At 49.3% G+C, this 243,793-nt stretch overlaps 4 protein-coding genes and 1 pseudogene across 10 annotated transcripts in view; 2 read left to right on the forward strand and 3 right to left on the reverse strand.

Annotated features, from left to right (window-relative positions):
• Oat (ornithine aminotransferase) overlaps window positions 1-5,799 on the reverse strand; it is an 18,924-nt gene extending 13,125 nt beyond the window's left edge. The window contains exon 1 of the mRNA NM_016978.2: window positions 5,696-5,799. The gene's annotated coding sequence lies outside the window, so the exon portion shown is untranslated. The remainder of the gene's footprint in view (window positions 1-5,695) is intronic.
• Window positions 5,800-25,639: 19,840 nt separating this feature from the next.
• Nkx1-2 (NK1 homeobox 2) lies at window positions 25,640-29,038 on the reverse strand. Its single transcript, NM_009123.2, has 2 exons — window positions 28,714-29,038; window positions 25,640-27,217 (listed from the first exon to the last, which is right to left on the reverse strand). The coding sequence occupies exons 1-2, from the start codon at window positions 28,925-28,927 to the stop codon at window positions 26,514-26,516; spliced, it is 918 nt and encodes a 305-aa protein (NP_033149.1). The 5' UTR covers window positions 28,928-29,038; the 3' UTR covers window positions 25,640-26,513.
• A 7,980-nt stretch (window positions 29,039-37,018) lies between these two features.
• Window positions 37,019-37,326, forward strand: Gm46021 (annotated as a pseudogene).
• Window positions 37,327-40,015: 2,689 nt separating this feature from the next.
• On the forward strand, window positions 40,016-135,821 carry Lhpp (phospholysine phosphohistidine inorganic pyrophosphate phosphatase). 3 transcript variants are annotated; one of them, NM_029609.1, is made up of 7 exons: window positions 40,044-40,231; window positions 59,883-60,070; window positions 63,402-63,555; window positions 70,925-70,988; window positions 71,888-71,980; window positions 79,659-79,750; window positions 134,993-135,820. In NM_029609.1, exons 1-7 carry the CDS (start codon window positions 40,107-40,109, stop codon window positions 135,087-135,089), a joined length of 813 nt encoding a protein of 270 aa, NP_083885.1. In that variant the 5' UTR covers window positions 40,044-40,106; the 3' UTR covers window positions 135,090-135,820. The 3 variants fall into 3 exon arrangements, with proteins under 3 accessions (XP_006508361.1, XP_006508360.1, NP_083885.1); XM_006508297.2 differs by lacking the exon at window positions 59,883-60,070 and having other exon boundaries at window positions 40,032-40,231; window positions 134,993-135,821; XM_006508298.4 differs by lacking the exons at window positions 59,883-60,070; window positions 63,402-63,555 and having other exon boundaries at window positions 40,016-40,231; window positions 134,993-135,821.
• A 5,663-nt stretch (window positions 135,822-141,484) lies between these two features.
• Fam53b (family with sequence similarity 53, member B) lies at window positions 141,485-243,249 on the reverse strand. 5 transcript variants are annotated; one of them, NM_001381859.1, is made up of 5 exons: window positions 243,164-243,249; window positions 208,537-208,786; window positions 200,979-201,030; window positions 188,790-189,568; window positions 141,485-145,403 (listed from the first exon to the last, which is right to left on the reverse strand). In NM_001381859.1, exons 2-5 carry the CDS (start codon window positions 208,612-208,614, stop codon window positions 145,044-145,046), a joined length of 1,269 nt encoding a protein of 422 aa, NP_001368788.1. In that variant the 5' UTR covers window positions 208,615-208,786; window positions 243,164-243,249; the 3' UTR covers window positions 141,485-145,043. The 5 variants fall into 5 exon arrangements, with proteins under 5 accessions (NP_001368788.1, NP_001368787.1, NP_997638.1 ...); NM_001381858.1 differs by having other exon boundaries at window positions 242,982-243,249; NM_212473.1 differs by lacking the exon at window positions 243,164-243,249 and adding an exon at window positions 242,467-242,597.
• Window positions 243,250-243,793: the final 544 nt, after the last annotated feature.

A 243,793-nucleotide genomic window follows, 5' to 3' on the forward strand; every position in this document is an offset into this window, starting at 1 on the left:
GGCAGAGGAAAGATGACCAACTCAAGTTCCAGGCTAGCCTGGCCTACATACTAAGTTCCAGGCTAGCCTGGGCTACAAGTAGCCTCTTCCTCAAAAGAGAAAGACGATAGGAGGGGAAGAAAGCTGGAGAGCTGGAGAGCTGGCTCTGCGAGTAAAACCATGCTCTACTTTTGCAGAAGACCTGGGTTCAGATGTCAGCCCCCACACGATGGCTCCCAACTCTCTGTAACTCCAGGGGACCCAGCACCCTCTTCAGACACCAACGTGGTACACATATATACACGCAGGCAGGCATTAGTACACACAAAAAATAAAAATACATCTTTAAAAAATTTATAGAAACAGGAAAAAAGTAACTTTTGGAGACTGGAAAGAGTTTAGCACCCAAACTCCACAAGGTCAAAATTTGTCATTTAGCACAGATATCTAAAACATAAGTCAAACTCAGCATGAACAGAGGTGAGAAGACTTGTTTTGCACTTTGTTAAGAGTCTTGAGATCTTACAGTAACAAACACACACATATAACAAACGACTCATAAGGAATCCTATGTGTCTATAACCCACCCACCTCCCCTGCCACACAAAACATTAAAAATTTATGAAAAAAAAATCAACTGTTTAAAGGAAAAACAAACAATTGGGACCAAGAGAATACCGAAGCGTGAACAGCTAAGTGGGGTATATAAAATCCCGGGCACACGGGTGTAGACTCGCATTATTTACACTTTTCAGGATCAGGCCTCTCTCGGCACCAGTCCTAAAGCCAGTCCCTAACAGTGCTCCCCCAACTTCTGTGTGCACAGCTCACCATTCGGATCATGTAAGATCCTGCAACAAATAAGAGCAGATATAGGTGTGATGTCTGGAAGTAGAGAAGGAAAGCATTTTAGGTAAATTCTAGACTAGGGGGAAGTTACCAAAAGCCAGGCACGCTGGGGGTGTCTATATATACAAATAGCTAATTCATGTTTCAACAGAATTTTCCAACAAGTCAAACCATGCATGATCTTCGCACACATGATTGCGCTGCCAAATCAGCCAATCATGAACTTGGCTAACTTCTCTTTCAACTTGGCTCTCACTCCACACTAAAAACCCAGTGAGGTTCAGGAATGTGCAATCACTAATCAGTTCCCAGAACTCTACTCTATGTGCCAGAACCGTGCCGCTAGTCTCCCTTCCCACGGACCGACCAGAGTACAGACTGAAAACGCAAGATCTAGAGACTGTCCACTTAGAGGGGTCCAATTATATACTTCCCTAAGGAAAAGGTCTGCTATTTCCACAGTATTTTCTCTCTAACAAAAACAAAGCCAGAATCACTAGACTGGAAATGGCAGCTAGCAAAGATGTTTAGCTGTACTGCAAAGAACCAGCCCTCATTCACCACCACGAAGTCTAAGATACCGATTCATCGTTTTCTTCCTAGGCTCTTTACAATCTACACAGTAGATCCTACTTAAACTACTGAAAATGTAAAATGGTATTAACTTCTGCCTCCTAGGAAATATGCATAAAGTGTGCTTTCTCTGATACTCCTTAGCAAATGCAGTTAGATACACAGAAACAAAACACTCGTACACAAAAATACAAACAAAGCTTTAAAATAAGTCTCTACCAACATGGCAAGGCATTTTAGGACATGTCTAATTAAGAAAAGAAACGAAAACTTTATATATAGAAAAAAAAATTGCTTGTTCAACTACGCAAGAGTATTAGGGGAAACTGTTAAGGAGAGAAAACAAAAAGTCACCGTGGCTGTATTTAAAACTATTTTCTACTCTCTACAATGACCATAAATTGTATTTATGTCAGAAACACTGAAAATGAGCTCGGACATGGTCTGAGTTGTTTGACAGAGAGCAGACAAGAAGCAAAGTCAAATAAAAAGAAAGGATCCGGTAAGCTTTGAGGAAACAACGTGGTGTAGAGAGCAGTGCGGCAGTCAGTGTGCCCAGGAGGTGCAGCCTTGGGTCACCAGGTCACCTATTCTCAGGGAAAGACTCAAACTTTCAAAACTACTCACATACCTTTGCCACCAAAGTCTACAGCTATGATTTTTTTCAATAGGCAAAAAGACAAAAAAAAAAAAAAACAAACAAACAAACAAAAACAAAAAACTGGTTATTGAAAAAAATCCTAAAAATGCTTTTAATGGTGTATTTTTACAGGCTGCAATAGGACAGCAAGTGACTGTAGCCATGGGTTACGGGGTGGGGAAGGAGGGGGCAGTGGCTAAGACAGGAGGGTTTCCAGTCCAAGGCTACATTCAGCTGACTCAAAACAAAATAAAGAGTGCAATGGGAAAGAATCTAAAAGGTTATCTGAACTCGACTTATCTCAACTTACACTGAGTTACCTCCTCAGCTAGAATCTCTTTATCTGCTGGGTCCTCTCAATTTCATGTAGAATGTTCAGTAGCGTAACAAGAAACATTCAAAATATGAGTAATACTCTGGATATTCAACTTAACTGGAAAAGGCTACAAGTTGCACAGACCATGACAGAGCAGAATCTAGTACACACTTTTCTATTAAAGAGCCTCTGTGTTCAAGTTACTGAGCTTGGTACTGTATGAGAAATATTAGAACAAAATTAAAGAAGGCTTTAAAACAGCCACCAACAATCTTCTCCTTCACAGGGGCTCTGGAAATGGTAGAAGTGTGATAGAAAATCCACAGCACTGCACAATTCAGATTTAAATTCAGTGTGCAGCTCTGCGTGAATGTGTCACTCTTTCTGAACTTCGATGGGGTCTTGAGGAGCCCATGTGAAAGCCTCTGGTTTAGCACAAAGGAGCTATTCATTACACTCTCTTCTGCTCTAAGGTCATAGGAACACTAGCCAAGTTCCACAGCTTTCAAACAACACGGCCAGGGTCTTCAAACTGGATCGTTTTTCATTAAAAAATAAAAATGAGATCCTCGGGGACTAAGGATCAGTTGGTAAGTTCTTGCCTAATAGATTCGAAGCCTTGGAGTCCATCTCCAGTACCAAATAAACTAGAGAAGCAGAGGCAGGAGGATCAGGAGCCTAAGGCTATTCTCAGATACCCAAGAAGTTAGAGGTGGTCAAGCAAGCCTTTAATCCCAACACTCTAGAGAGGCAGAGGCAGATGGACCTCTAGGAGTTTGAGGCCAACCTGGTCTACATAGTCCCAGCTCAGCCAGGGCTATAAAGAGAGACCTTGCCTTAATATTAAAATAAAATAAAATAAATAGCAGTCAGACAAGAAAATTACCTACTTAAGAGATTACCATTAACTACCAATTTTCTTCTGTGCATAAATACTATATAGATAATTTTTTCCACCTTCTCCCTTTGAATTTACAACGAAAGTCCCTCCTAAACACTTTAGGACATTAAGAACATTGCAGACTTTTATCACAGATCCTAACACTTCAGGCACTTGTTTTCAAGCAGTCCCCACTGTGAACTTAAGCTTGTAAAAAAGGAAAAGTCAACCCTGTCTCAAAAATCCCCTCCCCTGGGTACCTGGGTACCCACCTGCTGCTGGTATTCTCTTGTCTGGCAGGTGAAGAAGAGCCTTCCTGAACACACAACTCCTGAGGGAGGCAAGGTAGCAACCAGACAAGCCAGGTAACCAGGTCACCCATCCTGCATCAAAATAACTCAGCTCTGAGAGGCTACTTCTCTGTCCTCCTATGGAAACTCATCTTTTCATCAAGGGTTCAGAGTTGATGCCAGTTTGGTCTACAAAGTGAGTCTGGGACAGCCAGAGCTACCCAGAGGAACCCTGTCTCGAGAAACCAAAGATGATTGATAGATAGATATATAGATTATTCCTATTTATTATCTATCTGCTATTTATATTTAGCAGATATAAGAGCCCAAACATAAGAACTAACGACAGGCCGAGCATGTTGAACACCTATGTTTAATTTCAGGCCACCATTATTCCCTTCCCCATTAGCTCACAGGAATATCTCCACAGTACAGTCTCCATTAAGGGCTGCATTTGGAAGAATTTGTTTAGTCTGCCTTATTAAATAACCTTTCCTTAAATTGCTCTAAAAGAAACAGCAGGGTAAAGTCATCCAAAAGCCATTGAAAATCTTCAGCTTGAGAAGTAAATTTGGTTTGGCGCTTGTTAAATATTTACTTTTCTGAGGTAACCATTCACAAATGCAGCCCTTAATTTTTTTTTCTTTTTTTTGGAAGGTCTGTCAACATAAGCTTTGTTTTATGTAACCAATATTCTGGCTAAAATTCACCTCAAGTGCGTCACTGGCAAACAACTAAAGTAACACTACTGGGAAAGGATTGAACCAACTACACCGCACCCTCCACACACCTCCACATCACTACCCATTCATTACTATTTTTAAAAGTATACAGTTTGGGGGCTGGGGAGAAGGCTCGGTGGTTAAGAGCACCGACTGCTCTTCTGAAGGTCCTGAGTTCAAATCCCAGCAACCACATGGGGGCTCACAACCATCCATAATGAAATCTGATGCCCTCTTCTGGAGTGTCTGAAGACAGCTACAGTGTACTTACGTATAATAAATAAATAAATCTAAAAAAAAAAAAAAGTATACAGGTATACAGTTTGGCTCATCCTCAAGAACTCTGCAAAGAGCATAAAATACATATCCATATAACCATAGTAAAAGTAGACCGGAAGGTAAATAGATGAGACAGGAAAAAATACCTTTTAAAATATGTACTAATTAAAGTTTTAGGGGCTGGAAAGATGGCTCAGCAGTTAAGATCACCTACTATGCTTGCAGAAGACCAGAGTTTGGTTCCTAACACCCACATTACATGGCACAACTATCAAGAACTGCTCCAGGGGTATCGAATCCCTCTGGCCTCGGATGGCGCATTCATTCCTGATCACACACATACAATTTAAAGTACAGTTACAAGTTACATAAAATTAATTTACCTACAGACACTAACAAGTTTGATCAAGAAAATTTAGGGTGGAGAAATCAGAGGTTATTCAAGTAGCAAAGCCACTTCATTCCAAAACCACTCCTCCCTTAATATATCTTGACACATCTACAAGGTAAATGTACTCCCGGGCATTGCTGTAGGCCTGAGGCAAGATTTGCTGGCAGCAAGAGCTCCCCACAATTAGACTGGAATTTACTGAGGTTCAACATAGCTTGTCAAAGGCCTAAGGAGGGGGCTCTTCGTGCAGAGAGCCCTGTGGGCCAATCCTTAGCCACCATCTCATCACAGAGTGCACGTCACTTCCTCAATCCTCTTATTTGGTTTAGGACTGAAGAGAAGTGGGGATTGGGGAGGGATGGGTATGATCTGCCACGAGACGTAAAAGCTGCCCAAGGAGCTCGGACTTGGTCCGCATCAGCGCCCCCTCCCGGTGACGCGACCACAAGTTCGCAGTTCTGTCCCCAGGGATCGGGTCCTTCCCTCCTCTTCCCACCCCCACCCCCCACCCACCCCCCGCCAAGCTGCTCGTGGTGCCCCGCGCCCTCAACGCCGCCTTTTCAAAGTCGAGACCTCCAAGGCCCCAGTCCCCTTAGCCGAGTCCCCCGGGGACAGTGAGCCCAAGCCGTGCCCCGCCCGTCCTCACGCCGAGCCCGCCCCACCCCGGGCCTGCGTGGCGCCCTAGACCCGGAGATTCCAGTGTTGCCCCGGCGGAGACTCCAGAACACCGAGTGGGCCCTAGTCGCTCTGGCCCAGCCCCGGCGCGTACGTCGTACCTGACAGCGTCCGCTAAGCGACACTGACTGTACTTCAGCCACGAAGCGCGATGTGGCTGCCCGGCGCGTCAGGTCGTTTAAGACGACGTGTCTGTCCCGCCCCCGCCCGTTCTCTCAGTTCATTGGTTAAGGCGGAGGGCCGCACACCAATCACAAGAGGCTCACTCTCGCCCCACCCACCCGGCCTTGAGCCTCCGGGCGCCAAGTTCTGCTGCCTTCCCCAAGTGCGCAGTCTGCTTTTGTGCCTGTGGCGCTTGAGCTCTGCACTGAACTTGGAGCAGTTCGCTTTCTTTTACCCGAAGGGGAACGGAGGCCCGAAGGAATGGTGGCCTCTCACTGCGTTTCTCTAGCCCAGGGACCTTCCAAAACCTTTCCTGAAAGAGCCTGTTGGGAGCAACATCATATCTTAAATGCTGAAACCACATGACCTTGAACCCTCACGTACCAAAATGACAAAACAGATTACTGATGCTTCTAGTATCATCTCTGCAGCTGTAAAACGCCGCCCGGATGTTATTAACTGTTGTTATAAGTGGTTGGAAATGACAGCTACGCAGTATAGACTTGCCTGCACTCCCTCCACTACCATGGTTAAAACTCAAACCGGAAAAGGATATTGCAGGATAAACACAATCAGAAGGTGCTTAGGTATCATTTTTGTCTATAACGCTCGTTATAAATCAGAAAATATGAAGAGAATAGAAGAGTTATCCAATCCTGTACCAAAAGCTGTAGACCACAGAGGGCCAGTGATTCACTACCTTACACTTCAGGGTCAGGCAGAAAGATTTCACACTCCAGTTTGGAAAGAATGTGTGTGAATAAGAAAGCACAAGGATGGAGGGACTGGCACACCAGGGAGAGCCACTGTCAGTCCACGTATCCAGGGCTAGATGTGGGGTTTCTAGAACCCCAAAGAGAGAGGAGTTTGAGGAAAGACTACTTGGAGGGAGCCAGGAGCCTAAGGAGTCTGTTAAGACTGGTGGTAGTAGTGGTGGTGGTGCACACCTTTAATCCCAGGACTCAGGAGGCAGAGGCAGGTGGATCTCTATGAGTTCTAGGCCAGCCTGGTCTACAGAGAGAGTTCCAGGGCAGCCAGAGGTACAGAGAGAAACCCTGACTTGAGAAAACAAGAGAAAAGACAATCCCCACAAACTAGCCTCCCTAGACACAGAGCAAGATCAGAAAGAGGAGGAAAAGAAAGTGGGATGGGAAAGAGCAGAGGAAATGGTTCAGTAGGTAAAGTGATTGTTGGGCAAGCATAAAGAGACCAGAGTTCAGGTCCCCAGAGCCTACATAAACGCTGAGTGGGCATCGAGACCCATCTGAAATCCCAGCGTTCAGGGAGGTAGAGACAGGACAATTCCTAGAGCTCTGGGTTCAAGTGAGAAACCCAGGCTCAATTAAATATATTTAAATACGTAGGAATCAATCATGGAAGACACCAGACCTTGTGTACCCACACTCATGCAAACACTGGTACACAAACACACCAGACACATGTAAAGACAAACAAAAGAAGACCCAGGTAGAGAGACAAATAGAAGACATTCAACAGCCATAGCAGGGAATGTCTTAGTTGACCTGGTCAGTAGGGGCAAGAAAGTAGTGTGGGCTCAGAGATAGAGCAGTGAATCCAATATCCTCAGGAGCACTGAGCAAGCCTACTGGGCTCATCCTATCCTTGGCTAAGGTCATTTGCCCAGATCATTACTTCATTACTATAATGACCATTAATTACCCTCTAAGGCTCATTATTATGAGTGGATAACTTTATCTTTTTCATTTTTATTCCTTTCATACCACCTACTTCAGTATGATCAACCTCTTGGGGGTTTGACCCTTCCTCCCCTGGGGTCAGAAAGGAACTGCTTCTTTGTGATTCTGCTCTGTAAGCCAGGACAAATGGGTAAAGCCAGGGCCATCTTGTTATGCCTTGGCAAGCAGGAGCAGCTGAGCTCATCAGGAGAACTAAGGGTAACATCAAAACATGTGGCAATCCTTTTGAACTCGCAGGTAGGGTGCTCTTTGATGAAAAGGATTTCATAAGCAAGAAACCTCTGGGAATGTCTGAGTTTTATCACTTCTCACTTATCAGAGAATGGCACTGGGTACAAAGAGCATGATAAAAATTTATGGTTTCCCTCCTACTTGGTTGCTTTTTTTTTTTCCCATCACTAATTGTAGCCAAGAAAGAACAACCTGCACCTTGGAGTAGCCTTTTCCCTCCGAGAAACAGAGCTGCTCTGATTGCATTTGCACAATCTAAAAACTCAACATGAAGAAGAGTCAGAGCCCACATGGCAGGGATTGTTGAGTCTAACGCCACCAACAGATTCAAGCAAATACTTCTGCAGGAACCGTAGAGCCTAGCGATAAAGCTCCTGCAGTGCTCCCAGAGACTGAAGCGGCAATCACAGAGCCTGCATTGGTCTGCATTAACCCTCCGCCACATATGTTCTTATTGTTAGCTTGGTGTTCTTGTGGGACTCCTAACAGTGGGACTAACAGCTGTCTCTGACTCTTCTGTCTGCTCTTGGGACCCTTTTCCTCCTACTGGGTGGTCTCACCCAAACTTGATATGAAGGTTTGTGCCTAGTCTTATGGTATCTTCTTAGCTGTGTTCTGTGGCTATTCCTGGGAGATCTGCTCTTTTCTAAGGGGAAATAGAAAAGGGGTGGGTGGGGAGAGGGGACTGGGGTGGGGTGGAGTGGGGTGGGGAATGGGAGAAAAAGAGGAGGTGGGGTAAACTGGTCAGGATGTATTGAAAACCAAACCAACCAAATAAATAGAAACAATCCTATGAGCAGATAACCAAGTTAAATCCACAAGTTAGTTTGACAAATGTCCCTTGAGTGCCATTAATGTTTGACTCTGTGTGGAGTTTCATAACAGGTGAACCCATGTGAAAAGGAAGGGAAAGAGACAATCGGGAAACGCTCCTTCAGTGATTACGAACAGAAACCTTGCGATTTTGAGTTCCTCTCACCTGGAAAGGGAATGAACACTTTGGTTTCTGAAGTCGACAATTCTCAATATTTATTGACTAAAAACCTGTGTGTTGCCAGGCCTGGTGGCACATTCCTGCAATCCCAGCACTGGGGAAGCAGAGGCCGAAGGATCAGTGCAAGTGTGAGACCAGCCCGGGCTACACAGAAAGATTCTGTTTCAAAAAGACAAAGTTGAGACGCAGCCCAGTGATTAAGAGCATGTACTGGTTCAGTTCCCAGCACCCTCTTCAGATAGCTCACAACTGCCTGTAACTCCAACTCCAGGGGATCTGATGCCTCTGGCCCTCATGGGCACCTACCCACATACATGTGCACATAATTAAAAAAATAAATGGTTTTTGAAAAACAAACAAAAAAGAAACAGTGAGAGAATATGGGTTAAGAAGGCTTTTTCCCCCAGCACTCCACTGTCCAGCTTGTTATTAGTCTAGACTACATACATAGATTTGGGCTTCAAACTTTTAAGCATTTGAAAAATCCACACTAGTTCCAAGAAGAAAGTCTGAGAAGAAACCTCAGGAAATATTAATGACCCCCCCCCCCCAAAAAAAAAAAGTAAGAGAAAAAAAGCTGTGGCAAATTATATTTGTGTTAAAAAGATGTCTTCCCAGGGCTGGAGAGACGGCTCAGCAGTTAGAGAGCACCGGCTGTAGGACCTGACCAGTCCTCAGCACCCATATCAGGCTGCTCCCAAATATTTGTAACTCCAGCTCCAGGAGATCCAGGACCTTCCTCTGGCCTGGTGCACATATATATGTGCAAGCAAACACTCGCTGAGTTGGGGAAGGTGTTTATGTCTATAGGGGAATGAACTCCTCAGATCCACTACACCAGAGACCCAGCAGGAGCAGGGGGAGCCCGAAAGGGGCAGCTGGAGAAAGATATCTTTAACCTAAATCTGAACTAGGAGCTACCATACCTGCAGACTGAGAAGGTTTGCAATTCAAATGTGCGGATGTGCCTGTCTGAGGTATCTCTAGACCCCATAGCTAGAAGTCTACCTACAATGCTCATCCTCCCCTTGCAGACCCCTCCCACTCCCCAGCCTGCGGGGGAGCGGGGGGGGGGGGTGTCTCCTCCTCCTCTTCCTTTACCTTCCTGTTTCCTGTCTGCTCTTGTCCTGCCATTATGCTCCTATTTCGTCTCCTGTCTAGGTCTTATCTTCGGAGTTAGATTACTTTGTAGGGGTTTGTTGGTTTGTTTGGTTTGTTTGGAGACACGGGATCCCACTTCATAGCCGGAGCCCGAACCAGCTTTGAATTCTTCCCTCTGCCTCCCAAATGCGGAGATCTCAGGTACACACCACCACACACAGCTCCGTGCTGTTTCTCATAAGAACAGTCCTTTCATATCTATCACTGCTCATCTTTATGGCTCTGGGCAGCAACTAGGGGCAGAGCAGGTGGCATTTATAAAGGGGTGGGTCCTGGGGCCCAGAGATCTCCCCAGTGTAGAAGAGTAACAGCCACTCAGACCAAAGTCCTTGAAACCTGGACTGAAGAAAAAGAGCATCAAGAGTTTTTTACCCACATCCCAGTGCTGGCCTTGCTAAAGCACAGTTATGTGCTGAAGAAATGTCACGGGAGCCTAATAAAAAAACATTTGAGCCGGGTCTCATGTATGCCAGGGTGGCATCTAACTCTGCAGCTAGGAATGTACCTGGAATCTCATCCTCCTGCCTTTCCCTCCCAAGTTCTGGGATTGTAGGTGTGAACTACCGCAACTGGTTTATGTAGCACTGAGGGTCAAGCCAGGTCTCTGCACATGCCAATAGGCAAGCACTCTACTATGGAGCCACAACCCCAGACTACCAGGGACACATTCATAAAATGTATGCAAGAGAGAAGGCAAGGGACAATTTCTTCCTGTGGACTCCGAAATGGGATTAGGGAACCCCTAAAAGGGATTAGGGGCTGGGCATCTGTAGACAGTGGGCACTGTAGGCCTGGAAAGCTCAAGAGAACCTTCCAGAAAAGAGATGGAGGACTGCAAGTTTAGGCTACAAATATAGGAAGACCCTATATAAAACAACAACAAATAAGTAAATAAGCAAATAATTATAGTAATAAAGTAGAAATAAAGAGATTTGAAGAAAATCAGATAACTTTCCATGCTAAAACAATTGATGTGCTGGCTGGATATGCTGGCTGCACTCAGGAGGCAGAGGCAGGCAGAGCTCTGAGTTGGTGGCTAGCCTGGTCTACAGAGTACATTCCAGGATTAGTCCCAACTAGCACTTTTAGTACAGGTAGGCTTCATTTCCTAGAGCCCCTGAAAGTTTTCACTCAAATAAATGTGCACACTGTTGGCAAGTTGCTCATCCCCTTTTCTGACTCACTGACCTTGCAAAAGGGGCCCAGCCAAAGACACAAAAAAGATGACAGCCAATAAGCCAAGTATTCCACTCAAGATTTCATGCTTGGACATGAGTGGGGGTGGTCCACGCCTTTAATCCCAGCACTCAGGAAGTAGAGGCAGGTGGATCTCTGTGAGTTCAAGGCCAGCCTGGTCTACACGGCAAGTTCTAGGACAGTCAGGGCTCTACACACACACACACGCACATACATACATACATACATACATACATACACACAAAATCTGTCTGTCTAGAAAAATAAAATAAAAATAAAGATTCCATGCTCGGGACACTATCAGAAAAATTTGAGACAGAGGCAGACATCTACAAGTTTCAAGGCCATCTCGACCTACATAGATAGCCAACTGCCAGACTAGGTGTTGAGAATCTATCTTTAAAAAAGGAGGCGGGGGGAGTGGAGGGGAGTAATTATTATTTAGACTAAGAACAAAAAAGCTTAAAATGAAATGTTTGGAAATTTTTAAGAGTGCTAGCTTTGAAAATATTACGTGGTTCATGAGTTCTTTAAAAAGATAAGCCTCAAATAATAGTTAAATATTTACATCCTTATCAATTTCAGTACTAAGACGCTCAGTGTATCTTGCAATAATTTTTTATGGATTCCACAAAGGCTGGCTCTCAATGTTGAAGTCTGGATAACCTTTATGGCTTTTCTTTTGAGGATTTTAACTGTCTCTCTGTAGCTGAAACTCTTATCAAAAGCAAGTTTAAAAAGTCATGATTTATTGATTATTTTTTCCTTGACATTATTGACTTAAATATATTTTCAAATTCTTTCTCCCTAGCATTATTACAGTATAATTGATAAGTCATAATTGCAATACGTATTTGATAAACATATGGATTGTAAAAAGATTACCATCTAAAGCCACATACACTGTGATCAATTTTCAGAGTCTTGTTCTGCTGTGCTCTGCACACAGTTTTTGGTTGGTCATGTGGTTTTTAAATTTTATTTTCCTATTTATTGTGTGTGCGTAGGCAACTTGTGAGAATCATTTCTCTTCTTCCATTATGTGGGTTCCAGGAATCAAACTTGAGTCTTCTGGTTTTACCCACTGAGCCATCTTGTTAGTGTGGTTTAACACCATTATCATTTGTTTTTGCTTTTATTTATAATTAGTATTACATTTATTTATTTTCTCTCTCTGTGTGTGTATGTAGATGCACATAAGCAATAGTTCATGTGTGGGGTCAGGGGCAGTTTTTGAGAGTTGGTTCTTGTTCTTTCTCCACTCTGTTGAGGCAGAGGTCTCTCCTGTTTTTGCCACTTTATGGCTCACTCCAGCCCAGATAGCCTTGCATCTGGTCCTCCTGTCTCTGCCTCCCATCTCACTGAAGCAGGGCTGTGCTTAGACATTGCCCTCACTACATCCAGCTTTTGTACACGACTGTCTGGCTTTCGCTGCAATTGCTTTTACCCACTCAACCATCTCGCCATCCCGTTACTATTTTTGCTCTAACTCTGCTGAGAGCACTGGCCACTTTGGAAAGTCACCTCATAGCAATGCCAGTCCTGATGCTGAGTCCCAGAGAAACTCTATAGTTGTGACTGTCCTTGCCCTGGTGGTAGCATATGCTTCCCCTTTCATATGAACTGATTATCCCCAAGAGTATTTTAGTGATAATCATAACACAAATGCTTGCGTTAGAGATGAGAAATTACATCTTGTCTGCCACACTGTTTGATCTTTTTCTTTTAATTAAGGAAAGTAACTCTTGCTTCCTGGTATCGGCACCGATTTAAGCATATATTCTAGAAACAGAGGATTCAAAGACATTAGTAACCCCATTTTTAATTAGAAATGAGAAACGGTGCACTGCTGTCTTGCTGGTTGCCATAGCAAAGCATCAGCCAAGAGTAACTTAAGGAAGGAAAGGTTTATTATGGCTCACAGTTTGAGGGTACAGTCCATCACGGTGACAGGAGCATGAGGCAGCTGTCACATTGTATCCACAGTCAGGAAGCAGGGAAAGATGAATGGCTCTGTTCAGTGAGCTTTCTCCTTTTTATGCAGTCTGGGATCCCAGGCCAAGCAACAGTGTAAATACATTTCAGGCAATAACCCTACCTCAGATAACCTGATCTACAAATTCCTTGATTGACATGCCCAGAGATTTGTCTCTAAGGTGATTCCAGACCCTATACATCATATATAATCAATATCAATCATATATAGATCATATAAATCAGTATAAATCATCACACACAGTCTTACTATGTGGTCCAGTTTGGCCTTGAACTCACAGCAATCCTCTTGCCTCATGCTCCTGAGTGCTGGGATTATAGGCAAGCGCCTCACCCAGATTTTACACTTTCAAACTACATCTTCACCACCTCCCAATTCACAAAGCAGTGTGCAGGGCTCACAGATGGGTCAAAGAGACTGAGTAAACTGAATTGAGAGAGGTAAGCACCGTGACCAGCCTTGGTGGTGAGTCTGCGTGTGGTTGGTATCCTGAAAAGGGTGTGAGCTGTATGTAGGTCTCTTACCATGCACTGCACAGTGGATAAGCCGGCAGGCTTTGAATTCAGACAACCCATAAGACAAGTCATAACTCAAGCTTAACTGGGTATCTTGATATCCCAAGGCTCACATAGCCCATTTGATAAAATAGGTTGTTTTGAGGGCCAGGCATCATGGTCTATGCCTTTAATCTTAGCAGTTGGGAGGCAGAGACAAGAGGATCTCTGACTTTGAAGCCAGTCTGGTTTACATAGCAAGTTCCAAACCAGCCAAGGATACATAGCAAGACCCTGATTTAAAAACAAACAAACAAACAAACAAGTATTTTTAAATGGGCTGTTTTGAGATCACCAATAGGCACAGCACTTTGAAAACACCATCACCTCCCAAACCACCCAGAGGTCCCAAGCCTGGTGTTGTTCTGAAAGTTCTTAAGAGTGAGAAATGCTATTTTCCATGTTCTCAGAAGCATCACCAGCCCTGAAGCTTTCCTCTTCCACAGACATTCCTACTGACATCTAAATAAACCACACACCTCGAGAATCACAGCCGTACTCTTGCTTTCCAAGGTACCAATATACCACAAAGACCTGTCTGCTTGAATAATGTGGAAAAAGGCAGCTATATGAGAAGGCTATGCCACTATATCCCTCGTGTTCTCTCTGCTGTTTCGTGCAGTCTACAGAGTTCCTGTTGCACTTCACTGAGTTGGCTTTCCCAAGGCCACTAACCATGCTCCTCTTAGGATCTTTCCAAAGGAAAGTTGTGGTCAACCCAGGGAAGTGGCCCAGAGTTGCTGGACAGACAGACCACCAAAATATAGTTCCAGTTCTTCCCAAGTGTCTAAAGACTGATGTCAGAGGAAGCACTGGAGACCTTTAAATTCTGTAAATTGGAAAATCTGAGTCTTTTTTTAAAAGAAAGATTTATTTTATATTTTCGATTAGGAGTCTGTGTCTGTAGAGGGGGTATGTGCACATATGTATAGAAGCATTGGATCCCCCTAGAGTTGGTATTACTGATGCTTGTGAGCTACCTGATACCAGTGCAAGGAACCAAACTCCAGTCCTTCGCAGAAGGAGTATGCTCTCCTAACTGCTGAGCTGTTGTGCTGGGCCTCCTCTTGTGATCTTTAAGGTTTTATCTTTTAATTCTCCTATGGGACTTTTCTCTTCCCAGCCAGCCAATCCTTTTAGTTTGGTAGATAACATATGTGCTTAATTTACAAATCAAGGCAAAGTGCACACACACACACACACACACACACACACACACACACACACACACACACGAGAAAAAGAAAGAGAGAGAGAGAGACTCAACATTCACTGGGCAACCTTGTGTGTAAATTCCATGGGAATTCATTCAGTGAGTCTTCATATAAATAGAAAGAAACACAATTCATTATTTTCCTCACTTTGAAACTCCTGAGATAGAAAGTAACACGTGTCCTTTATAGCTACGCTTTTATAATTTATCTCCTTTGAGGCTTGGGGGTGTGAGTGATCCTCAGGATATCAGGCGTGCTAAGTGTATGCTTTACTACTGGTCTCCATCCCAGCCCTTGCACCTTGCCTTTTAATATGCCCAGAGTTCTCTCTGGGTCAGTGTGGAAAAAACACCTTCATTCTTTTGTTTATTAGCCCTTGATTGTTGGACATTTGGATAGTTTCCAGTTTTGCCGTGACAAACCGTGTCATAAGAGATAACCTTGTCTCTGACATTGCCTGCAGGTTATCTGCAAAATAAAATCCTAGGAGTGTGATTGCAGGGTCAAAGAACCTGCCTCCAGTCCCTGTTCAAGGCTTTAACATTTCAATCCAGGCCTGGAAGGAGAACAAAGCCAGCCATTCAATAAACAGTTTGTGAACTGGGACCAACAGCTCAGTGATGTGGGGGCAGAAACTGCTAGAAGTTAGAAAATTTAGAGCCACCAATCTTGTTATGATTAACATTTTCCTAAGTAATTAATTCTTATTGATTTTAGTATGTGATGACAGAAAAGGGAGGGGAGATCTTTTTTGTTTGTTTGTTTGTTTGTTTGTTTGTGTTTCTGGTTTTTTGCTTAAGACAGAGTTTTTCTCTATAGCCATGGCTATCCTGGATCTCACTCTAACTCAAACTAAGAGAGTCACCTGCCTTTGACTCTAGAGTGCTGGCAGTAAAGGTGTTTTGTCACCACCACACCTGGAAAAAAAAAATCACTTCTTTATGGTTGTACAAAGTCCATTAAGATTTCCTAGAAAAAAAAGAAGAATTAGAATTATTCATAAAAATATCAATGCTTCCATTATCTGTAAACTCGGTGTTTGGGAACCAAAGGTAAAGAGATCAGGAGATTGAGGCTACCCTGGGCTACATGGAGAGATTGACTCAAAAAAAAAGCCAGGCAAGAAGAGGCAGTGGCCAGGGTTACACAGAAAAACAAACAAACAAACAAACAAAAACCTGAAAGAAAGAATCTAAATATTTAAAACTATAAACTGCTTCTTTATTAATGTGAGGTGTCCATTCAAATTATTTTAAACATTTCAAACATGTAGTGTGTTCATGTGTGTGTGTGTGTGTTTGTGTAGTGTGGTGTGTGTGGTGTGATTGTGTATGCATGTGTGTATATTTGTGTGTATGATTGTGGTGTATGTTTTTGTGGTGTCTGTGTGTGTGTGTGTCTGTGTGTGTGTGTGTGTGTGTGTGTGTGTGTGTGTAGTGTGACTGTGTATACATGTGTGTATATGTGTGTGTATGTTTGTGGGGTGTGTGTGTGTGTGTGTGTGTGTGTGTGTGCGTGCCTGCCTGCCTGCCTGCCTGGTGTATGCTGTCTCAGTGTGCACGTAGAGATTAGACAACTTTGTGGAGTCAGTTCTCTCCTTCCACCCTTGCATTACAGTAAAGTAACTCAGGTCATCAGGGTTGTCCTTAACCTGCTGAGCCATCTCACTGGCCCTCAAATGGTTTTCGAATCAAGATTTCTTAAAAAAGAAAAAAAAAGTGGAAAATAGATGGGCATCTGTGACTATTAAAGAACAAAACAGACAAAACTAGACAAACCAATAAATGAAAGCTAACAGTAACTGACTGAATATCAACATACGCTGGGTTGGCCAAGCACATGGAGGAATTTATGAGGACAATGAAATGTAAACTTTATCTCTGGTGGAATAAGGAAACTGTCACTATCCAAGGCCACCCACGTCAGTGCTAAGGAAGGTGGTGAGATCTCACTTGCCACAGAGCTGGCGTCCCTGCAGCAAAGTGTCAGAGACTAGCCTGCCTGCAGGAAAGTGTCAGAGACTAGCCTGCCTGCAAGAGAAGAGGTTTAAACTGAAATACGGACACACAGGGAGAGCGTATTAGACATCCTGCTGCTATTTAAAAATCCTATTTTAATTGAAAGAGAAATAAACATAATTTTAAAATTCTAGGTGAGACAGTCCACCTTTGTCTTGCCAACACTAGGAAGGTGAACCTGAAAGATCTCTGTGACTCGCTGGGCAGACAGTCTAACCCAACTGCTGGGATCCAGCAAATGAGAGATCCTGTCTTTACGTCTATACGGAAGTTGGATAGTGTCCCTGGGATGACACGCAGGGCTGTTCGCTGGCCAACCATGCACTTACACATGCACACATACATATTTACAAGCATTTACACATATACATATGCACAAGCACACACACATGCATAAAAAGAAAAAGAATGAGAGGTAGAGAGAAAGAAAACATCCTTTAGCTGTCCTGTCATGGGATTCTAGTCCAGAATGGTATTTTTTAATTTTTTGAGGACTGTAGAGATTGTTGTTTTTAAAAACCAAATCCGGGGCTGGTGAGATGGCTCAGTGGGTAAGAGTACCCAACTGCTCTTCCGAAGATCCAGAGTTCAAATCCCAGCAACCACATGGTGGCTCACAACCATCTGTAACAAAATCTGATGCCCTCTTCTGGAGTGTCTGAAGACAGCTACAGTGTACTTATTACATATAATAAATAAATAAATCTTTAAAAAAAAAAAACCAAATCCCAGTTTTGATTTTTCCAAATGAAGACTCAGGAGTCAGATGCTGTGGTGAAAACCTGCGAGCTCAGAGAGGCAGAAAAAGCACCATGGTGACCTTGCTCCTCAACTGACATGCAGAAAGGAAAAAAGCCAGTTCTTCTCCACGTTGTCCTAAAAACCCTTCCAACTGATTGTCCCTCCTTTCTACTTCCTGTGCATCTCTATCTGTCCTCCTGACTAACTCTTACACTCTGTGGTTTTCACCTATGTTCACTCTCTGTCAACTGATTGCTTGCTCGGCCTCATGACCTAAGGTTGACTTTATTTAATCATGTTTACAATAAACAGAAAGCTCTTAGATTAAAGGTGAGTGCTAGCCCAGAGCCACACCACACCTAAAAACAGAATTTTCCAGTACACAATCCCACAGAGTGATCCAGTATCCTGCAATACATATCCTGCAAATATCCTGAGCTAGAATGGAGCCATAACACAACTATCTCGGGCTTCACAGTATGATTAGATATCATGCAACAAGAGATAGCTCAGTTGTTGAGAGCACAAGGCTGTTCTTGCAAAGAATTGGGTTTCAATTCCCAGCACCCACATGGTAGCTCACAACCAGCTCTAGGAGGCCCAACAGGCGTGCACACGGTACACATACTTGGATACAGACAAAACATGCACATGGGCTAAAAATAAATAATTCTTTAAAAAAATCTTTTGGAGGAAAAAAAAGAGTTTCAAAATCAGGAGCTAGGAAGATGGTTCAACAGTTAACAGATGCTATTCTTGTTAAGAACCCAGGTTTGGTTTCCTGCACCCACATGGCAGTTCACAACCACCCATAACTCCAGTTCCAGAAAAAATGATACCTTTGGCCTCCATGAGGTATGTAGGTATGTACATGATGTTCATAAGACACACGCAGGCAGAATGTTCATACACATAAAATAAACATAAATGAATAATTTTTAAAAGAGAGTTTCAAGCTGGACAGTGGTGGCACCTTAAATCCCAGCATTGGAAAAAAAGCAAAACAAACAAAAACACACACAGAAAAACAAAAGACAAAAGAGTTTCAAAATCAACCATGAGTTCCAACTACATGAACTTAAGACTCTTACTATCAAAAGACAAATTTCTCTACATTTATCTATCTATCTGTTTGTTTGTTTGTTTTGTTTTGATTATTCTCACTCAGGGAGAGCAAGTGTCACAGTGTGCAGGTAGAGCAGTCAGAGGAAAACTTGTAGAAATCAGTCCCCTCCTGTCACGTGAGTTCAGCAAGTGCCTTTACCCACAGAGCCATGTCACTGGCCCAAGGCAGAGATTTCTCTAAATCATTGCATGTCATCTACTTGAACATAATTTTAAAAACCAGAAATCCATAACAGAAGCTAATGGTTTGGTGAGAAGAAGAAATGACTCGATCCAAACCACAGGACCTCAGGTTGGCAATGTCACGTGCTTGGGGTGTTTTTGCTATGCTCTGGGTGTCTTAAATACCTGGCATGGTTCTTGCTCATGCAAGCCAGAAATATAGAGAACAAACCTGGCAAAGGAGGAAGTCACAGCCTTGTTTCTATCCTGGCGTCCAAATGTCAGCAATGCTGCAGACACTGCTTCTTTGTACAGAGACAGCTGACGCGGAAGTCGTGACCTTTGCTCCCTGTTCTAGCACAGCCACTCACCTGACTGTGACCTTCCCATACCCATCTCTTCCACTGTCAAAGCAGAGTCCTTCCCACTGTAGTCCCAGAGCTAAGGGAGGCAGCAGGCAACAACAGGAGCTTGAGTGATATTTGTACAAAGTACTGGAGGAGGGGCATCTTTGCATTATATATTTATTTTACTATACAAAGGAGGTAGGGGGAGGGATACAAGTAGTTTAAATATAGAAAGATATCTTAAAGGAAAAAAGAGAGAGAAAGAAAAGAAGAAGGGAGCTAGGGACAAAGAAGACATCTTTTAGCTGTCCTGTCTGATTCTAATCCAGTATGATACTTTTTTTTTTGAAAAAAAAATTTATTAGATATTTTCTTCATTTACATTTCAAATGCTATCCCAAAAGTCCCCTATACCCTCCCCCCACCCTGCTCCCCTACCCACCCACTCCCACTTCTTGGCCCTGGCATTCCCCTGCACTGGGGCATATAAAGTTTGCAAGACCAAGGGGCCTCTCTTCCCAATGATGGCTGACTAGGCCATCTTCTGCTACATATGCAGCTAGAGACATGAGCTCTGGGGGTACTGGTTAGTTCATATTGTTGTTCCACCTATAGGGTTGCAGACCCCTTCAGCTCCTTGGGTACTTTCTCTAGCTCCTCCATCGGGGGCCCTGTGTTCCATCCAATAGATGACTGTGAGCATCCACTTCTGTGTTTGCCAGGCACTGGCATAGCCTCACAAGAGACAGCTATATCAGGGTCCTTTCAGAAAAACTCTGCTGGCACATGCAATAGTGTCTGGATTTGGTGGCTGATTATGGGATGGATCCCCGGGTGGGGCAGTCTCTGGATGGTCCATCCTTTTGTCTCAGCTCCAAACTTTGTCTCTGTAACTCCTTCCAAGAGTATTTTGTTCCCTATTCTAAGGAGAAATGAAGTATCCACGCTGTGGTCTTCCTTCTTCTTGATTTTCTTGTGTTTTGCAAATTGTATCTTGGGTATTCTAAGTTTCTGGGCTAATACCCACTTATCAGTGAGTGCATATCAAGTGTGTTCTTTTGTGATTGGGTTACCTAACTCAGGATGATGTCCTCCAGATCCATCCATTTGCCTAAAAATTTCATAAATTCATTGTTTTTAATAGTTACTTAGTACTCCATTGTGTAAATGTACCACATTTTCTGTATCCATTCCTCTGTTGAGGGGCATCTGGGTTCTTTCCAGCTTCTGATTACTCTTAACAATACCTAAGGTATTTAGGTAAGGGAGCTGTTGGGCATTGTGGCAACCCCAATCCTTGGTTAGTTAAATTGCAATGGGCCTGTGGCTACATTATGGCAAGAAGATGTAACAAAGAAAGCCAATTTACCTTATAGGAGCCAAGAGCAAGAAGAGAGGAATCAGGGCAAGCCTAAAAAACCTAACTTCTAGCTGGGCGTGGTGGCGCATGCCTTTAACTCCAGCACTTGGGAGGCAAAGGCAGGCAGATCTCTGAGTTTGAAGCCAGCCTGACCTAAAAAAGTAAAACTCTCTCTCTAGAAAATTATCATTGCCATCAACATCATCATAGATCCCTAACTTCCTCCCACAAGGCCCTATTCCCTGAATACCCTCCCATTTCCTAATAGCATCTCCAGCTAGTACTAAGCCTTTAATATATGGCCTATGGGAGACATTCAAGATCTAAGTTATAGCATCTAGAAAGACGAAAGAAACTACAAATTAAGAGAGAATAACAAGTGTTGCCCGAATGAGAAGACTCAGACCCTCCACGCATTGATGGTAGGAAATGGTACAGAACACAGACTGAGTTTGTCAGCTCCTCACAAAGACAGCAGAGGTCTTCACATAGGACAGGGAGAGCCAGGGCGCACCCTTTCATTCCATGCTGACTTTACCTTAGCTTCAGAATAACACACCACTGTCAAATTCTTTACAAATCTTTTAACCATGATTTTTTTTTCCCTGTCCTGGGCATTGAACCTAGGGTTCCCATGCACGCTAGGCAGGCTTTCTTCGGGGCTCTATCCCCAACCCTTCCATCCAATACTTCATATGATTGGTAGCCCACACACACTTTAACCCACCCTAGAGTCGTCAGGCCCACCTCTGATCTTCTTCTACTAGCCATGCAATTTCAGACAAGTCATGTCCTGTCAAAGACTCAGTTTATTTTATTAAAAAGTGGGGGAGGACTAACCAGTTAAAGACTTGACCAGGCACATCACCAAAGCAGATATACAAATGGCCCCAAGGCATTTGTGCCAGCAATTAAAACCAAGCAAGGCACTTTTCCTTACCTTACAGAATCAGTAGAATGAGAAAAAAAAAATGGCAATCCAATCCAGCGTGTTAGGAGTGAGCGTAAGGGTCCAAAAATTGCTGAAGGAAGACCCCAGACTCAGATAGTATGCAAAAACAGAGCGTTTATTCTGCAGAAACAACCAACATGCAGGGGGGGGGGTGTCAACCATTCTTTGAAATGGCAACCACAGACTACAGGATACAAGATCTCTTCTAGGGAACTGGGGGAACTCTCTAGAAGGATAGGTAATCTAAAATGTCATTGGTGAGTGCTAGGGGGTCTGCATTCCTAAGTCTGACGGGTTAAGCAAAGGATGAGATAAGACTGCCCAGCACAGACAGCCCATCCTGAGATAAGATATTTCCCATTTTTGTGGTTATCCCCAGGCTGTTCTTTGGGAGGGGGGTTTATGACTTTGTTTCTGAATTTTATGGTCTGTGCCTGGAGCTGGCACCTTATGGCCTTCTTTTGGAAATCAGGCCTGGTCCTTAAATGGATACAAATGGGGTTTATGTCATCCTCTCAGGACAGGCATGGGTCTGTAGCTCAGCAGTGGAGCATTTGTCTAGCATGCATGAGACTCTAGGTCAATATCCAGGACTAACAAAAACAAAGCAATCGGTGTCTGCTGAACACAGAAGTGCTCAGTCACTGCAGGGAGAAATGAAATTTGTTTCACCCACCTTTCAGGAAGGCTGGTGATTTCTACTAAATCTAGACTGTGTGTGTATATAGATACCCAGGGACTCCATTCTTAGAGGTATTCCCACAGGGAACATGATGTTACATGTATTAAAGGGCAGGTCCAGGACCGTGTCAATCATGACAGCCTCAAATTGGAAAGTTTGCAGTTTCCTAGTTATGGTAGAATGGATACGTTGAAGCATTCAATCTATGAAAATCACCAACAGTTACAAATGCAAAACATCTATAGCTACTCAAAGCAACATAGAGGACACTTAAAAATGTTGCGCAAAAAGAAGCCAGATGGAACACACTGAAGTAGAATAGTAACTGTGTGAGTCTTACTTTATAATTAAAAGAAGCTCAGAGTCATACTTGCATGCATAGCTTGTTCAAGGCCAGCATAGGCGACATGAGACTCTGCTGATGAAGAGGATGGAGAGGAAGTGGTCTGTGGAGATGGCTCAATTGTTAAGAGTACTTTCTGCGCTCCCAGAGGAACTGGGTTAGGTTCCCAGCACTTGGCAGCTCACAGCTGTCTAAAACCCCAGTACTGGAGGTTCTGATGCCCTTTTCTGGCCTTTATGGGCACCGCTCACATGTGATTCATAGACATCCATTCAGACAAAACATTCATACACATAAAATAAAAATAAACCTTTTTTTTCAAAAACGTCAGTGTTTACACATCTTCTATGTCCATTTACCCAGGATGTTCATTATACAACAAAGTAAATAAGCAAATGTTTTGTAAACAAATGCTAGGCACATCAGTGCTAGGAATGGAGCCCTCAGCCTCACATATACTAGGCAATCTCTCTAACCACTGAGCCACATCTCTTCCCCTAGGTCCAAAAATTCTTAAGTCTGTTTCAGCTAGAATGACACTGTTCTATCAAGTCCTAAACTAAGTGCTTCCCATATGAATTCCCAAGATTACCTTTTGTGAGAAACATTTTCCTGAGGAAACAGAGGCACAGACACCAATTTGTCAAAGTTATGTTTCCATGGAGGACCAGGTTGCCTTAAATCCTGGGGTCAGAGGCCATGGTTTAAATTATGCTTTCCCACCTGAGCCTGAGGGAACTTGTGTCTTCTTGGCTGCCTACCAAGCTTTCCTTAGTTCTGAGGAGCTGTGTTTCTCACTGAATCTGTGTGACAGACTGTGTACTGCCAACGCCCACTCTTCAGTATATCCAGCCCTTACTGAAATTCTGATGTTTCTCTCCCAACAGCAGTAAACCCTAGGCAGTTGAGAGTTGGTTTTTATTGTTTCTTTTGGGGACAGGTCTAACTCTGAAGCCTAAGACGGCCTGAAACAGCCCAGCCTAAATTTGAACTCATGCTGACCTCCTACTTCAGCCTCCCAAACGCTAGAATTACAGGTGTACGCTACCAAGCCTGGTTGACGAACTGTCTATAAAAGCGCAGGCACACAGATTGAAAATCTCTGTGAGTCCTAGCCTGCCTGGTTTACACAGAGAGCAAATCTCCCATAGTGAGACTTTCATCTCCTTCCTACAAAATGAGAAAAAAAAGGGTGGGGTGGGGTGGGGGTGGACTGGGATTCTCTTCACAGAAGTGTTCCTTATTCGCTCTCTTTAAAAAGGCTCTCAGGTTATACGGCTTCTAGACAGAACCAAAAACTCTCACTTTTCCCCATAGACATCTATGGCCAATGAATGGTTAAGCTTTTAAGAGGTGTCTATCAGGCTCTTGGGGTGGGGGCAGAGGATTAGGAACTTGATAAGTAAGGCTGGGACACTAGTGCTCAGATACTGATTTAGAGAGTAGACCAGAAATTAAAATTTTTCAAAGATGCTTTACTTTTGCTAGAACAGCCATGAATGTATCTGTAAAATTACTTACAAAAATACATCTAGTGTGGCTCTGTAAAGAAGTATTGTTGTCATTAGCTGTATTAGCTAGTAGGAGAAGTGGAGCATGCATACACGCGCGCACACACACACACACAACCACCACCACTACCACCACCACCACTACCACATATTCTCTGATGATTATGAAATTTGTTAAAAAGTTTTGCTAGTAATGATGAATAATTCGTCAAAAATGATTACAAAAAAAGAATTTATTAGGCCACCACATCAATAGAAACGAATCTAAGGAGTTAGTTGAAACGTGACTGGGCCTTGTAATAAGTCCAAAGTCACCCATTTCCAGCATCGCTCTGGCAATGTGTGGAATAAGGAAGGGTCTCCGTAATGACAGCACAAGGCTGAGTCTCCACCTCCTCTGACACCCGTGATTCTGGTACCTGAGAGGGTACCTTTCCCACTTAGTACAGGCCTTTGACCTCTTTGTTCAGATCTTTGCGTATTTGAAGTTCTCTGTTCACAGATATGGATCCTGTTGCTGAGAACAAGTAGTCACGGAAGGAGTGTTTACACCGTGTCATACACCGTGAATAAAACCATGGTCCCTATGTAATGACTTCATTTCTAATCTCATCTGGCACCAGCTGTCCTTTGAGAAGTTACAATACAGTGCTCAGAGAAATTATTCTTCAGAATAGAAGAAAAAGACTCTAAGTATCAGTTATACAATGATGTCATTCATACTCAGAAATCTTACAGCCCCAGAACATGAAAGCTTCATTTAAGGGAGAGGGAAGGAGGGTTATTTTCCTATCATCCCTCATAATAGGAAAGTGAATTGTCTCAAGACTACAATGTTCACAATGGCAATGTGTATGTTTAACTTAAAGCTGCTGATAATTAGGTTTAATTTTGTTTGTTTGTTTTGTGTTTTGCGAGACAGGGTTTCTTTGTGTAGCCCTGGATGTCCTAAAACCAGCTCTGAAGACCAGGCTGGCCTCAAATTCACCAGATCCACCTGCCTCTGCCTCCCAAATGCTGGGATTAAAAGGCATGAACCTCCATCGCCTGGCATGTTTAATTTTTAATGGTACGGGTCGCCAAGGAATAATAATAAGAAATATATTATTCATTTAGGCATTGACTGCCATCAAACCACTAAAATAGTTAGGATGAAACACAAACTAGGGTAGATGGGGTCACCTGGGTCTCTGAGGTGTGTGACTACAAGACTAAATGACACAGGAACTGGTGAGTACTTCAAACCAAACAGGGGCTGGGGGAGGGGGAAACTTTATAGAGTACTTTTGCTTTGTTTTAACAGAGAAAGCAGCAGTTAGAAGATATGTACCCTTGTGCCCATTCCTGATAAGGTTCTGGCCTCCACAATAACGTTAGCCTTACGCTTGGCAAGTATTTCTTTCCCCGCCCCTTACAACTTTTGCTTCTTCCCATCATGAAAGGGGGCAAAAATTGATATAGAACAAGAATTGTGTTCAAGTCAGAATCTCAGGTTATCTAAATATGTTATGCTTGTGCTTTCAGAAATTTACGGCAATGTCTGCATCTGGGCCTTGCTTTGCTCCAGCTTGTCAGTTTGAAGTCCGTGAAAGTGTAGCAGAACGGACAGATGGGCGCCAAGCACTGTACATCACAAAGACTCACACACAGACTTCAGGAGAGCCTTTGGGTCATCGCTCCCTTTTCTGTCCTTTTTGTGCATTTTAGGACACCGCTGTGGTCTGTCCAAGCTGTTCTCAAAACCTGTGAGGTAACAGAGTTGCCCCGTGTCTTCTCTGGGTGAATATAGGTACAGCGCTGAACAACTTCGGGCCACAAATGGAGTCTACACACACACACACACACACACTAAGGTCGTGCATCTTGAAACCAGCCCACTCAACAATGGAGTCTACACACACACACACACACACACACACACACACACTAAGGTCGTGCATCTTGAAACCAGCCCACTCAACAACTGCATCTGCTTTGGGTTCCTCGTGCTCCAGCTTTGTTCAGGATTTGGGAGTTCCGTGCTGAGCCACTTCCAACGCCAGGAAGAAAAGTTTCTTCCTCTTCATAAGTCCTGCCACCTTTAAAGATTCAGTCCTTGGTGCTAGCAACTGGTGCCCAGGGCATCTTGGCTCCCTCTGGTCTCCATCCTGGGAACCCTTATTAGCCAGACACGGTAAAGAACAGAGCCCTCGAAGTAAATCAAAGGGAAGAATGAGGTCCAGAAGCTGGAAACGTTTAAAACAGCCTGGTCTGGACGGACATCGCCTCGACCCCTCAGTGGCTTGTGTGGTTGTAGTCTGCAGGTGACTTCTCCTCGCCCTCTGGTGGCGTCACCAGCAGTCGGAGGGAAGGGGCACACCAGGAGGGGGCGGTCAGTGCCCCTCTGTGAAGCGGGGACCCGCGTCATCATACTGATCACTCGTGAATTCTGACTGAGCAGCAGTACCGGATTCATAGGTGTGGAGCATAGAAAGGGGTCAAGTAGGAGGGCCCAAGGAATGGAGTGAAGGGACTCCCGTTGGCGGCGGTCGTCAGCGGGAAGGAGGCGGCAGGGAAGAGGACGTTGGTGGCAGGATAGGTGGGGAAAGTCTGATAGGGCAGAGCGCCAGGAACCGGAGGGCCAGGACTACTCCCAGTGGCACTGCCACCGCCCCCCGCTACCGCGCCCGGTGTCCCAGGCTGAGGCGCACCGCCTCCCGCCTGCACGGCGCCGTCGGCCCCTGGGTTCTGCTTCTTCCACTTGGTCCTGCGGTTCTGGAACCAAATTTTGACCTGCGTCTCCGTGAGGCTGAGCGACAGCGCCAGGTTCAGGCGTTCGCACACCGACAGATAGCGCGTGGCTCGAAACTTGTTCTCTAGGGCCACCAGCTGCTCGTAAGTGAAGGCAGTGCGCGCGCGCCTTGGCTTGGCGCAGCTGGACTCGGCTCGCCGGCGTCGGGGCCGCGGGGAACCGGGAGAGCCCGGGGACGCCGGGAGGCCTTCCGCGCCGCTCTCTTCCGTTCCCACCGCTACTGCCCGGGCCTCTGGTGAGCCCTCATGGACCCCCTGCCAGCGCTCTGGCTGGTGCGCGCGCCCCGCATCCTCAGCTTCCTCCTCCTCCTCTGCCTCGGAGCCCTCCACCGGAGACCCGGGGTCAATGCCTCGGCCCACCGCATCTAAAAGAGAAGGGGATGGTGACCAGAAGCCCATAACAATTCTACCCAATGGCACTCCCAAACCTTCTTGTCCTCCCAAGAGCACTCAGATTTGCCCTTGATCTAACTCCCAGTTCCTCCCCTCTCCCGACTTTGCCCTCTTGGTTTCTGAATCCACATACCCTAGAGAGCAGATTCGGGAGTACAGTGTCCTTTACAAATCTGCCAGTAAGTAGGCACACAAGAAGTACATGTTGGATGACACCCCGTTTCAAGAAAGTATAGTGACTTTATCAAACCGGGAAGAGCAAAGTCGGCTGTGCATTATGATAGGGAATGTCAAGTGCGTTTACTAGTGCATCTCTCTAGTCCCTAGGAGCCTATGTTGCTGTGCAACTCCTAGCAATTAAAAAAGAAGTTATTAAACCCCCATCCCCCCAAAAAAGAGAAATTCCCCCTTTCCCATCTTCTCTCTCCAGTAGTGTTAATAGAGTTTCAGATTTGTCCGGGGCCTGATCGATAGATGTCATCTATTAAAGGTAAGTTTTAATCGAACAATATTAGGATCAGACAGGGAAAGGGGGTTTGAAGTCAGTACCTGCAAGCTGCGGGCAGGAGATATGCAGGCGCCAGTAATAGAATATCGATCAAGGAGTTAGGGGGAGGGGAGCGCGGCCCCACAGAGAGACCATCCAAACAATTAATCCAGGCCCGCGGCCGGGACCCAAGCCAGGCCACCAGAGGCTTCCGGGGGCCCCAGACAATCACCTCCAAACTTAGGAAGGAGGAGGAGGGGCTGTGCTATATACAGCCCTCCCTGGGACCTGAATCCCTAGACCTTCAGCGTCTCCCCAGATAATCAATCCCATGCTCATGTCCCACTAAGCATGAATCCTGCTATCTTAAGTTCTTCCAGCCACAAACTTTCCGGAACCCTTTCTTTTGTGTCCACCAACTTCAGGGATAAGGGGGAAAGGTCTAGAAGAGAACACCAAAAGCTATTGGGGGTGGGGGCGTCCCCTGTTGAGTCCGGGAAAGAGCATGGGCTCTAAAGATGTTTCCGAGTGGTTGAAAAAAAAGCACCTAATCCGGGGAAGGCCCGAGCCTCGGTTGCCCCATACATAAAATGGGAGTGGTGTTAATGACACTACATAGTTGGAAGGTATTTTCATAACCTTTATCCCAAGCTCCTCGCCCAGGTTCTAGCACGTGGAGAGCACAATACACTTCCATTAGATCAGTGAGCCTGAGCTGTAGTTTATGTGAGCCAGTCAGAGTTGTGGCGCTCATTCACTGAGCAGGTGTTCAGGAAAAAAGCACACACTGGTCCTGGCAATCTCAGCCACGTCCCTACCTCTGTCCTCTTCCAAGTAGGGATGGCTCGCTTCGCACCTGCGCGGGATCACCTTTTCTAGTTCCCAGGCTACCAATAAACCTTGACTACTACACACACACACACACACACACACACACACACACACACACCACTTAGGCTTAAAACCGCCTCACATTCTTACCAGGGGTCTCCTGTGACCCGATTGGATTCCCCGAACAAGCATCTTGCCCTGCTTCCACCTCTTCTAAACTTTTCTTGGCTTCCAGGGCAGCGAGACGCACCGGCGGGAGGGCAGCTCGCGTGAATTTTTGCGGATCCAAGATGTCCAAGACAGAGAAGGAGATCTTGTGGTGAGAGGGGGCCGCCTTGGCCCCGACGTCCTGCCATGCCAACATGCCCGCCTCCCGCGGGCCCGAGGCCAGCCGTACTGGGGTCGGGGCTGGATGCGCTCAGCCGCTGTCTTCTGCAGTGGTTTGGCCACAGCTCTCCAGCCGCGAACTGGAATTTCCCCGCCAAGTGAAGCTGTAGAGGGGGGCAAGGAGGCGGGGCGGGAGGAGAGAAGCGGGGAAGGGGGCGGGGGGGGGGGCTGCTTGAGGATTGGCACTTGAGCTGGCCAGACCCCTTCCACGTGCAGTGAGCGCTTGCAGCCTCCACGAGACTATCCTGGGCAGCCGGAGGGGGGAGGGAGCGCTGACTAGAGGGACCCTCGCGCGCCAATGCGCGCTCCCGGTTCGCCGGGTCACCGTGGCATGCTGTGTGAAAATCTTTCCATGCTGCGGAGACTCGTGAAGGGCGTGAGGGAGGATTCCATCTCCGCTACCTCATCTGCACACACATTCACCTGACTGAAGTTTACTTATTTCTCTTGGGGCACTTGCCATCTTCCTTTGACCTGGCGATGCCACAGAGGCCAGACCTGATTGCTTCGCCATGATGCACGGTGCATCTCAAGCCCCATCCCTGAACCACAGTAAAGGCTTCGGGCACATTTACGTAAAAATTTTAAAGCCTCTGTGCATTTACAGTTTATAAAGCCCTGGGGCTTTCTCACTCTCTTTTGATTTTCTAGGCATTCCCCCCTGTGAGGTGGGTGTGGCCTGGGAACCACAGTCTGTGGTTTCAAACAGAAGGAAAATGAGGTTCAAAGATGAGCGGTGGCGCTACAGATGACAAGAGTCTGGACTGGGCCAAGGTTTTTCAGGTCATCCTGATGGCTTAGGATATGTGTGTGTGTGCGGGGGGGGGGGGGGAACCTTCTTGGAGGGGAGTTTTTTCTTTCCACTCGGAAGACCAGCAGGGCCTGGTCAAAAGGGGTCTATGGAAATACGCCTGCCCAGAGAGCTGAAGGCTTAGGGCTAGGTGGCTTGGCTAAAGGTGAGTATCCCTCCTCGGATACCATTTTCATTGCCTGTCAGGACTTCTCAGTCACAGATTCTATCATTAACATCAGAAATTGACTCTCTGGGTTCCTTTCCCAGCGTGAAGAAGGAAAAGGTTAAAAGATGCCTAGTGGTTTGAATTTAAGACCAGAGATGAGAGCCGATTAAAATGGCCCCATCTGCCCCCCAAGTCTCCAGGGAGGACAGCCGGCATTAGCAGTGAGGGAAAGTCTGCATAGCCACACCCACGGTGATATTCCTTTTTTTTTTTTTAAGGCATTCATTTCAGCGACAAATTCTGAAGCATTAGCCCCTCTGCACAGAACCGCCTTGGAACCCCCCCCCCCCCCCGCCACTTCTTTCTTCTTTGCCCCATGTGGTTCCCAGACAATGTCTTGACAATTAATATTGTCTAAGCAGGTAAGAAGTAGGAAGAGGAGGGGACTCCTCACTAAAGTGCTGGGAGCTGCTCATCCAATCTGTTATTAAAGAGGTGTCCTTGGGGGCTTGCTCCTTGTAGCTTTTCTCATTCAAACCTTTCAGCCCCTCCCAGGGGTGGCCACCATATTCCCTGCCGACTTTAAAGCCTTGCCGAAATTCAAGCCAGCTCCAGACCTAAAGTAAAGACGGAATGAGCTTTTAAAGCTAAGGGAAGGAAGTGCCCAGACCAAGCCCACCAGAACCCCCAACCCCCGACCCCCACCCTTGCCAAGGGAATGCGCGCTTTGTGAAACTCAGGGAAAAGACAACCCAGAGGTCAGGCCAAGGGACAATGCGTGCAAATCAGAGATTCTTCAGTAATGCGCATACTGTGTCTTCTGTTTGGATAACCGTTTCTCACCTAGTTCCCACATTTTTTATAAGTCTTCGGTTTCCTTGTCTCTCATCCCCTACTAACCCCAATTCCTTTTTTCCTTTTTCCATATATATTAGGTTTTTCAGGATAGCTGGGAAAGATCTGCCTAAGGTCACTCATTCGGGAATCCATAGAATGTTTGTGGTTTTCCATGATTCCTTGCCTTACCTTTTTCTCTGGAAGACACATTGAGTCGTTTCCTAGGACTGGGGATTAGCAAGTGTTCTAGGGGCATCACATCCCAAAGCAGAGGGACAGACCCCTTCCCCAGCCACGATCACACAGAACTGGGATCAGTTATCTTTTGTTGTTGTTGTTTACATTATAGAAAGTGTTTCCTCTCCTAGGATTTATCTTTCCTTTGAAGTCTATGGTGCTAAACACAGAAAAGGGACAAGCAGGAGAGGTCACGTACTGTAGCCTACAGATCTGTAGACAGGCCTTCTTGTGTGTGGCTGGTTTTAAATTCCTCTCTTCACCATCTCACCATTTCTCTTGTGTGTTCACCGCAGTATGAGCCTCCAGGACTCTGAGATGGGAGAAACACCTATGTGTCTCTCTCTCAACACCGCTTCACTCACTCAGCCCACAGGCAAACACCCAAAGACGTCCTTCTGTTGATGGGGGAGTGGAAGCAGGAAGCTTAAGGGAGCCTTTTTTTCTGGCTACTTGTTTTGCACGAACCATAAGGCAGCAGAACCTCCCTTTGGGAACAACTGAGAAAAAGTGCTTGACTCACTAACGTTCTGACACAAATGTTATCCAGGACGCTTCTCTATAATACATATGTTCACATCTGGCAAGCCATCTTCCCTATGTGCACGAAGTTGATTTGGTTGTTTTTTTTCTTTCTTTCTTTTTTTTCCCCTCTCCCCTCCCCCCAGCCTGGGCATTAAAATTCCATTTGAGTGCTGTCTTTAAATTGCTTTGATGCTAGGTGGGTTCCAACTCTGACCTGTCCTGATGGCAAGTGATGGCTGTAACAAGCCCAGGATCAATATTCATAGCGGGTGTCCTGGGCTGATAACGCTATCCAAGACAATGTTCGCTATCAGTGTGGACAGCTGAGATATTGTGCCATTAGGGATGTTGTGTTAAATAACCTGATCCATTTCTGGGGCTATTTAATGAATTTCACAGCTTAGATAGTATCTTTAAGGAGATGGCAAAAGGCTATTCCAGAGGCACTGATGCAAATCAATGATGCCAGGCTTCTCAAGCGATTGTCCAAACAAAGTGGCCTGTAATTCCGGCACAGCCATGAGAAGCTGCCACCCACCCTGGGAACAGGATTAACAATGGAGAGAAAGAATGTGTGGTTTATGCAGAGGGAGGGTGGGTAATACTATGAGCTGCATTAAGGTCCCTAAGATAAAATCATATGTTCCTGAAATAAATACAAGGGGAGTTCTCTGTTTGAGCCAGCCCACAGGTTAGGACATACATGCCAAAGAGACAGCTTCATCAGGCACAGCTGAAGGCCAGAGGGAGGCACTGACTATGGAGACAGGCATGGATGCATCCCTCTACTTGGCACTTGGATAGCTTTCCCCAACATGTGCTTCTTCAGTTCAAGTCACTCCGTGAAGAGGGAAGAAAAAAGACAGTGAATTTTAAAAGGATGCCTCTGGCGGCAGCATCAGGACCGGTTTGTTTACCTGATCCCTGGCCTGTCACTTACAGCTCAGCACTGTTGTTTACCCCATCCTGTGGCTGTGAACTCTGAGTGCCAAGAAAAGCAAGTACCACTTTAAAAACAAAACAACAACAAAAACAGAACACCTCAGAGGCAGGTACAATTTTCACACTTGGGAAACAGAGGCAGAAGGACTGTTGCAAATTTGAGGCCATTAGGTTCCTAGTCAGCCAAGGTTGCATAGGAAAACACCATCTGATTAATAATAATTTTTAAAAAGGAGTAAGTAAGACTGAAAAACAACAACAAATCACCAAAGAACGCAAAACCATCTTGGAGACTTGATTTGTGAAAGATAAATTCAAAACGTTGTGTCCTCCCTGGGCTGGAATCTTAGCATCTTAGCTCTTGGCTCAGCTGTGACAGAGCTTGCCTTGCATGTATGGCGTTCTGGTTCGTTACCCAGTACCACATAACTTCATGGTGCACATCTGTAATCCCAGTACCTGGGAAGTGGAAGCAGAAGGCTCAGGAGTCCAAAGTCACCCTTGGCTACCTAAGGGGCTCAAAGTAGGCTGGGCTATGTAAGACTCTGCCTTGAAATATGATTTTCTTAAAAAGAACAGGAAAAATTAATCAAAACAAAAGTACAGCCTGCCTGCCTTTCCTCTAAACTGCAAAAAATAAACATGTTTACACATTTCACTTTAAACAATAAAAGTGTGTCTTGTAGAAATCCATAGGTTAAAAAAAGAAAAAGAAAAACAAACAAACAAACAAACAAACCAAACTTGTTTTTGAGACAGGGTTGGGCTTCCTATGTAATAAGTAGCACAGGATAGTCTGGGGCTCGTGGTCCCCCTGCCTCCTTCTCATTCTGAATGCTAGGATTAAAGAATCAACGTCTTTATCTTAAAAACTTAGGGGAAACATCAAAGCTTATTAAGCAAATGAGGGTTACATTGGTGAACAGAACACATATTGATTGGTCTTGATAATAATAAGAGTCTTAACTGTATCCACTCTTGGTTTGGTGTTTGCCCTGGGCCAGGCTGGCAACCAATTCAAAATGCAAGAAAAGAGGGGTGAGTCAGAACATCCCATGGGTTGGGAAGGCATACACGAGTAACAGGAGAAAGGAGAAAGGCTGCTGAGTGCCTGCTTTCACCTCTCTCTGCATCCTGGTTTTCATCTCTGTCACTTCCCGAGGAGTGGCAGCTGGCTCAGGCTCCTGCCACCATGCTTTCTCTTCCTTGATGGACTGTGCCCGCAAACTGTGAGCCCAGACAAACCAAATTTTCCATAAATTTGCTTCTTGTTAGGTATTTGGCTACAGCAAGGAGAAGAGACATTATAACTATTCCTATGATGTTTCCATGGCTATTTTGGCTCATGTGGTGTAGACTGGCATCAAATCAAGCTGCTTCAAAATCCCTGGCCCAGATATCATATGAGCCATGTGTTGGTTCCCCGTCTACGCATGCTACCTCCTGAAAGGCTTCCTCCCAGTAGGACAGACAGTAGGGAAGGGGTCATTTGTGCTATGTGACAGCCTACTTCGGGCCTGCCTATTAACTAAAGTGGGTTCTGTCAGCTCTAGCAAGTAAGCTGAACCACCCAGTGACCTCAGTCTCCCGAGAGCTGGGATTACAAGTGTGAGCTCTGTGCGTACCTTCATCTTGTGAAATGCCAGTATTGTTTCGAATTCTCCCTCTAAGTTTTGTTTGTTTTTGAGACAGGGTCTTTCTGTGTAGTCCTGGCAGTTTTCCTGGAACTCTGTGCAGATCAGGCTGACTTTGAATTCACAGAGATCCACCTACCTCTGCCTCCCAAATCCTGGGATTAGAAGTGTGCAACATCATACCCTCTCTTCCCTCTAAATTGGCCACAGTCAGAAAAGCCTGCCTGGCACAGCCTTTGTCACAGTTTCTTGTCCTTAGACCGTCTTACCGTCATTTGTCTTTCAACCCACCAATGTTCTTGTCTTCAGTAGGTTGAAGGATCAAAAGAAATAAATGGTAGCCAGATAAATATAACTCCAGGGCTTCCCGGTTGGATGAAAACGGGCTGGAATGCCATACCTTAAGTGGTACTAGGGTAGGTTGTAGGATACAGAGCCATGGATAGATGGCTCAGTGGTTAAGAGCATTTGCTGATCTTGCAGAGGGCCCTAGTTTGATCCCCAGGACCCACATGATGGCTCACAACCACATGTAACTCCAGTTCCAGTGTCTAACAACCCCCTTGTCTGGCTTCCTCGGGCACTGTGCACATGTGGTACAAATACATACACACAGGAAAACACTCATATACGTAAAATAAAAATAAATAACTTTTTAAGAAAAAAAAAAAAAGGGTGAGGCTAGAGAAATGGCTTAGCCATTAAGAACACTTGCTGCTCTTGGGGAGGACTCAGGTTCAGTTCCCAGGACCTACAGGGCAGCCTACAGCAGTCACTAACTGTTCCTGGGGATCTCGTGTCTCTTCTGACCTCCAAGGGCTCCTGTCACACAGTGTGCTTATATACATGCAGACAAAACACTCACTCTTGTAAAGTAAAATAAATATTTTCTAAAAGGAAAAGGGTGGTCCATGCTAAAGCTAAAAATAAGAACAATTTTTTTTTTTGGTATGGATGTGGGTTTATAAGCAACCCAACGGTGGTTAAATGCCATGCCTCTGTGGAACAACTGTACTCAAGGCAAGTCATCCACAGGAGGCGACCATGCGCTTTCAAAACAACCACAGGAGCAGCAGCAAGAAATGAACCCAGTGCGGTGCTTCAGGCAGAAGGATGTTGTGGAATCTGCCCTACAAATCTCTCTGAATGAGCCCAGCACTCAGTGTACCTGACCTGAGTTCCCATCGTGTCTTGTGTAAGCAATGCCAGAAGTCTGAAGCAACCACCAAGCTGTTCTCCCCAAATGCTTGCTCCCTTGGCTGGGAGAAATTTCTGTTTTGACTCTGGCTGCTGGGCTGTGAGATACTCAAGTTACAAGCAGAGGCTATCCTAGACACCCTTCGTTTTCATAAGTGCTCCAAGTTGTGTAATGTGTACTAAAGTTTCAGGACTGCTTCTAGATCAATTGCCCAACTGCCCCAACACCTACTGCAGCTCATCTCAGAAGACAGAAGGTCCCTTTTCTCACATGGGTGATTGGTTTAGTTTTGTGCCCCAGCGTTACTGGACAACTGGAGCTCTGGCCCAAAAGGTTGCAAACAATAGCCTTTTGGGGTTAGGAGAATGGGGAAGGCTTTGTTTCTGCTTGCCCACCCTCTCTGTCTGAAATGCAGAAGCCTCCCCAGGAGTGCAGCAGGCAACTTGAGAGCATGAGGGTCAAACCTCTTGCTGGACAGCAGGTGATGGTGGAGAAAGATGGAAGCAGCCTACTGCCTGCTGTTACTACAAGCTTTTGTACTGGCCAAACTTGCCTTTCTTTTGGTTCCCTGCACAGGTGAAAAACTAACCCTGCCTGGTTGTTGCATGCAGCCGGATGTGACTCTGAGTTAGACAGCACCCTTTGTCCATCATATCCAAGGAAACTTCTTGGATTCTTGGATCAGGTGGGCAATACTTGGAGACTTGTTGCCATAAACCAATCAGGTCTGGGCTGCTATGCCAGCCTAGGATCTCTGGATCCATTCCCTACCTCTGTTGTAACAGTAACATCAGTGTAACATTCAGTATAACATTCAGTGTAACATCCAGTGTAACATCCAGTGTAACATCCAGTGTTACATCCAGTGTAATATCCAGTGTAGCATCCAGTGTAACATCCAGTATAACATTCAGTGTAGCATCCAGTGTAACATCCAGTGTAGCATCCAGTGTAACATCCAGTGTAACATCCAGTGTAGCATCCAGTGTAACATTCATTGGCATCAGATGACAGATTTGTCATTTGTTACATGTCCAGATATTAGAAGTCCCCAAAACAAGGTGTCAGCCGAGCTGCTTTTGCTTTCCTTGTAGAGGATTTGAGGACATCCATGTTGTCCCTTTAAGCACCCAGAGGTCTCCTATTTCCCTTGGTTCATGCCCCCTTCTCATTTAAGGTTGGAACTGTATTGTGTGAGATAGGAGTAATCTCATCTGCAAAAGCCTCCTTTCAGCATTTAAGCTAATGTGTAGCTGCTCTTTGCTACTCTTCTTTATCCCACCCCTAATTCCCCTGGTTTCACCCCTTATCACTAGATAGGAGAGAAAGGATAGAGGGGAGAGAGAGAGAGAGAGATCCCTGAGTCTAATGTCTTTCCTCTTGTTTCTTCTTTGACCATGGCTACTAACAAACTGCAGCCAAACCCACTGAACCACCATTAGCCATCAACCCCACCTATTAGGGCCCTAGCATTTATATGCCCTCTGAAAATTTCCCAGAATTCCAAATGTCACACAATTGCAGAAACCACACCTCTGCTAGGGCACGAGGCAAATCATAATCAGCTGCTGCAGACAGTCTGAAGCAGCCCCACATCCCCACACCCCCACACTTGGGTTGAAATGAAAGCACATTCTTATAATATTTGTTTTTTTTTTAAAGAAACCAAAATTCAATATGAACTTGTGTTGTTGCTCTATCCTCTTACTTTCTGATCTGATAATGTTCCTGCAAACATGGTGAGTGTTCCTAAGACCCACTGGACATTCTTCAAGAAATGTGGGAAGTACCAACCCCACAGGGTGACACAGTAAAAGAAGGGCAAGGATTTCTCATATGCATTATGACAGGAAACAGAGCTGCTGTGATGGGCAGATTAAGTCTATTTTCCACCAAAAGGCTAAAACTACAAAGAAGAGTGGGCTGAGACTTGAGTGTGGTGGAGCCCAACTGAAGATCTAAGAGGATGCTGGCTAGAAGGAGATGCAAACATTTTGAACTGAGAGGAGATAAGAAGAGAAAGGGCCAAGTGATCCAGTTCTAAGATGATTTTGTTATGAAGACAATTAAATCTTGAACTGAAAGAAATAAAGAAAGGAAGGAAGGGAGGGAGGGAGGGAGGGAGGGAGGGAGGGTTGGAGGGAGGGAGAGAGAGAGAGAGAGAGAGAGAGAGAGAGAGAGAGAGAGAAGCTAAAATTCCAGAATTCTCACTACACTAATGTGTTTGCAGGTTCTGGATATCAGGCCTTTCTGCATGTTTTTATGTCTACCTAGAGAGTGACAGTGAGTTGTCCAGGTTCCAGACAGAGCTTGTTGAGAGGACAAAAATCACACAAATGTACTCATCACTGGCATAGGTACCTACCCTTTATCCACCAGGGCATAAAGTCTAAAGTCAGACATTCTTTCAAGTTCCACTTCAGACTGCCTGTCTGCGTATGAGCCACCGAGGCCACCCACAGCCCAGTGTCCCTCCTCTTGGCTGTATCTCTGTCACTCATTGTCACTTGGCATACATTAGCTCAACTGTGTTATATGTTGTCTTATCCTCAGACCATCTTGAGAGCTGAAGGCAAAGATCACATCTTGGGCCAATTTGTACCACACGCGCCCACTGCAAGGGGCAGAGACTTCTGCCAAATTCTTCAGTCTGACCCAGCTCCAACCTAGAAGTCTGGAAAGACCCAGATTCCCATGAAGATTAAACTGGGTGCTGTCCAGTTAGATGCTGAAGGTGAAGTGGCAGACACAGGAAGGCAGTGTTGAAATAATTTGTTTCTTGTGCTTCATTGGAGGCAGAGGCTGTTCTAATGGGATACTAGCATCTTACCAACAGGCAGTGGAAGAGAACTGCCAAAGGAGCAGAGCATCTCTAATGGGAGGTCCAGAAACCTTGGCAATAAAAAATTTTCACTTCCCCAGGAAGCATGCTGGGCTTCCCAGAAGGAGCCATTGACAATGGGCCTTTAGCCAATGATGGCTGTGACTTAGGGAGGTAAAGTCTGGAGCTGAGTCAGCTCCTGGGATACCCAGCTGGAGGAGATAACAAGGCCAGAACTGAGCTGGTTGACAAAATTCCTCAAGGTTTCAGCAATTATAATGAAACTAACTTAGCAACCAATCAAAATTGTACTAATGTCACTGTTTTGCCCCTACCAATCATATTGGAGATTACCTAATCTTTCTGGAAAATTCCCTTAGACCTGCATAAAAGGGGTCTGCAAACCATTTTGACGAACGGTTGGCCCCTGCATGCTGGTAATTTCCGCAGAATAAACCTTCTGCCTTTGCATTACTATTTGAGTCTGGGGTTTTCCTTCAGTGATTATTGGATTTATAGACACATAACTCCTGGTTATGCAGGACTCCAGCCTGATTCTCCAGCCTTCACTTCCTAACCCCCAAATCTGTAAGCTCTTTCTTGCCCGATGTAAGCAAACTTTCTCAAGTTAGAGCAGCTTCTTCAGTCTCTCTGTATAATATTGATCTCTAGCACAGTAAACCCACTCAGGGTAGACATTATACCTTTTATTTCTCTTGCGAGCAGCTCCTCTGGTAAGCTCATCAAAAGAATAATGCACACTTTGTTGAAATGCGTTAAAGTTCTAACATTCTGGGTGCTGGAGAGGTGGCTCAGTGGTTAAGAGCACTGGATGGTCTTTCAGATGGACCAGAGTTCAGTCCCAGCACCCACATCATTAATCATCAGGGTCTATATATAATTCTTGTTTCAGGGATCAACACCCTCTTCTGGCCTCCCGAGACACATAAAATTTGGTGTTTTTTTCTACTCATATTACCATGCTCTTTATTTTTGCAAGGCTGTTGTCTGCATATAACTTTTGAATTTGTGTTTTTCATATAATGTTAGAACAGAAGAGTTTTCCAAGGTAGTTAGCGGGAGTCTCTCTCTCTCTCTCCTTCTCCCTTTCTGTCCCTCTCCCCCCTGTCTTCCCCCTCCCTCCCCCTTCTCTCTCCAATCCCCTTCCCCTCTTTTTGTTTTGTTTTGTTTTTTTGTTTTTTTTGAGACAGGATTTCTCTGTGTAGTCCATGCTGTCCTGGAACTCGCAACAGGCTGACCTCAAACTCTGAGAGCTTCAGCTGCTTCTGCCACCTCCCCTGGCTGATCTTTCTTTCAGCACATTTCTTTCAGCATCTCTGATATGCAACCTGTATCCTCTACATTAATTTTCTTCAGCTTGTCTTGGCATTATCATTTATTTACACCGCAGTCATTCTGTTTGCACACGTTCCTTTAGTGTGTTTCCAAGGAATTGGATGGTGCCATCTAACCGCCTGCAAGATCTCTCCCTCTCTCTTCCATTTTTGAGACAGAACCTCACTACTGAGGCTAGGATGTCTCCAACACTTAAAATTTCATTTATTTAATTAGTATACGTGTGTGTGCATGCACTCGTGGGGAGATCTGGGGACAATGTCAGGAATAGGTTTTCTCCTGCTATTGTATGGGTCCTGGGAATAGAATTAAAGTTAAGTTTTGTGCCAAACACCTTTACCCCCTTGTGGCATCTTGGCTTCACACTCTCAGCCCTGCTGGGGATTACAGGTGAGAGCCATCCCTCCTGGACTGTTTCACTTTTCATTTCAAGTTGTCATGTCCTGACTCTTAGGGGTTTGAACTCCTTCCGCAGGATGCGTTCACTGCTTTTCCTGATAGTCAAGCGTCAGGCTGGTCCACGTGGTTCCCAGTTTGCTCCCGGCCCGCCCGCCGCGGATTACATTTCCCAGGCAACCCCGCGCGGGAGGCGTGGCTGCGGGATAAAAGCAGCGGCGACGCCGAGTTCGGATTTATAGCTGGACACGATGGCCGCATGGGCTGAGCGGCTGACGGGCGTGCGGGGAGTGCTGCTTGACATCTCCGGGGTGCTATGTGATAGCAGCGCAAGCGGTGCAACCGCTATCGCAGGCTCTGTGGAGGCAGTGGCGAGGTTAGTGAGCTCAATGCAGGGGGTTCCCGGCTGTGTCAACTACCGGGGGCGGGGCGTTCGCGCTAGCTCCGCCTTCTCGAGTGCTAGCTCCACCCCTCAGGCTGGCTAGGAACCTTGTCGGGGGAAGGTTGGGTTGGTCCTAGGCATTTATGGGTTGAAGCTGTGTTTTGGAAGCAGTTGGTTAACTTGCAAGTAAAATACAGATTCAAAAAGTGTAGACTATCTCATTAATATTGCAACCTGTTAGGCCGGGGAGATGGCTCCATGGGTAAAGACACTCATTGCCAGTTGTGTGTGACACCTGAGTTCAATTCTTGGGACCCACATGGTAGAATAAGAACGGTGGCTACCGTAAGTTGCCTCTCTCTGCCCTCCATGCATGTCCTCCATCTTAAAAGTAAATAAATGGAAAAGTTACTTTAAAATATTTCTTGATGTTGCTTACACGTTTAAGTGACTATTTTTAATATACTAGGCTAAGTAAACTATTCAAATGATCCACCTGTTTCTCTTAGAAAACTTTAAATCATATACATGGCTAGCCATCTAATTCTCTTGTATTGGTTTTGATTTGAGGAGGACAAGGGGTCTGGCTCATTACACCTTGCCAATGCAGAATGCTGTCAGAGACCACAATTGGCATTAAACCTGGGCTATTTGTCTTTGGTCCGCAGATAGCTTTGTGTAATGTGGATGAGCAGTTGGAGGCTGCTCATTGTTTAGCATTATTCTCTCAATATCACTCTCTGGGGTACCCTGACCTAACTAGCACTATTTACTTATTTGCAGTTAAGTAAGTCCTTTGATCCCGAGAGGCCCTCCCCTACTTATCTGTTTGTGTGTGTGTGTGTGTGCGTGTGTGTGCGTGCGCGCGCGCGTATGGTTGTGGAGAGAGAGAACACTTGAGCAAGAGGGGTGGCACTGATGGTGTAACAAGGACACAGACTATGTTTTGTAGCACAGTGAAAGGGACTGGTATGGGACAGCTAGTCCTAGGAAACACCTAGACCTTCTGGGTGGGTGAAAGTCCAGTTTACATGTCTTTCTGGCTTCTACATTGTCTCCACTAACTCCAGAACTTAAGGCTGGCTTTGTTTCACTGAGCCTTGGATATGAGCAGTTAATTCTGTGGAGGCCCCTCTTAGAGTGTAGCGGGACAGACACTGGACGATGTAAGCAGCCAGGACGTTATGAGGATCTCATTGGAAGGAAGGTAGACCATAGTTTGTGCTCAAATGAATAAACTGAGTCACTCACCATAGATGAGTATACGTGAAGATAGTGCCAAAGCATATAAGCCCCGGGATAGTGCCACCTGTAGGAAGTGACTTCCCACTTTAATTAACAGCTGAAGAGAGTCCACCCACAGACAGGCCCAGATGCTTGTCTTCTGGATGATGCTAGCTCTCATCGAGCTGCCAATTGAGATTACCGGTGTCATACATGTGTATCTACACACACGCACACACACACACACACACACACACATATGAACATGGATACATGTACAAATATGTATAATGAAAATGAGGTTTCTTTTGGCATCTTGCCAAGAAAGCTTTCACATCTATGGCCCAGAATATATAAATCAAAAAAGTCAGCCATTGAGTGAGAATGTGGACAGAAGACAGAAGACTCACCAGGAAAGAGACACTGGTGACCCCCTCAGCGCAGGAAAGATGCTCCACCCGTTGCATTAGAAATGCAAATTCAAACTATACCAATAGGTTCTTTTTTTTTTTTTTTTTTTTTTTGATAAAACTGGGAACAAGTTCACTTTTTTTCTTTCTTTTTTTTTTTTTTTTTTTTTGAGACTTCGTAGAACCAAGTGCTGCTACCTTATGTGAGAAGACAAAATTGGCACTGCAGTAGTGGGTACAATTCTGGGTATTTGTTCTGACTTGTTTACTAGAAATAACTGAGCCGGACAGTGGTGGCGGACACCTTTAATCCTAGCACACAAGAGGCAGAGGCAGGAGGATCTCTGTGAGTTCAAGTCCAGCCTGGTTTACAAAATGAGTTCTAAGACAGCCAAAGCTACACAAAGAAACCCTGTCTGAAAGAGAGAGAGAGAGAGAGAGAGAGAGAGAGAGAGAGAGAGATTGAGAAAAGAGAAGTAATTGAAATAAAAGTTGTGTCTTTTGAAACCATAAAGGACCAAGAACAATCACTCTCCATAATCAGGGAAGAGTCGCTGTCCCTCTCTCCAGAGTGAGCACCATACAGTGTGAGCGAGGACAGCAATCACGTGTGTCCTGTTTGCAGTAGAAAAGGCAGGAATGCACATGTTCCTGTTGCTGTGTTTGCATAAACCCCGGAGAGACACTTGCTACTATTTTGGAGTCTTAGTGAAGAGATGGGGTTGGAGCATAAAGAAGTGGGTTGGGAAGAATGGAGGAAAGCCCCTTCATTGTCCAGCTTTATATATCAACATTTTTAAAGCTTTTGAACCATTCCGAATCAGAGTTATAACATGTGGCTTTCCTCAGCTGCACGCTGAGAATGGTTTTACGAGGGGCATAAAGCAGGGGGATGGCGGGGGAGGGCAGGGCAGGGAGAGAAAATGGAGAAATAAAAATAAAAATTCTTAACAACCATCTAAGATGTAACTTGAGAGCCCTCCTGATGGTTACAGTGGATGCTAAGACAGTGGGGTGGTGCCTGGTGAGATGCTTATCCTTATGCTTGGGTGTGTCTCACTGCTCGGGACTCTTCAGCAAACCTGTGCATCTGGGCATGTCTTAGTTCCCTCTGAGTGCCTCTCTTTCTCTCTTCAGCCTTGTGCTTAAGTCGAAATTAAAATATCTTCAACAGAACTTCCAATTCTGCTTCATAAACTGACCAGTCCTGAAAAATCTGATGAGAGTTGAAGCCACCACTCCTGGTTTGGCCTGAAATGAGGTCTCTGAAAGTCCAGTGGAGTTAGTTCCTCTGGCTGCTGAGGGTAGCTCTGTGGAGCTATATCTTTGTCCCCTTCGTTGCCAGCAGTGGCAGGGTCATTACTTTCCAGCCCCATGAAAAATAATGCAAAGGTGCTATGAAGATGCAGAGCCTCAGTCCCTGTCTCCATTTTTTGTTTTTGTTTTTCTCCTGTCAGGAGCACAGATGTTGGCAGGGACTGACAAGAGGTGATGCCCCTTGTCTGAGCCTTTGATTTCTAGACAGTAGTGTGGCTCTGGATAGTACACCTCCCAGTCAGGCAGTGTCCAAGGATCTCCCAGGGGCTGGCCTTTGAGGGTGAGTGTTCTCTACCCACAGGCATTTCATCAGTGATTTCTTTTATAGCTCTCTGATGTCCAAGGTGGGTGCTATTATCTCCCTTGTTTGGTTGATTGTTTTGTTTTGTTTTGTTGGAGACAGGGTTTCTCTATGTAGCCCAGGCTGGCCTTGAACTCAGAGATCTGCCTGCCTCTGCCTCCTGAGCACTGGGATTAAAGATGTGTACCACCACTGTCAGGCCTGTTGCTATCTTTCTTAATTAGCAGGCCTACTGGAGACTCAGAGTGAGGTACCTAAGCTAGGATAGCAAAGAAAACCCTGAAGCCCCACTCTGCCAGCCCCAGAGCAGGCCCTTAGCTGTCATCCTAGATCTATGCCTGGACTTATGGGGGGCAAAGGACTGGCAAGGCTTCCCTCTAAATCAGTGGTCTCAACCTTCCTACTGTTACAACCCCTTACTATAATTCCTCATGCTGTGGTGACCCCCAACCGTAAAATTATTTTCGATGCTACTTCATATCTGTAATTTTTGCTACTGTTAAATATTTTTGGAGATAGAGGTTGGCCACAGGGGCTCTGACCCACAGGTTGAGAACCACTGCCCTAAATGGTTGCCTCTGAACTGACACTCCTAGCTTGTCACAGTGCTGCCCAAGAAAAGGATGCAAAGAGTTGTGGTGTTAGGAAGGTCCCTGTGAGCTCTGGGCTTGTGCCTGGTCCTCGGAAAGCTTTTCTAAGATGTGCCTGACTACTATAGAGGTGGCATTTGCTGCTCTTGCAAAGGACCAGGGTCTCCCAACACCCACGCATGGGCTGCACAGTAAAACAACCATACACATAAAATAAATACATCTTAAAGAAATTTAAAAAGATCTGTTTTGACCCCTGCAGGCTTGCATAGCAGGGGTATCTCTCTCTGGTGTGGTGACACTGAAATGTAGCAGCCTGTGACAACAATCCTAAAATACACTGAAGGCAGCTGTGGAGCAGGCCGAGGGGAAAGCCCTCTTTATTGGAGCCTGTGAGATTATGCCCGTTGAGGGGGCAAGGAACCCAGAGGCCCTGACATTGACATCTCTGAGCTCCCCGCTTCCTTTGGTATTGGGTCAAGTCCCTAAATCTCTACCTGGTCTGCTGGAGCATCTCAAGGGACCTTTGGTCTCTCTTGACTGACAATCCTTTCCTTGCCTCATTTCTTCTGTGGCTTTGGCTGAGAATGCTTCCAAGCATCCCTGGCCCCTCTATAAGGCCAAACCTTCCTGCTCAGGCGTAGTAGGGCAGCCCCACCGCCCCACCCTCCTCCCCTGTGACATGTGCCAGAGGCTTGGGTAAGAGGTTTGCCCTCTGTTAAAACACACCTGCTTTTGAAGTTTTCCCCGGTGGGGGTAGGGTTTTCCTCTCTGGGTGGATGAGCCAATACTGGCCCTCCCAGAATCCTTCACAGATGGGTCCAGCTTGCCAGGCTACACAGCTGGGCATCCAGCTGGCTTGTGTGGCCTTGGCGGATCTTTCCCTCTGTGACCCCTTGAAGTGCAGGACTCCCTTTGAAGTTCTGCCAGAGTGCAGAGGAAGTTCCTGGGGTCAGGCCCTCAGCCGCAGAGGGACACATGAGATGGGGGTGGGGTGAGGCCCTGGGGGGACCCTGGCAGTTCCCAGGCACAGCAGCCCCCAGGAGGCATCTTCAGTTTTTGGAGTCCAGGAGGGGGTGGCTCACTGTCTTCCATTATTCTCTCTGGGTTTTCTGGGGTGTCAGATTTTTTATTATTATTTTTTTTATTTTTACATTTTCTAGGAAGTTCTCACTTATTGGGGGACGGGCCTTTGAAAACGAGATGGAGGTCACCTGAAGGAGGCTCGCCAGCCTCATTCCTTAGACTCACTTTCACACCTGCTCATTGAGTCCTTTCCAAGATGAGGGTGGAGGTCCTGAGAAGCAGAAAAAGGGGCTGAATTTTCACAAATGCAAAGGAATGCATGAATCCACACACAAACCCAGCAAACTTTAGTTGGATCCCCGCAGTACCAGGAACGTGCTGCTCTAGACCCAGAGAATCTGATAGTGAGCCAGGTGGCTAGAAATCAATGGCAGTGTGACCAGTGCCGGAGACCAAATGGAAACCAATAGTGAACAAGTTGTGCTGGGTAGGCTAGTGTGTCAAGTAGACCGAACCTGGACTGTATGGGTGGAAGTCTGGGGTTGCAGGTGCTCACAGGCCTCACAGGTCCCATGAGCATCGAGTTGACATCCAGAGAGGTGAACCTGAGAGCTTCCTAGATGCTCTTAGATGGAAGAAGGGCAGCTTCACCCTATACCCCCATACACACACTTAGTCCTGGAAGCTGCTGGGTGGGGCTGACTGACTGTTGTAGGACCTGTGGGCAGGTGTAGACATCTGTAACCGCCTGGGTCCCCCCCCCCCACCCCCCCAAAGGCATTTATTGGAGCCCATTTGTGGGCAGATTGGGCTCCCTCAGGGAAGCCATTCAGAGGCAGGCAGGGCACAGCAGGGGCTGCAGCACAAAGGCCCTGGCGGCTGGGCAGGCCCTAGTGATGGCCCCGAGGCATCTGCATGTGAAAGGAGATGAGCATTTACTGCATCCTGTCGAAGGCCACTAAAGCACATCTGGACCAGCCTAGGCCAGACTGGCCTTTTTGGGGCCAGCGGAAGGAGCCAGGCTTGGCCTCAGCGCAGGGCAGTCTCATAAAGCAATTCCCACCCAGAATGGTGAGCCAGGCCTAGCCTTCCAGGTGGCTCCTCTCGATCCTCAGGGTGAAGTCATAGGGACGCTAAGGAAACCCAGATGCCATACAGAAAGTCTGGGTGCAGCAGCCAGTGATCGGGAAGGACAGCTTTGAAATCTGGCTAGTCCTCACCTCTAGGACCTCAATGCTCAGCTGTCAGGACAGCATTCAGTCAGGAGGACAAGGTTCCCAGGACCATAACAGAGAAGAGAGTGGACCATGCCAAGTTGCTTTCTCTCAGTCCCATCTCTGGGCCAAGCTAGCCCAGGAGTCAGCTGGGGAAGGCTCTTGCTTGGGTTTGCTTACCCTGCCTACCAGGAGCTCTGGTGACTCCACCCAGGCCCTGGGCAAGGGTCTCTACCCTTGGGCAAGAGCTGATGGTGATATTGAGTGATATTGCCCTTTTCCTGTCCACAGGTGAGCCATGATGGGGAGGGCATGAACCAGAACCAGAGCAGCGCACTCTTTCTTTCTCCTGGATTCTGGGTTGTCTGTTTTGTAATGTCAGCCAACGCTTGAAGTTTCATAACATAGGTAACGTCTTTCAGTTAATGTCCTTGCCAGCACTTGATTCGGAGAAAAGCCCAAGGTCTATGCCATCACCTCTGCCACAGTACCTGCCTCAGACTGACCCTGTGGGTCTTTCATAGCCTTTCTTTTAAGTTCCCTCCAAAGCCCAGAGCATCTCCCTCTCCTGATCTTTCCTGTCTCCCCTTTCCCCAACTCTGTGTTCAACCAGAGTAAGGTCTTAACTCGTTATAACCCTCAGAGTAAATTTTAAAAATGACATTTAGTTAATTGTGCTTGTACGCACATGCACACATGGGAAGGTCTGAGAACAGTTTAAAGCAGTTGGTTCTCTCTTTCCACCATGTGGATCTCAGGGCTTGAACTCAAGCCATCTGGAGCCTTTACCTGCTGAGCTGGCTCACCAGGCTGCAGTCTCACAGAACGGTTGTTCTTCTATATTTCATTTGGGGAAAGAAAACCCAAATTAAGCAGGAAATCAGAAGAAAGAATGTTTGCTGAGAGATCAGTCAGTGCAAAGCCTGAGGGTGTTTTGAGGAGTGAGGGTGGTGAGGTTGGGGGTGTGTCGACTGCACACATCTGATTTGTACGCCAGCGACCACCCAAGGGTATCAGGAGAGAGAGTGGCTGAACAGTGCCTTGTCCAGACTGTAGAGTCTCTGGATGACACCGTATCCAGATTGCAGACTCTGTGTAGCTGGGAAGGAGAGAGAATTAGCTCTTTTGATTAGTTCATATTTGACCTGAACTATATGTTTATAAATAAGCTATAGGGTGATGTATATATACAGTGTAATGGAATACCATGAGGCAAGGGGGTACATTATTTAGTAGGCCCGAGTCAAAGTACACCCCTGAGAAATTATGACCTACAACAGACCTGGGATAAAGGGGCTTATTGGGGGAAGGGAGAGGCGCGAGGACCTGAGGAAGAGGTAGAGGCAGAGGAGTAGACATGTAGACAAGCAGACATACGGGAGCAGAGCCGTGAGGGCAGAGAAAAGGGGTGTCGGGGTGGGGTACCCACAGAGAACAGATAGAGGAGATGCTGAGAACAGACAAAGAGCTGGAGTGGCTGACTAGTCTGTTTTTAATCCAGCACACACCTGTCGCACCTGACTGGGGTGGGTCGTGGGCTAAGCAATTGCTAGGTGCCTGAGGGCAAGCCAGCGAAATGCCTGAAATCTAACATATAGATACCTTTAAAAAATGATTTCATGGTTTTATTTAGTTTGCACTGTGTGTGTGTGTGTGTGTGTGTGTGTGTGTGTGCGCGCGCGCGTGCGTGCTTGTGCTATGGCACATATGTAGAACTTAGATGTTAACTTGCAGGAGTCAGTCCTCCTTCCACCACGTGGGGGCTCAGGATCGTCCTCTGGTGACCAGTCTTGGCAGTGGGCTCCTGTACTGGCTGAGCCACCTCACCTTACTGGTTACTTTCGAGATGAAGATTTCACTTTGCTGCCCAGAACATAGGGAGACCTGAGCTGCTGAGGCCACGAATATTATCCTGCTCCTGTTTCCCAAGAGCAGCAGTTCTGGATCTTTCTAGTAGCCCTTTCATACAGTTCCTCACATTGTTGGTGACTCCCAACCATAAGGTTATTTCGTTGTTACTTCATAACTGTAGTTCTGCTACGGTTACACATCGTAATGTAAGTATCTGATATATGACGCCCCCCCACCCCCACCCCCACCCCCACCCCCACCCCTGCCAAAAGGGGTTGTGACCTATAGCTTGAGAACTGTTGCCCTAGGATCCCAGGTGCTCACCACTGTGCCTGACTAGTATACCATCTTTTTTTTTTTTTTTCTTGGTTTTTTCGAGACAGGGTTTCTCTATGTAGCCCTGGCTGTCCTGGAACTCACTTTGTAGACCAGGCTGGCCTCGAACTCAGAAATCCGCCTGCCTCTACCTCCCGAGTGCTGGGATTAAAGGCGTGCGTCACCACGCCCAGCTCATATACCATCTTTTTTTTTTAATATTTATTTATTTATTATATATAATTACACTGTAGCTGTCTTCAGACACTCCAGAAGAGGGCATCAGATTTCGTTACGGATGGTTATGAGCCACCATGTGGTTGCTGGGATTTGAACTCAGGACCTTTGGAAGAGCAGTCGGCGCTCTTAACGGCTGAGCCATCTCACCAGCCCATACCATCTTTTAAAAGACAAATACACCCACCCCCCTCTACCTGGCTGGTGTCATAATTGATCTGTGAACTTGAGCTTGCAGGAAGGAGGCTGAGAGCCTGAGGTGAGTGTGGGAGGCTGTAGTTGTCTCGGCTGTAATCTCAAGCATGGTAGGCAAGATCACCCTGGAAGTCAGAGCAGCCAGTGTGGGTGTTCTGGATCAGAGTTATTGATTTATCTTGAGTGTGGCGCAGGTAACCCGTGAAGCTCACGTAACCCGTGAAGCTCACTTACGATGCCAAAGCCCCCAGGACAGAGAGAGAAGCTGATTAGCAAAGCAGTATTCAAGCACTGCTTGCTGTTATGAGATGGGGGATGGGGAAGGTTGACGTCTCCCTGTCATGGTGCCTCCACGATACCTACCAAGTCCTGATGCTGCATCTCCCTGAGTAGAACTCCCTCACTCAGGGCTCCTCTCCCTTGGTCTTGCTTCATGGAAACCCTGGCTTCCTATTGGACTGAACCTGTCTAGTAGAAGGTTGAGATGGCCAACACCGGCACATGTCACCATGTAATCATCTCTGACATTTACTATTGAGTATTTGCAATTTGCCATGTACTTCCCAGTGTCTCTTTAAATATCGAATCAAAACCCTATCTGGTATCTGCTATGAATGCCTTGCTGCATAAATGAGGAACCCGGCGTTTGCTTGACGTAGGCAGCCAGCTGCAGGACACACAGGGAGGCATGTTTGCTTTGTGAGCCCAGCTTCCCCTTGCCCATGGGTTACTTGACCCTCAACCATCTAGCCTGCTCAAGGCCACGGCTGCTTGGGGATGACTGCCTGCCACCTGAGTTTGCAGGGCTGGAGAGTGAGATTTGTTCCCATGGCTATCCCCAGCGTGCTTCATCTCCCTCAGTCTCCCTTTTGGGTGACCCACTTAGGTCGGCAGGGCACCAGGATCTCCCCGGTTACCAAGTTCATGTGCTTGACTCACGTGTTTGTCAATTGCTATAAAATCGATGCTCTGGCCTTGGCGTATCCCTGTGATCTGAGCTTAAGCACGTCATAGAGAACACAGGTTGGATGTTCTGAGGGCAGGTGATGTGGGCACCAGCACAGGGACGGGGTACTATGTGTTTTGTAAGGGCCTTGGCTGGGGACCTGCCTAAGTCACATGGCCTTCCTGAAAGCACTTGCCCTAATGGCCTTCATCCAGAGGAGCTAAGACCTGGCCACTGTGCACTGCTGTTATGCTCTCTGCTCAGAGTTTGGACTCTGACCACACATAGTGACCACACATATGGGACACTGCTCAACAGTGCCCACTGGAGCTCGAGAAGGTTGGGAAGGCTGGACTGGGAAGGTGTAGCAGGACCAGCCTGGCTTGTGCTGTGTTTGAGGCTTTCCAACCCTGGGAGTTTTCTTCTGCTGTCAGTGAGTGAGGAGTTCATGGAGGTCTCACAGGTCTCAGAGGTCTCAGAGGTGTGTCTCTTCTGTGCCAGTCTTGATAGTGTCTCCAGCATGGAGCCCAAGAGCCCTCTGAGTGCCAGCTCTGAGATGGGGCAGCTTATAATCCCCGTTTAGGAGGAAACTGGAGAATCGGGAGTTCAAGGTCATCCATGGCTACATATTGACTTTGAAGCTCACCTGGACTCCTTGGCACCTTCTTTATAAAGGGAGGGAGGAAGGAAGGGAGGAAGGAAAGGAGGGAGGGAGGGAGGGAGGAAGGAAAGGAGGGAGGGAGGGAGGGAGGAAGGAAAGGAGGGAGGGAGGGAGGGGGGAAGGAGGAAGGGAGGGAGGGAGGAAGGAAAGGAGGGAGGAAAGGAGGGAGGGAAGAAGGAAGGGAGGGAGGGAGGGAGGGAAGGGAGGGAGGGAGGGAGGGAAGGGAAAGGAAAGGAAAGGAAGGAAAGGAGGGAGGGAGGGAGGGAGGGAGGGAGGGAGGGAGGGAGGAAGGAAAGGAGGAAGGGAGGGAGGGAGGAAGGAAAGGAGGGAGGGAGGGAGGGGGGAAGGAGGAAGGGAGGGAGGGAGGGAGGGAAGGGAGGGAGGGAGGGAAGGGAAAGGAAAGGAAAGGAAGGAAAGGAGGGAGGGAGGGAGGGAGGGAGGGAAGGAGGGAGGGAGGGAGGGAGGGAGGGAGGGAGGGAGGGAGGGAAGGAAGAAAGAAAAGCTTTTCAGGAGCCAGGCATGGTAGTGCACGCTTAAGTCCAGCAGTCAGAAGGCTGAGGCAAGAGGTTTTGGTTTTGGTTTTGCTTCTTTGTTGTTGTTGTTTAATTAAGGCTCTCTTGGCCTACTCTGTCTCAAGAAACTAAGCCAAACCAAATCCATTCTGGTACCCTCTGGCTGCGGAGGATCCTGGGGAGCTAGCTGCCTGTATTTTTCAAATAACCCTAGAGGTAGTATTAAGATCTTCTTCCCTTGTGATGGTTTGTTCATACTACATGTTAACTGGAGCTAGAATTAATGTGGAGACAAATCTCTGGGCATGTCTGGGAGGGATTTTCTAACGTGGCTAATACATGGGAAGGCCTGCCCTGTATGTGGATGACATCATTCTATGGGTTACCGTATCCCAGGCTGAATAAGAGGGAGAACGCTAGCTGAGCGCCAGCATGCAGCTGTCTGTGCTTCTCACCTGTGAACACAAATGCCGCCGTGCCTTCTCCACCATGATGGGATGTTCACCCCTTGAACTGGGAGCCAGAATAGACCCTTCCTCCCTCAAGCACTTTACCAGGTATTTTTCAACACCAACAGAAAAGTAACTGACTGACACTTCCCATAGGAAATGGCCTCTCACGGCCCTGCTTCCCATTTCGATAGTATGTGAGACCCTCCAATTCACCCTAGGTGAGGTCTGAGTAGGACTAGTGGTTAGAGTAGTGGAAGACTGGAGGAAACTTTCACAATCTCTGCCCCATGAGCTTCTCTGGTACCAGGTGGGCCTTGGATCCAATTTGGAATTTGAGTCATAGGTCACTCCCAGTAAAGGATCTATAGCACTACTAGATTTGGGTACCACATCAGACTCACTTTGGACAGAAACCAGAAGGCTTTCAAATAACCTCCATGCAAGGATATGCCAGTCATTCCCTGTCCATTGTGGACCCCAATGAGCCTGTGAACTACCATTTCCCAAGTTTGAGATGACTTCACGGACATTTAGCTTGTAAGCACATGGTTTAAGCCCTTTGACGGCCCTGTCCTGTAGGGTCCCGCTGATCCTGCTCAGTAGTTCCTTACCGTCTTGTGGTCTCCATGAATTCTTTTGGTTTTGGGAACCCTGACTCTTCCCACAGCCCCATAGCTCTACCTAGTTGTTCATATGCCACGGACCACCCCAGTCGGGTCTAGGGGTCCCTGGAGTGAGGGTCCTCGAAGCTAGGTGGGTAAGGATTCGGCGGTGACAAGCAGAAACAAACACAGAGGCAGTTTGAATCTGAGTGTATTGTGCAGCTCTCAAGCAGGGGATTTTATACATTAAAAAACCAAACATTACGTCTCTTAGAAACTGTATCCAGTGAAACAATCACAAATACCAACAAAAGTCATTTGGCACAGTGAAGCACAAAAATCATCCAAGCATTACCACTCTGAAACTATGTATTCAGTGAATCACAAACAGAAGAGGTAACATCATTATAAATCATCAAAATATAACAATTCTAAGAGGATGTATTCAGTGGGGGTAGCCATCCAAGGCTAGTGGCATGTTTACAGAGGCAGGTTAATAAATCTTTATGGTCAGCACTCTTAACAACTGAGCTAATTCTCTAGTCCCATGGTCAATTTTTATTTAATAATATATAATTATTATTACGTAAAGCCTGATTTTTTTATAAATCTTCAACACATAAATTTAAACTATTTTAATTCTTTCTAATTAAGGCTTTCTTTACCATATACCAAAACCCACCTCTGATGACACATGTGTAACCATATGAAATTTTATTGTTGGGAAAGTTTTTATCTATCATCATAGTTTTGTAAGTGATTTAAAAAGTAAAGCGTTGGTTTCCCCGAGGATAAGGTCATGTTAGTGACCTCATTTCTAGAGATGGTATCTTACCCATTATTCTTGCTTAAGATCTTGGCCTGGGCTACCAGGAATATATGAAATAAGAAAAGAATAAGAGAAAGCAAAACAAATAGATTGCCCTGAGAACTATGGCTCAATAATTTTTCTCGAGAAGAGTTCCACAACCAGTTCCCATAGGCCTCCCCTTTTGAAGTTAATTGCCTCAGTCTGTGGAACTTGTCCCACAGATCCTACTGGAGGTGGTGTGGCACCTAAAGTTGTAGTCCCTGGAGTGGTCCCCAGGAGTGCTCTGCCCTGTCTGCTCTTGTGACACCCATCGAAGCAAAGGACATGATATGCTGAAGTCACCACTCTGGTTTTCAGGAGCCCAGAGCTGGCAGAGCAACAGGAGGAAAGATGTCTTGGTGTCATGCAGGGGATAAACTAGTGGAGGGTGGCCTCTGTGTGAACAGGATAAGGTGGGGCCTTTGGAGGGAAGAGCATGTGGACCTGGCCTTAAAGGATAGGATTCCGATCCAGGGGATGATGAAGATACAGTCACTGATAATGAGAAGACCTCCAGGCAGATAAAGGCAACAAAAGCCAGGGCTACAGGAAGAGAAGGAGGGACACTGGCTGTTCTTTCCCTGGCAAGCTCCTGGCCCTGCCTGGCCTCCTTTTTTGGTCCCTCTGAGGGGAACTCATGACTCTTCAGTTTCTCAGACCTTGGCAAGCTGGAGAGGGCAGGCTTTGAGCTGTCCCAAGGTCACGCAGGATGTCCAGTAATTGTCCTAACACTTTACCTGCCACGGAGCAGTAATGAGAGAGTTTCCATTATTTTCGGGTGAGCGCTCCTGGCAGATGCCCGACAGCCAGCAGATGTGTAAAGTCCGAGGTGATTTGTAAGGGACCGGCTCATCTATGCACAGTAATTGCACGGGGCGATGTTGTCACTCAGAGGAGCATCCTGGCCTGCTGGCTGAGGTTAAGGTCAGTTCAAAGATCCAGTTGGGTCACAGGAAGTAGAACTCTTTCAGGGGCGAGTCAGTGGCTAAGACTCTGGCCACAATCTTAATGGGGCCTGCAGGCCAGCCAGGAGCATCCCCCTTCAAGGCTTTAGTGTGTTGGGATGGACCTGCAGCCACTGTCCTTCACCCGTGTCCCTTCTGTAGCTCTCTGCAAGCTGTGCCTTTTTGAGCTTTCCTCATGATGTGGGATCTGTTCTAGGTCTCCCAAGGCCAGATCTGTCCCATGTGGCGCTGGCGCTCACCCAGAGATGTAGCTGTCGTCTCTCGGCTCCCTTTGCTCGGGTCGCTGTAACAGATACCACCAAGCTGCGGCTTACACTGCATATCTTCCTTTCTTCTGGGGCTGGAGGCACTGGATGCCCATGACCAGGGTGCTTGCATGGTTGGGTTCTGGTGACATTTCTTCCTAGCTGATAAGTGACAGCCATTTTACTGTGTGTTCACATGATCTCCTTGCTGTGTGAGCTTTGAGAAAGGTTGGGGAGCAAGAAAGAGAGGGAGGACAGCTTCACTAGGCTTCTCAGGGGTCTTTCAGTTTGTTTGTTTGTTTGTTTGTTTGTGCGGGGGAGGATCTCTATGTATCTCTGGTAGGCCTGAAACTTGCCAGGAGAACCAGGCTGGTCTCAAACTTACAGCAATCCTCCTGCTTCTGCCTTCATTGTTGGTGTTACAAGCATATGTCACCACACCCAGCCCGAGTGGTCTCTGAGGATACCAGGCCTATCATATGAGATCCCCTGTCTTGTGATTGTACCTAATCATAATTTACTGTCCAAAGGCGGACATTAGGGTTTCATTGTAGATATTTGGTGAGGCATACTTCACTCCATAGCTCAGGCCATTCAGGCCTCACATTGGTATGCAGCATCTTGCCCATCTCAGTTTCAACCCAGGTACACACACAGGTCAGGCCCACACGTCTCACCCCTCCCTAGAGTAGGATGCCCCAGAGCAGAGAGTTGGGTCTGCTGGGCCCTGCCCGGGGCATAGTGTTACATTCAAAGGTCCTGGGCATTTTGTCCTCTGTGCCTGCTCACAAGTTCATGTGTAGCTGAGGGCCCCAAAAGCTTTATGCTCTCGGGCCAGGTGACCTGGGTCATTTCTCTTCTAGGAGACTTCCCTTCCTTCTCCTGAGTGGGGAATACATTACTCAGTTAGCTCGTTGGTATCAAGGGTCACCTGTGAGGAAGACCTGCCCTGGGGTATGAAGACAAGATCGGGCCATGGACATTGAGCACAATGACAGTGCTTCTCCAACCAAGAATCCATGAAAACCTGTATTGGTTTTATTAGCTTTAGACTTTAAAAATGTAATCTTTAATTTTATGTGTATGGGTGTCTGTGCACCATGTGTGTAAGTACCCACAGAGGCCTGGACAGGCTGTGTGATCCCCTGGAACTGAAGGTGCATACAGTTGTGAGCTGCCACATGGGTGCTGGGAACCAAACCTGGGTCCTCTGTAACTGCAGGAAGTATCCTTAGTCACTGGGACATCTCTCCAGCTCACACTTTGCTATCTTAATAACAGTAGTGACTACTGTAATGATTTTCAGTGATTTTAAATAAAGAGACCTCATGGGCTGGTCACAGGACCTGTGTTGACATATCAAAAGTGGGCAGTGTCGGTGGCACAAAGGGACAGGATTCTGAGGGAGAGCTCTGCATATATAGTTCCAACCCTATTGTTCCTGGACAGATGAACTAGCAAATAGAAACCACTGATTTCCAGCAAACTCATGTTGGTATCTCAGAGGAGACAAGAAGCTGCTCCCTCCCACCCTCATCAGAAGTCGTGTTTGGAGTGACAGATGTGAGGCTCTGCCATCTCACTGTCACACCGATTGCTCACTGTTCTGAGAAGGTCACATCTCCATTCATTAGCAGTAATTAGTCCCCCGAGACCCCTGCACTTCCTCACACACGTGCTCCATTAACTTGGGTGTGAATCACACATTCCAGGCACCAATCAATGAGGGCCCATCCATAATACACAAGGTGATGCTATTAGTCACAATATATTAACTGCCTAATTTAAAAATAAAAAAGCCATCTTTATGAAGGGCAATTAACCACTGAGAGTAATTGGTCATTCATAAACCTCTTATTAAGAAAGACAAATAATAAGAAAGGGAATAATAAGAATAATAAGAATCACTAAGGCTGTGGAAGATGTGGTCTGTGTGCCATAGGCTGTAGATCTAGAGTTCTTCCTAAATGGCACCCTGGTTGGTCCCTGAAACTCACCTGCTTCTGTGGGAGCTAGGGGCCCCCACAGGATTAGAGACAGCCTAAGGGAAGTGGCAGCTAAAGCGTTGTAGGCTTTTCCAAGGACTCCCTGTGAGCCCAGCATAGAGATGTCATGTCATACAGGATCCAGCAAACCACATTGCCAAACTTTCGGAGTGTGTGGGTTGGGGACAAGGGCAATAAGCACATAAATTGGAAGACTGGAGATACTTGAAGTCCTAGAGAAATAGAGGCAATACTAGAGACAGAGTGGAGCGAATATCGCAGACATGGCAGAAAGAGGGTCCTAACTCTCCCACTCGCTGCCCATGGCGGGCAGATGCCCAGCTCATCCCTGTCTTCTCTGTGCTTCACCACCCAGGCTCGTCCTCCAGATCATCTCCCATTCACTCAGTGGAGGTTGCTAGCCCCCTGACTACCTGGGAGGGCGAGGCTCCACTCCTGGAAGGGCCACTCTTCCTCCATTCACTTAGCCTACAGAACTCTCCTGGACCTGGGTATTCCTGTAAAAAGTATGGGCTTTTTATGCCCGCCCTTGCTCTGGATAATGACATAAAGACCTCTATATTTATTAAAGACTTCAGGCAGTATAGCTAGGCAGATTCTAAGCTATTCTAACCCTACTGTGCTGAGTCAGGAGCTGCTTCATAATAACAATACAAAAGTCTGGGCTGCAACCAGACCTCTGGGTACAGAAAAAAGCATTTGAATACACAATGCAAAAAACATCATCCAACATTTTCTATGGGGTTTGTGAGAGCTTGGGGGAATTGATCTGGCTCAAGAGGAGGGATGGAAAGCCTTGGGCCTTTCTGGGGCTCAGTTTCATAACCTGTGAAGTGAGATAAGTTATGTCCTTACTGGGCTTGGGACTCGTGGGCTATTAATAAGTGTTGACTTCATGCTCCAGTTTTGGATGACTGGGTCAGTCACATGACAGAACTTTGACTGAGACCATATTTGTAAGAATACTGAAGAGCACACTCCTTCACCATATGTATGCCCTTGGTTAAGATACGTGCATTTAATATTGGATTGTGTCAATTATAAAAACAGGACTTACAGGATGCATGAGGTCAAGACAGCCTCCCGGTCTCTTAGAGACCAGTGAGAGTGTGTTTAGGGATATTGTTTGAGAACCAGGGACCAGTGACCATAGGCATACTTGATGGTTTTTGCTGAGCTTCTCTGTTTTCATTTTTTTAATTACATTTGTTTAGTTTATGGAGCTCACATGTGCAGTGGCATGTGTGTGTAATTCAGAAGACATGTTAAAGAAGTCATTGATTCCATCCTTCTACCATGTAGGCCCCAGGGGCTGAACTTGGCTTGTCCGGCTTGGTGGTTTTTTTGAGATGGAGTTTTGGTTATTTTGGTTTTTGTTTTGTTTGTTTGTTTGTTTGTCTTTTTGTTTTTTCGAGACAGGGTTTCTCTGTATAGCCCTGGCTGTCCTGGAACTCACTTTGTAGACCAGGCTGGCCTCGAACTCAGAAATCCGCCTGCCTCTGCCTCCCAAGTGCTGGGATTAAAGGCGTGCACCACCACACCCGGCTTTGAGATGGAGTTTTAATTCTAGTACAGAAACTGGCCTAGAAACTCATGGCAATCCTTCTGCCTCAGGCTCCTACACACTGGGATTGCAGACATGGGTTTTCATCATCATTGCTGTTGAGATCTCTGTAGCCCTGGCTGGCTCGGAACTTGAGACTCTCCTGCCTCTTCCTAGGATTTTTAAAAAGTGCCTCCCTGATCTTAGGCTGTGCAGCCCGGGCTCTGTGTAGGTGCCAGCTAGGATCAGTTCCAGGCTTGTCTTCAGGCAGGTGAGGACTGCTCAATCTGAGTTTAGGAGCCAGCAGGACAGCTCCCATCAGTCACTGCTTCATCGCTCATCCCAGCCTTGAGCTAGGGCTTCTGGTCTGCATGGCCTCCTCCTGCATGCTGGTCCCCGGTGAGCACCAGCCTCACAGCTTGCTGTCCCTGTGCAGTGTGTGTGCTGGCTGCCACCTAGGATCCACTCCTGCTGCTGGATGTGCCCTCCTTTGCTCTCTTGCAAAGCTGGCTGGTACTTTCTCCTCAAGGTCTCAGCTCCAGGTTGCTTCCCGGTGAGGGCCTCCCCACAGCCTTCTTGTGTATCTAGCTGTAATCCCTTCTCCCCATGTGGTTTCTTCATGGCCCCTCTCTTCCCAGGTGCAGATTGCCCTTCTTGTGATCCTTCTTGTTCACTGCCAGCCAGCCTCCATGCTACCTGAGAACTGTGACCAGGGAGGCCATGGCCATTCCCAGCACCCAGGGTGTAGCAAGTACACAGTGATTATCTGTAGATGGGATGAATGTCATCTCATTGGGGGCCTTTCGAGGTATCCTTTCTGTGGCTTTGTGTCCCCAAAACTCAAGTGTCACCAGGACACTCTGAGGGAAGGGTCATGGTGCTGTTTGTTCTAAGTGCTATTAATAACCATTAGTTCTTAGTATGATCCAGCCATCACTGCTCAATGATCAAGGCAGAGTCTTACTGATTTGTTTAATCAGCTTTAGCACAATAATTAATTACCCCCAGACTATTTTTCTTTCTTTCTTTCTTTCTTTCTTTCTTTCTTTCTTTCTTTCTTTCTTTCTTTCTTTCTTTCTTTCTTTCTTTCTTTCTTTCTTTCTTTCTGAGATAGGGTTTCTCTGTGTAGCCCTGGCTGTCCTGGAACTCACTTTGTAGACCAGGCTGGCCTCCAACTCAGAAATCTGCCTGCCTTTGCCTCCCGAGTGCTGGGATTAAAAGTGTGCGCCACCACGCCCGGCTCAGACTATTTTTCTATGCTAGACTGGCTACTTCCTAGCTGTGTCCCCTAGGTTCCTTGCTGTTTGTGTCTCACCCAGGTTGTTTCTACTCCCTCAGTCGTCAGAATGGCCTTCTCTCAGCTCAGCTCCTGGTTCATCATGTCTAGTGGAGACCTCCTACTCTCTTCATCTTCTTTCTTCTTCTTTCTCCTGTTCTTTCTCTCCTTGCAACCTGCAGCCTGGTAAGCGAGGCCACGCCTACCTGTATTCTTTCGCAGTAATTGTCTGTAATCACTTTTATTTAACCAAAAACTTTACATTGGGGTTTATACAACAAGGGCAGGCCTGGGGACAACTAGATCTTGGGGTTCAGAATTTAGCATTTGCATACACAGCGTCAGACCAACCCTCAACAGCTCTTGGCTTTCAGTGCATCTCAGTTTTATGGAGCCTAGATGCTGGGTTTGTGCAGAGTGGGGTTCTCTGATTATTGATGTTAGCCAGAAGTCAAACCTCAGCTTGGTACCTCTGCCTTGCCCCGTTGAAGAAGTATGGATCCAGAGTTAGTAACTCGTAGACGTGGGGAATGCAAGCACCGTGGAATGAGAAACGTGTGTGTGGTCTGGAGTGCCAGATAAATGTGGCCCGGGTGGAAAGGTGACATGTCTGCAGTGGGGTTGGGATGAAGTGTTCCAAGCAGAGGTAGGGAGACCTTGGGAAGTCTCATCTGACTCACATCATGTGAGGATAGACAAGCCATTTGGAGATGTGGTCTGCCAGCATTTTCTGTGTCAAGTAGTGGTCTATTCCAGCTGTGAAATCCTAGGCTGAACACATCTGTGTCTGTCTGGTACACACTGCTTCTTAACCAGCTGCCCTTGCAAAAGTCCCTCTCTGGTCTCTCCTCAGGAGGCAATGTTCTTCTGTGCTGAACACATTCTCGTTTGTGTTTTCCTGTCCTAGACTGAAACAGTCCCCGCTGAAAGTGAGGTTCTGTACCAATGAGTCCCAGAAATCCCTGAGAGAGCTGGTGGGGGTGCTTCAGCAGCTGGGGTTTGACATCTCAGAAGAAGAGGTGACTGCCCCTGCACCAGCCACCTGCCAGATCCTGAAGGAGCGAGGCCTGCGGCCACACTTGCTTATCCATGAAGGTAGGCCTGCCTTGGGCTTGACTTTTGAGGTAAAGCCTGAGGAGAAGGCTTGCATGCACGCACACATGCACACATGCACACATGCACACATGCACACATGCACACACACGCCCCTTGGGCCAAACCATGAGAAACACATGCACAGCAAGCCTGACTTCTTCCGTGACACTTGTGAGTTTTCAGAATTCTTGAGGCTTCCTGCTGGGGGATGGGGGAGAGGTAAGATCAGGCCTCAACTTTAACCTCCAGCCTCAAGGCTAGCTTCAGGATGCTCCTTAGAGGAAAGCCTGAGTGGTGTTCTTCGATCTAGGCAAGAGGTCAGGGATTCACCTAAGGGATTATTGAGAGAGGAAAGGAGGAAGGAAGGGCGCGGGGTGAATATGAAGGTATGCAAATCAAGCTTGCAGTTCATAGCTTTCCAGAAACTGCCACCCACAGCCTTGAGCTGCCTCAGTGATAGCTGGTCCTGCTGTTTGGTGAAATCTGCAGATGGCTTTGGAGCAAGGTCTGAAGCCAGATGATTTTGGTCAGAATGCAAGACCAGAGATCCTTGAGCCCTCAGTGGGGAGCTTTTGTGGAACAAAGCAGAGGGAGAGGTTTTCTTGAGGTCACTTTTTTGTCTTCCTTCCTTCCTTCTTTCCTTCCTTCCTTCCTCCCTTCCTTCCTTCCTTCTTTTTTTCCTTTCCTCCGTCAATACCGGTTTCATTTTGACAAATCTCTGGGCAGGGTACTCATCTGAGGAGGAGAGCGCTCTCTGGAAGGCTGGAGGGTGGAACCATTGCCCTGGCATGGTCATGCTCGCTCAGCCTTTAGAAATCATCTTGCTCACATCCTTTGTCTGTAGTTAGGAGCGCTGCCAGGGTTGCTAGGCATGTACGAGGAGTAGAGGAATTGGGGCAAATGCAGCATTGGCTCAGAGGTGGTGCTAACCAAGGAATCCAGCCGCCATAACAGAGCTGGGGGCGCGTGCTGCTGCCGTGCCCGTGTTTTCAGGAAACACCTGGTTTTAGGCTTTGATTTTCTCTGGGTTTTATTACTGATGTTTTCTTCCTAATACTTTACTATGAAAATATTCAAATATATAACCAACCTCAAAAACATTTACTTTGGGGGCTGGTATGGAGATGACTCAGTCAGTAAAATACCTGCTACACAGGCACTAGGAGTTGAGTTTGATCCTCAACAGCTGTGTGTAAAGCTGGGCACAGCGGTGTACCCCTATAATCCAAGAATTGAGACATGAAGATCCCTGGGGCTTGCTGGCTATCAGTCTGGCCCAATTAGCACGCTTCAGGCTCAGTAAGATATATCAGCAGACAAGGTGGAGAGCCGTTGAGGAAGACGCCCAATATTGTCCTAACCTCCACAAGCATGCACACACGTGCACACGCACAATTAAAATATTTTTCCCACCTCCTGGACATAGAGAAAGATATTCCATAGTGTTTTCTTAGCTCTGTGTCCATTCGTGCCTCTATCTGTCTGTTAGTTTTACTTTTGCGTCACTCCCCAGTGGATGTTGGTACCGTCCTCAGCATTTCATAGAGCTCAGTATGTGGTCAGTTTGCTTTCTGCTGATGTAAGATTTTACATGCAGTGAGAAGCTCAGAGCTCTCTTACACTTTTTGTTTGTTTGTTTATTTTTCTAAGAGAAGGTTTCTCTGTGTATCTTTGGCTGTCCTGGAACTTAGTCTGTAGCCCAGGCTTGCCTCCAACTCACAGAGATCCTCTTGCCTCTGCCTCTACCTCTCGAGTGCTGGGATTAAAGGTGTGGGCCTGGGCTTGGCTCTCTACTGCTCTTTCGCTGGCCTTAATTTTCATGCCCCTAGAATCCCACAGCCCCTAGAGAGCTCCAATATTATCACCCTGAAGCTTCCTGCACGCCCTTCAGTCAGTCTCCAGCCCTGCCCCCTTAGTGACAGTCATTAGTGATAATGTAAATAAATGTACCTATTTAGGATTTCATACCAATAGAGCATACCAATGTATAATTGATCCAGGGACCCCAAAGACCACTTTAGGTCTCATTGGTTCCCTGGAAGGGCTCCCAAAACTTAGAGAGACATTGGAATCCTTGGAATCAAAGTTGGGTACAGTGAAAGACCACAGCTCAGCTCAAGAAGGGAGGAGCTGCTCGGGGTAAAGGGCAGGAAAAGCCAGGAGTGATATCCCAGTTGTCCCTATGCTGGATGTGTTCCACTGACTCAGCAGTGAAGTGTGACACTGCAGGTTGGTAACAGGGATGCTGGAGGGAGCTTTGGTGCCTACACTCTTCTGAGAAGGGCTGGTTGGTCATCTAAATACACAGTCCTCATGTGACTGGCCTTAGGGACTCCATCTCCAGCCACACACTTCACTCAAGATCACACTGGCCCAGTATGATTCAGTTGGTCAGGAGCGAAAACCCCTCCTATCAAACAGGATTTTGTAGGGTCTACAGGGTCCTCCCTAGAGCTGTTGGGGGGGGGGCCTGTCTTAAGGTAGGCCTTTCTCTGGAGTGTACAACCCTGCTGAGTTAATCCCCTCCTTCACAGAAAGTCTGTGTAAAGCTCCTCTTGTTAGCCTAGAGGCTCATCATAGTGTTACCCGTGCCACTGTGCTCTTGCTCTTAGCCATGTAGGGAACATACCACAGTATATTTATGCCTGGATATTTCCCAGCTTCAGGTCTGTCCTAGGGTTTCTGTTGCTGTAAAGAGACACTATGACCATGGCCTTTTTTCTTTCCTTCTTTCCTTCCTTCCTTCCTTCCTTCCTTTCATTCATTCATTCATTCATTCTTTTGTCTTTCTTTCTTTTTGAGACAGGGTTTCTTTGTATAACCCTGACTGTCCTGGAACTTACTCTGTAGACCAGGCTGGCTTTGAACTCTCTGAGATTTGCCTGCCTCTGCCTCTGAGATTCAAGGCGTGTGCCACTGCTTATAAAGGAAAACATTTCATTGAGGCCGGTTTACAGTTTAGAGGTTTGGTCCTTTATTGTCATGGTGGGAAGCATGGTGGCACAGAGGCAGACATGGTGCTGGAAGAGACAGCTGAGGGAGCTACATCTGGATCTACAGGCAGCAGGAAGAGAGTGACATTGGGCCTGACTTGAGTATTTATAGCCCATCCCAAGTGACACCCTTTCTCCAACAAGGCCACACTTACTCCAGCAAGGCCACACCTCCTAATAGTGACACTGCCTATGAGCCTGTGGGGACCATTTTCATTTAAACTGTCACAAGGCTGTTCTGAAATACATTTTCTGCCAGGCAGACCTGGCAGAGGAAGGAGCTGGGAGTAGGCCTCATGCTGAGCTTGAGGTTCTGTCCGTCTCTCTTGTCTTTCCAGGAGTCCGCTCAGAATTTGATGACATCGATATGTCCAACCCAAACTGTGTGGTGATTGCGGATGCTGGGGAGGCCTTTTCCTATCAGAACATGAACAGAGCCTTCCAGGTGCTAATGGAGCTGGAAAACCCCGTGCTCATATCCCTGGGAAAAGGGTGAGTCGGCAGCAGAGGGAGTGTGCGGGCAGCTCTGCCCTGTGCCTTGTGTTCTCTGTGCTGGGGCCGCGTAGAGACAGCTTCAGACAGGGCTTGGGAGTGAGCACAGGGGCTCTCCTTCCTCCCTCGCCTTTTCTCCCCATTCTTCCTTTTTTTCCCCCTTTAATTATCTTTCCAGAGCTGTCTGACCAAGTTTCTGTATGAATCTTGGACCAGGAGAGGGATGGGGGCTTCAGCCCTGAGGAAACCTCAAAGGCCAGGTGTCGGCTGTCCAAAGTTTATGGTAAAGGAAGCAAAGGCCCCCTAGCACAGGACGTAGCACAGGGTGATCAGTAATGGTTCCTAGGGATACTTGATATAGAAATAGGTGGACTTGGGTCTGGGAGGATGCTCTAGGCTGGGGGCTGGGGGCTGGGTGCCTTCTTTATAGAGTTGGGATTTGGTCCCCATCCTTTGGCCGTGCTTTTACACCTGAACACCATACCAGTCAGCTTTGTCACTCCAGCGATACCAGAGGTAAACAGAGGAGAGGGAGGCTCACAATCTCAGAGGCTTCATGGTGCCTTGCTTTGGGCCTGTGGTGAGGGTGGCTTTCATGGTAGGAGATGAGTCCAGCTCATCTCCATGGAGGTTGGTGAGCAGAGAGAGAAAGAGGAGGAGTCCCAGTATCCCCTCAGTGGGCTCCCCCTTTAGAGACCTAACTTCTTTTTACTAGAGCCCACCTCCCTAAGGATGTACCACCTCTCCACATTGCCATCAGGTGTGGACCAAGCTCTTGGGCCTCTGGAGGACAGTCAGGATGCAGACTCTGGCACCATGTTTTGTTTTTTTGGTTTTTGGTTTTTGGTTTTTGGTTTTGTTTTGTTTTTTGTTTTAAAGAAAGCATTGCTGACTTAGCATCCTTCTTTCTCCCTTACATTATTTTATTTTTTAATATGTCTTTATTCATTTTTAATTAAGAGAATTTTGTTTGTTTTTATTTGTTTCACAGCAGGGTTTCTCTGTGTAGCCCTGGTTGTTCTGGAACTCACTGTGCAGACCAGGCTGACCTTGAACTCAGATCCACCTGCCTCTGCCTCCTCCTGAGTTCTGGTGTGCACCGCCACCACTTTTTAAAAACTTTTATGTATATGAAAGTTTTACCTCCATGTATGTATGTACACTACATATAGGCCCACTCCTCACAGAGGTCAGAAACGTGTCAGACTCCTTGGAAGTGGAGTTTTGTGAGCTACCATGTGAATTTTTGGAACTAAACTCGGGTCCTCTGTAAGAGCAAGTCTGCTGAACTGCAGAGCTATCTTTCCAACCCTATTTCCTAACTGAGACAGGGCCTAGCACACTCCCACACTGGCCTGAAGCTAGTTACTGTTCTATATGATTCCCTTGCTTCCATCTCCTGACCTCGGGAGTTATGGACATGTGCCATGGTAGCTAACAAAGCGATTTTCCCCCTCAAGGCCTTGTCCATGCCAAGTAAGGCTGGACCACTGAGCTATAGCCCAAGGCCTGCTAGCATCTTTCCTTACCACATGCTCATTGAAGAAATTTAGAAATCTCAAAGCCTAAGAAGAAGAGAAAGGTATTTGCAGCCTCACTGCGTAGCACAAACACCGGTATTTGAGTGCGTGTCCTCAGCTGAATGCTTACAGATGCACACATTCATCTGGTTTTATAACTGTGAAGGATGCACACTTCTGGATGTATCTGTGAGGGTAGTGTTGAGAGGTTTAATCGAAGAGGGAAGACCTGCCCTAAATGTGGGCAGCATCCCATGTACGTGCGTCCTGGAGTAAGAGGAAGGGGGAAGAAGGATGCTGCTGACTTGGTACCAGCAGTCACCTGTTTCTCCTTCCTCGCTGTGATGCAGCTTGACCTGGCCTGGCCGCTTCATGCTTCCCCACCCCGGCGTTCTGTGACCCTCAGACCCTGAGTCTGTGTTTCCTTCCCTTCTTAAATTGTTAGGTATTTGGTCACAGCAACAAGAAAAGGAAACTAATGTGGGAGTCGGCTTGACCTTGTTTTATAAGCTGTAGGGTTTTTTTTTCTTTCTGTTTTCATGTGTGTATGTACATGTTTTCATATGCATGTGTGTGTGTGTGTCTGTGTGTGTGTGTGTGTGTCTGTGTGTGTGTGTGTGTGTCTGTGTGTGTCTGTGCTCGCACATGTACATGTATATGGAGGCTCAAGATTGTTGTCAGGAGTATCATCCTCCATCCGTCTCCCACCTTATTTAGTGAGGCAGCATCTCTCAGTCAAACACAGATCAGAGGTATGGACCGATCTCACTAGCTGGCTTGTTGCGGGGTCCTCTGTCTCGGCCTTCCAAGATTGGAGCTATAGGTGGGCCATTATGTCCTTCAGGCATTTATATGAACTGGGGTCCTGCAACTCCAGTCCTCACCCTTGTGTAGCAAAGGGTTTACATACTGAGCCATCTCCCCAGACCCCTTGGCCTGTTTCTTATGGTCAGCAAACAGTAGCTTGTGAATGACTTTGTACACACAAATATCTCTGTGACACAGTTATCCATTTTGTGAGATGATTTCCAGAAGGTTGTGTGTGTCTCGCCCGGTCAACAGAAACAGCAACACAAGTTCAGAATCTCATACATTTGAGGTTGCATGATGCTTTGGAGTTCCTGCCCAGCTTGTAGGCAGCAGGGTATCCTGCCGGAAGTATTTCCATCCTGTGCTTTGGTGACTGGGCCCTCGTGCCCACTGAGCTAGGCACACTTGGACTGCTTAACTCAGTGATCTGGGCCCTGTCCTTGGATATTTGAGTTAGCAAACCTGCACTAGAAAATGTGCATAATGAAAAGGTAATATTATAGGTCATTTATGTCAGCTCATTTTTGTTGAATGCAGTCTCATCGTTGCTAGGGGCTATTCCAGATTACAAGTAGTGTCTGAATAAATGCATTGGTGAAAAGGATGGTGAAAATAGCAATCGCTTGCTCTTGGCTGGGTGAGAATTTGGGCACACTCAGCCGTGGGTAACACTCATTTGGTATGAGTGGGGACTCCAGCCCCCTAGACTCTGACTTGGGTGAAAGGTGGGGTGTTTCAACCCTAGGGAAAGGGCTCTACAGCTTTCTGAGAGTGGCAGCCTCTCCAGGTAGCCCAGAGGCCCAGGAAGAGCTCCTGTCACTAGAGTCAAGGCTGGAGTGGCCTCCCCGAGGGTGCGAGGAGGCAGGATGCCCCTCTCCTGGAAATGGAGTGATTTACATTTGGCATCTGTGCGGACAGAGAGAGGGAATTGGCTTTGTAATTTCTCCTGTCATGCCGCGCCATCAGGAAATTAAGCTGTTTACTCTGCAGACTATGGAGGTTAATGGCTCTTCTGGGAGAGGTCAAGTGGTCATTTTGCAGGGAGGCTGCACCGAGGAATCGGAAACGGCAGGAAAACGAAGCATAAAATCTGAGCTGACTGCTCTTCCACTGTGGCCTGCGTCTCCAGTAGCCACAGTGGCCCTCAGTAGCTGGAGGGCCCCCCGGGCTCTCCTGCAGTGGGCCACACGGTGCCAGAAAGAAAAGAAGACTATATCCTGTCACTAGTGAAGGGACATACATTTAAGATGCCTGTTCGCTATTTCCCTTAAAGTGTTTACGGCCAACAGTTGGCTTCAGGTAGATTTTTGATTTCCTAAATGAGTAAGAAATAGAGAAATTGTGGGCTCTATAAAAAGCAGCCCAGATTCAGTTTAAAAAAGTAAGAAAGAGAATGGGCAGGGGTGAGAGGGTAAGTAGCTTGTTGTTGGTAGCATGTGTGAGACTCTCGGTCTTGGTTCCATTCTCAGCACCATATAAACGGAGGTGGTGGCGTACACCTGTAGTTCCAGGACTTGGGGGTGGAGACAGAAGGATCTCTGTGAGTTGGAGGCCAGCCTGGTCTACATAAAGAATGCCAGGCTAGCCGGGCTACATAGTTAAGAGCCTGTTTCAAAAACAAGCCTCCGCTTGTTGAGAGGGGGGGGGGGGGCAAGGTTTCCATTTTGATTCCCGAGACTCCTTCTCCTCTGGCTCAGAAGGCCGGGCTTTGGTGAGTCCAGATAACCTGAAGTCCTTTTTACTTTCGAATAAACTTCTAGATCTGGGGCCAGCAGAGCTGTGGTTCGAGGACTCCTTAGGGGTGCCGTTTCTAAATGAGAGGGGCCTGTTTCCATCCACCCAGTCTCCGGGATCCTGTATCCATCTGTCCCCAGGGCAGCTTGGAAATCCCCAGAATCCTCGGCTGAGAAACAGCTGCGCCTGTTCCAGTTGTGTTGTAGAAGTTTCTGTTTGCTTCCTGGCAAACGCCTCTGAGCTGAGTTAGGTCTGTCCCTGCTCTGTCCTCTGCCCAACCCACCTCTGCCCACCCTCTCCTTCTCCTGGGAGCTTCCTCTGAGCAAGAGTTGTAGCCTCTGGGCCCGTGTGCAAGGAAGATGGCCCATCTGTGGGTTTGGAGGTGGCCTAGTGTGAAGCCCATCAGGTGCTCTAGTGATCCCAAAGTGCTCCCTCGGTCTTCGGACTCCTTCCCCTCGCTCCATGTGAGCCGCCTCCCCTCAGGACACAGCTTGTCTCTCTGTCACTTACTCGCGCAGCTCACCATCTTTGCTCTCACAGTTTCTCTGTGAGTCTTTTTGCATCTCTTCTATGCTGGGAGCCAGGGGTGCATGCCAGGTGCCAGGTCCCAGGTCGTGCAGGTCCCTGAGCCCTTCATAGAGTCCTGGACTGAGACTAAGCCACCTGCCACCCAGACAGTGCAGCTCCAGCACCAATGGCTCCCTCTGCTGGACAAATACTGTTTATCCTTCTCCAGTTCTTTGAAGCTCTGGACCTGGCTAAGGAAATAGGCATTATAGTTTATTGTAACAATAGAAAAAAAATAAAGCTGTGTGTGTACGCATGCATGAATGCCTGGGTATGTGCGTGCGGGCCTGCCTGCCTGCTGCCTGCCTGTGTGTCAGTAAGTGTAAGCATGCTCGTGCCAGGGTAAGCATGTTTGAGGTCACAGGTGTGTGTGTGTGTGTGTGTGTGTGTGTGTGTGTCTGTCTGTCTGTCTGTCTGTCTGTCTGTCTTCCTGTGTCTGCCTGCCTACCTGCATGTTTGTTTATAAGTGTAGGTGTGCTCATGCCAGGGTGTATGCATGTAGAGGTCACAGGACAACCTCGGGAATCACTCTTTATCTTCTACCATGTTTGAGACAGGGTCTCTTTGTTGTTTGCCAGGCTGGTTTCTGGGGCTTTGTCTGTCTCTGCTTCTCATCTGTCGCAGGAGTGCTGGGACTGCAGACACATGCTACCAGGCCTGGCTTCATGTGGGTTCTGGGGAACTGAAGGTCCTCATGCTTGCTTGGCAAGTGTTCTACTCACTTAGCCACCTTGTCAGCCCCAAGAAGCCTTTTAAGAAAATTTCTTCAGGGCTTCAGAGATGACTTAGTGGTTAAGGTTGTTGGCATGCAAGCAAGAGGGTTGGAGTTTGGATACCCTGGACCCACATAAATGCCAGCTGGTGTAGCAGACTGCCTGTACTTCCAGGCTGGTAGAGATGGGATATTCTAAGAGAAGGATGGCTGATGCAAGACTAGTGCTATCAGCAAACCCTGAGTTTGACTGAGACACTACTTCCCCCCAAAATTACAGTGCAAAAGTGGCCCAGGGAGCTTGACACGTAGCCTCAGGCTTCTGCATGTGTGCACACATGCACCACACATACATGTCACTGCTCTAGAGACCGTGGGACTAGGAGGATGGGGAACGAGTCAGACTAAAGCCACATGCAATTGCCTACGTTATTCAGAGCATCTGACAATTTATACTCTGAGGGTTAAGAGAAATCACATGAGTAACGTTTTCATGAGTTTGAAAGCTGCATACAATCATGAGAACAAGCTACACGTGGCAAAAATACATTCTCCATAGAGGCTTATCAAGTATGGCTTCAATGTCTAATTGAGTAACAACAGCAAGCAAGAATGAGTATTGGAAGTAACCTCACTCCTAGCCGCTATACCTGGGAGGAGCACAAAACACTTTCCAAGAATAATTCCATGTTTTGAAGAAATTGAGGTCATAGAGTCTTGTCTTGTTTTCTTGGCATTTTCTCACAAGCACTCAGCGTTCTCACGTGACTCCATTCCTGGACCGTGTTCCAGCACATGCACATGGAAAGGTGAAAAAGAAAAGACATTCGTGAGATCGGATCTGCTATGTATCCTCAGCTGACCTAGAGTTCACAATCTTCCTGCCTCAGCCTCCTGAGTGCTGGATTACAGGAGTGACCCCACCAGGCCTGGGGCTTGTATTATTTTACCACTGAGCCTCCTATCTCAGGGCCTCTGTCTTAGCTCCACGAGCAGCTGTTTATAGTAGTCGTCTCCAGTCTTTTGGTGAGTGGTGTTTGTGTTCTAGGCATTGTGTAAGGAATGGTGTTGTTTATGTAGTGTGTTACTTTGCCCTAGATATGGGTGGTTTTGATTGCTTTGACTATGTCACAGGCGAGGAAGCTGAGGTCTAAAGGCTTACATAGAGCAAAGTCACTTTTAGAAATCAGAGAAGGAATTTCAGTATTGAAGACAGCCTACATCCCCTGTTCTCGGATCCTCAGCTCGCATGCTGAGTTAATGTCCCCTGGACGGAGAAGGAAGGGAAGACTGACGTGGGTGCTCAGACTCCCCTAATAACTCAGAACTTGGATTCCTGTGCCATTTTCTGGGTTTCAGTGAACCTCATCTCTGGAGGGTGATGGCTAAGCCACCTTCTTGCCTCCTTGGTCACGTGGCTTTGCTCAGAGAGCCCCAGAAATGGATGACATTGCAGCTAGGACTCTTATGTACCTCGAGGGAGGCCTTGGTCTGATGTGGATGGGCTGTGGGTCTAAGCACTGGGGCTAAACCGAGGAACCCTCCGAGGAGCTGAGCCTGCGCTGTCTCTGGGAGGTTGGGAAGACATTCTTGTCTCAAGGAAGCAGCTGGTGCCTGTGAAACCTGGCACCTTGCCTGACCCCAGCTAATAGGGATGTCGCAGGCTGCTGTGGAACTAATGGAGCACTCTCCTCAGGCAGCAGTTAGGGGTTAATTATTAGCAATTAGGGAGTCAGCACATGCTCTGGGGGGGCTGCCGTCCCTTCCCGAAACACGGGTCACTTGTCTTCCTCTGTGTTAGTAACGGGATCCATCTGTCCCCCTTGGGTTCCTGGTTAATCATTGTGGTAGGGGTCCCTACAAGGCCAGCAGCAGGGGGCTAGTGGCTGAATGACCCATGATGCCCCACTGCCGCTGGCCCTCTGCTTCTGCCATGTGGCCTCTGTCGGTTACTCTCAGCATGGCATCGGGACTGGCCTGCACCTGTGGCTCTCTGTGAACCCCCTTCCCTTGTGCTCTCTTGCAGACGCTATTACAAGGAGACCTCTGGCCTGATGCTGGACGTTGGAGGTTACATGAAGGCGCTCGAGGTACCTGCCCTGGTGCTGCCCCAGGCCCTGGCTTTCTGGAGAAGATGGTGTACTTTATAGACAAGTAGCCTCTCATGTTTCTGAGTGGAGCATCCTGTGTGGGGCTTGAGCCACACCCCCGTCTCCTCTGTGGAAGTAATGGAGGTCTCTCCTCAGGCAGCAGTTAGGGTCCATTATCTTGATCATCACACAGTCATTATGTATGTATGTGTCATCCCTCTGACCCCCAGCCAACCTCTGGGTGCTCTTTCCCAGCATGCTCTTCACCACTCTGACTCATGGCTTTAGTGTCTCTTCAGATCACCTGCTTCCTTCCCAGCCCTGTAACCCCTCAGGCTGTGTGTCCTCCCAACTCCTCTCCTGAGATGACTTTCCAGGTTATAAAGCCTTCTGTGGCAAGACCTCCAGAGTCCACTGTGACTGGCCTGTCAGTTACCCCTGCCCAGATTCCTGCTAGACCATGTCCCAGCTCCACAATAGTAGCAGCCCCTGTCCACCTGTGCCCAGGCGAGAAGGGTGAGCAGGTGGGTGGATTGAATCCTAGACACACTTAGGAGGGCCTTTGATCTACTTGGAGGTGGGTAGCAGGGAGAGGCAAGAGATGGGATTGTAGCTGAACAGGCAAATGAGAGCCTTGGTCTCCTGTCCCTTGGGAGACTCGTGGTTCTGCTAGGTAAGGTATGCCACTTGCTGTGGGCACTCTTGAAGTAGGCGGCAGAGCTGGAGGTAGGTGTCCTAAGCATTCTAGGCAGCAGCCTGTTGTGGAGTTGTGACACGCTTGCCTGTGAGAGGGTTTGAGGCCCATGGCATCCTGATCATCATGAGGCGGTCAGTCTTTCCATGTGTGTCTACTCCCGTGTTCCTGATCTGAAACTCATACTGTGTCTTCTCTTTGCCAGTATGCCTGTGGTATCAAGGCTGAAGTGGTGGGGAAACCCTCCCCTGAGTTCTTCAAGTCTGCTCTACAAGCCATAGGGGTGGAAGCCCACCAGGTAGGCACAGCAGAATTTCCTTTCTTCTTTACATGTTTAAAACGACATTTACTTATTTATATACTTATTTGGGGTATGAGATTGTGTGGGTTCCGGGAACCAAACTCAGGTTGACAGGATCAGCAGCAAGTGCTAACACCCGCTGAACCATCCTGCTGGCCCCGATCGTTTCTCACCGTGAGGAAGGAGACAGTTTCTTACCATGCAGCCCAACAACTGGGTCACACAGAGTCTTCACTTCGAATTGTTTTTGTCCTTTAAAATACTAATGCTTTCCTTCCTTGCTTTCCATGTGCGTGTACATGTACATGTGTATAAGTCACAGGCACACATGTGCCACAGTGTGCATGTGGAGGGCGGAAGACAGCCTTGGTTGTTAGTGCTTGCCTTGCTCTCTCTTTGAGAGCTTATTCACTGCTGCAGATGTCAGGGTGGCTAACCATTGAGCTTCCAGGGATTCTCCTGTCTCTCCCTCCCATCTCAACATAGGATTCCTGGCATCACGGATGTGTAGTGCTGTGCCCACCTTCCCATGGGTCTGGGGATTAGAACTCAGATCCTCGTGCGTGTACAGCAGGCTCCTTTCCCAGTGAGCCCTATCATCTCCCTAGCCCCAGAACGGATTTTTTACTCTCTTGGGTTTTTTTTGTGGGTTATTTGTTTGTTTAGATAGGGTTTCTCTGTGTAGCCCTGGCTATCTTGGAACTCACTCTATAGATGAGACTGGCCTCTGCCTCCCAAGTACTGGAATTAAAGGCTGTTCCACCATGGCCTGGCTTTACTGTCATATTTTTAAAATAATCTCAGACCTGTTGTATCCTTTCATATTACAATATTTCTTTTTAAACGTGGCATTTTAGCCACAGCCACAAAGTAGTACAGCCCCAGGCAATGACTTAAAAAGTCCATAGAAAGATGGCCCAGTCTCCTGGCTCATTAGTATCACAAGTCAGAAAGCATCGTCTAATACAGATGCTGAAGGAAAGAAGTAACAGAGGATCGCAAGCGTTCATGTGGTGAAGCTGCAACCCTCGTGTTCTGCTGGTAGGACCGTGAGTTAGCCGCACTGCTGGGAGGGAGCCTTTGGTGGGTCTTCAGTGTTAAATGAGTCTACTGTCTGCCTTAGCAATCGTGCTCCTGGCTGTAGCCCAGATAACAGGGACAGGAATTCAGACGACAACCACCATCACTACCTCATAGGGTCTGAAGATAGCAAGAATGAAGCCCTAGGTTTGAGTCCCACCACCACAGAAACAGTCTCCTAAAACCATTTAGTGATGTTCATGGCAGCTGTATTCACAGTACCTAAAAGGTTGAACCGCACTCAGATGCCTGCCTATTCCCCATGAATGGGTCAGCAGTGAGTATCCCCTTCGTACAGGGAAATCCTAAACAGAAGGGATGAACCATCACGAATGTCACCTTACGACTACCTGGTCTCCCGTGGGTGATAAAGGTGAAATAAGTCACCTCGAGTCAAGCCTGATGACAGGCCTCATGGGGTGGAAGGAGGGAACATGTCCCTCCCACCTCCGTCTGTGTGATGTGGAGCACACCTGGGCTTTGTGCCTAGCCCTTGTCGAGCTAATGCAATCTGAATTTAAACAGTACCTGTGTGTACTGTCCTGTGCCGTTCATTCTGTCCTGGCTCCAGCCTGCCGTGTTGCTGAAATGCTTGCTAGAGTTATTTGGATACACGTTATAAGACAAGTTTCTCCTGACTACGTGCATGCATAAGCAAGAACCCCTGGCTCTGTATTATCGTTGCTGTTTTTTAATGAAAATGTCCCTTGAAGGGTGGCAGGCTGCTCAGGTGCCAGGTTGTGGCACACCTTGGCTGTTCTGAGCTTCCCCAATCAATAAAGTCTTTACTGCCATTCCCTTGGTAATGGCTCTGCAGAGGCGTTTTGAGCCTGAGCTCCAGTGGCGGCAGTCCCCAGTCCAATTTCCAACCTATCTTTCCCAAACAGCCTAGAAACAGCAGAGGGCTGGGCTGACCCCAGATAATTGGAAACTCAACCCGCTTAGAAGTAATCAGGCTCTCTCTGGGGTCCAGAAATCTGGAGAAGAGCAGCAGCACACCTTACCCATGACTTCTAGGAATTCCCAAGGCTGTGGTGGACGCTTCCTGCACACTGGGAAGGTATTGCAACTCCCTGGCCTCCATCTGCTGGGTGTGGTGGCACCACCCCTGTTCCCAAGGTGTGAGGTCTTTAGATACTGCCCTGCGGAGAACCACTGTAAAGGGCAAGCATTGGGACCTGACTTTGATCCCCAGAACCCACATGAAGGAGGAAGTAGAGAACTGACTCCTAGAGTTTTACACACACACACACACACACACACACACACACACACACGGGAAAGTAATTGACGGCTGGTGATGGACTCTGTCATAAAAGCACTTGTTCCGTAAACGCCTTTACTCAAAGCACGGACAATCTGAGTTTGATCTCTGGAACCCACATGATGGAAAGAGATAGCTCATTCGTGCACGTTGCCCTTTGATCCCCATATACACACAGTGACATGTTCATGCCCACTGCCTACCATAAAATAATAAATAAATTAGCATTTTTTAAAAAAGAGCCATTGAGGGACAGGCTTGTAACTGTCTATAGCAGGCTGCTGTAAGACGGGGCCTGTGCCCTGCATTTACTCCTGTTTCGAAGGTCAGTCCCATAAGAGTTGGGTCATTCTGTGCTTCTGATGGGAGTGACCACAATTTGAGGGTTGCAACTTTTCCCCTGCAGCCTTTCCAGTGAAGCCTCACTGCTGTGCTCGCTGAGCCCTATTCCTGGCTGTTTTCTCTGGGGATAAGGGGTGTGTGTATGTGTGTGTTTAGAAATCCAGGAGAGCAGAAGCCAGGAGTGGATCTAGCCCAGCAGGACTTGAATGCTTTGGCCCAACATGGATTCCCCAGCACCACAGAGTGGGAGGGTTAGAAGTCCCAGCTGAGACATTCTGTGAGCAGTCAAGCTGCTTCCAATGCCTCCTGACCTATTATGGCTCTTAGGAGGGTTTTGTCCCCTAGAGCTTTTTCTAGTAGAGTTTGTTTTCTTCTCATCACATCATAAGTTCAGGGGCTGGAGAAATGGCCCCATGGTTAAGAGCACTGGCTGCTCCTGCAGAGGACCCAGGTTTGGTTCCCCCCCCCCCCCACATGGTGGCTCCCAGCCTCCTGTAACTCCAGTTCTAACAGAGCCAATGGTTTCTTTGGGCCTCCTTTGGCTCCTGCACGTACATAATGCACATAAACTCACACAGGAACACAAACACGTTAAAAAAAAAAAAAACAAACCTCCTGTTTATCAAAGGAGATCAAAAATTTCAGAGAAGTACCAAGAAATAAAGTCCACCATTCCACTATCCTAGAATAACGCAATTTGAGCTTTCTAATCTTTTCCCATATAAATGAATAATCCTCTGTCTGCTTTTTGAAACTTGATTTTCTCCCTAATAATCTTTTGAGAAAACTTCCCTTAGTGCTTATTTAAGCAGTTTTGTGTAGTAATTGTTGTGACTATGTAGTATCTCACCATATGTATGTGTATACTTATATATATATGTATTTCTGTATATACATATATGCATGCATATATATTATCATTTCCCTGTTATTGGATATTGGGTTGCATCCTCATTTCTTCTTGTATATAACCCTGGTATACAGTTTTGTATGTGCATATTTTTGTCTTTGTTGTTATTTTCCAGACACTGTAAGTAAGGTTGTAACATACAGCATTTATCCTAGTTTGGAAGGGTTGTGTTAGGTTGCCCATCTCTCCACATTCTTATCAACACACTTGGTGTTTTGTTTTGTGTTGTGTTGTTTTTGAGGCATGGTCTCACTCTGTAGCCCTCGGTGGCCTGTAATTCCCTGTGTAGACCAGGCTAGCCTTGAGGTCCATCTCCCTCTGCCTCGAAAGTACTGGGGTTGAAGGTGTGTGCCATCATACCCAGCTTCCACCTACCAATTACTGGGATTTTAGGAGTATGTCACTATGTCTGGTTTACCTAGCGCTGGGGACTGTACCCAAAGCTTCTGTATGCTGGCCAAGCACTTTCCTGAGTAAGCTACATCCCTGACCCAGTTTTTCCCTTAAAAAGGGATCCAGGGCTGGAGAGATGACTTAGTGGTTAAGAGCATTGCCTGCTCTTCTGGAGGACACAGGATCCATTCCTAGCATCCATATGGTGGCTCCCAGCTGGCTGTAACTCCAGTTCCAGAGGATCCAGCACCTTCTTCAGGCATCCATGGGCTCCAGGCACAGTGACACACAGACATTCATGCAGTCAAAACACCCATACATGTTAAAAAACAAACAAACAAACAAACAAAACAAAAAAACCACAAACAGTGATCCTTGGCTTTCGCCATGTTAGTCCTTATAAATGTGTTAGGCCATGGTGGACACGGCTTAGCAAGTGTCACCTCCAGGTTTCTGAGGTACCTGGAAGCTGGAGGTATAAATATCCCTTGAGGACTCTCCTTGTGGGTTGTGTACCCCACCCCCACCCCTGCCCCAGCTCACAAGACGTGGGTTTTCTTGGGAAGCCCTTAGGCCCTGGAAGTCTCCAGCCCCTGTCACCCGTTAGGCTCCACTCTTCTGAGCACCTGAGCGGGTGAAGGATCGGAGAACAGATATCCTGTTTTTAGCCCAGACTAGTGTCTACCTCACTGTATAGCCAGGGATGACTTTCAACCTCTGATCCTCCTGCTCCATCTACCAGATTCCAGGATCGCAGGCGTGCACGCCCCTGCCCGCTTTATGTGGTGCTGGGAGGGGGGGGGGTTGTTAAATGGAGACCTTCATACACTCTAGACAAATGCTTTGCCGAGCCACCCGAAGGCCCAGCCAGAGTCTGCTTTATAGATCCGAAGCACAGAATCTGTCTTGGATGGCGACAGCCCCCTGCAGCTCCCTGCATTTCTGGGTTCTCTTGGAGTCTAGCTGTTGAGTTGTGAATGTCTGTCTCCCCGCTATCACATCATAGAAAGGAGTAAAAGCCAGGCCTGACAGGTAGAGGTGTTTTTTTGTTTTTTTTTATTTCCCCCGACGGGGCACCTCTTGACCTCCATCTTCTTGCCAATGATTTTTTAAATCCTAAATGATTTGGCAATAATTGCTCCTCTTGGTGTGATTATTGCCCTTCACTGATGGTAAATCTGTAAATTCCCCAGGGTCCCGAGAGCATTTTGGTATGCGGAGCCCACAAGCTGGCCCAGACAGGCTTCACTGCACATCCCGCTGGCTGCCCATGTCCAGCCCCAGCTCCTGCCACCCTCACCTCTCCTTCCTGCTGCTCTGCCTCATGCTGACTGGTATCATGTCATTGTCCCAAGCATCCATCCTGCAGATGCTCTTCCATGGGTGACAGCACTTCCTCTGAGGGATTAGGTGTTTTGTTTTGTTTATTTTTTCAGATACCATCTCCCTGGGCTACATCAACAAATGCCAGCCCAAAAAGGTCCTAAGAAGGCAGTTTTCACTGTCCAGTTTTGTATGTGTGTGAATGCACATGTGTAAGAGTTGTTTTGAGGCAGTATTTTATGCATCCAGGCTGACCTTGAATTCACTATGTAGATGAAGATGACCTTGAACTTCTGGTCTTCCTGCCTCTATCTCCTAAGTACTGGGGTTACAGGCACACACCATCCTTCTTAAGGTATGCAGTGCTGGGGCTCGAACCCACAGCCTTGTGTATACCAGTCAGGAACTCTACTGACTGAGCTACAGACTCAGCCCACATGGACACAGTTTTGCTGTTCCCCGAGCCATGGCAGGTGCCAGGCAGGACATAGTAGTTGGGATTCCATTTGTAGGGAGCCCAGTCATACAAAGGTCCCAGCACCTGGGTGACGATGGATGCTTGAGTTGGAACCCTTGAGTATTTAAGGGCTGAATCAACAGTTTTAGGACAGTTGCCTGAAAGGGGGCAAGCAAGTCTAACCTGAGATGTCTGGCTATCTGTACCTGAGGCCACTCTGTGCAAGTTGTTGGGAAATCCTGAAGATTTGGAGTCTCCCGTTCATGTGTGGAATGCCCCATGCTGCCCCACTACAGTGGCTAGATACCACTGGCTGGCTCCTCCCAGATGGCTGGATGGTCTTCACACAGCTGTATGAAAGTACATATGATAGATACAAAGCAACCAAACGAACAAACAACTCCAGTCAAGCTCTTAGCCGTGCCCCCCAACACTGTCCTAGAGAAAGACTCCATGTTTTCCTGTAGATGGAAATTGCCACTGGCACTATTATTTGCTCAGGATTTCTTTAAATTAACTCTTTAAAAATTGTGTTTTAAAAGCTACTTTGGTTTGTTACTATAAGTAGAAGGCCAGAGTGTATTGACTTCCCATATTTTAAGACTGAATACCATCTGATTACCTGGGGATATTGATGGGAATCAGTTTGCCACTGTTGGTTGTAACATAGCCAGGAAACACAGGAAGAGAGATCAGAGAATTCCGATGAGGATTTTCAAGTGTGCTGGTCCCTGGTGCCCCTTTGCCTCCGACTGTTTGCTGTCCTTGCTAGGCAGTCCCTCTCTCTGCTTTCCTTTCCCATGTCTTCCATTGCTATTTCTACTGCCCACCACCTTGACCTAGTCCTCTCTTCTCATGATTGTCTTTCTAGTTTCGGGATCTATAATTGCACATTTATCTAAGTGGGTGCACATGTACATGCATGCGTGCATGGGTGCACTCGCCTGTGTGTCCACACACACATAACTTCACTTCAGATTCTGCTTATGAGAGGAAACATGCTATGTTTGCCTTTCTAAGTCTGGCTTGTTTTGCACAATGTAACAGTTTCCAGTTGTATCCGTTACACGTGTCTCCAATGACACCGTCACACTGGAGACCAAGCCTGCAGCACACAAACCTTCAAGGGACACCCCAAACCATATCCAAACCATGATGGCTGCCTTTTTTGCTGTGTCCTCATGTGGCCTTTGCTGTGCTTGTATGGAGACAGTGGTGGGGTCTCTTTCTCCTCCAGTAAGGACCCCAGTCACATCTAAGTACTCACACCAGGGGTGGGGCTTTGCTGACTTCGGAGGACACAACTCAGCCCATGACATCCTCCCCACACCTATACTGTGAGAACACTGAAGGCAGGAAGTCGGGCTAGTCACCGGGCTGAAACCCTATCAAATAGGCAAGGTGTGTGTGTGTGAGAGAGAGAGAGGGGGGGGGTAGATTTTGTTTTTTATAAGTCTCTCTTCACAATTAAAGCAAACCTTTTGACCCGGGGACTGTAAAGACTTGCCAGACACTGAATTAGTTTTCACAGCGCAGTCACCTGGTCACAGAGTGTTTAGCATCCGGTAAAATGCAGCTGCTCTGTGGCACCAGGTGCTCCTCATGGCCTCAGGTCACCAAATCACTTTGACGGCTGCTGATTGATTTCACATTGCATAACTATATACTGGGGATGGCGGGGGGTGCGGTTGCGGGTGGGCAGCAGGCGATATATTCAAGGTGGGTTGACTTTAAATCAATACAGTGACAATATTATCTTGTTTAATTCTGACGATCAAGGCTTTAAACATCAGATCAAGCAGTTTATTATGTCAAGGGAAAAAAAAAAAAGAAAAGAAAAGAAAGATGAAAACCCAGGAATAAAATTCTCCTGACATAACCTGTGAGCATATTTCACTAATGACAGGCCATCATGATTGGCGATGACATCGTGGGTGACGTTGGCGGTGCCCAGCAGTGTGGAATGAGAGCTCTGCAGGTGCGGACCGGGAAGTTCAGGTCAGTGCCCACAGCCACTTCATTTATACCTGCCCTTCGGGGTACCCTCCCAGGGCAACTGCCTTCTTGCTTTGTTCTGTTTCCAATCAAAGAGGTTTTTCTTGCTAAACAAACAGTGTGTGGACATCCACAGCTTTGTCTGTGGCTGGCCTTTGCAGGAAACCACTGTCCTTAACTGTGAAGGGGGTGAGGCAGAGCGGCCCTGGGTGCAGAGCCTGGACTTCGAAGCAGATGTGAATCTGTGTGGAGGGTAAAGATGCAAACCTTCTGCTGTCCTAGTGCTGTGGCCAGGGAATCAGGTTGAGTTTGCCCACGTTCCTTTGGGCAGTGGGCTCAGAACCTCTGCAGTCATTGAGGTTACAACTGGCCTCACCCTGTCTGACGTCTTTCCTTCTTTTGTTCCACCTTCCCCAACCTGTGAGAAGCACAGAACCCAGAGACACAGGCAGCTCTCAGGGATACTCTAGGTCTGACGTTCATGAGCAGTTGCTAGGAGTTGAGCAGTTAGGGCTGCCCTGTGATGATTGGCCTGCTGTTTGCTTTGCCATTGAGGGTGTCTTATGTTTCAGCAGTGTCTTGCTTATTTATTTGTATATATTATTTATTGCTTAATAATTTTTATTATAATTAAAATATAATTACACAGTTACTCCCCATCCCCTATTTTATATTTTGAGATGGGCTTGCATGTAGCCCAGGCTTGTCTCAAACTTGCTCTGTGGCCAAAATTGATCTAGAACTTCTGAGTCTTCTGCCTCTGCCTCCCAAGTGTTGGATTATCGGAGTGTGTCACCACACCTGATTTATGCTGTGCTGCAGATCGAACCCAGGTCTCTGTGCATTCTAACCGTGCACCCTGCTGACTGAACCACATCACCAGCTCCTGCCTTGCTTGTTTTACTGGCTTGCATTGTGGCCAGACCATTCAAACAGAGCACTGTTTTGTCAATGCTAGGGAGACTTCATTATCTGGGTTTAAGGGATGGTATGTCAGTCACACACATCTGAATGATTATCTTAGGCAGGGCTAGAATCCACCGTTGCCCTGCCTTTCACTCTGAGACTCATCCCCGGTGAGAAACCTGAGGGAAGCCTGAGCTGAGGCTGTCTGTGAGCTCGGCACATGGGAGGGAATCTCAGCCACTCGCAGACTCTCCCACGTTGGAAGCCCCAATGCACATGAACTACAGACTTCCTTTCTTCCCCAGCCTCTCAGAGGAGGATCTTAAGGCTCCACTGGTTATGTCTGGCCTGAGAAGGCCCTGCTCATAAGCTACAAAAGCATTCTTTCCAAGTGGCCTGCTTGACCCTTCCTGGTCTGTTCACACTGATGTAACACAGTACCTTATTGTGAAGACAAGAAGTAGAGTCTCTCGTATCTCTGAAGGCTGGGGTGTCATGTCAGTATGTTCAGTGTCTGATTCCAAGATGGCTCTGGGTGTGTCTTCCTGCATTTTCAAAAGAGGAGGAATTGTGAATCCTAACGTTTGGTTGGAACAAAGAGCCCACTCCCCAAGCCCTTTTCATGAGGTATCTGTTGTGGTGATAATTATTCGAGGGTTTCTACTCCACCCTTGATCATATAGTCCTCAAACAAAAAAACACAAAACTTTTATATTTATATTATATGTGTGTGTGTGTGTAAAATAAGCCTTAACAGCATGAGAGCTGGGCAGGTATCAACCATCTATGCAATTTTGTCTACTCCCCTGCCAATTACCCCGAGATAAAACTTGCTGTGTTCTGCCTGGGCTGCTCCTATTCCAATTGGTCTGCCCTCATGGCCATGCTTCATGACCCAGCTACCCCATGGCATCTTCTTTTCTCCTCTCCTCATGGTCTCTGCCCCAGACCCCAAGCCCAGGAAACAAGGCCCACCTACCTCTCTTCTGCCCAGCTATAGAGTGTAGGAATATTTATTCAACCAATAGTTTTAAATTAAGGAGCCTGGTTACATAGCACTACTTGGTGTACATAAGGATTTCCCCATCCCTAGGGCAAGCCAGACCTGGGGGTGGTGGTGGGGAACAGCATTTAGCATTACAGTACATAGCATTACAGTACATAGCATTAAGGTACATAGCATTACGGTACACAGCATTACAGTACATAGCATTATAGTGCATAGCATTACAGTACATAGCATTACAGTACATAGCATTACAGTACATAGCATTACAGTACATAGCATTATAGTACATAGCATTATAGTACATAGCATTATAGTGCATAGCATTACAGTATGTAGCAATGGACCAAACCTCAACAGGTATTAATCTCATGACCAAACACCTATAAAGGCCAACACTGTGAACCAGGAGTTAGTTTCCAACACCAGAATTTAGGGGATACGTCCAGGCCGTAGCAGACCTTAAGGTCCCTGATCCCTCCTTTTCCCCAGAGTCGCAAAGCCTGATTCTGCTGTGCTCCTGGCCAGGGGCTCCTCACAGGGCAGTGGGACTCGGCACCCTTCAGGGCTGTGCTCTGTGTATGGCGGTGTCCCCTGCTGCTCAGAAGTGGGAACTCAGCTAGCACATGCTCAGTGTGTGTTTCAACTTACCGGTCAAACATGAGTGGCACATTTGTGTTTGAAAACCCAGAAGTAGGGCCACTCTAGTTTCTTTAAGGAAAACATGTCTTAATTGAGTTGAGGGAATGCGTCCAATGTTGGGGTCTATCAGGCCATTCCAAACCCATGTGTCTAGTGTCCCCAGAGTGAACTGTGCCTTTCCTCTTGGCCAGAATGAGCCTCTAGGCTGCAGAGTCTCTGAGGAAGACCCCACACTACGGTAGGGAGGCCTATACACAGGTAGGATGGGGGGGAATCCACCATCTCTAGTTCCCCTTTGTAGAGATCTGCCTTCTGCGTGCCACTGAGAGGGAAGTGTCAGTGGGGTGGGGTGTAGTTCCGTAGAATGCTTACCAAGCATGTGTGAGACGCAACTCCCAGCACCGTAAAAGTCACAATCAACAAGCGGGAAGTGATGTCCACTGACGGAGCTTGCACTGGAGGGAGAATTCTGTCCAGAGGGAGATCATCTCCTTGGTACCCACAAGCACACAGGTTTAGATTTTCCCTTTATTACAAAAATGGGATTATAATGTGCAGTACGCTTTTGTCTTGACTGTTTTCTGGCATCTTTCTGTTACTATGAAGTGTTGTCTAGTGCCGGGTCCCCCACTGGTGTCAAGGGATGGTGACCGTGCTGCCGTGGAGAACTACCACTAGGCTTCCAGAAACTGTCCCCGTTCCACAGGACGGGACTTGTTTGGAAGGAGGCAGGTCATCCTTTGCCTGGCTGGTGGCAGAGTAAGAACCTTAATATTTGCAAAGGAGCAAATGGGTCACCCACAGTGAGGCCGCTCTGGCATAAGAGGCTCAGTTTGTGCTGTTGGACCTGAGCATTGACATGACAAGGGATCTAGCTATTAAAGCCCTAGAGACACTTACAGGTGTGACAGCCATGACGCCTGGAGAAGTGACTTGTCCCAATGCGAACATGCAAGAAACACTGTTTTCAGAGACCAAGTAGGGAAAGCAAGCCCAGCTCTGATTTTCCACAGTGAAGACAGTTTGAAGTGTTGATACTTCATTAGACTTACTGTTAGAGACCCTAACCCTGACCTCTAACCCTAACATTGTGCATGTTACACTATTAGTGGTAAATTGTAGTCTAACCCTAACCCTAACCCTAAACTTTTGTGACTGGAGATGTGTATTTGTTCCTACACTGTCCCTTCTCACTACAGGGGACACCCTTAAGTCATAGATGCACCCTTAGGTGGCCTGACTGCACGCTGATGTTCCTTAGCCCTAAGAGGAGGTCGCCATCCTAGCAGCCACTTTGGCATCCTGCCAAAGAGGGATCATAGCCCCCCCCCCCCACACCCACCCCAGTTCGGCAACTCTGCTCCCCTGCAGTGCAAGCTCTCTGTGTGTGCCTGTGAACAGCCTCTGAATTCAGACAGGCCCAGGTCCCTTTCTCTCATCTTGTCCCTTCCATATTTATCTATCAGGTCAGAGGACCAGCTATCAGTGAGGTAGCTTTACAAAAAAGGCCTGGCTGTGGGGGCCTCTGACCCAGAGCAGATCCTGAAGTGGGTCATTTGGTCTCACCCTTACACCAGGGAGGTCTCCTCATGGTGCCTGTGGATGACGCAGGCAGGGTCTGGTTTCTAGGCCACGCTTTTCTCAGAGGCAAACAGGAACCCTGTATAGCCTTAAGCTCCTGCTGTGCTCATGTGGAGCTCTGGAAGGGCCCTCACAGAATTCTCAAGGAAACTGTATCCAGGAAGGTCTATCAGAGCTCTCCCAAAATAGACCCAGCTGCCTGGAGTGGTGTGAACTCCCTACCCAGAGTGAATCCCAGTGGCTGGTGACTGTCTCACTCAGAAGAGCAGAGGAGGACTGAGTGCCGGAAACTTGAGTAAAAGGCCCAAGGTGTCAGCATTAGGCTGACCAGTACTGGGCTAGCCTCTGGCCTGGCTGCATCAGACTCCAGCGTTAGGCTGACCAGTACTGGGCTAGCCTCTGGCCTGGCTGCATCAGACTCCAGCGTTAGGCTGACCAGTACTGGGCTAGCCTCTGGCCTGGCTGCATCAGACTCCGGCGTTAGGCTGACCAGTACTGGGCTAGCCTCTGGCTTGGCTGCATCAGACTCCAGTGTTAGGCTGACCAGTACTGGGCTAGCCTCTGGCCTGGCAGTATCAGACTCTTTCTCTGTACTCTGGCCCCTAGGACCTCCGGTACTGGAGGCTAGTCCTATTTCCTGTTGATAAAGGGGAAATGGAGCAACCTCTCGGAGGATCCTAGAGCTCCCACTACCATTGTGCCACCTCCCGGCTGCAGATGCAGAAACTGAGGTCCAAATGGAGCAGGGCCATCAGTGTGGGGCTGTCCTGCACTCATGCCGCCTGCTCCACCTGCTCTATGATCGTCACCTTTAAGTCCTAGATTGTCATTGCTAAAGCAGTGGTCAGTGGTCAAGATCACAGAGCACAGGTGGTGGCTGTGCCGAGTAGAAAGGAGAGGAACCAACTGTCAGCAATAAGTGACTTTCACTGCACACCATGCCTTCAGGGGACTCCTGTGCCAGGACACTGTTGTAAAAGCAAATGATCTTTCAGGGTGCACTTGGCTTGTCCGTGATTTGTGAGTTTGGGACTCCTTAAAAAGGGAAGCCATCTCACCAGAACTAACACCTGCCCGCGCATGCCCAACCAGAACAGCCCTCGTGGGAATGACTGGAGACACAACTCTGCCTGCCCCAACACAGCCTGGATGGCCCAGGAAGCGAACTTAGTGGCAGCTGCCATATTCCCATGCTTTTATCTTGTCCCGAGCCTCCTTACGGCCCCCAAGCACATCCAGAAAGCACTGCACACTTCAGACAGGGCTGCTCCAGGAAGCAGGGGGTGGTGGCTGTGAAATCTGTCTCTGTGCCCGTGACAGGTAAGGATGGGGCTGTCACACACACTGTCTTTACAGCACTCTCTGGTGCACGGTGGAGGGAGAGGCAACCTTATTTCACCCCTTGCTCATACCCAGGCTCCACATGTCAGCCAAAAGGCCGAGCTCTTTTCTGTATCCGTGCAGCCAGTTGAAGCCCACTCCCCTTGCTTCTTGTCTGGACAGGGTACTTGGGGAGTATTGGGGAGGGTGGAGCTCAGAGAAGACACCGAGGGCACCTGGTGGAGTTCAGCATCCAAGATACATTGGCCTTCTCTAATCTACTCTCCCCTCCCCTCCCTTCATTGTCCTTTCAGTCCCATCCTTCCTGAGCCCCAACATCCACCTGGGCCTCATTCAGACGCAAAACAATCTTTCCTTTTCTTCTTACATGTACCGCCTCCTGCTCTGGCCACAAGAGGGCGCCTTGTCACCAGGTTCTGGGAGAGTCAGCCCTTCCGGAGTTCAGGACTTGAACACACAGATCACACGCAGCAAGCACATCAGGCCCCAGTGCACCCTTAAAAGCACTCACAGCCAGCCTCCCTGTCCCTCCGCCCCTTACACTCACATATTCACATCCATGCCAGCTCGCTCCCATGTATGCTCACCCTGCCTGCTCCCCTGTTGCCGTGCGTCTTTGTCACTCTGTGGTCTGGCCACCTTGCTAGACTCAGGGCAGGCTGGGGTCTAAGGAACCACAGCAGCTTCTGTGACCCATGGAGGCTTTTTTGTGTTCTTCTCCAGCTGGGACCTTCACAGGGGGAGAACCCAGAGAACTGTGTGCATTCTGGGCCTGGGGTCCCTGTGACACCACAGTCCTTGCCCACTAAGTCCCCTGATGTCCCCTTCTCATTCTTTCTTTGAGCCCTTTGTCATGCTGTGCTCTTCCACCCCTGTCTCCGTGTGTCCCCACCCCCATCCTGGGCTTTGCCTAGATTCTTTATGGGCTTCCTTTATCATAGAATCTCAGTATCTTTCCACCAGCAGGGGGCGCCACTGGCTCTGGGTGGGGAATAGAGAGGCATGGTGACTTTCCACACCATGTGGCAACACTAGCTCCCACCCCAGGCCTGTCTATACTCCAGACATGCGTTGCTCCAGGAAATAGGGAAATGGCTTGGTGAGCAAAGCACTTGCCTTCCACACACACCAGTTACTAGAGGAAGAAAAATGTACCTGTGTGCCACAATGCTCAGTGTGTACTTAGACGGCATGCTTATCTCTGCGCCCACGTGCGTTTGTGCAAGGTGTGAAGCACTCTCCACGCCACCTGGCTGCATCCTTCCTTACCTTTCCCCTTACTCCTCCGACCCCCACTGTCTCTCCCCACCCACTACTCCATCACTCCCCACTGGCCTTCATTGGGGAGCATGAGCTGTGGTCATCAGACAGAGCTATAGAAGCATCCCAGCTGCCCCCATTCCAGCCTCTCCCTAAGTGTCCGTCCGTCCTCATGGGCAGACTTGCTTGGGTTGGCCTGCTGGTAAAGGCTTTAGGAAGGCAGTGAGATTTCCTGACTTCTATCTCTTTTCATTTTATCTGTTTGGTTTTTTGTTTGTTGTTGTTTTTTGCTTTTGCTTTTCAGTCTCCTGTGTCTAAATTATACAGAGAGCCTAGACAGGAATGGGGCAGTGCTTGACAGAAGTGTCGGGCAGCTGGGGTACCATCAGCCTGCAGGGCGCTGTGGGGCTGCAGTGGGTCCCCACGCTCGAGGCGTCTGATGTCACTGAAGAGATGGGCTTGTTGTTGGCAGTGGGCTTGGACTCTGTGTGCCACTGCATGGCAGCCCCAAAGGGTTCAGATTACAGAACCAAGACGGGCCGTTTCAGGTTTTTCCAGGCTGTGAATGCCAAGTTCCAGTTCTGCCCAGCTCCCTCAGAACCTGGGGGCCATGGTAAAACCCACCAGCCCCTCCCCATGCTGTGCCCTAAGCAGCTCCTGTGACCTGGGAAGGTGGTTATCCTGCCTTAGAATCAGAGCGAGATTGGTGAGCCCTGACCTCTGACCTGTTAAAGAGGGAGGCTCAGCTTGGGGAGTCTGTGAACAGCAGGCTGCTCTGGCCTCCGTCTTAAGCACATCTTTCTGTGAGCCTCTGCTACCTCACAGCTGGGTACGTTTATTCTGGAGTGTACCAGGAGTCTCGGCCCGAGGATACAGATGCTCATGGGCAGTCGTGTTTCCGGTAGTGTGTAGCATTTTTGCTGTCCTTATTAGTTTTTTTCAGGGGTGGGGTGGAACAGACTGGAGAGGAAGGGGTTAGCCTTCTTGGAACCTACTACTGAAGAGGAAGCTGAGTTTTTTCCACGTGAAATAGTTTAAAATAAACTTCGAGGGGGACGCAGACAGGGCTGCTGCAGCCAGATGGAGGAGCCTAGGGTGTGTGTGTGTGCCCCAGCTGGTATCTCGGCTCCTGCAGCCCTGACTGAGGAAGCACCCTGCAAGCCCAGTGGACTGCGGACAGGAGATGGGCAAGCCAAGGCTTCGGGCTGGCCCCTGGAATGTTGTCCTGGCTGTGCTGGAGACTGCCGGGCGGCTCAGATTCCCAGGATTCATGATGAAAACAATTAGCCAGCTCTTTACAAAGAATGCAAGGCTCCCGGTAAGCCAGGAGAGGAGCCTCCTAGCTGCTTCCTGTCACAACCCTAGAAAGTAAATAGAGTGAATTATTTAAACTCAGTGGCCTCTGGGGTTTAAATAATTCACATTCAGGAACAGTAACAACCCCGAGACCCTGGAGTCCCTGTGAGAGTTAAGACCCCACTTTCCCCTTCTTTCCATCGCTTTCTAGCTGCCGAGAACAGTCCAGGGCACATGATGCTATGAGGTACTCCACGGAGATGTTGGACATCAGACCACTCACTGCCCCAGTGGTGGGGTCCTTTTGACCAGAAACAGCTTCCAGTGGTACCATGAATCAAGGCCCAGAGAGTAGGTGGCAGGCATGCCCAGCCTGAAGCAAGCTCGTGCAGTTGGGAGGTAACAGGTAGCTATTGCCAGAGCAAGGCTCCGGGTGCCACAGGTACCTCCTCTAACTCAATGCCCAGCTCAGGGCCTGCAGCAAACTTGCACTGCTGCAAAGCTGGCCTATACCCTGGCAAGATGCCATCCCTCCCCCATCCCTCCAGGTCCAGGTAATCACGCCAGCTGAGGTGCTTACTGAAGTTGAACCCCCTCATCTCTGGACCTCTCTTGGGTTGCTCTCCCCATGTTGTGAGGGAAGTGGCTGCAGCAGGCAGCTCTGGAGCAGCTCTGTCCCGGGCACTGTGCAACCCTGGCGGTGTGCTCAGCTTGGTAGCCGTGCTTCCCATTCACCTTGGCCGTTCCTATGGGTTTTCTGCTGGGGCCTGGGGCTACTCGGGCCTGCCATAGTTCAGGAACTCATGGAGATGTTTTCATTACTTTTGAAACCAGAAGGAAAAAGTGCCTGTAGTCATTGCAGCTCAAGAAAACTCCTAGGCACGAGTCTGGGGCTCTTGCTGTCTTGCCTGCTCTGCCCTGAACCTTTCAGTCCCACAGCTGCACCCTGACCTCCCTCGACTTCCTTGGGGGTTTCAGAGGGTGTACCTACCTGCCCTTTCAGCTGCTGTCCGTGTATACGTGGACCTCAGCACACGGATCTTTCTGTCCCTCCTATCCTGTAGTTCTTACTGCAGCCGTGATGGAGCCACTCTGTGTTCAGGGTCTACCTAGGGTACCCTCACTGCCACCCAGTCATCTTAGGATATAATGCCCAGGTACAGGTGAAAAGGAGAGAGAATTTCCCCCATCCCATCCAGTACTCTGCAACCCAGGGGTCAAGGCCATCTGCGCTGGGGATAGGTCACATGGCCAGAGAGGCACATCCTCCTAACTGGAGGAGCTGCCTTCCTATAGGCTGTGTGCTTCTAGCTGGCCCAGGGTTGACATTCCTGTGACTCCAAGGGCAAGGAGGTCCGAAGCCTTACCAGGGCCGAGAATGGGGGCGACTGGGAGCAGGGAGCCCTTCCTGGGTTCAGTACCCTACTTGAGAAGGGAGAGCTGAGTAACCAGGGCCTCTGCCACGATGACGACGGGCTGTGCTCCATCCGTCCTCCATGTCCTGTCAGGTGGAGGGTTCTGTGGGGCCTGCCTAGACCCAAGCCAGCAGCCAGACAGAAAAGCCATTTCCTGCCCTCAAGATTCCATTCCTTCTTCCTGTTTTCATGTTTAATAGATGCTGCAGAGGGTTTTTTTCTCTTCTTCTTCTCCTTCTCCTTCTCCTTCTCCTCCTCCTCCTCCTCCCCCTCCTCCTGCTCCTCCTCCTCCTCTTCCTCCTCCTCCTCCTTCTTCTTATAATTCTGCAAGAAATGCCTCCTCTTTGGAAAATACAGAAAAGCACAGAGGAAATAATTCACAGCCCCATCTCGCTGAGGGAACCCAGTTAGCATTTTTGTTCTACCTATTTAAGAAGCAGGAATAACAGAAAGACATAAAATGTTATTGTTTATAAAATACAGTTTTGTACTTAAAAATCGTATGGTATTTGCACATCACCAAATTTCTGGGGGCGTGAATGTATCCTGGCAAGTACACTAGCGGTGGGGGAGTGACCCCGGGGGCTGCCAGCGGCTGTGTGTGCCCAGGAAGATGAGAGCTAACAGAGTGAAGGGGAGTTTAGGTACTTTGTCTGGCCTGGGAACTGAGCATACCTCTCCCTGCCCTGTATGCCAGAGAGGCCTCCAACCCCCGTACAGTGCAGAGCTGGCTCTTCCATCTGTGGTTTCGAGGAGGGAGTGGAAATCCTTCACTTCTTGGAAGTCAAGGGTGGTGGGGAGACTCTGCTCTTGCTATGAGCCTTGATCTGAGGACAGTTCTGTGTACATATGCCATGTGCCAGCCCTGATTGGAAATGCAGCCAATCCTAGAATTAACCCTCTGTGGTGTGGCCTGTGTCTGGCAGCCCTGAAGGCCCAACACCCGATGTGGGTGCCCCTCAGTTGCAGTATCAGTCAGCTTGATAATGAAAAAGTGCTCCCAGTATACACCCAGCTGTTCGTGGCCCCTGGGCTGGGGGTTTAGCTCCGAGGACAGGCGTCAGAAGCATTTTGTTTGCTGTAGGCAGGGCTCTTCTCATACTTAAAATAATACAACTTATTATTAATGTATGTCATGTAGCAAAAGCACACAGACCCCAGATACACACAACTCTGTAAGTTAATGAACCCACTGGCCCTTCCAGCATCTTCTGCCCTCCACCCCTCAGGTACTTCTTCCAGATAGCTAATAGCAGAGAGAGTTTTGCCTGTCCCAGGACTTTCTATAAATGGAAACAAACCGTGTGCGCTGTTCTTTCTCATAGTTAGACTTTTAAAGGGGCTTCTGTCAGGCTGGCAATCAGGCCTCGTGACACCATCCTGCTGTGTATTGTGGGGAAGTCCCCCCTCCCCTCACTTGCAGAAACTAGGAAAGAGTCACATGCAAACAAGAGCTTCTTCTGGGCTGCATGGCATGGGGGCTGTAGCCATAGGACAGTGGCATGGGGGCTGTAGCCATAGGACAGTGGCATGGGGGCTGTAGCCATAGGACAGTGGCATGGGGGCTGTAGCCATAGGACAGACATCTAGCCTAGCATGGACTGTCCCTGAAGATTCTGAAGGGTAGAGAGGAGTACCTTGGAGGAGAGTCAGGAAAAAGGCAAATGAGGAGGGGGAGCAGGGCCCTGCCCATATTTCTGCCCTGTCCTTTTGATGCATGGGGCTCAGGATGTCAGGGCAGGGGCCAGAGTGGTACCCACTGCTATCCCACCCCTTAGGGGAACCCATTTATTAGCATTATCTGTTCCGTTCCTGGACTCAGCCAGAGAGACAGTGACACATGCTGGTTCTGGTGGCTGCAGGAAGCAGATACTTCCCCAGACCATGTCCATCTTCTTCCAGGGAACGGAGCTGTTTCTTTACCTGGACCCCTGGGGCTTTACGGAAGAAGAGAGACAGTAATGTAGGATGGAACGGGGGACTAGTTAACTGTGGCCCAGCTATGACGTGGCCAAGCCCGCCTCTCAGTGGGTCTCAGGCTTTTCTCCCAGAAGAGGCGGAGTTGGCTGACAGGACTCTGGGCTGTCCAGCATCTTAGGGAACACTTGAAAAAGGTCAGGGAGCGTCCCCAGGCTTGGGGCCTGGTGCCTTCCATAGCAGTTCTAGAAGAACAGGAATGAGGGTAGACTAGTGGGGTAGCTCTCAGTCGGCTGTAGCTGGGCACTGGGGACTCTGCAGAAATGGATATATTGTGGGACACTGTGCAAGAGACAGCTCTGAGTTCTGAGTGACTGTTGTAGAGTTCTCTGTGGACGTAGAGCAGAGGGTCCCTGAATGGATTTTCACTGTGGCATGTAACTTCAATTCTTTTTCAAATCCTATTTTTAATGATGGTTCTTAAACACTTTAACCTCCCTTCTAGCTCACCACCCAGCAGAGGGAGTGGAAAAGAAAGGTTATTAGGATACAGGGGAAGTAGACCTCTTAGAAGTAGTTTTTAGGAGCAACTGCCGTCTGTGTTGTCTGGAAATCAGCAGTTCAGTTCACAGGCTGGCAGGCAGTGGATCCACTTGCAAACACTTCACGGGCACACCAGCAGTCCAGGTCTGTAGAGTCAGGTTAGCAACAGTGGTGACACAACCTAGCAGAGGCAGCCGGGCCTCAGCCTCAGCTCAAGTCGGCAGGAGGGATCAACAGGAACACCAGAAGTTCTCAGCTGTGTCTCTCTCTCTGGGAAGCAAAGATCAGTGAAGATGTGAGACCCACAAGCGTTGCACAGCTAGCTGTACCAGCAAGCCAAGCTCTGTCTCCATCATTCTGTGGAGTCCTATTTATACCCTTCAAGTGTCCTGTGTCCTCCATGTGCCTTGTCTCAGCACGTGCCTTGCCTTAGCACGAGCATCCAATCAGCCCAAGTCCTTGGAAGCAGCAACAAACTCAGCATACCACCAGAAGATTTTTGGTGCGTTTCTCTCTAAGGAGTCCTGACAAATGCAGCTCAACTGCACAGTCTAAGGCAGACCAATGCATGCACTTTGTCAGCAAAGGCTCCTTCATCACGTGTCCTTTCACGTGCTTGCTTTAGCAGAACATCCTCTCTCCTGTGTCTGCTTCAGCAAAACGTTCCTTTCAGAGTCGGCCTGAGCCTCTCACACCTGTGTCCACTTTAACAAAACATTCCTTCATGTGTTTGCCCCAGCAAAACACCATCCAACCGACTTTCCAAAGAACCCTTGAGTTTCCACTTCAGTGGCAGAGGCCAGGAAACAGTCACCCAGTGCCTCCGAGTCAACCCCAGGTCAGACTGCAGAATTTATTGATTCTGTCCCTGTACAAGTGTGGAGCCCTCCTAACCCACCAGAACCAGGGACAGTCATCAGCAGGGGGCAGGTGCTTGTCTACAGCTCTGCCACTGGTAAGGACTATCATGCTCTGTCCTCACACGGAGAGAAAATAGAAAAGCTACCAAGAGAAGGAATGGTGCCCTTCAAAGCCTCTTTATGCATAACTCAGTGTCGTTACCATGGAGGGGAGGGGCTCAGGGCTTTCTTACCTCCTAAAGGCTCCAGCTCTTGAAGCCAGCACATGACAGGCCTTGAAGGGACCACACTGAAACCTTAGCCCGTCTTCAGAGCCCACCTCATCTGAGCATCCATTAGGACAACAACATCCAGCTTGTCTGGGCAGCTAAAGTCCAACAGTATTCATGCCATGACCCTAACCCTCCCTGTAGGAACATCTTCAGCTGTATTAACATCTGCCGCTGTTAATAGCTCACCCCCATGTGGTCTGTCCACTTAAGCCAAGAAGGAGTGTAGCGCCCTGTACAGCATCCTTGCTGTTTTGGCAAGAGTGACTTGTTCCTCAGTGTCTCACCTCACAGGACATCCCCGGGTTAAATATGAGAGCAAGTATTATGAATGGGTACCCGGCAGGCCTGTAGTGAGGCTGTGGCTGTTCTTGGAACATCATGGAAGGCAGTCTCTGGAATACACTGGTCCATGTGGGTGTGACATACATGAGCCACATTGTAGCTACCCCGGGGACCCTCAGAGCAGAGAGAGGGTTACAGCCTTAGTCCCTGTTGGCCCCTCAATGAGGAAGACACCCAAGTCCTGGGGAGAGCCACATCCTTGGGGCAACAAAAGTTTTGGGTGCTGGGGCCTTGGCTCAGTCTTTCTCTTCTATGGAAGACAGATGTTTGACCATGCCAGCTTCCGGGATCATTACAGACTCAATCGGAGCATCCCTGTAACCTGGTTAGAATAGAATTGCCCCGGAACATGAGTGAGGCTCCACAGTGATGGTGACAGACCTTAGCAGATGGTGTCAGTCACCTATCAGTATGCTCTTCCATCCTGCAGTCCCAAGAATGAACATTTGGGCCATTTCTTATGGGATGGGAGAGGGCTTTCCATTACAAACAAGATCTACTTTCTTATGTCACGTTTCACTATACTTCTCTTCCTAATTTCTCACTTAAGTGTTTAGACTTAAGATTCACTGTGATGATTCTGTTAGTTCTGTTTACAAATGTCAGTGGGCAAAAGTTCTAGGAAAGTCCACAAGCTGTCCCCCATTGTCTACAAGTGGGGTTTGAATAGGCAGAAGGCATGAGCCTCTACCTCCCCTTCTAGGGCTATTACCGTTCCTGTCTGCCTTTGGCCTGTGTTGTGGTGCAAAGGCCCTGGACCAGCATTGGCCAGTAGATTTGCCCTCTAAGCAGAAGAATTCAGGCTGTGGAGAGTGCTGGCCTGGACTCAGTAATGACTGCAGAGGTCCAGGCAGCAGTGGCTGGCAAAGGAGGCAGCACCTGGACATCTACTGTAACAAGGGCAGCCGTGCCCTTTCTCCATGGCAGTCCAATAGAAAGTGGGTCAGTGATATCCATACATGCCCCACATCAGGAGAGAAAGCCATCTTTACTCCATGGGCTGTGAATGAGCAGACTATATAGTGTGTGCCTATCACCTTGGGAGATGCAGCTCCTAGGCTGTGCTCACTAGGGACAGCCATGAAGGCAGAGTTATCTCTTAACCCTCCAGGTGCCTCCCATAGATGTGAGATAGGAGGCCAATGAGTAGGACCAAAGCAGCCAGCCTCACAGAGCAGGGGAGGACTGGACTGCCTGTGGCAGGTCGAAAGGTTTCGAGGCAGCCCCTGAGATCTGGGCTATGTGGCCATTAACCAGCTGACACACATAAGACACGGCAGGCAGCCTAGTCACGGGGCCTTTGGACATACTGACTTTTTCAGTGTCAAGGCCAGGTGAGAGGGAACTGCACGCTTCTGCAGCCCAAGCCAGCTGGTTACCCTCCCCCCCCCCCAAGCCCTGGACTCCTGACCTCTGACCCCAGGAGTTCAGGTGGAGAGGTGTGACAATGTGATTTTCCCTGTGACTTTTCTTCTCTGTATCCGTCATAGATATCAGTCGCTGTCCCGCTGTGCCATGACCCAGCCTGAGCTCATGCATCTCCGATCCCCTCCATTATGTCCATCACCTGAGTTCTCCCTGTGCACCCCACCAGCCTCAACCCCAGTTCCCCTATGAAGAGAGGAGGGCAAGCTCACAGGAGTCTGGAAGGAGGGTGTCAGATCTGAGTGGGAGCGAGGCTGTGAAAGGGAGTGGGGGTCTGGGGAGGTGGCTCACTGGGTAAAGAGGTTACTATGCAAACCCAAGGACCTGAATTCAGTCCCCAGAAACCATATAAAAAGACCTGGGTATGGTGGTGTATCCCTTTACTCTCAGCAGAAAAGAGGCAGAGTCCCTGGATTTCACTGGTTTGCAGCCTAGCCATTGGGAAGTTTGGGGCCAAAGTGGGAAAACCAAGAGGGTAACACCTGAGGGTTTCAGGTGTGCATTTACACGTGGGGTGGGGCAGAAGGCATGCACACACACACACACACACACACACACACGCAGTCCCTGGGGAGAGGTGAGAATCTAGGGCTCATGCTCACGATAAGCAGCTTGGGCTTCCAGAGCCATGTGTTCCGTTCTTCTTTTCTCCCTCTCAACTTCAAAGCCCCTCAGTCTGTATAGCAGGGTGGGGGAGGGAGGGGGGAGGGGGAGGGGGAGGGGAGCAGCCCTCAGGATAAAGCCCTAAAGAGCATTTCAGCAGTATGACCCTGAGGAATCAGAATGGTCCCTTGGCTAATTTATATGCTATACATTTGGGGTTTTAGCGGAGCATAATTGTAATCCATATGCCTGTTAAGGTAATTACACTTATAAACCTAATATAATCCATAGATCAATGGGTTTGGAGCTAATTAAGGCAACCGTAATTAACATTTACAAAACCCTTGCAATTACTGGATATCCTCTAAGCTGGCCTTCCAGGCTGATAATGAGCCCCATTCAGCACTCTTTATTCTGCGCATTGGGGCCCTCTGGGGCCCTCTGTGAAGAGGGGTCAGCACCTGTGTTACCACCTCCAGGGCTCCTAGGCAGGTCCCTACCAGGATAGTGGCAGCTCTAGGAAGCAGGATCGTGTGCCTCATTTTTCTGGCCAGTTAATTCCCTCAGCAAAAGGCATTTTGGAAAAAGGGAAGGAGAGACGAATGTATTGAACCCTAAAACCCAAAGTCAGGTCCTCATCTGGGAAACATGGAACTTCCACAGGCTCAGAAGCCTCCCCTTTGTCCCCAGCATCTTCCCACAGCACATGGTTTCTGTCCTGAGTGGAATCGGGTAAGAAGGGGCCTCCAGGAAACCCAGACAGCAAACACTGCAGTGATGTACGGCTGCACCTAAGGCCAACAGAGGCCCTCTGTCCGCTCCAGCCTATCTAGGACAGCAGAAAAGCCCCAGCCATCCAGGTCCCTACTTTAAAAGATTCACCACAGCTGCGTGGATAAGACCTGACTTTCCTCTGATTGGGGAGGGGTAGGCATGTCCTCTGAGGCCTCTGGCACTCCTGGCAACATTCTGTGGCCCCTGTGTGAGCCATTCTAGTATGGAAAAGGAGGGCACTTTAGGCCTGTGCTCAGGATTTGGGAAGGGGTTATTGTCTTGGGCTACCTGGCTGCTGGTGGTGTTTTGAGATCTTTTAGACTCTACATAATAGGTATATAAAGATAAAAACAGTGAATATAACTGGGTGGCGTTGGTGCACACCTTTAATCCCAGCACCCTGGAGGCAGAGGCAGGTGGATCTCTGTGAGTTTGAGGTCATCCTGGTCTACAGAATGAGTTCCAGGACAGCCAGGACTTCACAGAGAAACCTTGCCTCAACTCAACTCAAACCAAAACAACGACAACTCAAATAAAATACTCATTGTAGAGCCTTGTACTCTTGCTGTTCACAGTGACCAGGAGGGCAGGGTCAGGTGGGGCAGGGACAGGGACATGCAGGCAGTACCTGAACCAATGCCTGGGTCTTGCTGGTGTCTCTAGGTCTAGGGCCACTTGGTGGGTCCTCTCCTTTCATCATTTCTATGCTTTTCCATTTCTGGACTGCATGGTATTTTTAGAACATTGCAATGCTATTAGAAGTTTCCAGCTAGAAACAGGTTCCTTTGATGGAGGGATAGGACAAGGTGCACAGAGGAGCATGTGTGTATGGGGGGGGGGGCGCTCCTATTGAAGAAAATGGCAAGCGCTCATGGTGGCTGTTGCTTTTTGAGTGTCCATACATATTCCATGCACTGATGCCCAGTGACAGCAGTGCAGCTGGCATTGCCAAGAGTATTTTATGGGTAAGATAACAGACAGGTTGAGTTGTGGTTCTAGTTTGTTCAGAAAGTGTGACTGGGCCAGGATTTGAACCCAGGTTTCCATGCCTCGTTATAACCTCCTCCCACCTCTCCAGGAATTCCCCACCCTATTCTCCTCCTAAGGGACCTGTGAGGTTGAGTTAGGATAGGGGGTGTCAGGGGACAAGAGGCAGGGCAAGGCTGCAGAGTCCATACAAGATGGAAGGAGATGGCCAGTTGAGGGGAAAGACCACAGACTGGAAACAAGTATCCTGCCCAGGGATACTTGTGTGGTCTGTGAATTTGCCCAGGTTCCACAGAAAACCTGCCAATGAAGGGAGGGTACCACAGAGAGGCCTCCTTTGTTCCTTGCCCAGAACCCAGAACCCTGCTGAGTCCCATGTATCAGAGCAAATGTTCTCCTCCCATCTCTCTCCATCCAATCACCTTGTCTCTGCCACCTGGGAATGCTGAGAGTCCCAGCAGAAGTAGGCATGGCAGGGGCCCCCTTTCTCTGCACAGGGCTGCTACAGGGCTAGCCTCACTGGGTTCCTGTACTGCCTAGTGTCCAGGACCCAAATCCCAAATATCACCCTTGGACATGTCCAATCTCCTTTTCTACTTTAAGGCAAGAGAAGCTCTCTGTTATGACCATCAGCCTCCTTATTAAAGACAAAGAGCCCCCAAAACAAACAAACAAACAAACAAAGCACTATAGCTGTGCAGTGGTGGTACACACCTTTTATTCCTGCACTTGGGAGGCAGAGGCAGGCAGATCTCTGAGTCTGAGGCCAGCCTGGTCTACAGAGTGAGTTCCAGGACAGCCAGGGCTACACACAGAGAAACCCTGTCTCGAAAAAACCACCAAAACAAAACAAAAAAAACAACTGTAATAGGTGGTTTTTCTCTTATTAAAAATATTTTTAATGTATATGTATGTGTGAGTCTATGTACACCATGTTCAGAAACCTGTGAAGAGTAGAATAGAATGTAAGACCCTAAACTAGAGTTGAAGGCAGCTGTGAGCTCCTGTATGAGGGCTTAGAGCTGAGCCTGGTTCCTCTGCAAACGCAGTACAGGGATCCTATCACCTGGACTTGGAGTTTTTATTATAGATAATAAAGCTGCTGACACTCAGAGCTCTGGATGGAGTTTGGGACCCAACTCTGCACTGAGCTGTTTCTGCATGTTGGCTCTTTGGAGCCATATGCTAAGCCCCAGATGTGGGCACATCACTTATCCTGTTTAGAGACAAGTAAAATCCTTGGCTGTAGTTGTGCCTCTGACACACCGGAATCAGGCTGAACAATGGCTGGCTTGCCACCAACAGCCAGCATTTGTTCAGTGCTTGCAGGCAGCGACTCATTTTGTCCCTGCAGCCACCAGAGAGAGGCCACTACTCTGAGGTGATAAGGGCAATATTTTAAATTCAGGCAGTCTGGCTCCCAACCTTGTATTTGCTGTTGAGAATTTAGCAAAACTCAAAAAATAAGGTATTGACAAGCCCACTAGCTTGTGGGATTTCTGATAGCATCTGCTAACCGTGCCTACCTGCAGGAGCACATGGCGAGCTCTGTGCTTCATTTGAAAATGAGATGAGAGCACACGCTCTCTCTTTCCAGTGACGGTTGAAGGACATCCCTCTCCATCATTGAGCTTGTCACCATGGTGCCTTCTCCTGCATGGCTACATCGTCACCGGCTTTTTGTGATTACTGTCAGATGATACGGTTGTTCTTGGCGTTCTTGTGTGCTTGTTTGGTCTCATTCTGTAGTTCAGGGTACCCTGGAACCTGTTCCGTAGTCCTGACTAATCTTGAACTCACAGCAATTCTTCTGCCTCAGACTTCCAAGCACTGGGATGATGATCATGAGCCACCATGCCTGACACTAACCCTTATTGATTGCAGACAGGTCACCATGGTCATTCTTGTTATCATGTCCTTGCACTTACTTGTGATCTCTGCATTAGAATAAATTCTTACATGGGAAGTCACTGGGTCAAAGTGTGCACACTTTAAAACTCTTAAGATTTGAGTGTTTCTGCAGAATTCTCCCTCCCGTTGCTGTTACCCTGTCTGTATGATGGACATCTTATTTCTTTACATTCCTGACAACAAAAAGTGCCACGACACAGTGTTGTCTTTTTAGAACAGGCCTTCACTGAGGGGAAATGGAGTCATCTTTGATGGTTGATGAGTTTCTTCTCCTCCTGCTCCCCCGCCTCCGCCCGACTATAAATCGGATATTCACTTCCTCCCTTGGCCTTTCTGTGTGTGTGTGTGTTTGATGAAGGCTTTCTCTTAATAAGAAATCTGCATTTCATCAAAGATGGGCTGCAGAATCTGTAGTTTATTTATTCCCTGAAGATGCCTCTTTTTTGTTCTCTAAGCCAATCAGATATTAATGACTGAAGACATTGGCAAATTAATTTCAGCCACGTGAGACGGGTCGTCATGCACATAAGGCTCCTGGCCCAGAAACGGCATTGTAGTCATAGCTCAAAATGGTGAGGCTGTGTAGGCTCAGCACAGGCCAGGGTTCAGTTCCACACTTAAGACACTTTCTGTCAGGAGACCACACACCTCAGCAAGTGCCTGGTAGAGTATAGGCAGTGTGCTCAACCAGTCCTACCTTCTTGTCTGGGGGAACGCTACACTGCCTCCTATGACTGCGTAGGCTTAGTCTGTCCAATTCAGCAGCAGAACTTCCGGAAGGCTCGTAGGAAACGACAGGGTTTCAGAGGCAGAGCCAGTAGGCAGGTGACTTTTGCCGTGTTGCTGTACCCCCACACCTGCCCAGCACCTCACAGAATGGACCTAATGCTCGTTTTCATCACTGGGTGAGCCTTTAGTGTTTTCATTTTCCATCCTAGACCCAGATGTTGAGCATGAGGGTGTCAGAGGTCTTGCTAAGGAGAGACGGATCAGCCTGAGTAGGGACATTACAGCAGCAGACAGCCATGTCGTCTGCTGACCAGCGCTCTGCCTGGCGCTCTTCGGGAGGATGTTTGGCGAGAACATGAAGTCACTCAGTTCCTTCTCGACTTTCCTGCTTGGACTTGCAGGCCCTTGATTCAGGAAACAAAAGAAATTATAAATAAAAACTTGGCCACCTTCCTGGGTCTGGACAGCTCAATGGCTAGGCCTGTCCCTTCCTCCTATCTGATCCTAGCTCTGCTCTCCACGGCGATTCTGCACACAGGCATCTGATTGGGCCTCACCACTGAAAGGCAGCTAGCCGTGGTTTCAGAGAGAAGACGGGGGCTTGAAAAAATGAGGGAGCAGTGGAGAGCCCTTCAACAGGGCAGCGTCTTTCAGTCAGGACGGAGCCATCTGAAGTGGAGCCTGGACTCTGGCATGCTCACCAGCTCTCCTGGACTTTGGCAGTATTGGGCCTCTGTTGCCCTCTGACCCTTGGGAAAGACTGACCTGATGCTGAAGGTAGCCAAGTGGGATCTGGGTGCACCTGCTAGGATGTGTGCTCGCTGACTCCAGCTGCACCGTGTCCTCTAGTCCCTTCACTGTGGGTTCCAGGCTTCAATCCAGGGACCTGGCTAGCTTCCCTAGGGCCCACACCCTTCCAGCCAGGCCATAACCCAAGCGGTATTGATAGAATGGCCACCCACCAAGTCAGCAGTGAGGCCAGTAGGGAGGAGGCCTAAGAGAAGGGTACTAGGCTGGAACTATTTCATGCAGCCTATGATTGGATCCTGGAGGACGCTCTCAGCAGCTCTGCAGTGGCCCATGAACCTGAAAGGCTGCTTCTTAGAGCACTAGCAATCGTTGTCCCCTGCACTGTCCTCAAGGGCACCTGTTTAGGATATGCAGTGCCAGCTCTGGATTTCACAGTGGGTACCATGTGTCAGTCTCATCCATGACAACCTAGCACATAAATATGAGAAGCTTCCAGACCCTTAGGCCAACATGAAGCCCGTCTTTGCATGCCTGCATCCAGTCATGATGAACCTTAGAGTACACGTTACTGAGACCCTTTGTGCCGAGCACCAGGTCAACCTAGTTAAGGCTGATAACAAGAAACTAAAGAGATGGACCTCTGTGAATCGGAGCCAAAGGGGACATCTTGTAAAGCAGTTGGTTGCAGTTGTGTCGTGGTAAAGCACTGTGGCAGCGACTCTCAGTCTAAGATGTCATCAAAGAGAATGTCAAATGCAAGAAAGGAACAAATAAAAAACATGACTCAAAAAAAAAAAAAATCAACTACATAGAGGCTGGAGAGATGGCTCAGTGGTTAAGAGCACTGACTGCTCTTTGGTCCTGAATTCAATTCCCAGCAACTACATGGTGACTCACAACCATCTCTAATGGGATCAGATGGCCTCTTCTGGCCTGTCTGAAGACAGCGGCTGTGTCCTCATACACATAAAATAAATAAAAATAAATCTCAGAAAAGAAAACCAGCTACATAAACAAAGACGCCCTGTGAAGAATCCTGGTGATCATGGAGGTGCTTCCACCCCAGTGAGGTCAGCACGCTGGCTTTGACAGCGAGATGCTGCTGTTAGGGCGAATTGAGTAACTTAGATTTCTTACAACTCTGGGTGAATCTACACATACCTTGGGAAGTTTACTGACAGTGTATCAAGAAAGAAAATAACCCTTGCATGTAGCATACTAAGGAGATGGCTTCAGTGACCCAACGTAGATGCTAACAATGGGCCTTGAACACATGTTACATGGGGAGGGAGTTTCAGAGTTGCAGAGGTAGGGGCTTGGAGTCAGCCAGCTGTCTGTCTGTCTGTCTGTCTGTCTGTCTGTACATGGGTGTCAGCATCCTTCATGCAGGCATTTGTGGAGTATCTGCTAGGGGTGAATGCTGGACACACGCCCTGCTTCCCCAGTGGGAGGTGGCAGGGTATGGAGTGATTCTGGGCTGGGAGGTATGCCCAGCTGTGGAATCGGAGAGAGTTTTCTTCCTGTTTCTAAATTCCAAAGTTTGGTAGAGTTACATTATTGTTTATTAAGGAAAAGGTTGGATATTGAAAAAGGAAGCCACCTGGTCGATCTCATGTGGCCTGGGAAGCCATTTGGCAGCTGCTCTGGGCTGGAAGGCCTGACCTGCCAAGCTGTGAGAGAACTCGTGACTGGTGCAACTGTTGTGCTGCTGGGCTCTGCCCTGACTTCCCCTGACACGCCCTGTTCCAGCCTGCACTCCCATCAGGCACCAGACCAGAGAGCACTTGAGTGAAGCCACAGCTGTCATAGAAGACAGTGCTGGTTCCACAGCAGTGCCGTCACCCTGTGGTGTGGCTTGTGCCCTGCACCACACGTCTCTAGTGCCCTGTACTGTGCTCCATAAGCATCAGTGAGACCCATCTGAGGCTATGAAGAGACTTCCTCCCTGCCACCCTCGCTCTCCTTCTCTTGGCTTGTAGCATGCCAAGAAACCGTGTGGGTGGGGAGTTTCAGGTTTACAGTACCTTTTGGCTACACTGGAGGGTTTTGCCTGTCTGCCCACTTGTTCTACATCTGCCTACAGAAGTGAGAGCCATCTTCCCTTGCCATCCTTCAGTGGGAGTCTATAAAAGAGTGAAGACCCTTGGGCCAGTGAGATGGCTCATTTACTAGAGGGGCTTGCTGCCAAGCCTGCCAACCTGAATTATAAATTCCTGGGATCTTCATGGTAGAAAGAGAGAAGCATTTTTGTTTTTAAAATCTGTCCTCTGACCTCCACACACACCCTTGGCATGGGTTCTATGACATATGTATCATCCAATAAATTAAAAAAAAGTTTCAGGTATTTTTTAAATTAAAATATAATTACATCATTTTCTTCCTCCCCTTTCCTTCTTCCACCCCTGCTCTTCTCACCTCCCAATCTCTCAAATTCATGACCCCCCTTTTTTTAAAGAGAGAAAGAAAGAAAGAAAGGAAGGAAGGAAGAAAGAAAGAAAGAAAGAAAGAAAGAAAGAAAGAAAGAAAATGTTTGTAAAAAGAATATAGGCATCTATGCACAAGCTGTAATCTCCCAAATACAACCACCAGTGTGTCTCTGCTGCAAGATTTATTTATTTATTTATTTATTTATTTATTTATTTATTTATTTACTTACTTACCTACTTACTTATTTGGGTTTCTCTGTGTATCCCTGGCTGTCCTGGAACTCACTCTGTAGACCAGGCTGGCCTTGAACTCAGAAATCTGCCTGCCTCTGCCTCCCAAGTGCTGGGATTAAAGGCGTTGCAGGCTCTGCTGCAGGTTTTATTTAGGGTTATGGTTTAGTTCCCAGCACTATTTTAAAGTCTGTATCTAGATATCCAGGCTATCACTCAGATCTTGTGTCCTTTGGGGTCTGGTTGCCAGGTTTGATGATGGGCACCTCTAATCCCAGTGCTGAAGAGGCAGTGGGCTACATGGCAACCCCAACAGTAACAAGGAAGCAAGAAGGGAGGGGTGGGGCGAGAACTTGCTGGCACATCCAGGTAGAAGCATCCCATTCATTGTCTCAGGACAGTGACCTTGCTGAAGGTCAGGCGGCAGCTAAGGAGGATGGCTGACAGAGCCAGGACCAAGGCTGCTGACTTCCAGCTGCAGCCGACATGATCTGGTTACAAGAGTGAAGGAGAGAAACCTTTCTGCCTTCAGGAGCCAAGAAAACCAAGGCAACAAAGGCGAGGGCGACCTCTGCTGTCCTCGGAGGGCCTCGGTTACCAGGCTCGGAGGCCCATCCTGTCCCTGGGTGGCCTGGAACTCCAGCCTTGGCAGCTGTGCAGTGTTTGTTATGGGCAGTTACCATGCCACCCTCTGGTATCTCAGCGAGAGAGGCCCAGGGACAGGTGTGGCTGAGCACAGAGATTCCCAGTCTGCCCTAGCCCCCAGACGCACCTTCTCCTCTTACCCCAAGGGGACAGAGCCTCGAGATGACTATGGTATTGAATAGTCTCTAGTTCTTGGCACCTTCTCTCTGCCAGCAGTCTGCTTAGAATGGCTGGGTCCCAGAAGGAACTTATACTCAGTAGGGGTTATCCTTGCCTCCCAGAGACACAAGCCACTTTCCTGTCCGCCAGAGGCCATTAAGCTAGAGAGCAGGAAGGTCATTCCTGCTTCTGTTTGTCCTTGGTGATCTAAGCAGCGTGTGGATGACGGTTGTAGGCCTGAGGGTATTGGGAGCGGCTTGGTAGTACTGTTCATTTTCCTGTGTCCTCGGAGTCATGGTTCATTCACAGCTTGGAACATCCACCATGGAAACGTTTATACCGTGAAAACCAGCTAGTGTGTCAGAGCAGGGGCCCCATCTACAGGAACAATTCACGCCTGCCTAGTCAGGTCTTCTGTGCAGGGTTGATAGGACAACGCCTGCAGAACTCAGGTGTTTGAGGTGGGCAGTTAGCTCTTCTCTCGTATGAAGGAGGCAGAGTCTGGTGAGCAGCTATCAAGAGGTCTGCTTAGAGTTCACTGTAACCATACTGACTCTTTCCACTGTATTTCCCCATACGGGTCGAGAGCAGGGTCCTGCTCCATTTCTTTACTGTAGGCACAGGCCTAGAAAAATGTACCCCAGTAGGCATCCAGAGCCTGCATCCATCCAGCTCTCCTTCAGATGGTGCCAGCCAGATGCTGGAACCCCCAGCCCCAGGCAGAGCTCTCTGTCGTCCTTGTGTCCCAGGCCCCTGCCAAGAGCAGTGTGGGTGAGGATGAGGGCATTTCTCTGGGACTCTGGAAACACAGAGCTGGGGTTTGTGCCTTGGTGCCCCCGGAAGGTGTGGTCCCTTGTAGCTCCGCTTCTGTCCACCCCTGCCTCTTGCCCCATCCTCTGATGTTGTGATTGTATTTGAATTGATTGTCCCTAAAGAGGACTTCAAGATCCCAGGGGACTTAGTCCTTCCTTGACTGCTCTGTAGCCACAGGCCCGGGTTTACCCAAGGTAAGGATTGCTAAGTAAGAGAGACAGTGCAACCCAGGTGATGCCTGCAGCTCTCAGACTAGCCAAAGGACTCTGGCCATCCAATCCCAGCTAGCCTTCAGCTCTCCTCTCCTGGCTTGAGGCTCCTCCATTTATACATGGGCATATACATGGGAAGGGAACAGAAAATACAAACCTAATTCTTGGCCTGACACCCAGCCTAGAACAATGCTTGTAAATGCCTAGTGTCATGGCCTCCGGGGTCACTGGTGTCTCCAGCTGATCGTAATCCACCGCTCCAGTTTGACAGTGGACAGAACTATTGACAAAGGACACTTGACCTCTTACATTGCTGACTGTCACTTAGGACCTCTGCTAAGCTGAAGTGTTATTCACAACATACATGATCACGTGTCTACACATGCATCCATATAATACACAAGCAGACATTTAGGCATGCACTTCTGTAAGTGCACAGATGTAGTGCTCACATGCCCACACCCATGTACAAGCAGCTATTGGATGTTATTAGCTTTGATGCACATGTTAAGTAGATGCATTTCTTCTTTAAATTATCTTCACTAAAAAGCAAGTGTCATAAGGATACCGTCTGCCTTCTGCCTTCCTTCCAGACAGGATGCTACTGGGTGGCCCTGACTGAATTGCAACTCTGTCCTCAGTCTCCCTAGTGCTATCTGTAGATGTAAGCCACCTCGCCTGGCTCTAGTTGGTATATCTTGACAGAGCAAGACACATCCCTGTAACCAGCCCCCTATGAAGAAACAGGATGTGTCCAGCTTACACAAGACCCCTGCCTCTCTCTGGGGTAACTACTTTCCTATACTTTTTCCACAGGGAGCACTGCATTATGGGTAATTTGGGGTCTGGAGTTTTTGTTGTTGTTTGTTTTGTTGTTTTTGTATTTTGTTTATTTGTTTATTTATTTTTGGTTTTTCAAGACAGGGTTTCTCTGTATAGCCCTGGCTGTCCTGGAACTCACTTTGTAGACCAGGCTGGCCTCAAACTCAGAAATCTGCCTGCCTCTGCCTCCCAAGTGCTGGGATTAAAGGCGTGCGCCATCACGCCTGGCTTGTTGTTTTGTTGTTATTCAGCAGAGTATCTCTGTTTTAGCTCTGGTTGTCCTGGAACTCACTCTGTAGAACAAGCTGGCCTTGAACTCACAGAGCTCTACTAGCCTCAGCCTCCTGAGTGCTGGGATTCAATACGGGTGCCACTACCCACTGTCCCACACTTCAGGGTCTGGGTTTTTTGTTTGGTTTTTCCTCTGCTGTTTTGAGACAAGTCTCATGTAGCCTAGGCTGGAATCAAACTAACTTCGCAATAGTGGATGCTCTCAAAACCCTGATCCTCCTGCCTCTACCTCCTCAGTGCTGGGATGAGGGTTTATGTAGTGCTGTGGGTGGCAGTCAGGCTTACTGCAAGCTGGGTAGGTGCTGCATCTGAGCTAGATCCCTAGCGACCTGACTTCTTTGCCCCTGCACTGACTTGGTAGGATTCTCCCTGCTGTGGAGTGGAGACTGGCATCACCCACACACATCACTGTGCAGTTTTTACTCTTTCAGTGTTAAACTGGTACAGACCTGTGGGCTCATTTGGAATGGTGTTCTGGAATGTTCTTCCTTGAGTTCTGTGGGGCATTCGCTGCTTCCCCTGTTCCCTTCAGTCCCTGAGTGTTAGGGTTACCACTGTGGCAGCCATTTTTAAAGACTGGATATGAATATATGGGAGCAGGCCTCGGGAGGTGCTTCAGTAAAGTACTCGCTGTGTACACATGAGAATTTGAGTTTGGATCCCCGGTACCTATGTACAAAGCCGAATGCAGTGGCACACACTAGTGACCCCAGCTCTGGGGAGGCAGAGGCGAGAGGTTCCCTGGGACTTGCCAGCAAGTCTTACCAACTGGTGAGCTCCTGGTTCAGGGAGAGACTCTGTCCCAAAGCATCAGAGGGAGGAGCAGGCTACTAAACATCAGCGTCTGGCACACCCTGTGGCGGGTTGGTCTGAGGCTGCTTGTATCCTGATGATACTGGTTTCTCAAGATGTGGCTGCCCCCATCAGATCCTCATGAACACAAAGTGATGCCATGTGAGCCTTCTCCGCAACTTAACTGGTCACTAAAAGGCTAGAGCCTGTGGTTGGACAGTGGAGGGAGAAAGGTGGGACTGGAGGTTCAAGTGAGGGGGTTGCAAGGAGAGGAAAAGGACAGAAAGACCCAAGAGGAAACCGCCATGGAGTAGGACCACATGGCTAGGAGAAACAGCAAGTAACAAGGGACTTCTTGTGGCTGGGTAATAAGTCAGTATAGCTCTACACCAGCCTAATCTAGGCTTATAGCTTGTAAATAAAATACCCGGATTGTGTGTCTTTCATATGGACTTGTTAGGATTATAAATTCCTTCTACAACATACATACACATACCACACACACCACACACACACACTATACACCACACACACACACACATATACATATCACACACACACCACACACACATATATATACACAAACACACACACTCTCACACACACATACATACACAGCTACACACACACACACATTGAAAGCTTATCCAGTTCTTCTCATGAGCCAGCCAAAAGCAACACGGCAGATGTGAACCTGCGACCCTTTGGCACCCTGGCCTAAATGACCCTTCTGAAGGCATGTTCTCATCATGGAGCTATGGGAAACATTGACAGATCTGTGGCACCCAGCTCGCAGAGCAGCCTTGTCGTGTTCTTGTAGAGGACTTAGGAACACATTCTGTCCTAGGCAACAGTCACTGGGAGGCCACACAGTGAGCTCCTGAGTGCTGGGATTCCAGGTATACTCTGTCATGCCTGGCTGTGCTCTTTATAACTTTGTGCTGTTGTTGTAGTTGTTGTTGTTGTTGTTAGACAAGGTCTTACTATGTGGAACTTCCTATGCAATATCCTAGAACTCACTATATATACCAAGCTGGTCTCAAACAGGGACCCACCTGCCTCTGTCTCCCCAAGTGCTGGGATTAAAGGTGTGTCACCGCTGTGTCCAGCAATCACTTTGGATATATAGAAGGTACCCAAAATAGTCACGTCTTTTCCTAATTTCCTGCTCATGTCTCACATGCCCTGGTGCATTTGCCCATCCACGGAGCTGACATCTTTTGCTTGGGCCTCACTGAAGACTTTTGTATGTTTGATTATTTGTCATAAATGAGTTCCCTGAAGTGGGCTTGCCAGACCTCTGTTCAGTTCTCAATACCCGTTTCCTTGTTGCTATCAAGAAAGGGAGGGCCGTATCATTCAGCAGCGCGGACAAAGATCATGCGGCTCCGTCATTCGCCAGCCTCTCTGCATTGTTGGCAAGCTCAAGTAGTATGCTGGGACCCAGAGCACTGGAGATGGGGTCTCATAGCCCAGGCTGGTCCTGAAATGCTGATCCTTCTGCCTCTGCTTCCCAGCTTCTGAAACGATAGGAGTGTGCTCCCGCTCCCAGTTTGTGCGGAACCCAGGGCTTCAAACATGCTAGGCATATTTTCTGGTCTGCCGAGCTGCATTTGCACTCCCACAACCCCCTTTTGTAGATTTGGAAAATGAATCTGGCATTTCCTGAAGCAGTTCCTGAGCCGGGAGATTCTCACCCTCAAACAGGCTTCCCTGACCTCAGATTCCGACAGGTGCTGCTGGTTCGTGTGTTCTACCTGGGAAACACAGAGCCCTCCTCACAGCCTTTGGGTACACTGGTCTCATGATGCTACCATACTGCCCTGGCAGCTGTCATTGATGGTCATGCCAGTCTCAGGCCCTGAACCCAGTACAGTGGCAACCACATGCAGGGGACCCAAGACCCAGTGCTGGTGCCCCCATGGTGTGTGTTCTGTCTTCCACTCAACAGTCTGCGTTGTCTCTGTGTACTTGTCTAAACCCAGAAACACAAGCAGATGAGACCTGCCTGCCAAAATATCTGATGCCACACAGAGCAGGAAGTCGTGTTTGACACATGGCTCTCAGCATGCAGCCTTGGCAGACAAGCAAGAGCATCGGGGGAGTAAGCTTGCTGGGCAGAACATGGCAGCATCAGGTCCCCAGATAAGTTCAGGGCTCATACACTGCCTGGGGTTGTTCCCCAGTGGGAGACCATCAACCCGGGCTGCTTGAATCCCCATCCTTCTTACACTGCCTCACTTTATCTCCACCGAGTGTCCTGTCTTGTTACAGTGTGATAGGTTCTGGGGTCGTGCTTCATCAGACCAAGTTACAGAGACTCATTGCAGGTATGCCAGGCTCTGGGAGGAGAGTGGTCACATCCCTCTGGGTATCTGGGAGGGCCCTGGGGGAGGAAGTACTGAATGGGGCTAGGGACGAGGTGTGGCAAAGTAACTAGTGGATAAGGATCACATGGTGGCAGGGCGTGGAGTTTGGGGGAGGGTGGAGTTGGGGGAGGGTACCACCCTGACTTGAGAGGGGCGTTGTATCCCCCCTGCTGTCTTCCAACATCTCATAGTTCAGCCTTAAGTCTTCCCTCCCCATCTGCTTGGCCTGGGCCCACTGCCTTCCTTCTCTGTCTCCCCTAGGGGCCTGCGGGCCTAAACCTAGGCATGCTGTGTTTCTGTCTGTGGCTTATGCCTAGCTAGCTCTTACCCTGTGTTCAGGAAGTGTTACCCATTCCCTTACACACCACAGAGCCCTTTGGAATCTAAACAGAAATAAAATACATGCATAACCCTTGAAAACACCTGCCCAATGACCAAATATCTAGCCATTACAAGTAGAGGGAAGCAGGAAGTTTGCAGAGAAGAACACTAGAAGATGCACCTGGGCCAAGTGATGGGAGTCAACGTCCCATGCTCGAGATGAGTTGAAGAGGGAGGTTTGACCTCATGTCAGTTTCCCTACTGTGACACTGTTGTGGTCCAACACAACACATCTGGAGGTACCCAAACACACCTGGGCATGGCAGTCAGCCGGTTGAGGTAAATGTGGCCTCCTCTCTGTAGGCATCATTTATCTCCCTGGAATGCATCAGCTCCTGACCATCTAGGCCAGTGGTTCTCAACCTGTGTGGGTTGCAGCCCTTTTGAAAGTCAAACAACTCTGTCACAGGGGTCACCTGAGACCATTGGAAATATCGGATATTTACGTTATGATTCATAACAGTAGCAGAATTACAGTTATGAAGTAGCAGTGAATATCATTTTGTGGTTGGGGGTCACCACAACGAGAGGTGCTTTATTAAAGGGTCACAGCAGGAGGAAGGCTGACAAGGCTGCTCTAGACAGTTCCCTCAGTTGCTACTCCTCATACCACAGCTGAGACCAGTCATGGGGAGCTCCTGCCGGTCCCAGGCCATACCACAGCCTCTGGTCAGGGCTCAGGGTAGGCATTCTTCCTTAATCTACTTTTGTTTGACCTCTCACCCACAACTGTCTCATCTGTTCCTTCAGCCCTTCCTCTACCTTAGCCCCCTCCAACCAACACCACCCATTTCACTGGAAGCCACCTGTGTCCCTGTGCCACTCAGATGCAGGTCCTGTTGCTCTGCTCCCTGGCCCATATATGTATATATGTATATACATATACATACACATACATACACACACATAAGAATATGCTGAGGCCACTGATGGTGGCATATGCCTTTAATTCCAGCAGTAGGGAGGTAGAGGCAGAGGGATCTTTGTGAGTTTGAGGCCAGCCTGGTCTACAGAGCAAGCTACACAGAGAAACTGTCTCAAAACCAACCAAAGTAGAACAAAAAAGAATATGCGGAGGATGGGAAGAACACCCCAGCCTCACAAGCCTGATGACCCAAAAGCTCACACAAAGAAATGCCATGCCATCTGTAATCCCAGCATCCGTGCAGTGAGATGGGAGGTAGAGATAGGAGGATCAGCATGCAGCTTGGGAACAGGGAACCTGGAGAAGGCAGAGCAGGAACAAGAGAGACCTTGACTCTGAAACAAGGTGAAAGGGAAGAAGGGAGGAGAGAGAGCGAGGAAGGAAGGAAAGAAGCAAGCCTGTAATCTGTGTGCAGGAGTAAGGAGGGCAAGGAGACTGAAGACAGCAGGCGCTTGGCCTGACCAAGGACAGTGGCCGTGCCATACTGCACACCTCAGTGGCCTGCTCCCTGGCCGCTCCCCGGGCTCGCTCTGCCAAGTCTTCTGTACAATCACTGATTTGTGAAACCAGAGTGTATGCCAAAGGAAAGTGTGGGATCTGGCAGGATGGGCCATTTTCATCTTGTCCAGAGCGTTCAGACCTGCTTTTCTGAATTGCCCGTTCTCTGCACACCCAGGGTTTTATTCCCGGTTAAGAAGGGTGACGTCACGTGGAGACCTTACTGCTTGACACAGCGCAGACATGAAACAATAACAGCAGCAACAGAAACAAACAAAAACACCGGGCAGAACAGGAGTGAAAACACAGCTTTCCTAGAAATACAGTTAAAGAAAAAACTGTTAGGAGCCAGAGAGCGGGAAGGGCTAGTGTGGGGTGGGAGGTAGCAAGGGATGGTGGGCATCCTGGAGAGTCCCACCCATCCAGCCAGTTCTCAGGTACCAAACCCCACCCCAGGCCTCTAATGTGGCCTGCCCCACTTCCCCAAGTTCTACCCCAGATCCCACTTCAGGTCTCCACGATCTGCATCTACATTCTACCCCAGACCTGCATGGGTGCAGGGACCTCTGGTGTCCCTACTGTACCCACCCACACAAGTCCCCTTGGACAGGGGACAGGCAAAGGATTGGAGGTACAGTGGGGCTGTTCCAAGGTCTGGGGATATGAGTGTGGGACCTAGCCTGGAGGGGGAAGCCTGTCTCAGCTGAATCTCAGTGTGCTTGGCCACAGGGACTTGGTCAGTTGTGCTCCATTCTGTAAAGGTGATTAAACAGATCTAGTCCTAGGCTTTGCATCTTACAGATGAAGAAACCAAATAGCACATACTGAGCACTGCTGGGCTTCACTTAGTAACTGCGGGCCTTGGGCAGAAGGGACCATTACCCTCCCCAGTTTGGGTCCACAGAGAGGCCATAGCTGCTGGACAGAGGGGGAACTCAGCTATGCCAGAACTGGGTGGGCCAGTGGATCTCTTGCTCTCAACCATCATGATCAGTTGGGCAACCTCCAGGCAGCCTCAGACTGTGTTCACTGAATGAAGACCAGACCAGCCTGCTGGGCCACCAGAGAAATAGTGATTAGCTTCCTAAATAGTCATTTGACACTCCAGAGAACCTTCTTGTAGTGTTCGGGCTTCTGAGACCCCAGGGCTATACCAGGTATCCTGTCACCAGTGGCTGTCACCGTAACTGTGTAGTCACTTAGCACTGATGTAAAGAGGGACCTAGCTTTACCTCATCCCTCATAGGTGTGTACGCAGACATGAACATAAATCCACATATGTATTTATACATGTATAGCTTCCTGCCTCCTCAGAATGGGTGTCTCTTCAGGGTGATGGCTCTCCCTCCCCCAGTGTAGACTGTCGTATTCCTATACCACCACTGTCCTTATTATTCTGTGTGTGGTGATTGGCCCTAAGTGCTGAGCTTCCTAAGTTGGGCCCCAACCTTCTTGGTCACAGCCAGACACACAGAAACCTCCTGGCTACCCTGGTGAAGGATGACAGATGCCACCAAAACTCCAGGAACACGGCACATGGTTCTTACCCACCTGCCTTTTTATAGTCCAATAGGCCCCTCCTGGAGGCTGAAGTTGGCCAGTGTCCAGTGGAAGCCCAGAGGCCTCACAAAGTGGCCTCTGCCCAAAACTTGGCTTCTAAGCCTTGAGGCAGGAGGCCAGCCCATGCCAAGTCACTCTTCTTCCTCCAGACAAAATGCCAGGTCCTTTGCCAGCCTCAGCTCGAGGCCACCACCTCTACCCACCCTGGCTCCTGAGTAAGGGCACAGAAAGCATCCCATGAGCCTCTTGGAATGGTGCTATCGGCCTCCTGATAGATGAGCAGAGCTTGGATGAGCAGAGCTTAAGGCAGCAGCAGGGTTGAGAACGCTGAGGGCACCAGGCTCTGGACCTGGCTAGGGACCCACTGTGGACAGGGCTTCTCCAGACTCACAGGCTCTATGTGGTTACCAGGATTCACAGTCAGGCAGCTCTGATAGGAAGGGCCCAGGAGGCTGGGGGAACTGTTGGACAGTAGAAGCCTCAGGAAAGACAGGCCTAAGGCTGCCCCACACTGCCTGTGATCTGTAACCCCTGTCCCAGGAGCCTGGTGGCACAGACCATAAGGATCTGCTTGCAAGAGGGGCTTTTGCTAGTGAGGTCAGAGCAGTGCCTGTGTAGCCTGGTGGCCAGCAGCGCTCACTGGGGCACTGTGCTTTGGTTGTGAGCTTAGTTGCTAGCATTTCCAGGTGCTGCCACAGCACTGACATTGTCCACCTTCAGGCTGCCAGAGTCCTGGAATGTGGACCAAAAAGGTTCCCAGGAGAGGGGCCATGTGGGCAGAGGCTTATGTGGGTAATAAATATTGGAAATACTGGAGGCTCCTGCCCCCAGGCTGTTCTGGTCACTGCCACTGTCAGCATCAGGGTCTCCACAGCAAAGAGCAAGCAAGGTGATGGGCAAGGCAGACTGTGTTGTCCTGCCCTCCCATCCAGCCAAGGAATTTGTCCACTTTTTTCCAAGGACATGCCAGGACCCCCCCACCCAGTGTCATCTGCTGCCAACAGCCCCTGCAATCCCAGCTCTGGTAAATGTGAGTCACCCCTGCAGATAGTCAACTTGGAGGGAGGGAAGGCATTGGCGCTCTGAGCACCAGCCAGTCTCCCTCAGTTGTGTTCACACAGCCTGGTGCCAACAGGCCATACATAGCACCTATTCATTTCCAGGCCTGGCACACCTTGAAATCAGCATTTCAGCATAGCCAGGAAGGAGGCCAAAGTGACACCATCGTGTTTCAACACTTTGCTGCCCCACATTGCAGGCCCTTGTGGGTCAACACGGGGGTGGATTCCGGGCCTTCACTGTTCATAGGTATGAAAACATACCACAAAAGAAAATGAAGTCTAAAAAAAAAAAAAAAAAAAACTACGCTATAGTGAGCAGAGTTGAGCATGCCGCACTGTGCCGACGCACACATATGCATGATGGTAATAAATCCATTGGTCTCCCTCATGCACATGGTTTGCCTACGGTAAGCACAACACTGCACAGTCACTACTGTAAGTTTCAGAAGTTGGTGAGCGCGAGCCCTCACTCTTTGTACTTTCTCCCAGTTTTGCATATGGTTTGGGTCCTTTGCCATGTTGTGTGAATTTTAGAATCAAGTTGTCAGTTTCTGTGACTTCATCTGGGATTGTACCGAATCTGTAGCTGAAACTGGGGGATGTCGTGGACGTTGTTGTTGTTGTTGTTGCAGAACACCTGAGACTGGACAGTTTATAAAGGACAGAAATAAGCCTTCTCAGTTTTGGAGCAGGGAAACCCAGGATAAAGATGCTAATAGACGTAGTGTCTGCCGAAGCTTGTTCTCCGCTTTCAAGATGGTCCCCTTCTCTGAATCCTTAGAGGGAGGAACAGAACGGGAGAAGGGTCTGGATACTTCCTCTAGCCTTTTTATAAAGTCACTAGTAGAGTCCTAAGAGCTGCATACTTTAATGCTATCACATTGGCAAGTGGGTCTCAGCACATGAACGAGGGGGCGTTCCAGACTGCAGGCGAGGGCACCGCTGTACTAGCTCTCCCCATCCATGCGTATGTCTTCACGTTCACTTGGATCGTCTTGATTTTAACAATATTTTGTGCATTTCAGAGTGTAAGCTCTGCATTTCTGATGTTAAACTTGTTGCTATTTTACTATCCTTAGATTTTTTTCCATTTGTGTGTATATGTGTGTATGTAGTATGTGTAGGTGTGTGGACAGGCGTGCACATGCCTGTGCATGCAAGGACAGAGACCAGAGAAGGACATGAGGTGTCCTGCTCCATCGCTCTAGACCTCTAAGACAGAGTCTCTCAAGGAACCTGGAGCTAGGCTGGCAGCCAGCAAAACATGGAGGTTACAGGCCTGCGCCGCCACATTTAGCTTTTAAGGTGGGTGCTAGGGAATCAAGTTCCCTTACTGTGCCACCTCTCCAGCCCCTATTTTATTATTTCTGATGTAGTTATAAATAGAATTGGATTATCTGTTTGACATGGTTCTTTTTAAAAGAGAGAGTAATTTTTTACATTTATTTGCTGGGTTTTTTTGGGTTTTTTTGTGGGGGCTATACGTATGCACCACAGTATACATATGAAGGTCAGGGGACAGTGTGCAGGGGTGGGTTTTCTTCTTTTGTCACATGAGTCCCAGGGATCAAACTCTGGCTGTCTGACTTTACCCTCTGAGCCATCTTACTCACAAGGCCAAGGCGCAGACGCTCAGGACTGCTCCCTTTCTGTGTGCTTGCCATGCAGAGAAGGAAGGGGCATCCGTGAGACAAGCCAGTTCTCTCTACTGGATCCAAGGGACAAAGACCAGACATGATCCTCCTTCCTGATGTGGGGGACAAAATTAGGGGAAACGGCCCGTTTGCCAACACTATAGCAGGCATGGGGTCATGGTCAGTTACAAACAGGAGGGAGCCTCACTCTGAAGGGTGTCCTAGATTCATGGGGAGAGGACATAGACTGGCCCTACCTGGCCTGTGGACAGACTGCTGCCTCCAAGAATAGAGTTTGCCAGGCAACATGGGATCCAGCAGTGTCTCCTTAATTTGTGTTTATGGAGCATGAGGATCGTAGGCTTAGAGGAAGCACAGGCGCTCTGGTGGGCAGAGGAAGGGCCTGCAGAAGCCTGCTGGCAAGGTGTACCTGTAGACCTCTGGGTGCCTTACTGTTATTACATATTTTAATTGTTCAAAATTTTTTAATTTTTGCAAGCCAGCTGGGCATGGTAGCACATAACTCCAGCATTCAGCAGAGGCAAGTGGATCTCTGAGTTCGAGGCCAGCCTGATTGACAAAGTGAGTTTCAGGACACTCACGGCTATTATACAGAGAAACCTGGTCTTAAAAATACAAAACAAACAAACAAAAAGTTTGCAAACCTGGGCATAGTGGGTCATACCTATAATCCCAGCACTCAGTAACCAGACTGGGCTACCAAATAAGACCTGGTAAATAAATAAATAAATAAATAAATAAAATCAATTAGTTTTAAAGGTTTGCTAACTTGAAGATGCCTTCTGGATTAAGTTATTCTGTCTTATTATCATTGTCTTGGGTGTTGGTTTGCTTTATATCTGTGGGCACAGGCGCATTTACATGTGCACACATACAAGTCACTGTCATGTGAGTTTTTTTAACCACAAAGAGGAAGTTGGAGGCTATCAGATTAAAGTGGTGCAGTGTGTGAAGGGTATCAGCCAGTTCTGGAGTTGGAGAGGGGAGCTGGCCTGTCATCCTGACACTTCCCAGGGTGTCACTGCCTTCCTGCTCTGCTTTCCAGCTGCAGCATCTGGCCACCCTGTCACCAAACACACAACTGGCCCTTGCTAGCAGGTACTATTGCGTGTGACCCACTTGACATGTGTTCTAATGAGGACGGTGTGGCCTGATGACTTTCTAGGGTTGAACCTGGCGTCAAGAATTAAGACAGTTGCAGCTAGGTGGTGGTGCACGTCCTTAATCCTAGCACTTGGGAGGCAGAGGCAGGTGGATCTCCATGAGACCAGTGTGATCTACAGAGTTCCAGGACAGCCACGCTACACAGTGAAACCAACACTTGAGAGGCAGAGGAAACAGTAGCCAGACTCTGTTGCTGTCTGTAATTCCCTCCGTCAGGAGGATGAAACAGGAATCCCAGCACTGCCTGTCTCAAGGCCAAAATCCAACCAAAGCCACATCACCCAGGTGGGTGGTCCTGGCTGCCATGCTGTGGCTCTGGGGTCAGAAGCACAGGTGCCACTCAGAGAGGAGATTTTTCCCTCTCGTCTCTGCAGAACACGGAGTTAACCTGTGTAAGAAACAGAGCCCTGAAGGGGCTGCTGGGAGCATAGAGGGGGAAGAGGGAAGGGCAGGGAAGGTGACAGGGTAGCTCACACCTGCAGTCTCAGCACTTGGAAGGCTGAGGCAGAGGGACAGCCACAGTTGAAATAAATCAGTCAGTGAGAACAGAACACTCCCAGTTACACACAGGACATACTCTGGGGCTCCATGGCTCTCAGGAAGGCTCTGGGGTAACCTTCACCTCCATCTCAAAGTGGTGCCTCAGCACCCCTGTGGGGAGACCATGATGATCTGGAGGTAAGGAGTTTATCCCAGACTAGATCTTTGTTCCTTACCTCTGCCTCTCAGTATTGCTCCTGAGCACTTAGGTATCTGCAAAGCTACCAGTGGGCCAGCTGTAGTCACAGCCCATTGCAGTTGGCACTTAGAACATTTGTGCCAACGGTCACTCCTCCAGCCTGGACCTAGAGGGGTCGAGGGGTGGTCCCTGTCAGCGTATTGGAAGTGGCTGTGCAGGCCTGAAGACAGTAAGCCTTCCTCTCGGGAGAGGCTTCCTGAGCTGCTTATACACAGACATGTCTGCACCCATTCACACAAGCATGTCTGTATCTGAGGGTTCCAGCTCTGCAAGAGCTTAGGGCCCGGCTCCCTAAGGCCACTTTCTGAGAGCTCCCTGGCCTGAGCTCACTCTGTCTGGCTTCCTCACTGGTCCTGAGTGGAGTGAGGGGCAAGGGGCAGTGCTGACCATCTTCCACTGAGGCTGTGGTGTTGCTCTACTCTGGCTGAGGAAGGAAGAGCAGAGGTTAGCAAGCCTAGATGTCATTCCCTCCACCAGCTGGGTTGGTTATTTATAAACACAGACTAGACATAAATTGTGCTTTTCCCCAGCAGAACAGCCGAGGAAAACTGTGCAGTGACCTCATGGTGCCCTCTGTGAAACAAAGAGAGAACAGACTTGTTACCCTTAAGAACCAGTGTCCTAAACAGCTTTGGCCAGACCCTCACAAAATGCCGTTCCTGCTACCATGAGGCAGTCTTGAGACATACTCTCCATGCAGAAGCGCATGGACTCTTCTGCTTCCAACAACTCAGACATTGAGGATGGTGCCTGTTAGTAGAGGTCATTTACCACACAACAGATGGGACCTCTATCCCTGCTCTAGCATGTACCCCAAGTACCAGCTTCTTGTCTGTCCTAGACACAGAAGCTGTGACTGTGGGCGGGAGTCTAAAGCCACCTCTCAGCACAAATGCAAGCTTGACTTTGACAAGGTATCATGCTGTGGCCACAGGAAGCCAATGGTAGGTTCACAGGAGTAGGTAGGGCTGTGTTCATGAGGGAGATTGGAGAGCAGCCATGGAGGCTTAAGAAGGGGCACAGGAGCCCCACCCACCTAATTGATGGCCTAAAATCCCCGTTCTCAGGTGTTTCCTTGATGTGTTTGTCAGTGGCTCAGAGCAAGACTCGGTCCTGTCTACCCTCAGACTAGCCCATTGGCCTCTCTGCCTCTGGGGGACACACACAACCACAGAGCTACAATTGGCTCTGGGTCAGACCTCTGGGGTCCCTGATGCCGTGGCCTCTCAGACTGGAAGGCCCCTGCCCAGCTGAGCTATGAATAGTCACATTGTGCCTCAGCCCGAGCTGCACTAGGCCACCGTTCTTCAGCCTGGTGGAATCCAGAGCTGTCTGCCTGCCAGTTCCAGTGTTTGACTTCATACTTCAAGGCCAAGTCCTTTCAGGAAAGTTTTCTGTAGCACCCCACCTCCCTGCTTAGAAAAATAGATGTGCAATTGACTGGCTTTGCGGGGTTTGAATCTGTCATTTTTTCCAAAGAGTAATGCTAACAGCATTTATTCATTGACACTCTGCCTCCCAGCGTCTCCCTCCCTCTTTTTCTGTCTCCCTCAACCCATTTTTCTCTTTCTGTTTTTCCCCATCCACCAGCAGCAGGAACATGTGGTGCATTTTGGGGTTGGGGTGCAGAACAAACACTGGCTTTGCCTGCGGCCTGTGGAGGAAAGCATCAATCCCACACATCCATGGGAAAGCACTGGGCCTTTCTTGTGGGCTGGATGTGGTTGGATGTCTTTATTGCCTGTGATGTTGTAGAAACCTAGCCCTGTTACTAACACTCCTGTGCATGTTTGTGCCCACTCTGTTGAGTGGTCTGCAGATAGTGCCATGCGGCCTTCTGGATGTGACCATTGGGCTTTTGAAGATGGGCTTAGGAAGGCCCTGGTCAAGGAAGGCTTTCTCCCAACCCAGACACAAGAACACCACCAACCCCGGAATCCCTGTCAAGGCTTAATTCTGGTATTGGTATTGGTGAGTGTGCCCAGCCTCCCTGGTAGGGGACTTGATTTTCTTGCTTGAAACATCCATAGCCCCTGCCCTCCACTACTTGCCTGTGCAGAGAATAAACTCATGTAACCAAGGCAGTAGCTTTAGGAGGCCAGGTGCTCCTCTGTCCCCCAGCCCCACAGTAGGCTCAACACATGAAAAGAAAGCAAGGAAGCACCACGCCCAGCACTGACACTTCAGGTTCTATATCAGCCCCTTTTCTCGGAAGGCAAAGAACAGATCCACAAACAGCTAATAGAGGGCAGGATGCACTTCCAGCCCTAGCTGGGCTCGGCAAGGCAAGGCAAGGCAAGGGCCTGACTCTAGGTAAACAGCCTCTGGCCTCCTTACAGGAAGTAGGCTCCTTGCCCTAGACAGAAAAGGCCTGAGATAATCGGGTTTTTTCTGAGTTTTTTTTTTCCCACCAGTCCCAAACCCAGGAAATCCCTGTTTCCACGTCTCTGTGTAAGGAACACAGAGTGAGCCAGAGTCATCCTTCTAAGAGGTGGGGTTGGGGGTGGGGGGAGTTTGTAGAATAGAGGGTAGCTAAGTACGCTTGGGGGTTCAGATGTGTTGATATGAGCAGTTGGGGTACAAGAAGTGTTGTCATGTATAATACTCCGTGGGGGGACCTGCAAACACATTTTGAGCATTTCATTAGGAATAACAGAGAAGATATGGGCCAGCCCAGTGCATGGCGAGGTAGCCCAGCAGGGGCTGCAGAGCTGACACTCATTCATTGGTATAGGGTGGACCTAGAGGGGCCTCATTAGTCATCTCCCATGGGAAGGAAGCCCAGAGGGCATGGCTCATACCTGTGTTCCCCTGGGATTCATCTGGAAGGTCCAGGCTATAAGCAGCACAGGAAGATGTCTGGTTTGTAGACTGTGGGATCCAGAGACTGGAAGGATGCACAGACATGGCTGATGCTAAGTAGGCACCTTGCTGGCTCCTGCCTCTGCCTGCTCTGGGTCTCTCCTTTTCTCTTAGTTTCTCTTCCCCTCTTTCTTCTTTCCTTTTTCTTCCCTCCCACCGTCCTTCTCTCCTTTCCTCCCTTCCTTCTTTCCATGTGAGTGTGTGTGTGTGTGTGTGTGTGTGTGTGTGACCCTGAGTGCCGCCTTCTGTCACTTTCCGCCTTATTCCATTGTGACAGGGTCTCTCACTGAACCTGAGAGTTGCCGTTTTGCCTGAGCTGGCTAGGATGTCTCCACCCTCCAACAGGGTGCAGCCATGCCTGGCATTTTTACATGGGTTCTAGGGGTTCAAACTCAGGCTCTATGCTTGCACAATAAGTGTTCCTGCTCAATGAGTCATGTCTCCCGCCTTCTACTTTTCTTTTTTTTTATTTAAATTTGGGAGGAGGATTTCATACATGTGTGTTGTATTTACATCATTTCCACCCCTTCCCTCTTCCAATTCCTCCCATGTTCTCAACCCTTTTCATATTCACGACCTTTCTCTCTAGTTATTGTTACACACTCGCCTAGTCTCACGTTCTCTCTCTTACACACACACGGCCCACTAAGTCACGTAGAGTTGCTCTTATATTTTTAGGGCTGACTGCTTGGGGTTGGATAATCCATCAGGGGGTCCCTGGCTGATTCTCCCTCTCAAGCATTCAAAAAGGGAAGCCTTGTGCAACTTCCCCCACCCGTGTTGGCATGTCTGCTGGTGTTGTCACTGTGTAAGTCCTGGGTAAGCAGATGTTGTGGTCCTTGGGCCCTTACCATCTTCCTACCCTTCTTCTGTGATGTTCGGAGTCTTCGGTATAGGGGTTGCTTTGTAAATGCGTCAGTTGTATCTGGGCGCCCAATGGTCACTTCTTCTCTGTGTTTTGACCAGTTGTGGCTCTTTGTAATTGTTTCCATGTGCTGCAAAAAGAATCTTCTTTGGTGAGGGCTGAGTATTACACTTACCTGAGGGTATAAGCCATAAACATTTAGAATGACGTTAGAAAGTCTACTGGTTTAAGAGAATGGCAGTAGTAGGGTCTCCTCCCGAGTCCATGACCTCTCCAGCAAGAAGTAGCTGGCTAGGTTACAATACGTTTGTTTGTTTGTTTGTTTGTTTGTTTGTTTGTTTGTTTTTCAAGGTAGGGTTTCTCTGTATAGCCCTGGCCATCCTGGGACTCACTCTATAGACCAGACCTGCCTCAAACTCAGAGATCCACTTGCCTCTGCCTCCCTAGTGCTGGGATTAAAGGCGTGTGCCACCACCACCCTGCCAATACTGTTTTTTTTTTTTTTTAAGTTGCTACCTCTGTAATTGATTCCAGACCCTGGGCTCTTCTATCTCTGCAGGAGCCTGGTGCTATAGTTTCCTTCACCCAGCATCAGCCACCTCCTGCTTTGATATTGACCTGAATTTTGGTGTGAGCTCCACAGAGGCTCCACCTAAACCAGCCTTTCCTTGTCACCTCCGATCCTGGGCTGACAGCCCTTCCCAAGAGTCCCCGGAGGCAATTCGACTCCCCTGTGGTTTAGGGACAATTTAAGATAACCACAGTGCTTGTTCCCTTCCCCTCTCCTCCCCACTGGTGACTACACCTGCGACAAACACATTTCTCTGGAAGAATAAGCAGATTAAATGAGTCAGGAAGCGAAGTGGGCAGGGAGCGTAAACAAGACCCATGGGATGCTATTCCACAGTAGAAAGTCTCAGCGAGTGTGCTGAGGACCTGACACAGAGCAGGCCCGGAGAGGCCGATAGATGGTGTGACCGTTAGACCGGGAGCTGCATCTGGGCCTGCTTTCCAGAGATCACCCCCACCCACAGCATCCTTTGCCATCCAGCCACCCAACAAGCCATTTTCATCCTCAAATCTCAGCAGAGCTGATCCCTAATACACCACACTGAAGGTTAAAAGGGGCCTTTCCTTGGGACACCCATGGAGGGGAGTGGGTGGTGGTAGTAAGAGGAAGCCAATCACTGGGGCTTTCCAAACTCGGGAAAAACATCAACCTTGAATCTCAAGCCTTTTGCAACCCTTTTGCCTCAAGCCCTTTCCCAACCTTCCATTTCTCCTGCAGTCTTCTGAGGGTCACTGAGTCCTCTGCTGTCATACACTCCCAGCAAGCAGCGGGCCGTGGGAGGTCCCAGGGCAGACTCCTTTGGGCTGGCCTGTAGCTTCCTAGGCACAGTGGGATGCTAGTCGGGGCTTTGAGGGTCAAAGTTGCATTGGGTAAATGCTCCCTGGAGCAGCTCAGCCTCCTGGTCAGGGATGAAAACTGGCGAAAACAAGATTCTGTCCAGGAGCCATCCAGGCAGCCAGCCAGGAGCCCAGGCATCTTGGGCAGGGCCCCCATGGACACAATTGGCCCAGTGTGGGGCACACTGCCTCGGGCGGGCTGGCTTCCCAGCCTCGGCTGAACGGCCCCTCACCATACTGCTCTGTTGAATTACAAGCTGCCTTACCTGGCCAGCGATTAAGGGGAGCGGGGTGGGGCAGGGGTTAGTTAGATTTTGGGGAGCCCAGCACAGGAGTTGTTGAGTAAATGTAGGTAGGATGCTGGACTCCCACCTGCTCCTTCTGGGGTTGCCTCAGTTTCCGCATCTGTACAGAGGAATGAAGGGAGGCCACACTGCTCTACCCAACCTCCTGTCCCTACAGGAGAGTGGCTAGGGGAGGGAGAGAGGGCACTCTTCCTATTCAGATCCTCACCTCGGGTGGCAGGGAGGTTCCCGTGCTCAAGGGCTGGCGCTGCCTCTCAGATACAGTCTTCCCTCTTGGCCTCAGTTTCCCCACTTAGAACCTAGGCGGCTGCACCAGAGAGACCCTGTCAGGTTTGGGGACTTGATAGATTTTTCTCTCTGGTTATTTCCAGTATCAGGGCTATGCTGGGGCCTGTGCTAGCTCCCTGTCCTGAAGCCTCTAAGTGTTTTATCTTGCTTTTCTTTGGTGTATGACTTGAGGTTTCCTTGAGGTGCTAAGATGAGCTGCCATGATATTGGGCAGGCCCTCTCCCTGGAATGCTATCTGGAGAGTGGTGGGCTGGGACCCTATGACACCTGCTGAAGCCAGTGGCCTGGGAGAGGGGCCTGTGCCCAGGTGGCCTGTATGTTTGATAACATATCCATACGTCAGGGTTACCTGGTCTGACCCTGTTCTGTAACGATTGGATATGGTCTACAGAGCACATGGCATCTGCTGTGCCCAGGCAGGTATTTGCCCCCAGGGCCAGCACTAGCTAGTCTTGTTTCTCCTGCAGTTGCCAAACCACAGGTTCAGAAGGGTCTGCCATGGCCCTGGCTGAGGCAAAAGAATAATCTTGCTAGGTGTGGTAGCACACTCCTTTAATCCCAGCACTCAAGAGGCAGAGGAAGGCAGATCTCTGCGAGTTTGAGGCTAGCCTGGTCTACATGGTGAACTCTAGACCAAGATCCTGTCTCAACTAATAATAGTAACAATATTAACCGTCGTCATCATCATCACCACCACCACCACCATCTTCATCATCTTCTTCATCACTCTTCAGCCTGATACTGTTTCTAGGGAATGGTGGCAATGTAGAATGAGGAAATACCATTCTCATCATGCAATTTCCCAAGACAGTATCACTGCCACCAACAAGGGGCTTAAATGGCTGTCACAGTGACCTAGTTGGGACAGTAGTTAATTTCTGAATCTTTATAACTGTGGTCTGTAACTTGAATTTCTTCAAACCTTACTTCTAATGATGAATCTTCAGTGCTTTAGCCTCCCTGGTAGCCCATCACCCACCAGAGGGAGTGGAAAGGAAAGGATACCAGGGAGAGGGAAGGAGTGGGCCTGTTTAGAAAGGTTCTTTGGCACAACTCCTGTCTGTGTTGTCTGGAAATCGGCAGTTCAGTTCCCAGGTTAGCAGGCAGCAGCAGCTCGATCCACTCGCAAACACTTCACGGGCACACCAGCAGTCCAGGTCTGTAGAGTCAGGTTAGCAACAGTGGTGACACAACCTAGCAGAGACAGCCAGGCCTCAGCCTCAGCTCAGGTTAGCAGGAGGGATCAACAGGAACACCAGAAGTTCTCAGCTGTGCCTCTCTCAGGGAAGCAAAGATCAGTGAAGATGTGAGACCCACAAGCGTGGCACAGCTAGCTGTACCAGCAAGCCAAGCTCTGTTTCTGTCACTCTGTGGAGTCCTATTTATTCCCTCCAAACATCACGTGTCCTCCACGTGCCTTGCCTCAGCACATGCATCCAGTCACCCCGGTCTGCAGAAGTTGCAAGAAGCTGCAGCACAGCACCAACGTCCCAACAAATGGAGCTCAGCAAAGCAATGTAAGGCGAACCAATGCATGCGTGTTGTCAGCAAAGACTCCTTCATCACGTGTCCTCTCACGTGCTTGCTTTAGCAGAACATCCTCTCTCCTGTGTCTGCTTCCGTGAAACCTTCCTTCACGAGTCTGCCTTTTAGTCTTTCACCTGTGTCCACGTCAGGAAAACACTCCTTCACCTGTTTGCCCCAGCAAAACACCATCTAACACAACTGACTCCAAAGAGCCCTTATGTTCCCACCACAGTGTTCCTGTGACATTTACATTGCCTCCTCACCCTGATTCCTCTTCAGAGTTGTGTAGTATTCTACCTAGCAGATGTGCCACACCAGACTTACCCTGCCATAAGTAACTGCCCTCTTTGCTGTGGACTGCATGGCATAGGATATTCTAACTATCCTTGTAATTCCTTAGCACATTTGTCCTTTAAGTCAACAAGCTTTTACTGAGAGCTTTCCACACACTAAACTCCATGTTGCTTTTTTTATTTTTAGATATTTTCTTTATTTACATTTCAAATGTTATCCCCTTTCCTAATTTCCCCTCCAAAAATCCCCTATCCCCTCCCCCTCCCCCTGCTCCCCAACCCACCCACTCCCATTCCTGGTCCTGGCATTCCCCTATACTGGAGCATAGAGCCTTCACAGGACCAAGGGCTTCTCCTCCCATTGATGACCAACTAGGCCATCCTCTGCTACAAATATAGCCAGAGCCACAAGTTCCACCATGTGTTTTCTTTGAATGGTGGTATAGTTCCAAGGAGCTCTAGGGGTACTGGTTAGTTCATATTGATGTTCCTCCTATGGGACTTCAGACCCCTTCAGCTCCCTGAGTACTTTCTCTTGCTCCTTCATTGAGGACCCTGTGCTCCGTCCAATGGATGACTGGGAGCACCCACTTCTGTATTTGCCAGGCACTGGCAGAGACTCACAGGAGACAGTTATATTAGGCTCTTGTCAGCAGGCTCTTGTTGGCATCTGCCTAGTATCTGGGTTTGGTGGTTGTTTATGGGATAGATCTCCAAGTGGGGCAGTCTCTGGATGGTCGTTCCTTCAGGCTCTGCTCCGAACTTTGTCTCTGTAACTCCTTCCATGGGTATTTCATTCTCCATTCTAAGAAGGAACGAAGTATCCACACTTGGGTCTTCCTTCTTCTTGAGTTTCATGTGTTTTGCAAATTGTATCTTGGCTATTCTAAGTTTCTGGGCTAATATCCACTTATCAGTGAGTGCATATCATGTGTGTTCTTTTGTGATTGGGTTACCTCACTCAGGATGATATCCTCCAGATCCATCCATTTGTCCAAGAATTTCATAAATTCATTGTTTTTAATAGCTGAGTAGTACTCCATTGTGTAAATGTACCACATTTTCTGTATCCATTCCTCTGTTGAGGGACATCTGGGTTCTTTCCAGCGTCTGGCTATTATAAATAAGGCTGCTATGAACATAGTGGAGTATATGTCCTTATTAACAGTTGGAACTTCTTCTGGGTATATGTCCACGAGAGGTATTGCTGGATCTTCTGGTAGTACTATGTCCAGTTTTCTGAGGAACCACCAAACTGATTTCCAGAGTGGTTGTACCAGCTTGCAATCCCACCAGCAACAGAGGAGTGTTGCTTTAAGATTAACTCTTTAGGAAAGATATCCAGGCTTGAGGTAGAAGAGCGATTTCTGTGGACAAGTCCGGTTTCACTCTAGCAGAGATGGCTAGTGCATCTGAAATGAGAGATTTCCCTGGGTAGGGTGGAGTCCCAGGCAGTCCTTCCTATGTCCTGTTAGTGCCAGCTCAGCGTGTCACTCGTAGACACCCTTAGTTGTTCCTACATCAATGCACCTCAGAGGGGCAGCTTGCTTAGGGCAGGGCTTGGCCCAGGTTTTGTGGAACATGCTGTCTCCTATATTACCTAGTGACTCCTGTGGCCTGTGTCCCTCTTGGGTGCTCTGACTATCTGGATGCCCTGTTTAATGTTCCTTAGTGGAGCAGATGTGATAGAGGCAGAGACTGCTCCCTGGAGAGCCTTGAGGTCAGGAACCAGTTCCTAAGCTCCAGTCACACTTGCATGGAGTGGGAACTCCCTGGGAGCAAGCAACGTGCTCCCCAGCAGTGGGCCCTGTGAAGGGCCAGGAGCCTTCACTGGGACCAGCATGATCAGGACAGAGATTCTAAGTGTAAGTACCATCCTGCCATCTGGTATTCTGGGCAGGTTGTTTTCAGGAGTATCAGTGCCCCCTCCCAGGGTGCCAAGCCCTTGGTGGCTTCACTTCTGTCTACAGGATCCCTGGCTCAGTCACTGGGCTCTGTCCATTACAATAAAGGTAGTACTAGGTCCTCAAGTAGCAGGATTCGGTGATGCTGGCCAGCTGCAAGATCAGGGAGGGTACCCCCTCTCCATGTCTTTGTTCTCCTGGCACCGCCATGAAGATTCAGAGCCTAGGGGTGCAGCCTCGGGAAGCTGGCTTGAGGAGGGGAGGGCAGAGTAGCTTTCCTGAGAGGCCCTGAGTGGGTGGACACCTGGCCCTGTTCCCTGGGTGAGGCAAGTACAGATCTCTCAGGGACTCAACTGTTACACTCAGAAAGGCTGGGACCAGCTTGTTTAAATCCACGCACATGTACCAGGTGTTTACCATGTTTTCATCAAAACATGAGCAGCTGTCAGAGGTTCCTCTATCCCAAGGCGGCTGCCAGCCCCAGTAGAGCTGCCTTTGCTAGCCTTTCGGAAACCGTTGCTCGTCACCTGACAGCTCAGTCCTGGGACCCCCATGGGATCTAGACCAGACTGCACGTGTTTCCAAGCCAACCTCTGAACACCAGCTCCATGACCCTGGGCAGGCCACATACTGCTTATGAATCTTGGTTTGTTAGCTGGAAGGTGGGATCCTCTCAGCTCAGTTACATAGAGAAAGGGGGCTCTGAGGATTGGTCTGCCTAAGAACACAAGGATGAAACATCCAGTCTTCTAGGAACTCCCGTATCCTGATGTGCTGGTAGAGGCAAGGCTATGACTGATACCATGAAGGTATAGAGGAGTGGGGGATGCTTAGTTTGGGTGCCATGGACATAGAGTGGGTACCTAAGGAAAAGGAGGGAACTGGGAGTCGAAAGGGGTCAAAGAAAACTGCCTGGTACACATGGCATGTTCCTTGGGGATTGACTCTCAGATGGAAATGCACTTGAGTGAAGGGTGCCTAGCATTAAGAATGAGCAATAGAGGGCTTGAGAGATGGCTTAGTGGTTAAGAGCACTGACTGATCTTCCAGAGGTCCTGAGTTCAGTTCCCAGCAACCACATGGTGACTCACAACCATCTGTAATGGGATCTGATGCCCTCTTCTGGTGTGTCTGAAGATAGGGACAGTATACTCATATGCATTAAATAAATGAATAAATAAATAAATCTTTAAAAAACAGAAGAGGAGGGAGGGAGAATGAGCAATAGAGTCAGGCAGTGGCGGTGCAGCCTTTAATCCCAGCACTCAGGAGACAGAGGCAGGCGGGTCTCTACGAGTTTGTGGCCAGCCTGGTCTACAGAGTGAGTTCCTGGACAGCTAAGACTACACAGAAAGATCCTATCTCAAACAAAACAAAATAAAGCATGAGCCGTAGAGACAGGTGGAGGTGGGACAGGAGCACTTGGCCCTGTCCCCTTGCACAGCTGCCTACAGCCTCAGCCCACTGTTAGGTTTCCCCACATTGCTCAAAAAGGCAGACTATAGCTTCTAGCCTTATTTTCTGTTGTTTTGTTTTGAGTTTTTAAGACAAGCTCTCATTATATATAGCCTTAGCTGACCTGGAACTCACTCTGTAGATCAGGCTGGTGTCAAACTCAAAGAGATCTGCCTATTTCTGCTGGGATTAAAGATGCCTGCCACCATACCTGGCTGGCTTTTAGTTTTGAAAGGCTCTTTATCAGTACCAACCAGAAACTCCAAGGATCCTCGGTAGGTATGTGACTTTTAGTACACCTGCTCCATACTCCAGCCACGGCCAGCGACTACAGAGAGGACTCCTAGGACACCACCATCATAGAAACAGCTGTTTCCTGCCCACACTCACCCTGCTGCCATCTGGGGTGTGTGGGAACCTCACAGGAAGATGTCCGCTGTGAGTAAGTTCAGATGGATCCCTGGGTTGGGTTCTGTCTGGTTGATAGGTGTCATCACTACTAATTTATGAGTAGGCCTGGTGTCCATTGCCAGCTGCCTGCTGGATACAGCCTTGCCCAGACCTGGATCTAAGCTGCTCTCGGTAGCCCTTCCCAGAGGCCCCCAGCCTGCCCTTTTGTTAGCGTTCATGAACTATGGACTCTTTTCACCTCATTGTCAAAGCTGCAAACACTTTTCAGCTGAGAGTTGGTCCTGAGGTGGAAGGGAAGGGAGAGGTGCCCCTGCCGCAGACATCAGGGTCTGTCCAGAGGTCAGCAAGCTCAGTAGCAACTCCCAGAGGAGCCATTCCGAGGAGCCTGGATCTAGGTTAGGTTAAATGTTGCATACCAACTCCACTGGGACTCTGGGCTGTCCCCATCCCTTAAGCTGTTGTTTCTTGTCCCTGGAGATGCAGACCACAGTTGCATGGACTGCTGGGCAGAGCTATTGGGGATTCTCAGCAAGGTTTGTACCCACACAGGTGGAGAACCTCGTGACCTAGAGTGCAGTTCATATACTGGCTGACAGTCTTCCCATCACAACCCAGGGCTGTGAATGTCACTTCATGGGGTCAGAGGGAATGAAGCAAAGGGCAGTTGGGGATATCTGAGACACCAGCAGGCTTGGCTCCCAAAAAAATGACAAGAGAAAGGGGCTTGGAGACCCACCTTCTCTGGCTATAAATTCAAGGGCAGGACACCCCTCCTCTCCTAGACACACCAGGGCTTCCTGCTGTCTGCCTGTCAGCTCAGAAATCACTCAGAAGTCCTAGGGCCCAGGGGAGGAAGTGGGAGGCCAGGATGTCACATGCCCAACCAGCAGCCATTACCTGACCTGAGTCTGTGGCTCTTGAAAATGTGTGAGACTTCTGGTAACTCCCTGCCTCAGTTTATCCTTATCAGGGCTCAGTGCCCTTGAAACTGGCTTGACAAGCACTACCTCTTGCTGGGGGAGACCCCTGATCCCTCCCAGTTGGAGGACAAATATGCTTTGGGCTCCAGGTTCCTGAGGCACTGTCTGCCTCAGGGGAGTTTAGTTAGATGAGCCCTAACCCCACCCTAGGTTCTTCAGCTGTAAATGGAGCTGAGGCCACCAGGGACCTCTGGGAGCCCCGGGTCTAGAACAGGCAACATGACTCCTTCTGCCTCTGGACTGCACGCCCAGCCTCCAACATATGCTGCCCACATGCACAGAGGGTGTGTCTCAGTTGCGGGCACAGGTCCCCACCCCACTCTTAGCTCTGCTGACTTGCTGACAGGTTTTTGCCCTGGTGGGGTTGGAGTAAGAGTGAGAACAGCCAGCTGGAGCCCTGGGAAGGGGGTGAAGCTGGGGCATAACAGTATTGGAGCTCATCTGGGTAGTACTGTGAGTCAGGGCTCCTCACCACCACACAGCAGGCTGGCTGGGAGCTCTGCCCTCCTCCTCAGCCCCCTTGCTTCCATGGAGAAGTGCGGGGGCTGGGGGTTGGGCTGGTCTGCTCTCATAGTGTATGGCATTTTCAGATGCACCCCACTTCTGCTGGGGTGTCTGGGGAAGGGGTGCTCCCACTGCAGAGCCAAAATGGCACAGCATTGGGCAAGGCAGTGGACCAGACTCTGGCCACATTCTTGCTCTGTTGGGCTGCCAAGAGATGGAACTTTTTGGTCACCTGTGTTGATTGGAACTCTGACTGCAAAGGAGGTGCCAGCTGTAGAATATGTTTCCACTCCCTTTAGTGGCCAGTGAGCCATATGTCCTTTGTCGTTTGAATGAGAACGGCCTCCATTGACTCATTTACTTAAATGTCTGGTTTCCAGTTGGTGGACTGTTTAGGAAGGATTAGGAGGTGTGGCCTTGTTGGAGGAGATGTTTCCCTGGGGATGGGGTTTCAAAAGCCCAGGCCAACCCTCCCACAGCCCCCTCCATTTTGCCAATAAGATAGATGATAGATAGATAGATAGATAGATAGATAGATAGATAGATGGATGGGTGGATAGATGGGTGGATAGGTGGGTGGGTAAATGGATGGATGGATGGGTGGGATGGATGGATGGATGGATGGATGGATGGATGGATAGGTGGGTGGGTGGGTGGATGGATGGATGGATGGATGGATAAGTGGGTGGATGGATAGATGGATGGATGGATGGATGGATGGATGGATGCTCTCAGCTATTGCTTAGCACTGTGCCTGCATGCCTGCTGCCATACTTCCTGCCATAATGATCATAGACTAATCTGAAACTATAAGGAAGCCCCCACTTAAGTGCTTGCTTGTTTTCATGTGCCGCTTAGTCATGGTGCTTCTCCACAACGATAGAATGTCAGCTCACCTCAGTAGGGGCCTCTTGAGGACTCTCGGGCCTGCCATTGGCCAGCCTCCCTGATTGGAGCTGAGTGATGGCCCTGATGCTTGCCATGTGGCCAACCTTCAGATTGCTCCAGGCCAATGAGGAATCCCAGTGAAGCCTTCTCCACAGTGGTTTCAGCTGGCATCAGGTAGAGGCATAGCTGGATACACAGGCTTCAGGCTGTGAGCTCCAGAGTACATGTAGGCGTGTCAGGTTCCACGAACTAAGGGCACTAGGCAGGCCCAGCTCTCCAAGGGCTGTGACAGGAATAAACAAATCCCTTTGTATGCTCTCAGCCACACCAGACCTTGTTGAGTACAGTGGATACCAAGGAGGCCTTGGCTAAACAAGGACATGGGCTCCATGGGAAGGATGTCTGCTCAAGTCTGTTCATTATCATATGACCCAGTGTTTTCCCCACGGGGAAGGGCAGGGAACCCCCAACTCCAGGAACACTCTTTCCTCACCCACCTCCAGAACTTAGTGTTAGAACAGAGGCATAGGAGTGCATGCCTAAGAACTGTGTCCAGTGCCACCCACCCAGCTACACCATGGGAGGTCACTGACCCTCAGGCTCCTGCCAGCAGCCCAGCATAGACCTCTTGTCCCCTCCTCTGGAACCCAGGGAATTGTCTTGACTATGTGTGTTATGAGCCAGAATTACACTGCAGGAACCCTTTGTTTTGAATGCATGCCTGTGGAGGGTAACCCCTATAGGCTTGACTTTGTAGACCAGAGGAGGCAGATCTCCCAGCCCATCCTCCCGGCCTTTGCAGGAGCTGTGCTATGGCATCCTGGCTCCTGGGTAGTTCAGATTCCCATTCCACCCACACTCAAAAGTGAAAATGCCCTTTGCATCTGGCCCCTGAAACGATATACCTTCTCTCCCTCCAGCTGCGTCAGTGTGGTCTGAAGTTGGCATCACTACCCCATGCTAGTTCCCAGTTCACTGAATGCTCTTTCTCTGGGCAGCCCCAGGACCTGGCCTCAGCCACCAGAGACAGTCAGCCCAACTGGTCCAAAGCAGTGGACAAGAATGCATGCCCCCCATAGTCTAGAGAACCCTATCCTATCCTGTTCTTGGGGAACAGGCCATGACTGTGAGAAAGCAGGAGAGGGCACCCTGGCACGACTGCCCCAGAGGAGGTGTCCTCTGCCATCTGTGCCCTGGAGGTGGAAGTGGCAGATGACAGTCCTTTCTGGGCTCCTTTGCTTGGGTCCCTGTGCCATTTTCTTTTCCTGGGTACAAAGCCCATCTCTGTGAAGCTGGCCCGTGGGCTGTGTGCACAGAACCTCCTTGTTTCTGCCATTACTCAGTCGCTCCCTGCACTCAGCTCCCAGGGCATGTGGGGGAGGCATAGCTAATGACAGGCAGCACCCGGCCTCCTAAGCCCTTTGTTCATTCACTGGGTGACACTTCCTGGGTGCTGCTGAGGGCCAGCCCTGCACTGGGAACACAGAGGGCAAGAAATGCATCCCCTCCTTCTAGAAGGCACTCTAGCACCTGCCATCATTGTCGGGTGAAACAGGGTGTGGTCCAACCACAGTGGGACAGGGAACAAGCTCTGTGTACTCTATCTATCACTAGTGCAGTCAGAGGTAGGGACCAGTGAGTGGGGTCTTTCATGAAGGGTAGGTATGTAGGAGTTGTGTGGAGCAAGTTTTCAGAGCATTCTAAAAGGCATAGTGGTTAACAGATGGTGCAGGAGGATTGCTGTAAGTTCAAGGGTAGCCTGGGCTACCAAGTGAGAATGTCTTGAGGAAGAAAGGAAAAAAGGAAGGAAGGAGGGAGGGAGGGAGGGAGGGATTATAAAGCTCAGCGTGGACAACTGCTTCTAGATGTGGTGAATAACTCAAGCTAGTGGCTGCCATGTGGAGGGGTCTAGGCAGGATGGAGCTCTGCTGTGCTAGGGGTCTAGGCTGTGGGCATTTGGGACAGTCAGCAGTTTATACAGGGGAGAGGCCAGGGCAGGCAAGCATGTCAGGAGAGACATCCTGACTGTAAGAGAGAGGGAAGGAGACTGGACTGAAGGGGATTCAGTGGAGGGTAAGGGCAAGATGGAAGGAACCAGTCTGGCCTGGACAGAAAACACCCCTTTTCTCTTGTGAGAAATCCCCCACCCCCAGGTTGCAGGATGGCAGCCATGCTGGTAGAGGCCCATCTGACCTTGCAGCTTTTGTGGGACCTACGACAGACTGTTATGTGGGGACAGAGGAGGTGTTTGGGAGGAGGGCCTCTCCTAAGCAGGCCCTCAAGTTCCAGGCTCTAAAGAGTACCCAAGTGAACCTGGCAAAGCTGCTTCTGCCCCACTTCCAGCCAGGATCCAAGGGTCAGGGTTGTGGCTACAAACAGACATCCTGCGTCATGCCCAGGCTGGTAGTGAAAGCTGGGCTCCGGCCTCGGATCCTCTAACAGACTCCCTGACCTTCTGGCCACCATCAGGCCCTCAGCCCCAGGTTGTTTCCTATCCCTCCCGTGCAGGCCCCACCTGTGAATCTGGAACTGGCCATTCCTATCACCCTTCCCTGTGGAGAGATTCTCCTCTGGTCCCTTCTAGTCCTGGGCCTTAGCAGATGCAGGGAGGCCTCTTCCCTTCAGGCCAGTCATTCTACAGTAGCCAAAATCCAATCTCTAAACAGGACAGTGCGAATTTTAGATGTTGCTAGGCAATGGGATCACTTCCTTCAGGCGTGGTGAAGTTTTGAGGGGGCAATAATACAGCAGGTAGATAGAGTTCCCAGGAAGTGTGAGTCAGGTCTGGGCTAATCCCAGCAGCACGTCCCTCCGCAGTAGGAGGGTTGCAGAGGCTGGCCTTCCTCCCACCACACCCTAGTTGACTGCTTAGTGTGATACCATGAAGCCTGGGGGCAATGGGAAGGGACTTTCTGGTGGCCAAGACCAGATTCTGGCTCCCAGCCCTGGCAAGGCTGCCCATGGCTCCTAGGATGAGGCCCCCACGCCTTCAGAGGACTGTGAAGATGAGCCTACTTGGCCTCCCTAATCTTGCTGCCTGCTTAGAGCCCATTCTGAATTTAGGACTCAGCCTCATTAAGGAAGTCACAGGAGGTGTTTTGGCACTGGTCTCAGAGTCCAGTCAGACTGCAGGCCTGGCTAGTGAATGGGTGAAGGGTTAGAGGCAGTCCTAATCCACAGCATTCTAGCCAAAGAATGGCTTTGTCAAGAGCCCCTGGTGCCCCTGTGAGGCAGCAGTGGCCTCCAAGAACTGGGCAGCACATGGTACCCCAGAGCATCAGGGGAGAGAGGAGTTCTGATTGTCAGCTCCCTAGTCGTCCCCCCCAAAGCACATGTACCAGGCCAGCACCCCAGCCAAGCAGGGTGTTCTCCCTGGGTTACACTTTTGCTAGAGGCAGATGGAGCCAAGGCCAGCAGTTGCTCTGCCGCAGAGTGGTGTGGAGTGGCCGACAGTAGGAGTGTGTTTGCCTTATGGGACTGTAGAGGAGGGCTCAGCGGGAACCACAACCCCGGCTGCCGGACAGTGCAGAGAACACGGAGGTTCCTCGGGGTAAAGCCAGGAAACGTGCTGGAAGGTAGCTTCGAGTGTTAACCAACTGACAGTGGCTTTAGGAGGCTCTTGTAGGGTCACTGGCTGTTAAGATTTGAGTGTGGCTTGTTTCCCGAGGGTTCCTGGGATAGAGGCTTGGTTCCCAGGTTGACCATGTGGGAGTAGCTGAGCCCTTGAATGATTTGGGATCCAGGGGAAGGATACTGAGTTACTGTTCTCATGGCGTTTGGGGAGGGTCCTTTTCTTCCTCCTCTTCTTTCTCCTCTTCATCCTCCTCCTGTCCCTCCTCCTCCTCTTCCTCTTCTTTCTCCTCCTGCTCTCCTTCTTCTCAAGACAGAGTTTCTCTATCTACATTGTCCTAGAACTCCCTCTAGACCAGGCTGACCTCAGACACACAGAGCTCTGCCTGCTTCTGCCTCCCGAGTGCACCGCCACGCTCAGCCTGCAGGTGGTTCTTGTGGACACTGAGCAGAGGAACCGGCTCAGTAGAGAGTTCCTAAAGTTGAAGCCTGAACCCTGGCTCACTCTTGCGTAGCACGCAGTGTCCTTGTGCTCTCCGGGAGGCCTAATGTAGGGTTTTCAGTTTCTAAAGTTGGAACTACATAAATACCTTTTCTTTGTAATGTTATCTGGGCTCTAGTATACAGTAACAACAAAAATGGGCTGATCTCCTGCTAGACTAACCTGTGGTCCTGCCCTCCAGGCCTGGTGATGAGCATCATCCAGAAGTACAGGCAGATGGGTACGTGGACAACCTTGCGGAGGCTGTGGATCTGCTGCTGAAGTACACGGACAAGTGACCAGCCTTCAGAGACAGTGGACAAGGGCACCCCTGCTCCCATACTCCATCACTGTGCCCTCTTCCCACATACTTCCAGGGCACCAGGCCACCCAAGGCTTTGCCAGGACAGATGCTAGAAGTTCTAGGGTGCTTGTTCCTGGGCCAGAGCCAGCCATCCCCTTCACCCACCCTCTGCGGACTCCTTGTCAACATTCCTCCCTCCCTAGCGTCTGGGCAGAGGTTTGTTCCCCTCCCTGGCCCATGCCATGTTTCCCCTAATGACATCCAAGAAGGTGAAAGAGACCTGTCAGGCCTCCAGAAAATGAAACCCTTGGGCTGAAAGGTCCCTCTGAAACTAAGTCCCTGAACTCCTTTAGTCACCTTTGGCACGTGGTCCTTTAATTGACCATCCAATTGGATGAGATGCACTGCCTCCTCGATGAACTCTCTGAATGAGAGGAGCCTACAGAAACCACAGAGCTGAGCCAGCCTGCCCACCACCCATAGCCCTATCTGGCCCCAGTCAGAATGACTGATCAGCACTCTGCCTCCAACCCCTGTCTTAGGAAACAGGCTGGGATAACTCTCAGGAAACTGAAGAGTACCCTCCCACAGAGAGAAATGTCCACCTCTACAGTCAAGACTGAAGGCACAGAAAGCTCCTTAGAGTTGGGATGGACAGACTTAACCATGTTGTCTCCAGTGTACAGAACAAGCTAATGGCTCAATAAACTTGACCCCAACAGCCCCACTTTGACTCAGCCTTTCTTAGTAAGGGTCCAGAGTAGTAAGAGAATGGAGACCCCCAGCAGGGTCTTAGATTCCGACGCCTCTGAACAGTAGAGAGGAACTTCTCCCCTGCCCTGACCTCTAAGAAGTTAAGAAATAGACTGGCGGGGCTGGTGAGATGGCTCAGTGGGTAAGAGCACCCGACTGCTCTTCTGAAGGTCAGGAGTTCAAATCCCAGCAACCACATGTTGGCTCACAACCATCCTTAACGAGATCTGACTCCCTCTTCTGGAGTGTCTGAGGACAGCTACAGTGTACTTACATATAATAAATAAATAAATAAATCTTTAAAAAAAAAAAGAAAGAAAGAAAAGAAAAGAAATAGACTGGCAGGGCGTGGTATTGCACTCAAGGGGAAGAGGCAGGTGGATCTCTGTGAGTTCAAAGCCAGCCTGGTCCACAAGGGAGTCCAGTACAGCTAGAGCTACACAGAGAAACCCCATCTGGAAAGAGAGAAAGAGAGAGAGCAAGGAAACGAGCAAGAAATGGCATCTGATAGTGGTCAAGGAGAATTTCTTTCTTTCTAATGGGAGAAGACAGACCAGGACAAACACTAGCACTGCCTCCCATATTTATTCATATATTTAAAGATTTTAAGTTCCATTTGTGTGTGTGTGTGTGTGTGTGTGTGTGTATACAAGCATGCCATAGGTACTCCACACTTATGGAGGCCGGAAGAACAGCTTATTGGAGTCGCTTCTCTCCTCTGCCTTTCCATAGGTTCCGGGAATCAGACTCCGCTGGTAAAGGCAAGCACCCTTCCCAGCTCAGCCCTCATCAGCCCCCCAGTCTTCATTACTACAACAAAATAGCAGAGGCAGGCTAAGCGTGGTGGAGTTGCATGCTTGTAATTCTTGCATGTAGGGCTCATAAGCAGGATTGTCACAAATTCCAGGCCAGCTTCAGCTACATGGCAAAAATGTCACAAAATGATAACAAAAAAATGAAAGAAAAAAAAAAACCGAAACAGAAGAGTGGGTTTTGTATAGCTCAGTTGAGAAGGCTTGAAGGATACAGTACCAGCCTTGCCCAAAGTCTCTCATCAGACCTCATGGGGTCTTCCATGGTGAGACAGGAAGACAGGATGGCCCTTTTGATCCCCCCAGCTGATCTAAGAACTTTCCACAGTTTAAATGTCCTACCAGCTCCTGACACCACCACACAGGGGATCAACTCTCCAACTTACGGCTTTGAGGGCAACACAGCCATCTCCGACCATAGTGGCCCACTAGGCCCAGCAGTGGTGAGCCATGCTGTCCACGGTGGGACCAGACAAAGGGCCTTCTCCAAGGGGCCCTGGGACAGTATTCCCTCTTAGCCCGTGTCAGGCTTCAGAATCGGATGCATGGACAGCTGTTACCTCTGTTTCTTCTCTAACTGACCCAGATGCCACTGATGACTCTCCTCGGGAGACAACTTCTCATAAAAAGAAGTCAGCTATGGAATTAGCCCAGTGGGTAAAGAAGTCAGCTGAGATAGAGCTTGCTGAAAAGGAAGTAGCTGCTAGATGTTTTCGGTCAGTTAATTGTTAGCCATTTGTACTGGCTAGTTTTGTGTCAACTTGACAAAGCTGGAGTTATCACAGAGAAAGGAGTTTCAGTTGAGGAAATGCCTCCATGAGATCCAGCTGTAAGGCATTTTCTCAATTAGTGATCAAGGGGGAAAGGCCCCTTGTGGGTGGGACCATCCCTGGGCTGGTAGTCTTGGGTTCTAAGAGAGCAAGCTGAGCAAGCCAGGGGAAGCAAGCCAGTAAAGAACATCTCTCCATGGCCTCTGCATCAGCTCCTGCTTCCTGACCTGCTTGAGTTCCAGTCCTGACTTCCCTTGGTGATGAACAGCAGTGTGGAAGTATAAGCTGAATAAACCCTTTCCTCCCCAATTTGCTTCTTAGTCATGATGTTTGTGCAGGAATAGAAACCCTGACTAAGACACCATTTAATCATGAGGCTGGAATTGACCCCCTCAAACTACCAAGCACTTGGGAGGCAGAAGCAGGCAGATCTCTGTGACTTCGAGGCCAGCCTGGTCTACAGAGTGAGTTCTAGAATAGCCAAGCCTACACTGAGAAGCCCTCCAAGAAGACCAAAGAACCAAACAACAACAGAGGGTGTTACCAGTATGTACTTTTAAAAAATAATTTATTTTTATTTTCATTGGGGTTTTGCCTACATGTGTGTGTGTGTAAAGGTGTCAGAAGCTCTGAAACTAGAGTTACAGTTGTGAGCTATCATGTTGGTGCTAGGAATTGAACCTGTGTCCTCTAGAAAAGCAGCTTACTAGTACTTTTAACTGCTGAGCCATCTCTCTAGCCCCGAAGTGTGCAGTTGTAATCCCATGCTAAGCAGGTGCAGACAGGAGGATCCTGGGAGCTAGATAGACAGCCATGCCTGGCCCAGTCAGTGAGCTCCAGGCTCAGTAAAATACTATTCCAAAAAAAAAAAAAAAAAAAAAATAACAGGCAAGATGGCTCAGTGAATAGGCATTTGCCACCAAGCCTAACAACCTGAGTTTGATCCCTGGGACCCATATGACAGGAGAGAATTGACTCCTACAAGTAGATTGTTTCCTGACCTCTATACCTAGGCTGTGGCCCATAGACTTGCACACGCTCATATAAATAAATATAGTGAAAAATAAAAATGTAAGGTAGAAAGATTGAGGGAGACATCTGACACTGACCTCTGGCTTACACAGACATAGGCAGGCAGACAGACAGACACACACACACACACACCGGGGGGAGGGCGACGTAGTCTGAAGACCAAAACTGAGTTTGACATCTGGCCTCTGCATGTGTGCACGCACTGTGCAACTGTACACACGTAAAGGAGTCAGAGGTCCTCTGAGATTTCCCTAGACAACGACACTCCCTCTGGCACGGTGAACACACCAGTGGGGCCTTAGTGGGCAGGTTGACCTCTAGGCTCTCAGAGGAAGAAATTGGCTGAGTATCTGCATCAGGATGAGGGGCCACCAGTCTGGCCAGTGCCATTCACCTTCAAGGGATGGATGGCCTTTTGCCTCTTAGCTGGATATACAGAAAGCTCCAGTAGAGTTCCCCCAGTAGCTCAGGCCACTTGGAGCCATTGCAGTGGGCTGTGCTTGCTGATGAGTGTGCCCCATGGGTATTGGGGTTCTCTCCCCCACCCCCCTTTTTTTTCCTGAGCAGTGACCAAGCTGGCTCTCCTTGGCTGGTCTCTCCAGATAAGCTGGGTTTTCTCTTTCTGCCAAGGAGTGGGCTTCAGGCCCTATATGATCTGGTCAGAGACCACACTATCCTCTGAGCCACAGTGAACTCAGAGAAATGGTCCTTAAAGTGACTCTTCCAAGGAGTCTCTAGGAGTAAAAGAGAGAGTGGAGACTCAAGGTCTAGCCTGTGTCTTATGCTCTTTCTGAAGACGGATTCTAAGATGCTCCCTCCAGCCTTGCCTGCAATCCCGTGAAGATGGCCTGTGGTGACCTCGGGGCTGCAATCATCCAGTGCTCAGCTGTCCTCTCCCTCCTGAGAGGATCCATTCCTACTCCCCTAGAGGACTACCCTCTTGCCTTGATGTTTCTCAGGGTGGCAGCACTACCCAGCAGCACAGCCTCCCCTTCTCTTGATCTTCAGCTACCTAGCAGTCAGCCACAAGGGACTCATCTGCCTCTGACTCTTACATCCTTAGCAGGTGGAACAGGCAGGAAGAAAGCCTCCTGCAGATCTCTTTAAAATGGGAAGACCCAACCATGTGCTGAGTCTACAGGGTGCTCAGGGACCCACCTTACAAGCCAGTGTGATTATCATTATCACACCAGCTTTTCCATGGATAATAGGCAGACTGAGCATTTTGCACCAAGTTTTGGGGTTGTAGGAGCATTATTACGTAGGAAATACAACCAAAAAGTTAAAAAAACAAAAAACAAAAAACAGTAGCCACTTGAAGGTCACTGCCCAGGTTGGGCATTTTGTGGGGAGGGACTTTTCCCTACCCACATTTTGGGAAAGAGCTGCTCTCCCAGAAGCCCGTTGGCCCACCATTCCGTGTATAGACAGGGGGCCTACTTAGTGATTGGGAACATCCCTAGATGGGTGGACCCCTGAACCAGCCGGGCTTGGGGACTGCAGAACGCTGAGGCCTACTGCTGTCAGACAACAGGGCATCGAGTGAGCCCAAGCCTGGCTGCGAACAGGATCCTATTTTCAGAAGACCTCATATTTGGTGCAGGAGACAGCAGTGTGGGGAGGCATCAGGACAGAGTCCTGTGCATGTTGTCAACTTGAGCTGGGGCAGGGCTAGAACGAGGCTGGTACCACTGGAGAGTAGGAGGTGCAGGTTAGGGGGGCAGTTGGGTCATTCAAGGCCATTGTGAATCTAAGGAGCAGGACTGTGCTTGTGGCCTTCCTGCCCTCTGTCCTGCTATTGTGAACTACTTACCGTATATGAAAGGCAGAAGGCTGGTGTCCTAGGAAGACTGAATGGCCAGCCTGGGACCTTGCTCTCACGCCCTGATTTTAACTGTGTATATGGTGTGTGGGTGTGTGCCAGTGTGTATGTGGTGGCCTTTACCTGCCAAGCTACGCCCACCCCCAACCACAAAGGGTGGCTTTGTGGGGGGAGTTCTGAGACAGGATCCTGATATTTAGCCCAAGCTGACCTTAAATACGCAATCCTCTTGCTTCAGCCTCCAGAGTGCTGACTAGGGTTACAGATATGTGCCACCACTCTGGAACACTTCTTTTTTCTTTCATATGTGTGTGTGTATGTATGTATGTATGTATGTATGTATGTAGTTTATGGATGTTCTGCCTGCATGTCCCTATGCCATGTACACTGCCACTGTATCCCCTGGAACTATATATATAATCCAGATGATTATGGCTCCTGTATGGGCGCTGAGGATTGACTCTGGGTCCTCTGGTTAACCACGGAGCCATCTCTCTGTCCACCGCCTCTTAAGATACACACTCACATATAGTTTGACAAGGGATCTGTTGCCAAAGCAGCAAAACAGAAGAGTGGTCCAGGATGTCACCTCCAGACTATGATGGTCTGGCCATAGCAGAGGCTCTGGGAGAACATTCCATGGTCAGTTACAGGGACCAACACTGGGTGACAGACATTAAGTGTACCTCTCTGCTGGGGTCCTCAGGACTGCAGACACAGTGCTCTCCTGAGCTGTAGTTACTCAGGTGTCTGGTTTGGAGGGTAAGCACTGGATTGTGTGCCCATCCCAGGGGTGAATTGTGTGTTCTAGTATCTCCACAGCCCAAGAAGCAGAGCTCTGAACTGCGCTGCCCTCCGCGGGGGCGAGGCCCTGAGCTGACAGCCCAGCTCTACGGCCTCCAGGGTCTCTTTAGTGGCCTGCCTCTCAGCCAGGGCAGCTTCCTCTCCTGCTCCCTTGGAAGTAGCAGCACACCATGCCCCCCCCCCCCCATGCCAATGTCTCTGGCTCCTCTGCGGCTCCCTGCGATGGCGGCTGTGGCTATGGGCAGCAGTTACTCCCACAGCCACCCAGCATTTCGCCTTCTCTCTGAGGCATGGGGACAGAAGTCCGTCCCGCAGTTCTCCCAGTCCAGAGCTGACAGGAGAGCTGCTGGTTCACTGCCCCCAACAAAAAGCACACAGCCATGCGCAGGCAGCCGGGTGTTGGACCAGGAAGCTTTATTTACACAGTAAAAGGAACAAGCAAATTCCTGAGACTAGAGTGGCTGTAGTGCAAGACAGTCACGGCCTGTCAGGGGGGGAGGCAGGCGATGGTGCGTGGTGCTAACGAGCAGACCCAGCATGGGCAGCCTACAGGCTGCAGCCCTGATGGGTTCTGGCTCACCACGCCATTCACCACACTGCCTCAAACAGTACCGCTGCTGCTGCTGCTGCTGCTGCTGCTGCCTGGCTGGGACGGCACACGTGGCCCTAGCACGGCCTGTGGGCTCATCTGTCCCTGACCCCTGGGTGCCCCCAAACACTGACGATGCAGTTCATTTGCCAATGAGACTATGCTACGTCAGGCTATCCTATCTAGCCTAAAGGAGCTCCATCAGTCTGCAATTCTAGAGTATCTTTCTCTGCCTCCTTCAGAGGCCTGGCACCAGGGGCAGGGGTGGGACCAGCAGCATGGGCATGGCAAGGGGCAGCATCATGGGTTGTATGGGCGGAGCGTCCCTGAGCCCTGGCCCCTGGCTTACGTTTTAAGTGGCCATCATTCAAGTAATTTTAACCACATCAGTGGAAATGGGTTGCAGGATCCAGGGGTGAGTTCTAACTGCTGTGAACACTAAATGAACCCATAATAAAATATGGCCATTGGTCTGCATAGGAGACCCATCTAGAAACTGGGGGAGTGAGCATGTCCTGTTTAATGTGGGCCTTCATTTTATTTAACTTTCTGCATACAAATTTAGAAAACTTTCCTGCTACAAAAAAAAATTTTTTTTTTAAAGTAAGGCTTTCTGAGAATACACATCTGCATGTGTGGGCAGAACAAGTTCCATGGACCTACATGAAGGGAGCCCGTGGTGCTGGCCAGCTTCTACCTTCACCACCCAGGAGTAAGGCAGGAGTGGGCAGTCATGTAAACTGTCTAGGCTGCTACCCTGAACTCAGGTCAGGTACCCGGCTTAGGGCAACTCTGTCGGTTCAGTGGCTTCTGGAGTGAACGGGATGTCACGTGCTAAGAGGCCCAGTCGGCTTTGGTGGAGGCTGCCTAGGCAGGTGAGTGGTGAAGCCCACCCTCAGCTTCTCTGGGGTGTGGCACTCGGGTGAGCCAGTCTGCCTGCTGCCTGTGCTGCCACGCACACAGGAGACAGAGTGGACCTCCCAGGTGAACCTTCTTCCAGGAGATCCAAGACCAGAGGTCTGGGGGCCAGTGAATGGGGTGGATGAATGGGTCTGTCTGGGTCACACAACTGCTGAAAGCTGACTGGAAACCTTCTAGACAAAACCTGCTTTACTTGATGAAAAGAACATCAGAAAGCAAATGAACACACTAGGCAGAAAAGCTACCACCATCTTTTCTGGCTGCTTTTGCTGGGTGCTTGGACTGAGGCCTTAGTGGGACAGGGACATCAAGAAAAGCCTGAGGAAACTGCAAAGGGCCAACCCCCACCCCGGGTTTGGAGTACTGCCGCCCAGGGAACAGTCTCCTAGAGGCAGGAAGCAAAGATGAAGCTGTCACTCAGCAAGTTCCTGTTTGTCCTTCCGCCAGCAGGCTCAAGAGAGCTAGTCTACGGACAAGCCGGCCACACATCAGCCTTAAGACACACACCTGCCACCAGGAGCTCAGGTCCCAGTCCTCAGGAGAGGCAGCTGGCAACTGTTCTGTGCTTTGGCCTTAACAGCCTGTGTGAAGCAGACCAGGGGACAGAGCCCAGCCTCTCCTTTCCTGGGGGGTGGGGGAGTGGGAATAGCTTTAGGGACCATAAAGTTCTTTCAGATAACAGAATCCCTCACTGTGGGCTTTCTGGGAACCAGGGCACTGGGGTGTGCATCCCACGCCCTCTCAACTACCTTCCTCTGTGATCCACCAGGCAGGGCTTGTAGGTCATGCCTCCACCAGCTTTCTACTTTGCTTTCTCAGTGCCCCCAAGGCCAGCTGGGCCCCGACCACCACCACAGGGACCCACCAGGCTACCCAACCTGGGGTTATAGGAGCGGGGCTTCCTGTACTTTGGGTCTGGTTTTAGAGAAACATTGCCTTATACATCAGAACTTGAGCCTCGGTTCTTCTGGTGTATGGACAAATTAAAGTTGAAACAAAAGGTTCCCATCAAGGTCTTTCTTTAGGAGAAAGGTAACAGCCATTTGGGCTCAGCCAGCAGACAGTGAAATCTCAGAGGGTAGGCACAGCAGAGCAACTACAAATGTGCCTAGATCACATGTCCGCAAACCCAAGAGAATGCACCAGTTATTTTTAGCCTTATGGGAAAACAAGCCACTTGTGTAAGCCAGCCCACTTGCTATTGTCTGCAGAAGATGCCAAGTTTGCTAAAAGCCAGAGTCCCAGCGTGCAGAGCCCTGTAGCATGTCTGCAGGGAGGACTGAGGGGAGCTGCCGGAACGGATGCCCTCTGGGAATTATGCTGGGAGTGAGGAGCTGCAAGGGGGAGTGTGATTCAAGCCATGCTGTGGCTGGGCCTGCAGAGGAGAGCCTGGGGCTAGGCTCACATCAGTGGACTGGGGGTGGGGGGTGTCTTGAAGCCAACGGTGGTATGCTTTCATTAAAGCCAGCAGTGTCTGTGAACAAGCAACAATGTGCTAGGAATGTGGTGGAGGCTTGCAGGCCCCCAACATAGACTGCTACAGAGAGGAGCCTGCAGAGTGGCTAGCCTGCAAAGCAGCCAGCAGACATCCCTCTACCCAGGAATGTACACAGGGCCGAGACTTCTGCACCTGTTTGTAGATCCTGAGGACACTATGAAGAGGTCATCTTGCCACTGACATCTCTATACACAGCTGAATTCACTGAGCTCAGCTCTCAGGGACTGGGGACAGAAGGAAGGCTACCAATGTCAGCCTTGCCAAGGCAGCCCCTGAGGTGGCAGAGGTGTGGGTGATTCTTGGTGACATGGGAGAGCTGGTGGGCCCACCTTTCAGTCAACACAACCACCAAATGCCTACCCAATATGGATGGCTTCTGGTCATTCCTAACTATCCCCTGATCCCGAAAAATGGGACATGGATTATCCCAGAATCCCTGCCAGTGCCCCAAATGGATTAAGGCCACACGGTCTGCTGTCACTACAAGAGGTGTCTCCCGAACCTTCCCAAGCCTGGGCCAGGGAGACCTGGGAGAGAAGGCACGGAGTAAACTAAGTAAAGGAGGCTTTGGGTAACTCCCCAGAAGGAACCTGAGCAAGGCTATAAGGGGGCTCAGGCCCCCGGCATCCTACCTGAAGGGTGCAGCTGGCCCAGCCCTACTGGAAAATGGTGGCTACCCAGCACTCCGTAAGGAACAAAGAGGAGGATACCAAACCGAAAACCTGTTTTGGGCTACAGTAGTTCCATGGAACTGGTGGGAGGCCAGCTGTCGCCTGTGAGGTGTGGCCAAGTTGCCTTCACAAATTTGGGCACTACAGGGTGATGGCTGGTTCCTTTGAAAATGGGTGGGCTCCATTTTTTGGAGGAGCCTCTGTCAGACCCAGGAGCCAGGTCCCCCTTAGAGTGACCTAAGGCCTAGAGGAGTGCCTCCTCCCCAGGTCAGGGCCCTCAGTTGTTCTCTATCTGCTCAATGTCCAGCTCGCCATCCAAAGAGCAGAGGCTGTTCGTGCAGGCTCCCCGGTCCCGCCAGGATGTGGCCGGATCCCCCTTCCTGCAGCAATCCTCATCTAGACTGCAGCCATCTGACTCGTCACAGGATAGGTCCTCCTGGCAGGTGAACTGGTCATCAAAGGAGTGGGGAACAGGCTCAGGAACTGGGGTCCCAGCAGGAGTCCTGCCCCCTGGGCTGGAGGCTGAGAGCAATGCGGTCCAGGATCGGGTACTGCTGACGAGGGCAAAGGGGCTCTGGGAGCTGTGGTCGTCCACCCCCATGTTCAGGCAACTGAGGCTGCTGAAGGTCTGACAGTTCTGTGGAGGAAGAGATACAGTGGTCAGTGAAGAGGCCAGACTCGCTTTGGAACCTCAGACCACACATCCTACATAACCACACAAAGCCTAGCTGGTAGTTAATCTGCCAGGCTGTAGTAAGATCACCAAGTCTGAGGATGGTTCATGAAGAAGTGCCTCTGGCCACTGAACACAACCTGTGGCCAGTCACTACATAAAAGGCAAAAATGTGATGAGGCCCAGCTTGTGGGCAGCTGCGGTGAGGTGGGCAAACCTCAGACTTAATAGGTGGCCTGGTAACAAGATGTCTGATCTAAGGCTATTTCATCCCAGGTGTCCCTTGTCCAGCCAGGACCCACTCCCTCTTCAGTGCGCACATCCTTACCTAACGTGATGTGTGCAGTCAGCCCTCAGCTGAGAACTATACCTGCTATGATGCAGATGCTCAGCAGAGGCTGCTAATACTGTGCCCTTCGCTCTTTATGTGCCGATACAATGTTTTCCCTGAGTGGTTTTTTTTAAAGATTAATTAATTAATTTATTTAATGTATGAGTACACTGGCTGTCTTCCAACACACCAGAAGAGGGCATCAGATCCCATTACAGGTGGTTGTAAGACACCATGTGGTTGCGGGGAATTGAACTCAGGACCTCTGGAAGAGTAGTTAGTGCTCTTAACCACTGAATTTTCTCTCTAGCCTCTTCCTGAATGTTTTTTTTTTAAAGATTTATTTATTATTATATGTAAGTACACTGTAGCTGTCTTCAGACACACCAGAAGAGGGAGTCAGATCTTGTTACGGATGGTTGTGAGCCACCATGTGGTTGCTGGGATTTGAACTCTGGACCTTCGGAAGAGCAGTTGGGTGCTCTTACCCACTGAGCCATCTCACCAGCCCCTGAATGTTTTTTTAATCTGAGGTTTTGACTGAGTCTGAGAAGACAGTTTAAGGTCTGTGGGAAGAACAGATACAAGACTTTTTTCTTGGTGGTACTGGAGGCTGGACATCCAGAGCCTTCCATGTGCTAACTTTATCCTCTACCTGAACTACATCCCCAGCCCCACATGAATACCCATGGCCACACTGTATTAAATAAAACTAGTGAATGACCCAGATTCCACATGTCCTTTCAGACAAGAGACACAGACTAGGGTGGCCGTGAGCTCACTGACACAATATCATGTTTCTTACGAGAAGGGGGCCAAGTTAGATGGAATCAGCACCAGGCTATGCTGTGGCCATAACCCCTACCCTACCCACTTCCTCTGTCCAGAAAGAGGTGGGATGGGGCGGGGCGGGGCGGGGCAGGGAGGGGGCATTTGAAATCTTTATCTGACGTCTTAATTGAGTACTATCAGAACCATTCAGGGATCTGGTCTTGAGTTCTGGGTTCCTCCTGGAGCTGAAGAAGCTGGTATCTAGAGGACGGTACTTTTGACCCACACTGATCTGCAGCAGGAGGAGCAGGCTCGACTGCCTCTAGCCCTCAGCCGCTGGGGGCCTCAGTGGCCTCATCGGAAAGAGGTGTTATAGTAACAGCCGCAGGAAGTGTGGCTGCACAAGAGCTTCTCCCTGGTGAGGCACCAGGGATAGCTGAAGGAACCATCGAAGACAATACTGTCTTAAGCCACTGACCGGAGTGTCAGGTGGTGCCACCAAACCAGAGATTCAACAACACAGTTCGAATGTGGGTCTCCTAAGCAGACGTGGACAGGGGCTGTTGCAGCAAGGGGCACTCGTGGCCCGCCTGACTTCCCTCAAAGGCCCTGTAGCAACCGGGGAAAGAGGCTTTGGCTTTTCCCCAGTGCACAGGAACTTAATAGCACCTGCTGCCTCTCACCTGCCAATGAAAGGCACAGACCTGTCCCAAGGGCCCCAATCCTTTCAAAGGCCAAAGTGTTTGTGTCGCTTTGAAATAAAGATGTCTGCTGGCTGCCACTGCAAACAGGCTATTAAAACAGGCTCAACAGACAGAAGATGAAAGGTGCTCTCTCTAGGGGAAGGTGGCTGTGCCTGTCACAGGCACACACACTGTTCCTGACACTCCACAAAAGACACCCTCCTGATTGGTTCACTTTTCTTGGGCTCTTTCAATTAACAAAGAAAGGAGAGGCCAACAAGTTGGTTCAATGGACAAAGACAAGGCACTATGCCTGACGACCTGAGTTCAATCCCTAGAGAACTGACCCCCCCCCCCAAAAGTTGTTCTCAGACTTCCACAAGCTCACAACAGCAAACACACCCATCCACAATTTGCCTAATAAATAAATATCAAGAAATAAATAAAAGAGAAAAAAAAAACAGGCTGAGGTGCTGAGGGGCTCAGCTCTGGGTTTCAGGCCAGAAGACCCCCAGCCAGCTGTAAACCTGCTGATGCTGGGATTTGCTGTCTAGTGTAAACCCATAGTCACAGGATGCATTCCTTCATTGCCACAGCAGTATCTGGGCACACCTCAGAGGTCCCTTCTGCCTTCCAGGCTACTGGCCTGAGCTGAGTGAGACATCATGGCACAAGAAAGATGGATCAATAATGGCAATGCTTTCCTGGGACAAGCTGAGTGGGTAGAGGAGGCCTAGGGGTGAGGCCAAGACTAGTCAAGGACTCAGGAGCTCACAGAGCCCAACCCCCTCTCCTGCATCCCTGGCTAAGTAAGTACTGCATCTTTTTGCCTGAACAGGTGTGTAATTGTAAACAGCAATGCTTACACCTGCGAGCCTCAAGTCCTCGCTGACTGCTCTGGCTGGGTAATGGCAGCAGTGCCTGAGGATCACCACACCTACCCACTGTGCCAGATGTCAGATGCCAGAACAGGGCCTCACTGTTCTTGGTAAAGTGAGCAAGGGCAGGGCCTGGGGATAGAGCCCAAAAGAAATACCCCACCCTAGTGCTCTAGGGCTGTGCTCTCCTTATCTTGCTGGAATCATCCTGTCTCATCTTGATCTTGCCCAGCAGATGATCTAAGGTATAGCTAATAGGTCCCAATTCTGTGACCAATGTAACAGCATATGTGGCCAGACTGTGTGTTCCAAATTCATATGTCAGTGCCTAAAGAATCAAGAAGTGGGGTCACTGGTGGGTGCTGGGGTCACAGGGTTAGAGCCCCTGGTGAGTTGAGAGTTAACGCTGTAAGGATGAGAGACCACATCTCCCCCTTTGTCATGTTAAGAATCACAAGAAGAGGGTGCCATCTGTGAAGAAGCAATCCCTAGCAGGCATGGCCCCTTTAGTGCAGGGACGATGACCTTCCTGGCCTCTAGAACCAGAGGCCACTCTGTTGTCCCTAAGTTACTGGCTGTAGGGGTCTCCTGTTACAGTGAAAACACTAGCAGTTATGTTAAGCATGTGACATAGCCCATGGTAGAGTACCAGGGACCCATTTGCTGGACCTAAAAACTACCAAGGTCACTTGGCCATTTCAGAAGTAGGGTCGGCCTCATATGGCATCATGGCTTCAGGCAAGCTATCTCAACCCCTGAACGTTGGTCTGTCTGTTAAATATGGGTGGCCAAGAGCATCTTGGGGTCATGCCTCCCCCAACAGTCTACAATAACAGATTTTTCTTTCTTCATAGCAGGGTGGGAAGCTATGAGGCCTGAGTGATGCATTTTGTTCCAGGCAAACCACAGACTACCACAGAAAACCCCCAGTAGTCCTCAGAGTCATTTATCTGTCCTCTGCCTGCAAAGCCAGTGTCATTTGGAAAACTTTGATGACTCAGAATTCAGTCATTTAGCCAAAGTGAAAAATGAGAACCACCACATAATCCAGTGGCAAGACCCACCCGCAGGGGACACTGTGCCTGCGGCCACAGTGGGGCAGTGAGCCTGCTGTCCAGAATCTCAGCCCATTGGTGGGTAAGACACTCGGGCAGTCACACATGGAGTTCACCCATGCTCAGGCCCACCACATCTTCAGCACTGCTTGCCTCCCCTCTCCTAGCAGCTCCTGCTGTTCCCATGCGTGAGGAGGCCTGTGTACCCTCAAAGGTCTGGGAGAAGGCAGAGTGGTAAGATTCAAAGGGCCACATGAACATATCATTCCAAGTTGAAATTGCTACTCTAGGGCTTACTTTGCCTCACCTAATAACTTTTGTTCTTGAGGCCCACCAAGAAGGCCTGCAGGCTCAGTGGAAACTGTCCTTACGGCCCTGAGCTAAAGACCAGAGACACTGAGCCCACTCTTAGAGTCCACAAGAGGAATTATAGAACAAAGCTGTTCCCAGGGCACTTTTCTATAAAGCCAAGCCGACTCTAGCTCTAGCCAGTCACAGCAGAGGCTCTAGCTCAGCCTCAGCCCCAGCCTTCTTGGGCTTGCTGGAAAACACTGATATATCTTCCTTCCCCCAGCCACAGGGCCTTTCTGTACACAGACTTACTGCAACATCTTACTTCTGGGTAGGAGGCTCTGGGCTGAGCAGAGATAAAGGTGGCTTGCTCCCGGGGTCCTTGCTTTCCTGGCATAAGCTGAAGCCCAATCCCCCGAGGGAAACACATCAAACCAACATACCCTCGGCCCTGCTGCCTGGACTGGGTGACTGCCCTGCAGGGCCCTGTGCTGGGATCAGCCTGTTCTCTGCCGCAGGTGCTGTGGGCCAGCACGTCAAGCATGGTGATGGGGTCCCAGAAAGGTCTTCTGAGGTACTCAACCGTCTGTTTCCTCAGCAGTGACACGGAAGGCCTGAGCAGAGCAGGTGACAGCAAAGCTCCCCCGCGCCCCCTAGGGAATACTGCCTGGGTGCCAAGGGCCCCAAGCTTATAAGCCCTGTCCCTCATACTTAGACGTGGGCATCTGGGGACGCAGACAGACCAGCTGGTGTGTGTGGGCTGGGGGTGTATGCCTAGGAACAGATGGCCCAGCATCCTTCTCACCCTGTTGGAGGCCTCAGAGGAGGAGTACAGGCCACCCAGATTCTACAGCCACAGGGTCTGGGCTTCTCTGTTGCCCTCACCTGGGAAGTGCACTGCTCAGATCTTCGTCCAGCTATTTCAATGGGTTACTTTAAGGAATGCAAAGGCAACGAGGCAGACTGGGGGTGGGGGTGTCTGCTGATGTCTTACCTAGTTCCCTTGGCCCACAAAAGCACCTGCTTGCTTGGCTGCTACCTGCTTACAGCTGTCCTTTTTAGAATAGCTGGGGGCCAAGAAGCGTGGAGGACAGCTTTCTCATAGAGGCAATCCCAGCTCAAGATGGACTGTCAGAGGTGGAAGAAGTATTATCCTGCAACCAGGGGAATGCCATCTCAAGTGCTAGCCATGCTACCTGAGCCAGAGGCAGAGGCCCAGCTCCTGTGTTGCTTCTCTACACGGTCTTTCCCCGTCCTGTGAGGCTTCCCTGCCCTCTACCTGGTTTCTTCAAAAGCCTCCCTCCACCAACCACCTGCTTAATCCCCAACTCAAGCTTTGTTTCTTGGAACTGAAACATGGTACTCAAGATGGGACACATGTGACCACCAGGTCTGTCACGTATTTGCTTCCCAGTGCCTCTGTTCCTCAGGCCCTGAGCCGATGCTGCTGCTGGGCCCTGCCTGTCTAGAGTCCAGTGGTCGCACTAGCTGCCTTGAGTCTTCCAGGAAGTCCTGGCTGCCGGAGACACCAGCCTCTGAGCAGCCAGTGTGTCCTATACACAGATGCTACATGAGGACGTCTGAGAGTAACAGGCTGCGTTCACCGGGCGCAAGCTTGCTTTCCCTTGGACAAAAAGTACCCAGTCCCTCCCATCCCACCCCTGCCGCCACCACTCTTCAAGACTGCCATGCTTGCCTCGATTTTTAATGCCACCCCCTCCATTTTTTAATGAACAAATAAGAACAATGTTAAGGGGCTGGGAGACAGCCCTGTCACTAAAATGCTTGCCACGTAAGCACAAGGGCCTGAGCTGGATCTTCACAGTCCCTGTGCTTTTGACTTTGTTTTGTTTTTAAGAGCCAGGTGTGGTGCTGCGTGCTTGTAATCCCAGAGCTAGGGACCAAGGAGACACAGATCCTTGGGGCCTGCTGGCTAGCAAGCATGACCTAAGGTCCAAACCAGAGAGAGGCCCTGACTTAAAAAAAAAAAAAAACCAGGGTGGGGGTCTGGGGGGCTGGGGAGACGGCTCAGCGGCACTGCTGCTCTTGCAGGATGCTGGGTGTAATCCCAAGCACCCACATGTCAGTTCGTAAAACCACCTGTAATTCCAGCTCTAGGGGGGTCTGATGCCCCTTTTCAGGCCCCCACAGGCTGCTGCACACATGGGGTGCATACAAATTCATGAAAGCATGCATAAATACCCATGAGAAGAGAATGAATTGAATAAATGAATAAATGGGACGGGAACTGAGAAACACCACCCAAGGCTAACTCTGGCTTCCACATGTATACACACACACACACACACACACACACACACACACCTGAATATGATCACACATGTGTACCTGTACATGCACAAACACATAAATAAAGATTTAAAAAAGGAGACATTTTAGTCCCCATATTCTAGCTCTTAGGGCCACCTCACGTCTTCCTTAAGATGCCACCATCACAAAGCCAGTCTGTGCGGCCAGGTGGGTAGCCTGGCTCCAGCTGGCCTTGCATGAGGCTGGGCCCTTGGATCTGCCTGAGTGGAGCCATTTCCTACCCAGCACACACTTGGACAACAGAACTGTGCAAGCGGCCGGGCGGTGGTGGCGCACGCCTTTAATCCCAGCACTTGGGAGGCAGAAACAGGTGGATTTCTGAGTTTGAGGCCAGCCTGGTCTACAAAGTGAGTTCCAGGACAGCCAGGGCTATACAGAGAAACCCTGTCTCGAAAAAACAAAAAAAAAACAAAACAAACAAAGAACTGTGCAAGCATCTCAAAACAATAGGCCACGAGACAAGTGTTCTATGTCTCCTTTGTGCTGGGGCTGACAAAGCATGTAGTTTCCTAGATTTTGTTTTGATTTGTTTATTTATTTATTTTGAGACAGAATCTCACTGTGTAACTCTGGCTAGCCTAAAACTCACATAGATCCACCTGCTCTGCTGCCTGAGTGCTGGGGTTAGAGGCCACCAGACTTGGCTTTTGACACATACTCTTTTAAGCAGGGTCAGCAGCACCACACCCAACCCACTTCTGTGTAGTGCTCACCTCTGGGCCTTTTAAAGCCTGGATGGCCTCCTGACCCTCAGGAATGTAGGAAATGTTGGCTGGAAAACTGGGTGGGAGCCAGGATGCCAGGACTGAGGACAGAAGGGACTCTGAGAGCACCGCTGACTTGTCACCAAAGACTCCGGACTCTTCCCAGATCACAGGCTCTAGAAGCCAACAGACTAATGGGGGTGGTAAATACCTGCTGTGTGGAAGCCAGCCCTGTAACTGGGAAGGTTCCTGCCTTCCTTTGTGGGCCACTGCGTCCCAATGTCCCTTCAAATGCCCTGCAAGCACCTGCTTCATGCTGGGAGATTGTGGCTACCCCACTAGGACCTATACCAATGAGCAACAGACTACAGGGCCTATCTCAGCTCAGGCACTCATTTGTCCTTTCTTACTAACAGGGGACCAGGGACCAGGAGACATGATGTACTTCAAAACTCTGGGAGTTGCCTCTAGGCCAGAAAGCCACAGGGATGTTATATGGCTGCTAAATCCTGCCATTCTCAGAGCCACCACAGGAAAAGCACCACAAAGCTTTGAGAAGCCCCCTTCAGGAAAAACCTTCCTACCCACAGTCACTCTGGACCTTGGCTTTCTCTGTTCTGGTTCTCCCTTGCTGTACCTCTGGGGACCACCTTCCTGTTATATTCTACATGTTGTGCTCTAGTCTTGGGTAATGCTGGAGGCTCCAGGACCAGATGGTAGAATGGACTTGAAGAAGATGACCTAATATAGAGCTTGTCATTTTTGGAACAGGCATAGCCCCCTAAGAACCTAGGAACATGAAAAACAGACCAAGGGCCAGCGGCCTTAGCCAGAGATAGCAGGACCAGACCCCTGAGGAGTAAAAGAAAGGCCCAACAGAGTCCCTGATATCACCCATCAAATAGAGCGCTGTCAGGGCGGGGCTGTTTTGTAACAGGAAACGCCCAAGCTAACCACGTGACTCAGAGTTCTTAAGGATTGGCTAGAGCGATGCTCACTGGCTCAAACCTTCCAGACAGGCCAGAGCCTGGCCCTACTCCAGTCAACTCATTGCTCCCAACATGTGCTCTGGACCGTGCAGTCATGTGAACGCCCTCTCCTGCCAACTGTTCTGGCTACCCAAGCTCCTACCTCCCTTCTTTCACTGGCATGCTCGATCCCTAGTATACTCAACCTTGCACGCCTCGTTTTGGAGCAGGCCTCACGTTCCTATTTTTACTCTGTTCCCTGCCAACCATACAAAGAACCCTGGTCATGCCCACAACCATACAGGGAATCCTGGTCATGCCCCACAACCATACAGGGAACCCTGGTCATGCCCACAACCATACAGGGAACCCTGATCATGCCCCACAACCATACAGGGAATCCTGATCATGCCCCACAACCATACAGGGAACCCTGGTCAAGCCCCACCACCTAGTTCACGGACTGCCTCACAGTGTTACTGAAGGGCCCCGACCTAGAGTGGGTAAGAAAAGATCTTGGAGGTCTAGAACCCTGCAGATTTTCTGAATGGCCGTTAGCCAGTGTCTCCTCTCTGCTGCCACCCAACAGGACACATGAAGGTTTCTGTTCCTGCTCTAGGCCCCAGGATGGCAGGTGGCATGCCTGAACACAGAGGGTGTGGAAGCCAACTTCAAGGGCCTCCCTAAGCCCTCACAATTAGAAAACAAACATTTTGTTTCTTCAGTGAACATTCCACTCAGTGCAAACTCAGGAAGGAGTTTGTGAAACCACTTCACTCAGTTTGCTGTGAAGAGGATTCTTTGCTTAACAGAAGTTAAGGGATCTTTCCAAAGCACACAGGGATCTGGCTAGGGGCCCAAGCCAATGCCGTCTTAGCCCACAGCCTTCAGGGCAGTCCTGGCCAGCAGAGTCCTGGAGCAGCCTCCACAGCAGCTCTGGGGCACACAGGTGGGTCCTGGCCCTCAGAGAGGGTGACGGGCCCTGGCTGTCTGCAGCTGCTTAGAAGCTGTGTATTCTAAGAGATTGCAACTGGACCCAGGAGGCAGGACTGTTGCACACCAGGGTCTTCTCAGCTCTATCTCTAGAGCTGATTGCTGCCATTCTAGATATTGTGAGCCATGGAATGTAACTCAGGGAATAGGAATCCATACTGGAAAAGTGAGTGAGTCTCAGCCAGTGGCAACCATCTTACCCTACAGATGGGCCAATCAAGGCTGAAGGAGGAAGAGACTTGTCCCAATTTTCACACCTAATGGATGTGCAATCAGATCTCACAACTTCTGGAACAGGCCTAGGAGTGAATGTGAGTGTCTGAGTGTGAGTGTGTGTGAGTGTGTGAGAGAGGAGGGAGGGAGGGAGGGAAGAAGAAGAAGGGAAGGAGAGATAGAGGGAGAGGAGAAAGAGGGGGGGGAGAGAGAGAAAGAGGGAGAGGAGGAGGAGGAGGAGGAGGAGGGGAGAGAGAGAGAGAGAAAGAGAGAGAGAGAGAAGGCAGGCACTAAAGGATGTGTGCTGTGTGGTTCTGTGTACAGAGAATGTCAAGGATAAATAAGTCTGCAGGCAGAACACAGATCAGTATTTGGCAAATCTGGGGAATAATAACCAGTAGGCACACCTCTGCTTTAAGAAGCAACAAAGTGTGGGGCTGGAGAGATGACTCAGTGGTTAAGAGCATTGACTGCTCTTCCGAAGGTCCTGAGTTCAAATCCCAGCAACCACATGGTGGCTCACAACCATCCATAATGAGATCTGATGACCTCTTCTGGGGTGTCTGAAGACAGCTACAGTTTATCTACATATAACAATAAATAAATCTTTTTTAAAAAAAGAAAGAAAGAAGGAAAGAAAGAAAGCAAGCAAGCAAGCAAGCAAGCAACAGTGTTTTAAAATCCATGTGGTAATGGAGCTCTGTGAATAAGCTGCAAACCACCCATTGTACATGGCAAATGTATGAGTAGCGTGGTATATGAATTATATCCCAGTTAAGTACAAGAATGCCAGAGAGTCAGAAAACAAAGACCAAATTACAAATAAATATTTGTAACTCAAACCGCAACCGAAGTTAATCTCCCTAATGTTCAGTTGGGAAGAGAAATACCAACAGCTGTTTTTAAAAAGGGCAGTGAAAAGAACACAGACAAGTCCACACAAATAGTCTGCGAAAAGACACTCGACTGGTCTGGAAATGCAAGCTAAGCTAACGCAGTGAGCTGTGCTGTGGGAGACAGGGGCAGGAGAATTCGTGTACATTTGAGGTCCCGGCCTGCTCTACATGGTAGGTCCTAGGTCAACCAGAACTACATAGCAAGACCTTGCCGCAAAAGGGGGAAGGGGAGGAGGAAGACAGGGAGCAAAGAAAAACAGCTGCTTACCTACTTTTCTGCTGGCAAAAAACTAACGTTTGAGCAGGAGAGGGCAGAAAGCAGATCATGTAAATGTGGCCAATCACTACTCTTGTGACACAGGCCTTGCAACATTCTCTAAAGCCACAGGCACAAACCACTTGTGACCCAGCAGTCCTATTGGAGAGAATGTATCCTATGGAAGATAAGCTGCCACATCCCAAAGGAGTCACTGGTGTTGAAGAACACAGCTGAAGAAGCCTGGAAACAGCTTGGGGCCATGAGTGTGGCCGGGTAAAGCAGGTGGCCCACAAAATTAATAGTCTGCGTCTAGATGGGAATGTGGAGGAGGCAGCTCACGCCGGCCACAAAAGCACCGGTGGGGTGCTGGGCTACAGAAGTGGATCAGCTGTTAAAAAAAAAAAGCACTAGCTGTTCTCCCAGAGAACCAGGGTTCAATTCCCAGCACACACAATGGCTCACAACTGTTTCTAACTCCAGGGGGGTATGACACCCTCTTCTAGTCTCCTTGGGCACCAGGCATGCACATGATGCATGGACATACATGCAGACCAAACACCAAATACACATAAAATATATAGGTACAACTGGGGATATACAGTTTGAATCCTTCCTTATAAGAATGGAGAATGATGACTGGCAATCTCTGTGTGGCCTCGTACACAGGGGCATGATGTAATTTGGATACCGAATGTCTCCCAATGGTCCGCATGTTGAGGGCTCAGTCCCCAGCCTATGGCACTATTGGGAGATGCTGGAACTTTGGGGGTGTGTCTAACTTTTTGACATTGTGATACAACACTGTCATCTACCAAGTGTGAGAAATGCACAAGTAAGTTACCCAAAAGTAAACAAAGTATCCATAGAAATGTCTCATAAAGCTTTGGATTTTTTGCATCTCGCTGTATTCACAGCTAGAGGGGAAGAGTTGGACAAACCTGCTACAGGGTGGGGCCTCGTGTTAGCAAGCTAGGCCCTGGGGGTGTCGTGCCCTTGAAGGGAAAACTGGGACCTTATTCCGCCTTTTCTCTTCCCAGTTGCTGTGAGCTAGACAGACCCCTTCTGCCACGTACTCTGCCCTCGGCAGTCTGTGCTGCCACTCAGACCCGAGCCACCACCCGCTGATAGACCGCCCCTCCCTTTCAATTGTTCATCTCTGGTACTTTTGCCACAGTGATAGAACACTGACACTTGGACAATCTGAGGGCTTCTTTGTACCCACTCTTAATTTTCAAACTCTGATGTGCTTTCCAAAAATGTAACTGTACAGTTATTATATATGTTATGTAGTTATTATAAATGTAACTGTATAGTTATTATATATGTTATATAGTTATTATAAATGTAACTGTATAGCTATTTGTTACGAATTCCTTCTGGAGGAGAAAACACCACAAGTTAGGGATGAAGGACAAAAACCTTTGGTCAACTTGTGTTTTTTTTTTTAGAAGTCTTCACCCCATCTCCGTATTAAAGCATTTTGGTGCGTTTCCTTCAAAGCTCATCTCTTTTCCTTCCATGTTCTCTATTGGTAAAACAACAGAAACCAAACCTACTAGGCCCAGCTTTTGTTACCTAATATGGCCAATTAAATCGAGTTGGGATGAGCAAACAAGAGAAAGGCACAAGAGCCAGGTGCCACACTTGTGTGGACACTTGCCTGTTTACGGTGAGGCCCAAGGCCTTTGCACACAGTCACTGGGCCCTTTTACAGAACACAGGATCAGAGGCACTCTGCTGGGCATTGCTGCTACGAGGTTCCAAAGTTCTTGCCACATTTGCTTGCAGGGAGAGAATGGGGTTCCCTGTTCCAGGAAGAGTGTGGCTTTTTAGATGCATGAGACAGTACCTGTCTCACTCAGATCTCCAGAGCGGGCAAGAAGAAGTCTCCTGGCTTATTACAGGGTCCTGAAGGAACACTTCAGCACAAATGTGAAAGACACACTTGGGGTGGTTGTGTACAATGTGTGTGGCAACAGACCTCAGCTCCACCTGTCACATCTCTGCCCCTTCAGATAAGATGCAGAGAGCAAGTTAAAAGTGCCAGACTCAAGTGGGGAGGGGAAACTCTCATTCCTAAAGAAAAGGCAGGCAATTTTCTGGAGAGAAACATCATAAGCCTGAGACTACAGGGACATGACCTACAGGACAGGGCGTTCTACCCTGTCTGGACAGACTGGAATATAGACACCAACTGTAATGCCACTTGAGGCCTGGCATCAAATCCACAACAAACTTGTAGGGATGGGGCAGTGGCTCCCAACAGGCATCTTCAGGCCAGACCTCATCTCACAGTCCAGACCCAGTAGGTTTATCTCTGAAGATGTCACATGGTCCTCTTAGTTCAGTGTGTCTTTAGCACCTTTCTCCCCGAGCCTCCAAACAGAAAGGTGAATGTCTCACTCCAAGGCTAAAGGATAGGCCCGCTAGATACTGTGAGGCCTGGCAGCCTCTTAGCTGTGCCCTAAAATCCCTCAAGCTTCCTTCCCCAGGCGTGCTGCACTCCCTTCCTCCCCAGTATGACCTCCTCAGGGAAAAATCACCCCCTCCACACACACCGTGTTCATAAACCTCTCTGACTTTGGAAATTCACCATGTTTCATAGGCTGGCTAAAATGTCTACCCAAGTCTTCCTGGAGGCTCTCTGCCCAGCAGGGGGTACCTCATGTCCCCCATGCTGGAGCTCCAACACCTGGGCAGGCTGCAGAATCCTAGTGGAGATGGATGGGTGGGTGAAATCAATGAGAAGTTAAAAGAGATGGACCAGGAGCTGGGGTCAAGTTCAGTGGCGAGCCCTTGCCTAACACGTATGAGGCCCCAGGAGGGAAGGGAAGCAGACATTGGGGACATCCTGTCTCTAGCCTTACGGTTGGTACCTCTTTATACAAGCTGAGTTTCTCTGTGCAATCTGTAAAATGGGGAAACAAAACTGTATATTAAGGGGCTTGTATCCAAGCTCAGATGAGCCCAGGCACAACCTCTGTTTCAGAAGGGTTTAAATAACATTTGACAGGGCCCAGCTGCAGCAGCCCCAAGAAAAGCAGAATGAGGGTCCACTCCCAAATCACCAGGGGAGAACCTTTGGCATGCTGTGGAAAGGAAGGGCTACCCTGGCTCTCACTGACCACTGGAGTCCTATGAGGCATGCCCAGGGCAGCATCCAGCTGGGCTTGGCCGGCATGTCCCAGCATGCCCAGGCAGAGCAAATGGCTGGGGGTGTGGCATATGGGCAGAGGTGTGGCAGACAACCCTGAGCACATTCTGCTTCTCTGGGCTCAGCTGGTTCCACCCACAGAGCCAGAGGTGAGTGGCAGGGACAGAGTATGGGGCTCTCTGATGATCTCTGAGCCTGGAAAGACCTGTGAGGGAGCTGCTTCTCTTGAGACTTTACCTGGTGGTAAATAAAACACTTGCTTGGCTTTGGGATCCTGCAGAAACAGACAGTGTGGACTCTTGCCCTCTAGGTACCTGCTGGGGATGGCCTGTCCTCTCACATTTTAAATAAAAACAATTCCATTTCTCCAACCAGATCTGATGTTGAGAAGGAGCGAGGTGCCATGCTCCCGGGCACTCTGGACAGGGTTTGCAGTGTGGGGTTCCATACTGTCTACTTATAGCAGGCCGGACCCTGGGCAGATCCCAGCAAAAGGTGGAGACTCTGGACAGGAGGACAGGTGTAAGGAGAACCTCAAGAGACTGTTAATGAGGAGGGTCCTTACCTTAGTGGTGAAGCCTGGTCCAACCTGGTCCATGTTCCTCACAGACTCAGGAGAAGTCTTTACAACTCCATCTGAGTGGCTCATAGAGACATGAAGGGAATGGTGCTGCCAACCTTGGGGATGAGCAGAGCATGTGCAAGCTCCAAGCTCAAGGTCTCGATGTGCCCCCATTTGCACGAGCCACTGTGAGCTCTGGAAGGGATGGCCAGTGCGGGTCTCTGTTGCTTTGAGTTTCCCAGGGACACACCTCAATACAACTGTGCATTTCCTGATAGGTTTATTTATTTATTATTTCTGTTTAAAAGTTTGGCAGGATCTAAAAACACAGCACCTACATCCCTGGGCATTTAGAAGACCCTAGAGAATCCTGCCCTGCCAGGCGTGGCTGCCACAGACATCTGTGCAGTAAAGCTGGGCCATGCGTGGGGACGAGTCCATGGGGACAGCCTCATTCTCAAGCCAACATCTTCTCTGGCTATTGTCATTTTCTAAAACGGCCGGCTGCAAGGGTAGGGTAGTGGGGGCAGAGTTTCAACAGATGGGCAGCCTGGCATGGCCCAGATGCTACCTTCACAAGGCTAAGACCTCTTTCCTACAGGACAGCCTGTCTGGAATGGTGGCCTGACAGACGGGTGTTCAAGCTAATTCACAGTCTTTGTGCTCAGCCACAACCACAGCCAGACTGGCTAACATCCTTTGGTAGCAATGTTCACCCAAACTGGACCACCGCAGGCCAGTGCCCTCTAGAGACAAGGATACACTAATAACTGATGCTCACAGCCTACAAAGATGGTAACGTCAGGGAGACCAGTTGCCTTCTCTGTCTTGGTTCTCGCTGTGTAGGAGCCATGAATTTCCCTGTAATTATCTGGCAGGCTAGGTTGCTTCTAGAGGAATCTCTTAAAACTGGCACTCATCTCTGGCATCCAGGCTGGCTGCTTCTCCACTTCCTGCTTACTCTGTCCTTTCTCTGCTAATTTTCACCACTGTCCCCTCTAAGTGAGACTTCATTTTCACAGAAGCAAGAAAAACTGGCAGTTCTGAAGGGACTTCTGGGCCCGTCCCACCAGAATCGCTTACACAGCCCTATTTTCTCACTGCTAGCTTGAGAAGGTATTAGAAAGTGAGGGAGAGAAAAAGATACACAAAAGATAGGACGGCCCCTCCCTCAGTGGCCGACAAGAATGCATGTCTTGAGAGACACCATCAAAGGTGGCGGCACTCAGGCTAAAGGAGAAGCAAGGAGCCCACTGGCCTGGATAAAAGCAGGAAAGCAACTTCCAATGGACGGAAGGAGAAACATTAATTGCAGCTTTACAAAACTCTATTCTTTGCAGCAAGGCAGGGCCAAGGGGCCACTGAAGTCCAGGCAGCTTCAGCAGCTCTGGCTATTCACTACTTGCAGGTGGCTGACCAAGTTCCCAGGGCTGCTCCAACGATGACTGCGCCCCACTCTTTCAGCATGCCTGCAGGAATCCTTACAGGTCCACTTAAACCAGTCTCAAACTGTGAAAGGCTCCATCTTTCCCCGCCCAGGCCCAGCCGCCCAAACAGCCCTGAGAGGGCTGGAGGGCCAGTGGAAGAATGGTGCCAATTAAAAACCCAGAGCCTGTGGGCCTTTCTCTTTCTTGTTTTCATTCCTACGGCTACATTGTGTCCACTGGCAGCAGGTTCCAAAGGCGAAGCTGTCCATTCACCTCCCAGAGCTTCTGAGCCTCCATCACTGAACTAAGCCAATTAGAGCCATGGTTCCTCCCTGGCAGCTTGAAAGATAGGGGTACCACTGTGTTATACTAGGAGGATAGGCCATTCAAACTCCACCCATTCCACAGAGGCACAGGACACATGGAGAGGGCAAGGTACCACCTGGACATCTAATGCTAGAAAAACCTGGTCTCTTGAATCGCTGAAACACTCTAGGGCTGTCTGCTGTGCCAGAAGCTTCCAAACTTGGCCAGAGTGAGATGAGAGGAGGAATGGGTTAGTCTTACATGGCTGCAGGGATGACATGACTCAGGGACTTCTATCTACTGCCTGCTCCCATCCCCCTGGTAGACAGTCAGATGGCTCATCGGTAGTGGTTACTACAGTAAATTATAGTTGAGCAAAGAAAGGAACAGGGCCTGGATATTTTCCAGCTGCAAATCCCTACCCTGGTTAACTTAGCACCTTGAGCCTATTTCTACAACTGGACACTGGTAAGAAATGTGGGCTTGCCAGCTGGCTGGATTAGCATGGTTACAACTCCCTTCGGTGATAGTGGCCATTAACCTAGCAACAGCAGTAACACAGCCCTGCAGGTGCTCTGTCAGCAAACTAAGGAACTTTGAGTCTTTGAAGGGCAATGAAAGCCCCCAGGGATTGGGGCTAGCGGGAGCGGGTGCTCACTGGCCTTTCCTCCTTTCTCCCTTTAGAATTCCAGGACAGTTCCTAGCCCAGACATGGATGGAGATGTGGGTGGCAACTCTGCTCTTTCAGCAAAGCACACGTTAATTCCAGCTGACCTGCCTGGCATTCAGCAGCCTTCTGCAACTTAGCAGGGTATCCGAGTTGCTGAATGCATCAGGAATGGCTCCAAGGTTTCTGCCACAGAGGAGGCCCAGTAGGGACCTCCCTGGTGTACTGGAGGGGCTCAGGGCTCTGGTTCCCAGAGGTTAGTAGGTGGGCTCTGAAGGTAGGGGTACGGTGTGGAAAGGTGGGGGAGGGAGACAGAAGGGCCATGTAAGAGGCTTTCCCAGCCAGAGCCTCTTCTAGTCCAGCTGAGACGAGACCCAGCTTTCCAGAACACCTATCCATTTTCAGGTAGATAAAGGGTACTGTAAACTCACTAGCGCCCTGAGGGGGAATGCTATGGAATGGAGCCACAGGAGTACCACATACAAGGAGGAGACCCATGGGCAACAATACCAACAGTGGCCATCTACCACGGGGGGGGGGGGGGGGGGGGGAGGGGGGGAGCTTGGGGGAGGGGAAGCTACAAGCAGTGACCAGGTTCAGCCTTTGAGTAAGTAGTCCAGGGTACCTGTGGCCTGTGTGGGGAGCGAGCCTAAGGCTTCAGTGTGGAAGGAAGCAGCTGGGGTAGCTCAGGACTTTCCTTGGAGGCCTCCGGTACAGGACAAGCATTGGCATCATCACCTCCACCATGTGCTCTGATCTCCTATTTGTGCTCACAGCATCTTTCTCAAGGAACAAAGGAACTTACTGACCCAGATTCTTCTTATATTTGGAAAAAAAATTAATGGAAAATGAAAGCAATAATAAAAATTAATTCTGACACTTCCTCCGTTCTTGCTGAGACCTGCAAAGTCTTAGCCCCTAAAACAGGCTCTAAGGTTTTGGGGTGGCTCTGCTCTCCAGAAGTCTTCCTGATGTGGGGGTGGGGCAGTGGATAACAGCCAGTGCTGCAGACAGAGAGGTGACAGCAATTGAGTAGGGCTTCAGCCAGGGAGTTGCTCAGATTGCTTTGAGAATCCTGAAGTCCTGATTAATGGACAAGATGGCGTTGTGCTCTGCCAGTGGGGCTAGGGTGCCTTTTCTTATGAAAAGCACGGCCGCACACTGCTGGCGGCTGTCTGGCAAGAATGCCTGCTTGCCTGACCTCATTGCAAGGGCTCAGGGGAGACACTGGCATTATCCAGGAGCCAACGGGAGTGGGAGGAAAGGCCACTGGACAATGCCACTCACTATCTTTCTTGGACCCTGGGACTTTGGACTTAGGACCTTGGACTCAGAGATGAAAACAGTAGGGACTGTGAGGCCACCACGAGGGACAGAAACATCCAAGGGACAGAAACCTCTGCAGCAAGCCTGTGTTTTCAGGGCTGAGTGGGCACCACGCAGGTGCCTCTCCTTTGCCACTGCCTGGCTCAGAAGGATCTGCTTTCCCGTAACAGGGAGCGGGGAGGCCCTCAATGGCCACTGCCTCCAAAGGTCTTTCACTCAGCAGTGGTTCTCAATCTAGGCAATACTGCTTCCAAATCAGCATTACCTGTCACAGACCCCCATCTGTGACACTTCTAAGCATCTAGGCGGTCAGAACAGAAAAGCTCTGAGCACAGGCCCCAATGCCATTAGCATGAAAGCTGGGGTCACTCTACTCTATCGCCCATCAGGCTGGGAAGGGCAAGTATCTTTTTTGTTGGTATTCAAGTGCCTTACAGAATGCTTTCTTTATGGTACCAAAGCTATATCTGCTCTGGCTCCACCCTGCACTCATCCGTCTTCCTCAGGTGTCTCCTCCGACGCCTGGAGGAAGAGGGGAAGAGAAGCTGACAATCCTAAGGCATGCGAGCCAGTGGAGCTGCTTTCTGAGAGCCACCCGTCCCTGAGCGGGCTCTGCATGGTTGTGCCAGCATCTTGTGTCTCCATGTTGTTCTGAGCTTCCAGCCCTGGGCTGTGAGGCCAGTGGCTAAAGACATTACAAGGTATACAATGACATAATCGCTGAGCATGGTGGCCCTGTGTCCAGCATGGACGTCAAAGCTGCTCTCTGCTGCTCCTTCCCATCTCTGCCTTCTCTCTCTGAATGTTAAGCCTGTGGCTGTGGCATGATTGGCTGGATTACTTGAGGTTAGACACCCAAATGCCATTCTCTCTGGGTCTAAAGTGAGGCTCCATTCACAAGATCCCAGTGCTCAGGCACCCTTGGAATCAGCCCTGGGGTCATGAATGACAGAGGGCCATCACCAAGCACAGAGCCCATTTTGGCTGACCCAGCACCTGACACTGGGGGCCCAGATCAGGACTACGTCACTGCTTTAGGAATTAGTCAGGGCAAAGGATGTTGACCAGCACAACTGGAAGCTCCACACTTAATGGCCAGGCCAGGATGAAGGAAGGACAGGACTCTCTGCTGAGAGGCTCTGTGTGGGTGGCAGACCTACTTCCACAGGGTACAATTTGGTCCTCCTAACAACCAAGAGAAACGAAGTCACAATGTGAATGTGGTGCTGAGGCTCTGAGGGAAGAATCTATCCCCAGTACCATAGTGAGGAAGGAAGTAGCAGAGAAGGCCAAGGTCACCACAGGGGTCCTGTTCATCTTAAGGTCATCCCAGCATCTACCTAGAAGGATGAGAAAGAGAGAGCTGCCTAAAATAAGCAGATAACATCACCAGGTGTCACTAGAGAGACACTCAGTAGGAGCTTTGCTGGCAGCACCACATAGGGCCAATCCTAGAGCCAGCCTAGAACATCAAGACAGCACGCCCAGCTAGCAGCCAGCAGGGGGCCCAGAGGAGAGACAAAAAGGGGAGAGGAAGTGGGTGCGGGTGAGGAAAGCATCGACAGGAAATGCCCTTGGAACACGCCCTATGGCAGCAGCAGGCTGAGGCCTGGCCACCCCCACCCCCACCCCCACCCCACAGTTCTCTAGTCTCAGGTCTCCCCGGGATGCTGAAAACCTGTTTGCCTCTGCAGGACAAAATGGCACACCCCCTCCACCTAAGAGCCCCCTTTCGAGTCGCACTGGGACACCTCAGCTTGCTGAGGAAACAAAGACACGGTCTCAGAAGCTCTAGGAACATCTGTCTGAAACTCTTGAACAGGGGAACACAGCAGGGGCATAGCCAAAGGCAAGCCTCTAAGATGGATAAAGGCAGATGGGCAGTAGCTGTCTCCACACTCAAGTCCCCAGCACCCATGAGCCTGGGACTTCCATGGAGGACAAAGGCGGGGGGTGGGGGGTGGGGGGCGGAGGTAGGGAAAGTCAGATTCGACCTGCTGTGTCTTGGCCTGGATCTGCCATACAGCCATCTCCTTTCCCTCAGAGCTGGTCTCCCTTATTGACAGAAACAATGGCCTCTGCTCAGTCATCCTGGTAGGACTATAGGGAGAACTGGGAAGGAGGGGTCTGCTGAAAGGACACTAGGAGAGCCTGAGGCTGCACTCTCGCAGTGGCCACAAGCCTGAGAGATCTCTGCTTTGCTTTGTTGACTGGCACTCAGGTTCAGAGAGGTTTGGGACCGTGTCAAAGGCCCTAAGACTCAATCGAGAACTAGGCCCAGCTCACTTGCTCTGTGTGCTAGGGCTCCTCAGCCACTTACAGCCTGGGTGGGATTAGCAAGTGTGGGAAGTTGCCGGCCTGGGAAGAGAAAGCACCGCCCGGGCCTGAGGAATGTGCCTAGTCACTGGAAGCCAGGGGAAAGCCGTGACAAGTCACTCAGGCAGAGGAGACAGGATGGAACCAGGGGGAGAGATGAGTATGAGAGTGTGTTCTCGATTTGCAGAGTGGCAGAGAACCAGCTGGGAGAGCGCCAGGAAGAAGGCAGGCCTGGTTGCTGCCCAGGCACCATCTAGCTCACAGAGATCTTGAGAAAAGAGCCTCACCTCTCTGGGCCTCAGGTATACACTGACAAATGACACGCCTACCTCTTTGAGCCTGGAGGCTGATGGGCTCCAGTTGGGCCCTCCTGCACTTTCTTCCTACCTCATATCTATCCTAAGAAAAGCAACACTTTCCTACAGTCTCACGGGAGGCTGTGCTTGTGCCTGCTTGGTCCCGCTCCGCCCCATGTGAATAAGCAAGATGGGGATGGGTGGAGAGATTCCCGTGAGGCTCGCGGCCAGGCATGAGCGCCGTTCTGACCCACCTGACACCATAACAGTTAGCAACTGCTTCAGCCGGCAGACTTTCCCCCAGGGTATAGTCCACAGTTGGCCTTCATGCAACTGCAGGATGCCTGCCTGCCATGAACAATACCCATGTGTTAGTTGGCAGTTATGTGTGAGCTGAGCATGATCTCCTTAGAACTCGGAGTGATGCCGTCTCTGGTCTTTGGGATACAGTGGGAAGTATGGCTTTCATTCCTTTAGCTGATGCCTATCAAATGCATGTAGGTCTCTGGAGCTATGCCATGCACTCCTCTAGAAGGCAAGTACTCTCATTCCCATTTTGTAAATAGGAAAACTGAGGCCTAGATTAATAATATGTTCAGAATCCTGCAGCTAAAGAATGGCAGAGTTAGGCAGGAGCCCTTGCTCTCTCAGTCCCAGGCTAGCTCCTTTCTCCATGCCCTCAGATCTCCAGTAACCTCCTAAGATATTTATAGCATCAGCAGTTAAAGTTATAGCAAGATGAATGGGCGGCAGGCACAGAAGACATAATTGTCTACCAGATAACTTTTCTCCCTAATGGAACCATAATATTTTATTCTTAGTAGTATAATTTAAGTATTGGTTGATTTCACCATACTGTGGGCTCTGCTTTACTCTCAGGGTAAGTGCTAAGAAGACAGGTCTTTTCCTACAGGAAGGACTTTTTAATCAGTTGGAGGAGGCCAAAGATGAAGAAGCCTTAGTGAGTGGACAGCCCAGGTCACTAGGGCACCTGAGAAGGTGGGCATTTGCCATCCTGAGTTCTGCCCAGGCCTGAGCCTTCAGAGGCTCCAGGGACTCTCTATGCAGAGGAAGGCAATGAAGCATCATGGAACTGTGATGAAAATGGTGACAACAGCCACTCCTGTCCAACGAGCAGATGTGGTAGTTGACCCTTGGGCTCCTGTGGTCTTCATACCAACCCCATGAGGCAAGTTATTATTGTCCTCACTTTGAGGAAAGGAAAAAACAAAACAGTCATGCACAGTTACACATGCCCACAGAATCAGGAGGACCAGAGGCTCAAGGCCAGCCTTGGCTACATAGTGAATTCAAGGCCACCTTGAGCTACAGGACAGGTCATGGGATCTCATCTAAAAACAAAAACAAACAAACAAACAAGGGTGTCAAGTGCATACCTGGCTAGAGGGATGAGGTTCACGTCCCAGCCTTGGCCCACTGGGCTCCCGCTCACTGCTTCCTTGGGATGCTCAAGCGAGCCATGCCAGGAGGGAAACTACTGCTTTTGTAGACAGTCTATTTGCAGACTATTTCTCAGGGCAACCATGCATCAAGCACACCCCCTTTGCCCAGCCCTTGAAGAGATGAGGCTTATCTGACAGGAAAGCATAATGAATGAGTAGATTTCTGCTTGCTGGACTCTCTTGCCTTTACCAATGGCTGTGAAAGTGAAGTTCTTCAGTGTAGAGTGCAGGACACTGGGAAGCAATGGGCACTGGACTCCGTATGGCTCAGCTGTACCAGACACCGAGGCCAGTTTCTGTGTCAACCAGCTAAAGCAGCAAAAGGGAGGCCGATGACGGAACAGAGCAGTTGCACTCACTCCAGCATGGAGGCAGAGCCAAATTCCTTGCAGTTACTGACAGGCAACTTGCTTCTGACTTGTCACACTGTGGCCTTTCTGGTGGGTACCAGGGACAGTGTATGAACAGGGGGCACTCTGGAATTAATGGCTGGGATGGAAAGGTAACTCTAGAGCTGAAGAATTGCTCCTTCCAACCCTGATGCTGCCTGGTGGTGCAAGATCTCAGTCCTCTGTGTTATGCAGAGGTGACCAGCTCTGAGCATGGGGGTAGCACTAAGCAGTCAAGTCCCTGAGTTTGTGAGGCACCCACTTAAGAAAAGGGTAAGGAAGCCCTATGTGACACTACTTGCCCTAGCCACATATGGCCTAAGGAGCCCAGTGGGGAAGGTCACACAAGGCCACTGACAGGCAGGGATAGCATAGTAACTATACTGTGCCAACACTTGAGGCTAACGTGGGCCACAGTTCCTAAAGTAGCACCTGGGTTATGGGAGCCACAAGGGAGCTTCTGGGATCGTTTAATATCATCTGATAAGAACAAAGCTTGGATGGAGTTCCAGTGTCCAGAACTGCCTCCCCAGGTCCAGTCTAGAAACAATTTGTACGTTCACACCACACTGGACACTTCTGTCATATTCAGGTGACATGGCTAGATTCTGGATACAGTTACCGTATCTCTCCACTCAAACCCCAGGGCTACTCCCACAAAGATACCTTATCACACCACACAGATGGCTAGAAGACCTAGTGAGCCCATGTACATTCAGGGCTGGCACCAAGACCCACTGGCCTGGAAGCAACAGCCCGCTTGGATGACTGTCAGAAAATCCCGAGCTCCTGAAACTGACATGCCATCACCTCACTTCCTCAAGCCAACCAGACATTGCTGAGGAAGAGAAAGAGCCACGCTGTTGGGATCCTAGAAGACATCTTACAAGTGGGTTTTGCTACTCCCAAAGATGAGCGATCAGCATCCAGGTGACCACTTGCTCGTAAGAGGGGCTGGGATCAGGCAGGAGCCTCCCGGTTCTGGAGGGAGTTCAACTAGCACGAGTGGACATTCAGCGCCTCTTCTCTGCTGGGTACTGTGCCCAGCCATGGTTAGCTGTTGCCAGCCTCTGGAGGTTTCTCATGCCACCTTTTATGGAAAGGCCTTTTCTGTTTTTGTGCCCACCACCTCTATTGTATCACCCATGGTTCTTGTCTTCACAACGCTGTCTGACATGATAGTCTGGGTTGTTTATTGTCTATCCATACCAGACAGAAGTTTCCAGAGATCAGGGCCCTCAGCCATCTAGTTCAACACTGGATCCTGCACCTGTAGGATCTGCATCAAACAGATCTGCCCCCCCTCTACCCTCCCCATGAGTCCAATGAGAGGATGGGCTATGCTTTCACTGTCCAGCACAATAGTTTGCCAGAAAGAAACAGATTAAATGAGTGATAGAGAACTGGAGCAGGTCCCTCCTAAGTACAGAGGAATCCAAGATGGTTCCTAGATCCCGCCTGCTGGAGCAGGTCCCCAAGACCCTGGGAGACAGACACACAATGTGAGCGCAACTGGGGCCGACTCTGTGTGAGGCAGTGTGCAGACAGCGGGCACCATGAACCCACAAGCCCTGAATGCCTGTGGCCAATGGTCTCAGGGTGCTCTGCAGTGGAAAGGACAGAGGTGTTCCTAGGTAGCATAGTTATGAAGAGGCGCTAGCTCAGACAGAGTGATACACTGCAGACTGTGCAAAAAAGCCATGACGGCAGCAGACACTGCTTTTGTTTGTGCAGAGCCCCGGTGTAGATAAGACAGCAGAAACGACTCTAGTTCTTAAATGAGCTGCAAATATCTGGTGAAGCCTTTCTCAATGTAGCCCTTCTAAATGGATAATGGAGTTTTTTAAAGTACACATGACATGTGGCCTGTTCTGATGTAGCTGTAGTTTGGTGTTAAAGAAGAGAGAGAATGGCTGTAAACAAGGGTATGACAGCATCAGTGAGTTCAGTCAACTCTTTCTTTCTGCACAGTGTGTGTGTGTGGGGGGGGGGGTACACACACACTCACACACGCACACACACTCACATACACTTATATACACGCACACACATGCACACACTCACACACACACACACATATGTATGTATATCACATCACTGTACCTTTGGGACTGGAGAGATGGTGGCTCACTGATTAAGAACACTTACTGCTTTTGCAGAGAGAGGACCCAAGTTTGGGTCCCAGCACTCACACACTATGGAGGCATACAACCACTTTTAACTCCAGCTCCAGGGACTCTGACCCCCTCTTCTGGCTTCCGTAGGCACCTGCACACGTGTGGCACACACTTTCTCATGCACGTGTACACACCACTAAGAATTACTAAATATTTGAAAATACACTTTTAAAAAAATAAAACAAAACCTGTGCCTTAACTGTAGAGTGAGACCTGGGCACTAAGCACCCGCACTCTGTCCAACTGGCTGTTCTTTCATTTTTTTTCTCCTTGAGGAACAAACTATGTCTCATCATTGTTCCATGCATAGGCAGACAATTTAAAATCAGATCTCCAATCTGTTGGATCAATGGCCTCCTGGAACTAAAGCGGTTACCTAGAGTCTCCATTCAGTATTACAGCTGTTTAGAAAAAGGGTGGCGGGGCCGAGGGGAGGGTCCACCGCAAGCCACTCTTGTGGCTTTAGAGAAATTTTACGTCCTGTGCTTTGGACTTCAAGATGTGCTTTTAAAACCTTTTGAAATTTAAGCTTCTTACACATGTATGTACCTAAGAACAACAATAAATAACAAATCAAGAAATTACTATTTCTTTTTTCTTTTGAAACAGGGTCTCATTATACTGGCAAGGCTTGAACTCGTCAGCCTTGTGAGGTATGGAACTATATGCACGCACCAGCGTATCCAGGTTTGACATCGCTCAAGCCAATGTGCCAGAGCGTTAGCATCTACAATGAATGGGCCGCTTGTTTGACCTGTGTCTTACAGCTGAGGAAGCAGAGGCTCGGGGAAGTTCACTGTCTTGCCGAAGCCCCACAGCCGCACATGCACCAGGTCTACCTGTCCAATGACCTTGTTCCGAGCCTGTTCTCAGCCTCCTGGCAGCGCAGGCTCTGTCCAGCCTGCCCTTTTCCTCCTTGACCTCCGAAAGCAGCTATGACGAGATGTAGGTCAGGCTAACCACAATGTTGAGACTGCAGAACCAAGTGGGCATTCTGGCAGACTCTAGGTCACAACAGGTGACGTCCTTCTCAGTGAAAACCAGCTCTGTGCCGAGCCTCACCAAGCAGACATTTTCCTGTTCAAGGAAAAGATGGCCAGGGGTCCTGGGGTGTGGTTGTGCTCTCTGCTAGACATCAAGCTGAAGAAAGCACTGTTTGTGATAAGGATTAGGGATACTACTGGCCAATATTCTGTACACTGCACCACCAAGTGGCTGCAGGTCACCTCAGCAGAGGTCCCAGGCCATGTGCCACCTCCTGCACACTGCCATGTGTCCATCCATACTAACTGGTGCATTCCTGAGAATGGGCGGTACCTTGGCAAACTACCTGCGCATCCCACAACCTGGGAAGGAGGTACCATACTGTGACAAAGGGCTTCACTCCTCAGTGCCACACACACTCCCCTACTCTGCCTATTAGGCCTTCAGAAGCCACTGGATCCTCAACCCCTACAGACCTCAGTGGCTGTGCTACCCAGGCTCGGCAGAGATTCTCAGCCACGTGTCCTGAGTTCAAACTCCACACCAGCTAGGACTAGCAGCTAGCTTCTAGTAAACCATTCCATCGGGGTTTTGGGTTTCGGCACTTCCATCTTTGGCAGCAATCTGCTAAACCAACAGCAATATCTGCATTAGAGTTAACATGGAGATTATCAGGCCAGTTTGCATATGGTATTCAGAGCTCCACAGGAGTGCTTCTGTGGGGTTTACAGTTCCATTGTTAGTTTCTCAGAGAACCCTAGAATGATTCTGGTACCTTTTTAAACATGTGCTTCATCTCTCAGCTAACCTCTTATGCACCTCCTTCCCAAGAAGGAAGAGAAGTTAGGGCACACCCTAGCCCCCATGTCTGTTACACAATGGAAGCTTAAAGGATGCATGGAGCAGTCTGGCTTTAAAAGCTAACTCCCTTTGAAAAACTGTAATTCCTGTGGCTCTCGTCTTCAGATTCTGAGCAGATCATCACCCCACTCCCCCTGCACAGCTGTCCCAAAGGGGCAGGGAAGGAACTGAAGAGGGGGATGCTACCAAGCCCAGTTCCGCGTGTCTTCATCATTCACCAGCTCAAAGCAAGCCTGTGCCAACATCCATGAGTCTACATGAGAACTTTCCAACTTTATTCCTGGGTCCCTAACAGCATTCCAGGCCCTGAACAGTACTTCTGGCTCTCGGCTGGCTGCTGCAGTTTCAACCTGGGCCGGGCCTCTGTTCACCGAGCCCGAGGTGGGGCACAGGATAAAACCGCAGCCACATGAGGCTTTTAAATGTCGGAGCCAACCATCCCCACCCTTATTTTTACAAAGCTGCCATAAAACCACCTTTCAGGGCCAAGTTATTTTTCCCACAAATTAATGTCCTCTAGCAACTTCCGAGCTAGATGTCTACCTTCATCAGAGAATACATCAGGCTTGCGGGGAGACCCCTAGGACCCCAGCTTGGGAGTATTTTCAAGAGCTCTGTCTGAATGATGAGAATCCCAGTGCTGCCCTGGCAGGCTGCGTTTCGTTTCACCATATTGAGTGGCACAGCCCCACCAAAATTCTTCGAGGGACAGAAGGAAGGGAGCGAAAGCAGAGGAAATGAACACTCCCTGCTCTGGCCCACACTTTCTCAAGCATGGCAAAGACTCAAAGACAGCCTGGAAAGAGAACTAGAGTGGATGAGCAGCCCAGCCAATACGTGTAGCCAGTGTGGGAACATGGGTGTTTTTGTGCAGCAAGAGGCAGCACAGCAATTCATCCCAAGGCAGGGTGCCCAGGTGCCCCTTTTCCACAGCTCCTGACCCAGCAGCATTCTTATTTGCCACTCTGGGAGCACAGGAATGGCCTTGTGAAAGCCAGCTGAGGGTGAGGAGGCCACCTTACATCACTGACATATTTCTGACTACTAAGGTAATTGACCTGGGTCCTTTCAAAGACCAGCTTTTGGTGAGAAGTTGCCACATACTCTTTCTAAACAAGGAAACTGAGGCACCGGGCTATCTAGTTCAGGGGCTCCTTAGTGGACACTAAAGCTCTGCAGGCTGTGGGCTCCTGTTGGAATGCCCCATTGTCTTAGTCAGGGTTTCTATTCCTGCACAAACATCATGACCAAGAAGCAAGTTGAGGAGGAAAGGGTTTATTCGGCTTACATTTCCATACTGCTGTTGATCACCAAAGGATGCAGGACTGGAACTCAAGCAGGTCAGAAAGCAGGAGCTGATGCAGAGGCCATGGAGGGATGTTCTTTACTGGCTTGCTTCACCTGGCTTGCTCAGCCTGCTCTCTTATAAAACCCAAGACTACCAGCCCAGAGATGGTCCCACCCACAAGGGGCCTTTCCCCCTTGATCACTAATTGAGAAAATGCCTTACAGTTGGATCTCATGGAGGCATTTCCTCAACTGAAGCTCCTTTCTCTGTGATAACTCCAGCTGTGTCAAGTTGACACAAAACTAGCCAGTACAATTGACCCCTTGTCAACTTGACACACAAAAACATCACTAGTAAGCCTCAACCCTTACAATCTTATTCATCCCCAAGATCTAAATAACTTTAAAAGTCCCACAGCATTTCCATATTCTTAAAATTTCAATCTCTTTAAAATATCCATCTTTTTTAAAATCCAAAGTCTTTTTATAATTAAAAGTCTCTTAACTGTGGGCTCCACTAAAACAGTTTCTTCCTTCAAGAGGGAAAATATCAGGGCACAGTCACAATCAAAAGCAAAAGTCAATCTCCAACTGTCCAATGTCTGGGATCCAACTCACGATCTTCTGGGCTCCTCCAAGGGCTTGGGTCACTTCTCCAGCCATGCCCTATGTAGCACACACATCATCCTCTAGGCTCCAGATGCCTCTACCCCACTGCTGCTGCTGCTCTTGGTGGTCATCTCATGGTACTGGCATCTCCAAAACACTGCATGACCCCTTCAGTCCTGGGCCTTCAATTGCAACTGAGGCTGCACCTTCACCAATGGCCTTCCATGGCCTCTCACAGTACCGAGCCTCAGCTGCTTTGCGTGACCCCTTCATGCCTTCAAAACCAGTACCACCTGGGTGACCCTTACATATTACCAAGTCCCGCTGCAGCAGGAGTACAACCTTGGCCATCTCTGGAACACAGCATCTTTGTGCTTTCACAAAACACTTCCCAGAAGATGTCACCTCAATGATGCTGGTCTCTTCTTAATCACCGCTAATTTCTTAGCTCCAGCTAACCAGCATCAATAGTCCCAGTAATGCAAAGTTTTTGCTTTGGTAGTTCTGGTATCTTGTTAATCACAGCTGATTCTTCAGCCCCAGCTAACCAGAACTACAGAATCTTCACAATCAAAACAGCAATGGCCCTGAAAAGAGTCTTTAATTTTCCCTCTGAAATTTCACAAACAAGAGCTCCATCTTCTGCGGTGTTCTCAACATTATCTTCCAAGCTCCTACACGACATCCGACAGAGCTCTTAACAATGGATGGATCTTCAAGCCCAAAGTTCCAAAGTCCTTCCACAGTCCTCCCCAAAACATGGTCAGATTGTCACAGGAATACCCCACTCTGCTGGTACCAATTTGTCTTAGTCAGGGTTTCTATTCCTGCACAAACATCATGACCAAGAAGCAAGTTGAGGAGGAAAGGGTTTATTCGGCTTACATTTCCATACTGCTGTTGATCACCAAAGGATGCAGGACTGGAACTCAAGCAGGTCAGAAAGCAGGAGCTGATGCAGAGGCCATGGAGGGATGTTCTTTACTGGCTTGCTTCACCTGGCTTGCTCAGCCTGCTCTCTTATAAAACCCAAGACTACCAGCCCAGAGATGGTCCCACCCACAAGGGGCCTTTCCCCCTTGATCACTAATTGAGAAAATGCCTTACAGTTGGATCTCATGGAGGCATTTCCTCAACTGAAGCTCCTTTCTCTGTGATAACTCCAGCTGTGTCAAGTTGACACAAAACTAGCCAGTACACCCATCTTTGCCAGGACTCAGACTTGTAGTAGCAGGAAAACTACAGGTGACAAATACAGCAAGAGGTACCGTTGTGTATACATAAAACTTCATTACATATCAGACTCTTCATCTGGAAGAGAGTCTGTGAAGGTTGTCACCATAACTCAAAGATATGTTTTTTAAGTCCCTCTTCTCAAAAGCATTGGAAGGAGGTGTGCTGGGGCCAGTACAGAGCCCAAAACACTAGGCTTCATCCACTGTGAGTGTTCCTGGGGCTCTGCTCTGGGATGAAGCAGTCCCTGTGGTTCGCCCTGCACTGTCAGGTCTCTCTAAGCTTCCAGGATAGGACGACTGGGAAGGTGTGGGTGGGGACAGGTGGAGCCCTTCATTTCTCCTACCCACTCTCTCATGTGTCTGCCCCTTCTGGAGGCTGCTGGGCTTCATTATGACTACCTTCAGTGTCCCACTCTGTCACTGCTTCAAACTTAAGTCTCAAATTTCAGTAACAATCCACTTTTAGCCCCTCTTTATCCTAAATGATGATGAGTGTCACTCAGAATGTATAGACAGCTCTAACACTGGTACAGCAAGCAGAGCCTAGAATATGCAGCCTTGATGACCTGTGAGTTCCCAAGCTGCTACCCCAGGACTGTGGGGCTACCCCTGAGCTTGGCTACTTGGATGTCTTCATACTGGGAGTCTGCTGTGTTCCCCCACTCCCCAGGGAAGCTCTGGCACCCTGACCCTTGCCATGTGATTGGGACTGTAACAAGTGCAAGCTTGGAGAAACTCCTGGCCTTGTGACTATGGCAGTGATCCTGAACTCCAGTCTCTTGTGTAAAACAGCAAGGAGCTGTTTTAAGGGCATCACTATGCAACTACCTGTGTTGCCCATGCCTAGGAGTGGTGTGGTGGTTTGAATAGGTTTGGCCAGGGAGTGGCACTATTAGGCCGGGTGGCCTTGTTGGAGGAAGTGTGTCACTGTGGGGGTGGTCTTTGAGGCTCCTATGCTCAGGATCTGCCCACTATGAAATGAGAGCCTCCTTCTGGGTGTCTCCTGACATGGCTAAGTAATCACACCACCAACACTGATCACACTAACAAACACCAAATGAAAAATGGTCAGAGAAATGGGAAGAGATCAATGGGTATTTGCAAGACTCACATCTGGACCTGTTCCCTATCCCCGTCTCTGAATGTCATGTGAATATGGTCCCCAAAGACCACAAGCCCTATCCACAAGCCCTGGTCTCCACCTGTCTTCTCCCGTGCTGCTGACCTGGGCTAGCCTGACACACTGTGGATGGCAAAGCTTCCTTCTGAAGCAGGATCAGAAAGAAGGGTTCTAGTGAGCTAATTCCTTCTGCAGCCTCATCCCCACCCCACAGGGCCCTGATGGTACCCATTTGCAAAGTGCTTGCTGGAAGCCTGAGAAGAAGAGAAGCTGTCACTCTGCCATTTACAGGCTGATCAGAGTAGCAGTGGGTGGTGCCTAAGACTCCAGTGAAAGCTTCCCAAGATGAACCATGTCCCCTCATTCCTGGGAAGAAAGGACAGTGGTAGGAGGGTGACCAGATAGGTGACTCAAACCATAGAGGACAGAGTTAGCACTGTAGTAAGGCTGACCAGGTAAGGCTCAAACTCAGGGACACCCTGCCCCTCGCCCCCAGCCCTAGGTACGGGAAGAACCCATAGATGGGCCGCATAGTGCCAAAACCAAACCAGAGTCATCTTCCACAGAAACCTCCCAAGTTCTTTCAAAAGTAGGGGGATCAAGTTCAAATACAGATTCTGATGTGGCAGGCCTGGAGTCGAGGCCAAATTCCAAATGTCCACCAAATGGCTGAGCAATGCTAGGCGCTGGTGGGAGAAGTGCCTTCCCACTGTGAGCTGGAAGCTTTCCACGGCCACTTGCAGGCATCTGACGAGGGTTTGCTATGCTCTTAATCTGCTCTAGGATCTACACTCTTCCAGAGGGCTTACCAGACTCCCCCTTTTCCCCAGATCTCCCTCCCTCCTACCCAAGGCCTCTGTAGAAACAGAGTTATCTGCCTCAAGCCTGCTGGGTGTGCAAAGACCTTTAACTCACCTCCTCCCGATCTAGGAGGCTCTGGGCCAAGTTTCCAAGATCGCTTGGGCAAGGTATTGAACACCTCAGGGCCCCAGCACCTCTTGTAAGAAACACCTCGCAGGGATACTAAGAGGCTAAAATGAACTCACAGGAGGTCAAATCCAAATAGAGGCTGTGATGGTCTCCAGCTGCTGCTTCAGTTCCAGGTCTCTAGAGATCTGGGAAAGACTCTCATGAGACTTAACACCTTACTTGCCCAAGAAACTACCTCTTCACTTTGGAAAGGGGACAACTTGAATTCAAGGAACACCCTTTCTGAATGGACTCCTAGAGCTGCCCCACACCAGCCAATCAAATGCAGGCTTGTCCAGAGGCTTAGTTCCCTTCCTGGAATCCTGTGACATGGCTTGGGGCTCTACCTGCTCTTCGGAGCCATGACCCATTCTTTCAACACCACATTTCTTGGGGCTCCAAAAATGATCCCATCATGTTCAAGAATATTTGCCTGGTCTTGCCAGGCTCCTCTAACGTACTGAGTGCTCAATATCCCTGGAGGACTGATCTAACACTGCCCCAAAAAAGGCTGAGATCTAGCGAGATGGCTCAGTGGGGGAAAGGCATCTGGTGCCTAACCTGGGGAGGAAAGAAGTGATGCCCACAGCACCTGACTTTAGCAGAAGACCGTCAGGCAAATGAGGGCTAGAGGGAGAGAGCTGGCCTCTCTTAACTGTTTCCTCTACTGGTACAGTCACCCAAACACATGTGACCCCTACCAGGGCAGTCTGCTCCTTTCTCAGCAGCTGCTTCAGCATGCTACTCTTCCAGAGTACTCATCTCCCTCCCCTCTCCAGGCCTGGCCAGCTGTGGAACCTTCAGACTGCTGGCTGCTAAGCCTCCGGAAGGGCCTGTAGGGAGCAGCTTCCTGCAGTTGCTTCTCTGAGATATTGGTTCTTCTAAATCCTAGTTACACATACTTTCAGTGACAATCTTGGACCCAATGGATGGTTTGTCCTGACCAGGCTCTGGCTGATCCAAGAGGCATGCCACACTCTCATGCCACACTCTGGCAAGGGACAGCTGCCTCCCCACCTGCTCCCATGAAAGGCAGATGCATGATGTGGCCTTTGTACAGTGTCAGGCCAGGACTGGGGGCTCAATGGCCTTTAGAGATATGCACTTTGATTGCTTACAGAGGAAGCCTTGAGTTGTACTATATTATAGGACCAAGCATTTTATTGTTGTTGTTGTTGTTGTTTGTTTTCTAAAAGAGATTAAAAAAAAAAAAAGCCACCCTTCCCTGCACCCAAAAGGACTACCTAAGAGTTCTAGTGTAACTTTCAAAGGTGACACTGTCAATCTTGTGGTCAGAAGGAGCAATTAACCCACACTTAACCAAGTCAGCTCAAGTCCTGCGGGGAAGGAAGTGCAGCAGAGCTCGAGCTCCTATGTGGCACTGGTTTTCTTCAGTTCTCCACCGAAGCTGGAAGCTGCACAGAAGAGACCTAATCCAGATGGCTGAAACCACAGAATTTTCTAGATGAATAACCCATCAACAGGGAGAGGCTGCCGATGCAGTGCTTGGGGTGGCAGAGGGACACAACCTGAAAGGTGTGACACTGAGCCTCGGAGCCGGGGTCCCCCAGAAAACAGCAGCCTGCCCGTCTTGGGAATGGCATGGCCGTGCTCAGCCTGGGCCAGACTTGGCCATCACAATCACATCCAACTCAAGGATGCCTCTCTGTTTCCTTTGCTGGTTTGGTTTTGGTTTTTTGGTTTATGTTTTGTTTTGGTTTTTTGGTTTTTCGAGATAGGGTTTCTCTGTGTAGCCCTGGCTGTCCTGGAACTCACTCTGTAGACCAGGCTGGCCTCGAACTCAGAAATCTGCCTGCCTCTGCCTCCCAAGTGCTGGGATTAAAGACGTGTGTGCCACCACGCCCGGCTCCTTTGCTGGTTCTTGCTAAGGCTTTCCTAGCCAATCGGTACCATGCTACTAAGGGCCTGGTGATCCTTTAGGGAAGGCGTTATTCTGATGTTCTTTGAGGGATCAGGAAGTAGATGAAAAGGGCAAACTCCTTCCTACATCCGTCAAGTGTCTTCTTCCCTGAATGCTGACGTCCACTGAGGCGTCCTCAGACTTATGTGAAGACTCGGATGGGACACCACAGACCTTCCCTCTCCCTTTCGTTCAGGGAAATGCTGCCCCAGCTGTTGTAAATTGACAGATACGGCACAGCTGAGATGAGGTCCAGCATGACAAACATTCAAAGCCATGGAAGAATCCTCCTGTGGCCGTATGCCGGTCCAGGCCTCCTCCAGCCCTGAGCTTGGAGCTCGGGATGGGGAACCCAGCGCTAATGGGCAAGGACAAACACACTTTAGCAGAGGTACAGAGGCTCCAGAGGGAAAAGGCAGCCTGGCGGATAAACCACTGGCATGCAGTGACTGGAGCAAGGTGGCTCTATGGCCACTTGGTGCACCACCAGGCTTCATCTGTACTAAGAAACGAGCAAGAAGGAACATGTGGGCTGGGGAGACGGCCCAGAGAGGGTAGGAAGACTTGCTGTGCCAGCAGGAGGACCTAACACCATCCGTGTAACAGATGAATGCAGTGTGCGTTTCTGTACTCACTATGCTTCTGAAGAAGCATTCTGAAGAATGAAAAGCCCAATGCCGTGTATATATGTAGCCGTGCAAAGCACATGTGCATGTGTGTGGGGACAGGAGACTCCCTAAGGGCTCACAGGCCAGACAGCCTGGCATACACAGTGGATAAACAACAGAGACCTGGCTTCAAACAAGGTGGAGGTTGTCTTCTGACCTCTACATGTGTGCTACTGCATGTGCATACCTGCATTCACATACACTGTACACACACAACAAAGAAACAGACAGAGTAAGCATATAAATAAGACCAAAGGGACTTACAATCGGCAAGCTTTAAATTCACACAGCAGTGATGATGCTGGCGAGCTAGGGTGATTGACTCTACCATTGCAGTCTACACTGAGAAGCTGGTGGCCAATAGCAGTCTTTGCACTATGGTGGGTCCTGTTGTCTCACCGTTAGCATGCTACTGGAGCCTTTACACAAATGGGCATGCCACTGTCCGCCCTGCTTTAGTTGGCAGCCAAGCTTGCCAACAGCACCTTGACTAGGCTCCTCCATTTCCCCAGCCCCCTCAGTCATACTGCTCATCACAGTCCAGAAAAGTTTCCAGGGCTTCTATTGCTCCCGGGTTTCAAATCCTTGAATACTTCCACCCTGTGTGAAGAATAAAAGCCACATGTCCTGTATGTATGTTGATGTGTACACATGTGTGAAAGCATGTGTGCGAAGGCCAGAGATCAACCATGGGTGTCATTTCTCAAGAGCCATCTACTTTGGGGGTCGGGGGTAGACAGGGTCTCTCTACATAGCCCTGGCTGTCCCAGAACTCACTAAGTAGATCAGGTTGGTCTTGAACACAGAGGTCTGCCTGTACCACTGCACCCAGCTAATCTACTTTGTTTTTTTTTTTTTGAGACTGGTTCTCTCTGGGATCTGAGGCTCATCAATTCAGCCAGGATGACTGACCAGTGGGACCAAGGATCTGCCTTCCCCTACCTTCCTAGTGCTACCTTACCCCCTAGACAGGGATTCTAAGATATAGAAAGGTGACATAAATTACCCACAATGAAGACCTAGCTGCCCCAGATAAAGAGTTCCAGCATGAAGTAGGTCCTGTCCCCCTTCAGCCTCTGTTGCCTCATTGGTTCAGCTCATACACTCTACTACTTCTTCAACAACCTAGGAATAACATGGTAATTTCTCTAGACTAGTGGGACTCGACTTTCCTAATGCTGAGACCCTTTAATACAGTTCCTCATGTTGTGGTGACTCCCAACTGTAAAATTATTTTCACTGATACTTTGTAACTGTAATTTTGCTACTGTTAATGAATGGTAATGCAACCCCTGTGAAAGGGCTGTTCTACACAATGCCCCCCCCCCCAAGGGGTCGCTACCCACAGGTTGAGAACTACTGCTCTAGTGCCCCCTCCTTCTTGGAGGTGAACTAGTCATGCACTAGTAACAATGGCCCACAGGCCTTTCTTACAGTGGCCTCCTCTGGCCAGCCCAGAGCTGCCCTGGGGAATGCTCAGACCTCATCAGGAAAGGCTGCTTTCCTTCTGCCTAGAGGCTGTGGGCCCTAGAAGACAGGGATTCTAAGACTATGCCCACACAGTGCAGGTCTGGCAAGCCAAAGGTGCTCCCAGTTTGATAAGGAACTTTCCAGGGGCTCTCATCTAGGGAACTGTCCTAGGGAGGAAGAGGCACTCACTCCCAAGGATCCTGGAGTCCCCAGAGCACCACTGCCTTTCAAGTGAGGAATGGAAAATCACCAAGTGGCATGTGAATGCCTTCCTGGCATGCTCCCAGGGGGAATTCCTATTTTTTTCTCTTCCCCAGGAGATCGAGCCTATTATGTCAACATTGGGCCGTGATCTGAGTGACCTTCAGAAGATGGCTTATTACAGAACCTGGGGACAAGAAGGGAACCAGGTGTCTGTGGATGGTTTTCCTGAAGCATAGATTCCCCCACCAAAGCTCTATGGTACCCATGGACACATCTTTCTCTAAGGAAACAGGAAGGCCATATGCCAAGCACTCCAACCCGCACAGCTGGCAGGACTTGGCCTACCAACAGCACAAGCCTAGCAGGCTGGCCAGAGTTGTAGAGGAGCTATGTCAGGAAAGCTGACCCCTGAGCACAGGAGAAAAGCTGCAGGCTCTTCTGCTGCAGCCGCTTCTTTTTGCAATTGCTTTTTCTTAAAATGTGCATGTACTCATGTGTATGAGGCATGCACACGTGTATGAGGATGCACACATGTGTGAGTACACAGACCACAGAAAGGCACCGAGCGTCCTCTGTCACTTTCCATCCCATCTTTATTTTTATGTTCTTTTAGTTGATTTATTTATGAGTGTTTTGCTCATATGTATGCCTGTGCATCACATACATGCACAGTGCCCAGGGAGGTCGAAGAGGGCACTGAATTCCCCAGAGCTTGAGATATAGACAATTTTGAGTCACTGTGTGTGTGCCTGAAATCAAACTCAGGTCTCCTCTGTAAGAACAAGTTCTCTTAACCAATGGGCTATCTCCCCAGACCTCCACCTCATATTTTTTTTAACTTGGCTAGCAGCTAGCACAGTCCAGTGATTCTCTAGTCTCTACTCTCTCCCCAAACCCAGCTGGAGTGTCAGGTGTGCACAAGACCACACTCAGCTCCTCCCAAGGGTGCTGGGCTCTGCACGGCATGTACCTTGACCACTATGAAATTTCCCCAGCCTTTCTTTTCTATAAAGCCGTGTTCAATTGAAAACTACGTGCTAGGTCCATAGTGCATGGCTTCTTTCTATTCTCCTGAGAAAAGCAAGAGTAATTCCACTTTACAGACATAGAGGAGCCAGGCGTGTGCCTAAGGGTGCACAGATCAGATCAGAAATGGCAGGATAGGGATAGGGCCCTGACTTACCTGACTTCAAAGCTCACATTACATCCCACAAGGATCAGTCACTGACAAAGGCCAGGTGATAGGAGAGGGATTCACTGGGGCCTAAGCCTTCCTGGGGTTTCCAACTCGGTATATGGTTTTGGCCAAGTCTCCAATGCCCCTACATGCTAATAGCCATATCCTCCAATGCCCCTACATGCTAATAGCCATATCCTCCAATGAGGGACAAACTATCACAGGAGAGGCAGATGGTACTGAGTGGGCAGCAGAGGCTGTCAAGCTGGCCTCTTCTGAGTTTACCTAAACAGATGCCATGATTGGTTAGCAATGGCTGTTAAAGGCACGGACGAGGGCATGTTAGGTTACTATGCCCAGAGCTGCCACAGCTCAGCATTCACAAACCCCAAGAACTCAGGTTCTCTGCTGAGGTCCAGACCATCTGAAGCATCCATCCCATGTATTGATGGGTTTTGTCTTCACTTTCATCCAGCACTTCTGTTGTTCCAATACAATCCAGAGCTTCACACCAGCCGGCACTCTATGTTGTAGATGCCCCATCTCTAAATTCATCTCCCTATCAAAATGTGGTGCCTCCCACCTCATCAGCAAGGCCAACGAGGGGCCAAGGCAATAGGCAAAGTAACAGGTGAGGCACTGGACACTGACAGAGTAGACCACAAAGGCTTAGGCCAGCCAGACCTACAGCCAGGGATCTGGCCAAGCAAATGGAAGGCTGACCCACAACTGCCAAGTCCAGCAGCATGAAGAGCCACTCCACATGCCAACTAGAAGGGCCACTGTCCCCTGCTAAAGGCAGCTCCACTGGTACACAGAGCAAAGGGAAAGAAGGCTGGCTGGAAGGAGTTTCATCCAAGGGTGACTCTGCCCAGCAAAGAGCCAGGAGTTATCACTAAGCATCTGTTATAACCCCTGCTGACTGCAGCAGCAGCCCGCCAACCAGCAAAGCCCTATGGCTCTACTCCACCAGGCTCTCTAAACTCATGGGCAGGACCCCAGCTCTCAGCGGCTCCCCTACCATATGCCAGCATGCTTATTTCTACCTCCTGCTCTTTCCTGCCCCACAGCATCCCAGCCAGCTTTCATGAGTTTCTCAAACATCTGCTAACACAACAGTTGCTGCCTGTTCTGGGGCCTCCTCGGGGAGCTTGAGGGTGCAGTGTGTGGGCAGCTGTAATCAATCAAACCTCTGTTTCAGCATCCTGAGCCCTCCCTATGAATGTCTTGCCTCTATTTGAAGCTCTGTTGAAAAATACAATTTGTTTTCTCTTTCAAACTGACCAGCCTGGAGTTAAAAACACAGCACCCAGGGGCATGGCATTCATGAGTAATCTTATTCACTGTTGCTTTTCTGAAGTCTTTGCTCACACACATGATCCAGGAGTGAACGGTACTGCATAACTTGGGACTTTCTGGGAGACAAGCAATGCTTGGTGGTCAGGCCAGGTCTCAAATGAAGCAGTTGCTATCAATGTCAGGGAAAGTTGGGCTGCTAAACAGCTCTCAATGCTCAGACCAGCCCTGTCCTCAATGCTGTCCACTGGCCTGGTGCCAGCAGGAGGCTGTGGCTTTACAGAACACCACAGACAACAATGACCTCAGAAGACCACTTGAGGAGCAAAGCACAGGAGGAGAGATCCACAAGACCAGACCCAGGCAGGGCTGGTTCTTACGGACTCCTGTGGGCCACAGCTCACATCACAGAGCACAGGCCATAACTAAAAATACACGGAAGGAAGGTGTCATTTCCCTTCCGGGGTCTCCTTACTACAATCAACCTTCTTCACTCAGGGTCCAGACAGCTGTGTCAACTGCAGCCTCACCGGGCACCCTGGCCACAATCTTAGAACTGGGACTTTAAGACAATATGACCTAAGACAATCGGGAAGCAACTTTTTACTGCAATTTCACCTTCACTGCTGAGAGGGACAAGGGCCACTGCTGCTGGCTAAGACAGCTGTGCCTCAGAGATATGGCAGGCGATGGGGTAGCTGTGGTCTCTGGGGATATTTCAGCCCTGGTTTCAAGGATGCTTGCTGGACATGGGGAGGGAATGCTCATATATGGCTGACTCCCTGTGGAGGGAGGTAAATCCCCTTCTGGCACCATCTCACCACCCACGGCTTTCAACATGGAGTTGAGCAGGCATCTTGGTGGCCAGAGGACTGCCTCCTTACCATTTGCGAGAGAAGAGGTTGAGGCAGGAGGATGAACAAACAAGGGGTGGTAGGGCTAAGACAGAAAGGGGCACTAGGACAGGAGGAAGCAAGAAAAGCAGCGTGGGTGTCTCAGACCTGCCCCTGCAGCCGCTCACACCTCCTCTCTAGCCCTAGCAAGTACAATACGAACTGTGTCTGTCAGCACTTACCATTCACAAAACAGCACACCGGGTAACACGGGTGCCGTGTGCATGTGTGTATGGATAGATTTACGAATGTTCATACAAAAACTATAGATAGACATATACACAGGAAGATACAGAGATACACATGATGCATGCATGCACATTATAATGTATATTATATTGATGAACAGTAATATGCTGGAGCTCACTGAAAAACGTCCTAGGAAGTGGGGTTACTCCCCACTTTCAGACCCAAGGAAGTATGTCTCAGTGTGTGTTCTTCAAGATGGCTTGTTTGTACTGTGCAAACTAACACAAGAGTAAAAACATCATGTCCTTTAGAACAACTATAAGGTGAACCATTTCCAACAGAGGTCACCTGTCATCCTTTATCCCATGATATGAAGGTGCCTGCAGTGGCAATGGGAAGCCTGAAGCTCCTCCAGAAAGATGAACAGGGACTCCTGCTATCTGCCTCTCTGACTTGATGATATTTTCTATCTGTTGCTTCTGTCTGTCTGTCTGCTACTGGCTATTTATTCTTTTATTTTGATTTACTGTATATAATAAACTCACCCACTTAAAAGAAAAAACACAGCTATCAAAAGCATTCTCCAGATTATATAGAGCACAGGCACGCACACATGCACATATACATGCACATGAACACTCAAATCTAAGCACACATTAAATGCACACTGTTTATTTCCCCAACCCCCCTCCCCCTCACTCCTGTGTTGGTTGTGGAGCTACTACACAGTAATGTTCAGCAAACTGCCTAGTGCTCTAGCATCATAACCTCTTTTCTGGAGGCCTCATGGTTTGTCAGCAGCCATAAATATAGATATAGAAGTGACTACTTTATGCAGAAAGGGCCTGGCAGGCCTAGGAACCACCAGACCCTCAGTACCCTCACAGGGTGGTAATGGGTGAGCCCTGACATAGCATGGACATCTATCAGAGAGCTTGTGCCTATGGCATGTGCTCCTGCTAAACCAAGGAGCGAGGAAGACTAGGGCCTCACGGTCTGGATCTTAGAGCTCTTTGCCCTCTCCTGCTATCTGGCTCTCAGCTCTCATCCTAACCAGGCTCCTTTTCTACTGGCAGGTTAGAGCGCTCTGGCTCCCACCAGCTGTGTCAAGGCCAAAGGGAAGCCCCACAGGTTCATCAGCCTCAGGGTCTGCTCCTGGCCCCAGTGGGCCCCTCAAGGGAGTTGGTTTATTAGAGCGCCCAGCTGCTCCAAAGGTCTAACCAAAAGGCACTTTGTACCTTTATCTAAAGTGCTCATACACCTGGTCTCAGAGGCCACATGCAGAGGTTCCTTCACAACAACATGAAAGTGGAACAAATATACCAACCGAGATCAAAGACTTATGAGAGAGTTAAGGAGGGAGTTCAAGGAAGAAAGGGCTGTTCCAAGCCTATCCTACAGGTATGAAAACTCACCTACAAGTTCCTCCTCCCAGACATGCAGGCATTGAACTCCTCTAGGCAGCTAAAAGCCTCCAGTGAAGCCACCGCATGTAGAGAGCACCAGCTTCAACCATTCTCTGGTGAGGTGTGGGTCCCTGTACACCAGTGACATGCCTGCCTGTTGTGAACCCAGACTCAGGGCCCTACAATATCCTGGCTGAGTCCAGGACTCTTTAAAAAATGTGTATGAGTGATTTGCCTGGATGTATATATGCGTATCACATGCATGCCTTATACTCCTAGAGGCTAGAAGAGAAACATAAGACCCCTTGAAACTGGAGTTATAGGCAGTTCTGAGTCACCTTGTGGGTTCTGGGAGCCAAACCCATGTATGTCCTCTACAAGAACAGCAAATGTACTTAACCATTGAGCCATCTCTCTAGGCCTCTAACCCAGGACTGTTTACAGACACATGAAAACTGTCTCAGTGGTTAGGAGGCCTCTTGGCAAGTAAGGCCTACCTACTGAAACTGTATATTACTGCATGGAGAGGCAAAGCAGGCAGAGCCACAGAGCCCCATGGAGAGAGGGCTGGTCAGTGGTAGATGTGTGGTAGGACATGAACCAGGACCCACAAACTCCATCCTCGGGGTCTAACCTCTGATGCAAAGCGTGCTCATTCCCAGGGCATTCTCTCCTTTCCCTGTGCTTTGTCCCACCTACATGGTCAAGCAGACAGCCAAGGTGGCAGGCAGAACCAGGGTGGTCTTCTCAGGCTCCAGGACACCTTTCTGGATCTTGGAGGCCTGCCTGGAACCGATGAGGCAAGCCATACATTTGGTCACAACCCCACCGAGCAATATATTTTTAAACAGTGTCTACATATGTGAGGCCAGAAAATGTCTCCAGCGATGTAGTACTGTTATTCCAGCTTGTGGCTAGTGAGATCTAATAACACATGTAAGCTGCTTTTATTACCTCTCCAGCTTGCTCACTAAGAAAACAGGCTTGGCATTAAAAGTCAACTGAGGCTATGTATGTATCACACCCAGCACTTAGGGTTCTGTGTCTCCTTCAGAAGTCACCCAATGCTGTCCCCCTTCAACCTATTTCAGTCTATCTGGAGATAGAAACTTCTTGGTATCCAACATATGTGCTCAGTTACAGTCCAGTGAGTAAGCCAGAAAGATCTCCCACACAGGAAGAAGGAAGAGACTCTCACGGAGCCAAGACAGAAGTCATGGAACCTGGACATGGAAAGGGGCAGAACTCTGTCCCAAGTTGACCAGTGGGCGCAGGGGTGGCACAAGCACATCACCACTTGTCTCCAGTTGTCCTGGACATGGACTGGGCTCATATGTGAAAGAGGCTCAAAATTCTGGGCTCTGAGGCCACCTCAGATGCAGATACTTGCACCTTGTCTTCAGTGGGGGACTGACAGGCTTAGAGAATTAAAGGAACAGAGGGTAACCCCATGCATGGAGATATCTTTGTTGTAAGTAGACGGCTCCACTGCAGAAGTGTGTGTGCGTTTGTGTTTGTGTATACGCACCTGTGTATGTACGTGCATGTGCATGCGTGTGTGCACGCCTGTGTAGTAAGGGAACTGAAGACTGCTTGCTTGCTGGTTATACCTGCCTGGTACAGAACAGGCACTATGAGCCTGCCTGCCTTGGGTCTGCCCATGGTCTGAAGAGCTTGACCAACTCTCCAGAGAACACTCCCTCACTAGCAAACAGATCTTCACTTCCTCAAACCAAACAATAATCAATGTTTTTATACATAACACCCAAAACTGATACTCACGCCATGGCACTGAGCAAGAGGCTCTTCCAGGTAGGCACAGAGTTGGTAGTGCCATGTTTTTCCCACCAGAGCCACCCATCCTAGAGTTAATGGTCACAAGGACCAATGTCACATACAGCACAGACCTTACCATCTTGGTCACATCCTATGACCTCTATAGCAGGCACCAAATGTAGCCAGCCCTCAGGCTTTGATAACTGTCCTGCTGATGGCTTCTAACTCCAAGCCCATCCTCCTCAGATCAATACCCAAGAGAAGTGCTGGCACAATGCTGGACTCCAAGACAAAGAGGACAACACAGAGGAACAGGAGCACGTGGGAGAGGCTCCTCCCACAACCAGTGCTAACTGTTGCAGACTAATAATTTCTGAGTGGTCTAACTGTTTGACAGTTCCCACCTTCCCTAACGTCATTACCCATGGCTCTGATCTAGGGATCAGCGTAATCCGAGTGATACTGAACACTGGTGGGTGGGTTTCCAGGAGAGGAGGTACCAGCAAAGGACTAGAAGAGGATTAATTAGTGTTTGGTCACACAGGACTCCTAGCCAATGCCTGCCTCTCACCATCTGTCTGCTCTTGTTCCACTAGCAATGAGCTTAACAGGGAAAGAACATGCCTCCTTTTAAATGGAGAAAACCAGGTACTTAAAACTTAAAAGAACAGAAACGAAACCTTTGAAATTTTTTCTTTTTTTTTTTTTAGGGAACTGACTCCTAAACATGTCTGAAAGTCACTGTGCACTTAAGCGGCTGGACCAGGAACAGAATCCCAGAAACAGTGAGGTGTTTCTGGAGTCTATTCTAGGCCACTGGGGCACTTACCTGTGCCATCTTGGCAAGGTCTAGAGAAGGTCTTTGCTCCTGCACTTCATCCGGACGCCGCCGTTTCACACCGATCTTCTTGTCATTAAGGACACAGGGCTGAGAGCGGCTGCGGGCAAGCCCACTGGAGCGTCTTGCCAGCTCTGGCGTTGAGGCAGGTGTGCTGTTGGCTGAGGGGGGACAGTATTCTGGGAAGGAAAACTGCTCATGCGAGCAAGAGAGGGACCGCTGCAGGTCCAGCCGGCCCCCTCCCACTGGGTGTGGGTCTGGGCTCCAGCTATCACCCGCCTGTCCACAGGGGGCTGAGCCTGGTGCTCCTTGGCAGGGTTGCCCCCCAAAGCGGTGGTGCAGGCTCGACTGGTGGCAAGGTGAAGAGAGCCCATTGGCCCTGGCAGGGAGGCTGAAGCTAGAGCTCCGCTGCATGGGGCTGACGCCATTGGAGTAGCGCTGGACGCTGCCTCCGCTGTAGCATCGTCTCTTCTCCACGGGAGTCCAGACTTTGGACCCCAAGGGCCGCCATGACGTCCGGCAACTGGACATCTCATCAGAGAAGGATAGTGACCGGCACTGGCGTTTGCTGGGAGGAGCTGAGGGGTTCCCATTGTGGTCATTTATGTTGAGGTCTTTGATTAGGCTGGTCACCGCACAGGCAGTCACTGCCTCCTGGTGCCACAGGGAGCCATCCTGACACTTTTCAGGCAGACATTCCCAGATGCTGGCGCTTGGCTGGTCAATCTGAAGAGGGCATTTTCTATCCAGGTCTCGCCATCTGTCATTTTCTGGTGCATAAATACAAAGAGAAAATAGGATCTGAGAGGCCTTCACAACAGCATTCTGTTCCTTTGTGAACAGCCTGTGTGCAACGTAGCCCTTGGCACCAGAAAGGTCCTCATAAACCAGCCAGCTCAACCTTACTTTATGGATGAAAACTGAGGCCCAGAGAGGAGGAAGGCCCAAGGTGCCCAGTTGGAAGCACAAGGCCAGAGATCCAGACCCAGGCCTGCGGTCCTTGATGCAGCTTCCTTCCCAGCATCCCAAATCCAGACCTGCCTGTCCCTGGAGTTCCTGATCCAGCTTCCCTCCCAACATCCCATGCTGTCTCCCGTGATGGTAACGTGTCCTGAGCTCTGCGCCAGTTGGTGGCTGAGTCAGGGGAGCTGTGCAAGTTAGCACCAGCAGAAGACCATGATCAACACTAGGCCTTGGCCACTTCAGATGGTCACAGTCAAAATGGGGCTGGGGTTTGCCTTGGAGCAAAATGTTCAACAGTTTCAGAAAACAGCTGCCAATCACAGCGCTTGTTTTCATTTTCATTTGATTTCTTGATGAAACTGAGGATATGTAAAGCAGGTGAAATGGGTAAGAGTAACATTTAGGCCACAGACAGCGTGATGTAAGAGCAGGCAACTCTGTTTGAATGCATGAGTCCACGGGCTAGCCCGACTGTGGAATGCAAGATCTGAACCTGAACTTTTATTTCAGTAAAATCTTACGAACAAATTATTGTTTTACCACTATAGTCTCAGACATTCTGGGAATGTTAGGAGACGAAAGTTCCTGTTCTCAAATTTACAACACAAAAAAAAAAAAAATGCAAAAATGAGAAGCACCTGCTGTCCACTCAGCCCTATCTCTGCTAATCTGAATATATGTTTTAGTTGGCAAATGTGACAGCTTGAGTCAGGTGGTCAGTGGACCTGAAATAAAGCTGAAAATGGCTTGAACTAAGTTATTTAAAGGTCCCACTGACACCCACAGCAATTCAGACCACTCACTGGGCATCCTTCTTGGACCATAATATCCACACAGCACACTACCCAGTGCAATACAGCTATATGGCTCAGTAAAAACCCAGGCCAGTCTGACATTGACCTGGCTTCAAGATACTTATTATACAGGGAAAATGTAGATGTTTCAAAAGATTGTTCTATCCCTAGGTGATGCACACTCCAGGTAACGAGAACTATGAAACCAGCTCTATAGCACCACTCAGTCCTATTTCTTCCAGACAACGTGCTACTCTGTAGCATAAGGCCCTGGCCTGTGACAAATCTCCTGTCTCAGTGTCCCAAGTCATGGAATTCGACATGAGCCACCATGACCACACCTGTTTTACAAAGGTCACTTCTCAAAGGCCACTGAGATACACCATGCACTGAGTGTCACCCAAACAGTACCGAGTCCATTAGGTCAAGAGGGTGAGTAAAGCCACCAAAGAGGGTGCCCAGGAGCCAGAGGAAGCCAAACCAAGGCTTAGTGTAAAGTTTCTCCTACCCAGACACTCTGCTAAGTCATGAGACAGATGACCTGAGAAGCTGCAAGCCTAGGCAGAGGACACAGGGAGAAACTATCCAGGGTTATAAATGCTGAAAACCTTAGGAGCTGGAGAGGCAGAAGAAAGGTTTACTGACATTTAGCAGGCCAGCGGGAATGAAGCAGGAGTGTAGCTGAACACCCAAAGACTCCAACTTAGAATCTTCCTGACCCTGATGATAGAGGCAGCTCTAATACCTAGTCTTCTAGGTGAATTTGATAAATTGCTTCCACATATAACCTTTACTGGACCCCCAAATAGCCCTTCGCAAGCTCTGTACATTGTTCAGATGCGTATGTCTTCAGTAACGGTGGGAAACATTCCTTCCAGTATTCTCTTCCTCTTGAGTATTCTCCCTTCCCACAAGTATTTGGGGTGGGGTGGGGGTGGGGTATCTGTAGACCAGGCTGACCTCAAACTCAGAGTCGCCTACCTCTGCCTCTCTAGTGCTGGGATCGAAGGTGTGCGCCACCACTGCGGGGCTCTGTCTGGCTTTTCTGTAGGTTCTTGGATCTGAGTTAAGGTCAGCAGGCTTGCACAGTAAGTGCTTGACCCACTGACACATCTCCCCTGCTCAATGTTTACCATTCTGTGAAGTAGTTTTAATTTGGCAATAGCTCAGTGAACCAAGATAATAAATTCAAAACAGAGGAAATATAAACTAAACTGGGCACGGTGGCATAAACCCAGCTTAATCCCAAGGAGCTGAGGCAGAAGGATCACCTTGAATGCATGGTCAGCCTGGGTTATAGAATGAGAAGAAATACAATTCAACACAGACTGAGTCATGACTACATATTATAGAAGGAGAAAAGCCATCCAAAAAAAAAAAAAAAAAAAAAAAAAAGTAGAGTGCTGGAGAGCTGGCTCAGCAGCTAAGAGCACTGACTGATATCTTCCAGAGATCCCGAGTCCAGTTCCCAGCAACCACTCATGGTGGCTCACAAACATCTGTAATGGGATCCGATGCTCTCCTACTCATATACATCAAATAAGTAAATCTTAAAAAAAGAAAAAATAAGTGGAAAGCAAATCAAAATGATAAGAAATGACAGCAAATTGTATAACAAAGTTATAATTAAAATGTCCTATAGTAGGTGGCTGGTTAAACAGATCACGCAGCAGTGTAGTGTCAAGGACTGGCTAATGGGCCAGGAAAATGCTGGAGATAAGCTGCTAAAGAAGCTGTGTATAGAGCCCCACGATTCCTATTTAGTCGATACATAATATGCTATACGTGAAACAAAAAGCAACAGACCAAAATGTTAATGACTGACTGTGAGATGGCTGGTTAATTTGTGCTTTCTTAGTTTTGTTTTTCTTGTCTGTACATTTCCTGTGAGGAAAGTTTATTAGTAAGTGTGTGAGAACTGTGCTGCTGGGCGAATGGTGCTGTGCTCTGCCTTAGTTCTGGGAAGGAGCCACTCTAGAACCAGGGCCTAAACTCATCTTCCTCTGGGTTCTCTCCTGTGGATTTCCAGGAAGTCACTGCAACTGACACTGAAAACACCACAGAGCTCAGGGGTGTGGTAGGCTGAGGAAGGGAACAACCGGCCTATCCACTGAGCAGTGAAGGACCAACATGGTACCACAGCTGGTGCTTGGAAGCCTGGGACACGGGACAGAATGTGTCCAGGTCAAATGGGGAAGAAAAGCCATCAACTAGGAAGAGACTCATCCTATGTATGGAGGTCTACACTTGCTGCTCATGCTGCTGGGCTGCCAGTTCTCAAGTACAACCCACGACAGCTTTCCATGATCCTTCATGGAGTGTGCCACACAGCAGACCTGGCAGGGGGTGGGAGGACGTGAAGGAAAAGTGGGTGACAAAATGGAGACAAAAACTGTAGAAGGGGCTGTGGGTGTTCACGAGTTAGTTCTTTTTACTATCATCAGTACACGCAGATTCAATCTGGGCTAGGCCCCAAACCCTCCACCTACTCTGGGCCTTGATTGGCTATGTATGAAGCAGACAGACAACTAGATAGAGGTAAATAAAGGCTAGTTTGCAAAAGGAAAGCACTGCTGGTGCGTATCGATAGCATCCATGTGGCCACTTGTGTTGTCTGCGGCACAGATTCTAATGGTTTCCAATCTTGTCACTTTGAAAAGTACAAATACAAACAAGTAAAGACAACCAGTGCTATGTTTAGCTCTTGGGCTTCCACCCTTCACTGAGGGCCCAGAAAGCAAGTCGTTGGGTCAGATCCCCGCACAAAAGAACAGGCACAGAAGCTAACTTGTAATGGCAACAGCCCTATGTGTGAAGCCCCAACTTCATAGAGCACAAGGAGCTCTGAGCAGAAGACAGCAAGTGCCCCGCCCTGCCATTCAACATTACCACTTCTTCGTAAACAACTGGAACTCTTTCCAAAGTGACAAAGGCCATGGATTCAGAGGAGCAACAGTCACTTGATAGAGTGAGAAAGGGCAAGGCCCTTGGTTTGAATCATAGTTCTCCACGTTTCCTATTCTCTCTCAGCTGCTGAGAGAAGAAGACACAGGCCCAGCAAAGTGCCCAGAGCAATCTCTCAGAGGTGGCAGCCATCAGTGTAACTCTGAAAGAACAACACTGAAAAACACGTTTGTGTTGGGGATCTGCTTTCTGTACCTGGGGACCAATGTCTGTGGGTGGACTCAGGCTAAAGGGGGAGCAGGATTTTCTGTACTAGGGATTTTCCAAGGTATGGTTCCAGGATTGCCAGCTGGAGGGAGGAGGTAGAACTTGGAGGTAGGCAGTAGAGATGCAGATTCTTGGATGCCACAAAACTGATTCTTAAGACGAAGCTCGTGGGTTTATTTTGCTTCCGCTTTGGGCAAACAGAGGACAGGGAACTTACAGAAAACAATCTCTTTGCTTTTCAGGTCCTTAAAAATCTATGTTTCACAGGCCAGGTGGGGACTCCCCGAGCTTCCATCTCAATGGCACATGGCCTACATTATGCCATTCCTATTGTGTCATAAAATGCTCCTCAATGTTCCCAGTGCACCCAGTTCACAAGTGTGAACTTTATACAACAGTGAGAATGTGTGAACAAATATGTGTGTGTGTGTGTGGGGGGGGTCAGCACATCACTTTACCTATGGATAGGAGGATGAACCACACAGGCATAAATATACCATGGGCCCAGCTCTCCCACAAGTGAACCACATGATCAAAATCCCTTCCAAAGCTGAGGCTCAAGGACTGAGCCTTAAGTTTCTGACCATCTACTCTTTGAGAGAAAGAGACACGTACAGCAGATTAACATTTTATAGGAGCCAGTCCTGCTGCCCTGACCACAGAGAGGAGAGGCTGCTGGGTATGCAGATTTTGAGTTTTAAGAACGAAAAGCACTTGGAGGAACACAAATAGAATTTGACCTCAAATGTTCTTGTTTCCATTTCTGCACTTAGACTGGGAAATTCCCAGGGGCCCAGATTCTTGAGGGACTATAAGACTTCTTATGTTCAAAAGATAGAGGAGTTTTACAGCCCTGGAGATCTCAGTGCTGTGTTTTTGATATTCTTTTAAAGTGGTATACAGTCATAACACAATGAGGTCTCTAGATAAGTAGTTACATACAGACTCAAGAGATCTGATTCTTGCAGCCTTCAAAACCCCAGGAAGCAAAGCCACCAGCCAGCCCTGTGGCTGACTCACTCCTGGATTTCGTACCTGTCTACTTGTGCTGACAGTGAGGTGCAGTTATGTATTGGCTCCCCCACCCCAAGGCTGTGGTGTGCTAACTTGGCCCCAGGGCTGCAAAGACCGTCTGTTTTGGGCAGAAGCTCACCAGCCCTTTAAGTGTGAGACTAAAGGCAGCTTTGCTAAACTGATCTGTTGACAAGAACATCAATGGGCAAGCTAGGCAATAACTTGAGCCTTCCCCCAAGGTCTTACCTGGTTAGTTGGTTATTTGATTTAAAAAAAAAAAAAAAAAACCAGAGCGCTCAGGCTGACTTGAAACTCACTATGAAACCCAGCCTGGATTTGAACTTGCTGTAATCCTCCTCTCTGAGCCTCTCAGATGATGGGATTACAGTCATCACATTTGGCTCTCTCATCTGCTTTTAATGAAGTGTAGATAGAAGCTGTCACCAGAATGGAAACTTACTAGAAGCTGAGTCAGGAAAACAGGCTCCTAGGCTTCTCCACTTTAGCCTTTGGCCCTGCCATGTCTTAAGGACAGTCATACAAAACACCAAGTTCATTTCACACAGACAAGAGGGTTAGGAGGGCTGACGGTAGATACTCCACTCAGTCTGATCTGCAAAAACAGGAAGGCTGACCTGCTAGGCTCTAAAAGAAGGGACAAAGATAAGGGTGTAATGGCTACCAGGGCCTTTGCCTCATTAGTAGGGCGGGGACTGCAAATAGCAGCTTGCAGCTTTCACTGCTTTTGGCAAGCCTATAGTCTTGAAAAAAAAAAAAAAAAAGAGGGCAGGGGCTGGTGGGACCACTAAGATTTTAAAACTGCACTGCCCTGAACATTGAAGGCACAGGCCTCTGTTTCTTCATTTGTACAAGGTGCTGTGTCAACCTTGACAAGAGCCTTCAGCTCTACCCCCAAGATCCCAGGAGTACGTACAAATGTCAGGGAAACTAGTATTCTCCATAGCAGCAAAGTTCCAAAGGGCTGGAAAGGCCAGTTTGGCTATTTTTTGATCCCCTCATGTTTGGGGCACATGGAGAGCACATGAGACAGACAGATCTCTAAACTACACACACACACACACCAAGGTTAGCTGCGTTTGTATTAGATAAGGGGACTGAAAGCGAGGACAGCCCTTTAGAAAGCTGTCAATAGATGTGTTACCTCCACACTGGGGGCCCTGTTGAAGCTGAGAGAACATGAGCATGCTCTCTAAGCAACTGTTTACATCCTGGGCCGTCACAGCATCCCTGCCCACTGGTGAAACTGGGCTTCAGAGCAGTGCCATGTGTCCTCGGGGCACACCCAGTTGGCAAACAGCAGACATGAGCATGCTCTGCGGCCCTACAGCCATACTCTTGCGACTAGGACAGGATGTTCCCGACTTGCTCACTGCCTATCCTTCTCCACTGAGAGGCCGACACCCAAAGATAGTGCAGTAGCCATCTCCTGGCCTACAGCACCATGGCAGCCCGCTCCCGCTCCCTCACCTTTGTGAGAGGGCAGCCCAGGAGGCTCACAGACAGCTGTCCTGGGCCAACTCCACTCCTTCCATTCTGTACTTCACTCCACACACACTGTCTGGAACCAATAAAAGGGACATGAACTGAAAAGCATCCTGTGTGGATTTCAAAAATCGCATACATATGTAACCACAACAAGGATCAATTCAAACTGTAAAGAGTTTTTTTTTTTTTTTAAGCAGACACATGTACTTGTATGTGGATGTATTTTTCACTGGAAACAAATCACATACTAGCCTGTATTAGTCCATAAGCAATTTCTTCTAGGAGGTCCTGGCTCAGGGATCACAATCACACATAAACCCCCGGCTGTGTAATGCCGGGATTGCTGGTGGTGGTTTTAATGTTGTTTTGGTCATCTGACCACAATGGAAACTGTCTAGCCCCGAATGCCAGCTTCTCCACACAGGTACAAGCACAGGCCATTTTCAGTGATCAACTGAGGTTGAGTTAAGAACCCAAAGCCTGCTGAATCTCAACGTGAAATCTCTTAGCCCTGTGCAGCTCAACACAGCCAACTGTTTTCCTGAGGAACTCCATTCAGAGAGTGCCCCGGGGAACAACCCTTTTATGTACAGAGTAGACGTTAACAGCCGAGTAATTAAACACTGAAAGTGGGGCTTATAATTAAAATGCTGACAAACCTGAAGCCGAGCGCACAAGTCAGCCGCTCTAATGTTTTTACAATTCCTTTTTATACATAATGTATGATCCTTCTGCTCAAGTTTCCTCTATGTTCCTTGTCTGTGAAATAATTTACATTAATAAATAATTTATTACCATAACTCCTGAAGTAATTATGGGTTTTCATCCCTTTTTTTTTCTTTTTAAAGCATATGAATTGTTTTGTTCCCTGTCCACTGGCGTGTATTTACACGATTCTTCCTAGTGGCCTTTTGGGAATAACTGGTGTTGCTCTCACTTTCTCACATTTTATGTGATTTCTAATCTCCTGGCCTGAGTGGTGAGAAAGACGGAATGTGTGGTGTCTACAATCCTGATGAAATAGGGCTCATTTAACGGCTGCAATTAGCCAAAGGTAATGAGTGGGCCTGTATTCACCCCAGTTGCCCTGTTTTATCAGAAAGAAAGAAAAAGAAAGAAAGAAAGAGGAAGAGGAGGAGGAGGAAGAGGAGGAAGAAGATGGTGGCAGCAGCACATGTAACCACAAGCAAGCATGAAGCAAGCATCTCTTAGAGGGTCCCAGGCTCAGGCTGGATGTCACATGCAGCCCCTGCTTCACTACACCCAGGAGGACAACCCTCCCACACTTCCTGAACACACCAGAGGTAGGTAGATGTAAGGAAGGGCGCTGCTCTCAGCCCAGATGGCAGGCTGGGAGCTGCCACTCAACTCGTCATGAGTAGATGCCTCACTGGAAATTCTGCCTCAGCACAGAGGTGGGCGGGAAAGATCTGGAGGTGAGAATGGAACCCTGTTATCTGCTAGGAGGAGCTGGCCTGGCACCCTAAGAAGGAACCTTCAGGCAGGTACCGAGCAGGTGGGCAGGGTTGGGTTGGCTTTGTTTTGTTCTGTGTCTTTCTTCTTCCATCTACACCTAACCCAGATCTTTTCTCTCCCTCACTTTAGAAAAGTATAAAAATACTTTGTATCATGTTCCCAAATAGAAGTGGGGCACAAGGATAGGGAAGGGTCTGGTATCCAGTTCACAATCACAAGAATGAGGTACTTTAAAAAAGTAAAGCAAAGCATGCATTGTTAAGAAAATCTGAAGCTACTCTGTTGGACTCTGAAGTGGGCACTGGATAGTTTAGGCCAGGAAGGACAGCAGCATCCCAGGGCTGCCCTCCTAGGGAGCGAGCGAGCCCTGATGCACGTGCTGGGCCCTTCTTCAGAGTGCCTAGGAAACTCCCCATACCGGTTCCCAGCCTGGGCCCTGGGCCTGGGGTTAGGAGGGAAAACCCTGAGTCACAGAGCCTTTGTCTTCGGGAGCTGGGGCTGGGGTAGTGATTATGATCATTGATATTTTATCTATGCTCGGCATTGTCCAGCCCTGGAAGGGCCAAAAACTCTCTTGAAAAGTCTGGCCAGCCCCTCCGGGTGTTCTCTTCCCTGCTATTGAAAAGCAGGCACACCCAAGATGAAATCTCTCTGCCTAGGGTGCAACTCCCAGTAAGCCACAGTGACCGCACAAGACGAGCCCATAAACTACTCCATTCACGGGGTCAGTGGGCTGGAGAGCTGATGGGAGCTATCTGCTCCAACTCACAGGGAAGTAGGAAGACCTCTGGCTACTGAGACCTCCGGCTCCAACTGCTGCTGGAATGGGACAGAAGGTGGAAGGACCTCCTACCTAGAGCAGCTAGACTTTGCCAGGGGGAAAGATCAAGGAATGGGGAAATGGAGTGTGCTGCTCCATGGCTCTACTGGCCTCCCTAATCTTGGCACACAGAATTTACTGTCCGTGGCTCTTTCTCCTCCACTAGACACAATGTTCCTTGTGGGTAAGACAGGGTCCCTTTCATTCTGCTCTATACTAAGTGTCTAGCACATGCTAGACATTCGTTGCAAGTCTATGAGAACAAGCCCCTGAAACCACGTGTGGTGAATGAAAGTCCTGGTAAGACATGCTGTGACATGGGGCACAGCTCTCCTGAGTCAAGGAAGCTGAGCAGCAGGCAGACGCCGGGCATGGAGCTGTTGTTCCTACACTAGGCACTTTCACTCCCACATCTCCAGACCCATTAGAGTCAGCTTTATTATACTGGAAGACCAGAGAAGCCTCACAGAAAAGCCTTAAAATGGAGGCCCACCATCTTCAGGACAGTTTTCTGGTCTGTCTGAGTGGTAGGGCTCTTAGCACTGGCCTGCAGGATCCAGCCAAAGGGGAGCCACGGGGATAGGGCTTCCTGAAGAGTCAGCCTGTACACACAGTTTGACACTTCCTCTAAGCTCCTGCTCCTGCCTGTTGGGCTCCGTGGTCTCAGGCAGCAGGATGGGCCTGGACACCCTGAGCTGCTGCTGTTCAGTCGCCTCCTTCCCGAGGCCTTTACTCTGGCCCCATGGACAACTCTGTCACACCCACTCCCAAAGGAAGCCATTGTGGCCCCTCTTCCGCTCTGTGCTCTCCTGTGCTGATCTTGTCACAAACGTTCTATCGTGGTCTTCACAAGCCCACGGTGCTATGCTGCCTATGAGGAAACTGAGGCTCTGAAAAGCTAAAAGGTTCAGTTCTCACAAGACCTGTCACAGACCAGACCCATTAGAGTCAGCTTTATTATACTGGAAGGCCAGAGAAGCCTCACAGAAAAGCCTTAAAATGGAGGCCCATCATCTTCAGGACAGTTTCCTGGTCTGGCTCTGTTGGGGCTAAGTTTGAGGTAAAGGTTGGACATTCATAATAGATTCCCATCATAAAAGAAAGCAGCTCAATTGTGGACCTGTTCCAGGATGCAGAAGTACAGTAGGTTTTTCCACCACGGGAAGGTGGCGGTGGAGGAGAAAAGCCATTAATCACCAATGGTTATGTGTGAGTAGGCCAAGAAGGGTGTTACCCAGGTGATTTCCCTGTTTGATGTCCTTTGGGTAGCAATATCAAAAAAGACATCTAGCTTTTCTCCACGCTATAGCATGTACTGAAAAGAAAACAACTGTCCTTCTTTATTTCCCATTCTGTTCCCTAAGAGATCATTCAGAGTCACTGGGCCTCTGTTTCCCCCAGCATGAACAAGCACCTGCCTGGCTCTGAAGTTGCAAATGATGTGGGTGGCATTGTCCAACCTCACAGGCCCCCACTGCACTCAGTCTCATCTATGGGAAATGCCTTGAAATTAAAGAAGAAGCCACTGGACACAGAAGGAGGGTGAGGACAATCTCATGTGGCCCTGCAAGGCACTGAGGGTGAAAGGCCACTATAGCTCTTCCATCACTGAGGTCTGGTCTCCAACTCAACCTAGACATCACAGAATCCATCTGCAGGGCAATGCAAAATGCACGCAACCAACGCAACCATCTCTTTACAAGAAACAGCATCACACGTACACAGAAACACCAGACCAAAGGGCTTATTGGCTGGGACATTTGTCGTATAATAAACCAAGAACCTTACAAAGGTCCTTGACCTCTGGACTTTCTAGCTTCCTTCTGGAACTACCCTGAGAAATATGACAAAAGACCAAAACGCACCCTGAGAGAACCCCCTAAGAGCTGCTTTACCCCATGACTGTAAGAATCACATCGCCATGGCACGTCCATATATCGTAGACACACAGCACAGTACTATACAGATACTGGACCTGAGCCATTTATATACTACAGCAATTACTGCATGCAGAACCAAACACAATTTATATATTTTATGTTCATGGTGTACTTGATTATGTGAAAAATGCAAATCTTACACACATACACACACACACACTATCAACAACAGGAGCTAACATTGAGAACCACCCATCAGATTTTAAAGGATTTTTACTTCCTATTCCACAATAGGTATTCTGAGTTAAAAAAAAAAAAAAAAAAAAAAAAAAAGGCCACCATGAACTACCTACCACCAGTCAGAACCCAATGCTGGATTTGGAAATGGTGCCAATTTCCACACACCTGTGCCCCCCACTCTCATGCCCAGCACCCTGTTGGTCTACCCCAGACCTGCTGGGGACTGAACACAGAACGCAGCCTCTCCAGGACTCCTCTGGAGTTTCACCTGGCTGGAAGGACTAGAAGAAGATGCCCATAATGTGTAGCTACTCACCCATAATTCCACAGGAAAGGAGGGTAGGTCCTTGACTCATCTTTGGCGTGTGCTGAAAACAAGCAGAAAAGCTATTCACTCTTCCCGTCACGCGACTCTGCACTGAGTTCTTTCTAAAGTCACAATTACAGGGGATCTGCCCTTAGGCAGCAGCAGCTGAGTAAAGGGAAGAGAGCAGCCTAAGAGGCAACATCTGCCGCAGAAGACTGAGCCTGGCCTTTGCTTCAAGGCCCCAGAGTTACACACTGAGCAGGCTAATGGGCTTCTGAGCCACACATAATGCCTGGGACTCCTGGCAAGAGGGACATGGGGAGGTTTGATGCAACGATAGAACCAACTCTCATTAGGTGCTGGAAAGATACTTGGAGAGGTGGCCCTCCTATGGAGCATGGAGCCGTGGACCCACTCCCTGGTGGCTGGCTCCTCAGGTGCTACAGGAGGAACAGCATCTCTTCTACCCAGGGAACGCTGGCTGATGCCTCACAGCTGTTTATGGTTACAGTGAAGCTGTCAATCAATCGTCCTCTCTGAAGCCAAGACACTCACTGGCTCGTCAGGGCTCAGCCTGAGAGCTATGGCGTTCAATTCCTGGGCACTGTTCATTCACTGGGCTTCCCACTCCACTGCTTTCTGTCTTCCCACAACCCACACCTCCCTCATCTGAACACAGATGAAAAGTAGCTGAGGATTCACAGCTAGACAGTAAGTTGAGCACAGAATATTCTGGTGGCTCTTGTGCATCTAGCATCCAAGTCGAGTGGCCTACTCAGATGGCGAGTGAGGAGCAGACATACTAGTCAGGACCCTGAGAGGAAGGTCTTCCTCAAGCATTCCAGAGACTGGCTACCTCACATTCAGTTGCAGTATACTCAGGATACAGGAACGGACAGTTATCTGTATCCAGGCTGTGCTAGGGATTGGTCATACAATGGAAATGAAGTTCTCAGCCTGTTACACAGGGTTGTAGCTTCTGAGAGGAACCCCAGGCCGACCACATGACAAAAAGAGGCAGGGCTTTTAGGGTGAGAAGTGGGTGGGAGCCTGGGTTAGTTCATAAAGTCCCAGGAGGAGGGTGGGGATGACTAGCAACACCTGGCCCACTCAGATAAGACAGCAGGCGCCTGGCACCGGCTTCCTCACCCCATCCCAGTGCCCAATATGGCAAGAGTACCTTTGCTCTTGGCCAGCAGCAGTACATTTATCTTATAGGGGTTTAATGGACAGGACGGTCCTTTCCAGACTTGAGGACAAAGAAGAGAAGAGGGGCTCAAATCTCCACGAGAACATGGTCACACAGACAACTCATTACATTACAGAGAGATGGAACTTGGGGGTGGGTGTGCAGACTGTGTGCTAAGGTGGGTAGAGGTCAGAGACAGTTTCCAGAGGAACACCTGGGCTGCTGTTGATAGACAAGGTTACTGATGATAAACAACCCTTTCCAGGTCTCTTCTTGGCTTAAAACAATACTCAACACCACCGGGTCAGGTCACCCTTTGGTATATAACTATCTATAGCCACCGACTGACATATCTAGAAAGAGTTCAAAGGGGCTGTGCCTGCCTCCATCTCAGCTAACATGGCTAGTGCTGCAGGATGTGCAGCTGAAAGCCACACCAAAGTCACCCAACAGAGAGCAGGTGACAAACACAGGGGAGTCTGCCATCAGGATTGTGCCACCCACACAACCAAGTGCAGAAACCTACAGAACCCAGAGAGGCCGCTTACTTTCCAGAGAAGGGTTCTGAGAAAGAATGGGGTTGACCTCCTGCCAGGGTGCCTTGCCTGTCAAGGGAAACTTGGTGCCCAGGGGTACCCAGGCTCAAGGACAACATCCATTTGTGTGGTTCCTAGTTAGCTACACCAAGACAGGGACCACAAAAAGTGGAGGAGAACAGGAAGGAAGGCTGGCATAGTGAGTGTGCACTACTGGCACACAAGTGTCACCAACGAGGGCTTGGGATTTCACGTGCACAGCGGGAAGCAGAGTACAGCCGCCTGTGCCTTGTTAGGGGAGAGCTCAAGGTCTGCTCATTCCACTGACAGGAGCAGAGGGCCAAGGGAGGCCTGCATGGGCCCTAGCACCTGTTTCTAAACCTGTCTCACTCTGGCCCTGCCCTTTCTGGCTATGTTCTACATACCGTTCTACAGCCTGTGGGTTTTCCACCCTTATTCCACTAACACTCATTTTGTTTGAGCTGGTTAGAGATGGACTCTACTGAAGAACCCCGAGGTTAGAGATAGCTCAGCAGCTGAAAGCACTGGCTGCTCTTCCACAGGACTAGGGTTCAACACTAGCTCCTAACTGGCTTATAACCATCTTTAACTCTAGTCCCAAGGATCACACTCTCTTTGGGCCCCCATGGATACCAGGCATGAGCATGGTACACACACATACATCCTAGTAAAATATCTATACACATTAAAAAAGGAAGAAGAAGAGGAGGAGGAGGAGGAAGAAGAGGAGGAGGAGGAGGAGGAGGAGGAGGAGGAGAAGGAGTGGCTTCATGCTGGATCCCAGGTTAGGATCCAGCCCTGTCTCGCTTTCTAAGCCCTACCTCTGCAGTGAAGCAGTACCGGAACATCCCATCCTCAACAGCTCCCCGGGTCTAAGGCACAACACATGCTGACCCCTGGCAGGTTTGCCTAAGGATTTCACTTTGGGCAAAACGGCATCCAGGAGTTTCTGGCTCCAAGCTGACACAAAGCCTTCCTGTTTCCAATCTACCAATAATACAATAAAATTCCCACTGGCACATGCCATTCCTAAAGCCCGGGCTTCTTACTCTTCAAATCCTCTATTCCCAGAGCGGGAAGAGGGGATAAGCAGATCACTGTGCCAAGCCAAAGGGACTCTGGCTGTGAGGCCTCCCGAGACTTCTGGAATCTGCAAAAGAGTGAGCTCAACTGCACGCTAAGGTCTGCAGGGAAGGAAGCGAGGACATGCTTGCTTTTTGCACGTCTCCCTCTTTGTGTCTGAACCCACCAAGGCTCAGTCTCAGTGAGACGGTTCCTGTCACAAGAGAAGCCTCTGGAATCAGGTCCTCCTAGGAAAGACAATAGCTGGAAATCAAATTGAGGCTTCAGGGACATCTGTCTGACTGAAGAAGGCCTGGACCTCTATAAAGACCTAATTAAGGCTCCAGAGGAGAAGCTAGCACACACAGAAATGCCAGGCCTGGCTCATGGTTCTCACAACTTTCTTCAAAGGTTACTGCCTAAAACAACTGAGCCGCTTTCCCCTTTGCTGACACAGGACACAGAGAGCCACAGTGTGAAGGGAGATGCTCATACTACATACCAAGACTAAGCATTGTATCATGCCTGCCTCTCAAACAGAACTAACTCAGCAAGCCCCAGCAGCAGAAAGAAGAGAAGAATTCAGGCCTGAAAAGATGAATGGAGGCAGAAGGGAACATTGCAATGGAGACAGGAAACTCAGAGATGCCAAAGTAGCCCCAGCTTCAAGGCTAAGGGTCTCCTCAGGCACAAAAGTCCCTATACAACATATATCTACCCAAGGTGAAAGACACCAGACTTCAGCTACTCTGTGGTCAGCCAAAGACCCCGGGATTTGGAGCTGTTGAGGTCAAAGTGTCAAGTTGGCCTCACAAAGAATCTAAAGATTCCCTGTACCTAGACAGTGGGACACGAGGCCTAACGTGGCTACCAACATCATGATGGGCACTCTAACGTGGCTACCAACATCATGATGGGCACTCTAACGTGGCAGTGCAGACGGCAGTGCCTGGTCTGAGGACAGTATGCAGTCTCTATACTGTCCTCTGCCCAGAGTAGCCACTAGCCCGTCTTCTCTGGTCTCCAGGATTTAGAGTAGGCTGGGAGAGAAAGTTGGCCTGGCCGAAGGAGGTGGTTACTCTGGAAGCAACAACAGGCTTTTGGCCTGCATGGAGGCGAATGGCAGGAGCTGGGGGAGTTCAGTGCTCCAGGGTCAAACGTCTGGGCTGCTTTCCAGTGGTGGTGGCTAATGTTAGAACATGAGAAGGAAAAGCCCTCTGACAGAGGAAAGCAACCAGGCAGACCAGGGAAAGAGGACCAGACATGGTCATGGCTACCTAGTACGTAAGCCACACCAGGACTGTGAGGATAGCCTATTCCCATACCAATCAGTCCCAGAGGAGTGGGCTCCTGTGCCCAGAGGGAACAAGCTAAGCACTTGTCAGTTCTTGCTCCTGCACCTCCCTTGAGAGCAAGGAGAGTCTACCTTTGTCACCAGAATTTGAGGTTTGCTGTTTTGTTTTGAGACAGGGTCTCGTGTTGTCCAGGCTGGTCCCTAACTAGCTATACAGCCAAAGCTGGCCTTGAACTTCTGATCCTCCTGCCTCCACCTCCCAGATACTGCGATCGCAGGTATACAGTACTAGTTCTTAAAAAGAGAATGAGAGCATGAAGACCATGAAAGGGCAGAGACCACCACAGGTCTTCCCTTTCCTCACCAGGACTCAGGGCAGCAGCTGGGGGTGCTCCATGGTCGAAGGGAACGTTCTGCCTAGGGTGTCTCAGACCTTCCCTCTGTGACTAGGAGGAGCCAACGCCACACCACCACACCCCGGAGGCCGCTTCGACCACCCCAAAGCTCCCAGCTTCCCTAGAATCCTGTTCCTTTTTGAAATCTTAACCTCCACTTCTGTTATCTTTTTGGTCTAATTAGAAAACAGAAGAAACTGTTTCCGATCTTTTCTGTGTTAACTGGTGGCAGCTTGTGTGCTTCGTGGACCCCAGCAACTTGCCCTGCTGCTCACAGTGAGGACTGGCTGACCTCGGGCTCGGTCTCAGGGAGCTCATCACTAGACTGACACTATTTGGATCTTTCTTCAGGCACACACACAACTCCTTTCCCTGAGGTAGCTGCAAGCTTCAGAGGCTCTGCCACTGCCAAAAGGTCCTGGATAGTCCATGCAGTCCCATCCTGAGTTCTCTGAGTCACAGTTCCTGCCTATTTAAGGGACAGAGGTGGATACACCCTTGCTCTTGCCCGGGCACCCTCCATGGCACTCTCCACACTTTCTGTGGCCACACTGTACTTCCCCTTACATTGCACCAGGCCCAGAATGGAACAAACAGTCAGTATGTAAGATGTCAACAAACTCACAGACAAGAAAAGCTCTCTCCAAAGAAAGAGAGAGAGAGAAGAGAGTGAATTAGCTCACCACTGACCTGCCATCTGGAGCAGAGGGGACGAGGAGACAGATGGTTCTGGGCCTACATGGGCCAACAGCAAAGAGCAGAGGCAAGAAGGCTGCTCCCTGGAAGGGCAGCAGAGGTTGGAACTTGCCTGCAAGTGCAGGCTGTGAGCCCTGAGGGAGGGATGAAAAGTCCCGCCCTTCTGTTCTAGGAAGGCAAGGCTCCTCCCCTAGGGAAGGCACAAGGCCATGTTCATCAAGGCAGGGCTCAGGAAGGGCTCCTTCCATGACCTTGGGCCCTGGTACTGGAAACCAGCTCTGTGGCCAGCCCCGGCCCAGTCCTACCTTGATACTAGACAAGCACAGAGGCGCTGTGGAGGCAAATACTACAGCTCAACCCTCAGAAGCAGAGCCCCCGGGGACTCTGGGCAGCCCCTCTGCCCAAGACCACTCACGCACTATCTACAGATCCTGCACCAGAAAACCAGTTACTACTAACAACAAAGACAAGACAAGCATGACGCATATGTGTGATCCCTCGGCTACAAATTAAACAGAGGGACCAGAACAACAAGGTCAGAAGCTGTGGCAATGGAACGTGTGCACTCTAACTGAACAACTATTATGCAATAGTCATGGTTCCAGGAGAGAAAGGCAAATGCCTGGCTTTCATTAAGTGTCCGCCCTAGCATGAGGAATCACTCAATACCCAAGACCCATAGGTGACCTGCTAGAAAGTGGTATGAGCTACAGAGGGAAATCCTGGGTGGAAAAGGGCAGACCGTCTGAGTGTGGGCAGGCCTGAATTTGAGGGAGAGTGGCCACACAAGAAAGGAAGGAGGACAGAGTCGTGTTAAGGGAAGAGTTCTAGGCTATGGAAGAAATCCAAAGGGCCTAAGGCTGGCATCTCTGTGCCGGAGGACGGTATTGGCCGAGTGGAATAAGCAGAAAGTTACAGTACCGGAGGCAGGAAGCCAGTGGAAGGTTCTGTCCGGCAGACTTGCCTGGAACTCCACATGGCTGCTGGGTGAAAATCAGGTTTTAATAGCCAGGAGAGGCCCAGTTACCACAAGAATCTCCATGAGAGAGGCCAGCAGATTAAGATGAGGGTGGCTGGTGGGTGAGGGTGGGGATAACAGTGGGAAGTGACCATCTTGCAGATACACATTATATGTGAATTGGAAGGAAGGTGCAATGGCTGAAGTGGCTCCACTCCTGCTAGGATGACCCAGGTGTCCTCAGTCAGATGAACCTTAGCTGCTTCTCTCTCCCATGTGCCTACAGTGCTGGGGCAGAGAACAGCTAAGAGATAAGTGTTCCAATATCAGCCTAAGAAAGGAGGCCTATACACAGGCCAAGCAGTGGGGCTGATGGGTGGGAATGAGGTGAAGAAGTGGGTGCTGAGGCAGTCACTGCCCTGCTGCAGGTCTCAGCTCTCAACTATATGTTTGGAAAGTCATACTGGGCCCAGTGGTTGCTAAGCCACTTCTTTTCAGCCTCAGAGGCCACACCCAGCACCCCAGTTCTGTGAGGTTCTGATATGCCTATAGACCCGCCATCCTCCTCAGCACACCTGGATCTCAACAGGGTATCAGCTATGAATTGGCATTAATGGCCCTTAAAGGGCCACTGTATGCATGCTTGGTAGATCCTACCTCTAGACTGGGAGCTACTCTACACAAACAGGGCAAGTTACTCAGCTCCAAGTTACACTGGTTCCTCAACCCTGCTGGCCCATGCCAGTCCACGGGACACGCACTTGTGAAAGCCTACAGAACACGTGCAGGTCCCAAGTATTTCACCAAACTCCCTGGGGAAGGGGCTTCAGCCGTCACAATGTGGTATTGGCCAGCATGAGACAAGGAAAGGAAGCCCACCAAAGGGCTGAGTGTGAAGCCCATCACCACCTGGTAGAGGGCAAACAAATGGGTGATTCGAGGAGGGTAGGTGACGAGACATGCAGTCAGAGGGCAGCTGGACTTGCCACCTTACTGCCAAATTGCGCTTCCTTTCTCTCTAATCTACCACTCTCGACCCTCAGGTGGTGGCTCTCATGCGGCACTGCCCTTTGAGACAGCCTTATCTCGGCTCGTCCTCTGGCACCCTCATCCTGGACGCCAGCCACCTCTCTCTTGAGGTGGAGGTGAACAGAGTGCTGGGCTACTCTGAGCCGCCTCTGGCGTGACCTTCCTACCCCGTCAAATCGGCTCTAACCTGGATCCAGCTATTGTCTCCCTGAGTACAAATCTACACTCTGCTCCTTTGCACACAGTCCCAGCCTCGACCCTCTCACAGAGCTCTGCTCACTTCCAAGTTGTTAGGCCCAGATGCCCATCCACAGCCACACCACAAGCCCTCCCTGCACCCCAATGCCACAAAGGAGGAGAAAGAAATGCAGTGCTTGAGGTCCTCACCAGTTCAGGGATGAAGGTCCTGTGTGCTCCAGAGTCAGCTCCCTGGTTGATGAGGCTTCTCCTTAGGATCATCACCATGGTAAGGACCTCAGGAACTGGGCTGCATCCCAGGCTGGGCACAGGCCATCTTCAGCGGGGAAGACTTGATTAACAGTGATACCTGGGCATTCCGGAGAGTGAGGTCACTAGAAACAGCTCCCCATCAGTTGCTCAGACTGGCCTCTGGGAATGGCCAAAAGTAGTCAACGGCCTGGAAAGACAAAAAGACAAGCAACGGGCTCAGCACTAGGAAAGCCTCAGGTGTAATGCAGAGAACTCCACAGGGATGGAACCATATCCTTACTAAAGGAGGTGCACTCTGGGAGGTCACCAAGGGCAAGAATCACTTTCTTAGATCTCTCTCTCTCTCTCTCTCTCTCTCTCTCTCACACACACACACAAACACACACACACAAACACACACACACCCCAGCTAGCCTTAGACATCTAATATAGCCAATGCTCTGCCAGAGACAGCAACAAATTTGGACCCACGAGACATCTTCAAGACCACAGGTTCTGAGGTGCTAGCAATATGTGGTTCCTGGCAATCCAGCATCTTATCACTGGCTGGGCTGGCTTTTGCAGGCACACCGAGCTCACATTAGGACAAGTTTAGACTGGCAAAGGATCAATATTCCTCATCCCCACATCCAATATCAAAGGGGGCAGGGGATGCAGAGCTGGCCACTGGCTTACCTCATCTACCTTCTTAGGAAAACTGCTACAAACAAATCAGGAAGGTCTATTTAAAGACACGTGTCCCATCCTTAACAGTTGTGGTTTTGTCCCTTTCCCCAGAGTGGGCCACACCAAGTGACCTATGAGCGACTGCCCAGACCTCCTCGGCACTATCACTTGCCAAAGATCATCAGGCAGCCTCCTTGTTCATGACGTCCCACCAAGCAAAGGAAGACACTGCACAGGTCTGAAAAGCCACTCCTTACAAGGTGACTTCCCTGATCTTAATACCCCATCCCTATCAGCCTGCGATTTGACCTTCAAAGGAAAGTCACATGGACAGAAGGACTGGAAGATCACCATCAAAATCTAAAAAATAACGGTAATCATAGCAATAAAGAAAAAGAAAAGCGGCTTCTAATCTGTGATTAAAAACGGACTGTTCAGCACTAATGTTTTAGAAGCTGCTGTGTGAAAGTAGATGGCACCTGGCATTCACTTCCCATCCAGCTTGTCAGCCATGTTCTCCTGTTTACTTCCACTGGACTTTACAGTGGTGCTCCTGACTCTGCTATTACAGGCCGGCTGGTGAGCACAGGAAACCAACCTTCTAACTTCTTCGAAAACAAGGTTCATCCAAAGTGCAAAATCAGGGGTGGGGAGGAGGGTAGTCAATGCATTTATAAAGCTTGACTGTTCAGGAAAGGAGGCGGGGGGGGGGGGGGTGGTGGTCAAGAGTCCCCCGTGGCGCTAGGAGACCTGCTTCATGCTTCAGTACCACATCAGTCTACAAACTGTGTGTCCCAACCAAGTGTGATGTGTTTAAGGAAAGAATGTCAAACCATTCCGCCTAGTTCTGGCTCAACAGCAGGGCCAGAAGTGCCCACTGGCCCCCTGCAGGCTTGGATCAGGAACAGGCCAGGAGGGGTGCCCCTGGATTCGCCCTTCAAAAGGGCCCTTTGTGCTGCCTCAGCAGGGGAGGCCTGATGGCAGCCATCACCTTCTGGGTGTGAACCTCAATTCAGCTCTAGGGCAGGCAGCCATTGGCACAAGGCCTGAGAAGTAAACTCAGCATTTCCTTCTCGGAGGTGACTGCTAGCCTTGGTGGTCATAAACTCGGAGCCTAAGACCAGCATATTTGGGTTGGAATCTTCCCTCTTGAAATATATTGATTTCTCTGTGGGGCCCAGTTTCCTTCCCTCTTGATAAATAAGAAATAACTCTAGCTGCCCTTAAGGTTATTGTATCCTAGGGAAGCAGAGGTCAAGCGTTTTCCTCTGTGTCCGGTTCATCTGAGAAATCACTGACAGCAGCTACTACCGCCAGTTTCATGGAGGAGTCCCAACCCTCTTTCCAGGGGTGGACATCCAGTCATCCTTTGCAGCTGACTTAAATTCCACCAGCAGGGGCCTGGCTGTATCAGGGTCCATCCCTCTGCTGAAACTGGGAGGCCAGTAAAAGCAAGACTATGGAGATCTGTTGCCATGGAAACATGACAGCCCTTCCAGCCACAGCTCTGCACAAAGCTGAAAAATGGGCATCCGTACTCTTACCAGCTCCAACCCCACTTTAGCCCCTACAAAGGGGAGCTGGCAGAGGCAGCACTTGGGGTGGAGTACTATAAGCACCTGTGTACCCGAGTGGTCAGTAAATGGCCAAAGGTCTGGAGAAGAAAGGAATGTGGCCTCACTCCTGCCCTCACAGCTCTGAAAAGTGGCAGCACTATATACAAGCTGAGAGCAGGGGGAAGGGCAGTGTGTGTGTGGGGGGGAGGGGGGTATTAAAGCCTCCCCTGCACGGAGCCCAGGGCAGGAACACCCTGGCTGCCCACTCACAGGGGACTGGCTAAATAAACTACAGTAGAGTTGTATGGCTGAAGGCTGTGTGGCCTTTAAAAACGGTTGTAATGAAGCAGTCAGAACACGATATGGGGAATGGTATGCACTCTGGCAGCCATGCTGCAGGACAGAGAGCTGGAAAGACCCTGAGCTCTGAGAGCCACGCTGAATGCAGACTTTATTCTGCAACATGGTGGCTCCCAGGAGCTGTGGCTGGAGCTGGCTTCTGGGATCAGCTGGAAGAGTCTCTGCCCTTTACATGCCTCAGCACAATCCCTTGAACAAGTTGAGCTCAGCACACACTTATGGAATTAGGCTAAATCGCAGCAGCTTCTTCGAGTCTGGGTATATATAGACCTGGAGAGGCTAATCCAGACCAGCAGAGCTTGGCACAATCTCAAGTTGCCGAGGATTCTTTCGACCAGTAAGTAACACAGGCTCAAAGAACCCCATCAGGGAATGCTGGTCCCTGTCCAGCGACCTAGACCAGTGTAAGAAGACCTCTTTCCAGAGAATAAGGGACAGGTGATTCCAGGAGGGTGGGTGACAAGACTGAAACCTAGCTGTCTTTGAAGCTGTCTTCTGTCTTTGAGGCTGCCGCTTGACCCAGCTGGCTTTCTCTGTAACCTCACTTAGAACAGCTTCTATCTACTGAGCACTACCTTGGTGTGTCTCTAAGGAGTCACCAATTCCCAGTGTAGCCATGTTAAGGGGGCATAGGGCAGGGGCATGGTGCTTTAGCAGGTATCATGGGACTGAGTTAATTAAAAAAAAAAAAAGTTATAAAAGCATGTGCCTGGCCACACCTGGCCACGCCTGTCTCACTTTACGTTCTCTCCCTTTCCACATAATGTGGTATCATTTATCATTTGCCTCCAACCTTTCAGAGCTGAGACAATTCTTCAGCCATGCCATGAAACCTTCCCTCTTAATAAAGTCTATTCTTTATAAAGTTACCCAGCTTCAGTTATTTTATCATAGCAGCAGAAAATGAACTAACAAGTCAGGCATTATAGCTCATGCCTATAATCCCAGAATTTGAGAGGTGGGGGCAGAAGGACTAGGAGCTCCAGACCAGCTTCAAATATATCATACCTGGTCTGAAACTAACATCACTCCAAAATAAAACAAACTCATGCAATTACCTACTATGCTAGTAAAAGCTGCTCTACACACATTAGCCGTAAAGTAGGCTCATGTTTCCCCATTTCACAGACACATGAAGAAGCTCACCAGCACTGAGTCCAAAAGCTGGGCTCGGATCCCTGGTGGATCAGCTCCCACGCTTGTAACTTCCCACAGGCGCCCACCTGTCCATCCCACGCGTGCCCCTCAGAAACCCACTCAGGCAACTACCACACAGCCTAGCAATCGATCACATTCCTCAGCGTTTGTCCTGGAAAATTAAACATGGTCACCTCAAAACCTGCCACAAATACCTTATTCACAACAGTCAAATCAGGAACCCATCCAAATGTCCGTCAGTGGTGATTGGTTAAACAGTGGCTCATCCATTCTAGGGAAGACCACTCAGCAGAAAAGGAGGAACTAGTCTCAGACGCCACGAGCTCCCAGAGAATTATTCTGGGCTTAAAAAAGTGACTCCCCTAGGGTTAAATTGCTATATGATACCATTTGTAACAAACTCTTGAAATGATAAAAGTATAGAATTGAAGACTAGCAGTTGTCAGGCGTTTGGAAGATGTGTCAGAAAAACAACACAAGATACGCTAGGGAAGACGGAAGTATTCCTACCTCCACTATTCCATGTCTGTTTCCTGTTTCTGATGTTGGGCTTCAGTCTAACAAGCTAAACTACCCACACTTCAAAGCCAGAAGAACCTGCCAGTGCCACAGCGCCAGCAGGGTAAGACCAACACCCAAGTCTAGGCCTACTCCTGGCTGTTTCCCTCCCTAGCACACTCATGCTTTCTTCTCTGCCCCTCTGTTTGGTACAGGGTCTTATCCTATAGTCCAGGCTGGCCTGAAACTCATTTTGTAGCCCAGGCTGGCCTCAAGTGTCAATCCTCCTATCTCAGTCCCTTGAGTTCTGGGACTATAGCTGTGGACTACCACACCTAGCCTGGGCCTCTCTCTGATACCACAGGGACAGGAATAGCTTTGCTTTCACACAAGTCCTTCCTAACTGGAAACTGTCTCGCTTTTCTCCTATATACTTCAGTGAGGTTCGTGGGCTTACACTCTTGAAAGCAGCCATGCGATAGCACCTGTAGGTCAGGCACTTGGCTCCCAGAGAATGATGCTGAGCACATATGGAGCATCTGTGGCAGGAGTGCATGCTAAATGGATTAACACACGGAAGCTCTGCAAACTACACAATTCCCCATGAATCTTAAGACTGCAAGAGTTCACTGAGGGAAGGTGTCCATCATCACCTTCCCTCACTTTGAAATACACTTTGAAAGGTTAATCCTTTAAAAGAAACTGACCACACTAGAAATTGCCAGGACAACTGAACCTCTTCCTCCTTTTAACATCTCTATTCAGTCTGTGTGGTTGTACAGGCAGCAGCATCTCAGTGTCTTAAAAATGGAACCCTGACCGGAACCTAAGCGTGGACTTGGCCACAGACACTGATTTTCCTGACAGTGTCTTAGCATTCCACTTCCCCTCATTAAGCAAAGGAAGCAGGAGCTGGCAAGGCCATACGATCTTTGTGAAGGTCTTATGCACACTGAAACTTTCGTGACAAGTCATCTGGAGTCAGGATCCAGGAACACATTTATGAACACCTGGGGAGTGCCTGTCTCCGTGATCACACAGTCTATAGAATCTGTTATCAGATTCTACAACAAGTCAGAAGAGTGAGCATCGCTGAGGCAGCTGGGTCCTGCAGGCCTGCTCCTGGTTTGGCTGCCCAGAGAAGGGAGTTGCACCCACCAGCGGGGTACCCTTGCATGAAAAGCTGCTTAGGGACTTCATCCAGAGTGCTACCTTCCAGACCAAGAAAGCTACTGCAATTTCCGCCTGAGGGAGGCCCTGAGACTGTGCATCCCCACCACTGTACACACTTCAACTTAGCCCAGGCTCCGCAGTACTCATGGAAGATTGATTAGGAAGCCTCTCTAGTCAGAATTTAGCATTAAGAATATGCTCAGTACCAATGCTGATTTAAGAAAACCCCACAGTGGAATCTGTATTCACGAAAAGCTACCTGCGTGTATCTGTGGGGTGTGTGTGTGTGTGTGTGTGTGTGTGTGTATCTGTGGTGTGTGTGTGTGTGTGTGTGGTATGTGCACAATTATTTTTTGAGACAGGGTCTCTCACTAAACCTGAAGCTTACCTATTTGACAAGCCTCAACTTAGATCTACTAAACACAAAGCTTCAATTTATAGCTGCTTGAACTCCAAAGGCTGTCATATCTACTAGACTCTGTGGAAATGGCCCAGTCAGTAAAGTGCTTGCCTTGCAAACATGAAGAATTGAGTTAAATTTCTAGGACTTACTTGAAAAAGAAAGAATCAAAGAAAGGAAGAAAAGAAAAGAAAAGCCCTAAACTTTGCACATAATCCCAGCACTAGGGAAGCAGAGGCAAGAGGATCCCCTCAGGCACACTGGCTAGCCTAGCCTGCTTGGCAAGTTCTGGCTAATTAGAGGGACCCTGTCTTAGAATACACATGCATGAATGCATGCACGCACGCACACAGGCATGCGCACAACCACATACACACCTATACCTACCTGTGTGCACATGCACACATGTTTACATGCACAAACACACACACGCACTGCTTTAACTCGGAAATGGTGCATATTCCTCTCGAAGGCAGCTCTTCTTAAGCAATCTAGGGCAAGCACCAGCCCTCTGGAATATAGGTTAGCACAGCAGTACAGGCCACACTACAGGCAGCAGGAATGAACAGATGAGGGCTGTCTTGAAGGTGAAAAAAGGATACAAAGCCATCACTTTTCATCTTTATCTGTGCAGCTCGGCTAAGCGCATACAGAAGCCCCTCCCAGGCATGGAGGGAGCTACAGTACTCCAGCCAGATCTGCGTTCATCCACCTTCCCACTGTCCCCTGGGCCTGTGTCTTCCATTGCATGCCTACCACAGCACACTCTACCCTTCTCTCAAAGTTCACGTGTAATGTGTGCAACTTAGGTGTGGCCTCCTCAAACTCAGTCCTGGGCCACACAGCAGGAGCCTCACCAATGTCTATCTGCTAATCAAGGATGAGGATCAACCTCAGAAAGCTGGAAAGTCTCACAGCTGTACTTACAAGATCAGTCCAAGGTGAACTATGTAGCTGGCCCTGGACAGCTTGTACTATGTTGCTAATACACAAGGCAATGCATAAAAACTGTGTTCTAGTGATCTCAGGTGTAAGGTTAGGAAATAATGTCCTATTTGGTGGGAGTACGGAATTACCACTAGATCCACCAAAACCCTTAGCACATGTCAGAGAGCAGACACTTACGAAGTCCTCGCTAACTGGCTAAAAATAGAAAATCCTGTCACTGTGCTCACTGCTGACGCTGGGCGCTCAAGGGATGAGGGGAATTTCCTTCCTGCAAGTGCAAAGCACCCTGACATCTGTAAACGAAGAAGGACCAAACCCTATGCCTGCTTCAGAACGAGACATGTCATAAAAGCTGTTCTCTTCAGTCATAGGATGAATACATGCTTCCTGGGCCAGAATTCCAGGTAATCAAAGTCCATTGGAGTTTCATATTTGAGGAAGGCCTGGAAGTTACAGTGCACAGCTAAAAAGGGGCCTGGCCTTTGCTTCCCCCTCCCCCCTCTTAATAGAGGGGAGGAAACAAAACACAATAGTAAATTACGTTTTCTAGGGCATTCCAATCACTGGCTCACTGTCACAGGGATTTTCTGTTCTTCTTATGCAAACATTTCGAGAGGGAAGGGAATGACATTATTCCAAGACACAGATGTCCTGTGATGGAGAGCAGAACAGATCTGCACATGGGTACAAGAGAGCCCATGCTGTGTCTTGATACTGAGGCCAGCAGCACTCGTGGCCTGTCAAGCACTTGTTTATCAATGAGAAACAACAAAGAGATGGATGGGCTCCTATGTGCACTACTCCAGTTCTCACCACTTGCCACGTGAGAGAACTTACTGCAGCCTGGAGTGTGTGAAGCCATCTCAAAAGGAAGGAAATGGGCCCAGGCCACCGGGGAACTAGTACTTACTGACAGCATGGAGCTACACAGCACCTTCTCCTCCAGGATGAAGAGCAGCATGGGCTGAACAACAGGACTGTGACAGGGCAGGGCCCTAGGGATAAGCTACCGCAATGGTAAGCCACTTAGCCTAAGACAATCATGACCTACCTGCCCATCAGGCAGACCTATTTCTACTACACCAAATTTAATCAATCCATGATTTACAAAAGAGGGGAGGGGAGGGGCTAAAAAAAAATTAAAGACAAAACTAAAAATGGAGGCATTCAGAAAAGTGGCTATGTGGGCTGTAAGGGTGGGGTGGGGCTTAGGAAGTGTGGACTCTGGCCCTAGCAATGCCGCTCACTGACCAGCACCGCCTTATCTGCCCAGTCACTCCCCTTTAAGCCTAGTCACCCTCACCTGACAAATGGGTCAACTAGCTCTCTCAGAAATCCAAGTATAGGAACATAGCCGCTACATGGCTCTATGCCTCTCTGAGCCACGGTTTCCTGACCTGTTACATGCACATGGGAATCCCACACTGGTCCCAGAACAATCACTATACTGGGATGTGTTCAGTTCCACTGTGTACTCCAAGCTGGCTGGACCTAAGCTTCTAAGGATTCTCCCATCTCACCTTGGGAGCCCTGGGGTTGATGATGCACACTATGGCACTGGCTTTAAGTAGTTTTAGAGATGTAAACTCAGCTCCTCACATGGGCAAGTACTTTCCCCACTCAGCCATCTCCTCAGTTCAGGAAATGCTTATGAGGTGTAGGGCCCTTCTGTAGAAATGTTCTTTCCTTCTCATAGGCCAACCTACCTCAGCCCAGGGTACACCGCAGCTTTCCTAACAGTATGGCTTCAGTGATCAGCCAAACAAGGAAAAGCATGACTTCCCCTGTGCTTGTCAGACCCAAGGCTGAGGCACTGAGCAGCCTCTTAACCACTGTCACTTACAGCACTTTATCACAGAGGCAGTGAGGTGAATGGAGCCGACCTTCTCATCCAAGCCAGGATCACACTTATTTTGTGTGTGATACGCTGGAGGTAATACTGGGAACAGACCTCTGAGCTCTGTAGGAACCACAATGGACTTCCCACACATAAAGCACATCCTGACCTCAGTGCACACTTCAAGACTTCCCCTTCCTGATCAGGTGGTGTCAGACCCAATCTATTTTGCAGAGTTGGTACAGAAATTAATCAGAGTGACCAATCACACTTGAGCTTTCTGTCTTTTCTCCTCTATCCTACATCACTGCAACTTCAAGTTCAAGAACACCATCAGCTGCCAAAACAACATCTGAGAGGCTCGGAGCTGCTCAGCAGGTGTGTCTATGACAGACAAGAACCACTAAAGTACCAGCCTTCTTGGGTCACACTGCCAGAACCATCTATCTGGTCCTCAGGATGGGGGGGGGGGTTCCAAAGGGCAGGATCAGCTCCCGAAAGCCCACTCCAGCATTGGCTGCAGCATCACAGCAGGAGGACCCTCCATGTACAAGGGCAACCAGCTGTTAGCAGATAGACCAAAATATCACCGGACTCTAGCATTTTTAGATAGAGAAGAGACTCCCACTAAAGGCTTCACTAAGTCTTAAGTCTAAGCTCGATCCAGGTGTTTAGTCTACTGAACAGGCCATGGAATTAACAGGAGAAATTTGGAGGAGAGGCTGCTCTCTGGGATTTCCTTCCTATGTTTGACAGGGTGTGGAGTCAGAAGAAAGGGCAAGTGTCTCACTTGCAAATTCTTCTCCACTTCCTTCTCCAGCAAGTCACCTGTAAAGGATGAGTGTATAGACCTGGGGGTGGAATCTGGGGAAACAGCCTAGCCAACCAATCACCCAGGCTAGAAGCAAGGCATCTTGGGAAGCTATCTAGCCTCTTTCAAGCCTCAAACCAATCTCTGCACATCTCTAGAGATTCAAAGGACCCTGAAAGAGTTAACCCAGTTCCCAAAGATGAATACACCATCTTCCTCATCAAAAATAACCTATGCCCCAGAAGAAACAGAAATTTGTTCTATTTGTCCAAAATATATCCGACAGTGCTTGACAAACAGCCAAGGCCGCAGGCTGCTGCAGTACTTATCACGCCGTTGCCGTCATCCCTCAGCGGCACCATCGGAACCAGGTTTCGGTGCAGATGTCCTTGCTCTCAGGAAGCCCACTCACTGCGTCAGCAGCAAGGCTCACTGCAGGCTCTGAACACTCCACCTCCACGTACCTCCCAAACCAAGTAAGTAGCTCAGACATGTAGCCATATGGAAGAGGACAGCTCCACAAACCACCAACACTGCCGGCCTGAATCACGAGCCAGGCTAGGGAGGTGTTTCACGCTCTCAGACTTAAAAATAACAACAGGGGTTGGAGAGATGGCTCAATGGTTAGGAGCATTTACCACTCTTGCAGAAGACCCAAGTTTGGTTCCTAGGACCCACATAGTGGCTCATAATCTTTAACTCCAGGCCCAAGGAATCTGATAACCTTGCTCAGGTCTCCAAGGGCTCCTGCATACCCACAGTGAATAAAAACTCAAGTAGGCTCACAATGTCTGTATACAGGTAATAAATCATTTAAATAATGATATCACAGTTAACCACGAATGAGATGAGAACAGATGAAATTTAATAGTTAAGGACAGATGAGAACCTGGCACTTGGGCACAAAATCCATGCTTAGTCAATGGTACATGGAGGTCATGGGAAGTCTATCTGATCAGCAAGTACATCAGTTGATTCAACCAGCTTACTGAGCGAGTATTTTGGGTGTGCTGGGATTGTGGTAAGGTAGAAGACGCAGCCATCCAGAGCCACATTCTCTGCTCCAGGAAGTGGGAATCGGTGATGATTGATGGGTGAGTAAATGAAATCACTGAGAGGCAAAGCTCACACCTGCGGGGTGGAGGACTTGCTCCAGCGGTAAATGCCTACCATAAGAGCAAGCAGACCTGAGACGAGCCCTTAGAACACAGAAAGCTGTGGGGGTAACAGGTCTGCAATCTCATCTCTGGTGAAGCAGGAACAACAGATCCCTAGGGCTCACTGGCCAGCCAGTCCAGCCTAAATGGCAAGCTCCAGGTCCCAGAGGAAGAAGCTTTCTCAAAATCAAGGTGGGGGCTGGAGTTTGATTCCCAAAATCTGGTTATAGCATCTGCACACAGTGGTGTGCACTTGTAATCTCAGTCTCGGAGAGGCAGAATCAGGTGGATTCTCGGGACTCACTGCCCACCTTAGTCATATCAGTGAGCTCCAGGACTCAAGGAGGGATCTCGTCTCAAAAAATAAGGTGGATGACTGCTGAGTAACACCACCCAAGGTTGACCTCTGGCCACACACACACATATACACACCACACCACACACACATACCACACATCACACACATATATACATACATACACACACACACCACACATACCAACACATACCACACACCAAATACCACACACATATACACACACCCCACACACACACCACATATACACATACACACGTGCACACACCACACACACATATACATACACACATACCACACACACTACACACACATACACACATGCGCACACACACACACACACACAAGTAAAATAATTTTAAAAAGAGAAAGTCCATGCTTAATAACAAATAGTGTAACAAACCTGGACTCTGTGAGGTCCAAAACCTTGCACCACAGTGCTATAAAGATTACAAAGCCTTCCCGGATGGCTCCCTCCCACGCCCTTACATGTCCTCTGCCTGAGCAGGTCCTTGTACACTTGACTTATTAACAAACTGGCAAACAAGCACTACAGCTGTGATGTTCATGTGGCACAAACCTATCAAGTGCCCAGAAGGAGCATCTGCCTACTTGAGGTCCCGCCGAGCAGGGCTGGTAGAGCCAGGCTGCTTCAGCCTGACTGGCCTGGTCATGCCTGCAACTGGGTGTGGCCCAAGGGTCAGAGTCAGTACAGAAGTCTTTGAGCAATACTGACCACACCCCCTGGAGAAGCCTCATTCTCTGAGAGCCCACAGAGGGGCTTGGGCCCCTCTGCAGAGAAATCACAAAGGCAGCTAAGTAACAAAACTGCTTCCTCTAAAACTCAGTGGAACCCAACTGCCGCGGAGAGGAGCAGGTCCACCGTGAGATGCATAGGAACAACTCGCCAGTGTCCTAGTCCCACACTACTGCTACTCTTCCCCATGTCCCGGTGAATCACAGGAGCCTTGAGCGCTTATCCATCCATCCTTCAAGACAAAGTACACAGGCCATGTGGCGCTGCTAGGCTGGGAAGTACCCCGACCATCTAACAGAGGGAGCAGCGTGAATAAGCGCAGGGCTATGAGAGTATGGCTGTCTCAACAGAACACCTTCCAGACAGTGCCAAGTCAAAAGGAGGGAAATGGAAGAAAGGGTATAGCAGCTCTCACTGGGGAGAAACTGGATACTGTACTAATGGACAGGAGTCTCAAAGGATATAAAAGAACTAAACTAACATCAGCTGTCCACGGGGAGGACAAATGGGGATCCTGCGGCAGGACACTCACCAAGGAATGCCCTTCTGTGTATTGATCTATGCAAAACTACAGAACATTTTTAGAAGCTAATAGAAATAAACTATAAGGGCCATGGAGATGGTTTAGTCAGTAAAGTGCTTGGCATGCAAGCATGAGGACCTGAATTTAGAACCCTAATAACTGTAAAAATTAAGGTACTGCAGTATGTGCTAGGTATACTTTAGCGCGGGGTCAGGGAAGGGGTATAGAAAAAAACGGAGCCTGGGTCTCACTGGCCAGTCAGTCTGTGAACTCTAGGTTCAATGAGAGACTGTCTAAAAACAACCCAAAAAGCATTAAGGTGATTAGAGGTAGTCTATGCCTACTCCTAGACTCCATACACATGCACACATGCACACCCATGCCCACACATATAAAAAGAACACAGAAGCTTACCAGCTTACAGAGTGGCCTGCACATGCATGGGCTAGTTCTGCCAGGTTAACAAGAAGATGGGCGTGGCTGGGGGTCCAGACTGCTTTTCAGAGCTGAGCTGGTGCCATACACACACACTGCTGTCACTTACAACACAGGAAGCTCCTACAGCCCCTAAATACTCTTTACTGTTTCATGCCTTGAGACCTCTACTCACTGTCTGGCTGGGACTTGTTCACCCCCCTCTCTGACTCCAAACTAACCTCCTTCAAGCTTCCTCCTCCAACTCTAGGAAGCCCCCTCTACCCTGAGACAGGCCCTCAGGCTCTGTATCACTCTGGGCTTCAAACAAAGTTACCTGAGAGCTTCTAGAGGGCACAAACCTACCTTAGGTCAGTCCCAACCACAGTAGCTGGCAGGCAGGGCTACTTGGAAGATGTCTGCTGAGAAGGAACGAGGCCAGGTGTGGTGAGGCCTGCCTGCGAATCTGAGCTCTTGGGAAGCGACAGCAGGAGGAACACTGGGAGCTGGAGGGACCCCTGGGCTAGGTACTGGGCACAACCTGATTTGGTTTTGTGTTTTTAGAAATGGTGAACACCATACTCGCCACACCATGTCAAGTCTCAGCTTTGCTGCTAAAGAGTGCTGAGCCATCTCTTGCTTGTGGAGGTTTCCATGTTATCAAGTAGTGTTATTGACACTAACTCAAAACCTTAAACCTCCCCAGCATACAGAGCTTGAAGCCCAGGCACCACAGCAGAAGAGCAGATCAGAATGCCTACTGACTAGCTAAACAACACCCCCCCCACACACACACACACAGACACACACATCCCCCACAGAACTTTCTACAACTCAACTGTCTTGGGCTCACACCTAGTCATAGGCAATCCTAGAGCACAGAGACCTGCTCCAAAGCCGTTTCCTGTATGTTCAGCTTTTAGAAAATGCCAACTAAAGCCAGAGCAGAGGTAAGGCAGTGTGTATAGGCTAGCCTTTGGGCCAGAGAGAGTGCTTTGTAGGAGCTCCACTCTAATGAGTACAGAGGGCTAAGGGGCAGAGCTATCCCACCGAGTCAAGCACTCAGGTGCTACTGCATTCTAGATGACTCCAACTGCACAGGCAGATCCTGCACACACCTTTCCTATGTCTCCTCCTTCATTATTTCATCCTGGCATCAGAGTCCTGTCTCAACTCCAACCTTTACTGGACTGACTGTGCGGGGGACCTAATGGTCACACAGGACAACTACAGGCTTAATAGATGCCACGGGATGAGTGTCCGGCACAGAGGAACGAGCCAATAATCCCTAGGAGAGAGGTAAAGGGCTGGGATTTCCTGGAGAAGGTCAGGTGTGAGTGTTGGGATCTATAGATGGATAGGAGTTCAACAGTCAGTGTTGGGCTCAGAGTACTCTAAGAGGAAGCCACCAAGTAACATGTCTGACACTCCACCCAGCAAGCTGCAGGGAAGCGGAGAGTTGAGGGCTCTCTCTTAGCTCTAGGCCAGCAAGGCATTCCTCATGAGGCCCAGAGAGGTGTCAGCTTCACAGTGTGGCCAGGGTTCCACCCACTCTCATTACTTTGTTCTGCCCTAATTTGCAGTCTGCCCACCAGACCCCAGCAGGCTTCTTCTGTAGACTTCCAGGAGCTAAGCTTCAAGGCTGTGGTGTACTCAACTCAACAAAGTCAGGTGACCCAGAGGCTCCTGAGAGTGTCTCCAAAACTCCTCCTTCCATACCATAGCCACATAAGGACTCAAAAGCTGCTAAACAGCTACTCCCATCTTCCAGCCCAGCAATCCCGTGCTGACCCACATGTCTCACCCGCTACACCACAGACAATAGGACAACTGTGCTCTCCCCTGGGGAAGAGAATGGCCACACAGAGCCCCATATGAGAACATCACGATGTCTCAAACACCACAGTCATAAATGTGTGCTCAAGCCACGAGCTCCCCACGTGTTCTTATAGCTATGAAAGCACAAGGGCCAATGTGACACAGCTGCTGGGAGCGGGAAGTGGAGGGCAGGGCCTTGGGACTGCAAAGGGGAGTTGTTCCAACTGCAACTAACCTAGTATCTTCCAGCTCTTAAGGAGCAGGACAGCAAAGAAGGAAGGAAGAAGGGAGGAAGGGAGGGAGGGAGGGAGGGAGAAAAGAAGAAAGGGACTCCTTTATAAAGCAAAACTGAATGAGCTGGCTCGGTGAGTAAAAGCACTCCCTACACAAGAATGGTGACCGGAGTTCAATTGCTAGAACCCACATAAGGAGGAAGAACCAACCCTGTAAAGTTGTTCTCAAACTTCCACAAGCAGGCTGTGGGATGTGTGTGCCACCCCCCACACACATTATTTTTTTTTAACTGACAAGAAGGTAAAGTGACTCCCTGCTGCCTACCAGCTAGTCCATCCTTTTCAGTGTACACAGGGTAGCCACGGTTTCAGCCTTAATCCATTTGGCTTTTAGCTGTCAATCTCAGCAAGCACTAAGTCTCCACAGCCACCTTCAGCAGCACTGGAATGTCTCAGCAGCGCTGCATGGTCTCAGCACACACCTTCTTGGTTCTAGATCTCCACTCTTCAGCCACTATAGGGGTCCTTCCCTTCCAGAAGCTCAGGTGAAAGAATCCCACCCCTACACAGGGTCCCTGAGTTCAGGCCACTTGGGACAATAAAGTTCCAACACAGACTGACAGCTGTTGTGAGGAATCTTGAGCATTTCAGAGAGCAAAGTCAATGCTTGATGGTTCTGTCAGTCATTCAACCACAGTCTTTCTTGGAGAGAATAGGTAAAATAAGCCGCTCTGAGAAACCAAGGCTTCAAACTCGAAGACACTACAGTCATCTCCTTTGGCATCCAAGGTCCGGATAAAGAAAGTGAGGGGATAGGGATGGGCAGAGGGTGATGCACGTACGAGAGAACTACCTCACAAGGTGGGTGAAAACCCGTAGGTTAGCCTACACGCTTGGGCTAAACGCATACTTTGACGGCTGCTTCAACAGCAGCAATAGCAGCATCACCTCAAAGCTCATTACAAACAAGACCTTGGGGAGGACCAAGATGTATCAGAAACACTCGGAGGTGGCCAACGGTCACCATTTAAGTAGATTCAGTCCCAGAACCCAAGCAACAGAGATGGCCATTTGCAAAGGAGAAAACCAGGACCCATAAAGGTTGCATCTCTTGTAAAAAGTCAAGAGCCCAAGAGGGGCAGGGATCCCACAGCCCACCCAGCACTTCCTCTGGACCAGGACCCGAAGGAAAACTGTTCCCAGCTGTCTCCACAACGCACTCAGGGACCTCTGGCATTGTGAGGTCTTTGAGCCCTGACTCCAGAGACTTGGCCTAACACACCAAGGGATGGGGCCAACCCTGAAATTTAGGATTGTGGAAGGTGGGCACAGATGAGAACAACAAATTTCTGCCGAGAACCCGGGGAGACAAGAGGGCTCTCAGGCAATGTGACATATGCCACACATCTCTTAATTCAGCTGCAAACCGAGGATGACACTGAGAGGCCCAAATGAGACAAAAAAGAAATTTGCAGAGGGTCTGTGGCCAGAGGAGGAAATAACAGAGCTGGGTGACATAAAACTAGCTGCTATCAGATTTGTGGGAGAACGCAGAGAGAAAAACACCATTCTTTTTTTTAAACCTTGTACATGTGTGTATTTTCTTACATCTATGTCTGTGCGTTAAGTGCACACAGAGGCCAAGGGGGGTGGCAATGGGCATCAGATGGCCCAGCTACTCTAGAAGAGGACTCTTAACTACTGAGCCATCTCTCATCCCAAAGAGCCTTCCCCGCCCCTCCCTTTTTTTTTTTTTTTTTTTTTTTTGGTTTTGCAAGACACCAAAGTTTTTTTTTCTGTGTAGCCCTGGCTGTCCTAGAACTCCATCTGTGAATCAGGCTGGCCTTGAACTCAGACCTGCCTGCCTCTGCCTGCTCGGTGCTGGGATTAAATGTGTGTGCCACCAACTCGAGGACTGCTTCATTCTTAATTGCCACCTGCACTCTTTCTTTCCATGAGTTTCACTGAACCTCTGCCGAAAAACGCAAACTAGAAGAATCTGCAAGGCGCATTCAGTTTGTCCTCGGCAGCTCTTCTTTACCACCAGCAGAAATTATCTACTTTATACACGGCAGCGAGACAGTCTGTCAAGAGACGTTAAAGACAGCATCCTTATTTTAGAAGGAGTCGTGCAGTGTCTGAAAACTGTGAAGGCACTTCTCAGACTGAGAAGATTAAATGGGATAAAGCACCTTGAGGGACTTTATGAGGGGAAGGGACAAAAGAATCCGTGGGCTGGTCTCATGAAGTGACCCAGGGACACCACAGAGCTGATGGGTCCTAGGTTAAGACTGGCCCTTGGGATGTAGACATGCATGGACTTCCACTAACAGTTATTGTGGGAGCATACAATCTCCAAGCTCCTGCTCACTTGGGAGTTTCCTTACAGGTAGAGCAGTTAGGACTGTGTTGCCAAAGACCTTGAACAACGAAAAGAACAATATGCAGGGTGTTTCTACCCACCGCCATTTACCACTGCTAACCCCGCAGCAAATAACCTGGTAAGAGAAGCTTTGAATCTGTCTTCTGAATGTCTTGACCACTCCAGAAAACTCAAATGCTTTCTGGGGCTGCACAGGGAAGAGATGAGGAGATAGCTGCACGGGGAAGGAATAACACCGTTGTTCAGATGATATGCCTATCAACCGCCAAGTGCTTCAGGTACACATAAATGCTGTGCAGCTTTGAGGGAAAGGCCCCAAACCAGCTTATTAATAGAAACCAAAATGCTACATTATACTCTGTGAAATCTTATGATGTTTAAATCTTGTCAAGCAATTAAAATATTAGCAAGGCATGGTGGCACGTGCTTGTAATTGTAGCAACTGGTAGGTATAAGCAGAAGACTAAGAATTCAAGACCAACTCTGACTGCAGAACAAATTGGAGGCAGGCCTGGGCTACATGCCAGCCAGTCTAAGAACAGGGTGGTGGGTAGGGGCTGAGATGGGTCAGTGGGTAAAGGTGTTTGAGTCTGATCCCCAGAACCCATATAAAGGTCGGACAAAAGAGGGTAGAGCGCTCAATGATTAAGAGTGATGGCTACTCTTCCACAATACCTGGGTCCGATTCCCAGCACCTACATGGCGGCTTACAAGTTCCCAGGAACTCCAGCTCCTGGGAATTAGATGTTCTCTTTGGCTTCCACAGGCATTGTACGTGTGTGATGCACAAACACAAAAGTAAAATGCCCATACATATAATAAATAATTTTTTTTTTAATTTTTAAGTGTAGCTGGGTGTGGTGGCCCACGCCTTTAATCCCAGCACTCGGGAGGCAGAGGCAGGCGGATTTCTGAGTTCGAGGCCAGCCTGGTCTACAAAGTGAGTTCCAGAACAGCCAGGGCTATACAGAGAAAGCCCGTCTCGAAAAAAAAAAAAAAAAATTTAAGTGTAGAGAAACAACTTCATAACATTTTGCTCTGACTCCCACATGTGCTCCATAGCACACACATTCATACACAATCATAATAAGTAAAAATTCTAAGACAAATGATTTAAAAATCAAAGGATGTTGCTGGAGAGATGGTGAGCAGTTAAGAGAGAACTCCACTACTATAGAGGGCCTGAGGTCAGTTCCCAGCACTGATGGCAAGTAGCTGACAACTCCCTGGAACTTCAGCTCCACTGGCATCAGACACCTGAACCCAAAACCAAATAATTATTTTCTTTTTTTAAAGCAGGGAGTTGGGGCAGCCAGAAGTCCAAGCATTGGTAAATCACCATTGGGCCAAATGAATTGTAAGGACATCTAGCCCCCAGAGCACCACTGTGCAAAATGTGGTTTGTTTGTTTTGGTTTTTCGAGACAGGGTTTCTCTGTAGCCCTGGCTGTCCTGGAACTCACTCTGTAGACCAGGCTGGCCTCGAACTCAGAAATTCGCCTGCCTCTGCCTCCTGAGTGCTGGGATTAAAGGCGTGTGCCACCACGACCGGCTGCAAACTGTGGTCTTAATAATGTTAACTATTTGGATCCCTAAAGACACCTGGACACTTGTAAGTTTTCATACTGGTACGAAGAGCCATATGGACTAACTCTAAACTTGGAAATCCACAGGCATATGGACCCCTCTGCATGACTCCCCGGCTTACTCTGAGTTACCTGAAGGCTTTACACTGACTGTGAAAGTCTTTGCACATTAAAGTTGACCCACTAGATTCCCAATCCCAGGGGAGGCCAGCCTCTCCAACCACAGACTGAAGAGATGGTCAGTCTTTTCTAGGCTGTGCCATGCCTTCTAAGAGTGGGCTTACATAGTGTGGACCAGAGGCATCTAAGATCTGCACCACATCAGTTGGACATCTTCCTCTGGCCTCTCCCCTAAGGGGGATTTGGGGAAAGAGACAAGTCCCATGTGATCATTTAAGCTGGGCAGATGGAGAAGCCCCTCTAGGCTGGTGGCTTTTTTGGGTCGTCCTGAGCAGCTGCCCCCTTGTTCCTGCATTGCAGAGATCAGAGGGTTCTACTTTGATGCCTTCTGTACAAGATATAGAAACGGGAAGGGGGGGCGGGGGTTCCTTTGTTTCAAAATAGCCCAGGACATATGAAAACTTCTTGTACCATAACAACACAGTCAAAGGGAAATTTGTATGGAGTTCACTTTCTAAAATGTCACCCCACAGAGACCAACCTACATCTCTGCCCAAAGGTCATGATAGAAAATGTGGTTGGCAAAACCACCCAGAATAGCCAAAGAGTTCTTTCAAATAGCAGACTGGTACATGACTGGGGACAAAACGGGGTGACAAAAACAGGTTCCAGCCTAAGGCCTGAGGCTCAAGCTTGGTCTGTCCCTGGGGAGCAGCTCTGACCACAACACAATCTAGTGATGTACACATGGACACTCAACCAAAGCCAGCTCTGCAAGGGAAGAGCAGGTAACCCCCGCATAGCTGAACCCAGGTTGTTCTGCAGGCATGTAAGACTCACCCCCTTTCCTGGTGTTGAGACAGCATAGTTTTCCATGTTCTCACTGTCCACTGGAGGACCAGTGGAGTAGAAGTGGCCAGCTGGAGACGGGCACACTGCCGAAGGTACAGGGGGATGACAGGAGGGCCTGTGGTCGAGTCTGCTCCTCCAAGGCTATCCCAGGCTACCTCTTTTTCCCTTTGGAAGCACGAAGGAAAAGCTTTTCCATACACATCCTCCCAACACCCGTCGGCCTCCCTGCTACTAGGCACAACTTTCACGAAAGTACTACAGAATCATCTGCCCTTCTCCTTTTTTCTCTCCAACCCAAGGTCCAGAGACCTCCCTGCTTTATGTTTCCTTCTGATATAAAGTGGGGACCATCTACACAAGGAGTGGACATTCACATAGGCTGTATACTTAACAACAGCTTATCTCAGACCAGGACCAGCCCTGTTGCAAACAGCTACACAGCTTTTCTCTACACTCCGCTCACCAGCAGGTACTGGGATGATGGAGAAGGTTCTGGTACTCGTGCCTGAATAGCTGGCTCTAGTGAACTGGAAACCATCTTTATACCTAAAAATGCCTCTGCCCTGATCAGCCTCCGCAGAGATTACCATGTGAGCATATCTGGGCCAAGCAAGAACAGAACTACCACTTACTCCCCCCTACTCACTGGAATGCTCGGGTGCTTGCCACTGACACATTTTTAGAGGCTCTATGACATCTGCTAGCACAGGACCCAAAGCCCTGAGTGAATGAAGGAGTCTTTGCCTATAGCAAACCCAGCCAAGGCATCAGATCAGAGAACCCTCCCATCCCAGTTCAGTAGAAACACTGGTAGGTCCTGGCAGGTCCAGATGGAGCAGCAGAGAGCACACTATGAATACAGGAGAAGAAATGGCTGCAGATTTCTGAAGAGCCCAGCATGCAAACACACAGGGTTCCTGACACAGCTCAGCTAAAGAGGCCAAAGGGCCTGGGGAGCTCTGGGCTGAGAGGAGGGGCTGGGGTTACAGTCTGAAGAATAGCAGGGCTATGGACTGCTTACAGGGTAGAGGTCAGAGGGTGGTTAGTGCACCACATCTGCCTGGACAGATATTTCCCTACCCCTCAGAGGAAATGAGCTCATTTCCAACTCTGTGTCTTTAGGCCAAGGAGCACTGGTGTCCATCCTCCTACCAGACTGACCTCGCTGCACTTCTGGTTCTCTGAAATTTAGATTTCCCCACACACTGGGAAACAAGACTGGAACCCTTCTATCTGCTGGAACAGTCTGCAGGGAGGACGGGGTTGCGTGCCATGTGTGCAATGACAGTGGCCCCGCTGGACTGGTGGCTGGTGTTTCTGAAGAACTGGATTTCACATCCCATTTAGTTTCATGGGCCCTGTGACCGCCACCCTGAGCAGCACAACCTGGAGTACGTGGCATCATACAAAGCAAGGGCCAGGACTTTCTGTATAAGGCCAGGCAGTAAGTAGTTTAGGCTTCACAGTCCATCTGGTCTATAAACTGCAGAGCAACTTGAAGGCAGCTATAGAAATGGGTGTGGCTGGCCTTAGAGCAATGGCTCTGTGGTTAAGAGCACTTGCTGCTTTCCCAGGATCCCTGAGTTTGATGCCCAACAGCCTCATCAGATGGCTCACATCTGCCTTGACTCCTGTTCCAAGGGATCCTCTGGCCTCTGAGGGCAGCTGCACCCCATGAGCATACCCACCTGCAGACACACATACCTACACATAACCGAAAATAATAAAAAACAAAATTTTAAAAGTCGGTGTGGCTGTCTTCCTACATAACTTTATTTGTAAAAGCAAGCAGCAGGCCAGATTTTTGTCATCTGACCAGAGTATAGGGTTGAGAGTTCAAGCCTCAGGACTACACTACCAGCTGGATGAGCCTGGACATCTTGCTGAACCTTAAACCCTTTACTTTCTTAAAGGTGTCAATAACACTGGGGATATGGCTCAATAACAGAGCACAGGCTGGCGCATGTGCAAGGCTCTGCTGGGCTGGATCCCCAAACACGCACTCGCATGCACACACACACACACATATACCCCAGAACAAAGCATTCACCTCTCAAGGTGGTTAGAGGGATAAAAAGAAAAAACCGTAGCACATTCAACCCCTCTCCCTCTCGACCTCCTTTAAGTGTTGAGCTCTAATCATGCGAGACAAGGACCAAAAAGGTCCTTGTGGATTAAATGAAAGCAGCAAAGTCCTGGAGGATCTGACTCATGCCGCCCTGTAACTCTTCTACTGTGGATTCTCAGTCTGCTGAGAGGGAAACTCCAGCCAGAGAAGTACAACCAGTGCTCAAGGTCAAATGCGATCCAAGGGCAGGGCTAGGGCAAACACAACCGGGGCTCCTGGTTCCCGGTCAGGTTCTCTTGTTCTCAGCCACCCCAATTGATGGTGGCGCCTTACCAAATCGCTGCTTGACCAACTGTATCATCGGTACTAATCTGGGACTTCAGTGGAGTAGCTCACACAGAGGCAGAGTCGGAGCTGGAGAGATGGCCCAGTAGTTAGAGGAGTTTTGTTGCTCTTGCAGAGGATTGTGTGTGTGTGTGTGTGTGTGTGTGTGTGTGTGTGTGTGGTGATGGGGTGTTCAGTTCCCAACACCTACCTGGCAGTTCACAACTACCTGTAACTCCAGTTCCAGGGGGTGTGAGGCCCTCTTCTAGCTTCCACAGATACCAGGCACACATGTGGTATACATGAGGCAGACACTCATACACATAAAATAAAAGCAAGCTTTTAAAAAGGAAGAGCCAATAACATCTTAAGAGTCTGACATGTCTTGAGTGACCCTACATACTGTTCTCAGCTCCATGCCATCACCAGTAACCACAGGAAAAGCCAGCCTCCTGTGGTCGATACCCTCTACTGCGCAGGATCATGTGACATTTGATACACCGAAGAACCAGGTGAATCCAGGCTGTTGAGCACAGCACCACTTTCCCACAAGGAAATGGAAAAGTGCTTTCCTGTCCTTGGCCACTGCTCTCTGCAACGCCTTCCAGAGTCGTACAACTCTCCACAGGAGGAGGCCTGAACTGAGTCAACATGAACTGAGTGAAAGCTTGTTTCTTACTCTACTTGGGACAGAACTTTAGACCCCACCCAGACAGAGTACCTGTCCTTTTTCCTCTCCTCAGTCTATCTACTATGGGTACCACTAAGACTACCACCTTCTCCAGAAGCACAGTACATAACCAGCTAGGATCCAGCCCTGGCATCACCAGCAGCAAGGGGCCTGCCCCACAAACTAAACAAAGGCGAACTGAGACACGGGCATCCATCCTCTCTGGCGGCAGCATCGGGGCTCAGTCCTCTCTTCAACCCCAGCTCAACACCAAAAACTCGGCCTCTGTCTCCAGGGGTACTCAAAGCCCAACAGCTACCAACATCATAGGTCCCTTCCCAACTTTAATTCCCCCAGAAGCTGGACAGGAGTGGCTGTGCTTGGCTGTTCTCTTCCAAATACAGGGAGAGGACTGGGTTGGGTCAGGCATGTCATATTGGTTCAAAGCCCAGCAGGAAGCTAGCGAGCCAGGAAGCTCTGCAGGGGAAGAGAGCAGACTACTGGCCATGCACTTATGTAGCAGCAAACCATGTCACATAATTGTGACTTCCTGCAGTCTTCTCTACAACACACAAGAGTATGTCTAAAATGCACACAAACTAAAAGAATGGACAGGTATCTCCCCAAGGCAAGTTACACCCATTCAGCTGTGGCTTACCACTGCTCCACACAGGGTCTCACCTTCTATTCTGGCATGGCGTTCTTTGCTGCAGTACTGCAGCCCACCCTTGGGCCAACGGGAGCTCATCCAGGCCCACTCTGTCTTCTCCCTTTCCTTGACTGGGTCAAGGCCTTTGCCAGCCTTCCTGGGAACTAGGTGAACAGGAGGTTCACTGCCCAATCCCACCTCAGGAGTCAGAGCTGGTGAGCAAACCCTACAGGGCTTGGAAGAGACATCCAAAGGGCCAGACTGGGCACTGAGCCGCCTCCTCCTCATAGACTCCTTAGTTTTCTTCCTTCTCTTCCTCTGGGCCACAGTCACATGCCACACAATCAACTGGGCCTGGAATTTGGGCTGGCATCTGAAGGCCGTGAGGCTCACTCAGGAGGGCCAGCCGCAAGCAGTCAGGTGACCTGGGCAGGCTGCTTCCCAGGCCCTGTGTCAGCAGCTCCTCCACCCTGGAAGAACACGCTTTAACAGAGCCCAAGGGGCAGCGAAGCTTCGTTCCGATCACATCAACACGACGAGAGGCTTTTTCCCCTCGGTGCTGGTGGGGTTGGAGCGTTTTTTACAGTGAGTCAGATCTCTGTAATTCATGTCAGGCCGAAATGCACCAATACAGTCCAGGCACGGGGAAGATGTAAGCTGTTCCTGCAAGTCCTAGGTGCCCCACTGAATGCTCCCTGTGACTAAAATAAACTAGATCAGGCCTGCTCCAAGGTCAAGGCAAGACCCTCAGTCAGTTGTATCACCAACAAGATAGCAGCTACTGGAGCCTACTGGAGAAGCCTGTGGCTTCCATTCCAGAGTGGCCCAGATACCCACATGGGCAGGCCCAGCTCCCGTGTAAACTAGGTCTTACTCATCGGGTGGGACCTAAGCACCTGATGCTTGGGCCTGACCCTCACCTGCCTCTTGCCTTTGTGGACCATATCCTTCCCAGGTCACACAGTGGCCTCCAAGCTGTCTGCTCCTAGCCTGCCCTGTGCCAACACTCCTCAGACAAAGAGCCTTCACACCTGCAAGCATCAGCTTGCCACTCCTAGTTCACACCCCTTGGCACCCCACAGCCAGCCTGGCCTTGAGTTCACACCCCTTTGCACCCCACAGCCAGCCTGGCCTTGACCAGCTTAGCTTCCTCTCCCCCCCATCTACACAGATGTCACCTTGGAGCCCAACATTCTGAGAGCCAGAGAGATGGTCTCCTGTGACTGCTGCTGTCCCTTTTGTGCAGACGACTGGTCTCCAGGCCTGGCTAGTTCCTCCTCTGAAGCCTTCATCTGTCCACATCCCCGCTCATCCCTAAGATGCTAGTCAAATGCCCCTTCTTCCAAGGGGTGAACTGGCCTCTACCCCTTAGCTGGCTCCAAGTGACCTCCCTACAACTTCAGCAGTCTTGTGTGACTCTTGTGTTCCTGTGTCTACACATCTCCACTACGGCAATCATACTGTGTGGCCCTCCGTAGGAACCCTATGAACAACTGCACTGATGACCATAACTCAAGCCTCCGTGCTGTGGAGCTAGGATTTGAGGTTCTCAGCTCTCAGCTCTTTGGGGCCTAAGAGTGTGTCACACATGTATTTACCAGATCTGACAGACTCAGTGTAGCTCTTATACCATCACAATGACGAGCAAGGTCTGTGACGGGTTGGAAGAAGGAACACAGTAAGACAGATGACTAAGGCCAGCCCCCAAGTGGGAGGGGCTGCCACAGCACAGAACTGGAACCCCTCCCAGAAGTCATAAGTCTGACTTCCTCTGTCAAGGGATGTCTCCCAAAACTGCCAGAAGTACAGAAGAAAATTTCAGTATGTACTTGGATAGGTATGGTGGTAGACAGCTATAATCCTGGTACTCTTCCTGGAAGCTGAGACAGGAGGACCACAGAGCCAGCCTCAGCTATATAATGAGTGTGAGGCCAGCCCAGGGAAAACTTTTTCACAAAACAAATGGGAAAAAGAAAAAGAAAAGGAAAAAAATATAAGGGAAAGGAAAACTGTGCTGCTCTGCCCTCCCCACAGGAAGCGAGTTATGGCTGATAGTGATGTAATACTCCTGAGACACAGAGATCAGAAGGACTGGGAATGGGCAGGCCAGGGACAGCGATACAGCCCAGCCTCGGCTCCATGCCAAGAACACACGTAAAGGTAGAAGAAGAGAACTAATTCCACGAAGTTGTCCTCTGACTTCCACACGTACACCAGGGCAGGCCACAGACACACAGGCACACATGCATGCACTCGGATGTGCCCCCAAAGCAATCAGAACTATGAACATTGCCTGAGGAAGAGGACCCCAGGTTGGCCTCTGGCCTCTGCATCCATATGCATATGCACATGTGCCTACATGAACACACACACACATACACACACACACACACACACACACACAAAATGGGCAACTTGCATCAAGAGAAGCACTGTGAGCACATAGGCTCTGCCCTGTGTCACTGGATCAAGTTGTCATCTGACTTCCACACAAGTATCATGGCAGGCCACTCATAGCTTAGTTTAAGTCCTGCTCCTTGAAGAGACTGCAGCCATATTTTAGGTGGTAGCGGGGTTCTAGAAGAACTGGGGAGTGGGCACCAGCTGAACCACAACCTGTACTGAGAGAGTGCTGACCTGTCACCAGTGTCAGGGATGGTGCCCCACAGAGAGGAAGTGACTATCAGTGATACCAACTGCAAACTCTGACACCAAACCTGAGAAGTGATAAATGGGCCCCTCGCCCTCTGCCCGGATAGGCACACCCAAGGTTCCTAGAGAATCCACTCACAGCGGTCAGGCTGAGAGGAGCTGAGAGGAGCCAAGATCCTGAGACGACTCCTCATCATCATCATCATTGTCACCTACCCATGCATTTAATTTTCTATGAGCCGGATGAACTCACTTTTAGTAAACATAAGATTTTAGTTTCTTGAAGAGAAAGCTTAAAAGATTTCACTACTTTTAACTCTTGCTTTAAAACACACACTAAAAACTAAATTATAATTCATAATTTCAACTCATCTCCCTGAGAAAGCCATAAGCCCTAACTAAGGTGAGCGTAAAAGCTTGTCCGGAAGAGCTCAGCTAAAGCCCCCCCTGCTTTGCACTGTGTCCTTTACCAGATGAGACCAGCAATCCTCCGACTGTCCTCCTGGTGACACATTTGCCACTAATGGCCACTGGACTCTAAGCATACCCAACCCACAGGGTGGAGGTTATCATATTCCAGAGGAAGGACGTCAGGGAGGCAGAAGACACCTGCTCGAGGGCACACAGTCAGTACACAGGAGACTGTGCTCTGAGCTGGGTACTGATCCCAGAGATGAATGCTGTCTTTGCCTGAAATGATATGGGAATGGTTTCCCCGACACTTAGCTCTAAGCTCCTGTGTTAATGAACAGTCCCTGCTTCTTCCCACTCCCTGGTTGACAAGGAGACTGTCCTGGGCCCATGACAGAACCTCTGCCTGCCAGCCATCTCCTATTTTACATCCCTCCACGTGGCACCACCCTCCTTCTGACAGGGGCTTTACAGACAAAACCAAACCAAACAAACAAACAAAAAAACCCAAATCCTCACTGGATCCTCTTGAAACACTGGAGGCGTGCAAGCAAGCTATGGAGCCTGAGGCCCAGAGACAGTAGCAGACAAATGAGGCCTAGCTAGGAAGCAGTATAGTACCCAGGATCTTACAACTGGGAAAGTCACATGGCTGCTAGAGGGACTTCATGGAGACACAATTCCCAGGGCCCAGTCTGTAGAACTATGCCAGAGAGACCACCCTGCATTCTCTCTACACCTTTTAAAGACACAGAATCACAGACATACACCCTACTCACTGACACCAAGAGACAGTCCTTCCCCCTCCACCCAGAAGATGGCAAGTCGCATCCGGACATTAGCATTCACCTCTAAACATGCAGAAAGACTGTTGACAGTAAGCCTGCAGAACCTCCCTCTGATTCCAGGCCCTTGGCCAGTGTGAGCGCCAGAGCAGCCAAAGCCTCCTCCAGCTGGGCTTTTTGTCTGGCAGGGACAGTACTTTGTGCTTCAGCTTGGGAGGGAAGGTGGCCTCCATGTGACAAGGTGAATGGAGCAGACAGAAGAAACCTACCACACGGATTATTCAAGGCCCCTCCTGGCAGGAGTGCACACTGCTTATAGCAAAAAGTCTGTTTCCTTAGAATTGGTGGAGAAGGTACGGCATGATAGGAGGGCTGAGATTAAATCCTAGAGACCTTCTCAAGAGGGCAAGAGATTCCTCTAAGCAATACCATGGGGCCAGTGCGCTGAGCAACGAGTAAACTAATGAAGCAAGTTGCCTATCTCCAAGCTGGACACTCAGCAAGACCCAGGCAATGTCTGCAGGATAAACGTGGGAAAACCTATCGTGGAGAATTCGCCCTCTCTCTGCCCTGTACCGGGTCCAAACTAATCTCACTCACTGCCACAGAGATCTAGGGGCTTAGAGGCCAACACCTTTTTTCATGAATCATATCTTGCCCTGGCTTCGGGCCTTTCCATCCCGCCCCATCTCTCAGTGAGGAACACTGGCTGAGCACACTGAGCCATCCACCCACCTCTCAGCTGAGGTAAGCATGGGCCTGCAGAGAGGCAGAAAATGGCTCTGTCACCCGCCAAGAGCAAGCGAGTATGCGCTGATTGGTTGAAGAGCTCTGAGCGGCAGTGATGTGGTCAGCCTGCACCTGTGTGGAAGCAGATGGTCTGAGGCTGGGATGAGATCCCAGGAGGAGAGATCAGCGGGTGAAGGCTCAGGAGAGGAGGGGGGTACAGGCAATCTCAGCAGTCACCTTATTTCCAGAGTGGTGGAACTCTCTTCCTTTAGTCTGAACTGGGAGGTCGGAGAAGGTCTCTCCCCAAGGCCACTGGCCAGCTCTACACACTGTAACCCTATGAATAGCTTTGAGCTATGAGGTAAATCCAGGTCTGACCCTCATTTCCATAGAAAGATTACTGAGCTGTGCCCTGGCCCTGAGCTGCATCCTGCCTCCCCTGAAACCATCATGTGTTAAACAAACCTCCATGGAGTCCAGGGGAAGCTTGCTTTAGAGAACCACTCTGAAAACACAGCCTGGGCGGCCTCCTTCCCTCCCCAGCACTGAGGTAGGTAACTCAGAGATCTCAAGAACCCTGAGCAAAGACTGGGTTCCTGACAACAGAAACAGGAACTACCTGGATGCCGTCCACAGTGGGCACCTCGCCCAGAGGTGAGTACCTTTCAGATTCTTCTTCACAGAGACGGAGGAGGAGGCAGCAGTGGAAAATTCCAAAGGCTTTTGCTCCTCGCCTGCACCAGAAGGCCCCTAATCCCCTGCTAAAGAGACCAAAGTATGGTAGGGTCTGCCCTGTCCCTCAGTCTCAAGTGTCCAACAGAATCAACTCAGGAGCATTAGAAATACCAGTGCTTGAGTCCCGACCCCACCCCCAGCCCCAGACCCCAGCCATGCTTGGAAGTTGCATAGTCAGGCAACTAGGTTTGTTTTTTTGTTTTTTTTTAAAAAAAAACCTCTACAGTAAGTAATTCACAGCCATGCAGGAAGGCGACTGCCCTGCCATCTAAAAATTCAGCACACAGGGATCTAACATCACTCCCCCCCCCCCCCCACACACACACACACACACACACACACACACACACTTTAGAGAAAGAAAGGTCGGAGACCTAGGCAGGGAGGCCTTGCTGAAGAGCACACCCCCACAGCCACAGCACATCCACACACTGGACTGCCTGCACTGAACCAACCATCTGTCTGGGGATGAGGAGTCGGGCCAGCACTGGCAGGGGCAGACCCAGTTCCCCTGTGCTGGAAGATGTGCAACTGTGTTCTCTGATTACTTCAGACATGTAAACAAAATATGATACTTGTACGAACCTGGGATGGCAAGCACCGCAACATAATTTACTTTCAGACATCTGGATCACAAATGCAAAATAAAAATAAAAATAAAAAGCTAGACTTAAAAAAAAAAAAGGCCCACAGGCCTTTTGAAAACCCTTTTAACAATCTCTTGAGTGGAAAAAATGGAATCTGAATAAATGGGGAGGCTGGAGCTGCCAAATTTACTTCCTGTTTCCCCCAGAAGGTCACTGGGAATAATTACATTTTCTTGTGAATCTGTCTTTTGAAAGTTCAAGCAAAACATCTCAGTCCCCCAGCTAGGGCCCCGCCTTTGGGCCTGCAGAAGATAGAATTCAAGAGTTCAATTAAAGAAAAAGAAAAAAACAAGGTGGGGGGGTGGGTGGGCACAGGACAGGGAGAGGCGTGGAGAAACGGGCAGTTAAAAATGTTAAGTTTTGCTGTTGTGCTAACAAGACTAAACAAAATTTATGCTTTGAGATGAAACAGAACCTAGTGCCTCTAGCTTGTGACACTCAAGACTGATAGCAGGGTGGAGGGGAAAAGCAGGCTTTTCAGCCAGCCAGACTCAGCAGCTGCTACTGGCTTCTCTGCCTTCCAGCTGTGTGGCCTTGGACCAGGTATCTGGTTTCTCAGAGCCTCAGTTTCCTCTGTGGAAGTGCGGGCTGCCCGTACTCGAGGAGGCCGGGCTCCACACACCCCTCCCCCGTGAGTCTCAGCCTGCATCTACTGGGCTACAGCCTTGGGGGCAGCATTACACTAGCACTGGGCAAGAATCTGCTTCTTTGTATAGTGCAAGAAGGGAAAGGGTGAGAGGAAGAATCAAATGTCGGCCTGCTACCCGGTCCAGGGGTCAGATGGGCTGTTTACCAACACGACCTGCTGTCGCCGGCCTGAGAGTGACACAGTGGGAAAAGTACTCCCCCCCCCCCCCCCCCCTAGAGATTCAAGGATGACTCTGAGGTTTGCTCTCCTTTCTATGAAGTCCTAGCAAGATCTGGCCACACTGTTCCCATCCCCCAAGCAAAAGGCAGCTTCCCCTCCAGCCCCCACAGCAGGAGAGAGAGACCGGTTAAAAGAGTGGGGGTGCCTGTCACACTTCTCTGTAACCCCTGACGTGATGTGAAAGTCTACAAGGTAGACCCTTTGAAATGCAAACTCTTGCCGAGTCCTTCGAAAGTGTTTTTATTTTCTTGGTTCCCGAGGCTGCCCGCAGACCCACCCAGCAGCGCTTTCCCTCTCAATCAATTGGCATTTAACAACGACGGAGGGGGAGGTGGGGGGAGGACGACCAAGGACATCTCTATTTTTTTTTTTCTTTTTCAGAAAAGCTCAAGTGTCTCCATTCACTTAGGGGTAGGGGACAACCTTGTCCTTGGCTCCAGCCTCCCAGCACCCCTCCAAAACATCCTGCAGCCAAATCTCTCCCACTTTATTCAAAAAGCATTGGTTTCTGCTCAGATCCTCAGAGCATTTTCACAGAGGTTCCCTCTGACCTGGGTTCCTTACGATTAAGACAGACACCATCAAAACCATAACTCCAAACGTGCAAAGGCCAAGCCTTCAGGCCAAACCACGCGCACTAGAGGTCTGCGTTAAGCCAACCCAGTTACCCTAAAACAATGTTGTTTGGCAAGGAACCTTACTTCACCATATGAAGAACCTAGGGAACGGGAGCTGCTTTTGAATATAGACTTTTCAGTGGCATGGCCATTAATCATGTTAATGTAAACTGTACTAAAACAAAAATTTTCTAAGCAAGTCTCAGGGCACATCAGCATATCTAAGCCTCTGGGTTTGTTTCCAAAGTTCACAATCCCAGCAAGCAATGAAGCTGCTGTTAATGGGGTCAGCTATTACTAAGCAGTCCCCAACCCTGGAGAATAATAAAGGTGATTCGAGTGTATAGAGAAAAAAAAATCTTCATAAAGTTGGGCAGGAAACAAACAGAAATTAATCAGAGAAGACTAAGTGCACAAGTTTTGGGAAAAGGTATTCACTGAACAAGTGTGAACACACTCCTCCAGGACAATGTTTATGAAGGAGAGCACTCAGCACTTCTGGCAGGACCCAAGTCCCTGGGCCATTCTGTCTCACACAGTGGAGGGCAGGGCAGCAGCTGGACGGAGAGAGAAGAGGAGGAACAGAGCCCAGCAGAGCTAAGCAGCGCTGAGCCCAGCTAGACCCAGCCATGTGCTTCGCGTTGGCAACAAACTGGCTCTTTTGAGAGAGGAGGAGTCTGACAAAAAGGACAGCTGCAGCAGTCCCGACAGAGAGGCAGTAACCTGGAGAGAGAGCCCTGAGATTGGGGCTATCCCCTAAGTCAAAGCAAAAAACAAACCACCTTTGGGGTTCGCAGAACTACTTAATCTATTAACACCCCCTCCCCTCATCTCAAGAGCAATTAAACAGGGTCTGTCCACATCTGGTTCCCATCTAAAACCAAAACTTGTACTATCAGCATATTACATAACAAATTATGCCTGCAGGTTTCTTTTATTACACATCAGAGAGGTGTGCACAGTGGTGGCGGTTGTGCTGACCTGAGTGTTTACTTCAGTGGGTTTTTTTTTTCCCCTCTTATGGGTACAAACAAGTTTTCCAGACTGTGCATGATTTAACCCTAGAAAGTCTCATGCCTGAATGACACTTCAGCTGGGACAGAGGACCCAGCCCTCAACCCTCAGTGCCAGCTGAAGAGGAGTGGCTGGGAAGGGTGTGCATTTTAAAGAGCTCTGCAGGCACCAGATTGCTCCACAGTGCCCCCTGCTGACAGCATTTAGACACAGCTCTCTCCTGGAGGAGGAGGAGAGCTAGCTTTGGCTGAGCTCCCATCATGGGTCAAGCACCAGCTCAAGGAACTCACTTAAAACAAACCAGCTACTATGGAACTACAGGATGGGGATGCTAGGGGGTACCAACTAACAAGGAGCAAAAGAAAGGTGAGGAGGGAGGGACAGAGGAAGAGAGGGTGGGAGAGAGGGGACGGTTAGGAGAGAGAGAAGGAAAGGGGGTGGGGGAGCAGGTGAGCACCCAGGAAGGGCTTCCTGTAAAATGTCAGTTGAGTGACTCCTCTATGAAGACCTTGAAGTATCTATCTAAAACTCTTTCCATAACATACCTACTACACTGGAAACAAAGGGAGAGAAGCTGATTAGAATCATTATCAACCAAAACAGTGAACTTATCCTGCCTTCAACAACCTTAGAGTCCAAGGTCTGCAGCCAGCCTTTCCAGAATGCTTGCTTTGATGTTAAAATGAACGCACATCACACTCTTGTGGTGTGTGCGGGGGGGGGGGGGGGGGGGGAGGGGTAGGGGGTGGGTAGGCGCAAGTCCTTGACCAGAGCTATTCTGAACTGGTCTCAAGAGCATCTTGTTCCCGATGTGGACACTTGGAAGAAAACCGCAGGCATTCCCCAAGCCTCTTAGATTTCTTGACTACCACAGGGTCCAGAAACTGGATCCGCACACCCCCTGAGTCTACAACTACAGTTACTAACCTTAATACTCAACCCTTCTTTCACTAAAGGGGGCCTATCACCTGGAACAAGTTTTCTGCTAATCTAGCGCACAGCAAAGGGGGAAGGGGAATCTACAGACCTTCAACTCACTGTCAGAACTGTAACTGAGATAAGTCCCTGCTAAGTGGAAAAATTAAAATGAAACCAAAACTTGGTGGCCCAGTCAAGATCGTGAGTTGCACGGGTGCGCAGACTCCATTCTTTCCCCAGAGCCTCAAATCAAGTCATATCGTTCAAAACGGGAGTCCAGGATTCAGCAAGGAGGGCTTCCCCCCTTCCAGGCGTGGGGACTGCTGGGAACACATATGCTAGCATGTCATTTGGAGGTCTGCTAATATGCTGAAGGAGCCCAAGACATTTTGCCTGGCTTCCTGGGCCAACAAACAATGTCATTCCAACTCTTGAAGCAGTCAACAGAAAACAGTCCCTTTCTCCACCGTCCAATAATTCAACAAACATTTGTTCCTGTTGAACCACCACCAGCCTAGCTCCATCTGTACCAACTCCTGCGAGACAAGTACCGAGGCGGCAGAGGCGGCAGCGGCAGCACAAATGGGGCCAGGACCTGAATGCAACCCACGACGGGGGCCACTTTCCCAACACCAGAGTCCCAATTTTACCGTATGGAAAACTCAAGAGTGTGGCCTATAGGAGGCAGAATCCCATTCACCAAATGCTGCAAAGAGCTTTTCTTTGTTCGCCATGGTACTAAGTACAGTACGTGTTAACGAACCCGGCGGTCAGGAGCATCAGGGGGCGTCCAAAGGCGAGGGTCCAGAACAAGCCTGCCCACGCAATTCCAGGCCCTTGTCCCACTCACCCGCAAGCACTGTTCCCCTAGTCTGAGGGTAGAAGAGGAGCTTGTGTATGTGGGGGCGGGAGGGGGGGTCGAGAAAACACTTGGGTCAACTCAAATCACCCTCTTCGGATTCTGGGTTTCCAAGTCTCTTTGGTCCCGGTTCCACCAAGTGAAACCCCTAGCTGGCAACCTGACTCCCACCGGCTAGCAAACCAAGGATTGGCAGAAAGAAAAAAAAAAAAATGTGACTAGGCTAGTATCCTGTGACGGACGGCCCTCTTCGCCATGTGCAAAAACCACGCCGGCACAGGCGACCCCCCACTCCTCAAGCCCTGGCCTCGGCCACGCCGCCTGCTTCCCCCTCCCTAGGCAGAGCGCCCTCTCACCCCCATCGACACCGCGCGGGTCAGTCGTGTAGCCTTGGAGTCGTCCCTGCGCGCCCGCATCCCAGGGGTGGCGGGTGTAAACTTCCGTGAACAAAAGAGTTGTCTGCAAACGATGCGGAACTTCGGGGCTCAGCGCCTTCGCTGCTGCCACAAGCCAGGGCTCAAGTTGAGCCTCAAAGGAGGAGGCTGCTCGGGACGCAGCCGTCTCCGCGGCCGTCCGCTGGGTCGGCGGAGCGCAGACTTTTCGGCAGCGCTAGGTTTGCTCGTCCCCCGCCAGCGCGCTGACAAGTCTCACGCCTGCACCAGGGCGAGCAAGAGTCGGCGCCGGTAGAAACCACCGGATCCGCCGTATAACAAGGAGACAGGGAGAAAGAAAGCCAGCAGCATTAAGGAAGGAAAGAGCGAGCGCAGCGCACGCGAGCCCAACTTCCCCCGCCGCCGCCGCCGCCGGGGAGCTCGCACCGACCCCACTCCGGACCAGCCCCCTGGCGCGGTTGCCCGGCCGGGTCGCTTACTGTGCGCGCCGGACGCGGGCCGTCACTGCAAGCGCTCGCCAAGTCGTCCGGGCTGCACGCCCGCGTCCGCCGTGCGCACGCTCTCCGGCCGGCGCCGAGCGCTTTGTACCGAGCGACTCCCGGGGAGGAGGAAATCGACTTGTCACTTCCTGAACTGTTTGCAACTCGTCCCTTTAACCGACCTCGGCCAGGCCGCCAATGCCCACTGCTGCCGCCGGGCAGCTCGACCGCGGCTGCGTGAACTCGGTGGCGCTGTGCGGGCGGCGTCGCGGCCGGGGCGCCCGGCGTGCCGCTACGAGGTGCAGTGCGCGCAGCCGCCGGTGGGCGGGGAGAGGGGGGGGGGTCCACGGCGCGCCTCCGTCAGTGTGGCCGGGTGTCCAGTGAACCCGCACCACGCACCTCTCACGCCTGGATGCCGGGGCTCAGGGAAGTAGCACCGCACAAGTCAGGATTGAAACTCAGGCCTCGTGGGCTTCAGATGGCCAGCTTCCGGGTTTGGCTTAGCAGTTTAAAAGAATCTGTGGCGAACAAGACCGCAAAGGGAGGTGGCACGGACTCTGGTGCGGTCACACTTTAGGATAATAAAGCACTGTTCCTGACTCTGGGTGCAATCGAATTTGAGGAATTTGTACTTCAGATGCCACATCCAAAATACATGCAACTGGGGAAGGAAGGATTTGCGGTTGCTAAGCAGAGGCAGGGCATGTTTAGTTCTGTAACTTAGGATGTTGACTCAAGTGCAGGAATGTAACCCTGATAGAATAAGCAGAGTATTTTCATTGTGCAGCTCACCTGGGGGGGGAGGGGATAAC

Source organism: Mus musculus, chromosome 7 (assembly GCF_000001635.26).
Source record: "Mus musculus strain C57BL/6J chromosome 7, GRCm38.p6 C57BL/6J".
Lineage (NCBI taxonomy): Eukaryota > Metazoa > Chordata > Mammalia > Rodentia > Muridae > Mus > Mus musculus.

Coding starts and splice junctions, on each gene's coding strand:
- Nkx1-2 (NM_009123.2), bottom strand. CDS start 28,927: ATGTTGGCATGGCAGGACGTCGGGGCCAAGGCGGCCCCCTCTCACCAC. Junction 27,218..28,713: donor CGGGTCACAGGAGACCCCTG/GTAAGAATGTGA, acceptor CTTCTCTTTTAG/ATGCGGTGGGCCGAGGCATT.
- Lhpp (NM_029609.1), top strand. CDS start 40,107: ATGGCCGCATGGGCTGAGCGGCTGACGGGCGTGCGGGGAGTGCTGCTT. Junction 70,989..71,887: donor GTTACATGAAGGCGCTCGAG/GTACCTGCCCTG, acceptor TCTCTTTGCCAG/TATGCCTGTGGTATCAAGGC. Junction 71,981..79,658: donor TAGGGGTGGAAGCCCACCAG/GTAGGCACAGCA, acceptor CACTAATGACAG/GCCATCATGATTGGCGATGA.
- Fam53b (NM_001381859.1), bottom strand. CDS start 208,614: ATGGTGATGATCCTAAGGAGAAGCCTCATCAACCAGGGAGCTGACTCT. Junction 189,569..200,978: donor CCTTTCCTGTGGAATTATGG/GTGAGTAGCTAC, acceptor TTTATGCACCAG/AAAATGACAGATGGCGAGAC. Junction 145,404..188,789: donor ACCTTGCCAAGATGGCACAG/GTAAGTGCCCCA, acceptor CTTCCTCCACAG/AACTGTCAGACCTTCAGCAG.